At 46.8% G+C, this 267,657-nt stretch overlaps 4 protein-coding genes and 1 pseudogene across 7 annotated transcripts; 4 read left to right on the top strand and 1 right to left on the bottom strand.

Moving 5' to 3' along the window:
* The first annotated feature begins 43,147 nt into the window (after positions 1-43,147).
* On the top strand, positions 43,148-63,639 carry ARHGEF17 (Rho guanine nucleotide exchange factor 17). The gene is made up of 21 exons (XM_080643018.1): positions 43,148-43,639; positions 47,291-47,368; positions 50,061-50,243; positions 53,110-53,226; positions 53,445-53,537; positions 53,721-53,897; positions 54,145-54,195; positions 54,449-54,558; positions 54,670-54,755; positions 56,237-56,355; positions 56,706-56,919; positions 57,412-57,485; positions 57,706-57,905; positions 58,170-58,468; positions 58,975-59,224; positions 59,514-59,600; positions 59,975-60,042; positions 60,231-60,379; positions 60,741-60,915; positions 61,036-61,305; positions 62,134-63,639. The coding sequence occupies exons 1-21, from the start codon at positions 43,505-43,507 to the stop codon at positions 62,328-62,330; spliced, it is 3,132 nt and encodes a 1,043-aa protein (XP_080499144.1). The 5' UTR covers positions 43,148-43,504; the 3' UTR covers positions 62,331-63,639.
* Positions 63,640-68,088: 4,449 nt separating this feature from the next.
* Positions 68,089-86,508, top strand: RELT (RELT TNF receptor). Of its 2 annotated transcripts, none has more exons than XM_080687139.1 (11): positions 68,089-68,245; positions 79,799-79,878; positions 80,842-80,916; positions 81,012-81,178; positions 81,384-81,463; positions 82,158-82,415; positions 83,688-83,768; positions 84,100-84,181; positions 84,352-84,612; positions 85,041-85,239; positions 85,366-86,508. In XM_080687139.1, exons 2-11 carry the CDS (start codon positions 79,831-79,833, stop codon positions 85,411-85,413), a joined length of 1,299 nt encoding a protein of 432 aa, XP_080543265.1. In that variant the 5' UTR covers positions 68,089-68,245; positions 79,799-79,830; the 3' UTR covers positions 85,414-86,508. The 2 variants fall into 2 exon arrangements, with proteins under 2 accessions (XP_080543265.1, XP_080543264.1); XM_080687138.1 differs by having other exon boundaries at positions 68,145-68,558.
* A 3,972-nt stretch (positions 86,509-90,480) lies between these two features.
* FAM168A (family with sequence similarity 168 member A) lies at positions 90,481-262,321 on the bottom strand. Of its 2 annotated transcripts, XM_080687140.1 has the most exons (9): positions 262,123-262,321; positions 140,631-140,718; positions 116,110-116,190; positions 112,808-112,834; positions 107,348-107,473; positions 100,701-100,843; positions 97,619-97,793; positions 96,164-96,294; positions 90,481-95,540 (listed from the first exon to the last, which is right to left on the bottom strand). In XM_080687140.1, exons 2-8 carry the CDS (start codon positions 140,698-140,700, stop codon positions 96,182-96,184), a joined length of 735 nt encoding a protein of 244 aa, XP_080543266.1. In that variant the 5' UTR covers positions 140,701-140,718; positions 262,123-262,321; the 3' UTR covers positions 90,481-95,540; positions 96,164-96,181. The 2 variants fall into 2 exon arrangements, with proteins under 2 accessions (XP_080543266.1, XP_080543267.1); XM_080687141.1 differs by lacking the exon at positions 107,348-107,473 and having other exon boundaries at positions 262,123-262,297.
* LOC308233268 (cyclin-dependent kinase 2-associated protein 1-like) lies at positions 187,360-187,693 on the top strand (annotated as a pseudogene). Its single transcript has one exon. The product of its transcript is annotated as a cyclin-dependent kinase 2-associated protein 1-like (transcript).
* LOC308233313 (large ribosomal subunit protein eL36-like) lies at positions 202,695-203,009 on the top strand (the record flags this gene model as incomplete). The annotated part of the gene is given in 3 exon segments (XM_080640231.1): positions 202,695-202,823; positions 202,827-202,847; positions 202,851-203,009. Coding segments are annotated over 3 exon segments (309 nt in total).
* Positions 262,322-267,657: the final 5,336 nt, after the last annotated feature.

Genomic DNA, 267,657 nt, shown 5'->3' with positions numbered 1-267,657 from the left:
CAATAAAAACATATTAAAAAAAAAAAGAAGAAGCTTGGTGAGACCAGAGAATTAAAGGCCATCTAAAGGCAGAACAGAGGAAAGAGCCACCCCAGGGCCATCAAGAGGCTGTTACATGGAGGTCCCATGGTCAGGGGCCTGCTGACCAGTCTCAAGACAGACTGCTGTGCCGGCTTCTTCTGTTCTGCCCTCTCAGCTCCATCATTCTGGCCTGCGGGTGCCTAGAAGGCTGCCAGAAGGCCATCTCATATGGACGCATCTCACAGACCTGAGCCTTAAAAAGGCTTGTAAAGGCATCTTCACTGAGGGTCCTGAGGAGGCAGCAAAGGGAAATACCAGGCGAGGCCCTTCCAAGTCCTCCCGTTCTACCCCTGCGCACCTCTCCCCTCAGCCACACCTCTGCAGAGCCTCATCCTCTCTGCTCGTTTTCTCTCCTCCCCCACCCCACCCCACCCCTCATATCCCTCACTCCTCCTCTAGGCCTTATTCCCTCCTGTGGAACAGTCCGGCCTGCCCTTGGCTGCTGGTATGCCACACAGACCCTGTACGTGACAGAATGACAGAACCAGCATGGCGAAGTCTTCCTTTTCAGAAGGTAGAGTGGGGAGAGGGACAGGCAGAGCGATAGGGCAAGGAAGGACTGAATAACTCATTGGTCGGCAAACTCATTAGTCAACAGAGTGGCAAACCGCGGCTCATGAGCCGCATGTGGCTCGCGAGCCGCAGTTTGCCGACCACTGAGATTCAATATCTTCCTTTTAGCTCCACCTAATCTCCAAAGCTGTTGGGCAATGGGGCCTTCAGAGAAGGGCCCTGGAGGAGTTAAACTCCATAGTAAAGTCAGAGGTGTCTTGCAGCTGGTGGAGGAAGTGGGAGAACCAGGCCCGGCCCACCTTGGGAATCCACTACAAGTGCTGTTGCTGGTGAGGCTTACAATTTGGACAAAAGGAACTTTGATTTTTGGGGGCTACAGTGAGATAGACACATGGTGATGTCAGAAGAAAGAGGCTAGTTCTTTTTTTTAAATATATTTTTATTGATTTCAGAGAGGAAGGGGGAAGGAGAGAGAGAAACATCAATGATGCGAGAGAATCATTGATCTGCTGCCTCCTGCACGCCCCACACTGGGGATCGAGCCTGCAATCTGGGCATGTGCCCTGACCAGGAATTGAACTGTGATCTCCTGGTTCATAGGTCGACGCTCAACCACTGAGCCACGCCAGCTGGGCAGCAGCTTGGGTCTTTGACCATTCCAGTTTGGGGCCACTAAATGCAGATTTTTGCATGAGATAACTATCTACTTTTTCCCTAGTGGTTGGTTTTTTAGTTTGTTTTTTTTTAATCTTTGTTACCCACAGCCCAAACAAACCCCTTTACTCAGATTCCATCCTGAGATAATAGACTTGGGTGGAGGCCAGGCAGTGTCCTGAACTGGGGTGGAGACCTCCACCTGCGGGGGAGCTAGGATCAACAGGGTCTGGAGACATCCAGGAAGGGTTTCTGGAAAAGGTACAAAGCCTGGGGCGTGGTTACCTCACCTTTGGCTGGAATCTGAGGGGGTGGATGGGCTTCTTGAAGAAGAAAGTAAGAAAGGGGGCTGAATAGAGTCCTAGAACACCAACATTAGGGGACTGGAGAGGAGAAGGAGCCAGGAAGAAGGTCAGCAATTGAGGACGGAGAAGAGGGGTGGGGAGTGGAGAAAGGGGGTGCCAACATGGGGGAGCCAGAGAGTCAGGAACCAGGGCTTGATTTGGGGAAATTTCCATTCAAAGTAGGAAAAGCCTGGGGGCACTGGATCTGTCCTAGCAATGGATGCAGCTGCCTCCTCTCTCCCTCATTCATTTAACAAACATTCTCTGTGCTCCTTGGAGGTGGAGGTGGTGCTGGGAACCCTGAGGCAGCTCAGACCCAGACCCAACCCTCAGAAAGGATCCAGGGGGCTGGGGATGCAGACAAGGAAACAGACAGTTCATCCAGTAAACATTTATTGAGCACCTACTGTATTCCAGGCATCATGCTGGCAGTGGGTCCCTGCCCTCGGGCAGTTCCTAGTCTGATGGAGAATGACAATAATGAAATAACCACAATCACATCTGGATCATTACAGTTGGAGAGAAGAGTTCAGAAAAGCATACAGCGGGCCAGGGGCACAGAAGGTCTCCCTAGGGAGACAATAAGCTCATGGAATGGTCAGCAGATGCTGGGGACCACAGGGACCCTGCACAGCGTGAAGGGCCGAGAAGGTTTCTTAGCTGAGGCCCAATGGCCTCAGAAGGCATTAGCTCAGTAAAGAAGGGCTGTCACTAAGCCTGTGACTTTGAACAAACCCCCTCACTTCTCTGAGCCTCTGTTTCCTTACCTGTAAAAAACTATCAGCTCTCCCTAGGCCACCAGGGGTGTTAGGCATTGGAAAGGTTAGAGCAGAATTTTCATGAAGTACAACAAAGTATTATAACTCAACAGAAGAATGGATAAGAGGCACAAAGAGGCACTTCAGAAAAGGAAATGCAGATAATCAAAACACCAGAAAAGCCCTAGCCGGTTTGGCTCAGTGGACAGAGTGTCAGCCTGCGGACCAAAGGGTCCTGGTTGTTTCTAGTCAAGGGCACTACCTTGGTGGCAGTCTCCTCCCCAGGCCGGGCCCTGTTCAGGAGGTGTACAGGAGGCAACCAATCAATGTGTTTCTTTCACATCAGTATTTCAAAATATTGCACAAAAACGTGTCGTGTCTAAAAATCAACGAAAAATATACTCGGGTGAAGATTAAAAGAAAAACAGAAAAGATATTCTATTCTAGCTTGACAATGCCTATTCATGTTGAGTAGCCACATGGCCCACTGCCCCGAGCACTTCTGCAAATGTGCACTGGAGTGTGCACAACACTCAGAGCAGCACTATCACAAGTGCAAACACCTGGAAACATTCAAATGCCCACCCACTAGAGAGTAGATGAATGCTATATTCACACATTGGAATATTTCACGCAGCCAGAATGCACTACACTAACATACAACGATATAGATAAATATTAGCAGCATAATATTAAGTTAAAAGAAGTCCCCAAAATTATATACAGCAAGATGCCCTTTTTGTAAATTTAAAAACAACTAAAATTAAAATGTATACTTTAAAGAAACCTACAGATGCAATAAAACTATATAAAAAGGGAATGATGGGCACAGGAGGTGATGGTTATCTTGGGTGGTGGGGCAGGAGGAGAATGGATGGGGGAACTATATAATGAGATGTAGGACATTGTAAAGTCCTAGTTGTTTGGTTTTTTGTGGGAGTCAATTAAATAACTGGAGAGAATGGGTCATGCATAAAAGGTTATGAATAATCCAATTCTGTGTGCTTGAGGTCTAATTATAGAGGAAAGAAACAGGACAATCTCAGAACATTTCTATTTGATTTTGGAATGGAATGGTCAAGAGATGCTGGGGATCACAGGGGTCCTGGTCCAATATGAGGGCAGAGAAGGTTTCTTAGGAGTCAGGAGCCAGAGTTCTTTCCTGGAACTCACTGCTTCTCCTTTTTTTATTTAAAGTATTACATATGTCTCCTTTTGGAACTCATTACTTCCTACTCCTCATCTTTCTCCCCCTTAACTACCTGAGGCCCAACATTATCCATGACTTTGACCATCATAACCATTCCATCTTGATTTCTCCAATGGATTCTATAGTTGTGATCTTGCTGAGTAGACTCACAGAGTAGATGGATTATTGTTTTCATTCCCCTTTCACAGGTGAGGAGAGCCTGAGTCCCGGAGGAAGAGTGACCTGTTAGGTTCACTGGACACATCTGTAAGGGTGACTGCATTGGACCCGGCTCTAGACTCCCAGCACAGTGCTCTTCTCTCCACCCTGATGCCCAGTGCTCCCAGGCCCCTCCTAGATGAGTCTTTTGAGGACTAAAAACACCCAGGTCCCTCTGAGCCAGGAAGATAACTTTGTCTCATCCTGAATCAGAAGGGGCTGGAGGTTGGAGGGCTCATGAGGAGCTGTAAGTGGCCAAGCCACTCTCTGATTGGGTGAGCTCCCCATTGTTGGAGGCCCAGCTTAGATCCTTAAACGTCCTCCCTCCTCGCCCAGGGGACTCCTGGTCCAAAGCCCCAAGCCAGTTCATCTTACAGCCAAGTTGCACGATGCTGGGATCCTGTGACCTGAGTCTCCATTCTTCATCAGTTTGCCCATCTGTGAAATGGATATAAGAACCTCTATCCCAGAAGTGACGTGAAAACAGAATATGACAGGGTGTGAGTTTGGAAAAGTACAAATTTCAGGTGGTAGGGGACATCATTATTGGAAGAGAGCAGTGACTCCTGGGATGAAGGTCCCCCTGCCATACTACAACTGCCTCAAAAGAGTAGAAAGAAAACTCTAGAAGAGACAAGAGTCTGACTGCAAATAGAGTCAGAGAGAGGCAACCTTGGGGGAGCCTAGACCCACTCCTCACTTTTCAGATGTGGCAACTGAGGCCAGGGATTTACCCAAGGTCACACAGCAAGGCAAGGGCAGAGAGGCACTGGGCCAGGCAGGGCTTGCTTCCTTGTCATCAATTTCCCAGTAAAGAGAGGAAAATGTGCTTGCCCCTTCAAGGCAGAAGTGAGACAAAGCTGCAGTGAGGGACTTACCGGAAAGAGGCTGGTCGCAAGTCACAGAGAAAGAGTTTCTCCCTACAGAAACTTCCCACAACCCCAGGGAATCAGCAAGCAGGGCCCAAGGTCCTGGGTGAGTCCTACTTCTCTCATGCAGTAGTCAGGCAATCCCTCAAGTGTCTACCATCCTGCCCTTTGCCCATCCCCGCCCCTCTCATCTGGACCAGGGCCTCCTGCTCCCAGATCCATCCTCCCATCTTAGGCCCAGCCACAGTCCTCTTGGGTTGGGGGACCAGAAGGATCCTCTGTTCCTGGGGAGGGTGAGCACAGGCCCAAGGAGGAGGAGGCTGCTGGGACCAGGAAAGGCTGTCTGGAGGAACATGGTGTTTGAAACTCCTGAAATCTGAATTTGAGTCATAGCAGTCGCTGCCATTTCCTGACTTTAATACCGGTCAAAGTTACTTCTTCATGACCCATAGAAGGGGTAATAATATCTACCTTCAAGGGTGGTTCAAGGACTAAATAAAACAAATGAAATAATATTACCAATACATCCAAGACGCTGCATAAATTCCCAATCGTCCACTCAGGTGCAGAGCTGTCATGCATTTAAACTGGGCCAGGGAAAATGAATGGGACCTGGTAGAGGCAGGTGGGGAAGGGAAAGCCCCAGTATTCCCTACGATGCGAGACTTGCCAAACCAGACTGGGGGCAGAGGCTTGGGGGCAGAGGTAGGAGGGAGAAGCGATCCACACCTCTCCTGTTAGGAGGGTGGAGCAGCCGCAGGTAGGAGTGTAGGTTTGGCTGTGGCAAGTCGAGGGCGGTCCTGTCCAAGCTCCTTTGTACGTGAGGCCCAAGGAGGGAGTGCACTTTGTGAAGGGTTTAATTTTTTAAAGGCTCCTGAAGGAACTAGGAAGCAACTGAAAGGAAGTAAAGGAGGTGGTCTTTCCTACCCTCCGAGGGTTTTTGGGTGGTGGGTGCTGATTTACCTGTCCAGGATTTCCAGCGGGGGGTGTGTGTGTGGGGAAACCCTGCCGGTAGAGGGCGCAAGAGCCACGTACCCTGGAGCTCAAGGGGAGGAGGCGGCCCGGCGCAGGGCGGGCAGCTGGAAACCTGAGAGCGGGCGGGGGCGTGGTCACAAGGCGTGGGACTGGTTGGGGGAACATCGGAGCTGGACAGGCCGCAGAGGTGGGAGGGGCGGGGTGTTTGGGGGCCAGAGGGGCTGGACGGGGTCGCAGTTACAGCGAGATTCTCCTCCGACGGCCCAAAAAAGGGCGTGGCGAAAGGGTGGGGCAGGGAGCGGCAAAAGCCCGAGTCCGCCCGCGGCGCCCACTACTCCCCCTGGCGGCAAGCCCGGCCCCTTTCCCGACTGGGAGAGTCGTGTACCTGAGTATCGGTGTGTACGAGCGTGTGGGTCCGAGGTTGCCATGTTGGTCCCTGGGCTGGAGGTGTTTCCGCGCGAAAGCGGTTGAACCGCAGTGGGTGCACCGTCCTGGCTCTATGTCCGCGGAGCTGACCACACTCAGAGCTTGCGTGTGTCGGAGTGAGTCCTTTGGGGGCAGCTCGGGCCCTGAGGGTCGCTCTAGCGGTCTAGTTCTCTCCTTTGGCTCCTCCCCATTCCCTCCCCCCCTACTCCCGATTCCCAGCCTTTCGCGCGCGGGGAGCCCACCCCCTCTTTGGGGCTGGAGGCCCCGCCCCCCGCCCCCTTTCCTCTGCCACAAAGTTTATTTGCAACAAAAGGGAGCGAGGATCGAGCAGCCAAGAGGGAGGGAACAGGAGCTGGAGCGGGAGCTCGAGGGGAGGGAGGCAGGCAGGCCGGCTGGCGGGCGCAGAGCTGCGGAAGGGATCCGGACCGGGCTGGGCCTCGCGCGATGCTCCGGGTCGCACCGGCCGAGGTGGGGGCCAGGCCGGGGGGTCGGCGCTGAGGCGGGAGGGGCCGCGCGGGATGGAGCCGAAGCCGCCCGCGGCCGCAGAAACTTGAGCCGCAGCAGATAAAGCTCTGCTTTGGTCTCTGCGCCTTCTTCCCGCAAACTCCCTCGACTGCGGCTGCGGAACCCAGGCCTTCGGATCTCGGCCGCTGCGCTCCTTCGGGGCGGGGGCGAAGGGGGGGTTGGCCGTGGCTCCCCGAGGCCAGCCCCCCCGGAGTGAGTGCCGCCACCATGGCGGACGGGGCGCCCCGGCCCCCACTGTATCGCAGCGTCTCGTTCAAGCTGCTGGAGCGTTGGAGCGGCGGGCCAGGGCCGAAGGAGGGGGCCACGGACACAGCCGGGCTGCGGGGCCGCGCTTCGTGCCGGCCGGTCGCGGCCGTCCCGGGCCAGCCCTCCCGGCGCGTGTCCAAGCTGGCGTCGGGGCCCCCGGCCGCCCCCGCGCAGCCGCGCCCGCTCCGCAGTCTCTCGCCATCGGTGCGCCAGCTCTCCCGGCGCTTCGACGCGCCGCGGCCGGACAACTCCGCTGGGGCCCGGGACGGGGGCGTCTCCCCCGGGGCCGTGGAAGAAGCGACCGAAGGTGCAGTGCGCGGGGCCTGGCCCAGCGTCACCGAGATGCGCAAGCTCTTTGGTGGTCCTGGCTCCAGGCGGCCCAGTGCCGACTCTGAGGCCTCGGGGACGCCCAGCCCCGACGGTGCCGCGTGGGAACTCCCGGCCCGGGAGCCCCGACAACCACCGACGCCACCTCCTCGGACGTGCTTCCACCTGGTGGGCCTGCGTTCTGCGCGGCCGCTGCCCGGCCCAGGGACCGAGGGGAGGAGGCGGCGGCAGCAGCAACAACAGGAGCGGGCGCAGCGTCCGGCGGATGGTTTACATTCTTGGCATAGCTTCTCCCAACCGCAGGCCGGGACCCGGGCCTCCCGCTCCTCCTCCTCCTCCATGGCCTCCTATCCTGTCAGCAGCAGCGGGGCTGCCAGCTCTAGCGAGGAGGAAGAGGAGGGCCCGCCGCCGCTGCCGCCTGGGGCGCAGAGTCCGGCCTACCACGGAGGCCTCTCCTCAGGCAGTGAAGAGGACCAAGATGGTGAGGATAGCCACCGCTGGAGAGGGAGGCCGGGGCCCAGGCCTGGGAGCTCCCTCTTGGATGAGGACTGTAAGCCAGACAGTTGTGGTTTAAATCTGAGCAGCATGGACTCGGTTAGGGGAGCCAGAAGCCTGGAGCCCCCAACATCTCCCAGAGCCCCTAGCGAGGAAGGACCCCGGGAGTGGGGTACTGACTCACCTCCTTGTGTGCCGGGTCCCCCCCAGGAGGGACTTCGGTCTTTGTCAGACACTGTGGGGGGAGCTTTCCGAGTGGCTAAGGTGAGCTTTCCCGCCTACCTGGCCAGCCCATCAGGCTCCTGTGGTAGCAGCCGTTATTCCAGCACGGAGACCCTCAAGGATGAGGACCTGTGGGCCAGCCGGGGCTCTGGGAGCTGGGGTGTGTATCGTTCCCCTAGCTTTGGAGCTGGAGAAGGGCTCTTCCTAAGGTCCCAGGCTCGAACCCGCACCAAGGGACCCGTCGGCACCATAAGGGCATTGAGGGATGGAGGATTGGAGTTGGACAAGAGGCGGCAGCGCAAGTCCCTGTCAAATCCAGACATTGCCTCAGAGACCCTAACGCTGCTCAGTTTCCTGCGCTCAGACCTTTCAGAGCTGAGGGTCCGGAAGTCTGCTGGGCGCCCCGGGGACCTTGGGAGTAGCCCCTTAGATGGCAGAGACTCACCATCAGCAGGTGGCATGGGAGGGCAACTTGGGCCCATGGCCCCAGCAGCCCCAGCAGCACCTGGCACCCGCCCCACACTCAAGGATTTGACAGCCACCCTTCGAAGGACAAAGTCATTTACCTGCTCTGAGAAGCCCATGGCCCGCCGCCAACCCCGCACCAGTTCCCTAAAGCCCAGCTCCTCTGAGCTCCTGCTGGCCAACCCAGGTGCCGAGGAGGACCCATTGCCCCTCGTTGTTCAGGATCAGTATGTCCAAGAGGCCCGTCAGGTTTTTGAGAAGATCCAGCGCATGGGTGCCCAGCAGGATGATGGAAGTGATATCCCCCCTGGAAGTCCTGAGTGGGCAAGGGACATGACCCAAGGGCAGCGGTCCCAGGAGGAGCTTTCCGGCCCTGAATCCAGCCTGACAGATGAGGGCATTGGGGCAGACCCTGAGCCTCCTGTTTCAGCCTTTTGCAGCCTGGGCACCACAGGGGTATGGCGACCCCTTAACTCGCCTTCAGCCCAGACCAACCAACTCCCTGGGACTGAAGACAGTGTGGGAGGGTGGTCCCTGGTGGCTCCTGATACTCCTCCCACACCAGGTGCCCTCCGCAGGAGACGAAAAGTCCCACCTTCAGGCCCTGGTGGGACTGAACTGAGCAATGGGGAGGCAGGTGAGGCCTACCGGTCTCTAAGTGACCCAATTCCACAGCGCCACCGGGCTACCACCTCTGAGGAGCCCTCTGGGTTTTCTGTGGATAGCAATCTCCTGGGCTCACTGAGCCCCAAAACAGGGCTTCCAGTAGCCCCAGCTGTGGATGAGGGCTTGACCAGCGGCCACAGTGACTGGTCTGTGGGCAGTGAAGAGAGCAAGGGATACCAGGAGGTCATGCAGAGCATTGTTCAAGAGCCTGGTGCCTTGGGGCGTGTGGTGGACGACAGGGTGACTGGCAAAGCCCCCAAGAAGAAATCTTTGAGTGACCCCAGCCGCCGTGGGGAGCTGGCAGGGCCTGGATTTGAGGGCCCTGGAGGGGAGCCCATCCGAGAGGTTGAGCCCATGCTGCCTCCGTCCAGCAGTGAGCCCATTCTTGCAGATGGACAGGCAGAACCAGAAGAGCCTAGTTCTGCCGGGGGCCGGGCACAGTCTGAGATGGCTCTGCCTGAACCCCTGTCTACCTGCCCCAGTGCCCAACATGACTTCCACCTTGACCCTAAACTGGCTGATGTTCTGTCTCCACGGCTCATCCGCCGTGGCTCCAAGAAGCGCCCAGCCCGGAGCAGTCATCAGGAGCTACCGAGAGAGGAGGGCAGTCAGGCCCGACCCTCCTCCAAACATGTTCGCCATGCCAGTGTGCCTGCCACCTTCACACCTATTGTGGTGCCTGAGCCACCAACTTCTGTTGGCCCCCCTGTGGCTGTGCCAGAGCCCATGGGCTTTCCTGCCCGAGCCCACCCCACATTGCAGGCACCATCCCTCGAGGATGTCACTAAGCAGTACATGCTGACCCTCCGCTCTGGCGAGGTGCCTGCCCCAGTGCCAGTGCCAGTGGATATGCCATGCTTGACTCCAGTGGTTGCACCGCCCTCTGCTGAGGCCAAGCCCCCAGAGGCAACCCGGACTCCAGAAGAGCCTGCCCCGGCCAGCAAGTGCTCCAGCAAGCCGCAGGTGGTGAGTCCTTCGTGGGGGGCCTTCAGGGTGGGCTGAGAGAAGGCCATGGGCACTGACTTCTGCAGGAGCCTTTTAAGAGTGCTCATTGGGCAGGTACCCAGGTCTGAGGGTGCTTCTCTGGTTCTGGAAGTGCTCAGGCAGTTTTAAGAGTGTTAATGACAGAGGGCTTCTACCTGTTCAGGCCCCAGGGGCTTCAGGCCTCTGCTATTGCTAACTCAAAGGTTCTTACCTGCTCCAAGGTGCTCTGGGTGATAATTACACAGGGTTTTAATCTTGTCCTTTAGCTGTTTTTCAGGGATTGACTTTAGAGATTCCTATCTGGTTCTTTGTTTTAAATACACAAGGAGATGGGAGAGTGATGGAACTTTCTAGAGAGCCTTGCTGCCCTGTTAGCCAGACCCTTTGTAGGATGTTTGGGGCTGGGGGCCCACAGTTGGCATGGGTTTGCCCTCCCCCAGTGGCTTTCCTTTGGTAGATTAAAGTGTAGGTCTGCCCCTGGGCCTGGGAAAATTGGAGAGATATAGGCATTACTTTATGGAGTAGTAGAGAGGGCTCTGTAAAGTACACTGATGGTCCTGGCCTTTCTCTGACTTAACCTCCCCATTATAAAATCAGGGGGATTGTGGACAAGGTGGTTTTATGTCTCCAGCTGGTGATGCCAAATTTGGGGGGAGTCATGGGTTGGAGTTGAAGCACTCTTGGGCCTGAGGTTTGCTGGAGCCTCTTCTGATTAGAATGGGGGCCTCCAGAGGAGGGCCGGGTCAGGGAGGTGGTGGGTGGAGCTCAGCAGACAGCAACCTTGAGAGTTTGAGAGTGGTTCTGACCCCCACAGGCAGGATTGCCTCTGTGGGTCAGGGTGGAGGTTCTGGTCCATTATCCTTCTGCTTACAACCTCTCCCCACCCCATCTCCTTCCTGGTGACTCTGAGATGCTTTCCCCTTCCTCTGGCTTCAGGTGCCCCTGGAGTTTTGGCTGTGGGTTCAGATAGGTTCCAGGTGCTTGATGCTAGATTCAAGGCTCTGGGTTCTGGTCCTGTCACTGGGATGGCCCCAGGGTTATTTCAACCGTGACCTGTACTCCCACTGTGCTCCCTGCCTGAGTAAGAGCCTGGAACCGCTAAATGCTGGACTAATTTGGTCACTCCCGGCGCTCTCACGCCCCTTCTGAATTTTCGTTCTCTTTGTTTTTCTCTCCTTGTCTCTAGTTCCCCCTGGTCCTGGCTCTGGTTGGTATCTCACGGAGACCAAAGGCTGCAGAGTCAGCAGGCAGGGAATGGGAAAAGGGGAAATTTGGGGCCTGACCTTCCTTCTGAGCCTGGTAAGGCAGCTCAGGTGCCCCTAACTTCAGTGCCTGTTGTCTTTGGAACATGGGGTTGGGGGAGGGTGAGAGCAGGGCAGCTTCTGCCAGGGGCCCCTCCCCAGATCTCTTTCCTATATAATTATCTCCTCTGGGAGCCTTGAAGACTAAATTAGGGGAGAGAGCAGGGGTGAACCAAGGGACTCAAGGAGACTGGGATGGGGTGGGGGCGGGGGGAGGGGGGGAGGCTGTTAATCCTATGAAGAGGCATTGAGATCCAGGGAGGAGGTGGGAGTTTTTGCAGAATTGGCTCCTGGTATACCTTCCAGCACATTCCCTGCCTGCCAGACCTCAGGGGGGAGCTTAGGGTCCCCCTGCCCTCCAGGGCCTATGCAGTGGGACATATCTACCCATAACATAGGCTTCTCCCTGCCCTCAGTGGAAGCTCTCTCCAAGCTCTAAGCCTTTGCCTTTCCAGGCCCAGCTTGGTGTCCCCTCTTAGGGGAGAGAATTGGTGAGCCTATCATAGCAGACAGGGTTTGAGCTTCGGCTCCGAGTCCCTGTGTGGCCTTGGATTAGTCACATCTCTGTTCTGTGCCTCACCTTTCCCTTTCTGTAAAATGGAGGTAATGGTCTCTGTCTGACAGGCTCTTACACAGTGAGTGGCTAGTACAATCACTTCTTTCCTGGGGGCAGGAGAGAGGGGAAAAACAGGCTCCACTCCTCCAGCTGCTTCTAGTGACCAGCCTGGGCCCCTCCTCCCTGCTACCTACTAGTTTCTGAACACAGGGCTAGGCAGTCCTGGCCTCAGTATAACCCAGTGGACTTGAATTGGCTCAGAAGATACTCACCATCTCCTAATTCCCTATCTCCTCATAAAGTCTGGAAGTTCTCCCACCTGCTAGCCTAAATTCCTCCTGCTGTCCCCTTCCTTTTGGCTCCAAGAAGATGGGGAACAGCTGTCTAACCCCTCCTGCTGGCCTCCATGGAGTAGACAATGTTCCCTTGTTTTAGGCCCAGGGCTCCAGTCACGCTCCCTGGACTGTGGGTGGAGATGGTGTGGTGTGGGCTCCAGAATAAGCGAAGAGAAGAGGCTTTCACACTTTGCTGATGGGGCAGAAACCAGTGTGAACCCAGCCAGGAGCTGTCCTGGTGTAGAGGAGGCCCCAGACCTGACCCCAGGCTGTGTAGAACTCTCTCCTAGCTGAGTTTATATTTGCCCTTCACATGGTGTTCTCTCCCCTCCGCACCCCCCCTGCCATTTGTTTGGAGCAGGGAACCTGGGTACCAGGCCTGGCTCTGCCTCTGATCCACTATAAGACCTGGAAAGTCATCTTGGGCCTTGGTTTTGCCATCTGTTCAATGGGAGGTTAGACTGTCTACTCTTTGAGGCTCTAGAGGAACAACAGTCTACAGGGTGGTCAAGGGAAAAGGAGGAGTTAGCATGTGGCTGGAAGGGAGAGGAAGGCAGGTCTATGCAAGAGCTATAAGAACCAGGAGCCCAGGGAATGAGGGATAACGCAGGGTGGCTTTATTCTGTGGATACTTGCTTGCTTATGTGCTGGCGGGAGGAGGTAGAGCTGTGGGAGCCTTCCACGCCCCTTGGCATTTCCACTTAGGTCCACAAAGCATAGCCTGGATGATCAGCAACTCTTTAGGGCTTCCCCCACCTTGGCCTCAGAGCAGTCTTGGGGTCCAGCCTGCTGCCCTCAGATACTTGATACCCATTTGACAATTATCGCCACATCCAGACAAGAAACAGGAAGTGACTTGTCTGTCAGAATCAGATGGGTGGACTCACAGAACTTTAGCATATTGGAATAGCAGTAACAGTGGCTAACATTTTTTAAGTGCTTTCTATATGCCAGACACTCTGAATGTTTCATTCTTCAAATGTGAAAGCTGTGGGAATCTTACAGTGCTGAATTCTTAGAATGTCAGACTTGGATTCACACTGAATCCTCAAATGTCAGTGTCTTAGAGTTGAAGGGGCCCAAGAGGTCCCTATTTCTTGGTAGGGTTGGCCTGCCATCTGGGTAGAGGAACAGGATCAGGGACAGGATGGAGGATTCACCTGCACACCCTAACAGCCTGAACACCTTTATGGTGGTTATTTAATTCACTGGAGCCTGGGGGTTGGAGTGGAAAGAACTTCAAGACTCAGAAAGGAGAATGTTGAGTCTAAGTTCACACAGTAAGGCAGGGCAGAGCCAGGCCCAAGCACCAGAACCCTGGCCTTGCCATTCACTGCCCTCCCCAGCAGACACAGCCCCCACACCCAGCCTGCCCAGTCAGCTCTGGCTCCACAGAGGAAGGCCTGGGCTGCAGCTCTTCATCACCTTCCATCTCTGCCTCTCCTTGGCAGGGAACCCTCAGGAGTGGGGGTTCTCCTTTCCCTCCTTGGCTTTTTGCTGTGATTTTTCCATGGAAACTGGTTCTGGGAGGGGAGGCGATTAGGACATTTGGAATTCTGAGCGGTACCAAATATCTATAATTAAATGTCTTGTCACCCAGCATGAGGAGGGTGGGAAGGGGGAGTACAGGCCTAGGGCTGTTTCTTTCCTCTCTTTATTCCCTGCTGCCCCCACTCCCTGCCAAAGGGCCCTGGGCTAATGGGGGGAGTGTGACCCAGGAATGGTCCCCCCGCCCCCACCCCAAGCAGAGAAGAGTTGGAGGATGGACCAGAGTTGAGCCTGACATTTTCCAGCCCCACATTTCAGGGACCAACTGGGTTTGGCAGCCTCTGCTAATCCTGTCCCCAGTCCCCAACCCAGGGTAAGAACTTGCCCTTCTTGCTTTCTTCCCTCCCATCTGTGATCTCTCAGGCTACACATGCCCCCCTCACAGTTGAGGGGAGGCACCCCCAGGCTGCCCGGGGAGCTGAAACACTCAGGGCTTTCAGAATCTAGAAGCAGACTGAAGGGGCTGTAGGATGTTGAGGGACTGGCCTCATGCTGGCAGGGGAGGCTTCCTGGAGGAGGCTTTGCTTGAATTTGGCCTTTAAAACTGAAGAGAGGGCCCTGGATGATGTGGCTTAGTTGGTTGAGCACCGTCCTGTGCACCAAAAGGTCACTGGTTTGATTCCCGGTAAGGGCACATGCCCAGGTTGCCGGTTTGATCCTGAGTTGGGGTGTGTACAGGAGGCAGCCGATAGATGTTTCTCTCTCCCTCTCCCTTCCTGGTGGTCTAAAAAAATCAATGAAAAGGTATTTATAAAAAACTGAAGAGAAAGAGGGATTCTCGGAGGAGGGCATAGCATGAGCAGAGGCTAGGAGGTTGGAAAGAATATGGCAGGTTGCATGCAGAATTTGTTCCAACCCTTGATAGGGCAATGCATTCATCCATTTAGCAAACACTTCCTTCTCTAGACATAGGTTTTCTTCTAGGCCCTGGGTATATACATCAGCACACAAAGGCCTGGCCTCATGAAGCTTTCAGACTAGAGGAGACCTGTCTGTAAATGGGTACATTGTGAGTCAGAGAGATGCAGGGGCTGCACAGCAAAATGAAGCAGGATAAGGGAGTAGAGAGTGACAGGGAGGGGGTACTATTTTATTTTTTTAAATCCTCACCGGAGGATATGTTTTTCCATTGATTCGAGAGGGGGGTGGGGTGGAGAGAAAGAAACATTGATGTGAGAAACATCGATTGGTTGCCTCCCATACGCTCCGACCAGGGATTGAAACTGCAACCTGGGTATGTGCCCTGACCAAGAATCGAACCCTCAACCCTTCAGTGCATGAGACGGCACTCTAACCAGTGATCAATGCCGTCCAGGTGGGGAGGGTATACTATTTTAGATTGAGAGGTGTGAGAAGGCCTCTTGGAGGAGATGCGGTTGGAGCAGAGGCCTGGAGGAAGTGAAAGCAAGCCAGGTTATGGTCTGGGGGGAAGGATATTCTGGGCAGAGAACAAGTGCAAAGGCCCCGAGGTAGAAGTGTGTGTGAGAAATTGTCAAGAGGACTATGTGGATGGAGCAGAGTAGGAAATGAGGTCAGGGAAGTAAGGAAGGGTGGAAATGGTTGGAGCCAGACAAGGTGGATCTCATAGGCCAATGGAAGATCTTTGACATTTATTTGAGGTGAGATGGGGCAGGCTCTGTTAGAAGGTTCTGAATAGAGTACCTGATCTGAATTAGGCCTTCCTAGACCTGCTCTGGCTGCTTTGTGGGGGTAGATTATAGAAGTCCACGGTGGAAGAAGGAAGGCCAGTCAGGAGGCCATTGGAATAATCCGAGCAAGAGCTGATGGTGGCTTGGAGTGGGGCAGAGGTGGTCAGTCAGGTGGTGGGTTTCTGCTGCAGCACAGAGGGCTTTGGGAGGGCCTGGACTCCAGCATTCAAGGTGAACAAGTAGCTACTTAGGCTGCTGAGGCTGGGCAGTGTGTGAGGGGTTGCTTAGGGTGGGAAAGCAGAGATTGACAAAGCCCCCAGGGTAGACTGGGACTGTAGGTTGCACTGGCTGTCCCCTGCAGACCTATGTTAGCTTGGCTCAAAGATTAGGAGCGTAGGGCTGTCACAGGACCCCAGTGAGGACCGTGACAGTGCCATATCCCATTGGTGTCTCCTCTGCAGGCACCATGACATCCATTAGCTTCAGCTTGCTTGTCTCCTAGGACAGAGAGCGCATGCCACCACAAGGCAATACTGTCCCTCTCATCTGGTCCTCCAACTAGGTGGTCATTGCCATGGCCCCAATATAGGGATGAAGAAGCAGGGCCCCCAGTGGGCAGAGGTTCCCCAAGGCCCTTGGCTCAAGTATGGGATTTGGCCGATGCCCGGGTCATATATTGGCCCCACAGAGTTCCTACTGAGCAGAGTTGGCGGGGATGGTGGTGGTAGGGTGGGGGAAGAGGGAGCCTGTTTCCCAGAAAGGCTCGAAGCCCTGGTGTACTTTTTGGGAAGTGTGCCCAGGCAGCCTGGCGCCTTGCTGGCAGGCCCTGAAACAGGGGCCCTGGGTCCCCTGGGAAGCAGGAGTCTGTTGGAGCTGGTGTCACCCCCAATGGGCGGGCATTGATCCCGACTTCCACCCCCAGTCTCTGGGGCATCCCAGGGGTGAACAGAGGCAGAGGAAGACTGCCAGGCTGCCGGCCCCTGAATAGTGGGGAGCTCCAGCCCAAGGCCTCAGCAAGGGTATCAGAGCCCCCAGAGGGGTGTCCATGGTCCCCTCTAGTAACTGTGGGATAACCAAGGATGACTTGGTGTAATACATAGGAGGTCTGCACTAGGGTCAGGAGGCCTAAGTTTTAGCCTTAGCCACTCCATTTTCCTGCTGTGTGTCCTTAAATAAGTCCATTTCCCTCTCAGAGCCACAAATCCCTCCATGCTCTTGAGCAGCAGAATAAAATCTCCCAGAGCTGCTGGGAGAGGCAGCAGCTGCACTGAGTTGTAGACTAAAGTGCTGGCAGCTGGTGACTCGCAGCCCATTAGGCCAGTGGTCGGCAAACTCATTAGTCAACAGAGCCAAATATCAACAGTACAACGATTGAAATTTCTTTTGAGAGCCAAATTTTTTAAACTTAAACTTCTTCTAATGCCACTTCTTCAAAATAGACTCGCCCAGGCCGTGGTATTTTGTGGAAGAGCCACACTCAAGGGGCCAAAGAGCTGCATGTGGCTCGCGAGCCGCAGTCTGCCAACCATGGCATTAGGCCACTGAGGAGAGTGAGGCTGGACTAACCCTGGTATGGCCTCCAGGGCCCTTTCCCCTACCACTAGCTGCTGCTCTAGGCCCCCTCCCCAACATACACTCATAGACCGGGACTCTCCCCATACTTGTGGCATGCTGTGGGGCTCACTCTTGAGGCCTGTCCCCAGAGGTAGTGCTGCTGCTGTTGCCAGTTAAAACTTCCTCTGAGGCTTGGGGAAGTCACAGGGCTCGGAGACTCTCCCTGGGTAGAGAGAGAGAGAGAGAGGGGTCTTACAGAGCTACCTGAGGTGGGAGGGACATGAGCTGATTCCAAGGTTTTGGTTGGCAGAGATGGGTGGTTGTTTAGTTTCCTATTGTTTCTGAAGCAAATCACTCTCCAGTGGCTTAAAACAATACAAATGGTATCTTACAGTTCTGGAGATCAGAAGAAATGGGTTTCATGGAGTTAAAATTAAGGTATTAACAGGATTTCATTTTTTCTAGAGGCTTTAGGGGAAAACCGGTTTCCTTGGCTTTTCCAGCTTCTGGTGGCTGCTGTCACTTCTTGGTTAGTCTCCTTCCTCTATCTTCAAAGCCATCAGCATAGCACCTTCAAATCTCTCTCATTCTGATCCATACCTCCTGCCTTCCTCTTATAAGGACCCTTGTGATTACTTAGGGCCCACTGGATCATCTAGGATAATCTTCCCATCTCAAAATCTTTAATCACATCTGCTAAGTCCCTTTTGCCACGTAAGGTAACATATTCACAGGTTCCGAGGATTAGGATGTGGACATCTTTGGGGACCTTTCTTCTGCCTTCCACAGGTGGGCAGAGGGGCCAGGCTGTCAGCTGCTGAGATCGAGAGCCTCTGGTAGATGCTGGTTATCTGGCTGAACCTGTGAATTCAAGCCCACTGCATTTATCCTGCAGTCATTTCTTTCCATGTTCATTGGCCATTCATCACTCAGCAGTCAATTGTTGAGGCCCTTGATGGGCAGTGAGTACACACAGGGAAAGCTTGGACATCATCCCTACTTGCATGGAGCTTTCAACAAGGGTCCCAGCTCCTGAGGTGGGTAGGGTCCAGATGATGGCTGAGCCCTGGCTGGTGGGAGAGGGACAGAAGAGCCAGTGGGTCCCTTGTGGACAGGCTTGGCTTCTAGGTTGGCTGGCCCTGAGTTTGCTGACTAAAACATGGGATGAAGCAGCTCCCAAGTAAGGTAGTTGGCAGAAGAGCTTAGAGCCAAGCCAAAGACAGAAGGTAGGGGTCTAGGGAGGGTGTGGGAGTCACATCTCTGCCAGGTATCCCAGGTGGATCTAAGGGACATCTGGAGAGGAGCCCCCTAACCTCCTGTGCCAGGAGCCAAGGTATCTGGGTCCCTAGAGAGCTGTCCACGACCCCCTTTTAGTAGCCCTGGGGTTATCTGATGCTGTTGGACCTATTAGGTTCCTTCATGCCTTGAGAGGCCAGGGTGTTTCCTAGAAGGTGTCACATGGAGGGTGCCGTGGGTAAGGAGCACGGCCCAGATCCCTTCTCCCCTGGCTGGCTTCGGGACCCAGGGCAAGCATTTACAGACTCCTCTGAGTCCAAAAAAATGGGTGAATTATCCCCTCACTCCACCAAGGATTATTGTTCAAAGTACAGGAACTAATGCTAAGAGGGCTTTAGAAATGTTAGTTCCTTCCCTCCTGACAGCAATGCTAAGATGTTAGGATTCTAAGATTCTCAGAGATATTCACTCCAAGATGCTCAGATTCTTGGCATCTTTTTCCGACTCTGAAGCACAAGATAAAACTCTGAATAGGAGGGCAAGTGGGGTCCTGGCTACATCTGGGTAGGCTAGGTGGCCCAGCAGCGGGGGCCTTTGGAGTGGGCGGGGATGAGGGGTTGGGCAGTTGGGTAGAAGCACCCATTGTCCTTGCTTCTTTCTCCAGCTCCTTTCTCCTTTTGTTACCACCAGCCTCAACCTGGGAGGCACAGCAGAAGCCCTCTCTGGGTCAGAGCCCAAGACCTATTGGAACCAGCCTATGAAATGGGGCTTGGTCCCCTGCAAGGTAGGGAGTCTGAGGGTCTGTGTGCCTGGTGGACTTTGGGGTCAGACTGATATGGTTAACATCTCAGACCTGACCTGATTCTAACTCACTAGGTGATACCTAATAAGGCACCTCATCTCAGCTCTGAGCCTCAGTTTCCTGCTCTGTAACATGGGGACACTAAGGATATTGTGAAGGCCAAAGAGATAATGCTTGTGGAGCCCTCAGCCCATGACCCCAGGTCTGGAAGCTCTCAGAAATGTGGCCACTTTAAAGTGTGTGCTTTTGAGATGGCCAGTACAGAGTGCGGAATTTTGTGGTTTCGCAATGGATTCTGAGTTTTTTCCAGGAGTCATACCTCTCAGTTTGATTTTGTTCACGACCACTTGAGATAATTACTTCTTGGTTCTGAGATTCTGAAGCTGGGAAGTGGCCCAGGTCCTAGGCCAGTGGGAGGGCAATGGGGGGACTGGTGGCAAGGACTGTGATTGAGGGGGTCAGGCTGAGGGAGCAAGCGCCAGGTTGGTATCTGTTTCCTGTTTATTGGTTCCCAGGGGGTGAGCAGGCCCTGCCCCTGAGCTAGAGGGAGGGAGGCCCAGGCTTCTGGCTGCCAGCCAGCCCCATAGCCTGGCCTCCTGGGACTGTTGAGCCCCCTTCCCCCAACCCCTTGGACAAACATCCAGTCCTTTCCCAGGACAGGGCACTGAAGGTCAAGGAGCAGATGTGGAAGGGAAGGGGCGGAAGCACAGGAAGGGACCCCCCCACACACCCCAAGTCCTACTTACTCCATCTTGGCTGCCTGTGTCACTGAGGTCTCACTCCTGGTTTCTCACTGTCCCCCTCTCTCTCTTCTTATGTCCCTGGGGTAGGGCCTGATGGTGAGACATACAACTTCGGGCAGGCCAGGAGGCAGGAGGAGAAAGAGGGGCAGGGCCTTGAATACCAGGATGGCGCCCTGCACCACCACCACCCGCTCCCCATCACCCCCCCCTCCCCCGCCACCATGTCTTCTAACCACCTTTCACCCTGCATTATCCGGAAAGGCCGCTGGGGCCCAGCAAAAGATGAGGTCTTGCCCAAGGCCATGCCGTAGTAGACCAGGCCCAGTCGTCTGCCCTGGGCACCTCACCACTGCTGTAGCCCCACACTTGGACTGTGGGTCTAAGGGGCTACTGCTGAGCCAGGCAGGAAAGAAGCCTCAATGTATGTCTGAGGCCAGGAGTGCAGGGAGGTTTCTGAACAGAGCTTACAGAGAGAGGCTGTGTGTGTGGAGGAGCCAGGTTGCAGGCCCCGAGTGCCAAGTTAAATGGCCTTGGCTTTGTCTTGTAGGCAATGGGGAGCCATGGGAGGTTAGGAGCTTCGAGGAGCAATGTGGATTGGCACATTGGAAAGCATCCTCTGGCTCTGGGTGGTGATTGGACTGCAGGGAACGGAGATGAGAGGCCTGAGCTGAGGGGAGCAGGTGATGTGGGGCTCGAGAGAAAAGGACTTACTAGGGAGATCGTTTAGACATAAAATCTGATGGTTTAAACTTAGGCTCAAAGGCCCTATCGGAAACTGGGGTTAGACAATGAGGCTTTGGGACAGGATGCAGGGTCATCTGAGTCATCCCCCTGCCTCATGGAAGAACTTTTCCTCTGCTCTGAGCCAGCTCAGTCAGGTCCCTGCCTCTGTGCCCACATGCTTGTCTAACCCCAGTCCCTCCTGCTCCAGAGGAAGTGCCCTGCTTCCCAATGAGATCCCCAGGGAACAGCAGAGCTCCAGGCTGCATCCCCGACCGACGCTTCTGGGAGCAGCCTAGGCAGGGAGCATGTGGGGAGAAAAGGAGCAGGCCTGTGCTGCCTTGCTGGTGTCCAGACCTGTAGAGAATTTTTATAAGAGTTTATTTGAGCCAAACTGATGACATGACAGGAAATAAGATCTCAGATGCTCTGGAGAAGGACAGTTTTGCAGTTTCTTTTATGCATTTGAAATTAAGGAGGAAGTAAGGAAGATTACAAGAAGGTGGGAGAAAGCAAGGCCTGGATTAGATTACAGGTTAAAATCCTATGTCCTCTTGAGAGTGGTTATGCCTTTGGGGAGTGGGGGAGGTGAGGGGGTGGTATTACTTCTGGCATTTCAAAGGTGTGTTAACCTAGATGCACAAGAACAATGGACAGGGCTTGCTTAAAACCTTTCACTAAATAAGTTACAGGCCTAGGGAGTGACTACCCACCATGACCTGCCCAGTTGGGAATTTATAATCAGATTTCCCTGTGAGGTTACTTTCCGTAGAACCCCTTTTTCATCACACTGGCTGTGACCCAAGACAATTGTTTAGGCCTCAGTCCCCCCATCTGTGAAGTGGGAGTTCCAGATGTGGCAGAGCCCAGGAGAGCTCTAGACTATGCAGGTTCTTGGAAGCTGGAGGTACAGTGACTGGTAAGTGGACAGGCAGGCAGTCTTGCTAGTAGTGGATCATATAGATGGAAACAAAATATCTTCATATTTGTACCTATTCTGTGGCCCTGCAGCCCAGGAGGCCTTCCTGGAGGAGAATAAGGCAGGGGCTGTGGGAAGAGGAGTAACTCATATATGAGGCCTGATTGGAGCCTCGGTTTTCTCATCAGATGCCCAAGTTCCCTTCTAGCTCCTTGCTGCTCCTGGGCTCTCCTCTCCCCTCCCGCCTGGACCAGAGCTTCCAGGCTTCTCCCCAAGGCCAGCAGGGGCGGAGCCTGGGAGGGTGAGGAATTTCCGAGGCAACAGCTAAATTCAGTTTCCACTAAAAATAGCCCTGGGCCTGGCCCCAAGGCTGGAGGAGGAGGAGGGCGGGGCTAGCCGCTTATCCGCCTGCCCCACCTCTTCACCTGGACCGGGGCCTCCTCCTCCTCCACTGTTTCTTCTACTGAATCACACCAGACTTTCTTTCCCCTTACTGGGTTCTTCTTTGTTTTCTATCTTCCCTCCTCGATCCTTCTTCCTGCCCTCTTCCCTCAGTCTTGCTCCTTCTGTCCTCTGACCCTCTGTCTCTCCCTGCCTCCAACAGAGCCAGACAGGTCCCTGGCTACCACCAGGCCTTTGAAAGAGGGCCCTGTATTGGGCAGTGTCCCCTTGGCATCCCAGGCAACAGGTGTCTGGAGCCCTCCCCCACCCCAGGACTCACAGCTATTGCAACCTCTCTCTGCTTGGGGGTGGACAGACCTCAAAGGCTCTGGGGGTGTGGCATTGTGGGTGTGGTCCCCAGTTCACCCTGTGACCTAATACTTGGTTCTGGTCAGGTGCCTCCCCCCCATGCCAAACCCTCCTGTTCCTGGCACATGGTGGGACATCAAAACACATTTATTAAATACAGTAATGTGGAGGGGGTGAGGAAGGCAGGAGGAGATGGGCTGGGCCCTACCCCTGGGGAATTCTCAGGCTCATCTTCCCACCACCATACCCAGCCCTGTGTGGATTCACAGGCCTGAGCACCCAGGCAGGTGGGAGCTGGCAGATGGGCGAAGTGTATTGTCTCAAGCCAGTACTGATTGGTGGTGGGGATGGGAACTAGACACAGGCCCAAAGAGGGTGAGGTGCCTAGCTTGGCTGGCCTCACTCCAAGGCTACAAGGCTCACTCTTGTCTATAGCAGAGAGATCTAGGAGAAAGCTGATAGAAAGTCTTAGGAGGTCTAATTCGCAGTACCTGACTGAATATGGTACGGTCAGGGAGTGGAGAGTCACAGTACTGGCAGTGTAACTGGACAGACAATGGGTCCGTGCTGCCCATCACTACTCAAGCCAATGAAGCAGAACCAGGGTTGAATCATATGAGCGTTTATTCCAGTATTGTCGGCAGTATGGGCGAGCAGCAGGTCAGCCACAGAAATCTGCTCTGCACCCCACCATAAGCCAGCTGCTTATATAGTAAAAGTACAAAGGAAATGTAGGCAAAAGGGCAGTTTACAATATGCAAAAGGACTAGGGGTCTTCAAAGGGCTTAGTGATATGCAAGGGCTGGGGTTACATGGGGAAATAGGCAAAGGGGAGTGCCTGATGGGCAGTTAACAGGTAAGCAGGCTAGAGGTTTGCAAAGGCCTGCAGGTGTGCAAAAAGGGCTGGGGATCTTCAAAGGGCTGGCGATTCTGGTTTCTGCAGCATAATGGTTGATCTTGGTTTCTGCAGCATAGTGGTTGATCTTTCCATGATAATAGGCAGCTCCAAATGGGGAGGAAGGGCTGCATCTCTAGGTCAACTCCAGCCAGGGTAGAATGTGCCTTCTTTAATCAGAATAAAACAATCATGGTTAACAGAGCATGATTAATATTTCTTACAGTACTAGCTGGCTCCCCAAATTCTGTTGCTGTCCCCCCCTTTTTTTATATATATACATTTTATTGATTTTTTTACAGAGAGGAAGGGAGAGGGATAGAGAGTTAGAAACATCGATGAGAGAGAAACATCGATCAGCTGCCTCCTGCACACCTCCTACTGGGGATGTGCCCGCAACCAAGGTACATGCCCTTGACCGGAATCGAACCTGGGACCTTTCAGTCCGCAGGCCGACGCTCTATCCACTGAGCCAAACCGGTTAGGGCTGCTGCCCCCTTTCAGTAGCAGAGCTCTTCCTGTGTGCCCAGCACTGGTCTGATCACTTTCCGTGTATTCATTTAATTCTCACACCACCATGTGGGGAGGTGCCCACATCCCTGTGACACAGAAGAGGAACCAAAGGGAAGTAGTTTGCCCAGGTTAGGAAAGCTAACCAAGTGGCATAGTTCACGTTCAAACCCAGACAGTCTGGTTCCAGAATCCTTGCATGTTACCAGGCTCCTGGCTTTCAGGACTGCCTGGTGGGGTGGTGTCATCCCCAGGGTGGGCGCATGTGAGGAGAGAGTGAATTTCAGTTTGGATATGGGAGCCTAACTGGATTTACAATCCACAGTCCTAGCCCCAGGAACTAGCACATAGTACTTGCTTAATAAATATGGACGAGCTCAGTTTAATAGGAGGGACCCTCAGGAAGTGAGAAGAGGTGATAGAGGAAATGAGTGTTTCCTCCCCGATGTGGCCCTTTCTCTTGGTGCTGGAGAGCAACTGAGGTGGATGCTGGGCTCCCTGCTGGTGGAGAAAGCTGTGCCCTAGGATTTTGGAGGGGTGCCGAGATGGGCCACAGGCAGAGGCAGGAGAGGTGGGTGGGGGCAGACCAGGCATTGCTGGCACAGTCCCGCCTGCCTGCAGTATCTGGAAAGCAGATCTCTTGGGCCATGGCCGGCATGACTCAAATGGAGGCAAAAGAACCTTCCATATTTGGACAAAGAGCCCGGAGAGGCCCAGACCCGCAGCCAACCCAGGCCGCCTCCCCCACCCCCAGCCTCCTGCCCTGTCTCCCACTGGGCCCCTGGCCCTGAGCCCTGTCCTAGGGGTTTAGCTCTTAGGCCGCAGGCAGCATTGTGGCACCCTCCCCTCAGTTATCAGGCCACCTTCCCTGTGGCCAGGCCTGGGCCATGGGTGCTGGGGAACACCCAGTGTTGGGCCCTGAGCTCAGGGTGGGGATGCAGAGAGGCGTGCTGGCAGAGCCAGGATGGAGGGGGTGTGCCCTGAAACCAGCAATTCCCACACTGAGGGGTGAGTTGACTCTAGACCCCCCCATGCATCCCAACATGGGCAAAGCCCAAGGTACACGACACATAGACATGTGTACACATACACTCCTTTTCAATCCAGACAGACTTATACCCATGAAGACATCTGTGCAGATATTGGAAGTGAGGACCCAGCCTGAGAATTGCTCATACCTTCTGGAGAGAAAGCTTTGATGACAGCGAAGGTGGAATTGTTAGGGACAGCCAGATGTCAACAAGTAATGCAAATAGGCGTTATCCATCTGGACAGATGTGAACAGAGCATTCGTCCCTGCATTGAAACCCCTGAGTTCCCATCATGGGGCTATGCTGGGCAGTGGATGCCAGATCAGGTGAATGGGGAGATCCTCAGCCCACTTTCTGCCTGAAACAGGGCCTCACTCCCAGGGGAAAAGCCCAGTGATTTGACGGAGAACTGAGGCTCAGAAATAAGGAGGACGAGGGAGGCTTATGAGGGACAGGGAAGTGGTTGGAGCCTTGAAGGACCAGCAGGGCCTTGACAGGCAGAAATGGGGCCTGGCCCTTCAGGCAGAGAGAACCAGGAAGGCAAGGCCTGTGGTGGAAAAGCCAGGGTGCAGCTGGGGCACCATGAAAGCTCCCTGGTTCCTGAGAAGTCAGTGGGTCCTGGGGAGACTGGAAGACCAGCCCTGAAAGTCTGGATTTGATCCCAAGCAGCAATTTCCAAGCTTTTAAGAACAGTGGAACCCTTTCGTTTAGAAGAATCTTGACACAGAACCATAAAACAGATCAACCTGGGATTTTGTTGATTTAAGTGAAGGTGGGAGTGTGTCTGCCCCTTGGACCACATCTCCCCCCCATGTACTTCCATGGAGCCCCCTAGGACTCAGGCAAAGAATCCCTGTTTGGGGTGGAGGGGTCCTGCTGGAGAGGTTTAGAGCTGGGCAGGCCTCTTCCTTCAGCTTCTCTACAGGCTCAGAAGTTCAGCCTAGCCAGGCTCCACACCTCAGGGTTCCTATGAACAGGGAGCCAGGCTGATGGAGCACCCACCTCAGGGTTCCTATGAACAGGTGATGCCCCCCACCAGGGGCCTATAGAGCTGGGTTATACCCACACTTGATCAGGAGGACAGCCTGATCATGGTGCCATGAGAAGACCCCAATTGCCGACTCTGCCACCCTGGGAGGCCCTTTGAGAGAGATCGGAGCTGGCCCAGCTTAGTCATTGATCGGGGAGAGGTGGAGGCACATTCTTTAGAGGCCCAGGAATCCCCCTGGCTCATCTAGGTTGAGGTAATTTAGGTTAGAGTAAGGGAGACTTCCCCAGAGATGAAAGTGAGTAAAAGGAGATGTGAACAGGTGGAGAAGAAAGCCAGAGCTCTGAGCCTGGCAGTTTCGAGGCCTTCAGGACCCAGGATCAGGCACCCGCTTACCTGGCCCACCCCACAGCCTAGGCTCCCACTTCTTTGGCCACCAAAAACATTGGATGAGTAGGAAACGCCAAGCATAAAGACGGGGAGGGAGCACCTAGCAGAGAGACCAGCATGTGTGGAGGCCCAGTGTGTAGTGTGAGGGGTTGAGGAGCTACTATAGCCAGAGTGTGATATGGGTGGGGAAATTTGATGCTGGTGGGTCAACAAGGGCCAGGTCATCCAGGGTGTCAGGGGTCAACCTGAGTGCTCTTACTTGATCCTGCATCCAGATGTGTTGGTGTAGTGCAGGCGTCCTCAAACTACGGCCCGCGGGCCACATGCGTCCCGCCGAGGACATTTATCCGGCCCACCGGGTGCCGCTGCCTGTCCTGCTTAGCAGCCAACTCGTCCCGGGCCCGCAGTGCGCATAGGAATTTGTTCATAGTTTTTTTTTTAAACTATAGTCTGGCCCTCCAACGGTCTGAGGGACAGTGAACTGGCCCCCTGTTTAAAAAGTTTGAGGACCCCTGGTGTAGTGGTTAGAACAGACTGGAGTCAGATGGCTTAGGTTCAGATTCAGTTCTTTCTCTTTGCTGTGTGAACACGAGTAAATACTTAATCGCTCTGTGGCTCAGTTTATGCACTTGTAAAATGGGCATGATGATGATAGCTCCTATTTATAGGGGTTTTGTGAAAATTAAATCTGATAATGCCTATGGTGGCTGGACTGGACCACTGACCACTGGGGGATCCGTGGGAAATCATAAAGCAACTGGAGGGAGAGGGAGGGTGATGGCCTGGCCTGGCTGAGGAGGGGTCCCAGGGAGAGAGAAAAGTGGATGGGATCACCAAGAATAGCCTAGGACCGTTGTCGGCAAACTGCGGCTCGCGAGCCACATGCGGCTCTTTGGCCCCTGGAGTGTGGCTCTTCCACAAAATACCACGGCCTGGGCGAGTCTGTTTTGAAGAAGTGGCATTAGAAGAAGTTTAAGTTTAAAAAATTTGACTCTCAAAAGAAATTTCCATTGTTGTACTGTTGATATTTGGCTCTATTGACTAATGAGTTTGCCGACCACTGGCCTAGGGTCATCTTTGTGGGGAGGCAATATGCTGAGTTCCTGAGGGGTGCTCAAGATTTTCACCCAGGCAGTTGCCTGTAGGAAAGGAGCTAGGGGGCTGTGCAGAAGTGGGGTGGTATTCTGTGGGCTTGGGCTCTGCTGAATTCTCAGTAGCAGAAATCCCACCTGCTGTAAAGTTGCCTGTTTCCAGCCTCACTTTATAGACGGTATCTATGGCCAAGAAAGGGGCAGGACTGCCAGGACCTGAGGAGGGCTCGGGTAGCCTGTGAAGGAGGAATTTGACTCTTCTCTGCAGGAAGGGCTGGAGGCCAAGCTCCTTTCTGACGGCAATGTGGAGAGAGAGAATGTCCTGTAGGGGCATCACAGCTGAGATTGGAATTGTCCAGGAGGAGGCCAGTTAGGAAACAAGCCTCCAAACTCAGAGTCCCAGAGCAGCCTCACCCCCTTCATCCAGTCTCCATTCACTGGGAGCCTCCTGGGACCTGGTCCTGTTCTGTAGGCTAGGCAGTACCCCAACACACACACAGATGAGGACACTGGCTGTGATCAGGACTGGGACAGAGATGCCCAGACTCTGGAGGAGCCCGGGGTGCCCCCGCAGGAGGGAGTCTTCAGAAGGGCAGGTCCTGAGGAAGGCTGAAGGGAAGCCTTTGAAGACTGAGGAGGAGGAGGGCTGCAAAGGCTGTTCAAAGCTGAGCCATGAGCAGGCAGCAGGGGCCAGATTATGAGGTGATGTTTTATTTATTTATTTTAAAATATATATTTTTATTGATTTCAGAGAGGAAGGGAGAGGGAGAGAGAGGTAGAAATACCAATGATGAGAGAGAATCATTGATTGGCTGGGGATTGAGCCCACAACCCGGGCATGTGCCCTGACTGGGAATCTAACAGTGACCTCCTGGTTCATAGGTCGATGCTCAACCACTGAGCCACGTTGGTCGGGTGTGAGGTGACGTTTTAAACAATTCAATCTGTATATTTTAAGATGTGAATAGATAAATGTTCATATGGTTTAAAAATATCAAAAAGTCTCTTTCTGTCAGCCGCTTAGTAGTACCTACCCAGTCCTACCCCAGAACACCTGAGTATTAGTTCTCATGACTCCTATATGCAGATACCAGCAAATGCGGTATCTTTTCCCCACTTTGCTCACAAACAGCAGCACACTGTCCACACTGCTCTCCACGTAGCATCGCTTGCAGATCTTGCTTTATCAGCACTTTCAGAGCTTCTGTATTCTTGTACTGTGTGATATAAAGGCTATTTCAGTTATTTTCCATCCAAACAGTGCTGCGGTGAACAAACTCGTTCATAGGTCATTTGTGTGGAGGCTGGCGTATTTTGAGGGCACCTTAGGAGTGGAATTGCTGGGACAGAAGGTATATGTGATTCTAATTTGATGCTATCCATAGGAGTCCACCAAGACAGGTGGTTCCCACAGCCTCACTGAGTCAGACCTGGGGGTACTTTCCCAATCTTATAAATGGAAAATGGCACCTTGGTGTGTTTTAGTTGGTATTTATCTCATAACTAGAGGCCCGGTGCATGAAAATTCATGCACTGGAGGGGGGGGGGCGGGGGGGGCGGTCCCTCAGCCCGGCCTGCTCCCTCTCACAGTCTGGGAGCCCTCGGGCGGGAGGCGACCCTGTGATCAGGGGAAGGCGATGCCCCCGTCACACCTCTGCTGCTGCCACTGCCGGCAGCACAAGCCTCGGCCGGCCCTGGTTACCTGAGCCTCGGGCAGCCGCCATCTGAGTCTGGCCTGCCCTGGGCGGCTGGGGGGCTGGGGGACTGAGGGCGGGTCCAGCCGTACCACTGCGCCTGCCACCCCCTGCCTCCCACCCCACCCCGCGGGGCTGAGGGGACTGGGTGCCGCCATCCTGTGGCTATGGGCACCACCATATTTTTGACAGCATGGTGGTCAATTTGCATATTCCCTCTTTATTAGATAAGATGAGTCAGACTGGTCATCTGCCCACATACCCAAGAGGCATTTGGTTTCCCTCTTCTGTGCACAGTTCACGTCCTTCGCCTGCTTCCTATTGGGCTGTTGGTCTTTTCATTTTATCAGTTTCTAGGAACCTTTAAATACATGTCAGGGAGGTTAGTCCTTTGCTTGGGTTATGAATTGCAGATATTTTTTTCCTGACTTGTCACTTGACTTTTGACTTTGCTTACAGTGTATTTTTGCCATGCAGAGGGTTTCATTTTTATGTGGTCTAATTTATCAAGTCTTTTATTTTATGGCTTCTGGATTTGGAGTCATGGTGAGAAAGGCCTCTCCCACTCCAAGGTTATAAAGCAACTTCCTCATGTTTTCCTCTGGTGTTTTATGCTTTCTTGTTTTGTTTTCCATGTAAATCTTTGATCCATTTGGAATTTATCCTGGTGCGTAGTGTGAGTTATGGTTCCAACTCCATTTTTTTCCCCAGTCGGCTGGCATTTTAAACTGAGGAGTGACCTGGTCAGAATGGGAGTATCTTCCTGGGGTGGGTGTGAGGGCCAGCTGGAAGAACCAGGCTGTGGTGGCTGAGGGGCAATGGCAGTGGGGTGAGGGGAAGGGCTTGGGGCCACACCAGTATAACACCGATGGACCATTGGAGGTGGGGCACAGACTGGTGTCATAGCATTCCCAAATCCTCATCAGTACAAGTCCCATCCCCTCTCTGGACCTTGAAGGGGCCCTGGAGATCGTCCTGACCTTGGGGCTGACTGTGGGGGAGGAGGCAGCCAGCAAGACGATGCTGACCTTAAGGTGGGGGCACAGAGGGTGGCACTCAGGCTTGGTCAAAGTGGAATGGGGAGGGAGGCTGGCAGCAGAGTCCACTGTGTTCCTGAAGTGGGCAGGCAGGAAGGCAGAGAGAGGTAGGCAGGGCAGCCATTTGAAAATACCCACCGAAGCCTGGCACTGCAGTCAAGGGTGGGGGCAGGGCCTCTGCCAGCCCTCCAGATCCAGGAATGCTGGGGATTGCTGGGGGAGCAGGCACATTGTCCATTGTCTCAGAAGTGTGGGCCCGGCCCAGCCACAGCCATTCTTGAAGGTCCTCTCCCCCTGCCATGAAGCAGGCATCCTTGTCTTCTCCAGTGAAGAAATAGGGAAGCCCGAGTGGACAGACCCCGCCCCCACAGTCTGGTCCTGTTGCTCCCATGGACTTGCTGTGCCACCTGGGGCAAGTCCTGTCCTCTGGGGTCCCCATCCATCAAAGGGGCAACTGGCCTTGCTTTGGTTACTTCCCCCACCGCCCCGCCCTCACCCAGGTTCCAATTTGGATTAGAGCTGGAAAGAGATCTTGAGGTCCATGCCTCTTTCCTCTTTACAGATGGGGAAACTGAGGCCATGAAGGGGACCCTGCCCCCTGCCCTTTGCTCTTCTTAACTTTCCTGAGCCTCTGGACCTTCCTCCCTGCCCCCAGCATGGCTTGTATCTACTCCCCGCCCCCACTCCTGGGCCCCAGTGGTCAAATTCCAGGGCTGCCATCGCCATGGCAACAGCCAGCTCACAGGGCCCCTCCTCTCAGGGCTTTCAACCAGGCTGTTGTCCAGGGAGGAGGCAGAGAGGGCCTCCTGCCCCTGGGGGACTGGAGGGGTTGGAGGTGGAATAGGGAGGAGGTCAGACCCAACTGCTTTCTCGTGTGTTTTCCAAAGGAGAAAATGGAAAAGGCACAAAGTGCTGCCAGCAAATGTGCTCTGTTATCCCACAGACCGTGGAGGGTCAGAGGTGGCCACCTGGGCTGGGCACAAGCGACCCCCCCAGGAAGCCTCTCACCTGGAGAACCACCCCATAGAAGAGTCTAAAACCAGAGGATTTAGAATGGGAGATGGGAGAGCCTAAGGTCTCCACCATCCATTTCTAAGGCCATCCAGGGACTAAGGGACCCAGCCCAGCTTGGGCTTTCTCCCAAGCAGACCTGCCCCTTGGCAGAAGGAGCTGCCATGGTACCATTGGAGAGGGTGAGCTCCTTGGTCTGGGGGTATGCAAGCAAGGGCTGCCGGGAGATGCCTGCCCTGGTCCGGGGCTGGCCCAGCCAACCTCTGATATGACTTGCCTTCTAAGGCTCTGTGGTTTTTCATAACAGCCAATATTCATTGAGAACTCTTTGTCCAGGCACTGTGCTAAGTAAACGCTATTTTCTGTTACATAGATGAAGAAACTGAGGCACAGATGTGGGCTTCCTGGAGGGCGGAACAGCCGTCAGTACAGGGTGACCTCTGGCTTTGCCCTCCCTTTGCCAAGGGACCCAGCCCACTGTTAAATTCTGGTGTGTGGCGTGTTGCCTCCAGCCTTTTCTCCTTGCAAGTACATGTGCATGTATATTTCATAATGTTGAGGTGATACAGCATGTATGTTTCATGCTTCTTTCATTTATTATTAGACTGAACATTTCTCCTTGGCATTTTAGCTCCTTAAGTGTTGTGACGAAGGCAGGTGGTGTGAGCGTCCTGCTTGGGCCTCCTTGGACTGGAAGGCTCCCCTTCTCCTTCACTGTGGAATAGATGTGGGTATTCTGCCTCTTCGGCCCACTGGAGGAGTCTGCTGGGAGACTTGGAGCAGGCTCTTCCCTGCACCCATTATCCTCTTGTGGAAAGCAGGGTAATAATAGGGCCTGCCCAGGAGGCTTCACTCAAGGTTCAAATAAATACCTATAAGCAGCACATGGGAGCCCCTCAAGAGAGATTCACTCCTATTTGTAAGTCATTGCTCTCTTCCTTTACTCAGGTACAGGTTATGTGCTTCACCCAAGTCCCACAGCAGGTCAGTGGTAGAGGGGGTTTTGAGCCCCAGCCTCACCACCTCTTTAGTCCTGAGAACCTGAGCAAGTTACGGCTTTCCACTGAGCCTTGGTTTCCCCCCTGAGTTGCTATGAGGATCTGATTCAATGAGGCCATTCAAGCCTTTAGTAGATTGTGAAGTGCTGGGTGGTGCCATTTACTGGCAACATTGCAACTGTAAGCCTAGAGAGACTGAGGCTTCAAGACTGCAACTCCAGAAGCCCAGGATTCTCACAGAAGGAGGGGAGTCAGCAGATCTGAGTTATCGGGACAGCTTCCTGGAAGTGGTGGCTCCAGTTCTGGGGCCTCGGGAGAGTCGAGTCTAGACCTGCTCAGGCTGACCTTCAGCTGTGAATCTTGTGCAACACATACACACACATATGAAGTTGCTGCCCTGGCACTAAGGCTGGACATTAGTTGCTGATAGAAAGCAGAAAGGCTTAGGAGCTGAGGCTGCCTCTGATCAGCCCAAGGCAGAGACCACTTCTGCCAGCATGGCCCAGGCCCAGTGACAGCGCCCTGGAGGCTGGGTGGATGGATCTGGGCAAGACATGGTCACTGTCACTGGTCATCTCCACCATCCTAAACTTGCCTCATATGATAGGAGGGGGGCTTCCCTGGGCTCTGGGTTGGGCCAGGGTCGCCAAGGCTCACTGCAGGGCCAGAGTGACTGACTGATGGATGGAACTTGCTCCCCTCTGGGAATGTCCCCTGGGTCCTGGAATAGGGGAGGGGCAGAGAAGATGGGGGCCACAATGCCTCTCAGCTGGCTGGTCCCCTTTGGGCAAACTATAGTGGAAGAGACCCAAAGGCCTGGATCTACCCTCAGCTGACTGCCTGCTGCCCTGGGGGGTCACGAGACTCTTTCCTCTCTGGACCTCGGTGCCCATACGTAAAATGGGAAGGAATCTTCAAGAGAGGATTGAACATGGACATTCCAAATTTGCTATGTGCATTCATTACACTGATACTTGCTGTCATCCATCCACTACTTCACAAATATGTACCAAGCTCCTACTGTGAGCCAGACTCTGTTCTAGGCATGGATGCTGAAATCTTGGAGCTGGAAAGGGAGGGAGCACCTCTGCCTTGTTATTCTATCAGTATCCAAGCCTAGAACAGAGGTCAGATTACTAGGTTAGTAGGAGCTGATAACACTTCAATCTCCCCGGGGCCTTTGGTGGTGTCTGAGTAGAATTTCTCACACCCTGGTAAGTGGGGAAGATGGCCTCTTTTGGCTGGGGGGGGGGGGGGGGGGGGCGGGAGGGGAGCGCCCTTTGAGAGACCCCAGGATTATAGCTACAGCTCAGACAGGCCCTGCCTCCCTCCTCCCTGTCTCTTAGCTCCCTGGGGCTCTGGCCTGAGGCTGGCCTGGCTTTTCCCAGGGTGCCTGGCCCATAGCCCAGTGAATCATCTTCCGCTCTAGAGGCGGGACACCCCATCCCACCCCAACAACACACACACAAATGTAGCTCTCACCCCCTCCCCCCAACTTGTGCCTGTGTCGGAGGGAGGGAAGGAGAGGACAGAAGGGGCTGGACACAGACACTGGATAACTTCCGTTCTCACGATCCCTCACCCCAGCCTCCCTGCAGGCTGGAGAACTGGGTGGAGGCAAGGGAGGGGAGCCCTCCTTTGCAGATCACCTACTGTGCAATAGTTGTTCACCCTCACTTTCAAGTAAGGAAATAGGCTGAAGGGAAGTGATGTTTGTAGCAGCAAGAAGGTAGTGGTACTGGTCCCAAACCACATGAGCCCGATTCCCTGTGCAGTGTTCTGTGATGAGCAAAGTTAATTAATGTGCTCGCTTCAGCAGCACGTATGTGATGCTCCAAGGTTAAACGTTTTGAATGAAGTAACTTTTAGTACTGGGAGGGGAAGGCTCTGGAAGCTGGCCTCGTCCACAAATTCTGATCCAGGGCTGGGACCACAGGCCAGACCACTATGTGGGCAGAAGTGGTGGGTGCATTTCCTGGGAGCTAAGGTTGCCAGATTTAGCAAATCCTACCTTGAGACTTCATCAGATTCCCAATGGCATCTCTTCCTTCCCTCAAGGATGGGGGGCAACTTGCCCCCTGACTCAGATGTGGGGCCTAGAAGAGCTGGGTTTCATTTTTTCAACCTGTAAAGTGGAGGTGATAGTCCCAGCCTCTGGCCCAAGAAGCTATGCAGAGCTTACTAGCTCATCAGGAAATGTTTTCACATCTATTGGGATCTGTCTATCCATCTACCCTCCCCGCCCCCCCATACCACCTCCTGCTTCCCGCCAATTTTCATGACGTTAAGAAACTTCTCCTTCCCAGGCTGGAAGATCCAGCTGTATCTTCTTGAACATAAGGGGAAGGGGCAGGGGAGAGGAAAGAAAAAAGAAAAGGGGGGGAAACCCACATGTAAAAAAATACATGTTAAAATCAAACCACATGCACCATAGCCCCTGCAATGCGGGCTTCTGCTGCCACCTGTGGGACATCTGGTAGAATTTCAGTTTCCAGAGCCCCAACTTCCTCACTAAAGCCTGGATCCTGGCAGGGAAATCAGGCGAGGGAGAGGGGGGCGGGTCAGGTTGTCCAGCTCCCATCTCTGAGCATGACCTCATTGACCCACCTCCCTCAGGGAGCCTGGTGGGGAATTTAGCATCCGCCTAAGCCCCTCCCCCCCTTATTTATTCACTGAGGGGGAAACTGAATCCCAGAGTGGGGAGCAACTTGGTGAAAGTCACAGAGCAATTCAGTCAATCAACAGATATGTATTGTGCACCTACTGTGTGTCTGGGACACAGCTGTGAACACGGAGAGAGCAGGTCTTTGCCTTTATTGACCTTGTAGTGGTGGTGGGGAGGCAGACACAGAGCCCTCCCTCCTATTTCATCTCGCTATTTCCAGTCATCCGGGAAGAGAATACACCCACCACCACGATGCCAGGTGCTCTGGGTTGGCTTGACTCCTCATGTACGTGCTTTGTTACCTTGGTGAATTCGCTCAGGCCGCTTGGTGTGCTGAGTACCTGGAATCAAATTCCACATCAGACTTCATTACCTCAGGCAAGTAGCTTCACTTCCGGGCGTCTTTGTTTACTCATCTGTAAAGGCCATGATAGTAATACATAGCTCAGAGGATTGGTATTAGGATTAAATGAGCATTAAAGTGGCTGGGCTGAAATCACCTTAAAGGCATCCTCACTCACAAATCTGACATTCCTGCTGGCATTTGGGTGGAACCTCATCCTGATGAGAAACTCAAGAGAGCAATGTGGAAGTACAGTAAAGCCTCAATATGACGACTAACTTGGGGGCGAGGGGCTATCTGTTAAAGCTGAAAGTCCATTATATAATAAAGTAGGTTTTCCAAATGCATATGTTAAAAATTTGACAAATTCATTAGTTTACCTGTTTTTACTTATGTAGACATAGAGGCCCAGTGCACGAAATTCGTGCGCGCGGGGGGGGGCGGGGGGTGTCCCTCAGCCCAGCCTGCACCCTCTCCAATCTGGGACCCCTCGAGGGATGTCTGACTGCCCATTTAGGCCTGATCCCGGTGGGAGGTCGGACATCCCTCTCACAATCCAGGACTGCTGGCTCCCACCTGCTCGCCTGCCTGCCTTCCTGATTGCCCCTAACCGCTTCTGCCTGCCAGCCTGATCACTCTGTAACCACTCCCCTGCCAGCCTGATTGATGCCTAACTGCTCCCCTGCCAGCCTGTTTTCCCCTAACTGCCCTCCCCTGTAGGCCTGGTTCCCCCCAACTGCTCTCCCTGCAGGCCTGGGTCCCTCCCAACTGCCTTTCCCTGCAGGCCTGGTCGCCCCCAACTTCCCTCCTCTGCCGGCTTGGTCACCCCTAACTGCCCTCCCCTGCAGGCCTGGTCGCCCCCAACTGCCCTCCCTTGCAGGCCTGGTCCCTCCCAACTGCCCTCCCCTGCTGGCCTGATCGCCCACAACTGCCCTCCCTTGCAGGCCTGGTCCCTCCCAACTGCCCTCCCTTGCTGGCCATCTTGTGTCCACATGGGGGCAGGATCTTTGACCACATGGGGGCATCCATCTTGTGTGTTGGAGTGATGGTCAATCTGCATATTACTCTTTTATTAGATAGGATAGAGGCCTGGTGCACAGCTGTGGGCCAGCTGGTTTGCCCTGAAGGGTGTCCCAGATCAGGGTGGGGGTTCCCTTGGGGAGTAGGGCAGCCTGGGCGAGGGGCCTGTGGTGGTTTGCAGGCCGGCCACGCCCCCCGGCAACCCAAGTGGAGGCCCTGGTATCTGGGGTTTATTTATCTTCTATAATTGAAACTTTGTAGCCTGGAGCGGAGCCAAGCCTTCTGCTTGCTCCGTGGCAGCAGCCATTTCTGTTGGGATTTATGTATCTTCTATAATTGAAACTTTGTAGCCTTAAGCAGAGGCCTGGGCCGGCCAGGGTGTGCGGAAAGCTTGGCTTCCTCCATCGCCAGGGGCAACCCTAGCCTCCTGCTCTTTGCAGCTCCGTGGCTGCTGCCATTTCTGTTTGGATTTATGTATCTTCTATCATTGAAACTTTGCAGCCTTGAGTGGAGGCCTAGGCCAACAAGGGCAGGTGGAAAGCTTGGCTTCCTCCATTGCCAGGGAAACCCAAGCCTCCCTCCTGCTCTCTGTGGCTGTAGCCATCTTGGTTGGGTTTATTTGCATATTTGCTCCTGATTGGCTGGTGGGTGTAGTGGAGTGATGGTTAATTTGAATATTACTCTTTTATTAGATATTAGTCTTTCATTAGGTAGGATATTTGTGTAATTAAAATTAATATTTATGCCCAGCCAGTGTGGCTCAGTGGTTGAGCATCAATCTTTGAATCAGGAGGTTATGGTGTGATTCCCAGTCAGGGTACATGCCTGGATTGTGGACTCGATCCCCAGTGTGGGGTGTGCAGGAGGCTGATCAATGATTCTCTCTCATCATTGATGTTTCTACTCTTCTCTCTTTCTCCCTTCTTCTCTGAAATGAATAAAAATATGGGTTTTTTTTTAAAATTAAGTATTTGTGAAAAGTTTAATTTCACAGACAAGTTTTCTATATGTATTACAGTAATTTAAAATTTATGCTGATTAGGTCTAGTAATCCACTGCACACATCTGGGCGTGGCTTAGCACATGTCAAACATCAGCCACCACTGTTAAAATTGCTGTCGAAAGTCACACCATACAACAAGGGAACCAATTACCACAAGGGACTTGGTGTGATCACCTGCTAATAATTAGCTCAACACTGTTTATGAGCAGTGACTCTTGGATTTAAATATGTAGACTATAGTTATAGATACATATTATTTAATATCAGCAAAATTACTACAGTGTTTTTTCCAACATTTGGCCTATTCGCTAAAATTTGTTAAAAATAACAGTGAATTAATAACAAAAAATAACCTGTTACATTAATGATAAGCAAATCCTGGTTAATAGCATTTTTAAATTAACAGGGTGTTAATTCTCACATATGACATATGGATGAGAAATTTTGTCTGTTAAATCTGAAATCCGTTAAACCGAGGTCCACAAAATCAAGAGTTCACTGTACATGGCATTTGTATGGCCTGGCTTTGGATATCACATAGTATCCCTCTCTGTCCTCTGTTGGCCGTGGAAGTCACAAAGGTCCATCCAGTTACAAGGAGAGGGGACTTAACCCTCATCACTCTATGGGGAGAGTGTCAGTGCCTCGTTGTCAGAAGAGCATGTGGGGTGGGAAATGTGATAGCTAGCCGGAGAAATGCAGTCTGCCACACCTCCCTGGGATGGTTAGGGAGATGAAATGAGAGTGATGTAAAGTACTTAGTTCCTGCCTGGCACGTGGTAAGTTTTTAGTAAACAAGAGTTATAGCTGTTTTGGGTTATTATTGGAGTGGTCCCTTCATTTTCCAACTCTGCCACAGAACTGCACGGACCATCACCCACAGGCAGGCTGTGCACTAGGCCAGCGGTCGCCAACCGCTGCACTAGACCACTGACGGGCATACACAGACACATGAATGTGTCCACACATGTGGGACCCATGTCGTGTCAATCATAGCTGCACCTCCAAGTGCACCCAGAGGCCCACCTAAGCAGGGCAGTGGCCCTTTGACAGGAAGGACCTGAGGCACTTGATCTCTCCTTTCTATTCCCAAAGCGCATTCCACAGAATTCTGGGGCCTACCCGGAACAGCCAGTCCCAAGGGAGCCCTGTGGCTTGGACACTGCCCTTGCAGCTGCCTGTGAAGCCTGGGAACTCTGTGGAGCTCGAGAGACTCTTCCTTCCAGAAGGGAGGGTTTGTAGGGGACGGGCTATGACGTGGTGCTGCATGGGGAAGAGACTGATGATGGGAAGAAGAAGGAAGGGGTCTCAGGAACAAATGGAGACACTAAGGCCCCAAGAGGGGTAGGATCTGGTTCAAGGTCACATCATGAGTACATGGTAGAGCCAGAATTTGAGCCCAAGCTATCTTGTTCAAGTTTGCCCTCAACCTTTATACCAAGAAGTCCGTCCTTTGGAACCTTTGTGTCATTGATGAACCTAAGGACATGAGGAGGGCAGTGGCCATCAGTGAAATGGATAGCCCATTAGGTTGCGAACATCTGGTACTGACTCCGTGTCCACGGACATCCGTGGGGTCAGGAGCGTCTGATGGTCCGTGTGGACTACTAGCCAGGGCTCGGTTCCCAGGAAAGAGGATCTCAGCATTGCTCGTGGCAGCATTTTGTTTTCCACCAAAACCACCTGCATCAGGAGCACCTGCTTGTGTCACTGTCTCAACACAAATGAGGCTGAGCTGAGTGCGTGAGGCCGAGGGGAGGTGGAGAGGGGTTCTCCCCGGACGTGGTGGGTTTAACAATATGGGGCCTATAAAAAATAAGCCCACCTAGAGTGGCTCAGTTGCTTGCTTGTCTGCCTCTGAACACACCCCCAGGTTGAGTGTCAGCCTGTGATGTACCCAAGTGTTGCCAGGGCTGCCGATTCGATTCTGGGGTCAGGGCACATGCCTAGGTTGTGAGTTTGATCCCCAGTCTCCAGAGTGGCAAAGGCAGTGGATTGATGTTTCTCTCTCTTCTTCTTCTCCTCCCCCTTATCTCCTTCTCTCCCCTTTCCTCTCTCTAAGCATGACCTCTGGTGAAGATGAAAAAAAAAAAAAGGACATGGGGCCTGGAGGCAGCCACCGGTCTCCCCTTCCCAGTAAGGTGACGCCCCTGCACCTTAAGTGGGGGGTAACAATAACCAACCATCCTTTGATATTGGGGTGCTTTGGGGATTAAAGGAGCCAGCCAGGGTTTGGAAAGCCCTGGGATGCCTGGCACCTGACAGATGTTCAAACAGCATTAGTGGTGGTGAGAATTCTTAGATTATGGAGTTCCCAGTGTTCCAGTTTGGGTGGCCCCGGGACACAGACTCTCCTGGCAGATATTTATATAGAGCCACGCAGATGTGAAGGCTAGATGGATGGAACCCTTGCTTCAGAACCTGCATTTCTCCTTCATAACCTGCATTGCACTTGTCATTTCTTTTTCAATTCCTTCCAGGCTGTTGTGCCCAGCAGGCACAGTCCTCTTTTCTTACCTTTAATCCCTAGCACAGTGCTTGGTACCTAGTAGGTACTCGATAAATATTTATTGAACTAGTCAACAAATGAATAAAATAAAACTCAGTGAACTACTATTGAAATATGTATCTGTGCACCCATTCATTTGTCATTTCATTCATCAGTCTGTTCACCAATCCATTTATTATTTACTCCTCTATCATCATTCCATCCTTTCATTTATTCAGCTATTTATTATCCATTCATTTGTCCTTCCATATGTCCTTTCTCATCATTGGGTCCCCAATCGGTCTAGCATCACCTGTAGGACCAAGTGGCCCCAAGTGGGCAGTGTCCCAGTGCAGAGTGGGGGTGTGTTCAGAGGCAGGCAAGCAAGGTTTGGGGCTTCTGTCAGAGATGAGGAAGCTATCAGCAGACTTGGTGCAGGTAGGGAAGATTAGGTATTTCTCAGGGCTGGCACATGGTAGGGGGAAGGGGTGTACGTGTTGTGGTGGGATGTGAGGTGTGTGGGGAGGGCTGGGTAGACCTTTACCAAGCACTTCATACACTTGTAAAAACTATTCTGAGCCAGACTCACCCAAACAACTGCAGGGACTCAAAAGGAAAAATCAATGCCTGAAGCAGGAGCTCAGAGACCTACACGAGGTGTTCTCTAGCCCCACCACAGATAACCCTCACCTTGACAGGCTCCAGGCTCCGGTGCCTGTGATATGGACACCCTGGACACCCTAATTAAGCAGCTGTGTATTCCTGGTCCTTCTATCAGCTTCCTTTCATATTCTCACCCACCCCTTTGTTGCCATGGCAACAGGCTGGAATCTAATTAGCCATCCTTAATGAAACAGCAGCAAGCAGTGCCTTTGGCACGAACCCCCACCCCCTTCTCCAGGCTGGGCGCCCACATATCTTTAGATTTCTTGACCTCAGGACCTTGTTCAAACCCTGCCTCCTACAGGAAGCCCTCCCTGTACCCACAAGGCAGAAGTGACTCCCTCTGCTGAGCCTTATGAGTGTTGTCTGAGAGCTCCTAGATTCCAGCCAGAGTGGATTTATTTCTGCAGGGCCAGTCCTGCTGGAGCTGTTGAGGGAATGGATACACCTCACTAAAAAGCCCAAGCTATGCACACACACACCCCCCCCCCCCCCGCCCACCCCAACTACTCAGAAAATGAGGCCCTAGTCTTATAGCTGGAGAGGGTCAAGTGGGGAAAAAGGTGTTCTGAGAGAAAGCTAACGGTGGATTAAATAGCTATAATGATCAAGCAATGGACCAGGGGTGGGGCCTGCTGACCTTGAGCCCGCATGCTGGTATAGGATTATTTTTGGTGCCTGGCTGCTTGGATTAGATCAAGAGGTGTGTCCATCCTCTTTGCTCAAACCATAACTCAGTCAATTGGCCTGGCTGTCCCAGTTTCTGCCCCTTGTCCAGCCCTGAGAGGAGTGGGAGGAGGAGCAGGCCTCACCCCCGGGAAGCCCACAGTCCATCCCATTGGGAGGATAAGAGGCAGAGGACTCACTGGTTTTCTTGGTCCAAACTGGAGGCAGAGGAGGACCCTTGTTCCTGCCTCCCAGGAGCAGAGGGGGCTTGGCAAGAACCCACTCCCAGAGCAGGATGTGATGACCAGACAGGCTCTAGGTGTTGAAGTTCCATGCTGCCAGTGCACAGATTGCTGGGCCCCACTCCAGAGTTTTAGATCAGTAAGTAAGGTGTTGGGGGGAGCTGAGAATTCTTAATATTTCCAGGAGGCACTGAAGCTCTTGGTCTAGGGACCACACTTTGAGAATAACTGCAGAGTGGGACCAGAAGGGCAGTTTGTACAGAGCACACGCTCATGCCTTCATTCATTCTTTTTTAAAAATATATGTTTTTATTGATTTCAGAGAGGAAGGGAGAGGGAAAGAAAGATAGAAAGTTCAAGGAGGAGAGAAAATCATTGCTCGCCTCCCTCCTGCACACACAGACACACCCCACCGGGGATTGAGCCTGCAACCAGGGCATGTGCCCTGGCTGGGAATTGAACCATGACCTCCTGGTTCATAGGTCTATGCTCAAGCACTGAGTTACGCTTGGCCAGGCCCTTCATTCATTCTCTCATTCAGCAAATTGACTCAACAGTCACTGTGGGCCAGGCCCTCGTGGAGCCTAGGGGAGACAGAGGTTCACCCATCATTACGTGTCACAAACTTAGCACTTGGCGGGCACCTGTCAGGTGTCAGGCTCTGCTTAGTGCAGCCTCTGGGAGCATCCCCACCGCTGCATGGTGCTCACTACTTTGGGGCCTGCTGCCAGGTGTGGGTCACACTGGTTCTCTCTGGGAATTCTCTGTTCCTGTTTTTACTATTGGCTACTTGGGAGCTGTCTGTTGGGGAGTTAAAATTTTAGTGTTAGATATTTTGGACTCTGAACTGGCCAGTGCTGCCAGAGCCCGAGTCCTGCCTTCTCAGGAGAGGATGAGGAATAATTCCCTTGGATGGGGTTGGGGGTGGACTCCCCTGGTTGAGGGAGAGGGGAGACAATGGGGCAGAGGGGGATAGGAGGCTGTAAGGGCCAGCAGGAGAGGTTGAGCCTATACCATGGGGATGTCAGGGAAGGTTTGTGAGCAGGAACTTTGGGCTGGCTTGCTGTGTGAGGAGAAGGGAAAGGAAGAGTTAATGGGGTTTGTTTATTAGCCAGCTCTATGTGCAGAGTGGTATGGCCCAGAGGTAAGCTACAGTTCCCAGGGATGGGCATCAATCTGGCAGTTGCTCAAATGTATAATTACAAACTATGATACCTGGTTAAGAAAAATGGAGAATCTGAGAGCACAAAGCAAGTGCACCTTACCTAATCTGTGGATCAGGGAGGGCTTCCGTGAGGAGGTAACATTTGCAGTAAGACAGTCTTAAAAGAAAAGAAAAAGTGCTCCCGAGGAGAGGGAAAAGGCATGGGCCAAGACCCTGAGGCAGGAGAGAGTCTGGTCTGCTTCTAGAAGTTAAAACAGAAGTGATGAAGTTATTAAGCAGGGGGGCGGGAGGCGGTGGGTGAAGGGACTAGTTTGGATGATGGAGTCAGAAGATCTCCACTGTGCAGGAAATCCAGGTACAAGCAGGTTTGGAGGAGGGAGTCAGTTGAGGGTTTGGTGAGTGTGGGAGCTCTCAGTACATAGGGAAGCATTAAGTCTGAAGTCAGCCACAGCTGAGGCACAGCAAAGGGTTTCCCCCACCCCCAGTCCGCTGAAGGGTGTACCAGTGCCCCCCTGGTTGGGGGTGGGAGCTGGTGCAAAACAAAGTTCACCCCGCCCCCCCCCCCCCCCATCCTGGTTAAGGGGTCTGGGATAGGATCTGACAGTACCTGGATTTGAGGGACAGGTGGTGGTGAGGGGTGTAAATGCCTGAGCCCCTCCCCATGGGGGTGGGTTGTGGGGGGTGGAGAGGGATAGGACTGAACTCTCTAGGACTGTATCAAATACAGGACACTGGTCAGCTGGGTGGGGTGGGAGGAGGGATTACTAGGGGTGGGCCCCTTCCCTGCTAGCCCCGCTATCAGGCCCAAGTGCTCGCCAGGGGAGGACAGTGTCAGTGTTCAGGCAGGTGTCTTTGTGTGCATCTCTAAATATGTTTGTGTCTGGTTATAGTAGTGTGAACATGGAAACACGTGTGCAGCTGTGTGCTGCACGGGGTCTGTTCATGCTTGACAAGGTTTAGGTCTGTACAGGACTATGTTGATGTATGTGCTCTGGGCTCTCGCCCACGCGTGGATACGCATCTAGGCTGGAGAGCAGGTTTCCATGTATGTGGGCTGTTCTGTGTAGGTATGTGCATGCCGCTGTGTGTGCCTCCGTGGGTACAGGTGTGGACAAAAAGTGCGTCACCAAGTGTACTCGCCTTTGTCCGTGGGCGTGCACCGACTTGTGTGTGCTCAGAGGTGATGAGTCCGCTGGACAGGACACGGTCGTGTGAGAGACCCGGTTGGGCCGCCCTGTGCGTTTGGGGGGAGATGGGACCGCGCCCAGAGGGCGGGACTTCTCCCGCCACGCCCCACCCCCACCCCCGGCCCCCTTCAGCCCCCGGCGCTGCTGGCGCCAGGCTTGCGGGGCGCGTTGGCTGAGCTGTGGAGGTAACAGCGCCGCGGCAGGCCAGGCCGTAGCGATCAGATCGACGCTCGAACTGACGCTGTGACCGCGGCGGCAGGGCTGAGCCTCGGAGGGAGGGAGCAACGGTGGGAGGGACGGGCCCCGCCGACCCCCGGCGTCCCCGCCCGGGTGGCAGGTCGGCCGTATGCTGCAGATGGTGAAGACCCTGGCCCAGTTCACCATCGCGCTGGAAGACATGCGCGATCTGGGCCCGGCCGCCGCCTCCGGGGAGCCCGCCGAGAACAGCGGTGCAGACGCTGAGGAACCTGGGGAGGCCCAGGTAACGGGAGAGGGCGGGGCAGCCAGGAACTTGGGCCAAGGCCTAAAATTCATCTGACCCAGGACTGAGGGAGACACGGACAGATGCTGGGGCGCAGGACCGGGCGACATAGGATCAGACACACCAGCTGCCTGACCCCGGGTTTGGGGGCTCAGTGGTAAGGGATGGGGGCAGGGAGGATTGAAGGTATGTGAGAGCCCCCGCAGTGGTGGTGTGGCTGCAGAGCACTGAGGTTTGGTGCCACCGGGATGCAAGCTTAGGATTGCAGAAGGGCTGGCAAACTCAGCTGGGATGGGAGGCCTGAGACCCAGCCTTAGTGAGACCTAGTAGTACTTCACACAGTGATGGGGGTCAGCATGCAGTGAGAGACCCTTGCCTGGGGTGTTCTGGGTCCACAGGCTCAAGAAGGGGTGGCTTTTCCAGCCTCCCTGCCAGGCCTGAGGGAGTCTCCAGGTGTGTGTGTGTGTGTCTGTGCTGAAAGGAGTGAGGGGGCAGTTTTGCCCACACCTCTTGAAGTCCGCTCCCTGCCACTGCACCCCCTGGGCCCAGGAGGCGTCCTGCTGTTCCCTTCCTGGGTCGGCATGGGTTCCCTCAGGAGGATGAGGAGGCTTCAGGGGCTGTGTCCACGGCTTTGTGTGTCTGGGCCTGGGTCGACCTGCTCTCCCAACTCCAGTGGGGGCTGTGGTTCTGCCTTCCTTCCTGTGCTGTGTTGTACGTTTCTCTCTCCACCACCTCATCTTTGGGCTGAAGGCCCTGGTTCTCAGCTGGGTGACTTGGCTCTATTTATTGTCTTTTTGTGGAGTGTCTGGCCTTTATGGCTTCTCTCTGCGTACATGTGTTTCTATCTTCATGCCATGTTTACTGGGGTCTCGGGTTTGGGTCATGATATCCCAATCACACAGGTAGGAGGAGCCCCCTCCCCCCTCTTCCTGCTGTACCCCTTCAGCCCCCACCTCCTTCCCACTTCAGTGCCCCAGGCAGTGAAGGGCTAGGGCTGGGGCTGTTGAGGGATGAGGGACTCAGAGGGCCTACAGGACTGTCCCGCCCAGAACAGGTGGGCCCGCTGATCTGCTTGACAGCTGCATTGCCCATCGCTCCTTCCCCTCAGCCCCCACCCCCACATACACTCACCCGTGTCTGGGCACGTGCTGAAGGGTGTTTGTGCAGTGGTAGGGAGCTGGCCTTGTTTTCTGTGCCTCTACCTGACAGCTGAGTGACAGCCTGCTGTGCTTTTAAGCAGAGAGGAGGCTGGGAAAGGCAGGCACCGCAAAGTCAGCCTCCCTGCATGAATTGCCCCAGCGTCTGGGCCTAATGGCCCAGCATCAGCCCTGCCTCCCTAAGGAGGCCTCCCTGCATGACCCTCACTGCTGAGCCTGGCAGGGCTGGGCCAGGGGAGTAAGTGCTTCTAAGGCCTGGTCCTGCTCTCAGGGAGCCCTCTGCCTAGCAGGGAGACGGACATAGATAAATAGCCTCGCTGAGGTGGAAGAGGAAGGGATCTTGCAGACCCAGTGTGTTTGGAGAGCGCTGTTCTCTCCCTGTATCTTTGTTTTCACAGTTCTGAGAGGGAGGTATTATTCCATTTTGTAGAGGAGAATGTGGAAACTCAAGTGCTTAGGTAACCACCCAAGTCTCATAGCTGGTAAGGTCTGAGCTGGAGACCCCATGGCCTGCAGCTGGCTGGTCAATCTGGGCAAGAACTCCGGGTGCTGGGGCCCTAAGAGTCAGACTGAGGCAGCTGAAGGGATGCTGGTCCTGGCTTTGCAGGACAGGGCTCTGGCTATGTGACCTTGGGCAAGTCATGTCACCTCTCTGACTTGACTTCCTCACCTATAGGAAGTGAAGATGACAGTACCTATGTCGTAGAACTATGAGTGTGAGGCTGAAATGAGGCCTTATCTGTGAAGTGCTGAGATGTCCCTAGGGGACAGGAGGGGGCGTGATCTGGGCTTTTCCTTGGGCCTTGATGCTCTCCCAAACTCTCCATCCTAGGGTGGGCCCAGCTCATGCTACCTCCTACTGCAAGCTGCTCTGATTTTTTTTAACAGTCTCAGAAGCACTGTGAATAGGTGGTCTGTCTGAAGCTGGGGGCTCTGAGGCAGGGCCTGGTGCCTTCTCACCTATCAGAGCACTGGGCCCAAGGGGGTGTCATGCACCCACCCCACTCCAGATCTTCTAGAACAGGAGCCCACTTTTCTGAGTGTGCTTCATTATAGGACAGGTTTGAGGACATGCCTAACCCCTGAGTCCCTGGGTCAGAGGTTGGGGGCCGGGGCAGGGGGGCGCGTAATCTGAGGTAGGCATACCACAAGCCAAAGGGGTGAGCAGTGGCTGGAACAGGCAGGCAGGACAGACCTGGGGCTTGATCTGCTCAGCAGGCATAGACCTTGGGCACAGCAGTGACCAGGGCAGCCCCACTGGTGAATCCCTACCCTAAGGGCCTCCTTGGGGTGGGGACTGGAGGGATGCTGCAGACAAGGACACTCAGCTTGCATTGCCCCATGCACTCAGATCCACAGGCCTTGGTAGCTGGATCCTGAGGTAGGATCCAGGTAAATAGATGCTCTGGGCAAGCTGAGGCCTTGGAGGGAGAGTGGAGACAGAAGAATAAGCCCCAGCGACCTGGGACCCAGAGGAATTAGGGGCCTTGCTCAGGACCACTCCAAAGACTTACAGGAGACCTGGAGTGGAGTCTGCCTGGGAAGAGCTTTGGGGCTGCTGCCATGTGGGAAGGCTTCCTGGAGGAGTGGGCCAGAGGCACAGGGATTGCTGGTGAGGGCAGTAGGAAGTGAGTCCCAGGAAGTAGGACATAGGGAGGCATCCCAGGCTGGTTTCCAGAAAAGTCTTCCCACAGAATAGGGGCTGCCCTGACAGGGATGCACACCCTGTCCCTGTGGGTGTGGGTGCAGAGTTTGGGAAATCCCGAAGGGACTCTAATACAATTCTTCAGATTTTCAGAATGGAGGCATTGATGCTTGGGTCTCCTTTCCCTCATTTTTAAAATGAGAAGAAGAATAACATCTACCTCACAGGGTGGTCAGAGAGATGAAATAATATATAATGCTTAGAACATGCCTAACAGAGTAGGGCTCAGTTAACCTCTTACTGAGAGAACTGGGATCCAGCCTTGTCTGAGAGTATCTGATCCTGCCCCCTCCCAGCTCTGACGTTTGGGGCCAGCCTCATCTCTCTGGGCCATCTTGTCTTCATCTGTAGCAGGGGGTAACAGTTGTTACTCTCAGGGGGAAGCCCAACCAGGTGGGGTCTGACCCCACAGCACTGAGCCTGAGGTGGGGTTTTCAGAATTGGCAGCTGGAGTGGGGGATGGCCTGCAGGCATCCTCCTTTGCAAATGCGAGAAGTTATTGATTTTTTTTTTAGTCCTTCTCAGAAGCCCAGTAGGCGAGCCCAAAAGTAAACAACCATGGGAGGGGGTTGGAAGAGCAAGGAGCACTCTGGGGAGGCAGGGAGATGCAGGGCAGGGGCCTCCCTGCCATAGGAGCATGTGAGCAGAGAGCTGGCATAATGGGTCCAGGGCACCTGGGAGGACAGCCAGCAGCCTTGGGTGGTGGCAAACCTTAAAGGCCAGGGAGAGGGTGTGGGTGGGCTCCCTGGGCCCAGGTGCAGTGCTCACCCTTTACCTTCTGTTCCCCAGGACATGCGGAAGCACGTGACCATGACCCTGCTGGACACGGAGCAGTCATATGTGGAGTCGCTGCGCACCCTGATGCAGGTGAGGCTCACAGCCCTCTCAGGCTGCCATTTCGTGGACAGGGAGCCAAAGTCAGAGGTAGAGAGGAATGACCCTGGGACACACCACCCTCCATAGAGAACCTCCAGGCGACTACCCCAGGGGCCTCCCTCTAGGGCAGGAGAGAATACAAAGGGCCTTCATGAGGCAGACAGGCTCCCCCGGGAGAGGCTCCATACTCATGCTACCCCCCAGAGCTCCCTTCACGGCACTGTCCCAGACTCCGATCCTAGGCTGCTTAGATTGTAAAGCCCTCCGCTGTACCCCTTCTCCATTTTATTCATGGACTGAGAAGGTATTTGTTGAGTGGAATGAAATATTAAGCTCCTGCATGTGAGACCCTCCAGGGCAGGAAACACAGGGATAAATAAGAGAGACAAGCCCCTGCACAGGAGCTCTCAGTCCTGCTGGGGGCATAGTTGACTCTGTGGGCACTCCTGAAGCATCGAAGGGGCAACTGTGAGTCATGGGATCAGCGTATTTTCCTGGAGGATGTGCTGGCTTCCTCCTGAACTGTCTTCTCCGCAGCAGGAACAGCATGTGCAAAGTCCAATAAGGAGAAGCCTGGCACATCCAGTGGTCCATGTGGCCAGTACAGAGCCCAGGGGTTGGTCCTGTGGTGATGCTGAGGGAGCCAGGAGGGGCCACATGGTAGGGGTCTTGAATACCAGCAAGAGGGTTTGGACTCTGTCGAGCGTCTTGGGGAGTCAGTGGAGGGCTTTGAGCGGGGGCAGAGTGTAGTATGACTGGTGCTTTACAAAGTCTGTGACTCTTGGGAAGGTGGGTAGCAGAAGAGGAGGCCAGATCAAGGTCACTGAGGTCAGGCGAGGGAGGAGAAGCCAGGACCAGGGCAGAGTCTTCAGGGAGAGAGAGCTGGGGACAGACATTTAAGAGGTGGGTTGGTCAGGCCAGGCATGGTAACTGATTGGCTGTAGGGGGTGAGGTGGGGAAGCTCATGATGCCTGGGCCCCTAGTCTTGGTGACTGAGGCACTAATGGAGCCCCACCTGGGAAAGGTGGGGCAAGATGTGAGCTTGGGTTCAGAAACGGAGTGTGGGAATAGGATAGCCCAGGAACCGGGATGCACAAGCGGGTCTGGGGCCCAGGATGGAGAGCATGGTCTTAGCTGAAGTGGGGCCTGGCATTCACAGTTAAAGATGAGTTTGTTCAAGTCACCTGGGCAGAGTGAGAGTAAAGGGCAGAAGGTAGAGCCCTGGAGACATCCAAAGTATTCATTAATTCACTCCACAACTCCCTCCAGAGCACCTTCTTCACGCCATTCTCTGGGTGGTTCAGCAGTGAGCGTGAGAGAGAAGCTCCTGTCTCCCGGAGCTCAGTCTGTGGCAGAGACCAACAGTAACCAGACAGACAGACCACATAGGAGGACAAATGATGATGCAAAAGTGCACAGAGAGTATGTACTTAACAACAGGATATTGTTCAGCCTTAAAAAGGAAGGAAATTCTGACACATGCTACAATATACATCAGCCTTGAGGACATTATGCTCAATGAAATAAGTTAGTCACAAAAGGACAAACACTGTGTGATTCCACTTACATGAGGTAGAGGAGTCAGATTCACTGGCTCAGACTGGCCCATGTGGAGAGAGGAAGGCTGCCAGCCTGTCTCCTCACCATCACCCCGGGACTTTTCAGAATCCCAGCCAGGTGAGAGGATTCTGTTGAGCTTTACTTTCTGGAATTTGTCTTACAAAACAAGCCAGATTTTTATAACGTTTAATATACATTTTATTACAATGTTACATATACTTTTTCAGGGGTTTTTTGGCCTGCAGTTACAGCTTGGCCAGTAGAGGGCAGCCTCTCCACAAGCACACCAGCCACCCAGCAAGGGCTGTTTATGCTCAGGAAACACCACTGAATGCAGATTTGAAGTGAAAAATAGGAGGTTTAGTCACAGACTGATCAGCAGGTCTGAAAACTGTTAAAATAATGTTCAGATAGTGTCACTAACAGCCTCCAGTAACTTCCCATTTGGCCTCCCATGCCCTCCCTGCTTTATTCCCCCACAGCAGTTATCATCTTTTGACTTATCATGTGATATCCACAGGTAATCAGTTCCAAGACACGTTCTTCACATTTTTGCATCTCTGAAATCAAGGTTCATTTTATAATTGAATGCATATCATTTAATTGACAGTAAAATTTTTTCTTAAAGATACATCTTAGATTTGATGAAATGTGCTTTGCTTTTATTTATTATTTTATTTTATTTGTGTATTTTATCTGACTAGATTATAAACCCTTTCAGGGCAGGGATTTTTCTCTTTTTTGTTCACTGGTGTCGCCCAGTCTTTGCACGATGCCCAGCACATAGTAAATGCTCAGTAAAACATTTGCTGACTTAGTGTGTATCTATGGGTCTTCCAGGGAGCCCAGTCTTCTTGCTTTCCTCACTCCAAGCTCTCTTGGTTCATGCATCCAACAAACCTTTCTTGAGCCCCTCACGCCCATCTTATGCCAGGCACTGGGCTGTGCAGTGAGGGGCATGGGGATAGGTCTTCCTATTTCCCTCCTAGAGATCTGAGTCTAATGAGGGAGATCCAAGAGGCAGGGCCACTGAGCTGCAGGCCTGGGTGACTGTGTGCACCTATGCCACAGGGTTGGGGTGCCATCTCTGAGGGGACCTACACTGACCTCATGGGTCCCCCAGGGCTACATGCAGCCACTGAAGCAGCCAGAGAACTCTTTGCTGTGTGACCCATCGCTGGTGGACGAGATTTTTGACCAGATCCCGGAGCTCCTGGAGCACCACGAGCAGTTCCTGGAGCAGGTGCGGCACTGCGTGCAGACCTGGCACGCCCAGCAGAAGGTGGGAGACCTGCTCATCCAGTCGGTGAGTGGCCCTGCTGCCTACAGTGCAGCCCCACAGCCTCACAACCTCAGGCCCCTCCTGGACAGGGCCGGCTGCTACTGTGAGCCCCTCACCCCACCTCACTCCACTTCACCTGGGCAATGGTTCTGATCCCAGATATAACCCCAGAACGTGACCAGACACTGGCACTGACTGCAGACCCTGGGTTGACCTGATCCTGGACATTGCCCAATCCCAGGGTTTGAATGGACTTCGGTGTGGACGCCCATCCCAACCAGACACTGACCTGATCCCCGGTTGCTGACCCTGAATTGGTGCCGATGCTGCCCCAGACCTCAAAGGGATGCTAGTCCTAACCTCAACTCCTACCTTGACTAGCTCTTTTCTCCATCAGATATTTCAATAATAGCTAACTATTTAGCATTTAATAGGTGCCAGGCATTAGTCTAAATACAGTATACAGGGTGGGGCAAAAGTAGATCTACAGTTGTGAGTACATGAACAGAGTTTATTCTTGTTTTATTAATTATTGTATTATTTTCCATATGAACAACTGTAAACCTACTTTTGCCCCCCTTTGTATCTATCAAAAACTCTAGGAAGAAGGTGGTATTATTACCCTGAATTTAAAGTTGATGGCTCTGTGGTAGAGAAATAAGATAACCTGATCAAAGTCATAGTGAGCAGGTGGTGCAGGATTCAGCCCCCAGAAACGTGGTTCCAGAGCTCATGCTCTGTCCCACCCTGTATTCCCTTTCACCCTCCGCCTTCACGCTTCCCAAGATTCTGCAGTAGCATTTGAGATCCTGCTCCCTGCCATATGTCATCAGTTTGGCTCAAATAAATGCTCATTAAAAAAAAAAAAAAAAAAAAAGATGCTGCATTAGAGACTGGGACCTTTGAAAAGAGATTGCTTCAAAACTCAAAAAGATGCCAGCTGGGCATCAATCCTTGAACCAGGAGGTTCTGGTTCGATTCCAGATCAGGGCACATGCCCGGGTTACAGGCCTGATCCCCAGTAGGGGGAGTGCAGGAGGCAGCCAATCGATGTTTCTCGATGTTTCTCTCTTTCCTTCTCCCTTTCCTTCTCTCTAAAATCAATTTTTAAAAAACACATTAAAAAAGCAAAACTAATAAGTATTTAACCAAATGTTTGTAAAACATAACATGCCATTTTCTTTATTAAATTTAGAATTCATTTGTTATTTTGCCAGAATATCCAAGAATGCATGATGATGATGAACAGATTATAGTCAAATGCAAATGAGTTACTCAGAGCCAAATAATTTGAAGAAGCAAAATTGTAAAACTCCTTCTAAAAATTGTACCAGCAAACAAAAGAACATCTATTTTTATGGGATGTGGATGTGTTTGTGATGATGTGAGAAGGTCTTAGAGGGTCTCTGCTGACCTGAAACGGATGTGATGAGAACCTTGGTCTGGCGGTGATGGGACCCCAGCTTGAGTGCTGACATCTCCAGCCCATCACCACCCTCAGTGCCACTCAGATCTTCTTTTTTCTATATTTTTATTGATTTCAGAGAGTAAAGGAGAGGGAGAGATAGAAGCATCAAGGATGAGAGAGAATCACTGATTGGCTACCTCCTGCACGCCCCACATTGGGGGTGGAGCCCACACGCTGAGCATGTGCTCTGACTGGGAATTGAACCCTGACCTCCAGGTTCACAGGTCGATGCTCAATCACTGAGCCACACCAGCCGGTCTTGATGCTGACCATGGGGTGCAAAAGGAGCCCTTGCCTCCAGGGAGGGGTCAGCATAGGGTGCTCTGTCCCAGGATGTGGGGCAGTTTGTGGGGACAGTCTTCCTTCCTGAGCTGCTTCAGCCTCCACCCTGAGGCACACCTGGGGAGTTGGGAATGGGCAGGGCACATGGGCTTGGAGGCTCAGAGGAGAACCAGAAACACCACCACAGGTCGCCCCGTCATCCATAGTGCAGCTGACACAGGAACCGGGTGTCCCAACTCCCAGCCAGGGCTTCTGACCAAGAACCCCAACATTTAGCCCAGCTGTCAGCCAAGCAACAGGTATTAGCCACCAGCTGTGTGCCTTTCCCTGAGCGGGGCTTGATTGGGTGGGATGGGGGCAGCTACCTTCTTGGAGAGGGAAAACTTGTCCTGAGGATCAGGGGAGGCCAGAGACCAGGTGTAGTTCCAGGCAGAGCTGCTTCCTGGAGGAGGAGAGCTGGAGCCCAGCCCTGAGGACGGGTGGGGTTGGGAGGGGCAGGGCATCCTGGTGGAGGGAATTACATGAGCAAAGGCCAAGCAGCTAGAACAAGCCTGTGTTGCTCAGAGGAGAGGGAGGAGGGAGACCTGCCTGCCTGGACTTGGTGGAATTGGAGACCCAGGGATAGAAGTGCCCCGTTGAAAGTGAGAGAACCTGGTCTGAGCTCACAGCACACATCCAGGCACATGGACAGACATGCATGCAGACAAGATACACGTGTGTATGTCTGTGCACACACCTAATCACACAGTCACACATACAGCATGTACACCAGGGGTCCTCAAACTACGGCCCGCGGGCCACATGCGGCCCACCGAGGACATTTATCCGGCCCGCCGGGTGCCGCTGCCTGTCCTGCTTAGCAGCCGACTCGTCCAGGGCCCGCAGTGAGCATAGGAATTTGTTCATAGTCTTTTTTTTAAACTATAGTCCGGCCCTCCAACGGTCTGAGGGACAGTGAACTGGCCCCCTGTTTAAAAAGTTGGAGGACCCCTGATGTACACACGACACAAGAGCACATCCTTATCTCTCAGGGACTGTATCAATGAAGGAATGTTGACTCTTGAATCAGTGGAAACCAGGACAGGGTGAGGTGGAGTAAGGGACACCTTGAGGGTCCCCAACCTGTGTCTTCACCCACAGTTCTCCAAGGATGTCCTGGTCAACATCTATTCTGCCTACATTGATAACTTTCTCAACGCGAAGGATGCTGTGCGTGTGGCTAAGGAGGCGAGGCCTGCCTTTCTCAAGTTCCTAGAGGTACCGTGGGCCAGGGCTGGGGGATGGAAGCCACCCTCACCTTGGACCAGCTTTGGGGACCCCAGGAGTTCCCAGCCTGGGCACCACAACCCTAGCCAGGGTCAACTTCTGCCCTCAGGCTGAGCTGGAGGGGCTTCCTGGGGAATGGTCCCTGGATAGTCTCTTCTTTGCGTGTCATACCTCACGCAGCTGCCCATCCGCCCTGTTTGGGGTTTCAGCAAAGCATGCGTGAGAACAAGGAGAAGCAGGCGCTGTCCGACCTCATGATCAAGCCCGTGCAACGGATCCCACGTTATGAGCTTCTGGTGAAGGTGGGTAAGGCCTGGAGGTGTGTGGGGATGCCTGGGGCTCTGAGGCTGGGTCCCCAGGGCTTGGGTAAGAAAGGAAGTTTTCTGTGACATCTGCCCATAGTCCCTCCTGCTGCAGAGTCAGTGTGGGGCCCGGGCCCAGCAGGGCAGCTAAGCAGACAGATCTGGTCCCTGTTGCCACCCCAGGACCTCCTGAAGCACACCCCTGAGGACCACCCGGACCACCCGCTCCTGCTGGATGCACAGCGGAACATCAAGCAGGTGGCTGAACGCATCAACAAGGGCGTGCGGAGTGCGGAGGAGGCAGAGCGGCACGCCCGCGTACTGCAGGAGATTGAGGCTCACATCGAGGGCATGGAGGATGTGCGTGCAGCCCCGCCCCACCCTGCCCATGCCTCTGTCCATCTGTTATCACCTGGAACATGGCTGTGTTCACGTCCACAGCGGTGTCCGCCCTTCCTCTTCCACTTCTGCCTCTAGCCACGTGTCTAAGGCCTGACGGCGCCGGGAGAGGGAATGGGTGTTGCTTCCACTGGCCTGGCCCACAGGGTCTGGGAATGGGGTGAGGATTAATAATTAGCTGCAAGACACCGGTCCTCCTGTCCCACAGCTCCAGGCCCCACACCGGCGGTTCCTGAGGCAGGAGATGGTCATTGAAGTGGTAAGAAGTGTCCTGTTGTCTGCGTGCTTGTCCCCAGTCCCACCCCACTTCGTTCACACGTCTGCTCATACCCGCTGCCCATGGCTGTCCCTGCTCTTCACCCCAACAGGAGCCCCGGGTCGAGTCCCAACTCTGCCTCTGCCTGGGGCAGCTGGGGGAGAGTCCTCACCCCTCCCTGGGCCTGACTGTCCCCTGGGGCACTGTGGGCAGGAGGGTGGGCCTCTGGGCCTGAATCCTGCCTCGGGCCCCACAGAAGGCAGTCGGTGGCAAGAAGGACCGGTCCCTCTTTCTGTTCACTGACCTCATCGTCTGCACCACCCTGAAGCGGAAGTCAGGCTCCCTGCGGCGCAGCTCCATGAGTCTGTGAGTGGCTGGGTGGGGCAGGGTGGGGGTGGGGGTGGGGAAGTGGGAGCCGTTGTCCCTCCCCAGGCCCACTCCCCTGCCCTGGCCTGAGCACCCCGTGGCTCCCCACAGGTACACGGCAGCCAGCGTCATTGACACGGCCAGCAAATACAAGCTGCTGTGGAAGCTGCCGCTGGAAGACACAGACATCATCAAAGGTGGGGCTGCCTCCGGAATTTTGGGGGTTAGGGTCCTCTTCTGAGAAGCCCCCCTGGTGGGTGTGAGCTGTGGCCAGGCTGGCTGCCTGTCCATCTGCTTTTCTGCTTTGGGCCCTTACTTTCCCATCCAGTATAAGGGGTCTGGCACACACAGGCTCTGGTTGGCATCCACCGAGCCAGACCAGGACCTGTCCACGAAGACACCTTCTGACGTAGGCGGGGCTGGGCCGGGTGGTGCAGGGATCACAGACATCCTGTTATTAGCCATCGATGGACTCCTTGAAGTACCCCGTGTAGGTGATGGGGCACAGTTCTGGCCCAGCAGTTCTGTGCACAGGGAACATAGACTCACTCAAGGATCCTCAGGTCAGTGCAAGCAAAAGGCTGGTTGGAAAGATCGTGTTGTTTGGGGCTGAGACTATTGGAGCTGAGGTGGCTTTATGGACCTGCTCCAGCGGTCTCTCTGTCTCCCTCTCCCTGTTCTCCTCACTGCTCTCAGCTTTCTCTGCTTCCTTATAACTCCCATGATCCACCATGCCCTTTTCTGATCGGCCTTTCTCCCTCAGCTCAGAGCTTGGCCTTGCTGCTCCAGGATCCCCAGCTCACCTTATTCAGTGAGGTGGTTGGTGTAGAATGGTGGTGTGGGCACCTCTGGCCTGGAGGCAGTTCAGACCACCTGGGGTGGTCCCCGAGGTGAGGAAGGGACTTGATCAGCCCCTAGGTGAACCCAGGCCTGCCCCACATAGGCCCCTGTGTAGGAATCCAAGCTGGTTATTGGCCCACTTCGTCTCTTCTCATGAGGGAACAGGCCAACTGATAAAATGACTGTCTTTAGGTCAAGCGTCCAGTCCTGGTCCAATCAGCTATGGCTAGGCGTGGGGCAGGGTCATACGGAAGAAAACATACGGTGAGAGCTGTGGGACGTTTCTCTCTGAAGGAGCAGGGGGTCTCCCAGCCCCGACTGGTCTAGTACACTCCACTGCTATCACGTGCACCCCCAGCCAGGCAGCGCGGGGCGTGGGTGCTGAGCTGCCTCTGGGCCGGCGGCGTGGCAGTGGTGAGGTGCAGTCGAGGCCCAGGGAAACCCAGGGCGTCAGCTCGTTGCCCCTCCTTTGTGGAGGCTGAGTCCCGTAGTCAGCACGTCGGACTCCCCGTGGGCAGCTGCACCGCTGCACCCGCCAGTTTGTCAGCTGGTGCCACATGATCTGCAGGGCCGTCTGCTCTTTATTTGTGCTCTTCCAGGGGGCTCTCCAGGGCCCAGCACCCTGTGCTGTGTAGCTCTTAGGCCCAGTCCCCTGCCCCCAGGCCTGGGGCTTCTCTGCGAACTGCCAGCTAGCTTTATTCCTGGGCACTTAGGGTTTACTGTTTGCTGGGCCACTCCCCGCACCCAGCTGCAAGTCGTGCGATGAGGGGAGGGGTGCCTTTCCAAGCTTGACCTTGTCTGTTTCTGGATCTGTCCGTGGCCTTCTCTGTCCCACTAGGAGCAACCCAAGCCACCAATCGGGAGAACATCCAGAAGGCCATCAGCCGCCTAGATGAGGACCTGACCACCCTGAGCCAGATGAGCAAGCTCTCTGAGAGCCTCGGTTTCCCCCACCAGGTCTGTGTCCTCTGCCTGAGGCTGCCTGCAGTTGAGGGCGGGGATTCCCTGATCCTGTCTGAGGGAGAGGACATCCCTGTCACTCATCTAAGAGGGAAAACACAGCCTCACCTCATCAGCGGGAAGTAGCGTGTCCCAAGCCTGAGGTGGAGACACAGTTCCATCCCAGCTGAGGGAGGAGAGAGGGACATCCTGTCTGTGGGGGGAATGCAGACTTCCTCTTGGGCTAAGAGGGGCAATAGAGTCCCATTTTCTGTGGGAGGGAGAGGCAGGTCCCCATCATCATCCCCAGGACAGGAGCAGGCTGTGGCGAGATGTTAGGGCCTGAGGCCTGGGCTCTCCCCGTACAGAGCCTGGACGACGTGCTTCGGGACCTCTCGGCCGCCATGCACCGGGACCTGTCCGAGAAGCAGGCGCTGTGCTATGCGCTTTCCTTCCCCCCGACCAAGCTGGAGCTGTGCACCACGCGGCCCGAGGGCACGGACTCCTTCATCTTCGAGTTCCCCCACCCTGACGCCCGCCTTGGCTTTGAGCAGGCCTTCGATGAGGCCAAGAGGAAACTGGGTAAGCCGGGGCCCATGCTGGCGCCCTCCTCCCAGAACCTCCAGACAGTGGGCAGTGGGCAGCACCTCATGGCTGTCTGAGACGTTGTCAACCTGTGCTCCAGTCCCTGCGGTGGGAAGGTGGACTAGCTGCCTGCAGTGAAACGGCTCCCCCAGGGCCTCCCTGCAGGGAGGGGATTCCACGGATAGGGTCAGCTTAAGTCAGGGGCCCCGTTGTGGGAGTGCATGGCAAGAACTCCTTGTCTCTACACACACTTGGAAGAAGCCTGGGTCACGGAAAGCTGTTGTTCAAGGTCCATGGCTTAGAAGATTCTTAGAGACATCTAGGTCTATCTCCTGCATAAGGCTAGGGACAAGCAGGGCATAATTCACATCCGCCTCATTCTCCCTCGAGAGACCCTGAGGGGCAGAGGAGGAGGGAAATGGGCAAGGTAGGAACCAGGATGAGGTGTATGCTAAGCAGTGTCTGTCTGTCTGTCCATCTCCACTGTAGCATCCAGCAAAAGCTGCCTAGACCCAGAGTTCCTGAAGGCCATCCCCATCATGAAAACACGCAGTGGCATGCAGGTATGTGTAGGTACCTGGGTCCCATGGGTGCACATGTTCAAAGCCAGGCCGTGTTCATGTGTTTCTGTTTTGTATTACATACATGTCCTGAATATTGCAACTGCTCCCATTATCTGTGTTGGGAATCCATACACACCCATGTGGGCCTGCCTCCCTGTCCTGCTGTTGGGGGCTAGCAGCGATTCCGCCATTTGCCTCCCCCATTGGTGGGTGTTTGCAGTTCTCCTGTGCGGCCCCAACCCTGAGCAGCTGCCCAGAGCCTGCGCCGGAGGTGTGGGTGTGCAACAGTGATGGCTACGTGGGCCAGGTGTGCCTGCTGAGCCTGCGTGCCGAGCCTGACGTGGAGGCCTGCATCGCCGTCTGCTCCGCTCGCATCCTCTGCATTGGGGCAGTGCCAGGCCTACAGCCCCACTGCCAACGGTGAGGCCCACAGTGGGCAGGGCTGCTGGACTGAGTTCCTACCTTCAGCACACCGAGGTCCCTCCGTGTGGGTGTGGGTGTGTTCCTAGGATGTAGGACTGAGTTCCTACCTTCAACACACCGAGGTCCCTCCGTGTGGGTGTGGGTGTGTTCCTAGGATGTAGGTGGGGCCTTGAGAGTGTGTCCATGGTGTGGGGGCTTGCCAGGGAGTGGGGCTGAGCTTGGGCTCCTGGGGGCTCTCATCCCCACCCCTTGGTCTCCCAGGGAGCGGCCTGCATCACTGAGGACCCCCCAGGAGTCAGCACCTGAGCCTGCTGGGCCAGAACTGGAAGTCGAGGCTGCAGACGAGGAAGCAGGGATGCTGGCAGAATCAGGGCCCCAGCCCTGCCTACACATCTCCATTGCCGGATCGGGCCTCGAGATGGCACCAGGCCCTGCTGAGGGTGATCCCCGCCCGGAATTGGTGCCCTTTGACAGTGACTCGGACGATGAGTCTTCGCCCAGCCCCTCCGGGACCCTGCAGAGCCAGGCCAGCCGGTCCACCATCTCCTCTAGCTTTGGCAGTGAGTGCCCAGCGTGGGGCTGTCAGGCAGGGTGGACGCCAGAGGAGGGGCAGCCTAAGAGTACGGATGGGTGAGGAGGGACCCGAGTTAGCCAAGGCCTGGAATCAAGTCTCAGGACGTCGGCACACAGAGCAAGGGGGCTGCAAGGTGGGCAGGGGCTGTGACACGGGACCCAGAGGACAGTGGGACAGTCAGGCCAGATGCTGGAATGACTGACAATTAGAGAAGATGGAGTGGGGTGTGGAGTGGCTGGTCCCTTGGTCCATGGGATGGTGGCTGATTGGAGCGGGCCAGGCTGGGACTAGGAGCCTGTAGTGCTGGGCTGTCAGCAGGGTAATGAGCCTGAGCTGATGCAGAGGCCTCGGGGTGGGGAGAGCAGCTGCGGAAGGACCCTCGGGACGGACATCGCCAAGAGGGATACATTGAGGGGAGACTGAGGCCCAGAAAGATATCAGGGCTCAGGCCTGGCTGAGGGCAGTGGAGATAGAGACCCTTGTCTCCCTCAGATGAGGAGACCCCCAGCTCCAAGGAGGCCATGGCAGAGACGACCAGTTCAGAGGAGGAGCAGGAGCCTGGCTTTCTGCCACTGTCTGGCTCCTTCGGGCCTGGCGGCCCCTGCGGCACCAGCCCAATGGATGGGCGAGCCCTTCGCCGCTCCAGCCGTGGCTCCTTCACCAGGGGCAGCCTCGAGGACCTGCTGAGCGTGGACCCTGAGGCCTATCAGAGCTCCGTGTGGCTGGGCACTGAGGATGGCTGGTAGGGACCCGGAAGGGGCTGGGGTCCCAGTGCCAGATCCCTGAGCTGCTCACTTTGGGAAGCATACTGTTTCCTGAGCAAGAGGGCTTTGATTCAGACCCCAGGGGTACTGCCAGCCAGGGCTGCCGCTGGGTCTGAAACCCACAGGGAGGCTGTGGGACCTCAGTACCTTGAGCAGGCACCGGCAAGGATGAGGTGGTGGTGGAGATACGGAGATAAAGTGGTGGAGGGATGACTCCAGGGACTGGTGTGCCCAGCACTTGTCACAGGTGCACACCCTGATCCACAGTGTCCACGTGTACCAGTCTTCCGACAGCATCCGTGACCGCAGGAACAGCATGAAGCTCCAGCACGCGGCCTCGGTGACCTGCATCCTGTAAGCCCCGCGGGGCCCTCCCGTCCAGACCTTCTCGGCTGCACTTGCAGACTTCCTCCTGCCCACTGGGTCCTCCTGCCCACTAGGTCCTCCTGCCCACTGGGTCCTCCTGCCCACTAGGTCCTCCTGCCCACTGGGTCCTCCTGCTCTTTGGGTCCCTCTGTGGAGGCTGAGGCCAGAGGTCTGGCCTTAGGCTAGCTGTGCCTCTCACATGTGTGACCGTGGACAAGTCACTACTCCTTGTAGACTCGGGCTTTCTCACCTGGAGAGGTGGACTCTCGGGAACCATAGTTATTTTGTCTGTGATTCCCTTGGCCCCACGCGACTGCTCGGGTCTCCTTAAGCCCCTGACTCCCCTTCCTATCCCTGCCTAGGTACCTGAACAACCAGGTGTTTGTGTCTCTGGCTAATGGGGAACTTGTGGTCTACCAAAGAGAAGCAGGTGAGTGTCCACCCTCCCCCGCCCCCAGGAGGCCCTTGTGGTGTTGGGCCTCTCCCCTGAGGGAGGCTGGGGCCTTGGGGACATGAGTCTGGAGATGTGAGTTTGAGCACCTCATTTCAGGAGAGGGTGAAGCTGAAATGCAATACTGAACTGAATTTGCTGTTTTCTTTACCCCGTTCTCACTCCAGGTCGTTTCTGGGACCCCCAAAACTTCAAATCTGTGACCTTGGGTGCTCAGGGGAGCCCCATCACCAAGATGGTGTCTGTGGGCGGGCGGCTATGGTGTGGCTGCCAGAACCGAGTCCTGGTCCTCAACCCTGACACCCTGCAGCTGGAGGTAGCAATAGGGATGGATGTGGGGGAACAGACTTAGGGTGAGCCAGGCCTACGAGAGAGGGAGATGGGACAAAGGCGGGGGGGGGGGGGGGGCAGCATAAAAAGTATCCAGGAAGAGGCCAAATCACTTAAATGTCATGGGGGAAGGGCACCTCCATTTTAATGTCTGAGGATTAAGTGGGAGGCTCCCCTGAAGCTTAGATAGATTAATCACCCAGACCAAGGAGCCAAGCTGCCTTTGCTGTCAATCGGGTGGGCTTTCTGGGGAGGTTTGGTGTGAGTATAAAGAGGGAAGCACAGACAGGGAGGGGACAGGGAAGGCAGGCCTGCCAGTCACCCATCTGCTCTCTACCCCCCACCAGCACACGTTCTACGTGGGGCAGGATTCCAGCCGCAGCGTGGCGTGCATGGTGGACTCCAGCCTGGGCGTGTGGGTGACTTTGAAAGGTAGTGCCCATGTGTGTCTCTACCATCCAGACACTTTTGAGCAGCTGGCAGAGGTTGATGTCACTCCTCCCGTGCACAGGATGCTGGCAGGTAGTGGCCTCAGTCTACCACTTCCTTTCCCGCGGAGCCTTTCCCGCCCCATCCCCGAGGCTGAGCCAGGGCCAGGGCCAGGGCCAGGATTTGGCCTCAGCTCTCTGTCTCCCACCCCAGGCTCGGACGCCATCATCCGGCAGCACAAGGCTGCCTGCCTGCGGATCACAGCGCTGCTGGTGTGTGAAGAGCTGCTGTGGGTGGGCACCAGTGCCGGCGTCGTGCTCACCATGCCCACCTCTCCCAGTACCGTCAGCTGCCCACGTGCACCCCTCAGCCCTGCTGGCCTGGGCCAGGGACACACTGGCCACGTCCGTTTCCTGGCTGCTGTCCAGCTGCCAGACAGCTTTAACCTGCTCTGCCCCAGCCCGCCACCTCCCCCAGACACAGGTGCGTCTTGTATCCTACCCACCCCGGGGTATTGGACTTTTGGGTTAGGACTTCCCCCTGTCCTGCCAGAAGAGGGTTAAGAAGGAGGAAAAAATGTAAGAAATGGAAGTAGGCTATGGAAACCCCCAAGTACAATCTACTAGGAAAGTGTGTATGTGTGTGTGTGTGTGTAAAATTCTGTCCAGACAGGTGTCATGGACAGGAGTGACTATAAGCTAAGAATTAGAATATGGCACAGGCAGGGGCATACACAACAGGAAATAACACAGGATTAGAAATGATGTCTGTTTGGGGCAGGAAGTGATGTGCAGAGCAGGAAATAGAAATGACACCAGAGAGCGGAACATAGAGTGGCAGGTAGGACAGGAAATGGACGATGAAAATTAGAAAGTGAAACATATTAGGAAATGCTGTACATCAAGGAAGCAACCATTAGCCAAGCCTTGCTTTGGCAGGGCAGGAAACCATAGTCCCAAGGAAGTGGCAGAGGGGTCAGGAGCAGGGCAGCCCGGGCAGGAGGTGTCTGTGTGCAGACTGCCCTACTAGGAAAGGGCATTGGAAGCAGGAAGCCGTCCGAGGAAGACAGTATCTGCAGCGATCAAGAGCTAGCCAGTGGCGTGGCCCTGGGACGTTAAGTCACTTCTGCCTGAAAAGTACAGCCAGGAGGTAGGAAGTTGTCTACGGCCAGGAAGTGGACACTTCTTTCCAAACAGGAAGTTCTTGGCTAACAGGTAGTGGGATCTCCCACGGGAAGTGTGCATGTCTTTCTTCCTATCTTCTGGGGTGCAGGAGCGTAGGCCCTAAGGGACCCTTCCCTTTTGCCCCCAGGCCCCGAGAAGCTGCCGTCGCTGGAGCACCGGGACTCCCCTCGGCACCGAGGACCCCCCTCGGCCAGGCCAAAAATGCTGGTTATCAGTGGAGGCGACGGCTATGAGGACTTCCGACTCAGCAGTGGGGGCGGCGGCAGCAGCGAGACCGTGGGCCGCGATGACAGCACGAACCACCTCCTCCTATGGAGGGTGTGATCCTGTCCAGAATGGCTCAGGACTTGGCCACCCACCTGCCCTCAGCCTGCTTGCCTCTTCCTAACCCACACGCAGACTGCCCAGAGTGTCCAACCAGGGCACACCTGTGCCTGCATGGGCTCCTCCCATTTCCACGGAAGGGTCCTGATGGAACACCTGCTGGCCAGTGGGCCAAGGCCTTTCCTGACCCTCTGGCTGCTCCCGGGCTCCTGGTCATGATGGGGGCTGGGGGGGGGGGGGGGGCATGAGGGCTACCCAGACCTCTGTCCCTGGAGCTTCTACCAAAGACACGGCGAGGCCTGGACCCCAGGGTGCTGGGAAGGGCCATGTGCAATATTTGGAGGGTTTTCTGGGGCTGGGGGATGGAATCCTTTCCCATGTACAGTATTTATGTTTCTTTTTAGATGTGTACCTTCCCAAGCACTTATTTATGCAATGACCTAGGGCAGGGAGTGATTGGAGGAAATGACAGAAGGAAAAGAAACCTATTCCTGCCCTGGGGGGCCACCCAGGACCCTAACCAAGCCTTCCTGGAGGGACCAACTCCCCCTCATTAAACACATGTGCGCGTGCGTGCACACACACACACATACACACACACACTGCATGATGTTCAGGGCACTAAAACACTGCCTCTTCACACACTTTCCAAGCCTCATCCATTGGGCCGCCCTCCAGTATCCAGAGCCAAGGACCAAGGACCGAGTCCCCTCAGTCACCCAGAGCAAGATGACGGGGACAGCGACGTGGCGTTGGCATTTCCTCATTTGTTGGCAGTGCCTCCAGTAGTCTCTGAACTTGGGAACACGGATGGGGCCTTGGACAGGGCTCTCTGCTGGCCTGAGCAGGGAAGAGAAAAGGCCCTTGCTCTCCTCATAGTTGCCCCCAGCCCCTGTGTCTCATGCACTGGCACACGTGGTCACCTTAGGAGGGTGGACCTAGGAGCCCCCTCACTCTGACCACAAATCCCTCTCTTCACACCCCTCCTGCCAGGGGCAGCCCCTCCAGGAAAGATGCCCAAAGCTGAGGGGCTGGACATGGCCTCTGCACCTGGGAATCACTTGAGGGCAGCCTCTCCCCTGCCCCTGGACCACAGGAGCCAGTCTGAACCCCAACTCCCTCGCTGCTTCAGCTACCGCTCCAAAGGTCTGGTTTCAGATGGGGTTTGTTTGGTTCTGTTTTTGTTTGGGGTGGGTGGGTCATTGAGGTCTTAATTATGTTTCTCTTGCTACCAAACAGTCATGTATTAACTGTCTTTGGATGTTGAATTTTAAAGTCAATAAATGGAAACACCAAATGACTGCTCCCCATCAGTAGCCCAGGTGGCCTGCCAGCAACCTAAGAGCTTCCCAGCTGCATGGGTTTCCTGACACCCCCTCTCATGTGCAGAAGGGAGGCCCCGGAGACCCAGAAGAGTGGGGTGGCAAGGCTGCCACTGATTTGCCATGGTATCCCGAGCAGGTCACCGCCTGTTGGGGCTGCTGTTTCCTCATCAGGAAAACAAGGGGTGTGCTAGTCCAGTGCTTTGTAACCAGAGCTACATGTTAGAATCCTGTACAGATTCCTGCGTAAATATAGAGCATGACACAGATTATATGTCCATGTGAACACGGCTCCCAGGCTCCCCTTGACTCCTGCGCCAGTGGGTCTGAAATGGGGCTGGGGAATCTAAGCCGTCTTAGGCTGTAAGTAAAAGACTAGGCAACTGCTGAGCCTGTCCACAGCTCCAGGGAACCATTCCCAGCAGCCTCGCATGAGGCCAGGGAACCTGACAGGCCAAGGAGAGGTCAGACTTTGGAGCTGGGGTAGAATCCAAGTTTGTCTCATTTCTGGTCCAAAGAAGTGTATCATTAAAAAAAAAAGTGTGTCATTAAATCAGACACAAGAATGCAAAGGCCGCCCTCTCTGGTTTAGCTCAGTGGGTAGAGCGCTGGCCTATGGACTGAAGGATCCCTGGTTCAATTCTGGTCAAGGGCACATGCCTGGATTGTGGGCTCCATCCCCAGTGTGGGGCGTGCAAGAGGCAGCCGATCAGTGATTCCCTGTCATCATTGATGTTTCTCCTCTCCCCCTCCCTTCCTCTCTGAAATAATAAAAATAAATAAATAAAAAAGAATGTGAAGGCCGACAGCACAAGGTCAGTCCGTGTCGGGTCAGCCATGACCACCAGGGTCTACCTGTTGGACTCAAGATGGCAACCACTAGAAAAGGACAGGTCATGCCTCTGCTCTGCTAAACACACGCATGAACATTTCCAACCTAAATAATGAAGGCTTTACAAACTTCTGGTAGAGGGGAGTGCGGGCTCATGCTTTGCAAATTGGTGTACACATCAGTCACTCGGGTATCTGGTTCATGTTCCTCAGACAAGCCCTGGGCAGGGTGTTCCTACCTCAGAGGACAGGAGAGAGGACCAAAAGCCATCTCTTCTCCAAGGGGTTCTCCAGTTGTCCCTTGAGATGGGGACAGAGGGCGCAGTTTAGATAGACATCTACCTCATGGGGAAGATGAGGCACAGAGAAATCTAGGGATTTACCTGAGTCACACAGCAAGACAGCATTAAGGCTGGGGTGGGTAGAAGAGAGTCTGCGAAGGGAACAGCAAATATGGCTAAGGCCCTGGCTTAGACCTGGGTGGGACCTGGGGCGGCGGGGAGGGGATTGGGACCAAGGGATCTTAACTGAAGCCTCAGCCTTGTGGCCTCCTATCACTGTGTGACCCTAGGCAGGTGTCTGCCTTCTCTGGGCACAGGTGACCTCTGAGAGCCCTTCACATCTTTTGCATTCCTGCCAAACACCAAGTCTTAATTTTGTCCTCGTGGATCTTAAGCCACAGGCCAGGTTGCAGGAAGTGCAAGGGGAAGTGTTATTTTGGGTCCATTATGACCAATGAGGAGCCCAGCCTGGCAAAGGCAAGCTGGGTCAGAGGTAGATGGCAGGGCTGAACTGAGGAGGGAGACAGCAAACTGGAATAAATGGGACAGAGCCCAGATGCCGGGTTGTGGGGCGGACACGGGCAAACATTGAATGTGGGGGAGGAGAGGGAACAGACCTGGTGTTTGAGCCCAGTGGTCTGAAAGAAGCAGGTGCCCCCCACATAGGGTCTCAGATCCCCACAACATCCTGGGTGGGTGAGCTTGCACTCAGGTGAAGCCACTTCCTGAAGGCCACACAGCCTGGCAGTGGCAGCACTGGGACTTGGTCCCTATCTGTCACACCAAAGCCCAACCCCAGGGGGATTCCAGACCCAGGCCAGAATCTGGACCTAAATGGTACTGAACCTAACCCTCAGGGCCAGTCAGCTCAGCTCCGTTTCTGCCCTGCCCCGGGCTGAGGCCCACCCGGGCCCCCTAGGCCCAGTTCCTCCTAAAACCAAATCCACTCTTCCCCCAGGGACCAAGGCACAAACAGAGGAGGGCAGCCCACCTTCCAAGGGGTAGGACTTGGCCCGCTGGGGGTTAGCCAGGCAACGAGGACTGAAATTTGAGTATGAACTCCCCCTCCCATGCCTCCTGCTTTCGACTCCCACCTTGGAATTCCAGTGCAGCCAGCAGAGGGTGCCACTGTTCCTGGCCCACCACCCCAGAGGCTGACGCGTGCTCAGCTCCCATGCAGACAACACTCATACCTGTGATCCTGTGATCCTGTGACCCTGTGACCCTGTGACCCTGTGATCCTGTGACCCAGGGGGCAGAGCTCATCCCAGCTTACTGGGGCCTTGTGCTGTGCCCCTAGGATGAAGGGCAGGTTTTATCTGGGCTCACTACGCTATGAAAGGTTCAAGGAGATGGCTTCTGAGGTCCCTGTGCTCAGAGATGATTCTGTGGGTCCATCTGAGATGCCAAGGGTTTTAAAAGCCAGTGATTCTGAGAATGCTTTGTTCTCCAGTCTGTGGTTCTCCATAAAAAGCCAATCTAAATGTCTTGTGGCCTCCACAGCTCCTTCCGTGTCTCCTCACTGTAGTGGCTAAAGCTCCCAGAATCTTGGGCAGGGTCCCATCTGCAGCCTGCTGTGGTTCGGGAGTCAGAGCTGGCAGTGAATAATAATTAGGCTCCCTCATAACCTGAATGTCTGTGGGGTGAGGTGTGTAGGCTGTGGCTCCCAAAGACCTGACCCTATGTTGCTGCAGCCTGAGAGCCCAAAGTTGCCAACCAGCGTCCTCAGAACTACAGGAGGGACTACCGCAGCTTCTTCATCCCTGATCTTTTCTCCTGGCTCAGGTAACTGCTGCCCAGATGTATCGCTCAGCCAGGTCAGGCGATCACCATTTGCCACCCTAATTTTCAGATGGGGAAACAGAAAGGGGAGGGATTTGACTAAAGCCTCCCAGAGAACCGGTAGTGTAGACAGGCCTGGCTCCTCTGTAGGGTGTCGGATTAATAGCCAGTGCTGCTTGACCAAAAAGCATATCCCATTTGGTCTGTTGAGTGACACATGAACTTGGAACCAGGGTATAGGAGTTCCTCTGACAAAGAAAACATTTGCAGGAATGGAGGGCGTCCTGAGGTGCTCTGGCCCCCTCACCAGGTCCCCAGCATGAATCCTTTCTGGTTTTCCTCTGAGGGCTTGAATGTGGGATATGTGACCTGGGATCACTCCCACCCTGGGAGTCTCCATTGACATAGGAGGGGGCTGGGGCTCTGACCCTGTCAGTGACCTGGAGCTCTTTCTGCCCTTCCCCCACAACCTGGGCATGGCCCAGCGAAATGGAAACTCTTCGCCACCCCCTCCTCCCTCTGCAGGTGTCCAGTTCTCCTCCTGGAGTCTCCTGGGCTCCGGGAACTTGAACTTCCCTGCCTCCTCACCTCACAGGCTCAGGTTCTATGACTCAGTTTGTTCTGAATTCTTTATCTCCCCAACAACCTATCCCCAACAGACATGTTCCTCCTTCTCTGTCTTGGGCTGTGATTATCCTGGTTCCAGCCAGGCCTCTGTCCGCAGCAGGAGGCCCTCCCTGCTGTCTGCACCCCCTCCCAGCCTTGCTGTCCTTGGAAAGCCCCCTGGGATCTTCTGAATGGCACCGTGGGGAGGAGGGGGCGGGCGGGAATCTGGATGCTGAGCTGCTGCCTCAGGTCCTGGCCCACCATATCACACAACTGCCAGCGCGATTCACAGAGCTGGGAATACGGCGGCGGGAATAGTGCCCTGGCAATGGCACATTGGGGGGGGGGGGGGGGGGGGGAGGGGGAAGGGGGAGGGGGAAGGGGAAGGGGGAGGGGTCAAGCTTGGGTAAGGAAGTGAGAGCAGTGTCACCTGTTTTGCTGGAAGGAAGGACTAACTATCCAGGCAGAGACGGGAGGGGTGGGGTGGAGAGTGGAGACAGGAAAGGTCTCTGGAGGAAGGAGATTTGGGCTGGGCCCTGAGGAATGTGCAGGAGCCCACCAGGTGGGCCTCCATTATAGATTCACTTTCACCAGGCCTGCACAAAGTGGGGGTTCCTAGGGGCAGGCCTGGACAAGGTGGGGTTCCTAGGGGCAGGCCTGGGCAAGGCCAAGTCAGGCCGATCTTCCTAGCTGCCCGTTTCCAGGAGGGCAGCGGTGGCCCCGTTGGCGGCATCGTGGTGGAATCCGGAGTAGCACCCAGGTGTCCAGTCTGTCTTGCATCGCGCAAGCCCATTTTTGGTTGGCGCCCAGAAGGGGCCGACCCAGAGGCCTCTCCCCGGCTGTGCCCTGCAGTTCCGGGGGATGCGAGAGATGGCGACACAGAGCAGGGCCGAGACCAGGAGTTCCCCCGCCGCCCCAGGGGGCGGGCGCGTGAACTGCTGCCTGACGTCGGGGCGGGTCGGCAGCCGTGACGCGTGGGGGTGGGCTGTGCTTAGTCCCAGCCCGGCAGGCGATTCATTCAAAAGGCGCGCAGCTGCGCGGCCGCCCGTGGGCTCGTGGAGCCGGGCTTTGGAGCTGCCGCGCGGGCGGCCAGGTAAGGAGGGTGCACGCAGCTCACCCGGGCCCGCTGCCCCGCGGCCGGCCAGAGAGATGCGGACCCGAGCGGCGCCCGCTGCCTCCCCGGGTCCCTGAGGAAGTTCGGCGGCGCGGCGGATACCGCAGCCCCTGTCTGCGCCCCTCGCTTCCCGCCCCCGCATCCTGTCCCGGAGTCTCCCGCGCCCAGACCCCCGCGTGACTGCGGGCTCGGCCCGCGCGGCGTGGAAGCAGCGGCGCGACTCGCTGTTTACGGAGCCGGCGGGCCCGGAGACGCCACCGGCCCGGCAAACTTGGACCGAGACCAGGACCAGGTGCAGGACCGGGCGGCAGCGCCTCTGGGCTGCCAAATGGGGGGTCCGAACGGTGTCAGCCCGTGACTGGGGGTGACATGGCGCGGGAGGCGGCCCAGCCGGGCGAGCGTGCGGTCGGGCCACCGGCGGTGACGCGGGCCTGGCAGACACAGGCGCTCTGTGCGCCGGTGCCAGGCAGAGTGTGCGAGTGACCCCGCCGCCGGGGACCCCGGTCACTGGGGTCACTGGCGTGAGCGGCGGAGGGTGTGACCGGGCAGGGCAGGGCCGCTCGCTAACGTGAGTGTGAAATAGGGGGAGAGGAGCCCCAAGTGCCTGAGAGACGCAGCCCTGGAGTCACTGGAGCCAGCGTGCTTGTGGGTCAAGTAGGGTCGGTGTGGGTCTCCGCCTCGGGGCAAGGAGAGGCGGAAAGAGGCGGGACCTCAAAACCTCCGGCAATGGGGGGAGGGAGGAGGGGTACCCAGGCCACAAGGGTCTCTCCTGGACTGTCCTCAAGGGGGCGCCCCTAGGGAGCGCAGTTCAGGGAGGTGGGTGGACCCTTAGTGATTCGCCCTGGCGAGGGAGAGGGGGGCGCCCTGGCGCGGGAGAGGGGGCCTAGGCTGGGCCGCGTCTGGTGGGGGGACACCTCTGACAGCATTTGAGGGGCCCTGCGCGTCCCAAAGGCCTGCCACAGCGCTGCTCCCCTGGTCACCTGAATTCTCCCTGGGCCAGGCCCAGTCTTGCTCTCAGACCCTGCTCCCCCTGGGCCTCAGTCTCAGTGTGAATCATCACTTTGGGATCCTCTGTTGTTTTGGGGTCACTCGCCTCGGTTCTCCCTTTCCTCCCTTCAGACAGAAAGACTGCAGTGGCGGCTGGGGGCAGGCTGTCTGCTGGGGACACGGTGGCCCCGGGGCTGTACCCGGGAAGATGCTGGTGACAGAGTTGGAAGCACAGCCTGAAATCCTGACCCACAGACATTGCCTTCCCCGGCCCAGGCCTCCTTTCTCCATCTCCCTGCATGGGAGGAGAGGGGCGTGGACTTGTTGCCCACGAGCCGTCGCTGATTGGAGAGCTGGAGCAGGGCCCCGCACCCCCATCCCTCTTGAGGCCCCCACCCTCACAGAGGGTCTGTCAGGTCCATGCAGGGTGGAATGGGAATCTGGCTTCCCAGCCCAGGTGGGTGAGGGGGCGCCTGCTGAAGGGTCTGGAGCAGGGGTCCTCAAACTATGGCCCGCGGGCCACATGCGGCCCGCCGAGGACATTTATCCGGCCCGCCGGGTGCCGCTGCCTGTCCTGCTTAGCAGCCGACTCGTCCAGGGCCGGCAGTGAGCATAGGAATTTGTTCATAGTCTTTTTTTTAAACTATAGTCCGGCCCTCCAACGGTCTGAGGGACAGTGAACTGGCCCCCTGTTTAAAAAGTTTGAGGACCCCTGGGAGGCTCTGTCCTGGACTGATAGTCTCTGGAAATGTTGGTTGCACTCTGGTGGGGGCGAGGACGGAGGAAGGTGGTGTGCGCCGCCCTTTATGGAGTGCTCTTGTTGAATCCTCGTGGTGGTTCTGAGATGCAGTGACTGTTTTTCAGAGAAGTGACTTGCCCAAGACCACACAGTGCCAGGACTGGAATTCAGGTCTCTGCCCCGGAAGCCTGTGGGATGCCTGGGGAGGCCACCCACTTCCTAATACAGGCACACCTCAGAGATTGGGGGTTCGCTTCCAGGCCACCGTAATAAAGCCAGCATCTCAGTTAAACCAGTCCTAATGCTTTTGCTGTTGGAGAGTCTTGCCTTTAATTGGTAAAACACACACACACACACACACACACACACACACAAAACACTTGTGAAGCACAATAAAGGGAAGCTCAATAAAATGAGGTATGCCTGTATCTCCTCACGGCTTAGCTGGGTTTTCTTCTCTAGGGTGTGCCACTGTGTGTTCTGAGTGTGGTGTGTGTTTACACACGTCTGAAACTTTGGGGGTGGGTGGGTTATGTGGTCTTCCTGTTCTTCCTCCTCCTCCTCCCTGCCCCCAACTCCCATTCACCAGAAAGGCCTGTCTCCTGCCTTCTGCAGCCTGCAACTGGTTTGGGGACCAACTCACATAGCCCTGAAGAGTGTCAGGCTTCAGGGTGGCAAAGATAATTGAGAGTCCCCATTGACCTCCACACACTTAAGAGGCCCTATCCCCTTCTTCAGAGTTGCTCTAGGGTCACCTTCCCAAGTCCATTCACATGCCGTGGTGGGGAGCAGGCTGGGGGTGACATTGAGCTTGTGCCCCACCCTCTCAGGGCCTCAGTCTCCTCGTTTTTCCCAGAGGTCCCTGCTAGCTCTGACCATTGCTGCTGCCTGGCCGAGAGCTGGAGCTGGGGGTCAGGGTGTCCCTCTGTCCTCTCTGGCATGGCCGGAGCTGTGCTTCTAGGGGCTGATCAGAATAGCTATCTTAGTCTCTTGGGGCCGAGCCTGAGTTATTTCCATCCCCAGCAATGAGGTGGAAATAGCTCAGGGCTCAGGAGCGGGAAGATGGGAAGGGTTAACCTCCTTTTCTGGTCTCAGCCCTGATGGAGGCCCCCGTCCCACCCCACCATGTGCCCTGCCCAAGCCAAACCTTTCTCGGAATTTGGGCTTCTGGGATGATAGGAATGACAGTGAGGCCTGGCTAGGTTTCAACATGTGGCCCCCGCTGGCACTGCTGTGATAGTCTGTGTCTGGCCAAGGAGGGGAGACGTAGAGGGGCAGGCAGCACCCTGCCCCTGCTCATAGGCCCAGCCCCATTTCACAGAGACTGAGGTTCAGAGAAGTGCAGAGACTTAACCAAGAGCCCTAGAACCTGACATTCTGGCTCTCGCCCTCCAGACAGGGCACCTACCTGGATGTGGCCGGGACAGGAAGCAGGTCGAGACACACCTGCACAGAATCAGGGCTCCCTTCCTAGTCCAGTCTTGGCCTGCTGTCCTTGCACCTGCCTCTCCAGCTCCACTTCCAGGTCCTCCACTCCCACAGAGCGGCCTCCCCACGTCAGCTCGTACCTTTTGCCTATAAAATACAGTCACATCCTACCATCGAGTCTTATCCTTCCAAGACCCTTTTGAATTTTACATCTTCCCCCTCAACTCTACCTACCAGATCCTGGTTCTACTCTGCCTTTGCTTTTTTTTTTTTTTTTTTTTTTTAAATATATTTTATTGATATTTTACAGAGAGGAAGGGAGAGGGATAGAGAGCCAGAAACATCGATGAGAGAGAAACATCGATCAGCTGCCTCCTGCACACCCCCCACTGGGGATGTGCCCGCAACCCAGGGACATGCCCTTGACCGGAATCAAACCCAGGACCCCTCAGTCCGCAGGCCGACGCTCCATCCACTGAGCCAAACCGGCTTCGGCTACTCTGCCTTTGCTTTTGTCTCCTCTTTCTAGAACCCTCCTGGCCATTCAGGTACAACCACAGCCCTCCTCACCCAGGAAGCCCTCCCAGCCCCATGTGAGCCTCTCTTTATTGGTGTGGTCCACTTGCCAGGTGTCCCCCCTCACGTCTGGGAACAGGCACAGGTGTGGGGCACTTATTAAAAAAATTTTTTTTATTGATCTTAGGAACGGAGAGAGAGAAAAGCATCAATGATGAGAGAGAATCATCAATCAGCTGCCTTCTTCACGTCCCCCCCCCCACCCCCCAGGGATTGAGCCCCAACCCAGGCATGTGCCCTTGACTGGAATTGAACCTGGGACCCTTCAGTCGGCAGGCCGACACTCTATCCACTGAACCAAACCGGCTAGGGCCAGGTGTGGGGGCACTCACGGGAACTGCATGTCTAACAACCCACCCTCTCCTGCTGCCCTGTCTGTGCTGGCCAGGCCTCTGAGGGCGTGCTGTGTGCTGGGATGCACAGGGAGGTTTGCAGCCAGGGCCTCTGAGGCTCTGAGTGTGTGCTGGGGGTTGGGATGAAGACTCAAGGCCACCCCTGAGGGTAGGAGCAGAGGAAACGCTCTGCTGAGGCCCTGCTGTGTGCCAGGCCCTGGGTGCAGGTATCCTCGAAGCAGCACTGACGGGATCCCCCTCCTTCCCAAGCTCCTTAATGGGAGCTGAGACTCAGAATTGGGGACCAGTTCTAGTTTGAGTCACAGCCACTGGTGCTGGAGTCGGGTGCTCAAGCTCTCGCTCAGACCTCAGGTTGTCTGACCATTCAGTCATCCGTTTCCAAGAAGGAGCTGGTGGCTCCCTGGGGGGTTTGGGGGGAGGGAGTGTTGGTGGAGCTGGCTGTTCAGCACTTGGCCTGGCTGGGTGAGGCCAGACTCCCTGGGCTATGGGGCCAGCCCTTCTTCCGGTTTTTCCTGAGATCAGCCAGTGGGACCCATCTAGCCCCACCCCCACTCAGGATTTGGGAACGAGGATGTGGTCTCTGGCAGAGGTCAACACCCACTCTGTGCTGAGCCCTCGGGTGCCTAGGCCAGGACTTACTGCCACCAGTTGGGACTAGGGTAGCAGGGAAGACAGGAAGGAAGTGATGCTGTGTCCCTACTGTGTGCCCAGCCCTGGGATGAGGACCCCGAGGGTCTCACATCCTTAGCTCATGCCCAAAGGGTCAGCAATCCCCTCCAGGGGCAGGCAGGGAAAAGAAGGCCCAGAGCGGGGAAGGGACTTGCAAGACCTGGTGACCCTGGGATCCTAACCTAGGCCTGTCTGCTGGAAGGCCGGCTCTCTTTCCTGGGCCCCCCTGGGAAAGATGAGAACTCTATAAATAAACTGCCCATGTGGCCCTGAGTGTGCCCTGACGACTTGGCACAGACGGAAGGGGACGGAGGGGCCTTGCAGCCAACTGGAGGCAGGGTCTGAGTGTGTGGGTGGAGAGAGGGGAAGGAGGGCCCCCAGGAGGAGGGATGTGCGCCTGGAGCTGCACAGCCTCACTGTGAGCAGGAGCGGTGAGCTCAGGGAGGGACCTGGCCCTCCTGGGGACCCAGCGGCCTGCATGGACTCGCTGCCTCCCTCCCTTGGGGGTGACCACAAACAGTGATGGCCAAAGAGGCCAGGAGAGGGGAGGGCCCACCCTGACAGGGAAGGCTTCCTGCAGGAGGTGGTTCCTGGGCTGAGGTCTATTGTAAAAAGAACCACTGTTCCCCAGTGAACTCTGGGTCCTCCAGCCACACCCAGAAGTCAGCTGAGCAGGCACAGTTGCCCAAAATTATAGAGGAGGAAACTGAGGCTCGGAGACATGGGGCCGGGCCCTGACTGCTCAGCACCTTCACTCCTGCCGGGCTCAGCTAGCACGGAGCAGGTGGATACGGGACTGCAGAGGGGTGGGAAGTGGGCACCCAGGGTCTTCCTGGGGAGGCCACGGCGCCTCCACCCATGCTGCTGGGCTTGGTGTGGGGTCCCTAAAGCACCCTTGCCCACTCCTGAGCCACTGGGTGATCATGGACGGTCTCTGTCCCCAGCAACCTAAGTCGGGAGGAGATGGAGAAGGGGGCAGGCCGGGGCTACGGTCTCCCCTCAGTCTCACTCGCCCTCGGCCAGGTCAGGGTGAGGGAACAAGGCCTGTGCTGAGCAGACAGGGGGCTGCCCTGGCACATGAGTGGTTCGGTACCTGCTGTGTGGCCAGGGCGGGAGGCAAAGGTGGCTTCTCAGAGGAGGAGGTGGCAACAGCAGGATGGGAGTGCAGTGAGGTGTCCTCCAGCCCTCCCAGGCCCCTTGCCATCCTGTCTCGAGGGCCAAGCGAGACAGCCTAGGGTGGCCCAGCCTCCCTGCCTGGCCTGAGCAGGAAGCCCACGGTGCTGAGTGATGGCTGGTGGCAGAGCAGGACGTGCAGGAGCAGTGGGAATGCCAGGCCTGGGTGGTGTGGCTGCTGCCCGCTCCCACTCTGGGGGAGGGGCTAAACCTTGTCTCCAAGGCAGCAAGTTGTTACAGGGTCCTACGTGGCCGCTCCGGGCCTCTGTTTCCTCATTGGTGAAGCCTGGAACCCTGCCTTTGAGGGGTTCAGTGAAATTCGGCCTGGAAAGGGAATGAGGTGTGCAGTAAATGCTGTTGGGGAGTCCCAGCTCTGCCCCAGAGACAACTGTCTGGTTGTAAACCGCCCTACCCGCCCCGACTCCGCCCAGGCGATGGGCAGGGACAGCATCTGCGCCACACCCAGACCAGAGCAGCTGGGCAGGCCTGGGCTGGCTGCCTCAGCCCTTTCCTTAGCCCCTCAGCCCCACCCGCCCACGACACCCCCCACCCCAGCCTCCCAGGCCTGCTGGCAGTTCTGAGGGGAGAAGCAGGCCGGCCCCTGGGGCTGGGCCAGGGAGCAAGGTTAGAGGCTAGCTAGCATTGCATGGAGTCCTCACCCCAGGCTTGTGAGTTGGGACATCACAGCTGCCCAAGGCTGGGAAGGGGTGGGAATTGGGTGCCCTTCTCGCTGAGTGGCCCTGAGGCAGCCCCAGCCTGTCAGCAGCCCTAGGAGCTTCACCCTGGCACCTCTCCTCCCCCTCCCCTCCAGGAACTCACAGCTTCCCTGCGCTTCCTCCTCACAGCACCTTTCCCTGGAGCTGGGACAGAGGAGAGCAGTGCAGCTGAGCACAGAAGCAGAGAAACCTCAGATGCCCAGAGACTCCCGGGGTGAGGGCAGTCCCTTTTCCCTGAGGCCCATCTGGGTGCTGTGTAGCCCTCCTGCCTGGCCTCGGCCCCCTGGTTGGTGGACGCCCTGAGAACACGTGCAGTATGCCAGGCCCTGCGCTGGGCTCCAGGGAAGGGGCCAGAAGTGAGGTGGGAAGCAGAGTCAGGCAGACCTGGCTCCACCCGCTTCACCACTTGATGCCTGTGTGATCGTACAAGCAACCCCCGTGGCCGCAGTTTACCCAGGTGTGCAAAAGGGGTGCTCCTCTCTCCTGTGAGGCATGGGGGCAACACAGGCTGAGGGCCTGGCTCAAGGCAACGAGGGCCATTTACCTTCCTCGTGAGGATGGAGGATGGGAAGGAGGAGATGCCTAGCTGCCCTCGCCGCCGCCCACTGCGGGCACTGCCCTACTTCAGCCCCAGTTGCCAGGGAACCACTGGGCTCCTCGCTAACCTGGATTTCTCTATTGATGGGCGGCCTTTGTCTTCCCGCCTCTAGTGCAGCTGCAGCTGAGGGGGCGAGGGGACTGTATCCAGCTGTGTTTCCAGGCAACCCTAGCCTCTGGAGGCTGCAGGGTGGTCCTCAGGCCCTAGAGCTGGGAAACAATTACCCGCCTCCCTCCCTGCCCCAGGTGGGCACCGTCCTCCACCTCCAGCTCCCCAGTCTGGCTGCACTTGGCAGGGAGCCCTCTGCGGCACAGTTCCATTCCTGTTCCTCCGCAGCTAACCCTTTTGGCTCCTGTAGGCCCTGGGGGGGAGCACAAGCTTCTCAACTTGCAGCAGGGCTTGGTGTGACCTGGGCATTGCCTTCCAGACCCCTCCCCCTTCCTTCACCGTCCCACCTCCCAGAGTCTCCCCAGGGCCAGCCCGGCACCTCCTGTGTGCCAGAGTCTGTGCCAAGCATTATACATAAGTAAGGGAATCTCCTTTATACCTTACACCTGCCTATCAGTGCGTGCTATCCCCGCTCCACAATTTGCACGTGGGGAAACGGAGGCACCGCACATGCTTGTTGAGAGCTTACTTCGTTCCGGGTCTCGTGCTGAGTCGTTCATGTGAATTCCCTCATCAGCCCTCTGTGTGGTGGGGGAAGGTCCACAGCCATAGATCCAGGGAAGAGCAAGCAGGTCAGGCTGGTTCTCCCCAGGTGAGCCCAGGGGTTCAGATCCAGGTTCAACCCCGCACCTCACCCCAGCCTATGGGCTCCTTAATCATAGGCTGCTCTCTGGCCCTCCTGATCGTGGCAGAAGCTGGAGCCTCTCCTGAGAGCGCCTTTTCTAAGTTCAGTGCATTCGCCCCACACACCGGCCAGGCCCTGTGCTGTGGCAGGGGCTGGGTAAACAGGATGGTCGCACACAGGATGATTACTGCAGGAGGGGCGGCGGGGGCTTCCAGGAGGAAGTGCCTTTGAGCTGAGCTCTGAAGGAAGAGTAGGTGTTGGCCTGGTGACGGGAGGATGTTTCTGGGCAGAAGAAACAGCAGATACCAGCGCTGGGGTAAGAGGCAAGTGTGGGGCACTGACAGCTGGAGCCGCTCAGAGCAGCTGGAGTGGGTGGGGCTGGGGCCAGATCTCAGACAAGACACCTCGGCTGCAGGTGGGGCTGAGCTGGAGGCCAGGGAGGTAGGTGGTCTTGGGCGTGGGCATGAGGCCAGGAGACCTTCAGGATTTGGTGATGATGACAAGGTGGCTGGGGCGAGGCTGGCGAGTGGCTGGGTGCCCGTGACCCCATGGCTTCAGTTCTGGGAAAGGGGAAGCTGCCGAGGCCTGGGTGGGGGCACGGCTTCCTCTTTCTCTCTGACCTCCAGGGCTGCACCTCCCTGCTGCTCCCTGGCCTCAAGGGCCCTCGTCTGCATGGCTTTGTGAGTTGACCTTCTTCCAGGGAATTTCTGGTTCTGAGTGTTTGGGTATTTTTGGAGGGCAGGGCTGGGCTGGGCTGAGTGTGAGGAAGCCCAAGCCCCTGCCCCTGTGAGCCTGTTTGGTAGAGGCCTCCTGCCCCAGACTGGGCTGGGGAGGGTTTTGTGGTGAATGAGGCAGCGTCCCTGCCCCTGCTGCTGTCTGGTGGGGGAGGGGGGCAAACAATAAATACGCAAGCAAACAAATGCTTAATTACCTGCCTGGGCAGGAGGTGCCCCGGAAAGAAGGGCCTCTGGGGAGGAACTCCCGGGACCTACTTTAGGCTCGTCGTTACCTCATTTAAACCTCACGACACCGTGCCCTGGGAGGCGATGCCCACCTTGCAGACGTTGCAGACGAGGACGCTGAGGCCCCGGCAGGTGAAGTAGGGACTGCGTTCTGAAGGGCGGGCATTGGTGGGGCCCCAGCTCAGAGGCTCTGTTCTGGGAGGAGTGGCCTCCAAGCTCACTTCCTTCTCTGCCCCTGGGGCCCCAAGGGCTTCTCTGCCAGGAGCAGGGGGCAGGCGAGGAGGCTCCTGGCTGTGGGCACTGCGCTTCTCAGGGCCTTGGTCTGCCCACCTGCCCTTCTAGGAAGCCCTGGGAGGTGCAGGCTTTGGGAAGTCACTGACTGCTTGGCCTCCAGGACCAGGCAGGGGTGGGGATGGAGCCTTCCCAGACCCCACCCAGCCCAGGGGCTTTGGTCTGAACTTGCTTTGTGATGGAGGTCCCAGGGCTCAGGACTTCGATGCTGGAGTCCTGGTGGGGAAGGGGGTGCTGAGGGGGAGGCAGCTGGCTGGCGGCTGCCTGACTGGGCAGGCCCATTGGGGGCTCAGTCTGGGCTGAGTGTGGGGCTGGGGAGGCAGCTGTAAGCAGAGGCTTGGGGGCTAGACGGGGGTAAGTGCCGGTTTGGGGTAATTAGAAGGTACATAATTGGAAGGCGGCAGGGCTCGAGGCGGTGAGTGTCTGCGAATGCGCCTAAGTGGGTCCTCACTGGTTTTACATCTGGGCCTTGGGACCCCCATTTTGCTCCCAGAAGCCTCAAGATCACAGCTCCCTGTCTGTCTGGAGATGAGCAGCTGCACAGCCCTCCCCGTGGGCTCAGGTCACCCCACAGGTGCCAGTCAGGGCCAGGGGTGGGACAGGGGATGTGGCTGTTGTGCCTCTCCCATCTCATTCCTGCCCCAGCCCTCTGAGCCCAGCCCAGGCCATGGAGGGGCGCTGGGTCTGGTGACCGGGCAGGGCTTTGGGACCAGCCTGTGGAACTGGGGTGCATGGGCAGCCTATGGGTGACAGCCTGAGAAGCACAGGGAGGGGCTGTGGTGAGGGTACTTGAGCGGGAGCTGCCCCGCAGGGTGAAGGTTCACTGTGGAGCAGACGCTAGAAAGGAAGACTTGTGACCGAGTGAGAGGGGCGGGGCAGGCGGGGGAAGAGGTCAGGGGATGTCACCTGTTGGGTGCTGACTGCCAGGGTGCAGCCTTCACTCTCCTCTGGCCCGACATTCTGTCCCAGGTTTTCCCCTGAGCTGGCCTTGGGCCCGGAGCCATTGCCAGCGACCTGGAGCGTCCCGTGGTGTGGCCGCTGCCCCTCCCCCTCCTGTGGTGTGACCCGCCCCTGCCTGCCAGGTCTGTGCTGGGCCAGGCCACTCAGTGAGCCAGATCCTTTTCCTCTGTTCCTTTTTCAGGTGGGAAGCCCGGGCCCCCATAGGCTGAGGGGCTCTCCCCAGGAGCCTGGCATCAGACGGCTTGGGGCACCAGGCAGGTCCCCTCAACCTGCTGGGGCCCTAGGGTAGTGACTTGGCTCTCCAGTGCCACCCCTCAGGGTTCAGAGGCCCCACCTGACCAGCGCGTTGGCCAGGCAAATATTGATTCCCTCGCCCTCCTGAGCCTGGAAGCGCTCCTGGGGAACTCCCTCATTTTGCCACGATCCCTCTTGTTGTCTAAGCTCATCCTTTCTGCTGTTCCCACCCTGCCCACTGGCCGGAGACTTTCCTCAGTGGGGGCTACACTCAGCTCTCAGGCCAGTGCCCATTGCATGGGGACACTAGCTAGCTGGCCATTGGTCAACCCTGTGGTGTGAGTTCCCTGAGGACAGGACACGGTCCGTCTCATTCATATTCATATTATTTCCTATGCCTGGCACACAGGGCACCTACTGGGAGGAGGGAGGCTGAGTCTGGGTACCATGACCACCCCCAGGACCTCCCCCAGGTCCTTGTGGAGAAGTCAGTTGGGGGTGGACAGTGGACACAGGAGAGGGCCAGGACTGTGATGGAGTTGGGGGTACATGCAGGAGCTTTGGGGATAGGTGGTCTAGAGAAGCTTCTGGAGAGAGTTGCCTGGTATTGGGCTTTGAAGGATGAAAGGAAGGGCCTTCTTTGAGCAGGAACAGCAAGAGTGAAGGCAGAGAGCAGGAGGAGGGGCGTGCTCCAGGCCTGCATGAAGTCCTGAGGGGCAGGAGCCTAAGAGGAGGGGGCGGGCAGGTGCAAGCTCTCTTACCCCCATCCCCAGGGATGCAGTCACAGGCTTCCTTCCTGCCAGGCCCCCTGCCCCTGCCCAGGGCACCTGGACCCTCTGGGAAGCCTCCTCCAATCTGTGCTGCCCAGGGAGGCTGGCCCCGGACAGGACACCCCTGCTCTGCTCAGGCTCGAGGGCTGAAGGGGGTGGTCGTGAGTGTGGGCCAAGCCTCGCCAGAGCTCTGCCTGCCCAGCAGCACCTCACACGCTCCCCACCCAGTTGTCCTGGAAGCCGGCTGTTCTCGCTTCCTGAGCCTCCCCTCCGTCTGCCCTAGGCGGGGGACCACAGGGCCTGAGGAAGCTGAGGATGAAGCTGAGCCCTCCACCACACTGGCCCCTGTCCTGCTTCCTTGTGGTGAGTTGGGGATGGGACTGTGGTGGGGACACCAGGAGAGCCAAGCCCTGAGCCCCGAATCCGGCCCTCCGAGGAGGCGGAGCGTAAAGGCTGCTCAGGAACCGTGCTGGGGCGCGCTTGGTTCTCGGCTCTTCCCGGGAGGCCGGCCGTCTGACCCTCTTGGCCCACACTGACCCTGCTGCCGGGAGCCAGGTCTGGGCCCGAGGAGGTCCCCAGAGCCTCCTACGTAACATTCCCTCTGCCCTTCGGGACAGATGGCTCTACTCTGCACCTGCCACCCCCAAAGCAAAATCAGAGGACCAGCGGGGTCTCCCCACAGCACAGGGGCTAGGGCAGACAATTCATACCTGGGAAGGGAAGCAGAGAGAGCTCCCGATGGAATGGGCTGGGACACGAGGGAGAGACCCTTCTTCTCTTGGGACGTTTCCCGCCCTGTGTGGTGCAGGGCTGGCCTGGCGTGATGGGGAGGTCACGGAGGAGGATGTGGTGCTGGAGACTCGGCCAAGGGCCCAGAATAGGAAGTGCCAGCTGTGAGTGTGGCCCCAGGGATGATGAGCAGGGCTGGTCGATGACAGGCCCAGCTGTGGTGTGGGGGGGGAGGCAAGGCAGCAGGAAGCAGGGCGGAACTTGAGAGGAATTCGGAAGCATCCCCCCCTCATCCTGGAGGATGGAAGAGGTGTGACTCAGAGACCCGAGGGCTGGAGGTCCTGAGCGGGCCTGTCCGGGGCTTTCCAGCATTTCCAGCACAGATGTGTTCTCTCCCTCCCTGGGCACTGGCTGTGCGCAGGTCCGGGACGAGCAGGCTCTACCTGCCGCGTGAGGGTGAGGTTAGAGAGGATCCCTGAGGCCTGGGGTCTTCAGTCCCCACTCCTGGGCATCAGGAAGCGGGTGGTGGAGAGACAGCCCAGAGATGCCATAGCCCAGTGCTTTCTGCTCAGTGTGCCCTGCCCATTGTTCTTCCAGCTGCTGCCCTGGCCTCTGGCTATGCCAACATCAACGACCCCTTGGCAGTGCCCACCCGGGGAGGAGCCCAACCTGGTGAGCTTGCCCTGCCCATCCGCCCTGTCCTAGGAAGACTCCTGAGGGCCAGGGACGGGCTTCCTGGCTTCGTTCTCACCCTTTCCCTCCCACAGGACCTGGGGCAGGGCACATTATGCAGGTCCTGCCCCCTGGGCACCTTCTCAGCCTCGTGGGGCTCTAGCCCATGCCAGTCCCACTCCCGCTGCAGCCTTCGAGGGAGGCTGGAGGCCCGGGCGGGCACAGTGACTCAAGACACACTATGTGGAGACTGCCGGCCTGGGTGAGCCATGGGGTGGGGCGTGGGAGTTCAAGCCAGGTGACCAGGACTCTGGATCCTGGCCCCAGCCTCACCCAGCCCCTGAGCGAGCCTCAGTCCTCCCATCTGCGAAATGGGATGGGTAAGGACCAGTGTGGGTGTCCAGTAGGAAGGAGTCCAGTCTCTTTTGAGGAAGGTGCTGGGTCTCAGTGATGTCTTCCCCCCGTAGGTGGTTTGCCCCTTCAGAGGTCCCCCGGGCTCCCTGTCAGCCATGCTCCTGGACACCGCTGGGTCCTCGCCGTTGTTACGGTGAGTGGCAGACGGGGCCTAGGGTATGTGTGGGAGGGGTCTGGTGAGCTTGAGCCCAGGGACCCCCACAGTGTCCATCTAGGGCAGCAGGGTCCTCATTCCCTCAGCTCACGGGAAGGTGAACAGCCAGGGGGTGTCCAGCAGGGCATGGTCAGTTGTTCCACTGGCTATCCGTTGGCCCAAGTCATTCTGAGTGGCAGAGACCACCCAGCGGGAGGGCTCACATCCTGACCTGTGTCCCCATCCTCATCCCCTTAAAGACTCGTGCAGATGAGTGTGAGTGCACATGCTTGTACACATGCACACATGCACCTCCTCTTACCCGTTGGGTCAGCTAACTCACGGACCAGGTCATGGGGAGACCGGATCCAGTGTCCCTGTGCCCAGGCACGCACACAGGTGCCATCTGTTCATTCCTCTGACCCAGCAGGAGGGGTGGCGGGGATGTGGTTCTGACCACCCTGCGGCCTGAAGAGGCTGACTGATCAGATGGCCAAACAGGAGGGGCTGGGGCTGAGTTGGACCTTGTTTCCCCAAGGAGTGGACAGCTCTGAACACATCAGCACCCACACACGTACACGCACACCCACACCCACATACTCACATGCACACCCTAACTCGGGCCCTGGGTCTCACTGTGTGATTCTCTCTGCCTCTGTCTTGCCTCCATGCCTCTGTCCTCCATGGTGCTCAGGGTGGAGAAGGCGGAGCCGACGTGGTGTGGAGGTAGCAGCAGGGGCCAGAGGCACGGGGGAGACTCGGCAGCCTGGGAACAGCACGCGGGCAGGCGGCCCCGAGGAGACAGCTGCCCCGTACGCAGTAATTGCCATCGTGCCCGTCTTCTGCCTCATGGGGCTGCTGGGCATCCTGGTGTGTAACCTGCTCAAGCGGAAGGGCTACCACTGCACTGCCAACAAGGAAGTCGGGCCCGGCCCTGGAGGTGGAGGCAGCGGTGAGGCTGGCCTGGAGTCCTGGTGGGGAGGCCAGAGGGCACGGGCCGGCCCAGCTCAGCTTGGGAGCTGCCCGAGGGATCCTGCTCGGCCCGGAGGGTCTGACAGGGAGAGGCCTGCAGAGGGCAAATCAGGAGGGCTTCCTGGAGGTGCTGCATGTGGGCCACAGGGAGACCCTGCAAACTGACAAGGTAGCGGAAGGGTGAGGTGGCTCAAGGCGGTGACGGAGAGAGCAGGTTAAGTGGCTTTAGTGGGATTCCCACTTTGGATGAGGCCATGCCTGGCTGAAGGGGTCTGAACTCTTCAGGGCTACAGTTGTGTGTGTGGTTCGAGGGTCTGACTCCCTACTTGATCCTCAAAGTGACCTCTGACCTCTGGCCTGAGGGCTAGAAGGGCAGCTGTCCTGGGCAGGCGCCAGGCGAGGCTTGGGTTTCCAGGCTGTGGTTTGAGCTATGAGTCCTGGACCAAAGGGAGACGTGTGTTTCTCCCACACCCACCCCCTGGGCCCTGGGCCCCCTTGTCTCCTCCCCACACCCCACTCTACCCGACGGCCAGGAGGGCATGTGCACATATATTGCCCATTGGAGCCTTGTGGCCAAGTTGAGTTTGAAATGGCACCTCCTGTGCCAGTGCCTCAGGCTGCTTGGGCCTGGCCAGAGCCCTTCCCAACTCCTGATGATAAAGTCGGGGCAGGTGGGGGGAGGGTGGAGACCGGAGCTTTAGGCCTGGGACTCCCTTGTTTTCCTGGCCTAGGACTAACTTTAACTGCTGGCTGCTTCTGGGCACAAGAGCGAGGAGCTGTTTGCTGCTGGCCCAGGATTGAGCATGTGGCCCATTTTCATGCCTTGAGGTTTGGGCCCTAAGCTGGCCAAGAGCCCTCCGTTAGCTTTATGGACAGGAGGGTGTTCGGAGAGGTAATAGGCCTGGAATTGGCAGTGTTTGCAGGAGTTGTTGGCTGAGGGGGGAGAGGGCAGGCCCCAGAAGTGCTGCCCTGACCCACACACACTCCGCAGGAACTGTAGGGTTCAGATGGCCTGATACTGCTAAGCACCAGGGCTTCGGGGGTGCCAGGGGCAGTGATGCTGAGTCGTTAGGGTGATAAAGTGCTTCTCAGAACTTGGGCCTGGAACGGGTTTGTAAACACCCAGGCTTGAAGCCCGGTGCCTAGGAAGGCTTGGTGCGCCCTCTGCTGCCACATCTTGGTACAGCTCCAGAGTCTGGGGTTCCACCCTCCTCACTTCCCCAGAATCACAGTCCTCCTCTTCTGATCCCAGGGAACAACCCCGCCTACGGGGCTGAAGATGCCAACGAGGACACCATCGGGGTTCTGGTGCGCCTGATCACAGAGAAGAAAGGTGAGGAAAAGGTCTGACTATTCCTGCGCCCCGGAAAGGGGGGTCTTCTCTCAGAGCCTGCGAGGCAGCCTCAGGGGTCAGATCTCCCCTGCTCTGCCCTCCTGCCAGGTCACCGGGCCAGCCTCCCATCTCTGACCTGTGTGATTGATGGTGCTGCCCCTTTTCCTCCTATTCTTGCCTAATTGGGGAGGTGGGGGTAGGCGGAGGAAAAGGCATGTGCCCAGGCCAGGAGGGGATGGCAGGTAGGTGGGGGGATTGGTACTGAGACAGGGGTTCCTGGGGGAGTGCCCCTCATGGCCCAGAGCCGGATTCTGACTTCAGCTACCCACAGAGAACGCAGCGGCCCTGGAGGAGCTGCTGAAGGAGTATCACAGCAAACAGCTGGTACAAACCAGCCACGGACCTGTGCCCAGGTGAGTGGGCAGGTGGTAAGGAGAGCCCATACCCAGCTAATAGCACACTTCCTGGGGACTCACCACCTGGGGATGCTCCCTCTCCTGTCACCCCAATACCCTTCACCACCTTCTGTGGTCTCCTAGTCCCGGTCTGCCCTAGTGACCACTGCCACCTGTGCCCTCCACAGGCTGCCGCCCGGACCCCCCAGCATGCCGTACATCTGTCCACATCACCACCACCTCCACACCGTGCAGGGCCTGGCCTCGCTCTCTGGCCTCTGCTGCTCCCGTTGTAACCAGAAGTGGCCTGAGGTGCTGCTGTCCCCTGAGGCTGCGGCTGCTACCACTCCCACTTCCACTTCCAGACTCCTGCCCAACCCGGCCAGGGCTCCCAAGGCCGGGGCCAAGGCCGGACGCCAGGGCGAGATCACCATCTTGTCTGTGGGCAGGTGAGGTGGGCACAGACGCAGCAGGGTCAGGGAGAGACAACAGCCAGGACGGGAGTGGGGGGAAGCAGGGCCCCGGGTTGAGCCCTGAATACCCTACCTGGTGAGTGCCCCACCTCCCTCCCTGGCCTCAGTGTGCCTCTGGGCAGTGGGGTGACCAGGGAGAAGTCGGGTCTGCTCAGTGATGCTCTCACATGGAGCCCTGGATCCCTGAGGCAGGATCCCTGGATACTTGTCACACCTGGGGCCCCTCAGGCCAAGGGCCTGTCTACCTGCAAAGTAGAGTTGGGGGCTCATCTGTGGATAAAAGGGTGTGGGAAGGGCTCAGGCTCTGACCAATGAACCTGCTGTGTGACCCTAGCAGGAGCTGCCTTCTCTACTTTGGGGTTCTTCCTCTAATGGGGGGATGATTGCACCACCTCTCTTCACAGGTTCCGCGTGGCCCGAATTCCTGAGCAGCGGACAAATTCATGGGCCTCTGAGGTGAAGACCATCACGGAGGTTGGGCCCTCAGTGGGTGACTTCACTGACTCCCCACAATCTGGCCTCCCCACTGAGCAGCGGGCACTACTGGGAAGTAGTGGAAGCCATACTAAGTGGCCAAAGCCCCCAGCAGAGAAGAAGGCCGAGGTGAGGGCCACAGAGGGAAAGTGTTTACCCTGCCTGCAGATGGGGCAGAAGTGGAGGTGCAGGGACCCCTGGGCAGGGGCCACTTTCCTGGAGCCTCAGCTCTGACCGCTCGTTCCTGTCCCCCAGGAGAACCGCTACGTGGTCCGGCTAAGTGAGAGCAACCTGGTCATCTGAGGGTGGTCTTGGCTGAGGACACTGCAGCCCTGTCCTGGGAGGTTCCGAAGGCTTCCTGGAGGAGGTGGAGCTGCAGCTGGGCCTGCAAGGATCAAGAAGCAATGGCCCAGCAGACAAAATGGCAAAGGCTGGAGGTGGGAGTGTCTGCCCCAGTGAGGAGGCCGCGGCAGGCGCAGTACACAGGAGCAAGTTGAAAGCCACCCGTCCCTGCCACCCAGTTCCTTCCCTGCAGGATGCCCCTGACCGTGCCCTGGTCAGATCCTAGGACCCATAAGATCCTCTGTACCACCGGGAGGCCAGGCCTTGATGGTGGGAGGGGCCCTCTGCTTGGCACCCCTGGCCCCGCACCTTGGTAATTGGCCACCTCCTGCCTTTGTCCAGGGCCCCAGAGCAGATGTGCCTCCCCCTCCTCTTCCGGCAGGACCTGTGAAGGGGAGGGGCAATAAAATGCCATGGGCAGGGAGTCTGAATCCTGGGATTCTAATCCCTGGCAAGTCCCTGGCCATCTCTGGGTCCCCCTTTTTCTGACTGTGAAGTCTCAGTGCCCAGGGCCTCTCCAGCTCCCTGCGGGCTCTGGGCTGTGTCGTGGGTGAGAGCTTACCTCCTTGCTACCCCTCCCACTAGTAGCTTTATCTGGCCCCATTTTTGCTGCTTCCAGGGCCTCTGCCTTCAAGGCCCCCACGGGGCTGCCCATCCATGGCTCTGCCTACAGAAGGGGCTTCATGCATGTGCCTGCCTCCTACCCTGCTGTTTGTATTTATTTAAATCGGTAAGACAGACTTGACCTGGGTGGGGCCCAGCCACCCCCAAGGTATCAGGAGCTTTGGGGGAGGGTGTGTGACGGGCTGGAGAGGCACCTGACGTAGGTGGTCTGTGTCCCTGTGGTGTTGGTGTGTCTGTCCCTTGGTGTGGGCAGTGCGGGCAACTGCCCAGCCCGTTTCCACCTGGCTCAGCAACCTGGTTATTTATGTGAGGCTGTGCAGGCACGGCCCCACTGTTGTCCCCATTTCTTATTTATTGAAACTGTGCTGTTGTCCTGTCCTTGCGTCTCCATCCCCGTCCATTTGTTGAATAAAAGGTGGGATAGTTGTGTCATGAGGAGCTTCTTTTCCCTGTGCCTCTTCCCAGGTCGTCAGTCCATCCCCTGAATCTGTCAGGCAGTGTGTGTGGCACAGGCCATGCCCCCTCTCGAGGGGCCTTCTCATTGGCAGCAGGTGAAGTGGGGCCGGAGGAGGCCCCTCACCCCATCTGGTTCTCACTGAAGCCCCTCGGGGCAGAATCATCCAGCGGAATATAGTGTGTGTCATGTAATTTAAATTTTTCTAATAGCCAGGTTTTAAAAAGTTAAAAAAAAAAAAAGCGGGTGAAGTTAATTTTAATGATATAAATAATGCATTCTATTTAACCCAGAATATGTCTAAAATATTTTCATTACAATATACAGTCATAAAAATTGTGAATGAGCCACTAATACTTTGCTTTGAAATCTGGTGTTTTACGCATAAACCACATCTTATGAACCAGTGTATTTCAAAGGCTCCGATAGCCACCTGTGGCTAGTGGCTCTGTATTGGACACACAGCTCTAGAGGAAGTGGAGCCTGGAAGACGATGTGGTAAGACGTATTGGGGGCTGGGTAATGTGGAAGGGGAAGCATGCTCCAGAGAGGTAACAGCGTATGCACAGGCCAGCCATCAACAGAAATGAGGAGTTTGGAGAGGCTGGAAGTAGACCCGTCTTGACAGGTGTGGAGACCAGGTGGGGGTGGGCATTAGAAGGCAGCCAGGTGGGCTCTCGGATCCCAGGGACCCCAAGGAGCTTCTAAAGCATGTAGGATGGGGAAGGGCATGGTCAGCTTGTTCTTGGTGGGTGGGGGACCTGCAGGAGCGCGGGTTTCCACAAGGAAGCTGTTGCCGACATCCAGGCAAGAGATGGTGGAGGCGGGACTGTGTGGGTGATAGAAACAGATGGTCCAATAGATTCCTAGGACAGACCGCCAGGGCTTGGTGATGGGACAGCTGGGTGGGTGAAGAGGCACAGTCGTCCTGAGGCATCTGGAGAGAACATCTGGAAGCACTCAGGCATTTCTACCAGTACTAGCCTGGGGGCGGGGAGGGTACGGGGAGACATGTTCCAGGGAGAGGGCTCAGGCCACTGCTGGGCTGCTCCAGGGCCTGGCAAGGAGGTGGGAAGGAAAGCGGGAGAGTGCAGTATCCCGGAAGGGGAATGGGAGGAAGGTGGGGCATAAGGCCAGGTGCTGCTGCTGCTGCTGCTGCTGTGGAGTCAGGGGGAATGCAGGGTCCATGTTAGAACAGGGATGTGGCTGGGATCATCTCCAGGGAGCGGGGAGAGCAGGGCCAGGCTGAGTGGGCTGAGCTCCCTGCAGAAGCCTGACTGTGCCAGGCCATGGATGGTGAGACCTTAAGACTCCAGGGAGAGAGGGTTTCCAGTTTAAGTCTGGGTTGGTGTTTGGTATGTTTGTTGTTGTTTTTTTAAGATGGAAGAAGGGGACACACTTAAAAGCTAACAGGAAAGAGGCCTCAGGAGTGTGGAGGGGACTCCTGTGGGCCTTTCTACTGGGCAGCAGCCTTGCAGGGCCTGGCCTGGCTGCTTCAGAGAAAGCTCTGCCCTAAGGGGAGGCTGGTGGACATGCCTGGAGATTCCAGCTTTCCCACCTCCTCTCTCAGGGGCTTCCCAGGTGGGCAAGAAAGGAAGGGCACCTCTGAGGAGCCAGGGGACAAAGCTTCATCCGCTCTAGGAGAGGGAAGGAGACGGAGGCTGGACATCAGGAGGAACTGTCTGGAGCACCAAAGGCTGTCAGTCTGGGACAGGGCATCACTGTGCACCCAAGGACATGTTCCCTCCTCATTTGCCAGCTGTTAGCTGTATCTCAGGGTCTAGCTTTTCAGTGTCTCCTCAGCCAACCAACTCCGTTTCACCTAGGACTTAGACCAGCCATGGGCAAACTACGGCCCGCGGGCCAGATCCGGCTGTTCTATCTGGTTCTCTTGCTCTCCCCTCCGCTCCTTTACTTATATTAGTTCACACAAACACTCCAACCATGCTTTTGTTCCGGCCCACCGGTCCAGTTTAAGAACCCATTGTGGCCCTCGAGTCAAAAAGTTTGCCCACCCCTGACTTAGACCCACTGGGGTGAGGGTGAGGCCGTGCCTTCTAGATGCCCTCTCGCCTGGGGTGAGGCACATCCAGGTATCAGCCAGGGTGGAAGGGCTTCCTGGGCCAGGTAAGGGACACTCGCACTTTGGTGCTAGGACCTGGGGCAACCAACACTGCTCCCCTCCAGACCCCCAATTTTCTGCATGCTAGAAGGTAAAGTTGTGGCTGGGCCAGTTTCTTTACTGTCCTTTGGGGATGTTGAGGCCAGCTCCCAGGGGGAAAGAGGACCTGAGGTCAAGGTGGGGGTGTGTCTGATGCCCCTGGCCCTTCAGGAGCTCCTTTCCCCAAATGCAGATGTTATCAGACCCAGAATTTAGGGTCTTTTCTGGGCTGATCAGTTTCTTTGCTTGCAAATATAACTCCCCTATGAGGAAGTCCTTGCTCTTCCTTTCCCAAATAGAGGCAGCACCCCATCCTCACCCTCATCTGGAAGCTCTCCTGGCTTGTCCCCTCTAAATCCTGATGGCCTTGCCAGCTGTTAAGCTCAAGGCTGGCTCAGGCCACTGGCAGGGATGGGAAGTGGAGGACAGGGTGGGGCGCTGGGCTGACCATTCCTTACTCTACCCTCACCCTTTCCTGAAGGGGTCAGAACGGTGGGTGCTGGGCCCTGTTCTCCGCTTCCCTGCCTGCTCTGGGCCCTCAGCCCTGCCACTATGACCTGGCGCCAAGTTCCCGGGGAAAATCCCCTTCCTGTCCTGGAGAGCCGCTATGACACAGCCTGGCACTGCCTGTGGGCAGAGGTACCCTCCCCTCCCACACCCGACTGAGCTGCTCGCCAGGTGAGCACAGGAGGGGAAGCTGGGGATGGTGCTGTGGCGGCACAGAGTGAGGGCTGGTGGAAAGGCTGAAGAGGAGTCTGGGTTGTAATTGCAGCCCCAGTGGGAGCTAGGTCAGTTAGCCAACCTGGGCCTGTTTTCTCTCCAGTGAAGGAGGTCGAGTACTTGGAGGCTAGGAGAGCATAGACTGTGGGGGGCCAGGCCCTGGAAGGAAATGGTGGTCACAATAACCAGGGAGAGAAGCCCCGACCTGGACTAGGGTAGTGGCTTTGTCCAGAGGGGAGACAAGTGTGAGATGTTTAGGATGCAAGACTGCCAACACTTGATGAACATTTGGATGGAGACCACGTAACTTCCCTGGTTTCCCACCTGACAGACTGACCCTTTAAGCAAGCTCAGGCATTGTCTCCTCTGGGGTGGTGCCTGGGGTTTGGAGCCGGCTAAGTGTGAGTTCCAACTCTGCCCCGCCCCGGCTCTGTCACCTTGGTCAGGGTACTTACCCGCTTAGCCGTCCCTCCCGAGGGCAGGCCTAACAGGACTCACTTCCCATCATGTGGTGAGGATTCTGAGTTATCAGGCATCGCGTGCAGCAGCAGCTACGTGAGTGAGCACGCAAGAGATGTAGCCTTCATCATCCTTGGCTTCCCTGTGACACACCTTTGTCCAGGTGCTGATGGCCACTACCCAGCCCCTCAACAGTGAGTCACAGGGCAGCCCCCCTATGCCTGCAGGGTAGGTGTGACCTGCCTGGTGAGAACAAGTTTAGAACCAACTTGGGAAGAAGCCTGGGGACTCACTGGCCAGGAGATGGTCTGTGTCCCCTGCCCCAATAACCACCAGTCTGGTCACCCCAGACTTTTTGGGAAACTTTTTTTTAATAGTTACTGAATGTTCTACAGCTTACAGTAAATATCATAGTTACAAATTCTTGGCTTCAATCTTTCAGAATGATCACTATCTGATCAAAACAAAACAAAATCCCAAAAGAATCCAAAACAAAACCAAACCAGATTTACACTTCATATACACAAGCGAGGCCATGGGGCTTTCCAATCTTTGCACTCCAGGCTGTGTTTTGAAAACACCTATAAGTTCCTTGATCAACTACTTGGAAGACACTGGTCAAAGGTTTATTATTATTTTAAATGTTTTTTCCTTTTAAAATGTGAATTCCAATAAAATTTAAAAATCATATTCCAACCTGTAGATTAAAATGAATTAAAAAATACAAAATCATATACAACACTCTCACAGGGATGTTACATGCCATGAGAACAGGTGATATGAAACAGGAGATGGGGACAGGCCCTGGGCCTTTAAAGGTCATTACAGACAACTCCAAGTAGAGGCCTGGTCTGGCCTCCCCTTGGTGAGGAGAAGCTCAAGTCCCACCCTAGATCCAGACAATCTGCTGACCCGAGAAGGTGGTCTCTGGGCAGTCCCACTCTTCCTGATTCCCAGGCTGGAGGAGGAAGGCTGGAGCCTGCAGATGCTGGTCTTGCTGGGGTCCGGCTCAAAGATGATTTCACCCATTTGACTCCCAGGGGCTGGTATTTATCTGCCAATCTGTTGTGTCTGTTCTCTCCGGGAAGGAAACCACCCCTGTACCAGGAGCTGGAATGGGTACGGGGTCTCACCGCCACGCATGGAGCCTAGGGACTTTGGATGCAGCCACAGGAAAGTGAGCGCTCTAGTTTCCCTTTCAGGCTTTGTGACAGCCAGTCCGAACTCCTGTGTGTCTCACTGGGCCACTGGGCTGGATGCAAGAGCATGCAAGACAGAAAATACCTACTGAAGAAACTGAGTGGGACCCAAGTCTGCTTCAGGCAAGGTTGGCTATGGAATGTTGAAGCTGGCCTGCCAGAAATTTTGACGGCTGGGCCCTGGAACCACGTAATGCCTAATTTCAGAAATGAGTTCTCTAGGAGAGGGGCACATGAACAGGTAAAGGACAGATGCCGCAGCTAGCCTGGCCTGCCCATAGGAGCCTGAGCTCTCAGAGGCTCAGGTATGGGATCTGATGTTAGTCTGGCGGAGTTTCTACTGTGATCCTGCTTTCCACGGTGGGTCGGGCCTGGGTTCCTCCTGGAGCATGCTTCCCGCCTGCCCGCTCCATTGTCTGACCTAACCCCTCTGGATTTCTAAGCTTGGCTTAGAAATACCCTGTAGTGATGTGGTAGAATGCAGGATGGAAAAGCAGAGCTGCCACACACTTTCAACTGCAACGAGGAGAAATGCCACAGTGAGATCTAAACTATTCTAGTCAGAGTGCTGTGCCCAAGACCCAGGCCTTCTCGGCCCTCCCTCTCAGGCCATGCAGCAGAGCTGAGGAATCTGACATGCAGGGCTCCAGGCCTGGCTAAGCCAGGGCCTTGCTAAGACTGGCCTAGTCTGCACACCACCACCAGAACTTGGTGACCAAGAGGCCTGCCCTACTTTATGGCCGACTCACTCCAGAGGCCACGCAGAACAAAGCAAGCTCCTCCAAAGAAGCACCCCAGACCTCTACAAGTAGATACCTCAAACCTGGAACAAGCAGCCAGAGGTAAGAGTTGGGATAAGGAGTCAGGACTATGCACTGTCTTTAGGTCCTGGTCCTCACCCGTGGGATAAGACAGGAAGCCATCCCTTCCTCACCCCTGCCACTCAGACCCAGCAGGTGCCAGCAGGAAGAGCGGAGCATATGAAGAGTTCAAGTGTTGGCTCTTTCTCTTGAGCTCTGTGACCTTTGGCAAGTCTTAAGACTTCTGAGACTTAGTTGTAAAATGGGTATTTTGGCAATCAATGTCAAAGTACTTTGTACATGAAAACACTCTGGACAGTTGTATGTCCTTGTTCAATATTTAGGGAAGGGGGTATCACTTTAGGATCATTATCAGGAGAGAGAGAGAGGAGCAGCAATTGTCCTGTCTCATGGGGAAGACATTTTTAAAACATATTCAAAATGTGGCAGATTGGGGGCACTCCAGCTTCCTAGGCCCCAGGCTACTGAGAGGGAGTCAAATAGAAGGAAGGGAGGAGTGAAAGGGTTGGCTGGTGACTAGAACCACCTATATACCCCTAATGCTGGCCACCAAGCTGTGGTACTGGGGAGAGGCAGTGGAGGGGATGGAGAGGGATTTGCACGCAGGGCCAGCACTGCAGCTCACTGTCATGTTGGCACACCCCGTCCTCTCTGGCTTGCTGGCCTTTCTACAGTGACAGGGCCCTCCTGGCTCTGACCTTCTGTCCAGCTTGACTACTGGACCACCAGTACCTTTGGATGATGCCCATGGTACCTCCTGACAGACACCTGTGAGCCTACCAGGTGTGCTGCTCCTACTAAAGCACTGCTGCCCCTGCCCTCCTGGCTCAGTCTCTCTGCAATGACTCTCCAAGCCTGGCCAGGCTTGTGGATCTCCATCAGAGCAAGAGAATGAGGCTCCACCACTCATACTACAAAAGGGTGCTGGGCCTGGGCTCTTCAGACTACAGCCTTTCTGCCTTGGCTATGCCTTAGGGCCTGTCTTTGATCTTGAGTTACATACTAGGGCTAAGAGAGGGTGCAGAGCATAGATGCATCAGTCTGCAAGCCTGTGTATAAGTCAGATTGGAGGGAGAGAGAAAGCAGATAGACAAGTCACTTTGCTTTTCTGAGTTTGTTTCCTAAGTCAAATGGGAGGAATAATCTATTTCACAGGATTAAATCAGAGGATGGATGTGAAATTGTTCTGTGAACTGCAAGGTACTAGACATTAGTTTTTACTTACTGGTGTAAAAAGAACAAAAGTAACAAGGTCATTCCTAAGTCTCCTCTTTCCCTTCCTCTCTGGTTCTCCTGCAGCCCATCTGGATGCAGCAGGTTCAGGAAGCCTGTCAGGACCCAATGTTCTGCTCACCCTGGGCAAGTTCCCTTTCCTCCTAGAACCAGCTCCTCATTTGTCCAGTGGGTATAATAACTCTGACCATGTCTCTCTGTCTCAGGGCCAGTAAATTAAAGGCTGTGAAGTGCTCTGAAATCTATGAAGCACCTGATAAATGCAAAGGTTTCCTGTTACTATTATTTTGGCATTTTCCAAATATGTATGACATAATCTAAACCAGAGAGGAGGAGGAGGTATTTGCAAAAAATGGATTAACACTGGGAAACTTTGTTGTTTTAAAATGAAACTTCAGCACCCGGAACAGACCATTCAGAACAGCTGGGTTTCTCCTTACTGGTCCTCCAGGTCCCTGCAGGCCAAGAAGGTTGGCCCCAACTTCTGACTCTGGGCTGAGGATGCTGATGGGCTTTGCCCTCCTGGCCTAAGGGTTTCTGATTTTTTTTCCTCCTTTAGGGAGTGATGGGAGGTAGAGATAGGGATATGTCCACATTTGCATGAATTTAAAAAGTTATTTAAAAGTTTCAAATATTATCAATGATCCCACTCTGTACAGTAAAATGTCCTTGCCCCCACTAGGGGGTGCTGCTGGCCCAGCCATGTGCTAGGTGCAGGGGGGCAAACCAGGCTCCTAGCTGAGACTAGCAGGGCCTCCTGACCCAGGGACCCCTCTTCTCTCAGGCCTCATCCTGGTCCTCCTCTCCTCTCAGGATGAGGTGCTACTGTCCTAAATGCATGGACCCTCCTTTTCAGACAGCCCACCTGCTCATTCTCCTAGGGCTGGAGTCAGGTATAGGACATAAGTTCCAGCTGTCTTCACAGAATTCCCAAATGCTATTTCTTCATTTGCAATTTCTGTTCCTGCCATCTGCTCCCATGTAACCTCTGCCCAGTCTTCCCCCTGCCTTTGGAGTCTAGGGAGGAAAAGAACAGAAACAAAAACCCCGACAGATACTGTTCCAGAGCTCACCAGATGTGGGCACTGCTGACTTAATTTTTACAAAACCAAGCCAATTTATCCCTAAGTCAATTTTTGTGGGCAACATGCCCCTAGGTAGAAAGGCTGCATTTAATGCTAATTTACTGCAAGCTCTAGGGAAGTCCTTTCCTCTTCTCCAGGCCTCAGCTTCCTCATCTGTCAAATAGGGGAATGGATGAGATGATTGCTAAGGTCCCTTCAGGTCCATGAGTCTATGAAATGTTTATTGCTATTGCTTTTCCTTCACTGTTCTGACCTTCAGAGCTGCCAGCACCCATCTGGAATGTGGTTCCTTCACTTTGGCCATGAGTGGCTAAAGGTAACCAAGAGCCTGGCCTGCCTGCCAGCCCCAAGGACAGATGGGTGAGCTCTGGCACTGGGAAGGGCAGAAGGGAGAGAAATGCCACAGGTCCCCACGCTAATCAGGAGCTGGCTCCTCATCAGAGTGGGTCCCTGGGGGCTCAGGGGCCAAGGTCTGGATTACACAGGGCACCTGGCCTTCCACCCTGGGAGCCCACCACCCTGCAGCTGCTTGGCAGGTCTGAGGTCAAAATCACCTTCTGAGGAAGTGCCAGGTCAGTTTACATTACTGTGCAAATCAGAGGGTCTAGGCCCAGGCAATCCAGCCAGAGGCCTTACAAACCAAAGCCAGCAGGCAGGTACCTCTCTCCCTCTTCCCTCACAACAGTGCTCCCCCCACCCCCAAGTTCTCCCCCAAAAATCTGTTTTTCCCAGGTTCTCACTGGGGTATTAAGCTGCTATGAACACTCCTACCTAATCAGGTGTTTTGTTCTTGGTCTGTTGTGATGGTTCTCAGAAGACAATTCATTTGTGTCAGGACATGGTAATGTCCTAAACTAATCTTGAGAAAAATTAAAAAAAGGAAACAATCCCCCAAAGATGGAGCCTGTTCAACAGCTCTGAGTTCCCACCCTGAACCCAAGGGCTACATCTGTTAGGCTTTTCAAAGGAAATCGGAAATCGTGCCTTCAGCTGAACCACTGCAATAATCCCCACTCTGCCGCTAGACAGGGATCCCCGGGGAATGGACGTTTGGGGAAGGGAAGAAGAAGAGCAGAGAGGAAGTGCCTGGTCAGGTAGGAGGAGGGGTGAAGCTGGAAGGGCAGTGGCTAAGAGGAGGGTAGTGGGGAGAGGCAGGAGATTAGAAAAAGCAGCTTTTACATAAACCAAAAATAAAAATCAAAACCGCTAAAGATGCATAAAGTGACCCTTGCACTTCCGTTGTCTCTTCTTGCAAATAGAGGTGGTGCTGCTAGGGAACTGCTCCAGCACCTGTAAGACTTGAGTAGTTGCATACAATGTGTGACTCCAGATCTGGGGAGGAAGGGGAGAGCCGTTAGTGACAGTGGTGTTCCCAAGGCCACTTAGGAAGCCAGGGGACCCCCTCCCCTCCCCTTGGGAGCCCTCTGTGCTTTCCCAGCGGAGCTGCCTGCTTCCCGTCCAGTGCAAGAGCCCCTGAAGGATGTGGGGGGCAGGGCTGCTGACACCCCTGGCCCCCTGTGATTCACCAGCATTGTCTCAGAAGCTGCGAGGGCAAGAGGAACCGGGTGGCAGGGGCTGGCACCAGTCAGAGCCAACATCTGACTGAAGTAAGATTTCCGTTGAAGAATGGTGCCCACAGTTAAAAGAAGTGTGAAGACCGTATGGTAAAGAGTCTAGAATTTAGTACTAGAGGACTGGAGTTCAAGTCCCTGCTTCATTTTTACTGGTGAGAGAATGCTGAACTAAGTAGTTACCTGTACGCCACAGCTGATGGGATATGAGATAACATGTTAAGTACCTAGAATATGTGTAAAGTGACACTATTATGAAGAGTGATATTACTGAACTGAAGCATGAAAGCACCTGGTAACTCCCTGCCCCACGACACCTGGGATTCTGAAGCAGTCCTAGCGTTCACTCACCCTCCTACCTCTCCCACCCCGTACCCCACTCACTTGGATGGGCTGCAGGCTTTACCAGTGTGGTGGCACATAGCTGTACGCAGGGGTCCCTTGGGCCCTGTATGTTGGCATGGAGACAGGGTGTGCCCCAATCGCGGTGTGCTGGGGTGCAGTCAGCAGGGTACCTGAGCACCCAGAAAGAGAAGAGCAAAGCTGATGAGGCCATCCCAGAGCCCTGGGATGGAGAGGAGGCAGCCATGGTCTTTCACATAGCTGCTCCCGCCTGGGCCCCCACCTTCCGGCCAGCTCATGAACGGACCCGCCCTTCCCCACCTTGCCAGGTTTCATCTCCTTAGGAAAAGCTTTTCTGATGCTCCAGGGCAAAGCCCATCCCTTCTCCAGTGGCCTCCTCTCTGCATGCTCCTGTCTCTGCAGAAATACCTGAGGGGTATCTTGCTTATGTGGTTGTGCTTCCCACTAACCTAGTTGTTCCTAAGACCAGGGCTCTGGTCTGAGCTATTGGTACCTGGTACCCAGGACCTGAACAAGGCTGGCACCGAGCAGCATTCAAAAGCTCTCTGATGTGAACTGGGGAATGAGAGGCCTCAACAACCGTTTCCACTAGGGGCAGAATAAAGTCCCAAACGCCTACCTCCCACCCACTCGACCCCTTGTACTCTCTTCCCTCAGAAGGTGACAGCTGATTCTTTAGAAGTTGGGACTCTAAAATCACTCATAGCCCTCTTGTCTTCTCATCTCTTCTCTGGAGTATCAACTCCTCCAGACTTCCCTAAACCTGCTCTTCCTCTCGCTTCTCTTCTGCCCCATCCTCCAGGTCCCTGGCGGGGAGGTCTACGTTCTGGAGTAAGCTAGAAGTGGAGAATAGTCCTTCTGGAAGCCTGCTTCTCCCATGCATTTCAACTAATTATGAGACAGGTCCTTACGCTCCTGCCTGCTAAGTAACATTCCCCGTGCTCTCCTTCCTGGAGCCATTGCTGCCTTCCGAGTCCTCATGTCATCATCTCTCCTCTGAACTACGTGCTTCCAGCTCCCACATCTAATCCTGCCCCCACCTTGCAGCCAGAGGGGATGTTTCAAGCCCATCTCTCCTCTGCCTAAACCCCCTTCTCCGACCTACAGGTATTCTCTTCCCCACTTTCCAGCCACCCCTCCAACTTCACACAACTCCACACACTATTTTCTAAGTGCCTTAGGCCATTTCCATTCTGTGAACACGCCATACTCACGGTCTTTCCGCTTGGACTGCCCTTTCCTCTTTCATTTCTCTGGCTAGCATCTGTTCACCCTTAAAGGCCTAGCTCAATATGCTCTCCTGGTGAGACCTTCCTGATCCCTGTAGACGGATTTAGAGGGCCCCGCCTCTATTTCCCAGAAGCCCCGGCACAGGATTTCTCCTATGATGCTACATCAATTCCATGACTGTGTTCCACTCGGTCACAAGTTCCCGGAGGAGGGGGATGAATGGACGCTGACAGAGATGGCCCTCACCTGCTGACATCGCCATGGTAGTGCCAGCCACCATGCCCATGGCCACGCCATTGGTCCTGGGGGCAGCTACAGGTGCCGGGTAGATGGCAGAGGGAATGCTGTTGGGCTGGACGACCGTGGTGTGGTGGATGACGTGGGGCTGGGCAGCGTACACCGGCTGTGTGTAGTAGGCTCCCTGGGGGAGAAGAAGCTGAGGTCACATAGGCTTTTAAAGGAGGCGGGGGGTTGCCAAAACCGGTTTGGCTCAGTGGATAGAGCGTCAGCCTGCGGACTGAAAGGTCCCAGGTTCGATTCCGGTCAAGGGCATGTAACTTGGTTGCGGGCACATCCCCAGTGGGAGGTGTGCAAGAGGCAACTGATCGATGTTTCTCTCTCATCGATGTTTCTGACTATCTATCCCTCTCCCTTCCTCTCTGTAACAAATCAATAAAAATATATTAAAAAAATAAATAAAAAAAAAAATAAAGGAGGCGGGGGGGAGCCTATTCTTCCCAGGCCCTAAGGGAAGCATGGACCAGGGACACAGGGTATGGGCCCCAGCTGGGGCTCCCCTTCTGTCTTACTATGTGACTAAAGACAATTCAGTGCTGGGCTCAGCTTCTGGTCTGAAAAGTAAAGCTCCACCCTAGGGCTGCGAGGATGATCTAGTGGGGTAATAGCTCTACTCCTGTAACACTGATTTGGCATTTTGAAATGTTTGTATTTTATTGCAATGTGCTCTATACGCTGCCTAAAATGTAAAGGCAGGGGCCGCAATCAGTGAGTGAAGAGGACGTGGGCATGCTGGTGAATGCCAGGGCCCTGTGCGCACACATGTGAAGGACTAGTGCAGTGGTTCCCAACGTGGAGCAGACGCCCCACAGGGGGGCAATTTGATTTTTAAAGGAGGCAATTTGAGAATGAGTTATTAACAGTGAATTTTTGGCATTTATTAAGGTTCTAGAGGCCTCATATACAGTATATAAACATATATTGTGACATATTTATGCATTTTAATTCTCTATTATGTTTTGAAACTGTATTTGCTATTTTTATAGCACTTCATATTATTTTTAAATTTATTTTTAATATTTTTTTATTGATTTCAGAGAGGAAGGGGGAGAGAGAGAAACATCAATGATGAGAGAGAATCATTGATCGGCTGCCTCCTGCACGCCCCACACTGGGGATCGAGCCCACAACCCAGGCATGTGCCCTTGACTGGAATTAAACCTGGGACCCTTCAGTCCACAGGCCGACGCTCTATCCATTGAGCCAAACCAGCCAGGGCCATATTATTATTTTTTAAACAATTTCCAGTGATTTCTTCCTCAGTACTTCAACTGTCCTTTCGTTCTTTTATTTTTCTCTTTCATGGATGCCATGTTCTTTGGAAGCTTGTTTAGACCAAGTTAATGGTCTTTCAGGCTTCCTCCATGTGAATAGGTGTTCACTTTTTGGATAATAAGAATTGTATGTCCAGGCCGGGGGAGGGGGTGGTGGGGGGAAATCAGGATTTTAGAGATGCTTAGGTGGGGCGTGGCCAAAAAAAGTTTGGGAACCACTGGACCAGTGGGAGTGTCACACCGGTGCAAGTGCTGCCATTTTACTGGAAGAATGTCACAGGTGCAGAGCATTTCCCTAGATATCTCTTACCACCTATTCCCTTTAGGAAAAAGGTTGAGGACGGAGACCGTGGTCTGAGTTGACTTTCAAATGCCTGGACCACATGGCTGCTTCCTACTGCCACAGCCCACAGGCCTGCTGACCTTTGTGGGGAGTAGGCAGGGCTCCTGGATCATCTTAATCCAGAGCTTCTCAAATCTTTCTACTAAATAATGACAAGAGCTTCAGAATGTGGTCTGTAACCCCAGAGGTCAGAGAAGAGTGCAAAGCAGCCTACCATAAACAAGAAACACATATTTCAAGCCTAATGTTTTCTTTTTAAAGTTTTGCTCTTTACAATATAGCTGTTTTTTATATTTAAAAAGCATTCTCTATATTACTTAAACCTCATGTAAGCCCATCCAGGTGGCTCAGTGGTTGAGCATCGACCCATGAACCAAGAAGTCACCAGTTCACTTCCCAGTCAGGGCACATGCCTGGGTTGTGGGCTTGATCCCCACTAGGAAGCATGCAGGAGGCAGCCAATAAATAGATGTTTCTCTCTCGTCAATGTTTCCATCTCTCCATCCCTCTCCCTTCCCCTCTAAAATCAATAAAAACTTTTTTTTTTTTAAAAAAGAGCCTCATGTAAAATTGTCACTCCAGAAAAATGTGCCCTGAGTGTGTTAAAGCCTCATAGTCACTGTAGCAGTGCCATCCCCTCAGAACACAACATTCTCTCGCTGAAGGAGCCCAGATGGGGCACTGAGGCACACAGAGTGATTTGTCCAAGGTCATACAGCGAACTGGTGGCAGAGCCTGGGCATTAATATGTCCTCCCCACTCAAGCTCACAGACTTTATCAAGGAAGAGTGGATGTGGGGGGTAGGGAGATGCCCAAGACATAAGGGTTCTCATCCTGACTCACCCAATAGGTGACCTCTCTGGGTCTCGGATTCCCCATCTAACCGACCAAATGACGGAACAACCAGAACGACTGGTCAACCAGTCACTATGATGTGCACTGACCACCAGGGGGCAGATGCTCAATGCAGGAGCTGCCCCTGGTGGTCAGTGCGCTCCCACAGTGGGAGCAGCCACTCAGAGGGCAGGTCCACAGCTGCTGGGCTGACGAGCACTCCCACAGTGCACCAATCCCCGCAGGCCACACCCACACCAGTGCATGAATCCGTGCACCGGGCCTCTAGTTTGTATGTAAAAAAGCAGTTGAGCTATGATCTCCAAGAGCCCTTGCCCATCTTGCATTCTGGGCTCCATTAATCTAAGTGACTTTGTGTGTCACTCCCAGGGGCTGAGGTGGAGTGAGAGAATGTACAGACTGCAGGGATATTGTTTCCATGACACAACAATGACAGCTGGCCAGAACCAGGAGCTCGCCTTCCTTTTCTTTCTTACCTGCACCCGCCCACCCACCCACTCAGGCTGGTGGCTCCTTTACCTGAAGAAGAGGTGGGCCCAGGCTTCCACATGCACCTACCTGGGCATACAGATTCTGCTGAGGATAGGCACTTCTGATGGGATACATGGCCGTCTGATAGGGGTTGGGTGATGGGGAGTAGGGGGGTGGAGCAGTATTGCTCTGGGTCGGTGGGACCTTGTATGGTGTCCCCGCAGTATATCCTGTACCAAGGCAATAAGAAAGACTTCCAATTAGTTGGCAGAACAGCATCGCTGGAAGGCAGCAGGTTCCAGTCACGACTCCCTAGACAAGAATGGGCTGAATCCAGGCTGGAAACACAGATGAGAACAGACAGAGAGCAGGGCTCCACTCAGAGAGCCCTGTTCCCAGAGGCAGCTCCCTCAGTCCTGGTGCACAGGGATGCATGTGTAATTCTGGCATCTTGCACTTCTCTGGATCTTAGGGCTCTCATCTATAAAATAACAAATGGAAGCAGATGATCTCTCAAGGGACCGTGGTAGCTCATATGATCTGGGATTCTGAGCTACATGCCGTGAGAGGCAGGTGCACACAAATGGGGGACCCTCAATGCGCTCACTTTATTTTTTATACATAAATGCATAATAGTATAACTTTTTGTTGTTGTTAATTTACATTCTTGATTGCTTAGTGTAGTACATAACCTGCCCGCTCTTTATTGTATTCTCTGTCTTGCTGTTTTTCTGTCTCCTCACTAAGCACCCAGGGTACCTTCTGCTGTTTCTGTCTTTCTTGATTTCCCCCTTTCTCATTTCTTTTTCCCATTGTATCTCTCCTTCCACCATATTCCCCTTCCTCCGTGCCACCTTTTAAGATGAAAACTCCATACAGCCCAGCTGGCATGGCTCAGTGGTTGATTCCCAGTCAGGGCACAAGCCCAGTGTGGGGCATGCAGGAGGCAGCCAATCAATGATTCTCATCATTGATGTTTCTCTCTCTCTCCCTCTTCCCTTCCTCCCTGAAATCAATTAAAAAAACAAACAAAAACTCCATACAAAACACCATTCAAAGATCATCACCTTCAGAGATGCTGAAAAACTTTGCTCTATAGAGCTGGTGTTTCCTCTCCCCCTGGGGTATGGGGCAGGGCCACCTCTGCCTGAAGGCCTGAAGTCAGGGGTCACAAAGGTTCACAGTAATTTGGAACCCAGGCCACGAGTAACTCAGCAGAGTAGACAAAATCTGGGGGGAGGCTGAGAAGTCAGACCCTAATAAACTCACCGTCGGCCAACCAACCAAACTGCTGCCCCTGACTCTTCAGAGAAGAGACTCAGATTCTATGTTCACAGGAAACACTTGAAATACGCATTGCTCAGGAACGAGAATCACAAATGAATGACTGGACAGAACTCAAAGATCTACATGAGGAGATCCTGGGGCTTAGAGAAGGCAGGTCTTAAGGGAAGCTCTCCTCCTTTCTGAGCTGAAGGGACAGTGCCACATTGTCACAAATCTCTCTCAGTCCACATCACAGCTCTGGCTTGGTGCCCCAGTCCCAGATGAGTTGGTAAGATCTGGGAGGTGCTGTTTAGTTGCCACAAAGGCACCATAAAATATGTCCTGTCCTCTCCCCGGAGTCATGTCATTTATCTTTCCTCCTGGAGATCCACAGTTTGTTCCATGAGAAACCAAATTTGTGGTCAAACACACTTGGGAAATAAGTAGCAAAGAAGATGGAGGGGAAAGAATACATGAAAGAGAAGGGAGCATCGATTAGAAATGGAAACTAACTAGAAGGGGTGGTGTGAGCCAGCTGAGGGAGAAGTCTACAGCAGATTCCTCCAAGTTTCTAGATTGTGGAGCTAATCATGAGAAGTGTTCAGAGGAGAAGCAGATATGTGGGGAAAACAGGGAGTTTAGCTTTGCAGACTTCTAGAAGCCCTCTGAGGGGTACTTTGGCTTGGAGACATAGATTACCTTCTGTAAAACAAGGTGGCTGGGCACATCCCAAGAGTACACAAGGGACTGTGATTCTGAGGGATCTTAAACATTATTTTGCAAGAAAAAAAAGAAAGCAGCAATATAAAATAGAGATAAATAGATTAGGGGTTTTTATTCCATGGCCCTGAGAAGTTTTAAAATGACAAGATGAACTGTGAATCTCTAAAATAGGGATATGCAGGAGATTATTCCCAAATTTATTTTACCACATAATATTTTATTCATACTATTTACATTTAAACCAGGCAAACTGCAATTTTTGGTAATCAGAGCCTGTTTTGGTGAAGTTTATAGTAACACAGCCATGCCGTTCATTTACATAGACTATGGCTGCTTTCCTGCTACAGTACTAGTTATAAAAGAGACCATGTGGCCTGAAAAGTCTAAAATATTATCTTGCTGACTCATGATTTAAAAGGGTAAAACAAGGTATGGGGAGTCCTGCCAGAGTGGAGAGCATCTCTCTTCCACAGGAGGGCAAGACACCCCCAAACCCTAAGATGCCTGTCTCTGAAAGCTATCCAGCAGAGTAGTGGTTCTTAGTCTAGAGCCAGACAGACTGCCTGGGTCCAAATCCCAGCCCTGCTACTTAACAATTGTAGAATATATTAGAGTCCTCATCTGTAAAATGGGGGGGGGGGGGATGTAATAATAGAACCTACTCGTAGGGTTATTGTGATAAATACATTAATAAGTGCAAAGCCCTTAGAATAGTGTCCAATAGCACTTCATAAAGGTTAGCTATTCTTTTTCTCTCACTGTTCAGAGAGATAGTGAGCTTCCTATCCTGGAGGTATACAAGCAGAGACTGGTCTAAAAGACTACAGTAGACAGAAGGTTAAACTATGGCTTCCTTGGCATGATCCAACTTGAAAAAGACTCCAGGATTCTAAGATTCTAAAATTTTACAGTCTAAAATGCCATCATTTTATAAGTCTTTAAAGTTAACAAGCCAACAATACTAGTGACTCTCCTTTATGCTCCTGGAGAATCAGCTCTGGGATTTTGATCCCTGGGAAAGCCCGCACTTCCCCCTCTTCACCACAAGGACAACTACCTTACATAGTGTTGAGATCATCCCTCTGAGGAAAATCAAATGGCTCTGAGAGATTGCAGTAGAATTTGGTTTCCACATCTAAGAATAACCTTGTCTGAGAATGTTTCTCTTTTCCATGTTATGAAATGAAGACAGACACATACTCAGAATACAAATCAGTAGCCAAAACACCTTGGCAGCCAAAATGCTGCTGCTGCAGAAGGCCTTGCCTGTTTGTCCAGACAGTCTGAGCAAGAAGCAGCAGCGCGGAGCTGGAGGAGGCCTCAGAGATCATCGGACCAACACCAATGTCTCAGATGAGAGACTGAACATATGCTGAGCGAGCTTGATTGCTCGCAAGGATTCAGGACTCAGGGCTCCTTCCTCTGACCACAGTGGCTCTCAAGGGGGCTGTCTTTGTCAGAAGGCTGCAGAAACTGCCCTGGGCCCTGTCAGGGAGTCAGGTTAATTCTTTTCTCAAGACATAGCCTCATTCAGATTAGATAATATTAGAGGGGCCTTCCCAGTGCTGACATTCTAAGTCTGAGTATTTCAGTGAAACTTTCATGAGGAAATCATTGCAGAGGACTTTCCACAACTGACTGGTGGTCCTGTTCATGCCTTGAGGATCACTGGAAAATCCCCTGGGCTGTGGCCTTGGCTACCTTGAGCATCACCAAATTCAAGGTCATTGCTTTGTGCATCTAAGTAAAAGCTGCTGCTGGGCTTGATGAAACAAACAAACAAACAAAACACACAAAAACTAATGCATTTTGCTAAAATGAATGTAGACTCAACTCACTCAAGGGTGACCTGACACTCCTTAAAGGAGTTCTACCTAAATCTGAAGGTCAGAGAGTTAGGTCTTTGGAATGTAATGCCTTAAGGACATTATAGACTTGAATTCAATGCTCTCTGTTTCAGATGAAGAACCTGGAGCCCAGAGGGGCAGAGACATCCCAAAAACTGCACAGCAAATCAGTGCAGACCTGGGCCCAGAGTTGAGGGTTTGCCATGCTGAGTTGTAGGTCTCTGGAAGCCAATCTTGGGCATTTGGTATATTAACATTTGTGTCATCATTCCACTGAAGGCAATATCGTGAGAGTAAAAAGGAATTTGACACTAGAAGTCCCAGCTTTGCCTTAAAAGAGGCTTATGACACCCTGTTCTTTCTCTCAGGTCCCTATCCACAATTTTAGGCTCCATCAAACAGGATAATAAGGAGAGTGAGTACACTAGCAAGTCCTCTTGTCAATCCTTTTGCACTGTCACAAATCTTTTTCAGCTGTAGAGCCCCTACACCTTCAAAGGCATTGATCCTCACATCAAGGATGCCTCTTAGACTAATCGGTTTATTGACCATTAGATTTACATGTCTGGACAAAGCCCTATATCTGATTCTTGCCTTGACCCTCACGTCTCCTTGGTAGATGAACAAGAGAGTGCTGAATAAGTAGGAGGGAGACCTAGTTACAAACAGGCTTAGCAAGTAACTAAATTTGTCCAAGTGCCCTGAATTTTCTTGGCCTTAGAAGCCACAAAATCTGTGTGCTGGGAGGAACCCTGATGGGTGTGGGTAAGGGCCAGTTAATCCCACCTCTATTTAAAAATTACACAGGTTCATACATTACTTGCTTAAAAGAGAGGGGACTATGATAAACTGTGAGAAGGTAGTAGGATATAGCTACTGGACATTTCAATGGGACTGCAGGAAGATTTCAAGATAGAAGGCAAGGCCTTCTAATATTCAGACTTTCTCATTGTGGAAAGGGCTGTCTCTGAAGGGAATGTGTACCCCATGCCTGGAGAGGTGTGAGCAATGGCTAGTGGGCCAACTATTGGTCAGGGCAACTAGGGAGGAGGTCCCTGCTGGAGTAGAGGATACTGAGTATGAGAATCAGGAGTCTAATCAGCTAGAGAGAACCTTAAAGATATCCTAGTCAAGCCCCCTTATTTTGCTGTTGTAAAAACCAAGGTCCAGAATGTGGAAAGAATTATCCAAAGTTACACACAACCAAATCTAGAATCCAACTCTTTTGGTCTTCCACTCCAGGTTCTTTCTGTTGCACTACAGTAGACATGTCTATAAGCATCTACATCCATACATATAGATATGAGAGAGAATATGTATGTATATGCCACATATACATGTACATATATAATGCCACGGGTATCTGGAAAAATTTCCTACTGCTGCCACCATTCTCTTAAAGAGTACAATTCATCTCATGAAAATAAAGTAATAGTGCTCTGGCTGGGTGGTTCAGTTGGTTGGAGCGTCGTCCCGTACACCAAAAGATTGAGGGTTCGATTCCTGGTCAGAGCACATACCTAGGTTGCAGGTTCGATTCCCTGTCAGGCATGTACGGGAGTCAACCGATTGATGTTTCCCTCCCCCCTCCCCCACTTTCCTCTCTCTCTCTCAAATCAATAAACATATCCCTGGGTGAAGATTAAAAAAAAAAAAAAAGTAATAGCAATTTAACCATGGTGATACCTTCTTGTAGTTGTGCTGCTTACTAGTTGGATAGCAACAGGTATATTACCTTTTTGAGCCTCAGCTTTCAAACTCAGATAAAAATCTACCCAAATAATAGGATTACAGTATAGATTAAATGAGAGGGTGATATGAAAGCAGTTTCCAAAAGGTGAGAGCTATGTTACATATGAACATCAGCTGATGTTGACATCTAGGAGCATTGATAACTAAGAAGACATGACACTGGATATTTTAAAGAAAAAGAACATAACCATGTATTCTTCTGACCTACATATGTAATAGATTAATAAGCCACTGAATCACACACTATGGTGCCTAGTCTGCAACATCCCACCCAGTTCTTGTCCAGCCCCCTGCTGGAACAGCTTCAGACAGGCACTCACCACAGCCAAGGCCAGCCATTCCTCTTTTGGACAGCTCCAACATTTCTGCTTACAAAGAGTCAAAATGCCACTAACTTCTCAACTTTGATCCTCATTTTACACAGCGGAGCCATTTTGTGTTAAAAATCAGATGTGAAGGTAAAACCATCAGTCACCTCACTGAGCCTCAAAATGAATGCGACAATCTGACTGGCCAGAGTGTTTCTGTCCTCCCTGAGGACTCCACGTACATACTTTACTCCCACAGGGCAGCCTCCACGAGCATAGAATTTCTCAGGCAGAGGCAATCTGGTCTCCCGAGGGATATTTAGCAACGTTTAGAGACATTTTTGATGGCCATCAAGAGGGTTTGCTACTGGAACCCAGGGGAAGAGGTCAGGGATGCAGCTAAGCACCCTACAATGCACAGGACAGCCCCCCAACAAGGGTGATCTGACCCAGATGCCCGCAGTACCCGGAGTGAGAACCCCTGTGCTAGCTTAGCTGAGGAGCCCGCTCTGCCTAAAGGTCCACATGCAGGTGTTCAAATGTCCCCTCTGTCCTTTCCCTTGAAACATAGTAACAGTCCTTCCCTCATCAAACTTGTTGGCCAGATGAGCACTTCTTTCTCCCTCCCTCACTGCTTTGTGTCTCCCCAAAGCTGGTTGCATGATCAAAGAGGATGACCTTGCCTATGTGAGGAAGGCCAATTTTTGTGTGGGTGAGAGAACCTCTTAAAATAGTGTCTTATAAATGTCACTTTTTAAAGTTCCCTTTCCTCTCTTCCTAAGAGACAAATCAGTCCCAACCAAGGGGAACAGGAAAGGAGGAGACAGGCTGTATTTACTGAAAGCCGCAGAGGATGCTTGGTAAGTTCGGTTCTCGGTCCCGGTGTCCACTGGGAGGTGGAAGGTGCCTTCAGTGCCACAGGAAGTCGAGTTCTGTGGCCAGGCCTGTTTCATCAGCAGAGTTGCTTAAGGGAAGACACAAGAATGGCATTAGGCAGAAATAAGAAGTGGGCACCACCAATCACAGACACAAAGTAAGGGTCTTGGGCTGGACAGAAACATATAACTCAAGGGGCCTGTTCAGACACACAGGACGGTCCAGCCTTTCTGAGCTAGGTGGTGGTTGAGAGGAGTGCTAAAGTGAGCTTCCAAATGAAGTGACCCCGGGAAATCTGAGCTTATATTAAATTAGGAGAGTCTGAATTTTCTACCCACTACCAAAACCACGAAGACGCCTGTGAATATTGCCTCCTGTGTGGCACTCTGGCCTAAGGCCCTGGACTATTCCTTAGCCACTTTCTCATGAATGTGTAGCAACTCGGAGCCTTTGATGACTGTCTATTGTGCCAGATCAACTGAGTACTCTTTCTTTAAGCCTGAAATCTCATCTGGAGTTGTATTTAATAAGTTGCTTTCAAAGAGAGAACCCCAAAATAATTACCATATGACATGAACCTTGCTAGACTGACATCTCTTCTGGATTGAGCTTTGGCAGCTTAGAGGGCCCATGCTGGCTAGTGGGGCACTCCCTGCTAATTCCTCATATATACCCAGCCAGGGCCAGGCAGACAAATGGCTTGCACACCCTTTATACCTCCTGTTGAGGTGCTACTGGTGCCTCCCTCACTTTGAGATATCTCCTCGTGAATTAGAGATGATCTTTTGGGCCACTAAAAAAGTAAATGTTGCCCGCTGGTGTGGCTCAGTGGTTGAGTGTCGACCTATGAACCAGGAGGTTGAAATTCTATTCCCGGTCAGGGCACATGCCTGGGTTGTGGGCTCCATCCCCAGTAGGAGGCATGCAGGAGGCAGCTGATCGATGATTCTCTCTCATCCTTGATGTTTCTATCTCTCTCTCCCCTTCTCCCTTCCTCTCTGAAATCAATGTTTAAAAAAAAGAAAAGAAAAGAAAGTAAATGTCAAACCTGAGTAGGTGTGAAATAGAGATGAGGCCCAGTTTGAAAGAAATTTACAGAGACTTCCCAGGCTGACTCAAAGCTCAGCTTGAAAAATGTGAAGGATGATGCTTCATATGTTCTAGAAGTGGGAATAACTTAAAAAAAAAAAAAAAAAAAAACACAAAAAACTTACCTTCATGGTATCCTGTGGGGAAGGAGAGAGGAAATAGGGTTTCAAAGGGGGGAAATGCCTAACATTTTAGATATTTCCCTTGATATACTTTCAAATACTAGAGGTGAAACATTCTTGACACAAATTGCTACTTAGAGTAAAAATAATTATTTTAACAGTATCTCTTCTATTCAAATAAGGTCTTGGGAGTTATGTGTATGGGTGTTTTAAAAATATTAGAAGGAGGTGGGGCTGCGTTGGCAACAGTCCGATATACTTGAAACATTTTAACAAGGGGCTAAGGTAAGACAGGATGTTATGAAAAGACAGTGTGCCTGTACACTCTAATTCCACCAGGATAAGGAGAGCCCACCTCCAGAGAGGTCCCATAACCCCCGCCTGTCTGAGTAACTGGCAACGTCTCAGTTCCTCCGGTCATGAGATACCAGGCCCAGAGAAGGAAGTCAAGGACTGCTCTTTTTGCTGATCCAAGGCTATAAACGTAGCTGTTGTGGGCTGACCTTGAGCTTGCATTAATGGCCCGCAATATATACAGTGGATGCTGAGAAATGAGAAGGAAATCATGGGCAGGGAGGTGACACTAAAAGGAGAATTCTGGCCGAAGAAATGGAGATTCAGCAGAATCCCATGCAGAGTCCAGGGCCTTTGCTGGACATCAAGACATGGCTTTGCAGACAAGGAAGGATGAGGGCAGTCAGTTTTAAATAATTCTTTTGGGTTTCTTTTTCTGGTATAGGGGTGAGTGGGGGTTGGGGATTAATAAAGGATCCAATTAGTGCTGAAAAATCTTACCAAGATGTCTCTAAATTTAGAACCTGCCACTCGATGTGGCTGGATAGCTCTGCCCACCCAAAACACCTCCCTAGAAAGACAGATCCATGCCCTCAAGACCTCACAGGGACTATCAGGAGGCCTGCATTTGGCTGCAGAGAATTTGGAGAATTTGGAGGTCCAGCTGTTTCCCCGAGTGGTGAATACTGTACCATAATTTTCATCATAAGCCAAAAGCCTGACATTAGCCTGAAGGACTGTGTGACAAAGTAAATAAATCAAAATTAACCAAAGAGTGACTGAGGCCTACTGCACTCAGCACTGAGGGGAGCGCCACGGTGGACAGGAACACACGTGGGTCATGGTCACCGCACACAAGGTACTTATGGTCTAGCGGGGGATGCAACACAGCCACACGCCAACCAGAGAGTGAACAAGACAGCATCACACACAGTAAAATAATGTTTCAGATTAACCAGGAAAGAAGCAAGTGCGACTGTGCCTTTGATTATGTCTTTCCCAAGTGATCAAGTGAACCAAACTGTACATGTCCCTGAAGAAGTGAATATCTTCTTCTGGTTTCATTATAAAGAAAACAAATATATGTCTTTATATTTTTAAATACTTAATAATTTAAATAACTGGATAAACAGGAAGACTAAAACCAAAAAAGAATGTTAGCTGTCAACTTGGCTTCCTCATTCGTTGTGCCATATGATCTTCCTCCTCCATGTACAAAGTGACTGTTCTGTTGGTGGTAGTGATTCCTAGCTCAGTTGTGGGATGAAGACAACCCAACTGAGCCTTTCAGAGGCATGGTAACAGAGGAGGTTGCTTTGACAGGCACGTTTGCTCCTGGGTGCCATGAAAGGTACCAACTCCTAGAAAGGTTTCTGTATTTTGAACCGGATGGTAGTTAAACAGAGTGTATACATATGTCAGATATTACTGAGCTATACATTTGAGACTAGTGGACTATATATGCTATAGTATATGTATTATTCCTCAATTTAAAAAGGAGAGAGCAAGAGTGAGAGAATGAGAGAAAGAGAGAGAGAACCCTTGGCAGTGAAGGGCCATGGCCCAGTCACAGCATGCTGCCCACATCCACGTGCTGGGTTGTTCACTTCCCTGGATACGGGGCCCTCGTGCCCTCTGACACTTGAACAGTCTGCTAAGCACACTCACAAGGAGGAGAGGCAGCAAGGGACCATCATCCTGAACAATATAGTAAGTCAGGAAATTTGAATTCTAGCCTGGGCTGTGCCACTTATAACTGTGAGACCTTGGGCAAGTCACAACCTTTCTAAACTTCCATTTTGCTGTCTTCTAAAATGGCAATAATAATCATTCCCTATCACTTCATAGTATTGATGTGAGGATCAAAACTAAAGTGTCATAGCCCTGGCCGGCGTGGCTCAGTGGTTGGGGGGTCGTCCTGAGCACTGAAAGATTGTCAGTTCCATTCCTGTTAGGGTACATGCCTGGGAGGCAGCCAATTTATGTTTCTCTCTCCCTCTCCCTTCCCCTTTCTCTATAAATCAATTTTTTAAATATTAAAAAAATATAAAGTATCACCCAGTCTTACAGTTTCTAATCCTGATATCCGTTTACTCTTCTATCCCACAGAGCTCTAATTTAAGCTCTCATCATCTTTCACCTGAACTTCTGCAATTTCTTCCTCACTGTTCTGTTTTTAAACCTGCCAACTGTAATCTCCAAGCTGTACCCAGAGTGCTATTTCTAAGACCTAAACCTAATCACAAACCCTTTCTAAAAAACATTCCACAGTTGTCCAATGCCTACAGGCTGAACTCCTTGTGTGGCATTCAATGCCTCATATGATTTAGTCCTATGATCTCTCTAGACTCTCTCTTGTTCTCATTCTCTAACCCTGTACCGCCACACAAAATTGCTTATCATTCCCAGAATGTGCCAAGGAACGTCACAACTCTGTATTTTTGCTGACAATGGTCGCCCTTCCTGGCCCAGTCTTTCCCCAAGTGCTAACTGGTAAACATTTATTAATTCATCAATCATGAGCTAAAGACTCATCCATCTGTACTATTAGTCTTTTCTTTCCCCCACTCCTTGACCATAGCCCCCTCACAGATCCCATATGGTCCACTATTTTCCGGTCACTGTAATTCTTAGAAGCTGGCTTCTCTGTCTCTCCTACTAAACTGGGAGCTCTTTGATAACAGGGCCCCTGTCTTGCTGGTCTTTGTAGGTTCAAAGGACAGCTTAGGGCCTGGAATAGAACTGTGGATGCTATAACTAAAGGGATGGGGGAGCATGAGAGCTTCTCCTACTTTTTATTGAGTCCTCTGTCCAAGTTCATACGTACGAAGGCATCAAGTGACTCCCAATAAAGAATAGGAGAAACAAGTCTGTAACTAGCAAAACTGAAATAATAAAACTTTAAGAGGACCGGCTGTTAGCATTTAAATGGACCTTAGAGATCATCTGGAATAAAACACATTATCTGTAGCCTGAAGACCTAGCAAATTGCCCAAGATCACGCAGCACACAACAGTGGCAAAGAGAAATTTTCACAGCTCATCTTCTGAAAGATGCGCCACACACAAATTCAATATTTAGCACCCAAATAATTTAAGGGTAAAAGTTGAGAAGGTGTGCAGAGATTTTACAAAAACACTGCCCTGAGCAGCCCAGGTGAGGGTGGTGAAAGTGGCAAGTCCCTCCCATGGTCCCTTCCTGTCTATGACGAAAAGGACCTAGTCAAGTTACATTGCTGGGACCCTCACAGGTGCCCATAAGTTCCTGTGGTGCCTTGGGCCTGGAGTCCACACTGCCCAGAGAGCCCAGCTCTGGTCCCTTACTCATTTTGGCACACTTGACCCTCACCTCTTTCCATTGAGGAAAATGCCCTGAAAAGGATCCAGAGCTCAAGCTCTGGGCGAAGGAAACAGATTTTATTTCAAGTCAACCAGTTCTTCAAACATGTCAGACTGCTGACGGAGATGAAGAATCTGATCTGGGGGCTGACTGTTTTGTTTTGCTTTTGGTTCTCATAGGCATAATCCAGGTACTCCTCCAAGAGGCTGCCTCAAAGCCAACAGAGGAGCCATAGCAGCCCCAAATTTTTGTTTCACTTGTTTGAGCTTAGCAGCCAGTTATGGTGAAGGTTTCTGACCTGGGTCAGATGGGACTCCGGAGGTGAGGAAGGGGAGAGACGCCTTTTAGTGCCATGATCCTTCACTGCTGCCCTAGGGGACGGTTCATGTGTGTCTCCAACCCATGATTTTGCACCATCATACATGTTCCTGCATGCTTTAGGAACTGCTGCTGAGCCACCTGGGGGAGCCCAAGCCTAGGGGATGGGATTTGGGGAGGGCAGGAGAAGGGGTCTACCGTTGTTACAAGGTAACACATTCATAGGCCATAATACATATGAGGAAAAATAGCTCTCCTACCATAAGCTGAATGCAGGAACTGAAACTCTGTTGGATAGAAATGTTAGTTGAAATTACCACTAAGAATCTGTGCAAAGTAGTACACATTGCAGTTACAAAAACAGACTTTGTCTCAAGTTAGCAGTTTACCCCAAGTTACACAAGAAACAGAGAGTGCAGAGGGTGCGAAGTGCCTCCACCCTGGAGGGGGGTGACAGACTTGCCATCCAGAAAAGCCCACTCACTGAGGGGCACCTCCTTGGATGCGATGACATCTTCCAGCAGCTGACTCAGAAGCGGCCTGGATGTGAATAAGACCAGGGTCCCACTCTTTGCCTGTCCATGCTAAGAATAAATTTCAGTTCCCCCAAGTACTGCAGAGGGACTTCACCCATGACAGAGATTATGTGCTAGAGGACATGAAGGTTCAGGGACAAAATCATCATTTTGGCCTCTGAAGAGCTCTCTGTAAAGCCCGAGAGAGCTACAGCCAATGCAAAGGCATTTCCCACCCTGAGGCCTCTGGGAAATGTGGTGCAGTAGGAGGAACACGGGCTGTGGGCTCAAACAGGTTGGGTTTGAATCCCAGCTCCACTGCTTTTTAGCTGAGCAGCTTTGGACAAGTAAATATTTAACTTCCTGAGCAAAATTGGAGACAAGAAGCTCTATGTTACAAGACTAAGGCAAAAATGAAAGTGTGACATGCCTTGCACAGTGTCTGGAAGATGACAGGTGTTCAGTAAACACAAATCCTTTCCCCAGGATCATCACATGTCAAATGGGAAAAATACACTTGCACTTTACAAGGCTGCTATGAAATCAAGTGAAACAATCGATGAAAATGATTTATAAACAGATTTCTTGTTAGATAGTATTTCATCCTTAGCTATATCCATTATCCTACTTATCCTTTCCTTTCAAGTCAGATTACCATTAATATGACAGTATGACACATCCTTTGGCCTCCAGATTCCAAAAACAAGTGTCAGTTGGCTCCTGCCTCTTGGGGGGGGGGGGGCATATAGTTCTTCAGTAAGATCCCCAAAGTCATTAAGAGCTTGGGGAGGAAAGCTCCAAGTACCTACACTGCCTTCAGACCACTGAAATGTTGCCCTGTATCCTGGACAGATGACATATGAGGGTACTCAGAGCTGCTAAAAATAGCTCTCTCTAAAGCAACTTTTTGGTCTCCTTGAAGAAGCGGAGAGAAATTTAAACCTGAGAGCCTGGCTCCTTTGCAGGTTTCTATCCCACAGGCAACTCTCAGCATCACAAGTGGCTGGCTCTGGCAGGAAGCTGAAAGTAACCTACGCTGTCCTCTCTGTCCTTGAGCCAGTCAGTTCCCCTGCAGCAGGAGCTCCCCCACTGCAGTCAGCAGGCCTGGTGAGTGCAGACGCCAGCCTCCCGAATATGAAACAGACCAGGCGACCAGGATGTGTATAACCCTGGTCTCCCCAGTTTGGGGCTTTCTGACACAATGAGCTAATCCCACCCTCTCTAAAGGATTTTGTAGGTTTCTGAGAAAATGGTTTGGGTTGGTTTAGTCACAGCTTAGAAATATGTTGACTTTTCAAAATTGGGGAAAATCAAGTTTGATGAGGGCTGATACTTTGTTTTAAAACTAAAATTTAATTGGTACTTTATATGTGCCAAGAGCTTTCCAATGTCTATTCCCCCCACCCCACCTCCAGTCTCAGCTCCTTCCATCTGCTCTCCCTTCGTTCTCTGGTCTGGCTGCTCTAGTCTAACCCTCAATTTTTTCTGGTCAGGTCCAAGTGAAATGTGTGGTTAAGAGCACATGCAGGTGTGGTGGCAGGACGCGTGGGCTTGGATCTTGGGCTGGTTCCCTGACTTCTAAAGTTTTAGTTTTCCCAGTTGGAAAAACGGGAATAACAACAGTACTAACCTCAAAGGTTTGTTGTGATATAAACCAAGTTAATATCCATAAGGAGCTCAAAATAGTCCCTGGAGCATAGGAACCATTCAATAAATAGTAGCTATTTATTCCCCATCCTCTACTTTCGGGCCAAACTAATCCTAAAACAATTCCACAATCTCTCACCACAAGTTCTGAACATCCTGGGAAAATATCCCAGGCCTGGGGAACAGTCTGGACAAATTCACGGCCTCCACCCTCAGTTGGGCCTCCAATGTTACACCCCTACTTCTTCAAGTTGCCATTGCTAGGCCCTCTGTGAAGCCTCTCCCACACTTTTCATCTCGGGCAGACTGTTGTTCCCTTCTCTGCTTTTTCTCCTCTTATTTGTATCCCTTCTACAATACTCATCATGCTGCATAGCCAGGAATTTGTTCATATGCCAGCTCCCAAATGGATGGTAAGCCACTGAGCCAAAGACGGCATCCTTTCTTTTTTTCTATACCAGTGTGGAGACATTCAACAAATGAATTCTTGCTGAGTAAATGAAGAGGAACTTACATAAGACCATCTACAACCCTGAGGTAGGTAGCACATTTCTCAGAGATGTCAGGTAACTTGTCCAAGGCCTCACAACTAGTGAGTTGAGTAATCAGGATTCAAACCCAGGACTTACTGCAGAGCCCACTCTCTTTCTCCTGCCCCTCGAGTGTTAAAGCACCAGCCAAGTATGGAAGTGAGATCAGTAAGGACACCTCTGATCTCCTAGCCCAAACTAGAACAAACGTTTTCAACATTTCCAAACCTATTTCAACATCTATCCAAGGAGTGTTGGCTCTTTATGATTTTTGAAAAGTTATTTGCTGCAGCTTGAAAACCAGCTCTTTATCCCCTGGTGGCAAGTCTCTCACTCTCTTCCAAATCCACACACACCCAGAAAGTGTGTGTGTGTGTGTGTGTGTGTGTGTGTGTGTGTGTGTGTGAGAGAGAGAGAGAGAGAGAGAGAGAGAGAGAGAGAGAGAGAGAGAGAGTATATAAGAGAGAGTGTGTGAGTGTGTGTGTAAGAGAGAGAGAGTGTGTGTGAGTGTGTGTGTGTGTGTGTGTGTGTGTTTCTAATGACACCTTCAGAGGCAACTGAGCAAAGAATGTATTTGGATGTTGTGTGGGAGAGTAGACAAGGTTTTGTGAGAAGGATGCATATCTCAGATATTCCAACAGAGGAGAAATGGGTCAATCTTAAGCCCCAAGCAGAATGGAGGAGATTCTACTCCTGCCCCCACCCTAAGGCTGAACTGCCCAGTTCTCAGAGGGTACTCCCAGGAGAATTATACTTGTACAGGCTGAGCCCAGAGTAATTAAGAACAGGGAAAAGCCAGGAGGTGGGTCTGTTTTTCTCAATAGATCCCACTTCCTACCCCACTCACCACTACTATCTCTTTCTCCTTACCTGGAGCGTAACTGGGGCTATTGGTGGGGTACAGGCTGGGGTTGTAGGCAGGGGCTGCTGCTGGGTAGGCTGTGGGGTAACCTACAAAGAGACAAGAAAAGCTCCATTTAGTTGGGCAAGAAGCAAAGCATATTTCTGAGGAAACAGAATCCAGGTCCCAGGCTTGGCCTTCAGCCTCTTCATGGGCCATTTTAGACAGTATATGTGATTAGCTTTAACCCTCTCTAAAGAAAAGCCACCACACCACAATCCCATCATACGCAGATTTTCCTATCCATTAAAAAAATAAAAACACACAGTATAAGAAATATATGTCTATATGCTCACTGTAAAAATGTTGAAACAATATAGAAATGTATATGATAAAAAGTGTAAGTTTTCTGTTGTATTCTGGCTACAATATTTTTCTCCCTAGAGATAATAACAGTTTGGCATCTATCCTTCCAGACAATTTTCTATTTTTTATATGCATATATTTAGTGGTATGCAGGTAAATACTTAACTGGCTTGAGGAGACTGAGGTGAAGCTCTGTTTTGTAGCATTTGTGAAGTTTCATCATATAAATACTCCTACCTTGACCATTTTCAAGCTACCAACATCACTGAATGAGTAGTTGGGAAGTGTTGCTCACAATTGGCTCTAGAGAACCTGCATACGCTAGATGCAGCCCAACACTGTATATTTTATATAGGTGTTTTATGGGGTTTTTTTGAAAATGTTTATTGTGTTAAATATATGTAACAAAATTTGTGATTTTAGCCATTTTGAGTATATAATTCAGTGGTATTAATTATATTCACAATGTTGTGCAACTATCCCCGTTATGTGTTTCTAAAACTTTTTAATCACCCCCAAACAGAAACTCTGTACCCATGAAGCAATAACTTTCCATTCCCTCTTCCTATAGCCCCTTGCTAACCTCTAATTTACTTTCTGTCTCTATAAACAAAATCAAACACTACTTGTCCTTTTGTGTCTGGCTTCTTTCACTTAGCATAATGTTTTTTCAAGGTTTATTCATGTTGTAGCATGGATCAGAACTTCATTCCTTGTTATGGCTGAATAATATTCCACTCTATGTATGGGCCACATTTTATTTATCCATTCATTTGTTGATGAACATGTGAGTTTTTTCCTGCCTTTTGGCTATTGTGGATAATGCTGCTATGAACATTGGGATACAAGTCCTTGTCTGAGTCCTGTTTTCAGTTCTTTGGGGTATATACCTAGGAGCAGAATTGCTGGGCCATACAATGATTATATGCTTAGCTTTTTGAAGGAACCATCAAATTGTTTTTCACAGTGGCTGCACGATTTTACATTCCCGCAAGCAATGCATAAAGTTTCCAATTTCTCCACATCCTCATCAACACTAGTTACTTTTGATTACAGGCATCCTAAAAGGTGTAAAGTGGTATTCCATTGTGGTTTTTACATGTATTTCTCTAATGTTTAATGATGTTGAGCAACTTTCCACATGCTTATTGGCATTTGTATATCTCCTTTGGAGAAGTATCTATTCAAAACATTTGCCAATTTTTAAATTGGGGTTATTTTGTTACTGAATTTATATATTCTGGATAGTAAGCCCTTACCAGATATATAATTTGCAAATATTTTCTCCCATTCAGTGGGGTATCTTTTCACTTTCTTGATAATGCCTTTGATGCAAAATTTTTAAATTTTTGATGAAGTCCAATGTACCATTTTTTTCTTTTGTGCTCATGCTTTTGGTGTTATATCTAAGAATCCATCGCCAAATCCAAGGTCATGGAGATTTAGCCTTATGTTTTCTTCAAAGAGTTTTATGGTTTGGGCTTTTATATTTAAATCATTGATCCATTTTTTATATAAAGTGTGAGGTGGGGATACATATAATTTTATATTCTGCCTTCCAACACTTTAACATTATAAAGATTTCCCCATGTAATTATACATTCTTCAAAAACATTTTAATATCTTTATAATATTCCATTTTTAGCCAAATCAATGGAATTACTCTATTTTTAGATGTTTAGGTTGTTTGCTACATTGCTTTATTACACATAAGCTATGAGAACCTAAATAAATCTTTAGCTGCACCTCTAATTATTTCTTTAGGAACCAGTTCTGGAAATGAGATTTCTAGGTCAAAAGACAGCTATTTTTAAAGCTCATCCATTCAACAAATATCTGAGTTTCTATTCTATGCCCGACACTATGATCCCTGCCCTCATGGAGCTTAGATTCTAAGAGGGTGTGAGAGGCAGTGGATAAAATATAAACAAACACAGTCTTAAGTGCTATGAAAAAGAAAAGGGCATCAGAAGTGCAACAGTGCTGAGGGTGGGCATTACAATATTAAATAGGGTAACCAGCTAAGACACATTAAGAAGATAAGATTTTCATGAAGACTTGAAGGAAATAGAGTTAACCAAGCAGATGGCTGAAAAGAAAGCACTGCAAAGGAAATAGTCAGTGCAAAGGCCCTAAGTTCTGAGCATACAGGGTAAGTCTGAGGAACAGCAAGGAGGCCAGTGTGGCTAAGTGGAATAAGCGAGGGGGACAATGGTAGTAGTAGAAGTCAGAGTAGATAAAGTAGAAGAAGTTAGTTCATGTAGGGCCCTATAAGCTGTAAGAACTTCAATTTTTACTCTGAGTGAAATGAGAAGTCATCATGAGACACTGAGCAGAATTACAACATGATCTGACTTATGTTTGAAAAGGGTCATTCTGATTGCTGTGTTGAAAAGAGACTATAAGAGGGGAAGCATAGAAGCCACAGTAAACATCTGTTATCAACAGAAGATGGGGCTCAGATCAGGGCTAGAGTGGAGAAGGTGATAAGTGACATGCTAACAGTCTTCATATACTTTGTCACACTGCTTTCTAGAAAGACTATCAATCTACACTTGCACTAGCAATGTGTACGTGCCCGTCTCACTGCTCTCTGTAGTTTTTAAATGTCATTGGTATTTTGACTGACCATGAAAAGTTGATTTTAAAAGTCAAAGATAAATCTCTAAATCCTTAAATGCTTCTTTGGGATTTGTAAATATTGAGCTTTAATAGTGTATCTTTGTTAATATGCCTTTCCCTAAATCCTTCCCAATCCCAAAGAAAATTAATCTCTCTTCCCCAGACGCCATTCATTTTCTGATTTCAGAACTGAGGTAGCCAACTTGTTGTCACTTAATTAACAATGTGGAGGTCTGGCACTTCTCTAAAAGAAAGTCAGGGATTTAGGTCCTAGCTCAGTGGATAGAGCGTCGGCCTGCAGACCGAAGGGTTCCAGGTTCGATTCAGTCAAGGGCATGTACCTCAGTTGCAGGCTTGATCCCTGGCCCTGGTTGGGGCCATGTGGGAGGCAACCAATTGATGTGTCTCTCTCACATTGAGGTTTCTCTCTGTCTCTCCTCCTCCCTTCCACTCTCTCTAAAAATCAATGTGAAAATATCCTCTGATGAGGATTAGCAAAAAAAAAAAAAAAAAAAAAAAAAGTCAGGGATTTAATCTGGGAAGCAAAGTGATCCAGTCTCATGCCTGGACTCTATTCAAGTTCATGTGAGAGATAGTGCCCTTCCCTTTATGAGCAATTATAGGATCTTCCATCAAGTCTTCCAAGTGGAATTTTATTTCACTCACTTAAATTTGGCAGATAGCATAGAATAGAAATATTAGGAGCTTTAGCCCAACCCTCTTCATTTTATAGGTGACATCCTCAGGCCAAGGTAAAGGAATGGACTTAGGGTCACAGACTGATGAGGTTAGAAGTACCTAAAGGCCATCTGGTTTACCTTCACATATGGACTAGGGCCTCCTCTACACAACACACTCATGTGATCATTCATTCCAGCCTTTACATCTCTATTGAGAGTGAACGCCTTCCTTTCCTAAGACGCTCCCTCCATTAGACTGCTTTGAATGAAAGCGACTTCTCATACCGCACAAACTCTACCTATAGCTTCTATTCTTCAGAAGAGAACAAATTTGAAGACACTTGTATCCCCAATTACAGAACTTATTACACTGTACTTCAGTGGTTTGTTTATATTTCCTATCTTGCCCCCCTCCTTAAATTGTAAGCTCCTTGAAGGCACAGCTAAGTCTCATTTGTCTGTACACAATGGCTCTTGGTCAGTTCCTCCTTCCCACTCCCTGACCTGTCAACACACTACTCCCATCCTGGATAAGCAAGCATCTCAACTCAAATGCAGGCTGGGTGATAGTCTTGTGTGGCCAATAGAGAATATCCCTTCCCTACCACCAACTCCCTCTGTCCAGCAAGGGCATCACAGGTAAGTTGGGCTTCCTCCCCACAACTTTGTTTTGTTTTGAATTTTTTGTTTCCTTGTCCCCAACTGATTTTTCTCATCTTGCTGCTTCTGTTGATGATGATGTTGGCATCTCTAGTGCCTAGCACAGATAAAGTAGAGAATAGGTACTCAATAAAGAGATTACCAGGGAGGCTGTATTCTGGAGCTATGAGAGGTTCAAAACAAAAGAAATAAATCCGACAGGGTCTCTGGCCTTGAGAGGTCACTAACTAATGAGGGAGAAAGATAAGCAGTCAGAATGCACTGTGCCAGGCACTTCTTTATCTGACTTAATCTTTACCCTAACTCTGTAAAATACTTAGTTCCACTTTAGAGATGAGGGTATTGAAGCTTAGGCTTATCTTACACAACTAGCAGAGTGGACACAGAACCCAGGCCCGATGAGTGAGAGATCAAGACCATTCCTACCAACTTGCCCACCTCTCCTCAAAACATGTTTCCTCAGCATAAGTCTCTGGATTTGGCTGCCGTTTTCTTTGCTAAGATTCTTTTATTTCAGCTTCGAAACCTAGGAAAATAGGAAATTACTCTAGAGAATCAATCTGGTCAAAGATGGTTCAGTTAAAAAAAAAAAAAAGCTATTGTATTCCCACTATCTTAATATAGGTTATGCTCGTGTTACTGAAAAGCATCACACAAGCACTGAATTACAAAGTTAGATGAAGTATTAGAGGTGACTGAGTCCAATTTGCCACTCAGTACAGAAATACCCTTTGTAATGGCCCACACAGCTGGCCACATGGCCTCTGCCAGCACACCCTTCCAATGGCAGTATGCCCAAGCCTCTTCAGGCAGTCAAAGCTCTTGCTGGAGAGCTCTGGAGTTTAAGAAATTCTTCAGTATAAGCTAAAAACCCACCTTATAAGGAATCTAACCCTGAACACCTTTGCAACCACTGGTCCTAGATCTACCCTCACAGAACACATCTATCTCCCTCTGCTCCAGGACAACCCTCCAGAAATATGGAGATATCAGTTATTCCTCCTGAATTTTCTCTTACACAAATTTAACAGACCCAATTCCTTCAACTGATCCCCGTTCTGACTGCCCACCTTTGGCCAGACTTCCCTTAAAACAATGCCATTTTCTCGTGCCCTGTTCATTCTTCTACTGATGTGTTTTCCCCGATTTTTTAAAAATTGAACTGACATAAAACTCTGGTGATAGGTGATCAGTGAAGGCCTAATGTGACTTAATCCAGATTTCATCATTACCCATCAGCATAGTCTGCATCTTCTGTGCCAAGCATGGTGCTAGGTTCTTTACATAGAATCTTATGGTCTAATGGAGGGAATAATACAAGTTATTTATATTATTGTATAAGCAACATATATAATACATCATCAAATAATGTTTGGGTGTTAGTGGGATGCTGAGGAAGGAGTGAAGAACAGGTCTGGGAGAGTTTGAAATGAAGGGCTTCTCAGAAGAACAAACATTTTAGTTGGCCTTAAAATGAGTGGCAGGAGTTTGTCAGAGGTTTATGAGGGTGGGGACAAAGAACTATATATTTGTTTCATGCATGAAGACATGAAAATGTATGCCATATTAGGGAAATGGCAAATAGTTCAGTATGTTGGAGTTTACAACATGATGGGGGGGGGTAGGAAATGAAGATAAATGGATACACTGGGGACATATTGTGAAGAGGTCTGAATTCCAGGCTAAGGGATAGAAATTGTCAATAAATAACAGGAATCTATTGGAGGATTTTAAACTGGGGAGTTTACAAACACTACTCCAGCGGCCATATAAAAAGGGATCCAGAGTGGGTGAGACCAGAGAAAGAGGGACCAGATAGGAAGTTACTTCAGTAGACCAAAGGCAAATCTAAAACAGTAACAAATGAAAAGGAGAGAGGGAACTACAAAGATGTTTAGGAGACAGAGCCTATAACAATACATCCTGACAGCAAAATCTCATTTTTATTGCCGTGAGCTGAAAGGCTATGGAAATGTTCTAACTGCAGGGCTTGTAGGCTTTTTTCTTCTTTTCTTTAATAGGCAGAAGGAAAGGAACTAAATTAAATGGACTCTTGAATCTGTTCGTTCCAGAAAAAAAGCCTGAATCTGAATTCCTCCTACTAGCTGGGGGGCATGGCTGCTAAGAGTGCCCTGTGGAGAATACAGGTCAGCCAGGGTGGCAATGGTTCTGTAGCACTGGTCTTACCTGCCCACCAGGCCAGAACCTAAGGTAGCCCAGCCACCCAGCCTCCCACTAGTGAATCCCAGGGGACTGTAAGGGTGTAAATGAAGCCTTGTTCTTAGGGCAAGGCAACTCCCCAAGGTAACAAAAAAGGGGGAAATATCCAGTAATCAATTATGCTCCAGGATGTGTTGCATCTTCAGGGAGAATTTACCCATCCAGATAAAAGACCAGCAAATCTGTGGGTCATTCATCCTGGCTGAGCCCTAAAAGAGGAAGGCTGCTAAAACCAGAGTAATCTTAAACTTGATATGTCTTTAGTGTAAAAGCAATATATATCATTACCAAAAACGAAAAGAATTTATTATTAGTAAAAGCTAATAATAAAATTGCTCCTAGGTAAGTACATACGGCCAAGTGTGTGCTATTCCTCAGGGGGCAAATTCTTTTACAAATCTAAAAATATCCCCAAAGTTCCCTATCTGCCAGTATGGGAGAAATTTTAATGGAAAGCAGATGGCCTATTCTGTTTCAATCACCACTCCAGGAGTATGCTGCTGCTGCTTTTCCTCCCCCATCACCCCACCCACCCCATCTATAAGGCAGATAGATACTCAGTACTTTACAGATTGTTTGGTCAATGACTTCTGCCCTCCTGCATTTTTCTTCTAAAAAGAGATAAAAGAGTAAGATGAAATTCTCCAAATTGATGATTTGGTCCGTGAAGCCCTTTCCCTTCCAGGTCAATCCACTCTTTTATTCTGTTTAAAGCAGTGGTTCTCAACCTTTCTAATGCCGCAACCCTTTAATAGAGTTCCTCATGTTGTGGTGACCCCCAACCATAAAATTATTTTCGTTGCTACTTCGTAACTGTAATTTTGCTACTGTTAATGAATCGCAATGTAAATATCTGTGTTTTCCGATGGTCTTAGGCTCTACAGCAGCGACCCACAGGTTGAGAACCGCTAGCGGGGTCGCCTAAGACCATCGGAAAACACAGATATTTACATTGCGATTCATTAACAGTAGCAAAATTACAGTTACGAAGTAGCAACGAAAATAATTTTATGGTTGGGGGTCACCACAACATGAGGAACTGTATTAAAGGGTCGGGGCATTAGAAAGGTTGAGAACCACTGGTTTAAAGAGATCTGGTAAAGGGAAGAATCCTGCTCAGATTCAACAAAACATATTGGGATACTTGGTTTTCTGTGTAACAAAACAAAACAAAAAAGAAAACGTAGATCCTCACCTCACATTTCTCCAATTCTAGAAAGACCAAAGACCTAAATATTTTTTAAAACACACAAAACTTTAAAACTATTAGAAAAAAATAGAAGAATATCTGTTTGATTTTTGGGATTAGAAAGTATTTCTTAGATGAGACCAAAAGGAAAAACCACAGGATGTTAATTAATTTAACTCATGAAAATTTAAATCTGTATGACAAGATGCTATAACCAAAGTTAAAAAAAAAGTTCAGAGAAAAGAGATTTGTAACACGTTTAGCAAAGGACGAATATCCAGAATACAGAATTCATATTCATCAATAATAAGGAAATGAAAATAAGCCAATAGCATGTAATCATGCAATTCACAGAATTAATTCAAATGACTAGGGAGAAGGAGAAAAGGAAAAGATGTTCGACCACATTAGTAATCAGCAAAATGAAAGTAAAAGAAATGAAATATAATTTCATACCAATCAGACTGAGCAATTTTTTAAAATATATTTTATTGAGGAAGGGAGAGGGAGAGAGAGAGCCAGAAACATCGATGAGAGAGAAACATCCATCAGCCGCCTCCTGCACACCCCTCACCGGGGACGCGCCCGCAACCAAGACACATGCCCCCGACCAGAATTGAACCCAGGACCCTTCAGTCCGCAGGCCGACACTCCATCCACCGAGCCAAACTGCCAGGGCTGACTGAGCAATTTTAAAATTTGACAATATCAAGTGTTGGGAAGGATCTGAAACAATGGGAATTAGTTAAAGCATTTTGAAGGGCAATTTTGCAATACCAAATAAAGACATACAACCTTGCAGTACTGTTTCTAAGTATATATGCTTGGAAAATTGGAATTTGAGTTGGGCCTTATAGATGGGCAGGATTCTGTCAAAAATTACTTTCTGTCATGCAAAGATAAAAGGATTGGCATTCCCAAATAAAAATCTATAATAATAAAAGGGTAATATGCTAATTAGACTGGACATTTTCCGGATATCATTCCAGACGAAGTCAGGGTGGAGGGAAGCCAGCCCAGGTCCCGGGTGCCTGTGGGCGGCCTGAGGGAAGCCAGCCAGGGTCCCCTGGTGCCTACGGGCGGCCAGAGGAGGGAAGCCCAGATCCCAGGTGCCTACCGGCAGCCGGAGGAGGGAAGCCTGGGTTCTGGGTGCCGGAGGCAAGCTGGTGCCGGCAGCCTGGGGAAGGAAGGCCTACTCTTGCACAAATTTTCGTGCATCAGGCCTCTAGTAACAGTATAAGCAAGTCACAGACAGAAAAACCATTTGAGGAATGACCAGGCTGTTTTCCAAAGTGGCTATACCAGCAGTATTTGAGAGTTTCAATTTCTCCATATCCTTGCCAACACTTGTATCTGATCTTTTTTAAAAAAGATTTTTTTATTGGTTTTTATAGAGAGAGGAAGGGAAAGGGAGAGAAACACCAATGTGAGAACGATACAACCATCAGCTTCCTCCTGCATGGCCCCAACGGGATTGAACTGGAAACCTCTCAGTACATGCAACCAATTGAGCCACACAGGCCAGGGCAGTAACTGACCTTTTGATGATAGCTATCCTAAGGGTGTAAAGTGGTATCTCACTGTGGTTTTGATTACATTTCCCTGATGACTATGATTTGTTATGCTGAACACCTTTTTATGTGTTTATTAGCCTTTTACATATCTTCTTTGGAAAACTGTCTATTCAGATTCCTCTTAGTAGGGTTATTTGTCTTTTTATTATTGGGTTATAAAGTTCTTGATATATTCTAGATACAAGTTCTTTATCAGACAGGTGATGTGCAAATATTTTATCCCATCCTGTGGGTTGTCTTTTTGCTTTCTTGATAGTGTCTCTTGATGCACAAAAGTTTTAAATTTTGATGAAGTCCAGTTTTATCTATTGTTTTCTTTGGTTGCTTGCACTATTAGTGTCATGACCTTGCCAAATCTAAGGTCACTGAAGACTTACTTCCAAGCTTTCTTTGAAGAGTTTTTATAGCTTTAACTCTTATATGTAGTCTCTGATCCATTTTGAATTAAATTTTGCATATGATGTGAAGTAAGGGCCCTATTTTATTCCTTCATTTGTGGATATCCAATTGTCCCAGCACCATTTGTTGAAAAGACTATTCTTTCCCCCATTGAATTATTTTTAGTATCCTTATTAAAAATCATCTACTGTAAATGCAAGGGTTTATTTCTGGATACTCAATTCTATTCCATTAGTCCACATGTCTATCCCTATGCCAGAACCACACTGCCTTGATTACTGTAGCTTTCTAATACATTTTGAAATTGGGAAGTTCTCCAAGTTTGTTCTTTATCAAAATTGTTTGGGCTAGTATGGGTTCTTTAAGTTTCCATGTGAATTTCAGAAAAAGCTTGTCAAAATCTGCAAACAATTCTGCTGAGATATTGATAGGGATTGTGTTGAATCTGTGGATCAAATCTTTCAATCCATGAAGATGGGATGGTTTTCCAATTATTTAGATCTTTAATTTCTTTCAACAATGTTTTAGCTTTCAGAGTATATGTTTTATACTTGTTTTGTTAAATGTATTCCTTTGATACTTTGATAAGTATTATATTCATTTGATACTGTAAATGAAATTTTCTTAATTTCATTTTTAATATTACAACTATATGGAAATACAACTGATTTCTGTTTTGTATATTGATACAAATTAATTTGTGTATAAACACAATTGCTTTTTGTTTTGTATTCTGAACTTATTTATTAGTTCTAATATTTTTGTGTGTGGCTTCCTCAGAATTTTCTATATGAAAGATCATGTCATCTGCAAATACAGATAGTTTTACTTCTTCCTTTCCAATTTGGATGACTTTATCTCATTTTCTTGCCCAAATGCCCAGGTTAGAACCTCCAGTCCAGTGTTCAATAGAAGTGGTCAGACTTGCCTTGCCTTGTTCCCAATGTTTAGGGGAAAAGTATTCATACTTTTTCTATTAAGTGTGATAATAGCCATGGGTTTCTCATTAATGTCCTTTTTCAGGCTAAGGAAGCTCCCTTCTATCTGTAGTTTGTTTGGTTTTGTTGGTTTCTTTGTTTAAATCATGAAAGGGTACTGGAGTTTGTCAAATGATTTTTCTGTACTGAAACGATTATGCGGGTTTTCTCCTTTCCTCTTTTACTATTGCATTAACTGATTTTCCTATTCTAAATGGATCTTGCACTCCTGGGATAAATCCCACTTGGTCATAGTGTATAATATAACCCTTTCTATAAGTTTCTAGTATTTGTATTCATTTGTTGAGGATTTTTGCATTTACGTTCAAATGGGATACTGGTCTGCAGTTTTCTTTTCTTGTGATGTTTTCATATCAGGGCAACATTAGCCTTACAGAGTGATTTAGAAAGTGTTCCCCCCTCTTCTATTTCTTAGAAGAATTTGTGGGAGACTAGTATTAATTCTTTTTTTTTTTTTTAAATAAATCTTTATTCAGATTATTACAATTATTTCTCCTTTTTCCCCCCATAGTTCCCCTCCAGCCATTTCCCACCCCACCTTCTGCCCTTACCTACCCCCCACTGTCCTCATCCATAGGTGTATGATTTTTGTCCAGTCTCTTTATGAACCCCCCCATACCCCTTTCCCCCTGAGAATTATCAGTCCACTCCCTTTCTATGCCCCTGATTCTATTGTATTCACCAGATTATTCTGTTCCTCAGGTTTTTAATTCACTTGATTTTTAGGTTCACTTGTTGATAGATATGTATTTGTTGTTCATAATTTTTATCTTTCCTTTTTTCTTCTTCCTCTTCTTTAAGAATACCTTTCAGCATTTCATATAATACTGGTTTGGTGGTGATGAACTCCTTTAGCTTTTTCTTGTCTGTGAAACTCTTTATCTGCCCTTCAATTCTGAATGATAGCTTTGCTGGGTAGAGTAATCTTGGTTGTAGGTTCTTGCTATTCATCACATTGAAAATTTCTTGCCACTCCCGTCTGGCCTGCATAGTTTCCGTTGAAAAGTCAGCTGACAGTCGTATGGGTGCTCCCCTGTAGGTAACTAACTGTTTTTCTCTTGCTGCTTTTAATATTCTCTCTTTGTCTTTTGCTCTTGGCATTTTAATTATGATGTGTCTTGGTGTAGTCCTCTTTGGATTCCTTTTGTTTGGGGTTCTGTGGGCTTCCTGGACTTGTAAGTCTATTTCTTTCACCAGGTGGGGGAAGTTTTCGGTCATTATTTCTTCAAATAGGTTTTCAGTATTTTGCTCTCTCTCTTCTTCTGGCACCCCCATAATTCTGATGTTGGTACGCTTGAAGTTGTCCCAGAGTCTTCTTACATTATCTTCAACTTTTTGGATTTTTTTTTTTGCTTTTTGCTTTTTCGGTTGAGTGTTTTTTGCTTCTTTGTATTTCAATTCTTTGACTTGATTTTTGTGTTCCTCTTGTCTGTTTTTGGGTCTCTGTATAATATTTTTTATTTCAGTCAGTGTATGTTTAATTTCTAGTTGGTCCTTTTTCATCTCTTCGAGGGTCTCGTTATATTTATCGGCCTTTTCTAGGATATTCTTAAAAAGCCTTATAACCGTGGTTTTGAATTCTATATCCAGTCGTTTGTTTTCCTCCATTTCTTTCGTTTGTGATCTGATTCTTAGACGCCGCATTTTCACTGCTTCCCTGAGTTGGTAGATTTGTGTGCTAGGTTTCCAATTTGGCCCAGTGGGTCTGCCTCCCCAGTTAACCTGAGGTGGACACTCTTGGTGCACCCCTTTGTGGACTGTGTGTACAGCCTTGTTGTAATTAAGTCTTTATTGTTGTTGGTATCACTGGGAAGAATTGACCTCCAGGCCAGTTGGCTGTAAGGATCAGCTGTGTCTATGCTGGGAGAAGTCCGGTGCTGGAGACAGCCTTATAGGATTAGACTTGCCAAATTGCAATAGCCTCTGTGCTCAGCTTGGATGGGGTGGAGTCTCAGTCTTGGCTTCCCATCAGCCTTGCCCTTGCTAGCACGTGTGTGCCTTCAGTCCTCTGCCTTCCCGGCTCCCGATTCTCCGCCCGAGAGTCCAGACTCCCCCCACAAGAGCGTGGGTCTCCGGGGGCTCGCCTGGAACTGGGGTTCACTGCAGTCAGAACTGGGGCTCACTTCAGTCAGAACTGGTGTTCAGTGCCGTCAGGAGCCTCTGACTCCCTTCTGCTAGGGAAAGCCTGTGGCAGCCTCCGCAGCCTTTGTGCACACTGGCGCGAGCGGACTTTCAGTCTTCCGCCTTCCCCGGCTCCCGAGTCTCCGCCCGAGAGTCCAGACTCCCCCCACAAGAGCGTGGGTCTCCAGGGGCTCGCCTGGAACTGGGGTTCACTGCAGTCAGAACTGGGGCTCACTTCAGTCAGAACTGGGGTTTTGTGCCGTCAGGAGCCTCTCACTCCCTTCCGCTAGGGAAAGCCTGTGGCAGCCTCCCGCAGCCTTTGTGCGCACTGGCGCGAGCGGACTTTCAGTCTTCCGCCTTCCCCGGCTCCCGAGTCTCCGCCCGAGAGTCCAGACTCCCCCCACAAGAGCGTGGGTCCCCAGGGGCTCGCCCGGAATAGGTGTTCAGTGCAGTCAGAACTGGGGTTCAATGCGGTCGGGGGCTCCCTTCCCCCTTCCGCCAGAGAAAGCCAGCCAGGCACTCCGCCGCCCTTCCTCTCTGCGCGCACAAAGACCCTTTGCCGTACCTCCAATTATCTGTGAGCTTTTCTCCTTCCTTCTAGTTGTAGAATTTTCACTCAGTCAGCTTTCCTGCGGTTCTGGATGGTGTCCGTTCTGTCTTTTAGTTGTAGTTTTGAAATTGTTGTGCGAGGCAGCAGTTTAGGTGTTTACCTATGCCGCCATCTTGGTTTCTCTCCCTAGTATTAATTCTTAATTAAATGTTTCTTATAACTTACCAATAAAGCTGGGCTTTTCTTTGTGGGAAGTTTTTGTTTTTTTATTTTTTATTACTAATTCTATTTGTTTTATGTCTATTCATAGGTCAGTGTTGGTAGGTTGTATCTTTCTAATAATTTGTCCATTTCACTTAGGAATCTAATTTGTTGTCATACAATTGGTAATCCCTTATAATCCTTTATTATTTCTGTAAAGTCAGTAGTAATGTCTCTGGTATCATTCCTGAGTTCAGTAATTTCAGTCTTCTTTCTTTTGTTCTTGATCAGTCTGGATAAAAGTTTGTCAACTTTGTTGATCTTTTCAAAGAACCAACCTTTGGTTTATTGATTCTCTATTGTTTTTCTGTTTTTTAATTTGATTTCTGCTTTAATCTTTATTGCATTCCATTTACTTGCTTTAGGTTTAGTTTGCTCTGTTTTTCTCACTGCGTTATGGTAAAAGGTTAAGTTAAATCATTCTTTTTTAAAATGTAGGTATTTATAGCTATAAATTTTCTTCTAAGTACTACTTTAGCTACATCCCATAAGTTTTGGTATGTTAGGTTTCATTCATCTCCAAACATTTTGTAATTTCCCTTGTAATGTCTTCTTTGACCCATTGGTTATTTAGTAATGTGTAATTTATTTTTCACATAACTGAGTTTCTCAAATGTCTTTCTGTTATTGATTTCTAACTTCATTTTATGTTTTTATTGATATTAGAGAGAGAGGAAGGGAAAAGGAGAAGGAGGAGGAGGAGGAGAGAGAGAGAGAGAGAGAGAGAGAGAGAGAGAGAGAGAGAGGAGGGAGAGAGAAGAGAGACAGAGATGGATGTGAGAAACATTGATAAGTTGCCTTCCATACACACCCTGACCAGGAATCGAACTTGCAACCTGTATGTGCGCTCTGACCAGGAATCAAACCCATGACCTTTCAGTGTACAGGGCAACATTCCAACCAACTGAGCCACAATGGCCAAGGCTAAATGCGTCTTTTTTTATGCTCAAGTTGTTAGCACTCACTTTTACACGTATTTTATCGTGAAGCCTGCATCCTTACAGCCTTTCTTTCCTAGTTGTGGGCTGAAAGGCAAGAAATCAAACCTTTTTAGAATGTATGTTAAATGTTAATACCTGAGTAAACTAAGTATACAAGTGGTGCTCAATTCAATTAAAAATTCACTTAGTGAGACCTAATTGGTTTGGCTCAGTGGATAGAGCGTTGACCTGCGGACTGAAAGGTCCCAGGTTCGATTCCGGTCAAGGGCATGTACCTTGGTTGCGGGCACATCCCCAGTGGGGAGTGTGCAGGAAGCAGCTGAATAGATGTTTCTCTCTCATCGATGTTTCTGACTCTCTATCCCTCTCCCTCTCCCTTCCTCTCTGTAAAAAATCAATAAAATATATTTTTTAAAAAATTCACTTAATGAATACTCAATGTGTTCTAGGTGCTACAATAAATGCAAAATGAAAGGACATAATCCCTATCCTCTACGAATTCACTATCTAATGGGAGAGACCAGCAAGTACAAAAGTAATTCTGGTATTAGGCCTCCTGGGTAAAGGCTATCACAGAAGGAGATACAAAGTGTTGTAGGACAGTGGTCGGCAAACTCATTAGTCAACAGAGCGGCAAACCGCGGCTCACAAGCCGCATGTGGCTCACGAGCTGCGGTTTGCCGACCACTGTTGTGGGAGAACAGGAAAATGAATTTTAGCATTTACTGTACTCTAGTTTCCTGTCCCTCCAACCTGGTCTGGCTTCTGAAATGCAAGTTAACTATAAGAGAGACCTTAAGTAGAGAGTTATTTATGCTCAGGCATGTACCTTTCCCTATTTTTATAATTCAAACAAGTAACACTGTTGTGGACATTGAGAGCAAGTGTCAAACTAAGACAAACTGTAACATGTTACAGAAACACCACAAGTTTTATTTATGGGCAGATCTACATTCAAATCTGAGGTCTTCTACTTATTAACTCTGTAATTTTGGGCAAATCACTTCAAATGTCTCAGTTCTGATGTTTTTAAAAATAGACACGGTCTGCCCTGGTCAGTGTGACTCAATCAGTTGGCCCATCATCCCATTCACCAAAAGGTTGCGGGTTTGATTCCCAGGTAGGGAACCTACCTAGGTTGTGGGTTCGATCCCTAGTTGGGGCCCTTACAGGAGGCAACCAATCGATGATTCTCTCAATCTCCCTAAATTCAATAAAAAAACACATCCTAAGGTGAGGAAAAAAAAAAAAAAAGAGTCATTAATCTATTGCTCGGTAAAGATTTTCTGAGTCCCTACTCTATGTCAGAATCAGTGCCTCTTTTTATTTTTCTTATCTGTACATGGCTGGCTAGGAGGGTAAGAAGGGCAGTACTGAACTTGCTTTGTAGGTACCCATCTAAACATTCCTATCAAGAGTCATGAGGAGTTTCCTGTTCTGGCCCTTCTGTAGTAGTGATCCTAGACCGGTAAGAACAGGGGCTCTGAAGGCAGGCAAATGTGGATTCAGAAGTCAGCTGTACCACTTACCAGACATGAAATCTTAAGCAAGTCTCTTTATCTGAGCCTCAAGAATACAGGAATATCCTATACTGTAGGCTAAAAATTTAAAGAAATAGCATGCAAAATACATAGCATAAGTATTTGACACAGAGTGCTATTTCAATAAATGTTAGTCCCCGACGACTTCTACCCCTTTCATTAAAAGTTCCCTTTTGAAAATGGCCGTGTTTGCCCATGGATTTTAAGGCATTTAATGAAAAGTTTCTAGAGCTTCAATCATGTCCCTTACCTTCTTCCCTTTCCTCTCCCTAACAGGGCATGGTTCCAGGTGATTAGGCCTATTGCCATTTGGCCAATCACAAGCTGGTGAGCATGGCTTTTTGTGGAAATACTAAATCAGTCACTGTACTTTGAATACAGGTAATTTGTGTACTGTTGTGTGTATATTTATGTACTGCTGATGTGTATTTATAATCCTTTGTGCATTTTAAAACATTCTGGTCCCTTTTAAAAATTTGTAAATAAAAGTGTCCCCAAGCTTTTGCATTTTTATTTCTCATTCACCTTCGGTGTATTATTTTTGCTTTGTGCTACTGGTTAACAGTGGAAGTTAAAGTAACCCAAATATCTACCAATAGGGCATTATCTGAAACAAATCCAATTTTAAGTAAGAAAACTGAGGCTCTGAGAGATTAATTTACTTACAATTATATAAGTGACAGTTAAGATGGAAGTCAGATTTATCTGATAAAGAAGAATAAATGTAGGGGAATGGTAGACTCTATTTCTATAAGTTATTTTATTTTTTACTCTTAACACTAAGGAGGCATCAGTAGATCTTTCTTTGTACAGTACAAATTATGCTGTACATTCTGTTGGATTGAATTACAAGGTGCACTGAATTATGGTTAACTCATTGCCTCATCATAACAGCTGAGTAATTAGATCAATCTAATTTTCTGAATTTTATTGCTTGTTTTATTATGGCCTATAATCAGTTGAAATTACAATGGGAAGTTCAAGAATCTTACACAAAGGCAACATGAAGAGGAAAGAATATCTCCTAACTCTGAGTAGCTGGATGATCCCAGACAAATTACTTAACTACTCAGCACCCCAGTTTCCAAATCTGTAAAATGGGAATAGCATTACCTTGCCCTGTAATTACCAAGGTGTATTTAGTTCAGAAATCCCAGCACTAGGAAAAAGGGGGATTCCCCAAGGGTTATAAGAAAACAAACATGCTGGCTTCAGTGCTCACAAGAGCTCAGTGAAAGGTAAGACCATGCAGCTTGCCTCTTAAGCCAGAGGAAGCCCGGGATAAATCCAGATTCCTCCTCCTCCCTCACTCCTCAAACCCAATGTCAAGTCCGAACTCACTCCTATTCCACAAATATTCAATATCCGTTGTATGCCAGACACTGTTCTCTCTAAAAATGTCTCAAGCATGTCCTCTCCATCCCAAATACCACCCCTAGTTCAGGTCTCTTGACTGAACTATTTTAAGAGCCTCCTAACTTACCCTCTAACCGCCATTTTCTCTCTCACCAATATATCTTCCTCACATAACCAGAGAAATCTTTCAAAAATGCCAATCTATCCATCACGCCTAAAATTCTCTGGTGGTCAAGGATAAAGTTCCAAACTAAGATAACAGTTGTTGCCAAGAATAAAAGTTCCAAATTTTTCAGTATGCCTTCCAAGTCTGGCCACTATCCATGTAGATGTCCTATTTCCTTTCTTGCCAATCCTGGCCTGGCACATTACACTTAACCAACACCAAATGCACAGCTGTTCTAGCATACCCCATTTCAATGCTCTGTTTCCATGTCACTGTTCAGGCTGTCCTCAATTATCCAATTGTCATTTCTTTGCCTTTCACTTCATTTCCTTATCCTCCCTTGACCTTTCTCTCTCCAGGCTAGATCAGGGGTCCCTCTTAGCTGGCTTTTCTTATAATTCTTATCAAAGTATATTTCCATTTTTTTCAAATATTCATGCCCCAATTTGATGTATCTAATATCAGTCCAGTGATGACCCTCGAGTTGTGGTGTTCTTTGTTCTTACATGCCTCATATAGGGGCTAATCACCAAGTCTGTGGCTGATGCCATGTGTCTGACCAAGACAGACTCACCAGTTAACTACCATTTCTCTGCTGACTCCAACTCCCAGTGCAGAAAAAGGAGCATAGAGTTTAGATTCAGATCTAAGCTCTAATCCCAGTTTTGCCATTTCAAAATCTGTGAATTCAGGCAAGTTATTACTTCCATGGACTGAACTTCAGCTTCCTCTTACGTAAAATGGAATAATAGTTACTTTGCAGAGTTGAGATGATAATAATCATATATAATAAAAAGGTAATATGCAAATAGACCACACAGCAGAACGACTGGTTGCTATGATGCACATTGACCGCCAGGGGGCAGACGCTCAATGCAGGAGCTGGTGGTCATGTGCTCCCACAGGGGGAGGGCCTCTCAGCCAGAAGCCGGGCGAGCACAGCTGCGGTGGCGGGAGCCTCTCCTGCCTCCGCGGCAGCACTAAGGATGTCCGACTGATGGCTTAGATGGGGAACAGGCCTAAGCCATCAGTCAGACATCCCCCAAGGGCTCCCGGGCTGCAAGAGGGCACAGGCTGGGCTGAGGGACCCCTCCCCCGCCAGTGCACGAATTTCATGCACCAGGTCTCTAGTACAGTAATAAAAACAATATTGTTACTTATGTAATGAGTATTATGCTGAGCACTTTACATGAATCTTATTTAATCCTCTCACCTCCTTCATGAGGTAGGCTCTACTATTATCTTTATTTTATAGATGAGGAAAACAACTAGAGAAGCTAATTAACTTACCCAAGCCATTGTGATAGACCATGGGCTGGCTAACCCCACACTCATTCCCAACCCACTCTACCCTTTGACTACTATGTTGGAAAAACAAAATACTTTTTCAGCCTTCCTAGCACTTAGGAGTAGCCAGGTGGCCGAGTTCTGACCAATGACATGTACACAGAAGTCTCCTGAGGGAATTTTAGGAAAGACTTACCTTCCTAGTAAAAGAACAAGCATTACTGATGTTCCCCTCCAACGCTTTTTCCTACCCTGATCAGACATGATGCCTACAGCTATAGCAGCATCTCACATCAAGAGAGAAAAGTCAGGAGTCAGGGGACACTGGTCTTGAAATCACTGACCCAATAAATAAATGCCACCTGACATTGAGCTCTAGACTTCTTTTTATGTGAGAAAAATATACCCCTTATTTGCTTAAATTACCATTAGTCAAGTCTTCAAATAGTATCTTTAGGCACTTTATAAGTGATATAGAGTAATCAAATGGAGCTAAAATTCAAAACTAGGCAGTCTCACCCATTAAGTTATATGAGAAACACTTACTACTAGATCTGGTAGTGAACAGGTACTCAAATGATGAAAATAATTACAATAATATAAATTACTCAACCTTCCTCTTTGAGGCTCCAAGCTCATAGGCAAACTCAGGACTATCAGCATCCTAAATCACAACAGAGCTGCATCTTTTAAATACTGCACCCAGCTCTCTTCTCTGCATTTCTGAAGTCAGTTCTCCCAGTTTAGAGTTAACACTAAGGAGAGATGAGGGAAGGAAGGTCTGGAGTCAGGTCTTGGCTGTTCACCCCTACCTATCTCATGGGACCACGAAGATTCCAGGCCCCCCCCGGCCATGGAGACATAATATGACAGTTCAAGGAACTCAGCAAAAACTTACACTCATGACAGCCTTGTGGTGCAGTGAAGGCCCAACATTCTCTCTGACAGCCAGAGACTCTTGGAGGTAACAAGAAGTGTGGTTTTGTAGCTTAAACAAGACCAAGGATTATTGATTTGTCTGCCTCTTTTCTGCTGAGAGCAGTAATAGCAAAATTTTGATTTAGACACTTAAATTCAAGTACCTCCCCTACCAGCTGAGCAATTTTCAAGTAATCATACTTTTGAACTCACCCAACATGATTCCTTTAAAGCCAATTTTAGGGGCCTATTATTTAGTTTTCCTAAGATGTGCAAGGAAGAAAATAGGATTGTTGGCCATCTTCTTGAAATTGTAGCTTCTCTTCTTGTGTCCAGGGTTTAGAGCTGTCTACTTACAGATCTCTGAATCTATCTGAGAAAGGGTCTGTCACTCCTATCATAGCTGACACATGTGTCATACCAAATACATGGCTTCTGTTTCTAAAGCTGTTTGGAACTCAAAAGGTATTTTCCATAGGAATTATGACATTCAGGAAGGCAAGATTCCCAGACAAGCACAGAATTGGGAGAGAAGAGAAAGCCTATTATTGAACACTAAGTGATAGATAGGAACATCAGAATCATCTGGGGAGCTTGTGAAAACACAGATTGCTGAGAACAACCTCCAGAGTTTCTGATTCAGTAGGTCTCAGGCAGGGACCAAGGACAGCATTTCTAACAAATTCCTAGGCCTGGGACTACACTTAGAAGCCACTGACTGCTATAAGGTATAAATCAGTCACTGAGACTTTGGAAACTCACAACTAGCCACCTTCAGATGTTGGAAAAGACTCTCCAACTCTAAGAAGAGAGTCACAATACCATGATATTCATCTTGCTTACAGCCCTTTAACAACAAACAAATAAAACCAAACAACCCTCTCTGACACTCCCTGCCCCTCCTCCCCTAAAAGCCAGTAGTGACGGGTTTCTTCGTGCTTCTCTTTAAGGACCCGATTTCAAATATTTCAGGACACGGGGCAATGCCTTGGGTCTTCAGAAGAGAAATTCTCCTAGGAGCTCCAGGCAACACACCCTGGAAGAAAGGACAAGCCTAAAGTGGAGGTTCACCAATCTCCCTAAGTGTGCACAGACCACTTTAGCTGCTACTAAGAAAAAAATATTTAAAAGAATGATTCTCAAGCTTTGTCCAAAAGACAACTGTGCTCATGACAGTAATGATCAGGGGTAAATGGGTATAAGGATGGAGAATAGAGAGGGGATGAGAATGTATACGGGGGGATGAGTAGAGAAACAAACAAACAAACAAAAAAAACAACCAGATAATTCTGAGATACCCATAATGGCAGCTTAGGAGCTGTCAATGGGATCCAGGTGAACTGAGACACTAATTCCTTAAGCTCTCAGGGTATCTGGGAAGGAAGTGAGGCACAGGAGCTCCTGGGGGAAGCCTTGTCTGTTTACCCAGAGTTCTCTACAAATATCATTATTTTCTGTGTGGAAGCACTGGCTTTCAGCTAACCATGGATCACGGCTTTAGAGAACAAAAGCGTTTATTCTAAACTCTGAGGTTACTTTGCCAGAGATTTATGGACTTCAGTATTAGGGGCCTAATCATTTATTCATTCAGCCACTGAGACTTTCACTGAGAGCTTACTTTGTGTTAGGCACTGAGGATACAGTGAGTGCCTGCAAGAGCAATGAGTGTTACAGAAATATAAACAATTATAAGGCAGCAAATAATATAAACCAAATGTAACTTAGTGGTAAGAGCATGAAACATCCAAATTTAGACTTGATTCTGGCTCCTCTGCTTTCTGGCTCTGTGACAGGAACAAGTCTTTCCATTTTTCTTGATTTGTGTCCACATATATTAACACTTGGTAATAAGGATTAAGTAAAATAATGATGACATAGTTCTCAAACTGGCACAGGAACCCATAAGAATACTAAACAATACAGGTACATGAAAGCACTGAAATAAATATGCTGCACTTTTTTGGGATGTTAATAATAGAATTTTGAAGATAAGACATAAGTTTCAAATAAATTTTAACCTTGTGAGGAGAAACCAAGATGGTGGCATAGGTAAACACCTAAACTGCTGCCTCGTACAACAATTTCAAAACTACAACTGAAAGACAAAATGGACATCATCCAGAACCACAGGAAGGCTGGCTGAGTGGAAATTCTATAACTAGACGGAAAGAGAAAAGCACACTGAGACTCAGAGGAGCTGCAGGAGGCAGGGGTACTGAGGCACGCACGCGGAGAGGACTGGCAACTGAGTGCGCGGCTGGCTTTCTCAAGCGAGAGGGAGACAAAAGCTCCCGACTACGCTGAACTCCAGTTTCAGGCGAGACTCTGGGGACCCAGACTCATACGGGGTAAAACTGGACTGTCAGGAAAGAGAAAAGCACACTGACACTTACAGGAGCTGTGGAAGGCAGAGGTACTGAGGAGCGCACACGAAGAGAGCGGGCAACTGAGTACGCGGCTGGCTTTCTCAAGTGGGAGGGAAACAAAAGCTCCCGACTGCGCTGAACTCCAGTTCCGGGAGAGACTCTGGAGACCCAGACTCATTCAGGGAGAAACTGGACTATGTGGCAGTGGGCAGAACTCGAGGGCGGCTTTCTCTCCGAGGTGCTTGCAGTGATTACCACGGACACTGAGACACAGGGGCCTATTAGGACAGGGCTGACAGGAAACCAATGCTGTCTGCTCCGCCCTGAGACTCCGCCCCATTCAAGCTGAGCACAGAGGATTTTGCACGTCTTCTCCCATAAGGGTGTCTCCAGCACAGAAGTTCTCCCATCGTAGACACAGCTGATCCTCACAGCCAATTGGCCTGGAGGTCAATTCCTCCCAGTGATACCAACAACAATCAAGGCTTAATTACAATAAGAATGTGCACACAGCTCACAAAGGGGTGCACCAAGAGTGTCCACCTCAGGTAACTGGGGAGGCTGAGCCACTGGGCCCTATAGGACACCTACCACACAAAGCCACTCTATCAACTCAGAGAAGCAGGCAAAATGCGGAGACAAAGAAACAGATCACAAGTGAAAGAAATGAAGGAAAGCAAACGACTGGATATAGAGTTCAAAACCACGGTTATAAGGTTTTTCAAGAATTTCCTAGAAAAGGCCGATAAATTTAGCGAGACCCTCGAGGATATGAAAAAGGACCAACTAGAAATTAAGCATACACTGACTGAAATAAAAAATATTATACAGAGACCTAACAGCAGACTAGAGGATCGCAAGAATCAAGTTAAAGATTTGGAATACAAAGAAGCAAAAAACACTCAGCCAGAAAAGCAAAAAGAAAAAAGAATCCAAAAATATGAAGATAGTGTAAGGAGCCTCTGGGACAACTTCAAGTGTACCAACATCCGAATTATGGGGGTGCCAGAAGAAGCGAGAGAGCAAGATACTGAAAACATATTTGAAGAAATAATGACTGAAAACTTCCCCCACCTGGTGAAAGAAATAGACTTACAAGTCCAGGAAGCGCACAGAACCCCAAACAAAAGGAATCCAAAGAGGACCACACCAAGACACATCATAATTAAAATGCCAAGAGCAAAAGACAAAGAGAGAATATTAAAAGCAGCAAGAGAAAAACAGTTAGTTACCTACAAGGGAGCACCCATACGATTGTCAGCTGATTTCTCAACAGAAACTATGCAGGCCAGATGGGAGTGGCAAGGAATATTCAAAGTGATGAATAGCAAGAACCTACAACCAAGATTACTCTACCCAGCAAAGCTATCATTCAGAATTGAAGGGCAGATAAAGAGCTTCACAGATAAGAAAAAGCTAAAGGAGTTCATCACCACCAAACCAGTATTATGTAAAATGCTGAAAGGTATTCTTTAAGAAGAGGAAGAAGAAGAAAAGGTAAAGATAAAAATTATGAACAACAAATACATATCTATCAACAAGTGAATCTAAAAATCAAGTGAATAAAAAAATCTGATGAACAGAATAAACTGGTGAATATAATAGAATCAGGGGCATAGAAAGGGAGTGGACTGACAATTCTCAGGGGGAAAGGGGTGTGGGGGTGCGGGGAGAGACTGGTCAAAAATCGTACACCTACAGATGAGGACAGTGGAGGGGAGGTAAGGGCAGAGGGTGGGGTGGGAACCGGGTGGAGGGGAGCTATGGGGGGAGAAAGGAGAAACAGTTGTAATAATCTGAATAATAAAGATTTATTAAATTAAAAAAAATTAAAGTGCCCAGTCTTAACCAGGTGACTCAACTGGTTAGAGCATTGTCCCATAAACCAAAAGGTTGCAAGTTCGATTCCTGATCAGGGCACACATACCTAGGTTGCAGGTTCGATCCCCAGTTGGGACACATAATTGAGGCAACTGACTTAGTTTCTCTCTCACATAGATGTTTCTCTTTCTTTCTCTAAAAATCCATAAAAACATATCCTCAGGAGAAGAGTAAAAAAAAAAAAAGAAAGATTAAAGTGCCTAGCACAGGCCCAGGCCCACAGTAGGTACTCAATAAATGAATGTTACCTCCCTTCCTTTCCCTTAGCTGACAATTCAGTGAGCCTTAGTCTCAATAATATGATTTCCATGTCCACTGGACCCCAGTCATGTTTCCCTTCTACAAGTTTGCAAGCTTTACCAAACCTTCTAGAGGCAAAAGTCATTCAGCAATTTATTTGGCAATGCCCTTAACCATCATTTCTCAAAATGAGAGCCATTTTCACACCACTCACCTGTGTAAGCCATGTTCTTAGGATTGCCATAAGGAGCCCCAGGCTGCACGGGGCTATACACAGGGTTCATTGTGGAAGACTGAGGATCCTACAGAAAAACAAAGAAAATAGCATTGATTATTAATTGTTCATTCTCCCTGACATCAGTTTCCTCCCTATAATCTTCAGTTTATAGTAGAAACAGGATGAAAACAAAAAGCCATTTGTTAGTATTTGGCCCTATGCTAGACACTTTTCCCAATATACAGATGAAGATATTGGGAAACAGATAAAACCTGTCTAATGTCAACCCAGGCCATTGTCTCTCAGTTAGTACTAGTCCCACTATCCCAGATGATTCTGTCACTAGCATGCTACCCCTCTCTTGCTGTCAACATCCCGATGTAAAATCAATTAATTTAGCCTCTCCGAGGTCCATTTTGATTCTAAACACGCTAGTCCAGGAGCTGGGAAAGGATACACTTCTATTCCCTAGGCGCAGTGGTCGGCAAACTCATTAGTCAACAGAACCAAATATCAACAGTACAACGATTGAAATTTCTTTTGAGAGCCAAACTTTTTAAACTTAAACTTCTTCTAACGCCACTTCTTCAAAACAGACTTGCCCAGGCCGTGGTATTTTGTGGAAGAGCCACACTCAAGGGGCCAAAGAGCCGCATGTGGCTCGCGAGCCGCAGTTTGCCGACCATGGCCCTAGGGGAGCCCGAGTGTCTGATGAAGAGCACACAGACTTCTAGAAGGAAGAGTAGCAAGTGTCTCATCCACCCTTAGCATCTGCAGAGGACAAGATACTAGTTACTAACAGCTTTGGGAAAAAAAAAAAAGGAAATGTATCACCACTGATCATTTTAATGCAAACAAGGAAACACAGCCAAGACCTCTTTCAACATTTATTCAAGGGAAAGAAATAAACTTGGAAATTTGTGTGTAATAAGTACCACCTGCACAAGTGCCCTGTTAATTATCTTAATGAAGCACATTCTCCATTCTGATTAACGGAAAATCTGCTATTAAGCTCTATTAGCCAGCCAATTTGTCCCACCTTGTTTAGGGAACCATCTCTGAAACACAGGCCAACACATGCTTGAAAACGTACATATTATTTACACTTCATAAAAATGATACAATTCCCTCCTAACTAGGCTCACATGATGGGCAGTTTTTTTTAGGTCATTAACTTTTCCAGTACCACCTCAAGATAGGAAACAGTCAAATGTTGAAAACAAGCAGTCAACAGCTGGCTTGATAACAATTGCTCTACGATTAATTAGTTTGTCTGGGTTCTGTAATGAGAAGTGGAGAAAAGATGGGTTCTCAAGGAGAGGAAGCCGAGGAGGTCAAACAGGCAAAGAGGAAAATGCCACTGGCTAATTTCTGAGGATGGAACTTCCTGAAATGTACCCAATGTGCAGACCTGGCAACCCCTTCTCCCCCTCAGGGCATCAGACATTATACTACCACAAGTTGACAAACTGAAACTAAAACAATTTGAGGATGAACGTTAGGAGATACATATTTCAGCACAACTTAAGGAAAAAAAATATTTTTAAATCCAGAGTTATCCTAGAATACAGCCAAGTAACTCTCTCTAAATAAAAGCACTTTCTTGACAGGGTACTGAGAGAATTAAGAGAGGTCACAGATGTTAAAATAACATTGCAAAACTGTAAAGTTACATGCAGATGTAACTGATGATGGCAATGATGTAGCAACACAGAAGAACACCAGTACACTTCCAATGCCTTGGATCTCTCCTCTATCCAACCAGTTCTCTGCTAAATAAGCCAGGACAAGAAAGACTGTTAATATGCTAAGCAGCACAACTGGCCCTGTAAACTTCTGAGCACTCTCCTACTGAGAAGGCTCTATTTTGCTGATTGAACAAAGTATGAAATTGCTTTTTATATCTGAAGAAACTCATCAGCTTTGAAACTGGTCTCCTGCTGCTCCAAAATAAGGGCCACAGTCTCAGAAGGAGATCATGCCTAGGCAGCACTCCACAACAGCATCGATTCCAATCCCAGCTAATGACTGACAGAAGTGAAGTCTGCCAGGGGCTCAAAATTTGGAATAATGTGACAGCCACTTTGGAGGAGCTGCATGCAAACAGACAAGGTTCCTGGCTTTCAAGGGAAGGTCAGCCTTTTACAACAGAATCCACACACTGTTAATGGTTTATGGGCCAGTTAAAAATGAATAGGAAGATCACAAGCTCTGTGATCAGGCAGATTTAGGTTCAAATCCTGAACTGCCACATATCAAATGTGGGACCACAGGCAACCCTTTCTAAGCCTTAGTTTCCTCTAGCCTCAAAATGGAAAAACAAATAACATATACTTTGTAGAGTTGTTGGAAGTTATTTTTTAAGATAGGTTCCTTTACATATAGTAAAACTTACCCATTTTAGGTATACAGTTCTATAAGCCTTGAAAAATGTATACAGTTGTAAAAACGCCACTACAATCCTATATAATAAAGGCTAATATGCAAATAGACCGAATGGCGGAACAACCGAACAACCAACCAACCAATTACCATGACGTGCACCAACCACCATGGGGCGTGCATGGAACATGGCAGGCATCGGCAGCAGAGAGCAGAATATGGCAGGCGTCAGCTGAAGCGGGATGGTGGAGCAGGTGAGCGGGGGCACCAAACCAAGGCAGGGCACTGGTTGCTGTCATCGGAGTGAGCTTCTGGTGGTTACTGAAAATTCTTTGCTCCCATGCTCCACCATCCCACCCGGTGCTCACACCTGCTGCCAGCACCAGAGCTGCCGCTCGCACCCACTGTCAGAGCCTGGAGCCGGCCCCGATTGCTCAGCGCCATCAGCAGGTGCGAGTGGTGGCTGCTGGTCCCAATCGTCCCTGAGGGCTTTTCCACCTCCCCCTACTCCTGAGGGGTGGAAGATCACAAGCTCTGTGATCAGGGCTGGTAGCTGCCTCTCGCACCCGCTGCTGGTGATGGCCCCGCTCACACCCACTGCCGGCACCGGAGCCGCCTCTCGCACCCACTGCCAGCGCTGGCCCCACTCACACCTGCAGCCGGCACTGGAGCTGCCACTCGCGCCCGCTGCCGGCATCTGGCACCGGTCCTGATCACTCAGTAGTGCCATCAGCGGGTATGAGTGGCAGCTGCTGGCCCCGATTGCCCCTGAGGGCTTTTCCACCTCCCTCTACTCCTGAGGGGTGATCGGGGCAGCAGTCGCCGCTTGCACCTGCTAATCGCTCCACACTATCAGCGGTGTGAGTGGGGCTGGCGCTGTCAGTTCATGGGTGTGGCAGTGGTGGGAGCGGGAGCTGCCGGCAGACAGGGGCCCGGGGGCCACTAGCAGGAGGAGCTGGAGGGGGCGCAGAAGATGGGCCAAGACCTGCCCCTGTGCCCACCACAGCCTCGTGGCCCATAGTCCCTTTCAAGGTGTACGAATTCGTGCACTGGGCCCCTAGTCTATAATAATAAAAGCATAATATGCTAATTAGATGGGACTTCAGGACAACCTTCCGGATGAAGCCGGGGCTCCGAGGGCCAAGGCAGCCACTGCGGTTGTGAGGGCTGAGCCATTTGCATGAATTTCGTGTATCAGGCCTCTAGTTAAGATATAAAGTACTGAGGATCCAAGATGGCGGCGTAGGTAAACACCTAAACTGCTGCCTCGCACAACAATTTCAAAACTACAACTAAAAGACAAAACGTCTATCCCCCAGAACCACGGGAAAGCTGGCTGAGTGGAAGTTCTACAACTAGAAGGAAAGAGCAAACAGCATTGAGAGGTGCACAAGCGCTGAAAAGCTGAGGTACGGAGGCGCGCGAATCGGGCTGGCAGCGGGCAATTGGGAGCACTGCTTTTTTCAACCCGAAGGGAGACAAGCTCCCAATTACTCCAAACTCCAGTTTCTGGGGAGACGCGGGGGACCCAAACTCCTACGGGGAGAAGCTGGACTGTGCCGTGGGGTCGGAAAGTGAGGGTGGCTTGCTTGCAGGGCTGCGCGCAGGAATAATTGTTTACTGTGCTGGGGCACGGGACGCGGGGACGCGGTCGGAGACGCAGAGCCAGCTAACTGGCAGCCATCGCTGTTTGCCACGCCTTAGCCTAGTCATGCCCTGAGACCCTGCCCCGCACAATCTACAAACCCACCCAAGCTCCAAGCAGCGGCTTTAGCATATGAATGACCTGCCCTATTGCAGCTTAACCTAGCAAACTTGCAGCCCAGGACAGACAGCTCCAAAACCTCCAAACCCCAAGCAAAGAGGAGAAAACTGTAGTTCTCGCTGTAGCGCCTGCTGGGTGGCCTCAGACAAGTAGCTGACCTGCACCCCATTGGAGATCCAGAAGCCAGTGTACCTAGTGGTCAGTGTGAGACACCAGATTTCAACTCCTCACATCCATAAGTGATACATTCAAGAGGCAGACTCAGTGAGCACCAAAGCCCCACCGAAACAAGTCCTGCACCATAAGCGTGTCTCCTGCGCAGCAGTTCTTCCATTATAGACACAGCAGGTCCTCACAGCCAATTGGCCTGGAGGTCACTTCCTCCCAGTGTACCAACAGCAATCAAGACTTAACTACACCAAGACTTTGCACTCAGCCGACAAAGGGGTGTACCCAAGGCGTCCACCTCAGGTGATTGGGGAGGCTGAGCTACTGGCCCCTATAGGTCACCTACCACACAAAGGCACTCCATCAACACAGGGAAGCAGCAAAATGCGGAGACAAAGAAACATGTCACGAATAAAAGAAATGGAGGAAAGCAAACTACTGGATGACATAGAGTTCAGAACCACATTTATAAGGTTACTCAAGAATCTTCTAAAAACCGCTGAGGAACTTAGTGAGACCTTTAAGGATCTTAATGAGAATGCCAAAAAAATGGAAAAGAACCAGTCAGAAATTAAGCATACACTGTCTGAAATAAAGAATATACAGAAACTCAACTGTAGATCAATGTACCCCAAGAATCAAACCAAAGATCTGAAATATGAGGAAACAAAAAACACCCAACCAGAAAAACGAAAAGGAAAAAGAATCCAAAAATATGAAGATAGTGTAAGGAGCCTCTGGGACAACTTTAAGCGTACCAACATCCGAGTTTTTGGGGTGCCAGAAGAGAGAGAGCAAAATATTGAAAACCTATTAGAAGAAATAATGACAGAAAACTTTCCCTACCTGGTGAAAGAAATAGACTTACAAGTTCAGGAAGCTCACAGAACCCCATACAAGAGGAATCCAAAGAGGACCACACCAAGACACATCATAATTAAAATGCCAAGGGCAAAAGACAAAGAGAGAATCTTGAAAGCAGCAAGAGAAAAACGGTTAGTTACCTACAAGGGAGCACCCATACGACCGTCAGCTGATTTCTCAGCAGAAACTATGCAGGCCAGACGGAGTGGCAAGAAATATTCAAAGTGATGAACAGCAAGAACCTACAATCAAGATTACTCTACCCAGCAAAGCTATCATTCAGAGTTGAAGGTCAGATAAAGAGCTTCACAGACAAGAAAAAGCTAAAGGAGTTCATCACCACCAAACCAGGATTACATGAAATGCTGAAGGGTGTTCTTTAAGAAGAGGAAGAAGAAGAAAAAAGTAAAGATAAAAATTATGAACAACAAAATGACATCAAATACATACCTACCAACAAGTGAATCTAAAAATCAAGTGAATAAAAAATCTGAAGAACAGAATGGACTGGTGAATATAATAGAATCAGGGACATAGAAAGGGAGTGGACTGACAATTCTCAGGGGGAAGGGGGTGTGAGGGGTGCAGGAAGAGATTGGACAAAAATCTTACACCGATGGATAAAGACAGTGGCGGGGGGTAAGGGCATGGTGTGGGGTGGGGGATCAGGTGGAAGGGAGCTATGGGGGAAAAAAAAGAGGAACACCTGTAATAATCTGAATAAAGATTTTAAAAAAAAAGATATAAAGTACTAGTGGCCTGGTGCATGAAATTCGTGCACAGGGTGGGGGTGTCCCTCAGCCCGGCCTGCACCCTCTCCAATCTGGAATCCCTCGGGGGATGTCCGACTGCCAGGGATCGGGCCTAAACTGGCAGTTGGACAACAGGGATCGGGCCTAAACCAGCAATCAGACATCCCTCTCGCAATCTGGGACCGCTGGCTCCTAACTGCTCACCTGCCTGCCTGCCTGATTGCCCCTAACCACTCTACCTGCCAGCCTGCTTGCCCCCAACTGGCCCCCCCTGCTTGCCTACTCACCCCCAACTTCTCCGCCCCCGCCAGCCTGATCACCCCCAACTGCCCTCCCCTCCTGGCCTGATTGCCCCTAACCACCTCTGCCTTGGCCCCGCCAACATGGCTTTGTCCGGAAGGACGTCCGGAAGGTCTCCCAGTCTAATTAGCATATTATCCTTTTATTAGTATAGATTATCATCACCCCCAAAAGTTCTCTCATCTTTGTAGTCAATGCCCCCACCCCTGACTCCCAGTCCATGGCAATCACTGAGTGAAGCTGAGAAAAGGCAAGTGAACAACAATCCAAGTTCACAAAGCAAGTAAGAGACAAGTTCAAGACTAGCACCCCAAGTGGATCAAATACCTAAATGAGAGAGCTAACAAAATAAAACTCTTGGAAGAAAGAACCTATAGGCAAAAACGTTCATGACCTTGGATTTGGAAATGGTTTCTTAGATATGATACCAATAGCACAAATAACCAAAGAGTGAGCCCTAGCTGGTTTAGCTCAATGGATAGAGCGTCAGCCTGCAGACTGAAGGGTCTCGGGTTCAATTCTGGTCAAGGGTACATGCCCAGGATGCGGGCTCAATCCCCAGTGGGGGGCATGCAGGAGGCAGCCAATCAATGATTCTCTCTCATCACTGTTTCTCTCTCTCTCACTCTCCCTCTCTGAAATCAATAAAATATTTTTAAAAAATAACCAAAGAGTGGGGGAGGGGACAGGTAAACTGGATTCATCAAAACTAAAAACTTTTGTGCTTTAAAGAATAACATCAAGAAAGTGAAAAGACAACCCACAGAATGAATTTTTTTGTAGATCATATATATATAATAAGAGATTTGCAACTAAAATATATAAAGAACTCTTACCTCAATAATAAAAGGGCCAATAATCTGAGAGGATCCACAATCAAATCAAAATTACATCTAAGCCCTAGCCAGTTTGGCTCAGTGGAGAGCAACACACCAAAACCCCACTGAAGCAAGTCCTGCTCCAGAGGGGCGTCTCCTACACAGCAGCTCTTCCACTGTAGTCACAGCTGGTCCTCACAGTCAAGTGGCCTGGAGATCAACTCCTCCTAGTTGACCTAGCAGGCAGTAGCAGAAAGAAAGGTAGGGTTGTCACATGATAAACTCACCACATCCAAAAGTGATCAACTCCTCCTAGAGGCCAATAGCAATCTAGGCTCACTTACAACAAGACTGCACACAGCCCACACCTAGAGTGTCCAGCTCAGGTGACTGGGGAGGCTTAGCCAATGAGCCCTACAGGACACCTTCTACACAAGGCCACTCTAAGAATTCCAGGAGACATTGCAGCTCTACCTAATACACAGACACAAACACAGGGAAGCAGTCAAAAATGTGGAGACCAAGAAACATGTCACATATGAAAGAAATGGAAGCAAGCAAACACTTTTTAAAACACTTTATTTTTACTTTATTTTGTTGATTTGAGAGAGAATGAGGAAAGGAGAGAGTAACATCAGTTTGTTTTTCCACCTCTTTATACATTCACTGGTTGTTTCCTCTATGTGCTCCAGTGCTTGTTGCCCTAGCATTAATCGAAGGTGGAATGAAATATGAAGATGCAGTACAATTCATAAGACAAAAGCGGCGTGGAGCTTTTAACAGCAAGCAACTTCTGTATTTGGAGAAGTATCGTCCTAAAATGCAGCTGCGCTTCAAAGACTCCAGTGGTCATAGAAACAACTGTTGCATTCAATAAAAAGGGTGCCTGATGCCATTGCCTTGAAAGTGGAACTTGAGATAGGACCTAATTTGTCATATATATTAGCCAACATGTTGGCTTGGTGAATAAGTCTAATGAAGCTTCAAAAAGAAGGTTGAAAAGCAGTTTTATCAGGCCACAAGCTTGACAGAATTGCAACCTCTATGTTTGGGTTATGATCAACCTATTTTGACACTTGGCAAGATTCTTACTGTTCAGCATTTAAAATCTGCTTATCATTTGTACCAATTTACTTTTCCTGAAATCATGCAATATTGAGTTATGTCTTTAAGTCTATTCCCATGTCAGAATCTTACCGATATATAAAAGATTTAGGAAGATTAGGTGCCAAAATACCCAGCACAATACTTGTATATTTTAGTTTCACACAGAACTAAAATCCCAGGAACTACGAACACTCTGGACCTTATGTGGTTTATCCCTTCAGTCATTTCAAACATAGAAAGTAGGGCCTATATGATTATTTGCCTGCTCACTTTATGTTTACATCTCCCACATTCATACAAGTATACATCAGGTTTGCTCAACTTTTTGATTTTTATACTAAGTCTTGGTTATTATTTAAAGTCTTTCTATAAATCTCATTTTGTGCTGTTATGGAAAGCCTCTATTTTGAAAATCTGCATTGTATAGAAGCACATGTCTTTAACGTCTCCAGACAAAAAGCCTTACAGTTAATTTTATTATTTTTTTTATTTATTTTTTTAAATATATTTTATTGATTTTTTACAGAGAGGAAGGAAGAGGGATAGAGAGTTAGAAACATCGATGAGAGAGAAACATCGATCAGCTGCCTCCTGCACACCTCCTACTGGGGATGTGCCCGCAACCAAGGTACGTGCCCTTGACCGGAATCGAACCTGGGACCTTTCAGTCCGCAGGCCGACGCTCTATCCACTGAGCCAAACCGGTTTTGGCACCTTACAGTTAATTTTAATGTTTGCACTTAATGTGCAACTTATAGGGAGGGCCTGAGAAAAGAATGAGAGGGGCCTATTAAGTATTTTTATTAAGATGTTGCCTTTGTCTTGTGTGGAACATGTAGAATATGCTCTTTGGTAAATATTTTTTTAAAGGTAGACATGCTTTGTTGTAGCTAAAACGATTCTTAATCATAAAAATTCTGAATTCTTGTATTTTTTTCATACATTCTGAAGTTTACCAACTTATTTTTGTTTGAAGTGTGATTTTTTTTTTCCTTCCCACCCTCTTGCAAAAAAAAGAAGTGGGTTTCTGCTAATGAATTGAGCAGACAACTAATATTTTATATGCCTTTTGAGCTGTGTAACTTAATATTTGGATACTTGATAATTTGTTTTATTATGTAATTGATAAAATGGTGATGTGTATTGATGTTAGTTCAAGCATATATTTATACTGTTTGGGAATGTGTGGTTATAGTTCTGTGGGAGAAATAATTTGTCAGCAGCGTTCACCAGCTGGTAAAAATTTAGTGCGAGAGCTTAAACATCTAAATAAATGAGATGCATTTATCATCAAAAAAAAAAATGACCAGAATAAACTACTTGCATGTTAAATCTATACTAATAAAAGGGTAATAAGCTAATTAGACTGGGAGACCTTCTGGATGTCCTTCCGGACAAAGCCATGGTGGCGGGGCTGAGGCAGAGGTGGTTAGGGGCGATCAGGCCAGGAGGGGAGGGCAGTTGGGGGTGATCAGGCCAGCAGGAGGGCCAGTTGGGGGCAAGCAGGCCAGCAGGGGGGCAGTTGGGGTGAGCAGGCTGGCAGGGGGGTGGTTGGGGGTGAGAAGGCTGGCGGGGGAGGCAGTTGGGGGCGAGCAGGCCGGCAGGCAGAGTGGTTAGGGGCTATCAGGCAGGCAGGCAGGCAGGTGAGCGGTTAGGAGCCAGCAGTCCTGGATTGGAAGAGGGATGTCCCAGATTGGAGAGGGTGCAGGCCGGGCTGAGGTACACACCCTCCGTGCATGAATTTCGTGCGCCAGGCCACTAGTAATTTTATAAAAGTGCATGATTTAAAAAAAAAGATCAGAGACGAGCAGTCATATACTGCCAAGGAGAGAGACATTATAGAATAGCCCAAGCAAGTCACTAAATAAGCAAAAAAAGCAGCAACACCCACCCCTGCCAGTGGGAGAAGAATCTGAATCAACTACATTATATTACTTAAAATATGTAGTTTTCATGTCACATGCAAAATTACAGTAAAATGTGATCCATTTAGCAGGGAGGAGGAGAGAAGACTATAGATAGATATTGTCTCTAAGGAGGCCCAGATGTCAGAATCAGCAGATAAATATTTCAAAGCAGCTATTATAAATAATGTTAAAAAGAACTAAAGGAAACCAGATTTAAAGAATTATATGCAAGTATGATGACAATGATTTATCAAATAAAGAATATCAATAAATAGAAATTATAAAAATAAAAAAATGGAAAAATTGTATTCTGAAATAAAACATTCAAGAGGGACTCAACAACATTTTTGAGCTGGAAGAAGAAAGAATCATCAAACATGAAGCCAGATCTATATAAATTATGCAATCTGAAAAAGAAAAAAGAAAAAAAGTCACAGAGACCTATAGCAAACCAATATATATTAATGGGAGTTCCAGAGAGAGGAAAAAAAAGAAATGGGCAGAAAAAAATATTTGAAAACATAATGGCTAAAAGCTTCCCCAGTTTGATTAAAACAAACAAACATTAAACTACACACTCAAGATAGACAATGAACTCCAAGTTGGCTAAATACAAAAAGATCACATCTATATACATCATAGAAAAAACTGTTCAAAGCCAAAGAGAATTTTTCAAAAATAAAAAAAACAACTTATCAGATAAAAGGAATAACAATAAGATTAAAATTAACAGCTCACCTCTCATCAGAAATAATGGAGGCTAGAGGCAGTGGAATGATACAGAAAACATGTTGAAGGAAAAAAATTTGCCAACCAAAATTTCTAACCCCAGTAAAACTATTGTTTACAATTAAAGATAAAAACAAAGACATTCCCATATAAATAACTGAGATAATTTATTGCTGCCTTTCAAAAATATTAAAGCTTGCTGAAAGGAAAAGGTACTGGAAAGTAATTCAAATCCACATAAAAGAAAAAAAAAAGAGCATCAGTAAAGATTATTACGGAGGTAAATATAAAAGATAGTGTAAATATTTTTCTCTTTTTTTCTCTTAACAGACTTAAAAGACAACTATAAAACAGTAACTTTAAAACTATATGGTTACTCTCAACAGTGTGGCTCACTTGGTTGGAGTGTCATCCCAGGTTCAATCCCTGGTCAGAGTGTGGATGGAAAGGCAACTAATTGATGTTTCTAGCTCACATTAATGCCTCTCTGTCTCTGTCTCTGTCTCTTTCTCACTCCCTCCCTCTCTCCCTTCCCCTCTCTCTAAAATCAATAAGCATGTCCTCAAGGTGAGGATTAAAACTTTTTTTGAAAAGCTGTAGTTGGTCATATAATAGATAAAAATTTAATTTATATAAAAACAAAAGCCCAGTCAGGAGAAGGAGAATGGAGTTACACTAAAACAAAGTCTCTATAGCTTACTGAAAGAAAATCATCTAAAGTAGATTGTATGTGAAGTAGATTGTAATAAATACATAATTTGTAATAAATCAAGACATATTTAATCTCCAAAACAACCACTAAGAAAATAACTTTTAAGACTTTACAAATATATCAACAATGCCAGCAAAAAACCACTGATACATGTTACAATATAAATTAATTTGAAAAATATTATGGTAAGTGAAAGAAATCAAAGCAAAAGACCACATTTTGTATGGTGCTATCCTATATAATAAAAGCCTAATATGCTAAATGTCCGGTCATCTGTTCAACCAATCAAAGCTTAATATGCTAATGATATGCTAAGGCCGCTCAACCGCTTGCTATGATGTGCACTGACCACTAGGGAGCAGATGCTCTGACCAGTATATTAGCTTGTTGCTGGGGTCTGACCAATCAGGACTGAGCAAGATGAGTCGGACACGCCCTGGAGCCCTCCTGCAGTCCCTCCCAAGCTGGCCAACCTCCCGCATCCCTCCCCAGCTCTGATTATGCACCAGTGGGGTCCCTCAGCCTGGCTTGCACCCTCTCGCATTCCGGGACCCCTCAGGGGATGTCAGAGAGCCGGTTTTGGCCCAATCCCACAGGCCAGGCCAAATTTGTGCACCAGGCCTCTAGTCCTATATAATAAAAGGCTAATATGCAAATTGTCCCCTCAGGAGTTAAACTGACTGAAAGTTCAACCACTTGCTATGACATGCGCTGACCACCAGGGGGGTGGCGCGGAATGAAGGAAGGCCCCAGCTGGCGAAGGAAGGTCCCAGCCGGCAGCCAGGGGAAGGAAGGCCCTGGTCGGCAGCCGGAAGGCCCCAATTGGCCCTGATTGCCGGCCAGGCCTAGGGATCCTACCTGTGCACTAATTTTGTGCTCCGGGCCTCTAGTTTTATATGAAATGTTCAGAAAATGCAAATCTATAGAGGCAAACAGTAGGTATTTGGTCATCTAGGATTTGGAGTAGGGATGGGGATTGACAGCAGATTTCTTTAGGGTAATAAAAAGTGAATTTTAGTGACAGTTGCACAACACTGTAAATTCATTAAAAAATCAATGATGTGTAGGCCTAGCTGGTTTGGCTCAGTGGATACACCATTGGCCCATGGACTGAAGGGTCCCAGGTTCGACTCCAATCAAGGACACGTACTCAGTTGCAGGCTCAATCCTCGACCTTGCTCTGGGTGCATGCGGGAGGCAACCAATCAATGTATCTCTCACATCAATGTTTCTCTGTCTCTCCCCTCCCTTCTACTCTCGCTAAATATCAATGGGAAAATATCCTTGGGTGAAAATTAACAACAACAAAAAATCATTAAATTGTATACTTAAATTGAGTGAATTTTATCATATATACATTATGTCAAAAAAGCTGTTAAAAATACAAATTTGTGATTCAGTAAGTAGTTACACATTTTTTATAAGCTAAAAGGAATTAAGTCATTTTGTTAATACCCTCACTTATACACATGAACTGATAACTTCTGGGCTAGGCTCTCTCTAAAGTGTTACAGATTCAGAGATAGCAGGACACAATGTCTGTTCCTGGGGTGTTTATACTGAGGGAAACATATGGAAACTGACAATCAGGAGCAATATAGTACTGTTATTATGCTGACTGCTAGAATTTAAAGACAACTAACGAAAGGTCAGGTGAGGGGTATTATGACTGTCACTAGGTGGCAACATGTTTAGTTAAAGCAGTGGTCACCAACCGGTGGTCCGTGAGGTCCGAAAGGTTGGCGACCGCTGAGTTAAAGGATTCCATTTCTCAACCTCTCAAGGTTAGATGTGGCTATGTGGTTATTTTTGTTTAATGATATATAACTGAAATATGGTATAGGACTTCTGCTTGAGAGCAGCTTAAAAAGAACAGTGTTAGCTGGGTTGGTGCCCTTCCTTCTCCTCTTACTCTTTTCTGGTATCTAGTACTGGGACATAATGATTGACCATTAGCCTTCTTTTCTATGAAATGACCTTGAGAATGGAAGTCTCAAACCAAGAATGGTGGAAGGGGCCCTTGATTTTGTGGAGCAATCATTTCAGCTCTGGTCTACCTACCTCTGTATTTTTAACCACTGTTATTTTAGATTTCTGTTATATACAGCTGAACCTAATCCTATGTATTTGGGAGGGGGAGCGAAATAGAGGATTTCAAAGAATGTCATTCAATCTGTTTTGAGGGAGAAGGGGAAGGAAAGGCCATTCATGAAATTGTACCATGAGAGAATATGGTGTATAGAAAGGCTGGAATATAGACTCTGAAGGGAAAACATGGCAGTAATATTATCATCCTGTCCCCACTTCTGAATTATGTCCACTCAGCTCTTGTGAAGGACCTCAGAAGCAAGATTGGGCATGGCTATAGGCCATTTTATGATCAAGGAGCTCTCTGAACTTTTCTGTAGTAAATACTCATTGCAGCTATAATTTGCTTGCCCAATTCTTTTCTTTCTGCTACATTTTAAGCACTATGAAGTGAAGGGACCATGTCTTTTATTCATCACTGCATTTCTAGAATTTAAAAGGCATGGTATAAAGCTGGGTGTTCAGTAAACATTTGTTGAGTAGTTGAATGAATTAATTGATGGGTAAATAAAAGGAAACATTTTATTGGGATTCGACAGCTTAATATCACATTAAATTTTTCTTACCAAACAAAATAAAGAGAAATCCATTTCAGTAGGGTTTCCCCCTCAATTCTACCAGTACAGTATGCAATGAAGTCCAGTTTTTATAGATGTCTGCTTCTTTATACTGTCTGCCAAATGTAATCAGAGACTGCACATTAGATTTCTGCATAACCCTATGATAAGTCGAGGAGCATCTGTATTCACTAAACCTCACAAGTACTTGGGACTTCCTGTGTCATTTCTCTGCCCTTAGAGAATTTATTTTTTAGTGAGGAAACAGCTATGTGTAAGTATGACTATAATGAAGGTGCTATATTAAAACGAAGTGCTTGAAACAGAGAGAGGATGTCATTCTGCTTGGCAGAAGCTTTCATAATGTAACACTTTTATAGTTTAGAAAGATGGTGCAAAAGGTAACAATTACTATTTTGCAGATAAAGAAACATAATCAGAGAAGTTATATAAAATCTAAAACTTCAGATCTGAAATCTAGTGTCCTTTCCATGACAACATGCTGTTTCACAATCCAAATGCGATTACCTAAAATGGCTATAATTTCAAAATACCATTTTCCTGCCTTCACACTTTATAATTCAGCTATTTGATCTTCTTTAAATTCCCCTGAACATGCCATACTCTCTTGCCTCTGAGTCTTTACACACGCTGTTCTCTCTGTCTAAAATACCAATATTCCCATCATTTGGGGATTATCCCTCATCTCCCCTATCTCTAGGTTGGATAATTCCTACTCATCTTTTCACACTCCCAACTGTAAAGCCCACAAGAACAGAGATTTGTCTTGATCACAGTTTTATTCCTAACACTAGCACAAAGTCAGGAACACAGTATGTGCTTGGAAAATATTTGCTAAATAAACTGATTGCATATCAATTTCACAATCACACAATACAATGACCTGAAATTAGCACACACCTCTGAAGCAAAGTTATACTTTGCTAGAAATGGATTGCCACAGGCAGACTTGCTATAACATCCCAAGCTACAAAAAAACAGTGATCCAGCATTTCTAGAAAGACTATAACTCACCAATCCTCACAGTCCCTCTTTAATGGTTGCTTATAATAGGCTAGATTTGCAATGCAAATATATAAGCTTACTTTATAAGATTTTAAATTCTTACATAAGGCCTGTGATACAGCATAAAAATACTGGTGCTCCTTTTCCAAAGAACAACTGTGATATTACTTATCACATCTAGTTGCAAAGAGCTAATTGGAAGGGGTCTATGGTCATGGCATCCAATAGCTTTATTTATTTTTGTTTAGAAGAGAAAACTGAGGCACAGAGAAGGGAAAGGACTACCGTAGAAATACATGACAAGTCAGGATCACAAACAAGGCTCTGAACAAAAAACAAGGCCTAACTTTAGACAGCAAACTTTCCACTGTATCATCTTGATACTATTCTCTGGATGGACAGATGAACAATTATATGGAAAGACAGATAAATGAACAAATTAGCTGTATGACAATGCAGTCCCAGTAAAACTCCTCTCCCTTCTGGTCATTAGTCTTGATTGGCATTTTAAATCTATGTCATGTGACATAGGATAGTAAGGGAATATAAAGTAATGTAGCTATTTATTGAAGGACCCATTGAGCAAAGTGGTCTACTAGAATGTTAGTTCTCTAAAGCAAACCCAGAAGCCCACCAGATCAGAAATTCTCAACATCAAGTTTATAGCACACAAAATCGTCATCCTGCCCTAGCTGGTGTTGCTCAGTGGATAGAGTGTTGGCCTGCGGACTGAAGGGTCCCGGGTTCAATTCCAGTTGGGGGCTCATGTCCAGGTTGTGGGCTCGATCCCCAGTGGGGGGCGTGCAGGAGGCAGCCGATCGATGATTCTCTCTTATCATTGATGTTTCTCTTTCTCCCTCTCCCTTCCTCTCTGAAATCAATAAAAATATATTTTTTTAAAAATCATCATCCCCTTTCTTGTAGAAGCAACATATGCGAAGTACTACTGCCTAGCAACTTCGTATAATGACTAAGAACATAGGTTTTTTGGGTCACAGTAGCTGTGAGGCCTTGCATAGCATACTTAATTTCAGTTCCCTTTTCTGTAATGTGGAAATACCAGTGGTAACCATATCCTAGATTGTTGGAAGTACTAAATGAGACAATGTATGTTTTGCCAGAGCAGATTACACACTTAACAAATGATGACCTTATCATTATTTCATCTGGGGAAACATCCTCATCACATGTGATTTTCAATGGCCCAGGCTTACAATGTCCATAGGGACATCCAGGACTTTGGAATATCCCCTCCCCACGTCTAGGGTTCTAGAAGGGTAATTAGAGAGCCTCAAAAAGAGTAAGACTCTTGAGACTGTCTGCTATAGAAAAGCAATGATCTCCTCATCTATAAAATGGAAATACTACCATATAATCTAAAGAACTGCTGTGAAGATGAATAGAAAGCCATGAAGGAATGAAGCAGCGAAGTGACAGTCATGTCTGTGTTTTAGAATATTTCATGGGAAGATGTAGAATGGACTGTAGAAGAGAAACAGAAGGTCTGAAATAGAAAGGAAGAGCTGAAATAGAAAAGAAGGAAAAAATATAGGAATATTTTGGAGTCAGAACTGATAGGATTTAGAATCTCTATATGCAGGGCTTGATTTAGGGAAAAGTAAAAAAGAAAAGAAAAGGTTTCAGAAAGAAAAAAAAAGTAAAGGGTTTCAAGGGTAAGCATTGAACGATGGCCTTCATTTTTTAACTACCAGAGGCAAAGATGTCCAATGAACATCTGGAAAGATTGATCTGAGAGATGATGACTGCTGTGAACGAACTACCTACCAACCATTATGTTTATTTGCTTAGAGGTTAGCAGAAGCAGTCCAGAAGTGGTATAAAGGCAGTACAGAATAATGAAACATGGAGGAAAAATAACATAATAGTAGAATATACTGTCAGATGTAATTCAGAACCAAGGAGGGCTCCCAGAAAACATGTCTTTAGAACCTTATTAGTCACTAAAGATCCTTCCTTCTCCTTCCTTCCTTCCTTCCTTCCTTCCTTCCTTCCTTCCTTCCTTCCCTCCACCCTCACTGAATTTTCTTTTATACCAGGCCCAGGACTAGCATCACGATATAAAGATGTATACACGGGGGGGAAGAGGGACGTATGTAATACTTTCAACAAGAAAGACTTTCTTTAAAAAAGGATGGAAAAAAGATATATACATGCCCTTAACACGTTAAGCGCCATGTCAGTCACCGGTGACTGAAACAGAAAGGAAGACAAAACAGGCTTGGCGCTTAACGTGTTAAGGACCTTGGAGTTAGCAGAGAAGGGAAACGCATGGAGTCAAATAAAAGACACCCATGTGCTACAGCAGAGCCCCAGGTCTAGAGAACGTAACTCCATTCACCCCTTCTCAGGATGTCTTCCTTGAATATTATTATTACCTAACATTTATGGAATGCTTACTATGGGCCAGTCATTTTTCTTAGAACTTTATATATGTTACTTCCTTTACTTTTCACAACGACCCTATGAAGTAGGTACTATTTATTATTCCCATTTTGCCAATGGGGGGACTGAACAGTCTTGCCTTTGATGAACTCTTTCCTCTGAGCTCTTTTAATCCTCACAAAGCATTCAATATCATTACACAGTACTTTGTAGCTCTGGTTTTTAAAAAATACTTCTTGAGGAGTATCTGTACCTTCAACCTCTTCTGTGAATGCCCCTTTTCTCTCACCACCTTCTTGCTCTAAGTGAAATGTTTCCTTGGCAACCTTCTCAAATTGGGGCTGGTTTTCTTTCATTTTCTGCTACTACTTATACCCCATTGTTGCTTCCAAACCTTCCTGCATACAAACATCCAGCTTTAAATCTGATATCATCAGATTTTAGATCACCCCATCATCCTTCCTTGTAACCATTTACGTCCCTCAAATCACTCCCTCTTATGCTTTAATGATTGTGGTTCCTAGCAAACTCCAACACCATTCTTGTCATAAGTCTTGGTAATTTCAACTATACAAATAATAGGTAAACATATTGCCCTAATAGTTAACTGACCTCCTCTCCTCTGTTGATCTTGATTTCCAGCCTACCTCAATTTCTCATTCCCATGGTTATATGCTTGACCTTGCCATTACCAATAACTGCCCATTACCAATATCTTCTGTGACCTCAATTCCAAATATCTCATTCTCTAACCACTATCTCTTATCTTTCCAGTACACAATACTGTAGTACCCCAACTCTGACAATCTTTCAGCCTATTAGGACATTCAATCTACTGATCCTATCTACATTTCATTCCATCATCCTCATCTTATCTTCCCTTCCTAATCCTAGCTAGTTTAAATTCCTTGGTCAATTTTTATAATCACTCTCTTGGCCCTCTATATTTGTACTGGATTGATTAAACCACAGCCTTGGTAAAATCCAATTCACCATCTAATCTCTGCCTACATTGGCACAGGTCTTGGGAGGAAGAAAACATACATAACTATATTTACTAAAATTAAACTTCAAACTCATGATCACTATTTTCAAGTGGGTTCTAAATGCAACCTGACAATCATTCTGTATTTGCCAAGGTGATTTACTTTCCTAAACTTTCTCTGCTCGTAATCCTACTCTCACCTAGTGACTTTGCCTATTTGTCTAAATAAAATTAATCATCCAGAAGAGAATTTTCACAAAATCCCACCATATTCATCTACCAAACTGCATCCATGCACATATACTCTAATTTCTCTCCTATTACCATGGACAACAGTCCACATCCAATCCTCTACTGATACACAATATTCCACCTCCCCACCAAATGAAGGGCATTGCTCTGGTCATTTCCCCTCTCTTTCTCCCACATTATCAGAATTTTCCTTTTCTTCAGGATTATTCCTGTTAACATACTACTACTTGTTTAGTCAAATAAGTAAATAAACAAAATATTTCTTTTTTCCTTACTGGTATATCTACACACAAGTTATTTATTTTTATTTTTTAGAGAGAAAGGAAAAGAGAGGGAGAAACATTTATGTGAGAGAGAAATATCAATTGGTTGCCTCCCACAGGTGCCCCAACCAGGTATTGTGCTCTGACTGGGAACCAAACCCGCAACCTTCTGGTGTACACCAACTGAACCACCCAGCCAAGGGCCAAACTCTTTTTTTCATTCCACCTAACATGCCAGCTACCAATCCACTTCTCTCCTTTCCTTCCGTCCCTTCACAACAAAGCTACTAGAAAGAGCTTTTATAAAATGGGTAAAGGACCTCAATAGACACTTTTCCAAAGAGGACATACAGATGGCCAATAGACATGAAAGATTCTCAACATCACTTATCATCAGAGAAATGCAAATTAAAACTACAATGAGATAGCATCTCACACCTGTCAGAATAGCAATCATCAATAAATCAACAAACAAGTGCTGGTGAGGATGTGGAAAAAAGGGAACCCTCATGCACTGTTGAGATTATAAATTGGTGCAGCCACTATGGAAAACAGTATGAAGGTTCCTCAAAAAATTAAAAATAGAACTATCATATGACCCAGTAATTCCACCTCTGGGTATTTATCCAAAGAAACCCAAAATACCAATTCAAAAAGATATATGCACCCCTATGTTCACTGCAATATTATTTATAACTAGAGGCCCATTGCACAAAGATTTGTGCAATAGGCCTTCCTTCCCCTGGCTGCCGGCACCAGTTTTCCTCTGGCACCGGGGACCCAGGCCTTCATTCTGGCCGCCGCCTTCCGTCTTCATTCCGGCCGGAGCCTTCAGTCTTCACTCCAGCTGGAGCGCTGCTCCTGTAGCTTCCTCTGCCCCCTACCCTCCCCCTCATAGCAGGTGTCCCACCTGGCTGCTCAGCGCCTGCATGTGTGCTGCCCAGAGGCCCGGAGCAGCTGGGGGGCGGGGCTGCCAACATCTTTGTCGGGTTAATTTGCATACTCACTCCTGATTTGCTGGTGGGTGTCATGAAGTGATTGTCAATTTGCATATTTCTCTTTTATTAGTGTAGATAGCCAAGATATGGAAGCAACCTAAGAGTCCATCAATAGACCAATGGGTAAAGAAGATGTGGTACATATATACAATGGAATATTACTCATCCATAACAAATAATAAAATCTTGCCATTTGGGACAAGTAAATGGACCAAGAGGGTATTATGCTAAGTGTAATAAGTCAGAAAAAGACAAATACCAAGTGATTTCACTTACATGGGGAATCTAAACAACAAAATATACAAACAAAACAGAAATAAACTCATAGATACAGAGAAGTTAATGGCTACTAGATGGGGTTGGGGGGGGGGGCGTGAAAAAGGTGATGGGATTAAGAAGTATCAATTGGCAGTTATAAAAATAGTCACGGGACCAGCCGATGTGGCTCAGCTGGTTGGGCATCATCTAGTGCACTGAAAGGTTGCTGGTTCGATTCCCGATCAGGGCACATGACCTGGTTGCAGGCTCAATCCCAGGTAGGGGCATGTAGGAGGCAGCCGAATTGATGTTCTACTCTCACATCAATGCTTCTCTCTCTCCCTCCTCCCTCTCTCTCTCTCTCAAAAGTAATTATACACACACACACACACATACATACAGTCACAGGGATGTAAGGTACAACACAGGGAATATGTCAATAATATTGTAATAACTATGTATGGTGTCAGATGGGTACTAGACCAATCACTTTGTCAGTTATATAAATGTCTAATCATTGTGTTGTACAACTGAAACTAATACAATAATATATGTTAAATGTAATTGAAAAAATTTTAAAAGTATATACAAAAAATGTTCTACATCTGTGCTAATATAGTAGCTATTAGCCACATGTGGCTACTGAGCACCTGAAATGTGGCTACTGGCTACTGTATTGAATAGCACAGGACTATAGCAATAGTTAGGAACCTAGATAATAAAGAGAGGCCAAGGTAAAAACTTAAAGCAACTCCATTTAACTTTTTCCTCACATGTATCAATTCATTCTCATGTTATACATTCATTCATTTAACAAATACTTACTGCTTACTATGTGTCAGGTACAATTGTAGGTACTGATGAAACAATAGTGAACAAAAAAAGACAACCCTTTCCTCAAAAAGCTTATGTTCTAATGAGGCAATATAGTGATTAAAAGCAAGGACTCTGGAGCCAGAGAGCTTAGGTTTAGATTCTGGCTCCAATGCTAACCTCTTAGTGTTCTTTGAAAATCACTTAACCTCTCTATGCCTCAATTAAAAATCTATAAAATGGGGATCATAATAATAGTACCACCTAATAGCATTTCTATAAGGATTAAATTAGCTAACATATGCAAAGTGCTTAGAACAGTGCCCAACATAAAAGAACTACCTGTTATTATTTTGTATTTTGTTATTATTGTGAGTGGGAGTAAGACAATTAACAGACAGCAAAAAATATGGCCAATTAGTGGTATGGCAGAAAAATAAATCAGGGTAAGGGAATACGGAATGCCATATAAGAATTACAATTTTGAGAAGATAGTCAGGGAAAGCCTCAATAAAAAGATGACACCTGAGAAAATACCTCAAAGAGGATGAAAAGGAACAAGCCACACATATATCTGGGGGGAAATTTAATCCCCCTGTGATGTACTTGGTATTATTAACACATTTTATAGATGGGAGAGCTGAGGTTTAGACTAAGGAACCTGTCCAAGGTCACATGACTTATAAATGACGGAGTCTAGAGTCAACTCCAGGACTGTTGATCCAATTCCTTCTCCACTACTGGGCTGTGTTTGATTTCCATTCCTTTCTTCTTTTTTTCTTTAAATATGTATATTTTTTATTAATTTTAAAGAGAGAAAGAAAGAAAGAGAGAGAGAAACATCAAGAGGAGAGAGAATCATTGATCGGCTGCCTCCTGCAGGCTCCCCACAGGGTATCAAGCCTGCAACGCAGGCATGTGCCCTGACCGGGAATCAAACCATGACCTCCTGGTTCATAGGTCGATGCCCAACCACTGAGTCACACTGGCCAGGCAACCTCCATTTCTTTCTGTAGTGAAACAAGACCAACAGATTCTTTTTACATCGGTTTCCTTTTCTGGCATTGAGATTTATAGATTCATTATGACTAGACAAGATCTCTGGGTTAATGGGTTAAGCAAAGGAGTTAAAGGCACTGGCAATAACCCACCCTGCCCACTCTCACAGGCATTTTCATCCGCTGCTTCCCAAGTAGCTGCACACCAGGACCCCCATGTTAACTGCAGGCTGTGCAAAGAAAACAGGCATTTATCAAGACCAACAAGACTCAAACACCAGGAAGGAGAGGTAAATTATACATCAGAAATAAAGGACACTGTTTCCAACCAGGTCTTTGAGGGAAAAAAGCTCTGCTAGATGTGCACTGTGGGAAAGCTATGATCAAAAGTTAGGTTCAACCTATTGAACCTTTCTAATGTAAACCTGGTGCATGAAATCTATAGAAATAAGGAGAGAAAAAACAAAGTTCCACAGGCTCACTTTACCAGTAAAAAACTCAGTGATTCAAAATACTTTAACAATGTTTTCTCTGTATGGTTTACTTGTGCTCATAAAATCTCTGTGAAAACATTAGCAATTCATTCCAGAATAACAGCTAGTGCTGCCAGAAGTAGTCCTCCCCTACAACTTATTAGAAATGTTGCTTCTACTTGCTGGGCCTTACTTCACTCATCAGTTAGAAACAGCGGCTAGACTAGATATTAATTAAAGTTTCTATCGTTAGCCCTTTATAGAACACTAGAGGCCCGGTGCATGAAATTCGTGCATGGGGTGGGGGTGTGTCCCTCAGCCCAGCTTGCACCCTCTGCAATCTGGAACCCCTTGAATCCAGGACTGCTGGCTCCCAACTGCTCACCTGCCTGCCTTCCTGATTGCCCCTAACCGCTTCTGCCTGCCAGCCTGATCACCGCATAACCAATCCCCTGCCAGCCTGACTGATGCCTAACTGCTCCCCTGCCAGCCTGTTTGCCCCTAACTGCCCTTCCCTGCAGGCCTGGTCACCCCTAACTGCCCTCCCTGCAGGCCTGGTCCCCACCAACTGCCCTCCCCTGCAGGCCTGGGTCCCCCCCAACTGCCCTTCCCTGCAGGCCCGGTCGCCCCCAACTTCCCTCCTCTGCCGGCCTGGTCACCCCTAACTGCCTCCCCTGCAGGCTTGATCGCCCCCAACTGTCCTCCCTTGCATGCCTGGTCCCTCCCAACTGCCCTCCCCTGATGGCCTGATCACCCACAACTGCCCTTCCTTGCAGGCCTGGTCCCTCCCAACTGCCTTCCCCTGCTGGCCATCTTGTGGCGGCCATCTTGTGTCCACAGGGGGCAGTCATCTTTGACCACATGGGGGCAGCCATCTTGAGTGTTGGGAGTAATGGTCAATTTGCATATTACTCCTTTATTAGATAGGATAGAGGCCCCAACTGGTATTAGATAGGATAGAGTTCACTACTGGTGCACGGGTGGAGACCGGCTGGTTTGCCCTGAAGGGTGTCCTGGATCAGGGTGGGGGTTCCCTTGGGGCGTGGGGCAGCCTGGGCAAGGGGCCTGTGGTGGTTTGCAGGCCATCCACGCCCCCTGGCAACCCAAGCAGAGGCCCTAGTATCTGGGATTTATTTATCTTCTATAATTGAAACTTTGTAGCCTTGAGCAGAGCCAGGCCTCCTGCTTGCTCCGTGGCCGCAGCCATTTTTGTTGAGATTTATTTATCTTCCATAATTGAAACTTTGTAGCGGAGGCCAAGGCAGGCCAGGGCTGCGGGAACTTGGCTTCCTCCATTGCCGGGGCAACCCAAGCCTCCTGCTCTCTCCAGCTCTGTGGTTGCCGCCATTTTTGTTGAGATTTATTTATCTTCTATAATTGAAACTTTGTAGCCTTAAGTGGAGGCCTGGGCCCGCCAGGGTATGCAGAAAGCTTGGCTTCCTCCATTGCCGAGGAAACCCAAGCCTCCTGCTCGCTCCGTGGCCACAGCCATCTTGGTTGGGTTAATTTGCATACTCACTCCTGATTGGCTGGTGGGTGTGGCTTGAGGGTATAGTGGAGTGATGGTTAATTTGCATGTTACTCTTTTATTAGATAGGATTATATTATAACCAGAGGCCTGGTGCACGAAATTTGTGTACTCAGGGGCAGGGAGGTCCCTCAGCCTGGCCTGCGCCCCCTCACAGTCTGGCAGTTGGACATCCTTAGCGCTGCCGCAGAGGTGGGAGAGACTCCCACCACCGCCGCTGCGCTCACCAGCCGTGAGCCCAACTCAGGGCTTCTGGCTGAGCAGCGCTCCTCCTGTGGGAGTGCACTGACCACCAGGGGGCAGCTCCTGCATTGAGCATCTGACCCTGGTGGTCAGTGTGCGTCATAGCGACCGGTCGTTCTGCCATTCAGTCGATTTGCATATTAGCCTTTTATTATATAGGATTATATAGAATAATGACACAGTACCTCTACAACTTCAGACTCTGACCAAAAAATTCATTCATTCAATAAACATTTATATAAGTTAGGCAATGAAAACACAAATATACTAAATGACAAATCCATGAAGGTGTCACAAATATTGCTTTTCCTAGTCATATATAAACATTTCAGAATTGTGTTTCTATTTAAAAAAAAAAAAACTTGGTTCCAAAATTCTGTAGTTTTATTTATTTTTTCTAATCACACTTAAGAGGGTTGCAGATCTTTTATTATATACTATGTTTAACAACCCCTCCCACAAAGAAACCTCTCCCTATTAAATCATAGCTCACACTTATTTCCCCTTCTTTAAATAACTCATAGCCTAATCTACTCATTTAGGACTTTCCCCCATTAGTATATGATAGCACCTCTAATTCTATGCATGTCTTTTTGTTACACCCAATCAACCATTAGTTCCTTGAGAATACACCCAACATCTTATTTTTCTTTGCATCTCCAGTAAGACTTTTTATAATTTATTTATAATCCATACCAAGACTAATTCAAAAGAATGTGAAGTAATGTAAAATTGGGATATAAAAAGAAGATAGTTAAAATAAAAATGAATAAAAACCAGCTGGGACACAGATTCTAAATCAAATGATCAAAATTCACCTTCTACATCTGCCATTTATGTGCCATGTTATAACTGGCAAGTTATGGCCTCTCTAATCAGCTTACTCATCTGTAAGTAAACATACACTGCCGTATCTCACAGACAGCCAGTCAAGCACAGACATTAACAAAACCAGCCATGGAGCCAGAAACCATTGGTTGGATTCAAATCACAGCTCCATCACATATTAACTGTGTGATCTTGGGCACCTTACTTAATTACTTCAAGTCTTAGTGTCTTCATCTGTTCCAAATGATGATAATACAACTTTTACAACTGATATAAAAGTTAAATAAAATATATATGTAAAGCACTTAGTGTTGGACATATAATAAGTACTCAATAAAAAATAACCATTCATGCCCTAATCGGTTTGGCTCAGTGGATAGAGCGTCGGCCTGCGGACTGAAGGGTCTCGGGTTCGATTCCGGTCAAGGGCATATACCTTGGTTGCGGGCACATCCCCAGTGGGAGGTGTGCAGGAGGCAGCTGATCGATGTTTCTAACTCTCTATCCTTCTCCCTTCCTCTCTGTAAAAAATCAATAAAATATATTAAAAAAAAATAACCATTCATAGCAAGAATCATCTCCAGGCTGTTTATGAAGATGTGTTATATAAGTGGGGGAGGAGGATCTAAAATTTAAAGTGTTATGAAATGTTTGGAATGCTTATTACTATTACTCATATCGGCCTTTTCTTTGACATTCTATGAAGCAAATTAATAAAAATGAGGAAAAAACGTGTCCAAAGACAGTTGTCTTAAACAATATTTTTCTAAATATAATTCCTTATAGCTCTGTCTTTTGCATTTCTGGCCTCCTTCCAAATATCTTTAATACTGCGTAAAGCAGGAGTGAAAACGCAATCTGTGCCCTTACAACTGATAGAAATAAGGCCTGAAGGTTTTCTACCAAATTGGGGCAAAACAGCCATGTCCGTTGAGCCCTGCAGAATGCCTAGGCAGGAATGAATAATTGCCAAGAAGGCCAGTTTAAATGGAGGCAGCTGGTTGGGTTTGGGGGTTATTTTTTCTGGTACTCTAGAACACAGTGGTGTCTCTGGGTCTATGGCTTGCTCTGCAGGATGACAGAAGGTACAGCCAAAACATAAAGGCAGCAGAGGACATAAAAAGGACACAAGAAAAAAGCCAGTGTAGCATGATCACCAATAAGAACTATTTCATGAGCGTGTGTTGAGTAAGCCAGTATGTGCACAGTCACTGTGATATAATTACCCTTTAATGCATTATAATCTGTGTACCTGAAGAATGTCAAAGAAAAGGCTGATCTGTGTCCCATATACAGTCCTAAAATATCAGAACCAGAAGAGCCTTCAAGGTTAATCAGTCCAGCATTAGTATTATTATGGATGCAGGAATTAAAGGAGAGAAGCTTATCCTTTGTCACAAGGCATGTCAAGGAATAGAGCTAAGATCAGAACCCAAGACTAGGCTGACTGTGGACCTTAGTATCAAGTATGTAGAAAGAGAACATATTACAAACCTTGTCATTTGTGAATCAATTTCCAAAGATGGCAAATCTCCTTAGCTAAGAAAATCTCTCTCATCAACCACTGCCTCATCAAATCTTTCTCAAATGCTCACCTCAGGGAAGTTGGAAATTACAAAATATCATAGACCTTTGAAACTGCTCAAGAATAGCCAGAGCTGCCCAGCCGGTGTGGCTCAGTGGTTGAGGTTGACCTATGAACCAGGAGGTCACTGTTTGATTCCCGGTCACGGTGCATGCCCAGGTTGTGGCTTGATCCCCAATAGGAGGCATGCAGGAGGCAGTTGATCTATGATTCTCTCTCATCATTAATGTTTCTATCTCCCTCTCCTTTACTCTCTGAAATCAATAAAGATATATTTTTTAAAAATAGCCAGAGCTGAATATTGTAAGTTCATCAGAGTGAAATGTCTGAAACAAAGGCCCAATTTGTAAAGGGTAAAAAGGCAGAGTTCACTACTAGCTACTGTGCATGGTTCCCACAACTCATCTTTGAAAAGGGAGTCTATTTTCAGTGACATTAACAGAAATAAAAATTAAATCCTCAAATCTAGAATTTTAGGCTTTTTAAACTTATCCCCAACCTCTACTCTCCAACACTCCACTTCTGCTCAACAATGCTCTAGGCCAGTGGTTGGCAAACTCATTAGCCAACAGAGCCAAATATCAACAGTACAACGATTGAAATTTCTTTTGAGAGCCAAATTTTTTAAACTTAAACTTCTTCTAACACCACTTCTTCAAAATAGACTCGCCCAGGCAGTGGTATTTTGTGGAAGAGCCACACTCAAGGGGCCAAAGAGCCGCATGTGGCTTGAGAGCCGTAGTTTGCCGACCACGGCTCTAGGCAAATTGAACAGGTGCTTGGCTTTTCCACCTTTTTTAAAGAGAAAGAGAAGTGAGTGCTTACATTTTTCCACAAACCTTGTGTCATCCCTATAAATTCAAATCCTAACCATCTTTCAGGCCCAGCTCAAGACTCTCAACTCCAGGAAGCTTTCTTTAAAAAGCCCACATTAAGCCCAGTTGGGTGGCTCAGCTGGTTGGAGCATCATCCTGTACACCAAAAAGGTTGCAAGTTTAATTCCCTGTCAGGGGACATACCTAGGTTTTGGGTTTGATCCCTGGTTGGGGTGCATACAGAAAGCAACCGATTGATTTCTCTCTCTCACATCAATGCTCCTCTCTCCCTCACTCTCTCCCACTTTCCCTCCCTATCTAAAATCAATTTAAAAATTCAGATTGCTCTGGGTACTTAGAAGAGGCAAGAGCATGTGATCACAGAAAATTTAGAGTGTAAGGCAAGCATGTCAAACTTGGGACTGGCAGGCCGCATGCCTCGTTTATACGCTTGGTGTAAGGCACCTTCAAGGTCAGTCAGTGAGTCAGCATTTTATTTGTTAATGAATCGTAATGTAAATATCTGTGTTTTCCGATGGTCTTAGGTTCTTCAGTCGCGACCCACAGGTTGAGAACCGCTAGCGGGGTCGCCTAAGACCATCGGAAAACACAGATATTTACATTACGATTCATTAACAGTAGCAAAATTAGTTATGAAGTAGCAATGAAAATAATTTTATGGTTGGGTGTCACCACAACATGAGAAACTGTATTAAAGGGTCGTGGCATTAGAAAGGTTGAGAACCACTGCTCTAGACATTTGTGTTAGGCACTGAGAATGCCATAATGAACCACTCAGCCACTGCCCCTGTCCTCAGAGTTTATACTCCAGAGCAGCGGTCACCAACCTTTCAGACATCACGGACCCAGTGGTTGGCAGACCACCAGTTGGCGACCACTGATCTAGAGGCGGAAAGAGATGAAGGGCAGGTAGGACAGACTAACACATCCTATAATTACAAAGTGTTAACAGATGCTCATCAGTGTTAAGAGATGCTCATCAGTGTTTCTCTCACTGTGTATCTCCCCCTCCCTTACACCCTCTAAAAATCAATGGAAAAATATCTAAAAATCAATGGAAAAAGCAAATGTAGAGATTTGCTCAAGAATGTCAAGATAAGAAAGAACAGTTCGAAGGTGGTAACATTTAAACAAGCCATAAGGGAGGAGCAGGGAAATATTTTAGCAAAAGGAATAGCATGGGCAAGGCACTGAAGCAGAAAAGAACTTGGATTTGCTCTCAGAGGAACTGAGAGATAATGAATATGGCTGGAACAGAGTGAATAAAGTGGAGAATGGCACAAAAACCAGAGCATAGACTTTGATCTATGAGTGGTTTAATCATAGATCAGTGAGTGTAGTGTATCAGTAGATTCACCTCTTAAACTTATACTTTAAATATTATTTTAGAACCAGATTTATATAGCTTCAGATATAAAACAAAAGAGCTCAAGCAATAATGCTGATACTGAATACTGTGTAACTAACTGAAGTTACATAGCAAGCGCATCATTAAAAAATGGAAATATTTCCAAGATAAAGGAACATATGAAGGCCTTCCTGTAATTAACCTCTTTAAAATTCCAGGACAGAAAGACAGAATTGACTTTCTCATTGCCTAATTAATGGTGCATTTCATAAATCATACCTGATTTGAACTACTGTCTTTAGCATTCATCTCAAAATGTTTCACTGAAACCATACCCTTAAATAGGGAGAATGATCAAGCCTGTCACACCAAGGGATGCTCAATCTAAAAAGAAGCAGCCCCTTTATAGACTCCAGAGCAGCAAAGGGGCTCCTTACATACCCTGCCCAAAGGCTTTGTCCTCTTATCAGATGTCAAGCTCATGATAAAAAAAAGAGATTTTATTCAGTATTTCACACTACTGTCAAATATCTGTCCCTGCACCCGAAGACAAATGAAATAATCAGCTGAAAAAAAACATTATAACTACTTATAACAAGCTTCTTTGGTCTAGAAGAATGTCTCTTACATTGGTTGAAACTAGTAAGTTCCAAGTTATAGATGAGCTGATAAAATTTTATTATGGTACAGTAGTTTCAAGAAACATACATGCTATTACTTTAACAGTAAGACTGACTTTAGTCTTATAATTTGAATGGACTGGTGGCTTTTCTGCTTGTGTAACCTATTCTATGAATGTTGATTGCACTTTCAGAACCATAAAAGAAGGAGCCCTTTGGCCCCCTCTCCAGGACAATCTGAATAACAGGCACCCTATTTTCTTTGTACTGCTGTTGCAACACCTGTGGAGCCCTCTAAAGGAACTGTTCCTCAGGAATAAGAGAGCACCTTCTGGTCATGAGCACTTGACCAGGCTAAGGGCCCCTCCCACCTTTTCCTTCCAACTGAGCCCAGGGTTGGCAGGAGAAAAAATAAAGCTCTGTTCTTTTTTTTTGCTCATATTTAGTCATGACATTTTCTCTACTGAATAACAAAACTCTTGTTTTCATCTTCAAAACTAGGAAATAGTCTTTAACTGGATAAAATAACCCCACAGCAGGCTCACCAGGAAGAAAAGAAAACCAAGGCAGCTTGCAGCTAATGCCTGTGGACAAGAGTGCTACAATGTTAATAACAGTGGGGAAGAGGATAACCTAGTATTTGAAGTAAACCACTAGACCAGTGGTCGGCAAACCGCGGCTCACGAGCCACATGCGGCTCTTTGGCCCCTGGAGTGTGGCTCTTCCACAAAATACCATGTGCGGGCGCGCACGTACAGTGCGATTGAAACTTCGTGGCCCATGCGCAGAAGTCGGTTTTCGGCCTGGGTGAGTCTATTTTGAAGAAGTGGCGTTAGAACACTCAAGGGGCCAAAGAGCTGCATGTGGTCGCGAGCCGCAGTTTGCTGACCATTGACTCATCCTGAGGCCTTCACTCTGGGTTTGAATCTTGTAGTTGGCACTTTAGGCCAAAGAAAGATTATCCAGCACTAGACAATGGCATTCCTTACTGAAAATAAAATTCTCATGCATGAGGATGAAAGATAAATCATTTGCAGAAGTGACCCAAAGTACTATCTGTAGCACAGGAAATTTGATAGCACTAGAGTTCAACAAAGATGTCAAAAGGGAATTCTCAAGGAAGCTGAAATTGTAGCTGAGAAAGGAAGCAATCCTACTTTTGCTAAAGGAGAGAGAAAAAAGGTAATAAAGCAATAGCTTGCATTCAACTTCTTTGACTCTCAAACCTAGGTTGTGACTTCCCTCTCTTATGACCCAGGATATTTTGTCAGGGGCTAACAATTGATTTTTATTTATTTATTTTTTTAAATATATTTTTATTGATTTCAGAGAGTAAGGGAGAGGGAGAGATAGAAACATCAATGATGACAGAGAACCATCGATTGGCTGCCTCCTGCACACCCCATTCTGGGGATCAAGCCCACAACCCAGGCATGCACCCTTGACTGGACTTGAACCCAGGACCCTTCAGTCCACAGGCCGACACTCTATCCACTGAGCCAAACCAGGTAGGGCTTACAATTGATTTTTAAACTGAAAAATACATGGGTCCATGCAATTCCTATAAAAGATCTATCCATAATCCATTAAAAGAAAAGAAAAATGGACATGGCTGCCAAACTGGCATTTCAGAAAACAGTTTTATGGTAATTTAGTACCCCAGCATCAGCCTGGGTCATTAGGACTCTTGTTTGCTATGCTAGGCACTTTGCAGTGTCCCAGATGCAGAGGCTGTAACAACCAATATAAAAAATACTGAGAGGGCTCTGTTGGGAGCACTGGCTTTCACTCACAGGAACATCACCAGCAAACACTCCGAGGCAGGGTGGGACAGAAAGGGCATTGGTGAGAATCAGAGAGCCAGAGCTGAAGTGTCAGTTCCTTTAGCTATTCATTCTAAAACTTTAGGCCCCTAACTCCCTGGGCATTATTTCCATATATGGTAACTAGAGGCCCGGTGCACAAAATTCTTGCACTGGTACAGTCCCTAGGCCTGGCTGGCGATCGAAGCGCGAGCGTCTGGCATGGAAGGGCAGGTCCCAGCTGACCTCTGGGCCCTGGGCAGCACCTGGGCCCCCAGGGCCCTGTGCGCCCCCTTCCTCCTGAGTCATCATGCCCCCACCTGGCTCCCTCAGTGCCTGGAGCCAGGCAGCGGCCCCGCCCCCCGCCGCCACCACTAGTCGCCATCTGCGGGGTGAATGGCGGGGCAATCGGGCCCCCGCCCAGCTCCCTGAGCACCTGGGAGCCGGGTGGCAGCGGGCCACTGGTCGCCGTCTGCAGGGCAATTGGCAGGGCAACTGGCAGGGCAAATGGGCCCCCACCCAGCTCCCTTAGCACCTGGGAGCTGGGTGGTGGCCCCACCCCCTGCCCCCACCACTTGTCATCTGCTGGGTGATTGGGCCCCACTCACATCCGCCTTGGCCTGGCACTGCCTGCTCACCTGCTCCACCATCCTGCTCTCATCAGGGCCCATCAGGGCTGGCAGCGCCTCCACTGCCGCCTTCTGCCAGCACCCCGTCACCCACCATGTTCCGCGCTCCCCCTGGTGGTCAGTGCACGTCATAGCGAACAGTCGAACTCCCAGTCAAGGGGACAATTTGCATATTAGGCTTTTATTATATAGGACTAGAGGCCCGGTGCATGAAATTTGTGCAAGGGGGGAGTCCCTCAGCCTGGCCTGCACCCTCTCCAATCTGGGACCCCTCGGGGGATGTCCCACTGCCGGTTTAGGCCTGACCTGCAGGGATCGGGCCTAAACCAGCAGTCAGACATCCTTCTCGCAATCTGGGACTGCTGGCTCCTAACTGCTCACCTGCCTGCCTGCCTGATTGCCCCTAACCACTATTCCTGCCTGCCTGATGCCGCTAACTGCCCTCCCCTGCCGACCTGGTTACGCCTAACTGCTCCCCTGCCAGCCTGGTCACCCCTAACTGCTCCCCCGCCAGTCTGGCCGCCCCTAACTGCTCTCCCTTGCCAGCCTGGTTGCCCCTAACTGTTCCCCCCTGCCGGCATGGTATCCTCTAACTGCCGGCCTCTTCTCCCCTAACTGCTCTCCCCTGCCGGCCTGGTCGCCCCTAGCTGCTCTCCCCTGCTGGCCTGATTGCCCCTGATCGCCTCTGCCTCGGCCCCCGCCACCGTGGCTTTGTCCGGAAAGACGTTTGGAAGGATGTCTAGAAGACGTCTGGTCTAATTAGCATATTACCCTTTTATTAGTATAGATAAACCTTTCCTTCACATGTATACAGTAAGTACTATAGGGCTTAACAAAAAAACAGCAGTCCCTTACCTGATGCCTGATTTCTGCTTCCCAAAAGAAATCCTTTGAACTTTTAGATCTTTCTCTTCATATTTATCTCTCTCTTTTTTTTAAAGGCTTATACTGGCTTTTTGTCCATTTTAGTTACTATTTATCATCTTTTTGTTAAGAGAATTTGTTCTTTTATACCATGATCATCACCCCCCACACCACCCATACACATGTACACACACTTTCCTTTTACTAAATAATGCACACTACCATTTGGATGGAGCTCAAGGGCATTATGCTGAATGAAAAAAAGGTCACATGCTGCATGATTCTACTTATATAGTTATCTTGAAATGACAAAATTATACAAATGGAAAACAAATTAGTTGTCGCCAGGAGTTAGGGATGGGGAAAGTGCTATGACTATAAAGGGATAGCATGTGGGAAATTGAATATTCTGTATTTTGACTACAGTGGTGGTTATACAAACCTATACATATGATAAAATAACACATTGTACCAATGTCATTTTCCTGGTTTGGATACTGTACTATAGTACAAGATCTAACCATAGTTACAAGATCTAACCATTGGGGAATATTAGATAAAGGGTATACAGGACCTCCCTGTACTATCTTTGCAACATCCTAAAAACTATAATTATTTCAAAATAAAACGTTTTTAAAAATTAATATTGTTTACATTACTATAATTTTCACACCTAAGCCACATAGTATGACTGCATTGCCTTTCTTGAACTAGAATTCTAGTTTTCCCTAGAATAGTTGACTCATTTTTAATTTTCCTGGTTTTAATGTCCTTTCCCCCAATTCATCTCCAAATTCTCCAAAATAACATTAAGGCTACTTTTTTGTTTGTTTTGTTTTGCTAATCCTCACCTGAGGATATTTTCCCATTGACTTTTAGGGAGAGTGGAAGAGAGGGGGAGGGAAATAGAAAGATCGATGTGAGAGAAACACATCGATTGGTTGACTCCTGCACAAGCCGGACCAGGGCCCGGGTCGGGGAGGAGCCTGCAACCAAGGTACGTGCCCTTGACTGGAATTGAACCCGGGACCCTTTGATCTGAAGGGCGATGCTCTATCCACTGACCCAAACTGGCTAGGGCAAGGCTCCTTTTAACATGGTCATATATGTCAGATAATTTATTGGTTTCATTTTATCTTTTCTTTAAAATGTCTCTCTTAGAGACCTCCAACCTCTTGTTCTAATCTGGTAACCCTTTCTAGTCTCTAAACCTCCTGCATAGCCCTGGTTCTGGAATACACTTTAACCATCATTCTGGGATTTCACTTGTCTCTTCTATATTGCATACCCCCATTTCCTGGATTCCTGCCTTCCTCTTTCTTTTCCATCTCATTATGATACATCAAACTACCAAGTTTCTTAAAACGGCATACATGGGAAATATTTTGAGAGGTCTAAAGATGTCTCCCCCACCCCCACCACCACATTCATATTTGATTGTTAGTTTTGACAGGGTCTAGAACAGCCTTGGGCAAACTACAGCCCGCGGGCTGGATCCGGCTGTTCTATCCGGTTTTCTTGCTCTCCCCTCCGCTCCTTTACTTTGAATTTATATTAGTTCACACAAACACTCCATCCATGCTTTTGTTCCGGCACTCCGGTCCAGTTTAAGAACCCATTGTGGCCCTCGAGTCAAAAAGTTTGCCCACCCCTGGTCTAGAATCCTAAACTGGAAATCATTTCTTTCCAGAATATCAGGCAATTCCTCCACTTTCTTCTAGCTTCCAATATTGCTTTTGAGAAGTCTTTGTATGTGATGTGTTAATTCTCTCTGGAAGTTTTTATGATATTCTCATTCTATCCAGTATTCTGAAATTTCATGATATTCTTTTTTTTTTTTTCATTGTATTGAGCACTTGGTGAGGTTTTCAATCTAAACATATGTGTACTTAAATTCTAGGAAATTATATTATTTCTTTGATGATTTCATTCACTCTATAATCCAATATCTAACTACAGGGAGATCCAGAGATCTAACGGGGGAAAACTAGAGGAATTGAAGAAAAGAAAAATCATGAAAAATTATTAAATCAGCCCGGCTAGCATGGCTCAGTGGTTGAGCATCGACCTATGAACCAGGAGGTCATAGTTTGATTCCCGGTCAGGGCACATGCCCAGGTTGCGGGCTCGATCCCCAGTGTGGGGTGTGCAGGAGGCAGCCAATCAATGATTCTCATTATTGATGTTTCTATCTCTCTCTCCCTCTCTGAAATAAACTTTAAAAAATATTTAAAAATAATTAAGTCTCCAAAACCGGTTTGGCTCGGTGGATAGAGCGTCAGCCTGCGGACTGAAGGGTCCCAGGTTCGATTCCGGTCAAGGGCATGTAACTTGGTTGCGGGCACATCCCCAGTAGGAGGTGTGCAAGAGGCAGCTGATCGATGTTTCTCATCGATGTTTCTGACTATCTATCCCTCTTCCTTCCTCTCTGTAAAAAAATCAATAAAATATATTAAAAAAAAAAATTAAGTCAACTGTCTTAAATTTAAATGAATCTGAAGCTGATAAATAAATCCTTTAACTTATTTCTTTCTTCTCCTGTTTTCTACTTCTTTGTTTTTTATGCGTCCTTTATTTCTGATATATTTTTAAGTATCTAAAAGTTCTTTCTGGTTCTCTGATTCCTTTTTTTTAAGGGCCCTATTATTTTTTTTAATATATATATTTTTATTGATTTCAGAGAGAAAGGGAGAGGGAGAGACAGAAACATCAATGATGAGAGAGAACCATTGATCAGCTGCCTCCTGCACGCCCCCTAATGGGGATCGAGCCCGCAACCCAGGCATGTGCCCTTGACCAGAATCAAACTCAGGACCCTTCAGTCCGCAAGCCGACACTCTATCCACTGAGCCAAACTGGCGAGGGCTAAAAGGTCCTATTATTGTTTCATTTAGGCAAGATATTCTCTGATCTGAGTTTTTTCTAATTTTCTTTTGTTTTCTACATGTGCTCTCCCTTCCCCTTGCTCTCTTTTTTGGGAATGGAGTTCATTTTATCTGTTTGTTTTTATTTCTGTTATTCATATTAGAGGTTTTCCTTCCATATCAAGTGATCTTCGCTTAGTATTTCACATTTAAAAATAAGGTACACACAGATACATTGTATAAGCAGCAGGGCATGTTAACTTCTAGGCTTCACTATAACAGGAGAGAATGCCAACCCAGTTTTTTTATTGGGGAGGCCCTCAAATGTCTGAGTCCGTTTTTCAGAGAGGAATCCTCCAATCTCCCACCTGAGGAGAATAAGCCTACCTATGTCTGGAAGCTAAGAACTGGATGGAGACTTCACTTATCCCCTGTTTAGAATGTCACCTCTTTTACTCAAAGCTAAATTTGGTGTTCCCAAGTTTAGGGCCTCTCTGGTTTTATTTCTTTAGAGAATAGACCTCCAAAGTTCTGCTGAAATAAAGAACTTATATAACTTCTGAATTCCTGTTTTCAGCTCTACCTCTCTTTCTAACATTCAAGACACCAAAAATCTCCAATATCTAGGGCTTTCTAGGGTTCTGTACCACAAAATGGCTTTGTTCATGGTCACATTCCCTCAGTAGCCTTAGCTTTCCGGTTTCCCTAATCCACTAATTCATTCATCATTTGTGCCTCTTTTCCATCTTCTCCTACTCTCTTAGCCTTTGTGAGTTAATACTAGTTTTATTCCATTTCAATGGAGTTTTTAAAAGTAGGTAAGATGTATATGTTAAATCCATCTTATTTTTAATCATAAGCCCTCTCATGAAGCTCTTCAAAGGACAAAAGACAGAAAGAATATGAAAGTTCTTGGAAAACTCAAAAAGTAAATATCCAACAGTAGCATTAGTGGTAGCAATAGTATGCTATTTTTTAAACTGTTACCCCAATATAAAAAAAATTTTTCTCTTTGGTGCTCTAGAGAAGTACCAAGTTTTAAAAATAAAACATCAAAAATATTTTGCAGCATATATATCAAAAGATTAATAACCTTAATATACTTAATAAGAGGATGACTCCCCCCCTCCCGCCCCCGGCAAAAATGACAGAAGTCAAAGAACCTAGCAGAAAATGTGCAATAAATGATGCCAAAAAATTCACAAAACTATAAATGACCAATAAACATTAAAAAATATTTTAACTTCACTAGTAAGTAGGGAAATAAAAACTAAAACAATGAGGCATTTATCTCTCACTGGATTGGCAAACATTGTAGAGAATGATAACATCCAGTGTTGGCAAGGTGTGACAATGTTCCCAGCGATAATCAAGAACCTAAAAATAAAAGGGCTTTCTTGCTCTTTAGTTCTAATTCTAACCCTCACCTTGACTCACTATATGATTCTCAACAAGTCACCTCCCCTATCTGTGCCTCACTTTTCTCAGTTTTTCTAAAACAAAACAAAAAATCATTAAGATTACCTGGCTTGCTTATCTTACAGAAGTGTTGTAAAGAAAAAGCAACACTGGCCATGAAAGAACTTTGTAAACTTTACAGCTCAATACAATCCTGCAGCATTTATGAGAAGGAAAACCAGATTATTCTCAAAATGAACTGCTTAGGCCTGGCTGGAGTTGCTCAGTGGTTGGAGCATCGGCATGCTCAGGGAAGGGTCGCAGGTTTGATTCTCTGCACCAGCCTGAGGTAACACACCAATGTCTCTCTCTCTCCTCTTCTTCCCCTGCCCCCTCCTCCTTTCCACTCTCTCTGAAAATCAATGAAAAAATATCCGTGAGAGAGGATTTTAAAAAAATTAACTGCTTATTGTTGGATAAACATCCTATAAAATAAAGAGTTACTTTTTCAGAAAAAAAACTGCAGGAAGAGAATTAACAGGAAAAAATCTAGGTCTGGTTTTACAATATAACTTTAAACAAGTCCTCTAGTCTCTGTATTTCAGCTTTTGAAGACCTCTAAGGATTCTGTAACTCTGTGACAAAAAGAGATATGAAACCCTTGAAATGGAACAGCTGGAACTCAAACTTGCCAGTCTCTTGCCTGAAGAGGCTAAGTAGAGATCACAGGCCAGCTTTGCAGAGACATCTAGTTTACTGGTCCATAAAACATTTTTTTTACTGGCCAACCCTCCTTTTTGGCTTAGACTAAAGAAATAGCAAAAAAGAGATCTTTACTCATTTTTAGTGGGGTGGTTTGTTTTAGAGTCCTTTGTGTCTTTTGAACAGAAATCTTTTATCAGATATGTGTTTTGGAAAAATTTTCTCCCAGTTTGTGGCTTGTCTTTTTATTTTCCAAACAAGTTCTTTCACAGAGTAGTTGTTTAAGTCTATAAAGTCTAAATTATTAATTTATTTCTTCATTAAACGCCACAACCACAACTATTTAAAAAAAAGAAGTAGCAAAGAATAGCTCGATCACACCTCCTTAAAGGCCTTTGACAAACCTTCCTCGGTCTCATATACAAAACAATGGACTCAGAAATACAAGCTACTGGAATTTTTGAACCACAACTCAGCCTTTGTACTCCCTTTCTCTATAGAGAGCAACTTGGAATAACACAATCAGCACTGCAGCTTGGGAAGGAAACTCTCAGGGGAAACGACTGCATAGTTTTCTCTGCAGACATGATAGCAGGAGAAAGAACACTACTAGATCAAGTAAAACTGTCTATAAAGGAAATGACAAGAGTTCCACTGAAAGAAGTAATGAGTATCCTATATAATAAAGAGGTAATATGCAAATTGACCATCACTCCAACGCACAAGATGGCCACCCCCATGTGGTCAAAGAAGGCCACCACAAGATGGCCAGCAGGGGAAGGCAGTTGGGAGGGACCAGGCCTGAAAGGGAGGGCAGTTGGGGGTGACCGGGCCATCAGGGGAGAGCAGTTGGGGGCAACCAGGCCTGCAGGGGAGAGCAGTTGGGGGCAACCAGGCCTGCAGGGGAGAGCAGTTGGGGGCAACCAGGCCTGCAGGGGAGGGCAGTTAGGGGCGACCAGGCTGGCAGGGGAGGGCAGTTAGGGGCAATCGGGCCAGCAGGGGAGCAGGTAGGCATCAATCAGGCTGACAGGGGAGTGGTTAGGGCAGGGGTGGGCAAACTTTTTGACTCCAGGGCCACAATGGGTTCTTAAACTGGACCGGAGGGCCAGAACAAAAGCATGGATGGAGTGTTTGTGTGACCTAATATAAATTCAAAGTAAAGGAGCGGAGGGGAGAGCAAGAGAACCCTCCGCTCTTTCGGCTCCGCGGGCCGGATAGAACAGCCGAACGGGCCGGATCCGGCCCGCGGGCCGTAGTGTGCCCACGGCTGGGTTAGGGGGTGATCAGGCTGGCAGGCAGAAGCAGTTAGGGGCAATCAGGAAGGCAGGCAGGCGAGCAGTTGGGAGCCAGCAGTCCTGGATTATGAGAGAGATGTCCGACTGCCCGTTTAGGCCGGATCCCACCAGGATTGGGCCTAAACGGGCAGTCAGACATCCTTCGAGGGGTCCCAGATTGGAGAGGATGCAGGCTGGGCTGAGGGACACACTCTCCCCCGTGCACGAATTTCGTGAACCGGGCCTCTAGTTTATTTATAAGCTGGGCCTCTAGTTTATTAATAACCCATCCCACAGAAACTATCCTACCCTCAGGAGTCTTTCCCTTCAGGTCTCCTAAGAACAGTAATAGCCACTCACTTATCACTCAGCATACACAAACACCCCGTGCCAGGCACTCCAATAGACACTTCCATTTACATTAGCCAGTTTCTTTACAAACCAAACCAAACCTATTACTGAGGAATTACTGTCTCCATTTTACAGATAAATAAATCAAGATTCAGAGAAATTCAAAGACTTACCCAAAATTATGGATCACTATTATTGTCATTCTTATTTATCACTATTCTCATAAAATGATGAGAAAATTGAGGCTCAGATAATAACTATTAAGTTATTAAGTAGCAGATGGGATTGTATCCAGTGGTTTTGCTCTTAAAGCTCATACTAATTCCACTACATTGCCATTCCTGTTCAATGCTAAATCAGAAAATGAAAATAAAATTTCAACTCTGAGTATGCAGTTAAAAATAAATAATATGTACAGACTCGTTCTTCAGTTCCTTACAAAGAATAAATGTCATCATTTCTCAAAAGCAGGATAGCAGCAGCGTTTATTGCCAGGAAAATCAAAGGAAAAGGTAACTACCCCAAGAGTGAATGACAGTACCAAAAGCAACTAAGGAGAGGTGACACTGATCCAAGGGCTTCTCACTGTCACGATGGAATCACACTCCCACGTCCGCCAATCTCAGCGGCCACCCAGAGGATAATCACAAAATAACCCACTGATAATTTGATTAGGAAATCCTGATTTACTGGCCTCTTCAATGCTTTTAATGCAAAGCTTTTCTTTTAACAGTATATTTTCCAGGCCATATGCAATACTCTGACACTTCAAGCAATGAAATAGGGCATCAGGGTCCCCAACTCTGCCTGACTGATGGCCTGAGAAAGGAATAACTGACTCTTAAGCCTAAATAATTTACTTAAAAGCTTTGTGGGCATTGACCCAAAAGGAACAAACACACCAGCCTCATAAATTTGCTTCCTAATAATATTTAAGTGGTCTATCTAGTTTCAGGCCCTAGAAATGGAAAGTAACCTATAGGAGCAAGAGAGAAGCCTAATGTTGCAGGCAATGCATCAGAACTTGGCTATAAGCTGTTTGTGTGGGGTTAAAAAAAAAAAAAAAGGAGAGAGGGAGAGAGAGAGTAATACCCTGCTGCCAGATAGCAACTGTTTCCAAAATGGGGTTTCTGAGACTCAGACTCCAACTGGCTTATTTTAAATAGCAATTATTAGCAAAAACTGTCCTTGCAAGTGCTGCTATTTTGCTCTGTTGTTACTTGCCCAGACGTGAATGGCCAGAAACAGAAATCAATTCTACAGATTTCTACTGCCATCAGCTAACAAAAAACTCTGTGCTTGCCCTCATAAGCTGGGAGAAAGGAAGAGGGTGTTGCCCTGTTCAAATTTTAGAACAGCCACCCTGGCGAATGGCTCAGTTGGTTGGATCGCTGTCCTGTATATCAAAAGGTTGCAGGTTTGATTCCCAGTCAGGGCACATACCTAGGTTGTGGGTTTGATCCTGGTCTGGCACATATAGGAGGCAAGTGCTGTTTCTCTCTCACATCATTGTCTCTGTCTGTCTCTGTCTCTCCTCTCCCTTTCCTCTCCCTCTAAAAATCAATAAAAACAGCCCTCGACAGTGTGGTTCAATGGATGAAGCATCCGCTTATGGATTGAAGGGCCTCGGGTTCAATTCAGGTCAGGGCGCATGTAGGAGGCAAACAATCAATGTGTCTCTCTCACACTGATGTTTCTCTCTCGGTCTCTCCTCCTCCCTTCTACTCTCTCTAAAAGATCAATGGGGGAAAATATCCTCAGGTGAGGATTAACAAAATAAATATATAAATAGAAATCAATAAAAACATATCCTCGGAGGAGGGTTAAAATATATATATTTCAGAACTAGCCAAACTTAAGCTAGCTTTGCCATTTACTAGCTGTATAACTTTGGTCAAGTCCTTCAACCTTTCTGGGCCTCAATTTTTCCGTGTGTAAAATGGGGATAATACAATGGGCTGTTGGGAGGAAATGAACTAAATTGTACAGGAGATACTATTACAAGAAAATGAACTAAATTTCTGAGGAATATATTTATGTGCGAAGTACCTACCCTAGATTTCATATTATCACACTTTAGGGGAAGAGATATAATTAATTTCACATGAATATTAACAAGAGAATGTTCTCACTGTCCTCACTCTAGCATCTAATGCAAACTATATACAATGAAGGCACAAGACAAATGGCATTCAATGAGGTTTTAACTGCTAGGGAGAATGCCTGGTCCCAACACATAAATTTCCTAATCTTGGAGAGACTTTTCTTCATTCAAACAGTGTTTACTGAGCAACTCTTTAGTGCTAGGCCCCTTTGGGAACAATGCAGATACAAATATGACACTATGTCAGCCACTACTGAGCTCATGGTGCAATGAGGAAGACAAATAGCAAAACAGATTACTACAATACATAAATTTTTAAAATTTGCCTTAAAGCTCCAAACCAATTCTTCATTGCCCTTCTCTGCAATACTGGACTGGACTCTGCAGACTACATTTCTCCTTTCTCAGCTGGTTCATGTCAGGTTCTGCCAATAGAGGGTGCTCGAAGGAGACTACAAGGCTAAGGGAGAAAGAAGGGACTTTTTCCCGTGTTTGGTTTCTCTCTGAGGCAGCAAATATCAGTGCACAGGAAGGCTTGGTAAATTTCAACACAGTGGCTCTGCAGGTTCTAAGGTGAGTGCCTTCCCGACAGTTTCTTCTTCACCAATACACAAGCAGCACATTCCTAGGACAGAAGTCTGAAGAGACTCTTTTCTTAAGCTTCTAAGTTCTTCCTTTGTGCACTATTCCCTCAGCCCTAGGGATAGAAGGTAGGTTTTTTGCAGTTACCACCCTAATACATCTTATTCTCTTTTTAGTAGTTAACCACTTTTTACCTAGTTAACAATTCTTTATATTAAATTTTACCTGTTCAAATTACTAGTGTGGCTTCTACTGCTTCAATTGCCCCTGACTACTATAAATAGGGCAAGTGCTATATTCCGTCATAGAGTCCAGCCTCCATATTTTATAGATAAGAAAGTCGGTGTTTCAAATATTGGAAGTGATCTGCTGAAGGTCACAGAGTGGTAGAACTGAAACTAGAATAACAAACACTTATTCTGTGTTCAGGCTCTGGTTGGCAGTTGAAAAAACACAAGCGTTAAAACTATACCAAATCCCTCCCCTCGAGGGGTCCAATATCTAGTAGGTGATACAGACACTGAAAAATAAAAAAAAAGTGAGAGAGAGAGGGAGGGAGGGTTAGTTAGTTGTAGGGCAGGGTGACAAGCACTAAGACAAAAAGAAAAGGAATTACTAGCTCTAGGAAGTAAGAGAAGGCTCCCTAGAGGGCTTCATCTCACCACACTTTACTCCCTAAACTGAAGGATTCCTGAACTGAATAGAAGGTTAAACAACTTCAAAATAAACCTATAACCAAGGCTTAAGAAGTATAAGTAACCAAAAAAATAAACCTCTACTCTGAGCATAATTAGAAAATGTCACTAATAGTGAATCCTTCTAGAATAGGAAGCAATACAGAAATAAATTATGGATGAGCACTTGTCAGTATTAACTTAGGAGAGAACTGCATTGGCTTACAAAGGGCAACAGGAGTTTGAAGAAGAGAGGTATCAGGAATCAGACTAGAAAGCTTTTTAGAGGAGAGTGTAATTATACTAAGCTGAAAGGCTTGCAAGACTAGGAAGAAGATGCAGCCTGTTTCAGAGAACACTTTCATATAAGGAAAAATACACCTATGGTGAGCAGACGCTGACACAGGAAGAAGAGGCTTTGAGAGCCCTAGACTAGAGAGGAGGCCTAGTTTACCTGACTCTCCGGTTCTAACGGAATCAAGCTTCCCACTGCTTCCCTTAAACAACTTCTTTCATATTTCTGAAAATTTTCACATACTGTTCCCTGTGCCTACAATGCCCTTCAATCCCTTTCTGTCTCAAGAGCTGACCCATCCTGCAAGGGCACAAATCAGTCATCATCTTCACTGTAAAGTTTTCTCCAATCACTCCCAACCCTTGCTCTAGGAAGAATTAATCATTCGCTGTTAAGTGCTCTTTGTATCTCTCTCAATTATAGCACTTTCTTACACTAAAATGTTCTCTCAATTATAGCACTTTCTTACACTATAATGTAATTGTTTATATGTTCCTTCCCAAACAGACCATGAGATTCCTAACATTCCCCAGTGTCTATTATTGTTCCTAGTATACTACGTGAGCTCAGTAAAGATACCCAGAATTACTCTACTAAATTGCCTAGAAAAATTCAGCTTTTAAGACTAAGAATGAATGGATTTTAAAGACCTAACATTCCCTGATTCATAATGAATCCCTCCTGGGGTCCAGAGTTATTAGACTGCACTAGAAACTACGTATTTCTACTTAAGAGCTTAAGTACTTCCTTGTGCCAAACTGGCAATGCAACTGTGTAACTTCAGTGCTTCCACTAAAGGAATTAAAGCTTGTTGCAAGTCCAAACACAACAGTTCTTTATCTTCCTCCTTTACATAAATTGGAAAAATAGCCTGAGAATTTCAACCAGCAGAACCCTTCCCAGGAAGAGAAGACTTGGCTGTTTACTAACAGTTCAAACTAATACCCACGTGGCTGGAATATCTTCTCTTTTGGCAGCTCAATCAGATTAGGGAGGAAGTATCATGCACTGCAATCAGAGAGCAGGATTTGGAGTTAAAAGAAGCAAATGAGTCCCAGCTCCACCACTCTATTTTACCAGGTGACCTTGAACAAGTCACTTAATCTCTCTGAGCTTCAATTTCCCCAGGTGGGAAATAGGAAAAATATAACCTGTCCCACTGTTGCTTCTACCATAAGGATCAAATGAGGACTATTCCTTATTGCACTGAACTCTAATCTTATGAATCTGACCCTCTCTGAAGGTGGCTATGTATAAAGGGACTGGACAGAGAAGGGACAGAGCACTAAGGTTTGAGTCAGACAACTGAGATTAGGCCCAGTTCTACCACTCAATTATGTGATGGGGGAAAGTCATTTAATCATTCTGAACCTCAAATTGCCCTATCTAAAATACATGGAATACTCTTACTTGCCCTACTACCTTGTAGAATTACTGTGAAGCTTGAAATAAAAAGATGATATGGATGAAAGCAATTTACTTGACAAGCTGGAAGTTTTATTACAATACCCCATTTGTATAGAATTCAGCAATCCAATAACCTTGTCTTTCTGGAACACACAGAACTAGAAAGTAAGCAAAAAGGGCCTCTTCCAAGCCAAAATAACTGTCTTTAATTCTTCCCACTTTACTACTAGTAGAGTCCCCAGGGCCTCACTCTTCCCTTAAATACACACCTAATAAACTCAGTAATTTGGGAGCACCCATATATAGGAGGTGAGAAGTGACAAAGGAGAACAATACTGTCTGTTGTGTTTCACAAACAGGAGAAAATGCAAAACAATAATTCCAAACAACCACAAGGATGTAAAAAGCATAGTACTCATCAAAAAGGTGGCCCTTTGCTTTTGTTTATGTTTTAAAATATAGATTCAAAGTAGTAAATGTAGGTTACAATAGCTCCTGTGGTATCAGTATAACACAAAAGGGCAGAATAACTGATGTTCAAAGTAATGAACTTGAATTCTAAGAAAGATTAAATAATATGTCTATTCTATAAAGGGAGATATATAATGAATTTTATATACATTTTGAATTTTTTTAAGACATAAAAATGAAGAAATGGAGAAGAGGGATAACCACAAAATATTGAAAGCTAGAAAGCAAATGAATGAGCAGTAACTGATTTAGCAGATCCAAGAAAGATGACTACTAAGCCAGCAGTGAAAAAAATTAAAAAGCAACAATTTAACCTGTAAAACCCCCACAAAATTCAGAAACTGGTAGCTCCATATTCGGGGTTTCTTTTCCCTCTGGAAATGATAAAAGAGAAGATCTCTAGACAAAGAGAATAGCAGGCACAGTTGAAGGCAGGGTTACTGTACTGAAAATAAGAGTCTAAGTAAACTGAATATTGAGGACCTCCCGGCAGCTTCTAGACCAGTAGCAGCCAGTCCTATAACCTCTACAAAGGTGACTAGAGGATCCTTCATGAGAATCTCACCCACCGTAGTGGAAAGATAAAAATACTAATATTGTAGTTGCCCCACAAATAGACCAGGCAGATGATACAGTGAGGGCCACAATCAGTAAGCCCTGACCAAGTACTTAAAATTTCCAATCAGCTTTTTAGTATCTCCCATTTAAAAATATGGACACCACAGATCATCAGACATCTAGGGAAAGCTCCAACATGAAACACAGAATTCAAGTCCCATTTATATCAGAAGAAATTTGAGGATCCAAATGAAAAGTTATATAAAAGAAAGCATAACAGTAAAGAAAATGATTTAAAAATCTATCAGCCCAGCTAGAGTGGCTCAGTAGCTCAGTTGGTTGGTAATCTAGTGCACCAAAAGGTTGCCGGTTCAATTCCAGGTCAGGACACATACCTGGGTTGTGAGTTTGATCACTGGTCAGGGAGCATAGAGAAGGCAACTGATCAATGTTTTTCTCTCTCACATGGATGTTTCTGTTTCTCTCTTTCTCTCTCCTCCCCCCACTCCCCAATCTCTTCCCTCCCTCCCTCCCTCCTTTGCTCTGAGTTTGTCCTCAGGTGAGGATTAAAAATATATATGTATAAATAAGTATGTATGTATGTATGTATGTATGTATGTGTGTGTGTGTGTGTGTGTGTGTGTGTATATCTATATCTGCCCTGGCTGGTGTGGCTCAGGTTGAGTGTCATCCCATGTACAAAGAGGTCAAAGAGGTGGCTGGTTCGATCGCAGTCAGGGCACATGCTGGGGTTGCGGGCTTGATCCCTGGTAGGAGGCATGCAAGAAGCAGCCAAATGATGTTTCTCTCCCTATCCCTCTGTCAAAAAACAATTTTTTTTAAAAATCAGATCAGATGGACCTACCCCATCAACCTGAAAATTAGCCCTTTCCAAATCTCTGATTGTTCATTTTACTGGTGGGTAGTCACTTATTCAGAGATAAAGGTATAGTAAAATATAATTTGCTAAGTCTGGCAAGGTGCTGTATTGTTTCTGCATTTATTTTTCAAATTTTAAAGATATGTTGTGGGGTGCGGCAGGGAGCTGCCATCAACAAAAAGTGCAGCAGAAGCAGAGTAGGCGTGGACTGGTGCTCAGACACCAGCTGCCCCGCACACCTCGCACACCCCGCCACTCTCTCCAGATGTCTTACAAACCAAACTGGACCAAAAACATGCCTGCTGCCTGCCTCAACGCAGCTGGGAGCCTGGGAGCACCCACCTGCCCTCCACAATACCGCCAGCAGCTGACTGACCATGAGCCACCGTCCCTAGGCTACACCAAGGAAAGTGGAAATAGTCAGGTGCCCCAGAGCAAATACAGAGTTACTGGCCATCATCAAGGAGTTAGGGAAAGAAATCAGACCCACCCACACGGGAAGCAAGAGTGTGATGGAGAGACTAAAATGAGGCACCATCCATGCCAGAGGGCTGGTTCAGGAGTGTTTGGCTGAAATTGAACGGAATGTCAGATCCTAGATGCCTTATTAGCTTGGAAGGTTTTCCACTTCTTCCAATAAATTTATAGTTCATCTGAAATTCTTTCTCCTCCCTGTGCCCATCCCATGGTTCTTTAGATTCTAAACCTACAGTCTAAGATGGGGAAGAGATTTTGCAGTTGATTAGTATTTACATTTTTTTAAATAAATCTTTATTGTTCAGATTATTACAACTGTTCCTCTTTTTTCCCCCCACAGCTCCCCTACATCCAGCTCCCAAACCACCCCATGCCCTTACCCCACCCCACTGTCCTCATCCATAGGTGTACAATTTTTGTCCAGTCTCTTCCCGCACCCACCACACCCCTTTCCCCGAGTATTGTCAGTCCACTCCTTTCTATGCCCCTGATTCTATTATATTCACCAGTTTATTCTGTTCATCAGATTTTTTATTCACTAGATTTTTAGATTCACTTGTTGATAGATATGTATTTGTTGTTCATAATTTTTATCTTTACTTTTTTCTTCTTCCTCTTCTTAAAGAATACCTTTCAGCATTTTACATAATACTGGTTTGGTGGTGATGAACTCCTTTAGCTTTTTCTTATCTGTGAAGCTCTTTATCTGCCCTTCAATTCTGAATGATAGCTTTGCTGGGTAGAGTAATCTTGGTTGTAGGTTCTTGCTATTCATCACTTTGAATATTCCTTGCCACTCCCGTCTGGCCTGCATAGTTTCTGTTGAGAAATCAGCTGACAGTCGTATGGGTGCTCCCTTGTAACTAACTGTTTTTCTCTTGCTGCTTTTAATATTCTCTCTTTGTCTTTTGCTCTTGGCATTTTAATTATGATGTGTCTTGGTGTGGTCCTCTTTGGATTCCTTTTGTTTGGGGTTCTGTGCGCTTCCTGGACTTGTAAGTCTATTTCTTTCACCAGGTGGGGGAAGTTTTCAGTCATTATTTCTTCAAATAGATTTTCAGTATCTTGCTCTCTCTCTTCTTCTGGCACCCCCATAATTCGGATGTTGGTACACTTGAAGTTGTCCCAGAGGCTCCTTACACTATCTTCATATTTTTGGATTCTTTTTTCTTTTTGCTTTTCTGGTTGGGTGTTTTTTGCTTCTTTGTATTTCAAATCTTTGACTTGATTCTTGCGATCCTCTAGTCCAGGGGTCCTCAAACTTTTTAAACAGGGGGCCAGTTCACTGTCCCTCAGACCGTTGGAGAGTCAGACTATAGTTTAAAAAAAAAAAAACTGAACAAATTCCTATGCGCACTGTGGGCCCAGGACGAGTCGGCTGCTAAGCAGGACAGGCAGCGGCACCCAGCGGGCCGGATAAATGTCCTTGGCGGGCCGTAGTTTGAGGACACCTGCTCTAGTCTGCTGTTGGATCTCTGTATATTATTTTTTATTTCAGTCAGTGTATGCTTAATTTCTAGTTGGTCCTTTTTCATATCCTCGAGGGTCTCGCTAAATTTATTGGCCTTTTCTAGAAAATTCTTGAAAAACCTTATAACCATGGTTTTGAACTCTATATCCAGTCGTTCGCTTTCCTCCATTTCTTTCATTTGTGACCTGTTTCTTTGTCTCCGCATTTTGGCTGCTTCCCTGAGTTGATAAAGTGGCTTTGTGTGCTAGGTGTCCTATAGGGCCCAGTGGCTCAGCCTCCCCAGTTACCTGAGGTGGACACACTTGGTCACCCCTTTGTGGGCTGTGTGCACAGTCTTGTTGTAGTTAAGCCTTGATTGTTGTTGGTATCACTGGGGGGAACTGACCTCCAGGCTAATTGGCTGTGAGGATCAGCTGTGTCTACTATGGGAGAACTTCTGTTCTGGAGACACCCTTATGAGACAAGACTTGCTTCCGTGGGGCTTTGGTGCTCACTGAGTCTGTCCCCTGAGTGTGTCCCTTATGGATCTGAGGAGCTGTAATCTGGATGGTCCCACTCTGATCCCTGGGTAAACTGGCTCTTGGATCTCCAAGGAGGTGCTAATTTAGCCTCTGCCTGAGGCCACCCAGCAGGAGCTACAGAGAGATCTGCAGATTTCTCTTCTTTGTTTGGGTTTTGGAGGTGCCCAGATGAGGCCCAGCTGTGAAGCAATGCAAGCTGCTGCGGAGCCTTGGGCCTTCTTTTGGATGTTCTGGGTCTCTCTGACTCAGCTGTAGGTAAGTTTAAAATTCAAAGGACCAGGCCATTCATATGCAAAAGCCTCTGCACTCAGCTTGGATGAGGCGGAGTCTCATGGCGGAGCAAACAGCTATGGTTTCGTGGGGCGGGATCACAGGGCGGGGCAAACAGCCATGGCTTCCTGTCAGCCCTGCCCTAAGAGGCCCCTGGTTCTCAGTGTCCCGCCGCAATCGCTGCAAGCACCTCTGAGGGAAAGCCGCCTTCGAATTTTGCCTGCTGCCAGACAGTCCAGTTTCTCCCCATATGAGTCTGGGTCCCCAGAGTCTCGCCCGGAACTGGAGTTCAGAGCAGTCAGGAACTTTTGTCTACCTCCGGATTGAGAAAGCCCGCCGCGTACTCAGTTGCCAGCCCTCTCCACGCGTGCGCCTCCATACCTCTGCCTTCCACAGCTCCTGTAACTCTCAGTGTGCTTTTCTCTTTCCTTCTAGTTGTAGAATTTCCACTCAGCCAGACTTCCTGTGGTTCTAGATCAGGGGTGGGCAAACTTTTTGACTCGAGGGCCACAATGGGTTCTGAAACTGGACCAGAGGGCCGGAACAAAAGCATGGATGGAATGTTTGTGTGAACTAATATAAATTCAAAGTAAAGGAGCGGCAGGGAGAGCAAGAGAACCGGATAGAACAGCCAGATCCGGCCCGCGGGCCGTAGTTTGCCCAAGGCTGTTCTAGATGATGTCCGTTTTGTCTTTTAGTTGTATTTTTGAAATTGTTGTGCAAGGCAGCAGTTTAGGTGTTTACCTATGCCACCATCTTGGTTTCTCTAGTATTAACATTTTTAAATAGTTAGGAACTACCCAGGGTGTTTTTTTTATTTGTTTGTTTGTTTGTTTTTGTTTAAATATGTCTTTATTAATTTCAGAGAGAGGAAGGGAGAGGAAAGAGAGATGGAAACATCAATGATGAGAAAGAATCACAGATCAGCTGCCTCCTGATGCCCTCTCCTGGAGATTGAGCCTGCAACCCGGGTATATGCCCTGACCAGGAATTGAACAGTGACCTCCTGGTTCATAAGTCGACGCTCAACCACTGAGCCACACCAGCCGGGCCTCAGGGTGTTCTTTTTAAGCACTGATTCAAAAGATGCACATAAAAGTTTCCTATCTCACAGCAAACAGCAATTTGCCTCCAAGATACAATGTTTCCCTTTTGCATAAATTTATGTTACTCAAATTGGTTTTTTTTCCCTCTTCTTAAGCTAATACAACTCTTAAGAGTTATGTTTTTAGTGCATACTAACAACACGTTTTACTTAGTAGCCTATTCATGGTCCTTGTTGGCCAGTGTAGATTCTGCTTAATGTAACTTCTTTTTTTGCTTAAGCATTTGCATGATTGTCAGTGCTTTGAAGTCAAGTTTTGAAATGCACAAGTTGTAAATACAGAAGAAATAGCAACTTACCAAACCTCACTTAACAAGGACCCCTGAAATTTTTCCTAAGATTGTATGTAGATTTCAGTTCTGTGTTTCCTGTAAGGTAATCCAAACATTACTAACACTGTTTGCATTTTTGTATGTATTTATTACTTTATGTAATGAAACTTATTTTCATTAACAACAAAATAAAAATATCTGCTGTGAATGGATCTACCTATGTACGGCCTGAGTATCCTAATGAAGGCATTAAAATAAAATAGCCAATGTGTCATAAACAAAAGCATTAAGAGACCTCATTCTGTCTACTAAGCACTTAGGCTACAACATGTAGTTAGAGTTTTGAATATACAAAATTCTAGATGAACCTAGAGGAGGGAAGTGTCTCACCCCATGACACCTCACCTATAGAAGCCAGGGAGGGCTTTACAGAAAACATGGTACTTAAGAGTTTTAAAGAAAAGAGAAGTTTGTCAAGTAAAACAGAGGAATAGGAAAGAGGTAAGTACAGCATAGCAGAAAGGCTACCATGGGCCAGAACATACATTAGGGTGGAGGGGGTGAGAAGCTACAAATAATGCCGTGTCAGTGAAGCTCAGGCAAGAACAGTGGGAGATGAGGCTGAAAGGGTAGGCAGAAATCAGATCAAGGAAGACCTTATATGTCACAGAAGAAATATGGATTCTAACCTGAAGGCAACTGGGAGCCAATGAAGAGATTTAACAAATTAAGATGATCAGATTTGAATCTTGGAAAAGATCATTCTGCTGATGACCTAACAGATTTGAGAGGAAGAAGGCTGGTGGCTATAACCTTCAAGCAATGTACTAACTGTTCCTTAAAGGCAGTTCTCATGCTTACAAACCCCAGGTTCTGCTTTCAGTTAACTGTGAAACAGACTATTCTATCTCTAAGAGACCAGTAGCCAGAAACACTGTAATGGTCCCCCTGAGGAAACCAGTATTCCAAGGCCGCCACCACCAGGTTCTTTTTTTTTTCCCCCCTCCTCAGGTCTTCTTTAAAAGAACAAAGATTGTGTTATGTTACCTAGTCAGAGTATATCTCTCAGCCTGGTTTCAAGGAAGACATGCATCCATCCCAAGCCCTCTCACCCTCCTAATTCCCAATGACAGTGGCAAATTCCAACCACTCTCAGAGTTAATCTCACACACACAAACACACACACATACTCACTTGTATACATATCTGATTTCCACATGTATACTGTACTCCTTAAGGAAATAGAAGATGGAAAGGAATATTTAATGAGCACCACCTGATGCTGGATTCTTCCCCACATAGTTTTTCATTTAATCTTCACCGCATGGTAGACATTTATATTCATATTTTTAAAGATAAAGAAACTATGGCTCAAAGAGATTAAATGATTTACTCAAGATCACAAAGCCAGTATAAGGCAAAGTTGAGACTTCAAGCCACATGTCTATGGGTTTACCAATGCTTTTCCACTACTCCATACTATGTTTCCCTTATTTTATTCATTTCTGAATGTTCACTTAACTCAGTCTGTTGAACTGCACTATATGAAATCACTCACTGAACAGAACAACAACCTGGGAAAACAAAGTGAAAATGGAAAACTTGGACAATAGATGCAGGCACACACACAAAAAAGCAGTAGCAGCAGCAGCATTCCCAACAAGCTCTTTGGAGCCCTAGCTGATATTGGCAAGGACAGAAATAGCCAAAACCCATGTTGACAGAACTCCATTCCAAAATCATATCTCCTCCTCAGCCAGTCCCAGCAGAGTTCCTGGTAAATAAAATACTGCATAGTCAGGCACACATCACAAATGAATTCCATTAAGCAGATGCAATCTCTCTCCCTGAGGCCTTCCCACTCTTATAAAACCACCAGGAACTGAAGAAAGCTTTTATTCTCCATCTGAACAACTGCCTGCAAGCCCTTGGTGGTCAAGGAAAATTGGATTTGAGAAGCAGATGGCTTATCCAAGAGCCTAAAACCTAAGGTGAAAAGGAAGCAATTTACTAAAACCAAATATTCCAAAAGAGAAACCACGCTTCTCTGAAGTAACAGAGTGCCGTCATAGTTATGATCTCCCCTCCAAACAGAATCCTCAACTCACCTTGTAGGCTGGGGCAGAAGCCAAGAGTCATAGACTAACTCTAGCTACATTGGTCCATAGACTCATACTAGGTATCACCACAGGTTCATACTAGACTCTAACACTCTAGGTTTTTCTAAAAGTAAGCATCACTTGTTTGCACCAACTGTGTTTGGTTATGGAGATTTGACTATGGAAAGATTTTGTCATGGAAGAAAAGTACTATTATACCAAATAGACCCTCAATATAATAAGAAGAGAAAGAAACATAAATGGTAAATAAGATAATTTAAGCAAATTGAGCTGGCACAAGATAGATGCTTAATCAGTGTTTGCTCAACTGAACTGAAGAAGAGATGAACATTTATTTAGTTCTTTCTTATTATCAAAAATGACCTAAGCAGCTTTCATATAATTTATCTCATTTAATCCTCAAAACAATTCAGAACAAGTGTTAATTATCTTCATTTTACATATAAGAAAAATTAAAAAATAAAAAACACTTGTGTTTCACTGCACAACAAAATATGTGGAGGTAAGCACTGAACCAGGAATTGGAATACTACCCGAGTTCTAGTCTTAGCTGTGCCAAACTATGCAGCTTAAAGTCCCTTCCCTTCTCTGGATAGTAATTTTCTCACCTAACTCAGCAGTGGTACATTTAACTTAAAAGATGAGTTACATTATCTCGCAATTCCAGAAATACAGGGTATACAATCAAGACTCTACTGGACAAGAAATTCTCCCTTATTGCCCAGTGTTCACTCTGCTCTCCCTCTGGCTATATTTTTAGGACTAACAACTTACCTCCACCTGTCCATAAGCCATTTCTAGGCCAGAAGCATCCCTTCTGGTGCAGCTCGCCACCTGTGCTGGATGTCTCATTAAGTGTAAAGCTGATACTGTACTTAGCTGGAAGCCTGGTGCACAAATGTTACCTGGAGATGAATAAATCATTCCAGTTGTGTTGGGTTGCAATTGTAAGGGCAGCAGCTGTGGGCCTGAAAACAGATGGTCTTATAAGGATGGAGGACTTGGCGCCTATCTGATTTTCCTAAGGCAAGCAGGTTTGGGTCAGCAGGAAGCCTGGCTGGTTAAGTGCCTGAGTACAGCTAGTATCTAGTGATGAGAAAACATGACAGAAATGCACATGCCGTTTCTTTTTATAATAAATGAATATATCGAAGACTGCAATTACCAGAATCTCAAGCCTTTATTTTTGTACCTACTCATCAACTTCTAAATTATTTTCTTTTCAGTCCAACATTGCTTTCCTTGATTTCAATACAAAGGTGAGCTCAGGGAGAGTGTTTAAACACAGCCTGGGCACAAAAACAAAGTTAACATCTGCTGACTAAAACAAATTGGAAAACATGAACTTCCTGGATGACAGTGTAATAAGTGCCTAGGACACAGTCGATGATAACAGCAGGTGTGCAGTAAACATATAAGGTGTCCCAAAAAATGTATACACACTTTAACAGCTGATAATTTTCACTCCTTTTCAGGTTAAATTGATTTGAAATAATGGGTGAAATCAGACTAAGCTTTGAACAAAAAAAATTTATCCTACAGTGCCAACAGACCCTCTTTTTTATGGGAATACACAAAAGATAAAGTTTACGGCACAAAACCAGCAACAGCCGACAAACTGAGGGCACACAAATACCGAATGGAATGATTCTTCTGTTTGCAATTCCATTGCTTCACGTTATCAGCAGTGCCTGGACCAGAACTGTCATCAGTTTGAAAGCAGGCATTGACCAAAAAAATGTATTCATTTCTGTAGATTCTTTTACATTTTGAAAATGAACTACCCTATATAATAAAAGAGCCAATATGCTAATTAGACCGGACAGCCGAACGTCCTTCCGGACGACATTTCGACATTTAGGATGAAGCCCGGGCTGCGAGGGCAGAGGCAAGATCGACCTTCCTGAATGACCAGTGGGCAGGGGGGCGGGGCCAGCGAGTCTGTGCCACCAGGCCAGCCATGGCGGTCCCAGTGCCCCTACTTCCACAGAGGCAGCGGGAAAGGCTGCAGCGCAGGCCTGGTTCTGGTGCCCCGCCCCCCCCACCTTCGCAGAGGTGAAACAGGGCACAACCATGGTGCCTCAACCTCCCACAGCTGGCCCAGCCCCCAATTGGCCGCGCCCCCCCCCCCCCCCACAGCCCCAAACAGTGGGCGGGGGCTGGGCCAGTGCTAAGGAGCAGCAAGAGCCAGCTTCTGGTTGAGCAGTGCTCCAACCTCCTGGCGAGCGCAGCAGCAGTGGTGGGAGCCTCTCCCACCTCCATGGCAAGCTGGTAAGGAGCGAGGGATCCTGGACTGCGAGAAGGATGTCTGAGTGCCAGCTTAGGCCTGGGGGGATCAGGCCTAAGCCAGCAGGCAGACATCCCCCGAAGGGTCCTGGACTACGAGAGGGCACAGGCCAGGCTGAGGGACCCCTCCACCCACCCAGTGCATGAATTTCGTGCACCGGGCCTCTAGTATGTTGATAAATACTGACTTTATAATCTTTCAAAGTGCATATACATTTTTTGGGATATCCTGTATGTTTAAAGTAATGTGTCAGGCAACATTCTAGGTGTTTTATAAACATTCTCATTTAATTGTCAAGATAGCCTTTATTATCTCTACCTTATAGATAAGGAAATTAAAACTCAGAAAAACCAGATACTCTGCTCAGAGTCACACAGCAAATTAAGTCAAGGAGTCAGAACTGACCTCCTCCCCCCGCACCCCCGACTAAATGACTCCAAAACTCTATATATTTTGCTTGACAGCCTCCTATCCTTCTTGATGCTCCTCAAACACATCTAACTCGTTCCTCCTTCTGAAATTTTCTGTTTGTTTCCTCTATCACATATCACATGCTTTTTTATTTTAGATCATTCAAGTCTCTGCTCAAATGCCATCTCTTCAGCAAGGCTTTTCTTTTTCTTTTCTTTTTTGTATAATTTGTTTAAAATCCTTCTTCTTTAAAATATATTTTTATTGATTTCAGAGAGGAAGGGAGAGGGAGAGAGATAGAAACATCAATGATGAGAGAGAATAACTGACTGACTGCCTCCTGCACACCCTACACTAGGGACAGAGCCCACAACCTGGACATGTGCCCTGACCAGAAATCAAACTATGACCTCCTGGTTCACAGGTTGATACTCAACCCCCGAGCCACGCATGCCAGGCCACAGAGACTTTTCTTGATCATTCCCCAACATATCCTATCCCTTTACCTTGCTTTATTTTTTATTATTACACTAACATTATATTATTTATTAATTTTTTTGTTTACTGTCCGTCAATGAATGATCTATGAGGACAGGAACTTTGTCTTGGTCACAACTGTATTCCCAGCAATTAGAACAGTGAATAGTACACTGCAGGTACTCAACACATGTTCAATGAATGAAGAAATAAATGAATTATATGTGATCACAATCTCAGAGTTCTAGAATATTAATGTAACAAGTAAGTGCTACATAGCATAAAGAGCACGGGCTTTGAGATCAGGCAGATCTAGATTCAAGTCTCTGTACAACTTGGACAAGTCTCTAAACTGTATGACTGTACAACTTGGACAAGTCTCTAAACTGCTTTAATCTTCCATCTGTAACACGGGTATAAAAATATAAATCAGATAGATTTGGAAAGATTAAATGTCATAAACACATGGAAATGCTTTGTGCAAACTATAAAGTGTTATATAGATAAATATGTTTATTATGATGACGGGGAAATGTTTAGAACAATCTTAACACTTTACCTGGATGGGACATAAGCACATTACAGATCACACGAAGGTCCAAAAAGATGGGACATAAGCACATTACAGATCACACGAAGGTCCAAAAGTGAAAAGTGAGCTGTCCAATGTCCCAGTCTGGCTACTCCTTTGAATTTCTCATTTCCCAATGTCAGCATGTCCAGGGCTCCATTGTTAATCTCTCTGCTCTATCTACACACATTTCTTAGGTGATCACATCTACTCCATGGCTTTACATCTATTAATGACTCCCAGATATATATCTCCAACCTGGACTTCTCTAAATTCCAGATTTGTATATCCACCTGCCTACCGGGCATCTCCTTGGTTGGTTATCTATCAGCCATCTTAAATGGCTAACCCCTCACTACAAACTTGTTCCTTCCAATCTTTCCCATCTCAATATATGACAACTCCACTCTTATAGTTGCTCAGGCAAAAACCTTCCATTTACCACTTTCTTATTCTCATAATCCTCATCTGATCTATCAGCTAATTCTGTCAGCTCTACTTTCAAAACATATCCTGATTCCAACAACTTCTTACTACCTCTATTCTATCACACTGGCTCAAGCTTTATCTCATTCCCTAACTCACTTTTGTTGTTGATGTTAATGCTCACTGGAGTATATATTTTTTTCCATTGATTTTTAGAGAATGTGTGTGTGGGGGGGGGGGCGGGGGAGGGCAGAGAGAGAAACATCGATGTGAGAAAGACACATGGATTGGTTGCCTCCTGTACATGCCCTGACCAGGGATCCAGCCTGCAACCAAGGTATGTGCCCTTGACCAGAATCAAACCTTTTCGTTCAAGGGCCAATGCTCCAACCACTGAGCCAAACTAGCTAGGGCTCATTCCCTAACTCTTTTAACAGCTTCCTATTTTATTCCCTGCTTCTGCCCTTGTCATCTATTTATCCTATGCTCCTCTCTTCTCAGAAGCCAAAACAATCCTTTTAAATTCAGTTCAGATCATGTCCTTCCACGCTGTTCAAAATCTTGCAATGGCTTCTCATCTCACTCAAAATAAAAATACAAGGAGAAACCAAGATGGCAGCATAGGTAAGCACCTAAACTGCTGCCTCGCACAACAATTTCAAAACTTCAACTAAAAGCCAGAATGGACACTATCCAGAACCACAGGAAAGCTGGATGAGTGAAAATTCTACAACTAGAAGGAAAGAGAAAAGCTCACAGAGAATTGGAGGTACGGCAAAGGGTCTTTGTGCGCGCAGAGAGGAAGGGCGGCTAAGAGCCTGGCTTTCTCTGGCGGAAGGGGGAAGGAAGCCCCCGACAGCACTGAACCTCAGTTCTGACTGCACTGAACCCCAGTTCCGGGCGAGCCTCTGGGGACCCACGCTCTTACGGAGGGAGTCTGGACTCTCGGGCGGAGACTCGGGAGCCGGGGAAGGCAGAGGTCTGAAGGAGCACGCGTGCCAGTGCGCACAAAGGCTGCGGAGGTTGCCACATGCTTTCCCTAGTGGAAGGGAGTCGGAGGCTCCTGACTGCACTGGGCCCCAGTTCTGACTGCACTGAACCCCGGTTCCAGGTGAGCCCCCGGGGACCCACGCTCTTGTGGGGGGAGTCTGGACTCTCGGGCGGAGACTCAGGAGCCGGGGAAGGCAGAGGTCTGAAGACGCGCGCGTGCCAGTGCGCACAAAGGCAGCGGAGGTTGCCACAGGCTTTCCCTAGTGGAAGGGAGTCAGAGGCTCCTGACTGCACTGAGCTCCAGTTCTGACTGCACTGAACCCCAGTTCCAGGCGAGCCCCTGGGGACCCACGCTCTTGTGGGGGGAGTCTGGACTCTCGGGCGGAGACTCGGGAGCTGGGGAAGGCAGAAGTCTACGAGTGCGCGCAAGGGCAAGGCTAACGGGAAGCCAAGACTGTCTGCTCCGCCCTGAGACTCCACCCCATCCAAGCTGAGCACAGAGGCTATTGCAATTTGGCAAGTCTAATACTATAAGGCTGTCTCCAGCACCGAACTTCTCCCAGCATAGACACAGCTGATCCTTACAGCCAACTGGCCTGGAGGTCAATTCCTCCTAGTGATACCAACAACAATCAAGACTTCATTACAACAAGGCTGTACACACAGTCCGAAAGGGGTGCACCAAGAGTGTCCACCTCAGGTTAACTGGGGAGGCCGACCCACTGGGCCATATAGGAAACCTAGCACACAAATCTACCCTACCAACTCAGGGAAGCAGTGAAAATGCAGCGTCAAAGAAACAGATCACAAACAAAAGAAATGGAGGAAAACGAACGACTGGATATAGAATTCAAAACCATGGTTATAAGGCTTTTCAAGAATATCCTAGAAAAGGCCGATAAATATAACGAGACCCTCGAAGATATGAAAAAGGACCAACTAGAAATTAAACATACACTGACTGAAATAAAAAATATTATACAGAGACCCAAAAACAGACTAGAGGAACACAAGAATCAAGTCAAAGAATTGAAATACAAAGAAGCAAAAAACACTCACCGAAAAAGCAAAAAGCAAAAAAAAAAAAAATCCAAAAAGTTGAAGATAGTGTAAGAAGACTCTGGGACAACTTCAAGCGTACCAACATCAGAATTATGGGGGTGCCAGAAGAAGAGAGAGAGCAAGATACTGAAAACCTATTTGAAGAAATAATGACCGAAAACTTCCCCCACCTGGTGAAAGAAATAGACTTACAAGTCCAGGAAGCGCACAGAACCCCAAACAAAAGGAATCCAAAGAGGACCACACCAAGACACATCATAATTAAAATGCCAAGACCAAAAGACAAAGAGAGAATATTAAAAGCAGCAAGAGAAAAACAGTTAATTACCTACAAGGGAGCACCCATACGACTGTCAGCTGATTTCTCAACAGAAACTATGCAGGCCAGATGGGAGTGGCAAGGAATATTCAAAGTGATGAATAGCAAGAACCTACAACCAAGATTACTCTACCCAGCAAAGCTAACATTCAGAATTGAAGGGCAGATAAAGAGCTTCACAGATAAGAAAAAGCTAAAGGAGTTCATCACCACCAAACCAGTATTATATGAAATGCTGAAAGGTATTCTTTAAGAAGAGGAAGAAGAAAAAAGTAAAGATAAAAATTATGAACAACAAATACATATCTATCAACAAGTGAACCTAAAAATCAAGTGAATTAAAAACCTGAGGAACAGAATAATCTGGTGAATATAATAGAATCAGGGGCATAGAAAGGGGGTGGACTGATAATTCTCAGGGGAAAGGGGTATGGGGGGTTCAGGAAGAGACTGGACAAAAATCATACACCTATGGATGAGGACAGTGGGGGGGAGGTAAGGGCAGAAGGTGGGGTGGGAACCGGGTGGAGGGGAGCTATGGGGGGAAAAAGGAGAAACAATTGTAATAATCTGAACAATAAAGATTTATTTAAAAAAAATAAAAATAAAAAAAAGAATAAAAATACAAGATCATTACCATAGCCTACCCTGTATTACCATGTATCCTGGCTTCCTTCTACATGTCTGATCTTACCACCTAACATTGTCCTCTTTGCTCATTATACTTCATCCACACTGCAGTAAAATTAAATTTTAACACCAACACTCATGTTGTTTGGAAACCACTCTGAAGTGGCCATAAGCAAAGTCTAAGAAGAACATGCAAGCTTCAGATTCCTTAATGTGAACAACAGGAACATTCTTTCCCTTATTGCTGTTCACTGATAAACTGAGCACACCCCCACCTCAGGTTTTTAGCACTTCAAGTTCTCTCTGCCTAAAGCATTCTTCTCTCAAATTATCAATATGAGTTGTTCCTTTATTTCATTAAGATCTGTACTCAAATTTCACCTCACCAGATAGTTATAGATTAATCGATCATATCTAAAATAGCCCCTTCCCTTTCTATAACTCCCTTTTCCCATACATTGCCTAATTTTTCATGTCTCTGCCCACTAGAGTACAACTCAAAGCAGGGACTTTAATTTATTCACTGATGTATCCCCAGTGCTAAGACCACATTGTAAGTGCTCTATAATCAATACCAGTAATCGATTCGGCCATTAATTATTCTTTAATTAATATCTTATGTCCTCAATCTGGTCATCCCCTAAACAGATTGAATATTATTTGAAAATCTCCCTTTTCTGGATATCCTCTCTGAGGACTTTCAATTCAATTAGTGGTAGAAGTAACAAAAGGGAGAGAATGATAAGATGAGGTGATATTTTCCTTCCTCTGCCATCCTCTTAAAATCAATTAACAAATCGTTAAGTATTAATAAGCATCTATGGGTGTAAGCACCATCTTATTAAAGGGTATTACATAGCTTAGTAGTAAAAGAAAGATACTTAAGCCGAAACCGGTTTGGCTCAGTGGATAGAGCATCGGCCTGCGGACTGAAGGGTCCTGGGTTCGATTCCGGTCAAGGGCATGTACATTGGTTGCGGGCACATCCCCAGTGGGAGGTGTGCAGGAGGCAGCTGATCGATGTTTGTCTCTCATCGATGTTTCTAGCTCTCTATCCCTCTCCCTTCCTCTCTGTAAAATATCAATAAAATATATTAAAAAAAAAATAAAATATCAGTAAAATATATTTTTTTTTAAAAAGAAAGATACTTAAAAATAGTAAGAAGATGGGACATAAGCACATTAAAAGATGCTCTGCATCATTAGCCACTGGGGAAATGCAAATCAAATCACAATGAGATACCACTCCACATTCACTAGGATGACTAAAATAAAAAAGACAAGTCATACCGGGCTGGTGTGGCTCAGTGGCTGAGTGTCGACCTATGAACCAAGAGGTCACGGTTTGATTCCTGGTCAGGACACATGCCCAGGTTGTGGACTCAGAGGCAACAAATCAATGATTCTCTCTCATCATTGATGTTTCTCTCTCTCTCTCCCTGTCCCTTCCTCTCTGAAATCAATAAAAATATAAATATATATAAAAAGGCAAGTCATGGAGAGGATGTGGAGAAACTGGATTCCTTCATACACCACTTGTGGTAATGCAAAATGATACAGCCATTTTGGAAAACAGTCTGGAGTTCCTCAAAAAGTTAAAGTTACCAATTATCCAGCAATTCCACTCCTCAGAATTCATTTCCTCTACCCAAAAAAGAAAAAAACATATCCACACAAAGACATATAAGAATGTTTACAGCAGCATTACTCATAAGAGCTAAAAACTAGAAGTCACCCAAATGTCTATTAACTGATAAATTAGAAATATGGTCTATCCATACAATGGAATATTTGGCAATTAAAAATTAAGTATTGATACATGCTACAACATTAATGAACCTTGAAAACATTATGCTAAATGAAAGAGACTACATATTATATAACATTTATATGAAATGTCCAGAATAGGCAAAATCTACTGTAGAAAATAGATTAGCAGGGCTGGCAAAGATGGATGAAGTATGGTATGACTGCTAAAGTACTGGTTTCTCTTTGTAATAATAAAAATGTTCACAATTCTGTAAATATACTAAAAGTCTTGACTTGTACACTTTAAATGGATGATGAATTGTATGGTATGTGAATTGGAGCTCAATAAGGCTATTTAAAAAAAAAAAAAACTTTAAAAAGATACTCTGGGGTTCCGCCATGGCAGCCATTGAGAAGCAGCAGCCACTGAGGAGGAGCAGCCATGGCTCTGTGCTGCCCCATGGCCGTCGGCCTCAACAAGGGCCACAAGGTAACCAAGAACCTGAGCAAGCTGAGGTACAGATGCCGCAGGCGCCTCACCAAGCACACCAAGTTTGTGAGAGACATAACCTGAGAGGTGTGTGGCTTTGCCCCCTAAGAGCATTGCGCCATGGAGCTGCTCAAGGTCTCTAAGGACAAGAGGGCCCTGAATTTCATCAAGAAAAGGGTGGGGACACACATCTGCGCCAAGAGGAAGAAAGAGGAGCTGAGCAATGTCCTTGCAGCCATGAGGAAGGCAGCAGCCAAGAAGGACTGAGCCCCACCCCATCCTATCTAATAAAAGAGTAATATGCAGATTGACCATCACTCCAACACACAAGATGGCTACCCCCATGTGGTCAAAGATGACTGCCCCCATGTGGACACAAGATGGCCACCACAAGGTGGCCAGCAGGGGAGGGCAGTTGGGAGGGACCAGGCCTGCAGGGGAGGGCAGTTGTGGGCGATCAGGCCAGCAGGGGAGGGCAGTTAGGGGTGACCAGGCCAGCAGAGGAGGGAAGTTGGGGGCAATCGGGCCTGCAGGGAAGGTCAGTTGGGGAGACCAGGCCTGCAGGGGAAGACAGTTGGTAGGGACCAGGCCTGCAGGGAGGGCAGTTAGGGGTGACCAGGCCTGCAGTGGAGGGCAGTTAGGCATCAATCAGGCTGGCAGGGGAGTGGTTAGGGGGTGATCAGGCTGGCAGGCAGAAGCGGTTAGGGGCAATCAGGAAGGCAGGCAGGTGAGCAGTTGGGAGCAGGCAGTCCTGGATTGTGAGAGGGATGTCTGACTGCCCGTTTAGGCCCGATCCTGGTAGGATCAGGCCTAAACAGGCAGTCGGACATCCCTTGAGGGGTCCCAGATTGGAGAGGGTGCAGGCTGGGCTGAGCGACAACCGCCCCCCCGTGCACGAATTTCGTGCACCGGGCCTCTACTCTGTGTAATAAAACCTGTTCAGAAAAAAAAAGAAAAATGTGTGTGTGTGTGTGTGTGTGTGTGTGTATGTGTGTGTGTGTAATCTGGTATTTATTGAGGTTCCATTTATCAACATTGTTACTATTCACATTCAATTTAATATTTACTCAATGCTAGATAATGCTCACTTTATTTTACTTCATACTCACAATCAAATAGCCTATTTCAGGTAAGAAACATACAGCTCATAGAAATTAAATTATTTAAGATCTATAGTAAATTCCTAGAGCCAGGAGCTGTTTCTGCATTCACTCTCCAAATCCAGGGCTCTTTCTCACCTCTCTCCCCCTTCTTATTAGCAAGCATAATTAAGACCTAACTATAATACTTACTCATAAGAATTATGAATAGCCCTAACCGGTTTGGCTCCGTGGATAGAGCGTCAGCCTGCAGACTCAAAGGTCCCAGGTTCGATTCCGGTCAAGGGCATGTACCTTGGTTGCGGGCACATACCCATTGGGGAGTGTGCAGGAGGCAGCTGATTGATGTTTCTAACTCTCTATCCCTCTCCCTTCCTCTCTGTAAAAAATCAATAAAACATATTTTTTTAAAAAAGAATTATGAATAAACCAATGACTAAGATCATAAAAACACAGATTTATAATCACAGATTAAGAGAATAATTACCAAAACTGTATATCATAAAATCCTATATCCCTGCATTTATTACTTGTCCGCAGTGCTCTGCTACATGAAAAGATGGAGCTAGATCTAATTCCCAAAGTCACCTATGAGGAGGGAGGGAGGAAGAGAAAAAGAAAAAAAAGAAAGGACATAGCATTCCCCAGCAAACCAATTAGAGTCATAAGCACTTCGGACTGGTCTGCAACTGACCTTGGCTATTCTTGAAACAAGACATCTCAACAACACTACTGAAAAGCACTTACTAAAATGCTAGTTGTAACAATGAAGCTTTGGGGGGTGATGGAATTGTTCTATCTCATGACTGTGGTTGCAGTTACACAAATCTATGCATGTGTTAAAATTCGTAGAATTTTATAACACAAAAAGGACAATTCTAGTGTTGTTAACTTATAAGTAAAATTTAAGAAAACCTGTACGTTAAAAAGTTTTTGTGAATTAAAAGACATTATCATCAAGGCAGTAAAATCTCAGACATCTCACGCAGCAGTATTTTTGCCAATACATCTCTTAGAGCAAGAGAAACAAAGGAAAAAATAAACAAATGGGACCACATCAAACTAAAAGCTTCTGACAACAAAAGAAACCACCAACAAAATGAAAAGGGAACCCAATGTATGGGAGAATGTATTTGCCAATGACACATTTGATAAAGGTTTATTTTCCAAAATATACAAAGAACTTATACAACTAAACAGCAGGAAGATAATCTAATTTAAAAATGGGCAAAGGACCTGAATAGACACTTCTCCATAAAGGACATGCAGATGACCAATAGACATATGAAAAAATGCTCAATGCAAATTAAAACAACAATGAGGTACCACCTCACACCTGTCAATAAATCAACAAACAGTAAGTGTTGACAAGGATGTGGAGAAAAGGGAACCTTAGTACACTGCTGGTGGGAATACAGACTGGTACAGCCACTGTGGAAAACAGTATGAAGTTTCCTCAAAAAATTAAAAATGGAACTGCCATTTGACCCAACGAAACACCAATCAGAAAGAATATATGCACCCCTATGTTCACAGCAGCATTATTTACAATGGTTAAGATTTGGAAACAACCCAAGTGCCCATCAGTAGAGGATTGGATAAAAAAAGCTGTGGTACATTTACACAGAGAAATGCTATGCAGCTGTAAAAAAGAAGGAGTTCTTACTCTTTGCCATGGAGATTATTATGCTAAGTGAAATAAGGCAGTTAGAGAAAGACAAATATCATATGATCTCATTTAGATGTGAAATCTAATGAACAAATTAAACTGACAGAACGAAATATGTCCAGTGGCATGGTTACATGGAATAGACTAACAGATCTCAGAGGGGTAAAAGATGGGGGGAAAAGGGAGGAAAAAAGGGGACATCTGTAATACCATCAGCAATAAAAAAAATTTACTTTTTTTTTTTTAAGGCATTATCAACAGATTTAAAAGGCAACCCACACAGCCCTGGCTGGGTGGCTTAGTTGGTTGGAGTGTTGTCCTGTACACCAAAAGGTGGTGGGTTTGCTTCCCAGTCAGGGCACATACCTAGATTGCAGGTTCAATCCCCAGTCAGGACATGTACAGGAGGCAACCAATCGATGTTTCTCTCTCACAACAATGTTTCTCTTTCTCTCTCTCTCTCTCAAAATCAATAAAATAAAACAAAAAATGTATCTTCAGGTGAGGATAAATAAATAAACGGCAACCCACAAGAATGAGAGAAAATATTTGCAAATCATATATTTTTAATATATTTTTATTGATTTCAGGGAGGAAGAGAGAGGGATATCCTATCTAATAAAAGATATCCGAAACCGGTTTGGCTCAGTGGATAGAGCGTCGGCCTGCAGACTGAAAGGTCCCGGGTTCGATTCCGGTCAAGGGCACGTACATTGGTTGCGGGCACATCCCCAGTAGGAGGTGTGCAGGAGGCAGCTGATCGATGTTTCTCTCTCATCGATGTTTCTAGCTCTCTATTCCTCTCCTCTCTCTTCCTCTCTGTAAAAAATTAATAAAATATATTTTAAAAAAAAAAAAGAGTAAATCAAAATTGACCATACTTCTGCTACACCCACAAGCCACGCCCACCAGCCAATCAGGAGCGAGTATGCAAATTAACCCACCCAAGATGGCTGCAGCCACGGAGAGAGCAGGAGGCTTGGGTTTCCCCGGCAATGGAGGAAGCCAAGCTTTCCACCTGCCCTGGCCAGCCCAGACCTCTGCTCAAAGTTTCAATTATAGAAGATAAATAAATCCCAACAAAAATGGCTGTGGCCACGGAGCAAGCAGGAGGCCTGGCTCTGCTCAAGGCTACAAAGTTTCAATTATAGAAGATAAATAAATCCCAGATACCAGGGCCTCCGCTTGGGTCACCAGGGGGCGTGGCCAGCCTGCAAACCACCACAGGCCCCTCGCCCAGGCCGCCCCACACCCCAAGTGAACCCCCACCCTGATCCGGGACACCCTTCAGGGCAAACCAGCTGGCCCCCTGTGCACCAGGCCTCTATCCTATCTAATCCTATCTAATAAAAGAATAATATGCAAATTGACTGTCACTCCAACACACAAGATGGCTGCCCCCATGTGGTCAAAGATGACTGCCCCCATGTGGACACAAGATGGCCGCCACAAAATGGCCAGCAGGGGAGGACAGTTGGGAGGGACCAGGTCTGCAAGGGAGGGCAGTTGTGGGTGATCAGGCCAGCAGGGGAGGGCAGTTGGGAGGGACCAGGCATGCAAGGGAGGACAGTTGGGGGCGATCAAGTCTGCAGGGGAGGGCAGTTAGGGGTGACCAGGCCGGCAGAGGAGGGAAGTTGGGGACGACAGGGCCTGCAGGGAAGGGCAGTTGGGGGGTACCCAGGCCTGCATGGGAGAGCAGCTGTGGGGGACCAGGCCTGCAGGGGAGGGCAGTTAGGGGTGACCAGGCCTGCAGGGGAGGATAGTTAGGGGCAAACAGGCTGGCAGGGGAGCAGTTAGGCATCAATCAGGCTGGCAGGGGAGTGGTTATGCGGTGATCAGGCTGGCAGGCAGAAGCGGTTAGGGGCAATCAGGAAGGCAGGCAGGTGAGCAGTTGGGAGCCAGCAGTCCTTGATTGTGAGAGGGATGTCTGACTGCCCATTTAGGCCCAATCCTACCGGGGTCGGGCCTATACAGACAGTCGGACATCCCTTGAGTGGTCCCAGATTGGAGAGGGTGTAGGCTGGGCTGAGGGACACAACCCCTGTGCATGAATTTCGTGCACTGGGCCTCTAGTATAATAAATATATTGTTAACTGTATTAAGCCTTGGTCAAATTTATTTTATCTTTTTTTATTTATTGATTAATTAAGACAGAGAAATATCAATTTGTTGTTCCACTTGTTCATTGGTTGCTTCTTGTATGTACCCTGATCAGGGATCAAACCCACAACCTTGGTATATCAGATGACGCTCTAAACAACTAAGCTAGCCCAGCCAGGGCTCACATTTCTTAATTCTCCATATTTCTTTGTAAAAATTTCTTAGCCTTTCCAGGAATTCTAATTCTTTCCTTAAAAGGAATCAGTGATTAAACAAAACAGGCTCACATTAAACCAAACTTAACTAATCACTTATTATGCTTCTGAATTATTTCTTCATAGGAGGTGTTTCATTTCATCCTCAAAAAAGAATCCTTGAGCCCAGCCATGGTGGCTCAGTGGATAAGTGTCCACCTATGAACCAGGAGGACACATGCCTGGATTGTGGGCTCGATCCCAGTGGGGGGCGTGCAGGAAGCAGCTGATCAATGACTCTCTCTCATCATTAATGTTTCTATCTCTCTCCCTCTCCCTTCGTCTCTGAAATCAATAAATATATATTTTTTTAAAAAGAATCCTTGACTTAAGTATTATTGGCTATCACCTTTCCTCATTTATTTTAACCAGTGGAAATCATAGTTAAAATAACTTGCAAAGACTTCACAACTGAAAAAGCAAAGGAGAAAAAAAAGTAGAGGAGCCAGGATTCAAACTCAGACCTTCTATCTCACCTTCTCTGAGTCTCAGTTTCCTCCTCTGAAAAATGGAAATAATATTGTCCATCTTCAAGGGTCAATGTAGAAAGTACTATATGCAAAGCATCAGATCAGTGTCTGCTCCTCAACAAACATTAGTCTTTCCCTTTCTTCCTTCACACTTGAATTGCCTGGTTTGTTGGCTTATTCATTTAAAGTTGACACTGCATTTTTTTCTCAGCTATCTTATAACTATTAGCTCTCATAATGTGTGATGATCCTGGGGTATCTAAGGAGCACTTTTGGCTCATCTAGCAGTTGGGATGTTTGCAGCAGAACTGTTTTTGCTCAGAAACTTGCTGAGTCTACTTCCTCTCCTCTATTCTCTCTCAGACAAGCACACATATACAGGTGGAATTTTTTAAGCCATAATTATCCTAATTAACAGACTAATAGAAATAGAAATAGAAATAGCCACAGTGTTCTAGCCAGGCTGCAGGGCAAACAAGAATTCTCTGGCTGGAAAAGTGAGGGGAGAAAATAGCATCTACTAGGGAGAAAAAGAAATCACAACCACATGGCAGAAACTAAAGAATGTCTAAAATGGATGGTCAGCACCACCTGCCTGAGCCCTCATCCATATTCCCCAAGACGGATTGGATGCCCCTGATTTATCAAACAAGAACTCACTGCAGACAAAAGTCAAATAATGAGCTTCTTGAGGGCTGAAAACTATGACTTTCATCTAGATCCCCAAGGCGCAGAACATGGCACAGACAGGCACTCATATTTGTTGGATATATAAGTAATGGGTAAATTAGTAAAATCAGATTGAAAGAGTTCCTCCATCTCTTCCACAGTGTACCAGCACTACACAAGAGTGCTCTTATCATCACCCATCATGCAATCCATAACTTTTCATAAATACCACATACACAAAAGCATACTGTATCTGCAGGCCATCTCCCCAATGGATTACCTACAACTGCTTCTGAAAAAAAAGTGATAGCAAATCCCAAATAAAACTGTTATACAGCTCCCACTACCTTCAAAATAAAGTCTATACACCTTAATTCGTATCTAAGGCTCTTTTGCAAATTGGCTCTTGCCTTTCTTTTCAAGAACTCTAAGTACCTGCCAAGCATGAACCCGCTGCCCCTTAAATATATTCTGCAATCCTGCTTCAGCATCTCTAGTTGCCACAGTTCCCACAAGATTCATTACTACAAAAATTTGGTTTACTTAAGTTCTATCCACCTCTCCTGGGACAGATAAGGTCATCCATTTTACAAACTCTATGATAACTGTCCCAGAGTAGTGTTCATTTCCCTTCCTGACTTACAGTAATCATGTCCATAGCACTCATTCTACATTCAATGATAGCATGTTATTGTTTTTGTAGGGACTTATGTCCACATACAGCTTAATACAAGGTATGGTATGCTCTTCCAATCAGTAGATCTCATAACACCCTTATGTTACTCTATTGCCAGTGGCTAGAAAATTAGCCTATATCTAGTAAGTGCTGCTTGTTCATTCAAAAATTGAACATTTTTCCATTTTAAAATTCAAGTGCCAACTAATATATATCATTATTATATTTTTAAAAGAAATTATCAACTTACCAGCCTTCTCATCAATTTTATATAGTAATGTTGCCCAGCCGGTATATCTCAGTGGTTGAGAGTCAACCCATGAACCAAGAGTTCACAGATTCAATTCCTGGTCAGGGCACATGCCTGTTATGGGCTCGATCCCCAGTAGGGGGTATGCAGGAGGCAACCAATCAATGTCTCTCTCTCATTGTTGTTTCTATCTCTCTCTCCCTTCCCCTCTAAAATCAATTTTAAAAAACCAAGAACATATATAGTAATGTTGGTGGGGAAAAAACAGCAGCAGGTGTTAGACCAGTGTAGTCAGACCAGTCCTGGGTTCAGCAACCTCGGTACTTGATTTCTAACTAAGAGAATTCAGAGCCTAGACTCAAACTATAAGAGAAAGTTTATTTAGAAAGTCACAGAGGTAAAAATAGTGAGCCATAAAAGAAATGGGCTCAGGAAACAATTTACAAAAGCAAAAGAGGAGCCCTTGGAGCTTAGCAGAAAGAGAGAGGCAAAGGAAAGACGCCTGAGGGAACAGGGTGGAGAAAGGTGCAGGATGGGTGCTGGTCTTGAGGGTTATTTATCTTAAGGTCTCAGGAGAGGATCCCAATTGAATATTCATCAGCTTTCCAGGTGTGTCCTTTCAGGGTCATGGTCTCTACTGATTGGTGGGCATGAGGGCAGGAAGTCATTAGTTAATGCAATTCCTGATGTCAGTCATGGTCTGGCTTGCCTGGTTTTACTGCTTACCTGGGCCTGGAACTGAAACGCAACTGAGGCCTAAAGGCATTTGATGCAGACCAGAACCTCATGGTCTTGGGGGTTTAATGCTTAAGGGCTGTTCTCCGGGCCCCGTTGCTCTTTCCCCCTTCAAGGGGGTCTAACTTGCATGACTAGCAACGTGCCAGGAAGAAAAGGTCAGGGAAGGGTCTGAACCGCATGACCAGCAATATGAAACGTAAGGGGGTAGGGAAGGAAAGGTTACCCTGGGGCAAGGTCCTTGTTTTCCCAGGTGTGCCCATTGCTAGGCACCCAGAGCTATCTGCCCTGCTGACCTGCTGTACCTGGCCAGCCCATCATCCTTGCTCTGCTCATGTTTAACTGCTTACCTCAGTAAGTGCTCTAATAACAAGAAACATTTATTAATTCCTAGGTTTCTTTCTGAATCAAAGATAAGCCTATATTGTGTAGCCCAACCTGCGTGGTTAGTGGTTAAGCGTCGACCTATGAACCAGGAGGTCACGGTTCAATTCCTGGTCAGGGCACATGTCCAGGTTGCAGGCTCGATTCCCAGTGTGGGGCATGTGGGAGGCAGCTGATCAATGATTGTCTATCATCATTGATGTTTCTCTTTCTCTCCCTCTCCCTTCCTCTCTAAAATCAATGAAAAATTAAAACACACACAAAAGACTATATTGTATACAGTGAGGTATTAGGAATAATTACGTTTTATTATATCTTGATTCTTAGAAAACTGTAACCTAGAAATGCTTTAAGGCAGTGATAACTCTTTAAGCTAACATTATGTGACAACCAGGTATATCTACTCATCTTTTTTTTATTTAATGTTTTTACTGATTTCAGAGAGGAAGAGAGGGAGAGAGAAAAACATCAATGATGACAGAGAATTGTTGATCGGCTGCCTCCTGCACGCCCCCTACTGGGGATTGAGCCAGAAACCCTAGCATGTGCCCTGACCGAGAATCGAACTGTGACCTCCTGGTTCATGGGTCAACACTCAACCACTGAACCACATCGGCTGAGCTTCCACTCATCTTTTAAGACTCATAAAGCTATGACACTTTTTAAAAAAATGTATTTTATTGATTTTTTTAACAGAGAGGAAGGGAGAGGGATAGAGAGTTAGAAACATCGATGAGAGAGAAACATCAATCAGCTGCCACCTACACACCCCCTACTTGGGGATGTGCCCACAACCGAGGTACATGCCCTTGACCGGAATCGAACCCAGGACCCTTCAGTCCACAGGCTGACGCTCTATCCACTGAGCCAAACCAGTTAGGGCTATGACACTTTTTTAAATTATTTTCCTCCACTTCCAGGACTAACTAATCTACTTATTCTGGGTTCCTCTTTGCCCCAGATATATCTGACCCAATTCTAGATAGAACCCTAGATATACTTCTATCATAGCACCTGCTACACTTAATTATACTTACTTATTAACATGTCTGTCTCCCTATTGATTTGCCCCTCTAGATCTGTGCTTTCCTGTACAGTAGCCACTAGATATATGTAGCTACTCAAATTCAAATTTATGTTAATTAAATCTAAATAAAATTTAAATTTTAGTTTCTCAGTCTCACTAGCCACATTCCAAGCACTCAAAAGCCACATGTGGCTGGTGACTACCATATTGGACAGCTCAGATACAGAACATTTCTATACTGGATAGTGCTGTGTAATTTGTGTATGTTCCCTTAGGCCAGTGGTTCTCAACCTTTCTAATGCCGCGACCCTTTAATACAGTTCCTCATGTTGTGGTGACCCCCAACCATAAAATTATTTTCGTTGCTACTTCATAACTGTAATTTTGCTACTGTTTATGAATCATAATGTAAGTATCTGTGTTTTCCGATGGTCTTAGGCTCTACAGCAGCGGTTTTCAAAAAACACAGATATTTACATTACGATTCATAACAGTAGCAAAATTACAGTTATGAAGTAGCAACGAAAATAATTTTATGGTTGGGGGTCACCACAACATGAGGAACTGTATTAAAGGGTCGCGGCATTAGAAAGGTTGAGAACCACTGCTAGGCACAAACAGTCTGTCTAGCAGGCATTCTGCAGGAGCTATGCCTAATTTATTTCTTTACCTCAACACTTAGTAATCACCAGTAAATGTCTCTTAGGAATGACACTGGGTAACAGAGAGCTCGTTCTATTTTTCTTGTTACCACACACCACCAGGGCTCTACTCCATCCATATATTCAATGTCCCTTATAAGCTAGAATCAGCATACTAATCTACCTTCATCCCAACTTGTGGAAAGAGGTAGGAACTAAAATAGTTAGAGATACTCAGAAAGCCTTTGCTTGGCCCCTCTCCACAAAACAAATCTCCACTATTATGGAGACATTTCTTTTTCAGGTTTAGCATGTAAATAAACTTTAGGTGATTCTAAAAGGAACTTTTTTTCAAATATTGGAGCAAACAACTCGGCAAAAATAAAAACTGTTAGAAATTTATCACACTTTTTGGGACTCCATAAATTAATATATCCTCAGTATGCTCTTTACATTACAAAAAAGATAGTAATTTGGGACACATTTTCTGAGGACCTATTAAGGGTTAGGAACTAAAGAGAAATAAATAAATTCTAGTGGCAGATAGAAATATAAATTGGAATAATACAAAGCTATAAGTGTTCTATGATAAGAGGAACTATGAAGAGCACAAAGAGAGGCTCAGAACCCATTGGTAAAATGTGGTGGGGGCTATAAGGGGTGGAACCACAGGGAGGTTGATCAGAAATAAGCCCAAGCTGTATCTTAAAGCAGGAGTGGGGAATCCTTTTTCTGCCAAGGGCCACTTGGATATTAATAACATCATTCGCAGACCATACAAAATTATCAACTTAAAAATTAACCTGCTACATTTGGTCAAACATTTTTCACCCTTAATGCCTTGGCAGGGCCAGTCCAAAATGATTCTGTAGGCTTTATACAGCCCAGCGGACCGGACGTTCTTCACCGGTCTTAAAGGGTAATTAAGAGGTTGGGAGATGACGAAAGGGTGGGAGGCTGTCACAAATAGAAACAATGGCATTTATGAAGGTACGGAAATGTCACCTGGACAGTAAATGTCAAATAGTTCAGTCTGACTGGAACAACAGGAGAAAGAAGTAAGATTTGAGACTAATGAGGCAGGCAGAGGCCAAATCATAAAAAAAAACTTTGTAACCTAAACTAAGGCGTTTGCATTTTATCCTCAACACTATAGGAACCTCTGAAGGTTTTAAAGCAGGAACAAGGAGTGCAATATATATTTAACAATGCTCACAGAGAAGCAGTAGGAAGGATAATATGGGGGAGGTGAGACAGGAACAGGGAAATCAGTCAGGAAGTTGCTACACAAAGTAAAAAGACAGTATATTTTACCACAATTAAAAAAAACTGATGAGACAGCGCCCATCTGATGCAAATAGTTTTACACTTGATCTTAGCCAAAAGGCCGAGAAGCGATTGATGCAAATAGTTTTAAACACAACCTATTTTAAATGGGTCTCTCTCCATTAGTCTATGCCTCTACTAGTAAAAGCTATAACACCATGATTTAATTATATAGCACAACTACAAAAGCAACTGTTAAAGTCTATTACATAAGCCCTAAAAAATTACACTGCACTCTAATTCAATAGCCATTCTGGGCTTCAAACTAAAACTGCACATTTTTCTCTTTTCCACTGCACATAATTTTGAAAACATTTCAGCCAGCTGAGCACATCTGTGCAGTGTGCAACAAGTGTAAACAATTGAGCAGGAGTTTAATGAAACACTTCCTATTCCTTATTAGAGGGAAAAAATTAGAATATTCTAACATGGCAACATCAGATTGCAAATTGACATTTTTAAATTAGCTTTTTTTAAAATATGAACATGCCAGTTTTAAAACCCATCTGGTTGCATGGTGCAGCTGTCCTGAATGAATACAGCATTTTCAGTTATTAGGCACTTGGCTAAAGCATTCAGAACTGCCATGTGTCATCAATAGCAAGAGTCTCAAGTGTAATACTTAGGAAGTACCTACATACTCAAGCTTGTATGAGAGAATTTCTAGCAGTGGCCAACCTTTCAGACCTCATGGACCACCAGTGATCTGTGGACCACCAGTTGGCAACCGCTGTAGTCTGTCCTAGAGAGGAGGGACATGGAATGAGCAATCTCACAATTTTAAGAAAGTATCTTTCAGTTTTATTCTCTTAAAGGCAATGGATTCTGATGTCACTGATCCCACAGTTCCTTAGCCTAGAGAGTTTTACCTACCCTCCTGCCTTGTACCAACAAAATCTGAAAAGCCAAGGCTTTGGAATTGGACTAAAACTGGATTCAATTCCAACTCTACCTCTTACAAACTGTATGAATTTAACATATGCTTAACCTTCCTGAGACCATTTCTTCATGTGCAAAATTATAATACCTAACCTAGAACTTAACACGTTGCTTAAAACTCCCTGAGACTATTTCTTCTTGTGTAAAATAATACCTAACCTTGCAGAGTTGTGGTGAGGATGAAAGAAAATGTATATAAAATATATATAAAACATCTGGCATATGTGGGCATTCAATAAACGGTAGCTAGTTTTATACTCTCCTGTGTACCTCACTTGTTTATATAACAGTAATTATGCACCATGTAGCAAAAGCCTTAAAAGTTTATTGTGAGGATTAAATGAAGCAATATAGGTTAAGGATTTAGAACAGTGCCTGGCATGGCAGGCAATCAACTTTAGTTGCTATTGCTGTTACTATTTCATGCCAATATCATAGCATGTTTCACAATGAATTACAATTTATTTGCCATATTCCTCCCATCTAATACTTAGCATAAAACCTCCATAAATATCTGTTAACCAGTTGAATAATGGATGAATGGTTGAGTGAATGAACTGAAGACATCATAGGTCTGTGAAAAGAGGAATACCTCTCTGAATTTATCACACAATCTTCCCATAGTAGCCATGCAATAGGAATGTATTGTTTTGTGCATTGATGTATTCTATCAAGCCTGTGTTGTAAGTTGAAGTATTCTTGAAGGCCTGTTTTACAGATAAGAAGCAGAGTCCCAGAGAGATTAAAGATTAAGATCACTTAGGTAGGACAGGAACTAGAATCCTCTTTGGTCTTTCAGAAACTAGTGCTAGATTTTTTTTCTGCTGGGGCTTGCTCTATCTCCATATTCTAAACATTAACTGTGAGATTGGTCAAGTTTTTCCAAATCTCTGTGATTGCAAGAAAAGACCTCTGAGTCAGAAAGTACTACTAATGAATAATGGAAAGGTGAAAAAAGAAAGTGACTAAATAAGGAGAAAGTCAGTGTCTATTTGAGAAAGAACCAAAGCTCTGATTTTATTTAGCCTGAACATAGAGGAAGCAATTAAATCTGAAACTAACAAGAGGATAAAGCTATGAACAAATAAGGACAGAGGACAGTAAGAGGGTCAAATATGAAAGGTAAAGTGGGGGTTACAGAATATAAAAGGCATATTATCTTTATACAAAAGGATTATGTTAATCTTAGTGAGAACTGACACAACTACAAGGGTGAAACACAAAGAAAAAGCAATAAGGAGGAAATCCAATCAGATTCCCAGGAGGTCACTTTCATTACAGAATGTCTGTCAGCAGCAAAGCCAAGTTCAATGAGTGAAGAAGATGACAGAAACCTAGTGCTGAAGTCTGTGAGTTCCTTGAGAGTATGGAACCTGTCAATTACCATACAGTGTTATAAAGATCATGAAGGAAGGCAGCACAAGAATGTGACAAAATAGTCTAGAGACGTCAGGGACGGTTTCATGGAAGATGACTGATTTCAAAGAGAAAGGCATGAACCTGGAAAAAGGGGAGAAGGGCATTCTAAGAAAAAGGGACAGCCCTGAAAATACAAACAATTTGAGATGTCTGAGGAAATGACATTCATTTCATTGTTGCTAAAGTACAAAGTGCAAGCAGTGGAGAAAGCTGTGGTTGCAGAAGTAAGTCATCAGGGCCTGTCCCCGAGGACCTGAATGCCTCATGTATTGTTAGCCAAGCAGCTGCAGATGAATCAATCAATAAGGGCACCAGAGGAGAAGCAGCTCACTCTAGCAGCATTATGGAAAAGATAAGTGTAGGTGGTTAGCACAGAGAAGGAGCAGCCAATCCAGCCTGGGGCTCATAAAAGACCTCTGAGAGAAGGTGTCAAAGTTGAGACACAAAGGCAAATGGATCTAAGGACAGCGGCATCCAAAACGGTAGCACACTATTGACACCTGGCCTGACACAAACTCTGCAAATCAGGGAAGCTAGTCCCTGACAAGGCTTCCATTCTCATCACCAGAATGTGATCTCCAAAAAATCTCATTTGTTTGGTCACTATGATGTCTCCAATACTAAAAATAGTGACACAAAGAAGCTGCTCTACAGATATTTATGAAGAAAGAGGAAAAGAGAGGGGTCTTGCTGTTATATTAAAAAGCAACTGAGCGTTAGCTGGTTTGGCTCAGTGGATAGAGTATCGAACCTGAAGGGTCCCAAGATTCGATTCCGATCAAGGGCACATGCCCGGGTTGCAAGCTCGATCCCCAGTAGGGGGCGTGCAGGTAGCAGTTGATCAATGATTCTCTCTTTTCTTTGATGTTTCTATCTCTCTCTCCCTCTCTGAAATCAATAAAAATAAAAACATGCAATGGATTTCTCCATTAAAAAAAAAAAAAAGCAATGGGGAATTCACAATCGCCAGAAGGTAGAAAGCAATCCAACCATTCACCAACAGATGAATGAATAAACACAAAAAATGTGGTATATATGTACAGTGGAATATTATTCAGCCTTAAAAAAGGAAACTCTGACACATGGCACAATATGAATAAACTGTGAAGATATTGTGCTAAGTAAAATACGTCAGTCATAAAAGGACAAATACTGTATGATTCTACTCATATGACATACTTATAGTAGTCAAATTCATAATGACAAATAGAATAGTGGTTACTGGGGGCTTGACAGAGAAGGAAATTGGGAGTTGCTGTTTAATGAATACATAGTTTCAGGTGCAAACATGAAAGAAGTTCTGGTGGTGGTTGGTGGTATGGTGGCACAACAATGTGAATGTACTTAATGCCATTGTACTGTTCACTGTAAAATAGCTAAAATGGTAATTTTTATATTTATGTTTACTTAACACTATTTTTTTTTAAGCACACAAAAAAAGTTACTTAGAAAGCAATGGATAAAACAAAAGAAATGGAAAAAGGGACAAAGAAGTAAGAGTGTCACTCTGAAGACTAAGGCCAATCCTTAGGACCTTAGAGCCAAAGGCAGATAGCAATGTCTCCCCTCTCCCTCCTTTCAACTGCCATCTCTATTCACATCCAATTTAGTAATTGTGCATGTAGTTGAGTCCCAATTAAAAAAAATACTGCCCAGCAGGTGTGTCTCAGTTGGTTGAGTGTCAACCCCTACACCAGGAGGTCACCAGTTTGATTCTCAGTATATGCCCAGGTTACAGGCTCAATCCTCAGTAGGGGATGTGCAGAAGGCAGCCAATCCATGTTTCTTTCTCATTGATGTTTCTATATCTCTCTCCCTCTCCCTTCCGTTCTCTGAAATCAATAAAAACATATTTTAAAAAATACTAAGTGTAGAATCCCCAAAGGGTAACAAACAAGCAAATCCATGGGTAATCTGAAAGATGTGTTATGAAAGCACAGTCTGATTTTGTCTCATTATTGCTAGTAACAGCAAAACAACTATAATTTACTTGAATACCTAATATGTGTAGAGCACTATGGTTGGAGCTTTATAATATTATCCTATATAATAAAAGGCTAATATGCAAATTGTCCCCTGGACCGGGAGTTTAACCAGGGGACGGGGCGGGGCCACTGGCCAACGGCCACGGCCCCTCCCCCTGGCCGGCTGCAGCCCCTCCCCCATTCACAGATCTCACCCATGCACAAATTTGTGGACCAGGCCTCTAGTCTTTAATAATAACAGTAATCTTGAAAGGTAAATGTTATATATAATTCTATTTTCATACTAACTTATCTAGGTTGATACAGATATAAATAGTACAGTTGAAATTTGAACCTAGGTACATCTGATTCCAAAAACCTCATGGAGTGATCAATTATCTCAAAACAACTGGCTTGGCTTCTTCTTCCCCAACCAGCTACCTCTCTCTATGCTAATATTGGGGCCTTGATTTGCCCTCCCCTCCAGCTGTGCGACAGAGGTTATCAGCTTGGAGTACCTAAATTGAGTCATTACCAAATACCTTTCTAAGCAATACCTAATGGCCAGAAATGGAGATGCTCTGGACATTAAGCCCCTGCAGAAAGAAAGAGAAGTGGCTCACCACAGGCCTTTCAGACCCAAATTGACCAAGTAGGACATACCAGGATTGGGGAACCTTTTTTATGCCAAGGGCCATTTGGATATTTATAACATCATTTGCAGGCCATACAAAATTATCAACTTAAAAATTAGCCTGCCATATTAGGTCAAATATTTAATTAACTCACCCTTAATGCCTTGGTAGGGCCAGACCAAATGATTTCACAGGCCTTATGTGCCAGAAGTTCTTCACCTCTGACAAAGACACTTAAAACATTTGTAACAATGTTTCTTCCAGGAGGACACTCCACTTGCACTAAGCCTGTGGCTGGCGAGCCACATGCGGCTCTTTGGCCTCTTGAGTGTGGCTCTTCCACAAAATACCATGGCCTGGAAGAGTCTATTTTGAAGAAGTGGCGTTAGAAGAAGTTTAAGTCTAAACAATTTGGCTCTCAAAAGAAATTTCAATCGTTGTACTATTGATATTTGGCTCTGTTGACTAATGAGTTTGCCGACCACTGCACTAAGGTATTACTGCTGCTTAACAATGCTTCATTGATTAACAGTCTTCACAGCCTTGCTCCCTTTCCTCCGGCAGACAATCCCTAGAAATCATTACCAGCCCTGTCCTTCTAGCCCCGTGGTTGGCAAACTGCGGCTCGCAAGCCACATGCGGCTCTTTGGCCCCTTGAGAGTGGCTCTTCCACAAAATACCACGGCTTGGACGAGTCTATTTTGAAGAAGTGGCGTTAGAAGAAGTTTAAAAAATTTGGCTCTCAAAAGAAATTTCAATCGTTGTACTGTTGATATTTGGCTCTGTTGACTAATGAGTTTGCCGACCACTGTTCTAGCCAATTTTCTCTCAACCTCTCCCACTCCCATCTGTACCACTCCCAGAATCACCAACTCCACTGCTCCTTTGCCTAACTTTGCTGACATCAACTATTCAATGAATGAATAACATCTGCACAGTTCTCAGACATTTCCAAATATCCTATATAATAAAAGCCTAATATGCTAAGTGTCCAGTCGTTTGGTCAGCCGTTCAACCAATCAAAGCGCAATATGCTAATAATATGCTAAGTCCACTCAACCGCTCGCTATGACGTGCACTAACCACTAGGGGGCAGTCAACCGGTCGACCAGTCGCTATGACGTGCACTGATCACCAGGGGGCAGATGCTCCGACCGATAGGTTAGCTTGCTGCTGGGGTCCGGTTGTTTGGGACTGAGTGAGACGGGCTAGATGCCCTGGAGTGCTCCCACGGTCCCTTTCCAGCTGGCCAACCTCCCACATCCTTCCCCAGCCCCAATCATGCACTGGTGGGGTTCCTCAGCCTTGCCTGTGCCCTCTCACAATACAGGACCCCTCAGGGGATGTCGGAGAGCTAGGGGACCCCACTGGTGCACGAATTCATGCACCAGGCCTCTAGTTAAATCATATAATCCTTACAACTCTAAAAGACAGGTGTTAGTATCTCCATTTGACCAAACAGGCTCAGTTTAGTCTAAGTAAATGAATAAGTAGCAAAAACTATCCATTAGAAAAAGAGGCTACCTTTCTTGTTTTTTGTTTTGGAGCCAAGAACCTTTGTCAAAAGCCTCCAGTAGCATTCCTGTCATGTCTCTCTGGCTAGACTTTGGGCACATATCCATTCCTAATTCATTAACTGGCATGGGGCATGGAATTACCACGATAATTTACTTAAACTAATTCCTTAAGGTGGGATGAAAATTGGAAAACACACAACCACCACAGTGCCCATCACTTCTAGGATACTAACATGAAACAATGAAGGAAGCAGAGTGCCTCCAGGCCCCTCCTTAGTATGTTTCTTTCATGCCAAAGGGACCCTGAAGATTCAAGGGATCAGAACTGCTGGTCTGGGGAAGAGAGGGCATTACATAGAGTCAAGCTGTGGAGAGCACTCAGGAAGATGATCTAGAGATATCAGTGTTAGTCACAGTACTATACTAGTACTAGTTCTTAACTTAAAGCCTGCTATGCATGCTTTGCTAAGGGACCACCTCTCCTCAACCCTCAGATTCCCCTTCAGTAATAAGAATCTGCATAGATCAGTGTTTTCAAAATGGTGTTCAGAGAACTAAGGGATATCTAAAGGACCAGAAGTAAACAGAAGGGAGATAAGAAGGAGTAGTGTTATAAGCCCCACTTCAACCAGAGCAGCTCCAATTTGATCTCTTTGTATGAAACTTCATATAACATTTGGTAGGAAAAAGTTCTAGTGCTTTAAAAAAAATTCTAATCCACTAAAACAGATGATAATATCCCTTCCAGATTAACATTCTATTTTTCAATGAAACAGATATCAGCTGAACAATCCCCACTAATCACTTTATCATATTTCACTAAAGTTATGAATGACCTTCATGTTGATAAATTCAGTGGACATGTTATGAAATGCTAATAAACAGCATTATTTGTAAGCAAAAACTGGAAGCAACCCAAATGTCCTTCAACAGGTGACTGGTTACATAAACACTGATACATCCTTATAATGAAATTCTATTCAGCAAAAAAGAGAAAAAAATATTGATATATGCAACAATCTGGATGAATCTCAAGGGAATTATGCTTTTTTATTTATTTTTATTTCAGAGAGGAAGGGAGAGGGAGAGATAGAAACATCAATGATGAGAGAGAATCATTCATTCATTGGCTGCCTCTTGCATGCCCCACACCGGGGAATCGAACCGTAACCTCCTGGTTCATAGATCGACGCTCAACCACTGAGCCATGCTGGCTGGGTGGAATTATGCTTAGTGAAGTCAATCTCAAAAAGGTTATACACTAGCCCTAACTGGTTTGGCTCAGTGGATAGAGCATCGGCCTGCGGACTGAAGAGTCCCAGGTTCGATTCCGGTCAAGGACATATGCCCAGGTTGCGAGCTTGATCCCCAGTGGGGGGCATGCGGGAGGCAGCCGATCAATGATTCTCTCTCATCATTGATGTTTTTCTCTCTCTCCCTCTCCCTTCTCTGAAATCAATAAAAATATATATTTTTTTAAAAAGGTTATACGCTATATGATTCCATTTATATATCACTAGAGGCCCGGTGCACGAAATTCGTGCACAGGGGTGTGTGTGTCCCTCAGCCCAGCCTGCACCCTCTCCAATCTGGGACCCCTCGAGGGATGTCTGACTGCCCGTTTAGGCCCGATCCCACTGGGCCTCACAATCCAGGACTGCTGGCTCCCAACTGCTCGCCTGCATACCTTCCTGATTGCTCCTAACCACTTCTGCCTGCCAGCCTGATCACCCCCTAACCACTCCCCTGCCAGCCTTATTGATGCCTAACTGCTCCCCTGCCAACCTGGTCACCCCTAACTGCCCTCCCCTGCCAGCCTGGTCACCCCTAACTGCCCTCCCCTGCAGGCCTGGTCACCCCTAACTGCTCTCCCCTGCAGGCCTGGGTCCCTCCTAACTGCCTTTCCCTGCAGGCCTGCTCGCCCCCAACTGCTCTCGCCTGCCGTCTTGGTCACCCCTAACTGCCCTCCCTTGCAGGCCTGGTCCCTCCCAACTGCCCTCCCTTGCTGGCCATCTTGTGGTGGCCATCTTGTGTCCACATGGGGGCAGGATATTTGACCACATGGGGGCAGCCATCTTGTGTGTTGGAGTGATGGTCAATCTGCATATTACTCTTTTATTAGATAGGATAGAGGCCTGGTGCATGGGTGGGGGCCAGCTGGTTTGCCCTGAAGAGTGTCCTGGATCAGGATGGGGGTTCCCTTGGGGCGTGGGGCGGCCTGGGCGAAGGGCCTGTGGTGGTTTGCAGGCCAGCCACGCCCCCTGGTGACCCAAGCAGAGGCCCTGGTATCTGGGATATATTTATCTTCTACAATTGAAACTTTGTAGCCTGGAGCAGAGCCAAGCCTTCTGCTTGCTCTGTGGAGGCAGCCTTTTTTGGGGGGATTTATGTATCTTCTATAATTGAAACTTCGTAGCCTTAAGCGGAGGCCTGGGCCAGCCAGGGTGTGCGGAAAGCTTGGCTTCCTCCATCACCGGGGACAACCCTAGCCTCCTGCTCTTTCCAGCTCCGTGGCTGCCGCCATTTCTGTTTGGGTTTATGTATCTTCTATCATTGAAACTTTGTAGCCTTGAGTGGAGGCCTAGGCTGGTAAGGGCAGGCGGAAAGCTTGGCTTCCTCCATTGCCAGGGAAACCCAAGCCTCCCTCCTGCTCTCTGTGGCTGTAGCCATCTTGGTTGGGTTTATTTGCATATTCGCTCTGATTGGCTGCTGGGCATGGCTGCTGGGCGTGGCTGGTGGGTGTAGCGCAGTGAGGGTTAATTTGCATATTACTCTTTTATTAGATAGGATTCTCACAGTGGCAAAACTATACAGATGAAGAACAGGTTAGTGATTGCCAGGGGACAGTGAGAAGAGCCGACTGAGAGAGAGAGAGGAAGGTGGGTGTATAAATATATAGGGGGTGGGTAGTACAAAGGATTATCTTTGTGGTGATGGAACAGGTCTGCATCTTGCTTGTGGAGCTATGACACAAATCTATACATGGGATAAAATGGCATAGAACTATACACTCACACAAAGGAATGTATGCATGTAAAACAATAGTGAAAATGAATAAATAAAGTCTATAGTATAGTGAATATATTATACCAATGTCAATTACCTGGTTTTGCTATTTTTCCACATTATATAAAATGTTACCACTGGGGCAAGTTTAAAGGATATACAGCCAGTCTATTTTTTGCAACTTTCTGTTACAATTATTCCAAAATAAAGTTTTTAAAAAAGCAATGCAATTCAACAAACGCTTATTACATATCTACAATGTCAGATACCATTTTGTAATGGAATGTTATTCTTTTAAAAATTATATGTTGTAGTCCTAACCGGTTTGGCTCAGTGGATAGAGCGTCGGCCTGCGGACTGAAGGGCCCCAGGTTCGATTCCAGTCAAGGGCATGTACCTGGGTTGCGGGCACATCCCCAGTAGGGGGCGTGCAGGAGGCAGCTGATCGATGTCTCTCTCTCATCGATGTTTCTAACTCTCTATCCCTCTCTCTTCCTCTCTGTAAAAAATCAATAAAATATATTTTAAAAAAATAAAATAAAATAAAAATCATATGTTGTATAAAACCTTTTTTTTTTTCACTTTTGATATCCCTGGCTTATCCACTTTAAAAATCAAGATACCTTTGCCCTGGCCAGCTGGAGCATACACCGAAAAGGTTGCCGGTTTGACTCCCGGTCAGGGCACATACCTAGGTTGCTAGTTTGGTGCCCAGTCATGGCGCATACAGGAAGGCAACCAATCGATGTTTCTCTCTTACATCAATATTTCTGCCTCTGCCTCTCTCTCTCCCCGGTCCCTCTCTCTCTAAAATCAATAAGCATGACTTCAAGCAAGGTTTAAAAATTATTTTAACTTATTAATTTATTATTAACATACTTATAAAGTCCATTATTGCTTCTACATGCCAAAGCACATTTTTCACCATTAACAAATATATCAAAAGCTCAGAAATGTATCACCAGCTCTCCTTTTCACAGCAAAAAAAAAAAGAGCCGAAACCGGTTTGGCTCAGTGGATAGAGCGTCGGCCTGCAGACTGAAGGGTCCCGGGTTCGATTCCGGTCAAGGGCATGTACCTTGGTTGCGGGCACATCCCCAGTGGGAGGTGTGCAGGAGGCAGCTGATCGATGTTTCTCTCTCATCGATGTTTCTAGCTCTCTATCCCTCTCCCTTCCTCTCTGTAAAATATCAATAAAATATATTTAAAAAAAAAAAAAAAAAAAAAAAAAAGAGCCTGAATGATGCAGAAATGTGTGTGTTGGAAAAAAGTCATTTATGCGAGGAAAAAACACACTGAAAGAAGAGCAAGTATGTTTGAACATATAATAGAATATAAGGAAAAGTAGCTTCCTTAGAATATATCCATCCTGTAAAAAGGGATTAAACCAGACCACAAAGAATAGTCTTGGCAGAAGTGTAACTGGTATAGAGAAATGAGGGGTCTCTGAGTCCCCAGGAAGGAGAAAGAGGCTGAAATCTATCCTGCAACAGGAGTCTCTGGATGCCTATAATGTGTTTGGATGGTCTGGCCTCCTAACAAAGTCCCGATTCCAGCCAAATAGTCCTACGAGTTTCCCCCGCTACCCAAAAGTAGAGCATTCCTCTAAAATCTTTCATAAGACAAAATGGCGTAAAGTGAAGAAACCATTACCATTAATTTACATGAACAATTTTTTGAGCATTTCCAGACCCTGAATTTCGTTCACCACTTCAAAATGCTTAGTTATGTCCAGTTTTATGCTAAGCATTAACAACACCCTTATGAGCTCTCTTAGGTTTTTCTGATACCTTAGCACACATCTTGCTAACAGATGCCAAAAATAAAGTACAGATGCTCATAGACAGAGTTCAAAAACCATGGCAGCTCGGTGCTGGCATACTGAGTGTCGTTCCAGGCAAAGGAGCTTGGCAGTGCCACTCTTGCTGCTCGGGTTTGAGCTGCCTCTGTAACAGCTTGCTGCAAAACAAACACTGAACACTATTTTTGCTTTTCGCTTTTCATCAAAGTAAAAATCCAAAAGAAATCTGGATTTATTTCCTTTAGCAAAAGAGTACTATTACCGGTCCTTCATAAAGTGGGGAGTTATGCAAACTTTTGAAAAGTGGGGATATCTATACATGCTGGACTCCCAATGTACCTATACCTTCCCTGGGAAGTCTCTCCTGGTGACCCAGGCCAAAAAATGGTCTCCCCCTCTTCTGAGCTCCTACAATCACAGAAGTGTAGATTAAGTCCCACCTCTGGGAAGTTACTCAAGACTACTTTAAACTGCAGCTTGTCCATTTTAATCCTTCTCCCCTATAAGTAGGACCTTACAAAAAGGCACTGTTCAAACCAGTATAAAACATGTAAACAAAGAGCATTTGGTTCAGGTTTTATGACAATATAGCTATGTCCATGCTGTTTCCTATGCATGAATGACAAACTCAGTTAAATGTTAAATTGTTTTACTAGCGGAACTGTCTTGTTTTATCCTTTTAAAATCATCCTTGCCCTGGCTGGTGTGGCTCAGTTGGCTGGACGCAGTTCCATACACCAAAAGGTTGCCAGTTTGATTACCAGTTATGACACATGCTGAGGCTGGGGTTGGTCCCCAGAAGGGAGCATACGGGAGGCAGCTGATCGATGTTTCACTCTCACATTGATGTTTCTCTCTCTCTCCCTTTCCCTTTCTCTCTACAAATTAATAAAAATATTTTTAAGTCATCCTTACATCCTAGGTTTCTAGGACATTAAGAGGTCAATTTGTAGCTTGCCTACAGGAAGTGGGGTGACACATATATTATTCTATCCTCATTAAATACTGAACAATTTTCTTTTTCTATTATTTTATTGTTACTGTTGTAAGCTACCCTAAATCCTTTGTGGAACAAATACACCAAAGACCACTATATCCCTAATAAGTGTATTAAAATTATGACATATAATGGGATAGCCATTCACTTTCTTAAAAATCCATAAACCTACATCTTTATCAAGACTCCTACCATTGCTGAATTTATTTTATTGTTATATCCATATCATTTAAGTAAAGGCTAAAAAATGACACTTCACTCACTTTGAACAATAATTTTTTGAATAATTTAAGTATCTTCTATATGATTCTTTTTTTTAAGGGAAGTAAAATGAGCTTTATATTTTTAATTGTTGACACTATTACAGATGTCCCCTATTTTCCCGTTTGCCCACCTCCACCCAGCCCCCGCCCCTCTCCCCTGGCTTTCACCACACTGTTGTGTCCATGGACTATGCATTTATGTTCTCCTATATGATTCTTGATCTTGAGGTTCAATACTGTAATTTTAGGAAGGATTGTGATTTAAAACATTACAGGGGAATATTTACCACTGTATGACTTCTCTTCATCTCTCTGACCCTCATTATAAATGGGGAGAATAATACTTACCCTGAAGGACTCTTTTGGAGGTTATATAAAACAACGTTGTGCAAATCATGTAGCAGATCCTCAGTATCATCTGATTCAGACCTTAGTCTACAATCCAGATATCTTTTTTTTAAAACTACTCTCAACATTTATATATACACACACACACACACACACAGAGGCAGTCCTCAGGTTACGTCGGACTCAGCGTACATCGTTCGTGGTTACCCGCCATCTCCCATTTATTTACTAAAGAAAAAAGTTCCGTCATTTTGACATACGTACATATGTGCTTTATGTTTTTTATTATTTATTTACCACAAGGTCAGGAATTGTTATCTTTCTTTTACATTGTTTTTACTATTTCACTTCATTACTGCTGTGTATGTGCTCCATGTGAGTGATGTAGGTGCTTATGTAGGTGGGTTCTGACTTACAGCAAAAATCGCGTTACATTCGCCATAGGAACGTATCTCCAATGTAACCTGAGGACCTACTGTGTGTGTGTGTGTGTGTGTGTGTGTGTGTGTGTGTGTGTGTGTGTGTGTGTTGTTGTTGTTGTTGTTGTTGTTGTGTTGTTGTTGATTTCAGCGAGAAAAGGAGAGGGAGAGAGATAGAAACATCAATGATGAGAATCATTGATCGGCTGCCTCCTGCACACCCCCTACTGGGGACTGAGCCTGGGGGTTGAGCCTGCCTGCAACCCAGGCATGTGCCCTTGACCGGTATCAAACTCAGGACCCTTCAGTCCACAGGCCGACACTCTATCCACTGAGCCAAACCAGCTGGGGCTACAATCCAGATATCTTACTTCAAAGTGAAAGTGGTTTCTATACTAAAATAAAGTCTATAATGCTAGACTTTTTCCATTTGATTTCTTGCTTAATCTGATTTCTGACTTTAAGGCCCAATAAAGAACTAAAGGTTTCCTACTAAAAGGATGGTTCTGCCAGACTTGGTCAAAACATTCCCTTGGCTACTAGCCAAGCATTAATATATATTAATATTTAATTAAGCAAGATATTAATTCACAAGAGATCCAGAAAAGGAACATTTACTGAGCTATTCAATGGGGCATCACCATACTACACATTACCCTTGTGACCAGAATTTCTAAAGCCACTACTCTCTATATCTTTCATTATTTAATACTGATTCAATGGATTGGTGCAATTAATGAAACTATGGCAAGAAAAGATTCACAGGTGGCTTTTCACGTAATTCCAGACCAAGATTTCATTCCTATCAGATATTTACTTTTATGTTCATTTCTATCATTCACCTAAGCCAGAACCCTCAAATATTCCTAGTACAGGAGGTCCTTGAATAACGTTGTTTCATTGAAGTTGTTTTGTTACAGTGCTGAGATGCTGTGTGAATTTCACTCTTGTTTATATCAATTATCCTATAGTAAACTGGTTTCATTACACATTGTTTCACTTAAAGTTGCAGAACCTATCAACAATGTTAAGTGAGGACTAACTGTATATGCTCTGGAAGGCTCAGTCACATTTATTTTCCATCATAATTCAACCAACAAGGTCAGCTCTCTCACTTGTTAACTGTATAACCTAAAATCTGAAGACAATACTACTTATCCAATAGCTATCTAACAGGTAGTGCTATTAGCTAAGTAAGGTTAAGAGATAGTTTATGGCCGAAACCGGTTTGGCTCAGTGGATAGAGCGTCGGCCTGCGGACTGAGGGGTCCCGGGTTCGATTCCGGTCAAGGGCATGTACCTTGGTTGCGGGCACATCCCCAGTAGGAGGTGTGCAGGAGGCAGCTGATCGATGTTTCTCTCTCATCGATGTTTCTAACTCTCTATCCCTCTCCCTTCCTCTCTGTAAAATATCAATAAAATATATTTAAAAAAAAAAAAAGAGATAGTTTATGTAGAATATCTACACAATGTCTGGCCTGAAGAAAGTATTCAATAAATTGTAGCTGCTAGCCCTGACTGGTGTGGCTCAGTTGGCTGGGCGCCATCCTGCTCCAAAAGGTTGCCAGTCCAATGCCCAGTCAGAGCACATGTCCAGGTTTTAGGGCTAGATCCCGAGTATGGGACATGCAGGAGGCAGCTAGCTGATCGATGTTTCTCTCTCCTTGATGTTTCTATCTCTCAGACAGTAAGGAAGAAGGAAAGAGAGATAGAAACATCAATGATGAGACAGAATGATTACCCACAAGTACAGATGTCTGGTAGAAAAAGGGTTTAGAGGGTACAGTTCCAATGAGAAAGAAACATAATTGCAGTAAAAAATAGTAAGTGCTACAACAGTGGATATGTTAAAGTGTTACAGCACCCATAAATAAAAAGGCACTAAGGCCAACCAGAGAGACTCAGGGAAGTCTTCACAGAGGTGGTAATGACCAAACCCAGTCCTGAAGAGAACAAGTCAAGTAGAAAATCATAACAATCACCCAGCTACAACAGTAGAATCAAGGTTTCTAGATTCCCTGTCAAGAGCTTTTTCCAGCACAGCTGGTGTAGCTCAATGGTTGAGCATCAACCTATGAACCAGGAGGTCACGGTTGGATTCCCAGTCAGGGCACATGCCAGGGTTGCTGACTCGATCCCCAGTAGGAGGTGTGCAGGAGGCGGCCAGTCAGTGATTCTCTTTCATATCTGATGTTTCTATCTCTCTCTCCCTCTCCCTTCCTCACTAAAATCAACAAATATATTCTTTCCTTTTTCTTTTTTTTTTTTAACAGCTTTTTCCACTACTAAGTCCTAATGTAGTAGAGGAAAATGGGTACTGGGCATTAAATGGAGGTGACTGCCACAGAAGCTCATTTAGACCAGCTGTCAAAACTACTCAGCACTTAAATACACTGGAAGGGCCTTGTTCACGCAAGCAGCAGGACCACAATACCCTGCTAACCCTACAGAAAGATGTTTCAGCTAGATACAGTAATAATCCAAACATGAAGCTGGACAATCCGTCATTCCCCAGTACTTTAGCTTCTTCACCTGCTACAGTACTACCTCTTTCCACTATATGTAAAGCTTGAAAGCTCAAAAAGAAAAGCTCAAACATATTTAACTGAGACTACATGTCATAGGACAAGTAAAAGAACAAACACACCCGTAAATGACATTTCTACACATGCAGTTTATCCTCACTGAAACAGCATGATGTACCCAAAAAGGAGGCAGGGTTTGGGGTCTGCAGAGTTTCCACCACTTACTAATTGTGGAACTTCGGGCAAGTCACTCTCCTGACCCTGTTTTCTCACCAGTAAAATAGAAAACATGAGTATAACAACTTTCTACATGAAGTTATTAATATAAAGTAAGGGAAAGCACTTGATCAAATCATAAAGCATCATGTAAACATTAGCTATTATGTTCTTTAACTCTTTGCAGAAAGATGTTTCAAAGTAAATTATATGACTTCCACTTTTATAAAGAGAATACTCAATGCTCCAAAACGCACATTTCCTTTTGGATTTGAAGAAGATCAAAACTGTTTCCAGGGAAGGCTTACAAAAACAATACCACATTAAACATTGGTGATTTGTTTTAAGAGCTGGTATGCAATTAAGAGGATTCCACTGTTTCATCAGGCTCTGTGGCATCCAATTAAGTAATAATGTGAGAAAGGAGCTCTTAATTATGGAAGAAAACTTCCACAAGCCAGTGACAGGTGTGCAGGACTCAAGCTGAGATCAAAATAGTTGGCTACAGCCTTAATACCCCCTTTTCCTTTTTACCAAAGACACTTAAATTTGCATGTAATTAGTTGAAAAGTAAACCAAACCAAATGACTGCCATATTTCAAGCTTTATTACCCTTTATCACATTAACATCCACCAAATGAGTTTTAAAGAATTAACACCAAAACAGATGGGTTTAAACCAGCGGTCGCCAACCGGTGGTCCGCGAACCACTGGTGGTCCGTGAGGTCCGAAAGGCTGGCGACTGCTGGGCCCAAAATAAATAAGCTTCAATGATCAGAAATAATGACCTAGTTGAATTTACACTCAAAAACTAAGATGTTACCATGTCTCCCTAAATTGTGCCTATTGTAAACTGAAGTTATTCCTTTTTTTTAATCTACTTCGTAAATAATTTTAACAAAACCATCTTTATGGAGATGCATTTTTTCTAATTTGCCTACCTTTCCTCCAAAATGTATACATATAGCAAACCTCTTTTGTCCCTTGATTTAATCAATAAAAATTAAAATCAGTCCCACCAGTCTAAGTCAGTGGTTGAGCGTCAACCTATGAACCAGGAGGTCAAGGTTCGATTCTGGTCAGGGCACATGCCGAGGTTGTGGTTGGGGGCCTGATCTCCAGTGGGGGGTGTGCAGGAGGCAGCCGATCAATGACTCTCTCATCACTGATGTTTCTATCTCTCTCTCCCTCTCTCTTCCTATCTCTCCCTCTCTGAAATTAATAAAAAATATATTTTTTAAAAATTAAAGTCAGGCCCTGCTCGATCTGGCTCAATGGCTAGAAACTCGGCCCATGGACCAAAGGGTTGTGGGTTCAATTCCCAGTCAAGGGCACGTACCTCAGTTGCAGGTTCCCCAGCCCCTGTAGGGGCAAGTGCAGGAGGCAACCAATCGATGTGTCTCTCTCAGGTTGATGTTTGTCTTTCTCTCTCCCCCTCCTCTCTCCCTTCTGCTCTCTCTAAAAATCAATGGAAAAAAATATCCTCTGGTGAGGATTTTAAAAAAAATTAAAGACAGGCATCCAACTTTTATTTTGCAAGTTAGAGACAATGGTTTTAGCAATACCTGCATAAAAGCCAAATAAAGCACACACACCCAAAATCCAAATGGAAAAAAAATTTCCCCACAAGTTTGACTATTCTAAGGTAAAAGTATGACATTTCATAGAAATAGACTCTTACAAACTAAACAGTTTATGTGGACTCTAAACACATGACAGGGCAATGATGATGCCATAAAAGCACCCATTTCTTGAAATAGCCTTTTTCAAGCAAAGTTACCCTTTTTTTTTTTAAGATTTTTTAAATTGATTATGAGAGAGAGGAAGGGAGAGGAAGGTGGGGGGAGAGAGAGAGAGCAAGAAACTTTATCAGCTGCCTCCTGCATGCCCCCTACCAGGGATCGAGCCTGCAACCCGGGCATGTGCCCTTACCAGGAATCCAACTGGTATCCAATCAAACCAGCAAACTTATGACACCCAATCAACTGAGCCACACCAGCCAGGGCTCAAGAAGTGTTACTCTTTTTTTTTTTTTAATACATTTTATTGATTTTTTACAGAGAGGAAGGGAGAGGGATAGAGAGTTAGAAACATCGATGAGAGAGAAACATCGATCAGCTGCCTTCTGCACACCCCCTACTGGGGATGTGCCCGCAACCAAGGTACATGCCCTTGACCAGAATCGAACCTGGGACCTTTCAGTCCGCAGTCCGACGCTCTATCCACTGAGCCAAACCGGTTAGGGCAAGAAGTGTTACTCTTGAATGCCAAATAAAAGAGCTCCAGGAAGGTCAGATCTCCAAATGCAGTATTGGGAAGCAATTTCTGAGAAATATGTATACACTCACATAGAATGAGTCGATATGATAAGAAAAACATGGGATTTAGATTCAAGTACCAGTCTGTCACATACTCCAGTTATTCAAGCAATTATAGAGTAGCTGTTCTCTTCCAGGCACCATAAGTGCTGACAGTATAAGGAAGATATAACAAATTAGTACAATAAAGTGACAGGCATCAACACAGGAGAAGCATGAAGAGAAAACAGTCAATTCTACCTAGAAAAGAGAGCAACAGCTTTATAGAGGAAGTGATGTTGGTGCTAGATTTTTTTTTTTTAACAAGGCTGTGTTTGCCAAGTAGAGAAGAGGAACTATTTAAATAGAAGAAACAACATGAGTAAAGGTTTGGCAGTATAAGAGCATATGGTGAATCCCAGAAACTGCAAGTGGTTTGGCAGGTCAGGATGAGAAGCGGAGGTCATTGGAGGTGACCCTGGCAGCAGAAGAAAGAATGGAGGCTACTATCTGGGCAAGAGATGCTGAGAGTCTGAGCTGAGGCAAACAGTTGTGGGGATGGAGAAAAAGGCATAGATTTGAGAAATGTAAGGTGATGGTATCTACACAGCTTAGTGACTGCAGAATTATGGGAACATAAGGAAATCCCAAATACCTAGCTTGGGTTACTGAAAGAATGGTGGTCATTCACTGAGATAAGAAACACAAGGGACGAAGGTAATGAGTTCAGTTGTGAGTAAAACATGTGACTTTAAATCAATCACTTAATATCTCAAAATCAAAATGGTTATAATGTCATCTACCTCAAAGGTTGTGGTGAGTATTAAGTAGAATAATGGATAGGGAAAGGGCTATATTATTAATCACTCTCTACCTATTGACTCTCTGAAGGGACTACTAATAGTATCTGTTTTCCCTTTCTTCCTTTTGGTACAGACACTCTCCTACCTTTGCTTTCTGCCAAAATTTAACTGAGGCACATACAACCCAGCTGGAAACTACATTTCTCAGTGTTACTTACAACTAGGTATACCATGTTTCTAAGTATATATAATGAATGAGATGCCAGGAAAAATGATGTAACCAACTTTCAACTCCCTTTTTTAAGGCAACTATGTGCCCTCTATATTCTCTTTTCTTCCTTCCCATGGACTAGAACGTGGATGTGTTAATAAGCTGTCTTTGAACATGCAGCTGAGGATACCTTCCTGGGAGAGCAACAAGATAAAAGATATCTGGATCCCTGAATGATTTCATGGAGCAGAATCTCCGCCCACCCTGGTTAAAACAGACCTACCTCTTATGTAAGAGATAAACATCTATCTTGTTTGAACCACTTAAGTTTTGAGTCTCTCTGTTTCGGCAGCTACCCTGTACTCTTTTTACCCTCCAAGCTTGTAAAACCAGCAAGAAACTGTGCAAGACAATTTCAGGGCCCTAAAAATCTACTAGATATTGGTAGTACCTTCAAGATCGGAGAGGGGAACATTCATGTGTATATATGCACGTGTGTACTCACAAATGTAAAGTGAGAAAAGAGTTGGATTGATGTGTGCCAAGTGACAGACCAGGACCAGGTCTATAGCTAACTAATCAAGATTAAAATTCTAATTTTTCATTTCATGCAATTTTCACATTAAAACAACTCTTAAAAGATCCAGTAATATGTAGATTACTACCTGACACTCAAATCTGCAATCTGGAACGATGGAATCAATTATGACATTCCTAGGTGAGGGGTAATTTACATAAACATAACAACCATGTCAGACTAATATAAGAAGAGAAGCTTAGAAATTCTCAAACATTTTAAACTAGAATTATATACAAAAATAATGCATGGCAATGTACCTGGAAAACCAAAAAGGCTATATGATATGACTGTAACCAAATAGGCTATGATGTGACTACATTTGAATATATTGTCTAGAAACTAAATGAAGCAAAACTGGCTTCTTCTCAAGGTCTTGGAAGAAGGCTTGATAGGAGGAGCTAGAAGGCTGAAACAAGCTCCTTGATCTGTTTACTATTTGGATGCTCCTATAAAAAAAACCATACTTCTCCCTCCCCACCCCCACCCCCCCCTCTCTCTCGTTCCTTTATTTGCAGGGCAGATGAGCCACAGCACTTTACCTTGTGGCTTTGGCCATGTGACACTCCCTTTAGGTCACTATCGGCTTCAAAATTGCCACAGTTAAGAAAATAGTTTGCAAAAGCAAAAGACTGTGCTGTGGCAAAACAGAGAAACCTAGGTCTAGTCCCAAGTCCTCCATTTTCAAACCATATTGACCTTGAACAAATAAATTGATTTCCTTACCTGAAATACTGGAGAGGGTGAGAGTAAAGCAGATAATGATCTCTTCCAGATCTACTAAATTCCAAAGTTTATAAATCTTCTAATGATAGACTACTGAGTTAGCCTCCTATTACTTTAATGTTAGTATTTCAATGTAAAAAAAAGAAGTCACAATATAGCATCATTTCAATGTATTTAAAATACATACTTTAAGAAAAAAAATCCTGGAAAACTAATTTGTCACTGTTATAGCTTCTTCACAGAAATACAAAAAAGTTGACAAGGCAATCAAAGAGTCCAATACAATTAAGTTCACCCAGACATCCAAAAATTTACTTCAAGTATTACAAATGTGTAACTGCAATCCCTCTCTCATATGAAGGCTCTATTATAAACAGTTACCATATATTGGTTCAGCTATATTAAATGCCACTACAGTATTACTGTAACTGTCAAACATAATCCAATAGTGACCAAGTATGAAACAAACAAGAGAAGCATAGGATATAAAACTAGCAATTTTAGCATCATCACTCTTTAATAACACTAGACTCAGCAAGACAGAGCCCGAGTTTAGTTGTCCGATCTACTGTCAAGGAGTCCTCACAGTCTATCAGGGAATTTTGCTTCTGGTATTGGAAAAAGAAAGACACACAGGTGTTGTTGCTTTTTAAGACTGCCTCTTATCTTCAGTTAGTCTACATAAAGGAATCTATTTTCCATATCTAAAAAGATTATTGTGCATTCCTAAGAAAGTAAACATATAGCTGTTCCAATAGCTATAATCATGATAGAGGGGGAAAACATGGGAGTTGGATCAAGAAACCTGGGATTTGACAGGCAGACCAGTCCAGATTCTTCCACTCAACAAATATATGACCCTATATAACTAGTTCACTTTACTTCCCCTCACCTATAAAATGGATACAACATAAGATCCGCTTCACAGAGTTTTAAGACTCAAAAAAGATAGCTAATACATTTCACATATATCTATATATTCTTACAAGCTGTTTCTAAGAAAATGTTAGTGTAAGAGTTAAGTATGGAGGCTCTGAAGTCAGACTCCATGGGTACTAATCACAGCTGTATCCCTTCATTAGTTGTGAGACTGAACAGGTTACTTCCTTTTGCCGAGTCTCAGTTTTCTCTTCTATAAAATGGGGATGAGAATTAAAACAAATATTGCACTTGGCACAATCCCTGACATACAGCACAGTGTTTACTAGTATCATCACCATTAGCTCTGTGCTGATACAATGAATACAAAGATGAAAAAATACATGGTCCTGCCCCAAAAGAGCTACCATTTTTGTGCAAGAAACAGATCAGTTAAAAAAAAAGTAATAATATAAAATACTTTACAAAAAAAGAATTATGCAGCTATCGATTAACATTATTATAAATAAAGTTAATATGATAAAGGAACTCAAGACTGATTCTGAATGGAGTCTATGGCAATCCATCTCCTACCTAATCACTGCAACACCTTTGTACTAGAAGACAAAAGGGTTGAAGAAACCTAAGAGTGTTCTTATAATCAAATAAAATGGAGACTTTTAAATTGACCTGTACAACAACTATTCTACCCCAATACTCGAGAAGGCAATGATCCAATTACCTAACACAATCACTTGAAGCAAAGAAAAACCGACATCCCCCTGAAAGAAAAATGAATAAAACTGGTGCAGCGCCAAAATTTACAACCAGAAGGCTTTCTTCACATGAAAAAAATCTTTAGCCAATACACTGCAGCATGCAGATACATCAATAATTAAACACATTAAAAATTGTGGTTGATGATCCACTTAGGAAAAATACCATCTGCATTACTGAAATGCTGTAAACAGAACCAATTTTCAGGGAAAGAGATAACCTGGATATGACTGCATAAAATTAAGGTTTCTATCTGTGAAAGCAGACCCCTGCTTGCCAGCCACCTGCACCTCTTTGAATGAAAATGTTTCAATTTAAAAGGCATTTTTACATCCAATATCTCATTTGATCCTCACCACAGATGAGAACATCAGCTCTTACTATCCCAATCCCAGGTCTCAGCCAGAGAAAGTCAGTTGTCCCAAGAAACCCAGCTACTAAACAGGAAAGCTGGAACTTCAAGTTTGTATGATCACAAATCCAATGTCCTTTCCACATACGCACTTACCTTTGACCATGAGGATGTAAACAATGAACAAGCTGTCTAATGTCCCTTAAATAAAATACCTAGTTTAGGCAGTAAGTTCCTAGAGAAAAATGAACTTTGTCAATTTAACAACCTCAACATGAAATGCAGCATAATGGCACTGGAACTTGGCCATCTTTTAATAAATCCTATGACCAATAATGAAATAAGCATCAAATTATCCTAGTAGAGTTAGTCAAGAAGGAAGAAAATCAACATTTATTGATCCCCTACTATGCAACAAATCATATACCAGGCTCTATCACATACATTAATCCTAACATGCTTGTAAAGTGGGCATCAGATCCCTATTTTGCAGATGACCAAAATGAAGCTTATCCAAAAAAGGGTTAGCCAACGAAAGTTAAGAGCTTTATACAAGATCACCCAATAAGTGGCAGGATTTTAAAACTCAGTCCCCAAACTCCAAGTCTGAGGCTATTTCCTGTGACTATACCATGTTTTGGTGCCTTTAAAAGGATTCTCAAACTATGTATATCTGGAACACCTTTAACTTTAGTAAAATAATCAAAATATATTCCATGTACCTTACTTCTGTAATATAAAACTGGATGATATAAAGAACAATCAGATATATACATCTGGTAAGTACTAAGTCATTTATAATTTATTACTGAGCCAATCGCTGTAATATCTAAGAGCATAATAGAAACTTGAATGCATCTTCAGAATGTCTTACACTATAATTGAAAATGTAGTATGAGCTTTAAGTCTGGTAAACTGCCCATCACTTATTAGTTGGGATACCTTAATATAGTTACCTCACTTCTCTGAATTTAAGTTTCTGCATATGAAAATGGAAACAATGCCCATCTCTCAGCGTCCCAATTAAGATTTAGAGACAATGTATGTAAAACAGGTAGGGCAATGTCTAGCATGAGGTAGCTATTATCATTCTTTGCACTCTGTGGATATTGCCAACAAAACCATGAGGATGAAAATTTAAAACTCAAACAAATGATCTTTCAAATGGAATGGAATGTTTGGTACCATGAAAAATAAATATTCGGATGACTTCAATTTTTTTTCATTCAGATATTTTGACATTGGATAGACAAAACCTTTTTAAAAATCCCAGATGACAATCAAAACCAAATTCAGCTATTTTGCTTTGAATCCCTAAGCAGAATTTCTTCCCAGTTCAGAAGATCCTCTAGTTACCTAGTAACCACCTGCCAGCCCCAAACTAAAGAAAATTGGCTGTGCACTGGGCTAATTACCCAACCAGCCAGAACAATCTAAAACGAGTCTGGAATAAAGGGAATTGTCAGCCAGAATGTTAGTGAAATTATCCACAACAGGAGACCTGAGAATCCAAATACCACCGGGCAGTTATTTCCATGAGAATAAAATCACAATTTATGAGCCCTGCAAATTATACCATTATTAAAACAAACATCCCATTGAGGCTACAGCTATCACATAAATGGCTTTATTGTCCCCATTGTTTCATCCACAGCAGCAAAGAGGTGCAAACTGAAAGAGCCTACCAGAAGCAGCAATTTCTAGGAAATTACAATGCAGACCTCCATCTTAAGGCTGCCTTTGTGCTGGGCTGGAAAAGCTCTGGAGGGGAAGAGGGGAACAGAGAATCAACTCTTCTTCACTGCCCCCAACTCACAGACTGTGACAACTTCACAAGCAGAACTCACCAGTTATGCCCACATTTTCTTATTTTGTTCTCTCCCCCTCCCCCCAGCAGCTCATTCCTGGGCTCACCCAGGAGGAAGAATCTGAACTAAACAAATTCACTTTATTCACTAAGAAAGCAATGGTTAGAGCATGAGCCCAAGCACTGAAGGGTCGAGGGTTAGATTCCTGGCCAAGGGCACATTCCGGGGTTGCAGGTTCCCCACTTGACCAGGGCATGTGGGAGGCAACCAATTGATGTGGCTCTCTCACATCAATGTTTCTCTCTCTCTCTCCTCTCTCTCTTCTCCCTTCTACTCTCTCTAGAATCAATGGAAAAAATATTCTCAGATGAGAATTAACAACAACAAAAAGAAAGCATTAGACAATTTTCCAACCCAAACAACCACAAACAGAAGAGACTCCCTGGCTCCCACAATCCAAAGTACCTCCAACTATACCAATGAGAACTAATGAAAAAGTACAAAACCATAGCATTAGCTCCTCCCAGTAGAAAAAAATCCCTTTATAATAACCGTTAGCGTCATAAACCTTGAACTGCATTTTCAGACTAAATGGGAAATCTGAGACACTAACAGCTATCCTGGACCAAACTGCATCATGGAATGGGGAAGGCAAGAGTAATCCTTTCAGTGACAGCTCACTGAACTCCACAAATATGCCAAGTTTGGAAATGGAAGGAAGGAAGGTAGCATCACTGGGTATCTGCTATATAACAACTATGTACACACATTCTTCCTTTTTTTAATATGTTTATTGATTTCAAAGAGGAAGGGAGAGATAGAAACATGAATGCTGAGAGAGAATCACTGGTCAGCTGCCTCCTGCACACTCCCTACCGGGATTGAGCCTGAAACACAGGCATGCCCTGACCAGGAATCAAACTGTGACCTGATTCACAGGTCGATTGATGCTCAACCACTGAGCCACACCAGCTGGGCTGTACACACATTATTTCCTTTTTTTTTTTTTTTTTAATCCTTACCCGAGGATATTTTTCCATTGAGTTTTAGAAAAAAGGAAGGGAGGGGGAGACAAAAAGAGAGAAACATGGATGTGAGAGAGACATATCAATTGGCTGCCTTCCACACACAACCTGACCAGAATCAAATCTGGGACCCTTCAGTCTGCGGGTCTCAGAGCCAAACCGGTTAGTGCCACACACATTATTTCTAATCCTCACAACAACCCTCTGAGGCAGACTAGATATCCCTTTCTGACAAGTGGGAATTTAAGGCTCAAAGAAATTAAATAATTTGTCCAAGGTCACACAACTACTAAATTAAGATTTGAATTAAAGTTTCTCTGAGTTTAAGTTTCTCTGAGTTTAAATTCTAATTACTTCTAACCTTTGATTTTTGCTTTTTTGTGCTACCTATTAGTAGAATCTAATAAAATGTACTTTAAAAAAAACAAAACCCTAAGATATCAAATGTAAATGCTACCTGAACCTTTTGCCAAGTTTTAATGCTACAAGGCAATCATAGGATGATGCAGATGAACTATGACTTCATCATATAATTAATCTTTAAAATTCTCCTTTAATCCTCTCAACAAATTATGAGGTCTGAGCTCCCTGACTTTATATGTGAGAAAACTGAGGCTCAGATTTTATTATCTGCCCAAAGTAGCATGGAAACTAAAACCCAGAATGTTGACTTACAACCTCATTGCTCATGCAGCTTAATCACAATGCCGGACTTAAACATAGCCATAAAGAATTTAAAAATCTGCTATGGCATTCTTTGCTTATTTATGAAGAAACATCTGTTCATAATTAATAGCATGTGGAACACTGGGTTTGGAGTAGGAAAGGAAGGAGTACCAGAAGCCTTTGAGTGCCTCAAGCTACCTAAACCTAACCTTGGTTCTGTTTCAGGAACACTAAAAGCTCATTCACTGAGAGGGGACATGGGGTCTAAGTGATAAAAAGCATTTTGGAGCTCTGACTTCTGGAACACCAACTGAAATCTGGACTGGCAATACTGATTTATAGGGATTGGAGGTCTGTTTTGTGTCAGGCACCCTTATAAGCTTTTTCTATACATTGTTTCTATCTTCCTCATGGTCCTTTGGGAAGGTAAAAGAATCCCTATTTTACAGAGTAGTAAAATAGGCTGAGAGCTGAAATTACTTCTCCAAAATCTCTGAACTAACACAGCGGCAGAGTGGGGATCTGAATCCTGATTGTCTGACTTCAAAAGCACTGTTTAAACTATAATTATAGAAAGCAGACCAATGGTTTCTTGGATGGGGAATCAGGGAGAGCAGGAGCAAAATATTACAGAGGGGTACCAGAAAACTTTTGGGAGCTGATGTATATATTCACTGTCTGAATTCTGGTGATGGTTTCACAGGTGTATAATGTGCAAAAAAATTAGCAAACTAATATTAAATTTGAATCATTTATTGTTTATCAATTTTACCTCAAAAAAGCTGTTTAGAGGGAAAAAACATTGTTCTTTTTACAAACCACTAACAAGGACCCCAGAATACCTGCCCTTCAATTGTGTCTGATCATAGAGAAACCAGGCCAAAGAGTTCTTTTTCAAACCAATTTAGTTCTGAGTTTATATAACTTACTAGAGGCCTGATGCACAAAATTTGTGCAGGGGAGAGAGGGTCACCTCAGCCCAGCCTACACCCTCTTCAATCTGGGACCCCTTGGGGGATGTCCAACTGCAGGGATCGGGCCTAAACCGGAGGTTGGACATCCCTCTCACAATCCGGGACCGCTGGCTCCTATAACTGCTCACCTGCCTGCCTGCCTGCCTGATTGCCCCTAACTGCCCCCCCCTGCCAGCCTGATCACCCCTAACCACCTCTGCCTGCCAGCCTGATTGCCCCTAACTGCCCCCCTCTGCCAGCCTGGTTGCCCCCAACTTCCCCCTCTGCTGGCCTGGTTTGCTCCCCCACTACCCCTCTGCCAGCCTGGTCACCAACTGCCCCCCCACCAGCCTGGTCAGCCCCAAATCCCCCCCCCGCCGGCCTGGTTGCCCCTCACTGCCCCCCTCTGCCAGCCTGGTCATCCCTCACTGCCCCCCTGCTGGCCTGGTCACCCCATGCAGTTTGCTGGTCAGTCATTTGCTTGTCTCTCGCTAACCCCCCTGCCGGCCTGGTCACCCCACGCAGCCTGCTGGTCACTCGTTTGGTCGTCCCTTGCTGACCCCCCTGCCAGCCTGGTCGCCCCAGGCAGCCTGCTGTTCGGTTGTTACTGTGAGGGCGTCATGACCAATTTGCATATTACCCTTTTATTAGTATAGATTAGTAAACATCACTGAAAGTTTTAAATACCTAAGAGTAAGTAACAAATTATTTCCAAACACTCTACAGCACTTCAGAATACATTTCCATACAGATGAAATGCTATTTATAAAAATGTAGTTTATAAAAGGACAGAGCAGCGATTTTTAACCAGTGTGCCACAAGAATTTTTTAAAACATGAAATACCCGACAATTTAGTCAGGGGCACTGACCTCTTTTCCCTTAGATTGTCAAATAAAAAATGACAGCAGCCAACACAATAGCCATCCAGTGTGAATGAATCAAAATTATACTTTTTTCTGTCAGATCAGCAAAAAATATTTTTTTTTGATGTGCCACAAAATATTAGTAAGTAGTTTATGTGAGTCATGAGATGAATAAGATTGAAAATCGTTAGGATAGAATAAAGGCTTTAGCATCACACAAACCTAGATTGAATCCTATCCTTGGGTTCTTTTAAGTGAATCTAGTCAGAGTGCTAAATTTGCATCTAGTTCCTCATTTATAAAACAAAAGTGATAACAATGCTACCATTTACTGAAATCATACTATGTGCCAAACAATCCTCCCAACAACAATGTATTGTAAATACCACTATATCTCCATCTCATAAATGAAAATAAGTTATAGAAAAATTAAGTAACGTTAAGGATCACACAGCCAGTAAGTGCAAGAGCTGGGATTTAAACTCACCTTGCAAAATTATTTGGAGGAATAAATTTGAAGGAGTAAGTAAAATACTCAGTGTTAGTAGAGTAAAAATGAGAATGCCCTCTCTATTTTTGAAAGCAAGCATCTCTAAAGTAGTCTATAATATTTTTAAAAAATATTTTTAAATACTCTAAAAATTAAACTTTTAACTGATTAAAGCTAATTGTGTGCACTTTACCCAATTTACCCCTTATTCTTAATCTACAAAGTAACTATTATTTTTCTCTGTTTTACTGATGGGGAAAACACAATTCTGAAATGTTAAATAAACATCAATGGTGGCACAGACATAAGTCCTCTGACAAGAAGCTCCTTCTAGTTCAGGTGTTGCCATCCAAGCCACTCAGCACCACATTCAATGTTTTTTCAAAGGCCACTCCTTAAACATCTTAAGCATTGTATCTTCCATTATAGCACAGAACTAAAGTATTGTGGTCTCCAGACTTAACTCTTCGCCCTAATTCATGATGTTAGCCCGCCACAAATGACACTATAACCTAATAGACCCAAGCCTTTTCTCTTATTTCTAGTTTGGGTAAAAAAAGAAAGAAAGAAGAAAAAAACACCTGATGCTCTAATCTGTCAAAATATTATTATTAATGAATAATTGAAAACAAAAACCCAGAATATAAAACTTACATAGCATTTTTATGAAGTTCTTTCACATGTGTAAAATCCTTGCAACTTTTAAAAGGCAGATATCAACTTAAAAATTAGCCCACTATTATTTGGTCAAACATTTAATTAACTCACCCCTAATGCTTTGGCAGGGCCAGACCATATGATTCCGCGGGCCTTATATGCCTACGGGCCAGACGTTACCATCTCTGATGTACAAAGACATTGAAACAAGAGGAATGGCACAGCTGGAGAACTATGAATACAGTACAAAGTATGTACACTTCTTTAGGACTAGGCAAAATGTGAAATCTGGGAGGACAGACAAACAATGAATGACACTGGAGAGGGAGTTAAGGAGAGGATACTGAATTGCCTTACATACCATACTAGGGAATCTAGACCTCATCTCAAAGATTTAAGTATTCAAGAGTTACATGCTAACTTCTATCTAGGAGAGAGTGTACCTACAATGACCCTTGGATGAAGGGCAAGCAGGCTTTCAGATATGCTCTTTTAGAATGGATAGGTGGTTTTCCCCTCCATAACTCCACAGCCTAATCAAAATGTACTATCAGCCCTAACAGGTTTGGCTCAGTGGATAGAGAGTCGGCCTGTGGACTGAAGGGTCCCAGGTTCGATTCCAGTCAAGGACATGTACCTTGGTTGCGGGCACATCCCCAGTAGGGGGTGTGCAGGAGGCAGCTGATCGATGTTTCTCTCTCATCAATGTTTCTAACTCTCTATCCCTCTCCCTTCCTCTCTGTATAAAATCAATAAAATATATTTTTTAAATGTACTATCAAAGCCATAAATCTAAAAAATATAGATAATATTACCACCAAAAAAAATAAATGTAGAGAAATTTTAAAGCACACTTCTCCTTTGATTCTGGGGCAGGGTACTATGGAGAAATATTGGATCTTCTCAGCAATGACTAGCATAGTTAGAAAAGATTTAGGAAGAGGTGTTTCTCACATTCACTGACATTTTTAATTTAGAAAAAAGTATCAACCTCCATGAACTGGCCAGAGGACTCCAAACTGTTTCATCTAGACAACCAAGTTTAAAAAGTTGGAGAGTCAAAGGCCATTCCATACCTGCATTGGTTCACCAAGAAATCTGGGCAAACAGCCAAAATTAGAGCTTCATTGCCAGGAAGACCAAGTAAACTACAATCAAAATACAAATCCCAAAATACAAAAACCAATACATTCAGTGCTTTATTTCTCTAAGAAAAATGAGTTAAAAGCCAAAACATTTGTTTTTTCTTCACATGCTCAAAGTCACATTAAATCCCATACTTCATTCAAGAAGGGTAATATGAATAACAGTTACCATTTATTAATTATATATGCCAAACACTATGGAAAATTCTTTATATGCTTATTCATTCCTCACAACTACCTAGGAATTACCTAGTATGTACTGTTATTACTGCCCTTCCCTTTTTAAAGATTTTTTTAAAAACAGAGAGACACAGAAAAGTGAAGTAACTTGCCCAAGGTCTCATTGCTACTGAGGGGAAAACATGGCCAAACAGATATATTAACTATTTCTGATAAGATCATTAATACTCTAAGGAAAACGCATCCCATTAGGTATTTTCAATCCCTAAATATCCAAAATATTTAAATAGTTTCATAGAGTTTATCATTAAGAAGATTGATCCTTTCCCCATAGCAATAGATGGTGACTAGACCCTAGTATGTAACTTTGTAGCACCACTCTACACAGTAGTCCAGAGGAGTTACATTACATCCTACTCTGTAAAAACTGGTTCACTTATTTAGCACTGACTCAATTACTCAACAAAAATGTACTGAGCCCTACTATGTTCCAGGTACACAAATAATCAGTGAGACCATGTCCTTGGAAAACAGCACAGCACGTAGGAAAGAACACTCACAGGCTTCTGAGGCAGAAAACTTTGGAGATAAGCCCAAGCAGGCTCCAGATCTCTGAGCCTAAATGTTCTCACAAATAAATTTAATAATTATGACCACCTTACAGAATAATTTAAATAAGACAGCACATACCTGGCTGCTGTGGCTCAATGGTTGAGCACCAACATATAAACCAGGAGGTTACAGCTCGATTTCCAGTCAGGGCACATGCCCGGGTTGCAAACTCAATCTCCATTGGGGGGCATGCAGAGACAGCCAATCAATGATTCTTTCTCATCACTGATGTTTCTTAACACTCTCTCTCCCTCCCTTACTCTATGAAATCAATAAAAATATATTTTAAATAAGACAGCACACATAAAGGGCCTAGCACAATGTAGGCACACAATGAATGTTAATTCTCCTCCCTCCACAACTAAGGTTTCAGGCTGTCTAAGGGTGCTGGCTGAAAGGTAAAATAATGCTCAGTACTGACTTGTCTAGCCTACCTCCTCCATTCTCCTCTATCCAATCACAGTGAAAAATCAGTCATCACACAAGATTACTTGGCTGTGATTTCACTTGAATTTTTTGCCTACGGTAAATAAATACTCCAGGTTAAGGGTAGGAAGACCCAACAATATACCGAGAGAACCACTTTTATATACAGCTATACACAGTTCCTTAAAGGCCACTTCATGCCTTTCCTTCACCACAAGGTAGTGAAGAATAAGCACCAAGCCCAATGATTTCCTAAAATCATGACAAAGTTGTAAAACTGCTCAACTCTAAAATGTTTTGATTCTACTAAGCCAAGGAAAAATCAACTGAATTCATGCTGGCTTTCAAAACAGTATAACAAAAATCACCTTTTCCTCCATAAGAAATAAGCTAAGTCTTAAAACATAATCATACTAATAAATAAAAATATACCATCTTGTATTGAATCAAAGCAGTGATACCAAACCAAACTGTATTCTTCATAGACACATAAAAAACAAACAAACCTAGTTTCAGTTTCACTAAAGAATGTTCTTCACCGAGACCAAAAAAAAAAACCTAACGGAGTTTATCAGCACCAAACCAGTATCACAAGAAATGTTGTAATTATACTAATAAATAAAAATATATCAGCTTGGCCCTGGCTGGGTAGTTCAATTGGTTAGAGCGTCATACCAGTATGCCAAGGATGAGGTTCAATCCCCAGTCAGAGAACATACAAGAATCAACCAATGAATGCATAAATAAGTGAAATAGCAAATCAAAGTTTCTCTCTCTCTTTCTCTCTAAAATATATATATACCATCTTGTATTGAATCAAAGCAGTGACACCAAACTGCATTCTTCATAAACCCACCAAGAAAAAGAGCTAGTTTCAATTTCACTAAAGAATGTTCTTCATCAAGACAAAAAAAAAAAAAGTGAAAGGAGTTCACCATCACCAAACCAGAATCACAAGAAATGTTAAGAGACTTCTTTAAGAAGCAGCAGCTCTGGCCAGTGTGGCTCAATTGGTTAAGTATTGTCTCATGCACCAAAAGGTCACTGATTCAATTCCCGGCCAGGGCACATGCCCAATTGTGAGTCCAGTCCCTGATTGGGGTGCATCGGGGAGGCAACCAATTGATGTTCTTTCTCTCTCTCTCTCTGCCTTCCTCTCTCTCAAAAAAAAAATCAACAAAAACATATTTTAAAAAAGAAGAAAATAAAGCCCAGCCGGGTGCAGCTCAGCAGCTGAGCATCAACTCAGGAACCAAGAGGTCACTGGCTGGATCCCCAGTCAGGACATATGCCCAGGTTTGGGGTTCGATCCACAGTGTGGGGTGTGCAGGAGGCAGCCGATCAATGATTCTCTCATCATTGATGTTTCTCTTTCTCTCTCTCCCCCTCTTCCTCTCTAAAATCAATAAAATTATATTTTAAAAAAGAAAATAAAGATCAAAAATATAAATGATAAAATGGCAATAACTACATATCTATCAATAATCACTTTAAATGTAGGTAGATTAAATGCTCCAATCAAAAGATATGGGTTGACTAAATGGACAAGAAAACATATGCTGCCCTGAAGAGATCCACTTCAGACTGAAAAACACATAGACTGAAAGTAATGGGATGGAAAAAATTATTTTATGAAAATGAAGAAGAAAAAAAGCTGGGGTAGTGATAGTACTTATTATCAGACGAAATTGACTTTAAAACAAAAGCTGTAACAAGAGACAAAGAAGGACCCAGCAATTCCACTTTTTTTTTAAGTTATATAAATGTCTAATCACTATGCTATATAGCTGAAACTAATATAATATTGAAGGTCAACTGTAATTGAAAATTATTATTTTTAAATAATATAGTTTAAAATGTTTAATTTTATTAAATTTCAATCCTCAACTATACATTTTTTGAATATTCTGTGATACAGGAAGTACACATAAAGTACTTCTGCATACCAAACTACCAAGAGTTGTCTCTAGGAAAAGCACTTGTGCAATTGAGTTGCAAGCTGAACTAGCTGCTCTTTTCATGAAACACCATTTTTACTTGAAAGAATGACTATGATTATTCAGACATAGATATTTGGCAGACATTTTTTCAAAAATGAACAATGTGAGACTGTCACTTCAAGGAAAACAACTGTCAGTATTTGTTCCAATGATAAAATTTGAGCTTTCAAGCAAAAATTTTAAAAGACTTATCTGATGAGATTGGTGGTGAAATTAACAAAAGTGATTTTTTGACATTGTATAATAGAATATGTCAACATACAGTAGATCTGCATAATTCAGTGAATCAATATTTACCAAATGACCAATGCATGATGTTACAATATCATGCAGGGGTAGAAGATCCATTCCAAGTAAAAAAAAAAACACTAAAGGATTTTAATGTAACATAATATGAAACACTCATTGATATGGTTTCAGATTCCATAAGGTAATGGGCCTTTAAGAAACTTCCAGTTGTCAAGTTTTGGTATAGTACCAAAAAGAAAATCCACAATTATTTTAAAAAGCAATAAAACATTCTTTTCTAGCCACATATACATGTAGGACTGCATTTTCTTTATATACTACAAGCAAAACCACAAACTGCAACATATGGAATGTAAAAACAAATATGTATCCAGTCAGACAGTAAAGGTATTTGGAAAAACGTAAAAACATTGCCTGGCCAGTGTCTCAGTGGTTAAGCCTCGACCTATGCACCAAGAGAGGTCACCGGTTTGATTCCTGCCCAGGTTGCGGCCTCAATCCACAGGAGGCAGCTGGTCAATGTTTCTCTGTCATGGATGTTTGTCTCCCTCTCCCTTCCTCTCTAAAATAAATGAAACATTTTTTTAATTTTTTTTTTGATTGATTTCAGAGAGGAAGAGAAAGGGAGAGAGAGATAGAAACATCAATGATGAGAGAGAATCATTGATCGGCTGCCTCCTACACACCCACTGGGGATCAAGCCCGCAACCCAGGCAAGTGCCCTTGACCAGAATCGAACCTGGACCCTTCAGTCCACAGGCTGATGCTTTATCCACTGAGCCAAACCAGCCAGGGCTGAAACATATTTTAAAAAAGAAAAGAAAAATGTAAAATATTATTCTAATTTTTTTTTTTTTTTGCCTGGGATACATATAGTTATTTTCATAAACATGTGCTAACATTTTTATTGATTTTTAGAGAGAGAGGAAGGGAGAAGGATAGATAGAAACATCAATGAGAAAGACACATGATCAGCTGCCTCCTACACAAGGGATCATGCCCACACAACCCAGGCATATGCCCTGACCAGGAATAATCAATCATACCAGCGACCTCTCAGTATATGGGATGATGTTTAATCAACTGAGGCACATTGGGCAGGTCTACATTTCTATATAAACATAAACCCACCCTGGCTGGTTTGGCTCAGTGGATAGAGCGCTGGCCAGGAGCTGAAGGGTCCCGGATTCTATTCCAGTCAGGGGCACATGTCCCGGTTGCAGGCTCAAACCCCAGTGGGGGGCGTGCAGGAGGCAGCCAATCAGTGATCCTCTCTCATCATTGATGTTTCTATCTCTCCCTCTCCTTTCCTCTCTGAAATCAATAAAAATATATATTTTTTAACATATTTTTATTGATTTTTTACAGAGAGGAAGGGAGAGGGATAGAGAGCTAGAAACATCGATGCGAGAAGAAACATCGACCAGCTGCCTCCTGCACACCTCCCACTGGGGATGTGCCCGCAACCAAGGTACATGCCCTTGACCGGAATCGAACCCGGGACCCTTCAGTCCGCAGGCCGACACTCTATCCATTGAGCCAAACCGGTTTCGGCAATAAAAATATATTTTAAAAAACAAAAAAATAGCCGAAACCGGTTTGGCTCAATGGATAGAGCGTCAGCCTGCGGACTGAAGGGTCCCGGGTTCGATTCCGGTCAAGGGCATGTACCTTGGTTGCGGGCACATCCCCAGTGGGAGGTGTGCAGGAGGCAGCTGATCGATGTCTCTCTCTCATCGATGTTTCTAGCTCTCTATCCCTCTCCCTTCCTCTCTGTAAAAAATATCAATAAAATATATATTTTAAAAAAAAATAGCCAAAACCGGTTTGGCTCAGTGGATAGAGCATCAGCCTGCGGACTGAGGGGTCCCGGGTTCGATTCCAGTCAAGGGCACGTAACTTGGTTGCGGGCACATCCCCAGTAGGAGGTGTGCAAGAGGCAGCTGATCGATGTTTCTCTCTCATCGATGTTTCTAACTCTCTATCCCTCTTCCTTCCTCTCTGTAAAAAATCAATAAAATATATTTAAAAAAAAAAAAAAAACATAAACCCATACATATACTTGTCTTACGCTCACCTTCAAAAGTTCTGCTAGCACAGTTCTGTTAGAACTAGAACATGTCATTTTTTTAAAACAAATCTGCAGGTGATTCTGATATATAGCCAAGATATTACTCATAGACAAGAGTTTAAAACCAGGGAGCTTTATATATAGTATAGTAAAAAGAACCAGAGCTTTGAAACAAAGCAGATCAGGTTTCTAATACAAGATTCTCTTTTATTACTAGCTATGTAGCCAAATGCAAACTACTCAATCCCTACAGGCCTCAGTTGCTTCAGTTTCCTCTTCTGTAAAATGGGCACAATGCCCTATATTGTAAATGTGAACATCAAACTACAAAAGAGAGTAAAAGCACCCCGCATATACCCCATCATTCGAATATTATACCCCTTTGTCTTTCCATCCTCATCCTCTACTAATCCTAGGGCCTTAGACAAATTATCCTCTTGAGTCTTGATTACTTCATCCTTAAAATGAAAATAATGCAACATGATAAACTTGTACTCTGTAAATCAAATAAAATGGTATAATTTTATTTGCAGAAGTATAAATAGTGTAACTATATATACAGATAAGGATTTCTGCTATCAACTCAAAATAAAAGAACACATTAGAAAACTAGGATATGTAAGAAAATCATAAAAGAGGCTAGAAAATATGAGCATCAGCAGAAACTGTCAAGATTGAAGGACATGATCAGAAGGCAAATCAAGATCATAACATCAATTCAGCCAGGGATTAATGTTTACTGTGAAAAATATATCATCCCAGTATTCCTTCAAAATGTCTGTATTTAATAAAAGGCACAGTCTATATCATCAGAAAAGCAGGCATATTCTGAAAGGACCCAGATACCTGCCTAAATGGAGGGAGGAGAGAAAGTTGTGTTGGAGCTTAATAAACTAAGCACCTTCATACAGAGATCAAAGACCCTTTAAAAAAAATTTTTTTTTAATTTCAGAGAGGAAGGGCGAGAAAAGAATAGGAAGGGAGAGATAGAAACATCAATGATGAGAGAGAATCATCTATCAGCTGCCTCCTGCATGCCCCCCACTAGGGATGGAGCTTGAAACCCAACCCAGGCATGTGCCCTCACTGGGAATCAAAACATGACCTCCTGGTTCATAGGTGGGGTGTTCAACCACTGAGCAACACTGGCCAGGCCCAATAGCCCTTTTTTAAAAAACGTTAAACTTTTACATAAAGAGAGCAGTTTGACAAAAAAGATTCTGTGCAATTGTTCTCAATACTAAAGTTATGCCTAACTGCCCGAGCAACTAAATTTTATAATAAATAAAACAAGAAATATAAACTTGCTTTAATCTCTTTGCTTATCAATATTCTACAATTTCAAGTTTGATTTCTAATAACATACCAGAGACTGTCAAGCTATGGCATACCCATGGCCTTGTTTTGAATGGCCTGTGAGCTAAAAATAAAACATAAGGAGGAGGGAAAGAGGGGGAAGATGAAGAGAGAAAAAAATGAGAAAATAAATAAATAACAGACTGTATGTGGCCTGCAAAGCCTAAAATATTTTTTCAAAGAAAGCATTTGCCAAACCCTGAGCATACCGTCTTGCTGTCTTGTACTTTTGAACCTTGTGTTATACAACATCATCATTATCAAAGCCTTTATCAATCCAATTAAATTCTAAATTCCATTCTAAATTAAATAAAAATCTATATCTAGAAAAACACATATCACCTTACTCCTTATTAGAATATCATACTACTGGTTTGTCATTTATCCTTACGAAGTTCAGTTCAAAAACTAATCATTCACAATGCACCCTCCAGGAGAAGTTAGGACTATAAAGGTGACTAGGACACTGTCCCTGCCCCCAAGAAACTTACGGTTAAAGTGAAGGAGTGAACAGTTAATTTTCTAATACAGGGTAAGTACTATATAACACAGGCATGCACTGGATGCTCACTGTGAACAAAATGGGGACACTCAGGACAACCTTAAGAGTTCTGAAAGGTTTCTTAGGAGAGATGCACTCAACCCAGAAGGATGAAAAAAAGGAAAAACAGCATGAGCAAAGGTGTGGAACTGCAAGATATCTGTAGAAACTACATGCTGCGTAGTATTGCCAGTAATGGGAGATCAGGCAGAAGGAGTACACAGAGACAGGCCACAGAAGACCTAATATGTCATGGCAAGGAACGTAAGATTTCAAAGCCAATGAAGGAATTTAAGGAGGGGAATGACATAGACATTTATACATGGTTGGGTAGAGATGTTCTGGCTGCTATGCAGACTATGGGTTTACTATATGGGTGATACAGAAACCAGTTAGGAGGCTAGTACACGTGTCCAGGTGAGGTTAGAGTCTGAACTAAGTTGGTAATGATAGGAAAGAGGAGATGAATTGCAGAAATATTTAGATGGATTTATTTTCGACTATGAGAGAGAAGGGAGAAGAGAAGACTAATGACACAGATTCACTTCTTGAATGACTGGATGAATGGTAGTACCTTTAAGTTAGGACAAATCTACAGAAAGAGATGATTCTTACTTTCTGTGTGGGAAAGGGTACAAAATGGGAGACGTCAGAATAAGTAGACGGGGAAAATGAGTTCTGTTTTGCACCTACTGAATTTGAGAATCACTGAAATAGATGCATATGGAGGCCAGTAGCTAGTGAAATATGCAAGTCTGGACTTCAGGAGATAGCTCTGAGCTGGAAACAGAAATGAGAATCATAGTATATAGGTAGCAGAAAAAGCAAATAGAGTGGGCAAGACTACTGAAGGAAAGAATCTTAAAAAGTCCAATGAGCGAAGAAATATCAACATTAACTGAGAAAGCAGAATTAATAAAGATCTCTTCTTAAATTTCTGCTTCAAAAATCTCTTCCTGCTAAACAACAAACTGAAAAGGGCAAAAAGCATGAAATACATTCATTGATACATTTCATCTAATAGACAAAGTAAAGATTAAGGAATTCAACAGGGATCAGGCTTTCCAGGTGCAAGACACGACATATGGAAAAAATAAAAGCATGACAGCACAGCATATTAGGTATTTGCTTATTTGGTTTCTACGGTAGGTGTACATGCTAGAAGGCCTTTAAAAACAGGTACAAACCAAGGCCAACAAAAACACTGGAAGGGAACAATCAAGGAAGACTGTTGTTGACAACCTGAACCATTTAACTTCTCTTTCCCTTAGCACATCCACATACCCTTCAGATCTCAACTCAAGCATTAACTCCTTCAAGCATCTCTCTTTCCTGCTCCCCAAGCAGATCAGGCCATGCCAATCTCCATTCTCCCCATGCACCTTGTCCACTCCCACTGCAGCATATATCACACTATCCTACAATTATCTGTGACATGTCTGTCTCCCCATTAGATTGACTATAAACTATAAGCTCCTTAAGAGCAGGGAATTTTAATTTTTGTATCCCATACTCCCAGCACTCCCATACTATCATCTAATAATCACTCAATAGATATTTGTTGAATAGATGTCTTAGACATATCTGTAACATCTAAGACCACTAGCTCCTTAGCCTTGGACTGCACTGCAGTTATGGATTTATATTCTTTGTTTTGCTTTACTTATGATAATATTAAAATAAAATTATAATACAAATGTAAAATGAGTGAGGGGAGATGTATCGCAGGAAAAGGCTAACAAAAGAATATCCTGAAGGAAAAAATTAGCTCTAAACAATTCATAAGTGAAATAAAAATAATAATTGTAACTACCATATTAAGTACAAACAATGTATGTGCCAGTGAATGTTCCAGGTTCTTTGTTCTTATCTCTTTAATCCACACAACAACCCAAATATGGAATATTATCTCCCTTCTACAATATGCACAAAATATTTTATCTCACTTTACTCTGTCTCTGTATTAAGGTACAGGTAAAAAAAACTAACAAGGAAATGACCATATTTGTTTAAATACTGCATTCTCCACTTCACTAGCTTCAGTTTGAGCTAGTCAATACAATTAATGTGGAAACAGGTCCCATAAATTCCTTAGGAGAAAGTCCTTTAGCACCTTCTCCATCCCACTATATCCAACAATCTTCAAGTTTCAAGGGAGAAACTGTGAACTGACCATGTACTCCCTCCTCTACTGGCAAAACCCTTCAGAAAGGCAATAAACCAAACATGGCAGGCTTTTTACCTGTGTGGGGTGCCCTCCTGATTTGTTTTGTAAAGTAAGAGGGGGGAAAAAACAACTAACATTTATATAGTCCTTTACAGTTTAAGACGTATTTTCACATTTATCTCATCTGAGCCTGATTTTACAGATAAGTAAACTGAAGTTCCAACAGATAATGAATTTGGATTTCAAACCTCTTAGACAAAAAAAAAATTCTTGGTGTTTAGGTTGCCAAGCTTCTAATATATGTAACTGATATGTATACTATGTATCCTATTCATGGTACTCTGTACAGCAGATAACAGACCCTCCTGCACAGACAATAATCAATGTACCAGACTATTTTTCTGCAAAAAGAAAGATACACAAAAATTCTGACCAAAAGACTTATGAAAAGCCCTAAATGGTTTGGCTCAGTGGATAGAGCGTCGGCCTGCGGACTGAAGAGTGCCAGGTTCGATTCTGGTTGCGGGCACATCCCCAATATAGGGGGTGTGCAGGAGGCAGCTGATCGGTATTTCTCTCTCATCGATGTTTCTAACTATCCCTCTTCCTTCCTCTATGTAAAAAATCAATAAAAATACTTTTTTTTTTTTTTTAAAGACCTATGAAGAGGGGAAACCAAGATGGCGGCATAGGTAAACACCTAAACTGCTGCCTCGCACAACAATTTCAAAACTACAACTAAAAGACAAAACGGACACCATCCAGAACCACAGGAAAGCTGGCTGAGTGGAAATTCTACAACTAGAAGGAAAGAGAAAAGCTCACAGAGAATTGGAGGTACGGCAAAGGGTCTTTGTGCGCGCAGAGAGGAAGGGCAGCTGAGAGCCTGGCTGACTTTCTGTGGCGGAAGGGGGAAGGAAGCCCCCGACCGCACTGAACCCCAGTTCTGACTGCACTGAACCCCAGTTCCGGGCGAGCCCCTGGGGACCCACGCTCTTACGGTGGGGAGTCTGGACTCTCGGGCGGAGACTCGGGAGCCGGGAAGGTGGAGGACTGAAGGCGCGCGCATGCCAGTGCGCACAAAGGTTGCGGAGGTTGCCACAGGCTTTCCCTAGTGGAAGGGAGTCGGAGGCTCCTGACTGCACTGGGCCCCAGTTCTGACTGCACTGAACCCCGGTTCCAGGCGAGCCCCTGGGGACCCACGCTCTTGTGGGGGGAGTCTGGACTCTCGGGCGGAGACTTGGGAGCCGGGGAAGGCAGAGGTCTGCACATGCGCACAAGGGCAAGGCTGCCGGGAAGCCAAGACTGTCTGCTCCGCCCTGAGACTCCACCCCATCCAAGCCGAGCACAGAGGCTATTGCAATTTGGCAAGTCTAATCCTATAAGGCTGTCTCCAGCACCGAACTCCTCCCAGGATAGACGCAGCTGATCCTTACAGCCAACTGGCCTGAAGGTCAATTCCTCCCAGTGATACCAACAACAATCAAGATTTAACTACAACAAGGCTGTACACACAGTCCACAAAGGAGTGCACCAAGAGTGTCCACCTCAGGTTAACTGGGGAGGCCGACCCACTGGGCCATATAGGAAACCTAGCACACAAATTTACCCTACCAACTCAGGGAAGCAGTGAAAATGCGGCGTCAAAGAAACAGATCACAAACGAAAGAAATGAAGGAAAACAAAAGACTGGATATAGAATTCAAAACCACGATTATAAGGCTTTTCAAGAATATCCTAGAAAAGGCCGATAAATATAACGAGACCCTCGAAGATATGAAAAAGGACCAACTAGAAATTAAACATACACTGACTGAAATAAAAAATATTATACAGAGACCCAAAAACAGACTAGAGGAACACAAGAATCAAGTCAAAGAATTGAAATACAAAGAAGCAAAAAACACTCAACCGAAAAAGCAAAAAGAAAAAAAAAAAATCCAAAAAGTTGAAGATAGTGTAAGAAGACTCTGGGACAACTTCAAGCGTACCAACATTAGAATTATGGGGGTGCCAGAAGAAGAGAGAGAGCAAGATACTGAAAACCTATTTGAAGAAATAATGACCGAAAACTTCCCCCACCTGGTGAAAGAAATAGACTTACAAGTCCAGGAAGCGCACAGAACCCCAAACAAAAGGAATCCAAAGAGGACCACACCAAGACACATCATAATTAAAATGCCAAGACCAAAAGACAAAGAGAGAATATTAAAAGCAGCAAGAGAAAAACAGTTAGTTACCTACAAGGGAGCACCCATACGATTGTCAGCTGATTTCTCAACAGAAACTATGCAGGCCAGACGGGAGTGGCAAGAAATTTTCAATGTGATGAATAGCAAGAACCTACAACCAAGATTACTCTACCCAGCAAAGCTATCATTCAGAATTGAAGGGCAGATAAAGAGCTTCACAGATAAGAAAAAGCTAAAGGAGTTCATCACCGCCAAACCAGTATTATATGAAATGCTGAAAGGTATTCTTAAAGAAGAGGAAGAAGAAAAAAGTAAAGATAAAAATTATGAACAACAAATACATATCTACCAATAAGTGAACCTAAAAATCAAGTGAATTAAAAACCTGAGGAACAGAATAATCTGGTGAATATAATAGAATCAGGGGCATAGAAAGGGAGTGGACTGATAATTCTCAGGGGGAAAGGGGTATGGGGGGTTCATGAAGAGACTGGACAAAAATCATACACCTATGGATGAGGACAGTGTGGGGGAGGTAAGGGCAGAAGGTGGGGTGGGAACTGGGTGGAGGGGAGCTATGGGGGGAAAAAGGAGAAACAATTGTAATAATCTGAATAAAGATTTATTTAAAAAAATAAAAAAATAAAAAAAAATAAAAGACCTATGAAAACATGATGTGAAACTCTAAACTGGTATAACAAAGAATTAGTCTCTAGCAAATAAAGAACTCCTGCCAATGAGAACTCCTGCTATTTCACAGCTCACAAAGGCTGCTACTACTCCCTCCGATTCCTATTTCCAAGTATGATTGATCCATACCTGGATAACCCAATCATCCATAAATTCAAACTGGCTTCCTCTTGCCATCTGGATTAAGAATTATTGCTGGGTAATGGGATTACAGACAATAATTTTGCTCCCTTTTACTTTTTTGTAATTTCCAATTTCAACCATGAGCATATGTTATTTTAATAATGGAAGAAATAAAACTCTTTTAAAGTTAAAACAAATAATAAAGCAAGTCATAAAAGAATACTTACACTATAATTCTATTTACATATAAATGCTAAGGTAAAAAATATATTTTTTATGACATGTATTTGTTTGGTAAAACTATAGAAAAGCAGAGATTGATCTAGAGACAAATGGTAGCAGAGGGGAGGGGGTTTGAGAGCAACCAAAGGACTTATATGCATGCATATTAAGCATAACCAATGGACATAGACACTGGGGTGGTGGGGGCTTGCCCAGGCTGGGAAGAGATGGGGAGGGGGTCAATTGGGGGAAAAGGAGACATATGTAAAACTTTAGACAATAAAAAAAATAATAATTTTTTAAAAAGAAAAGCAGAGAATAGTTTACACAAAATTCAGGAAACTAGCTACTTCTGAGGGAGAAAGAGAGAGGGAGACTCCATCAGGCAGGGAATTGCAAAAGGCTTTAAAAGTACTAGAAATCTTCCTTTTGTTAAGCTAGTAACAAAAAGAGGCCTTCAATTTATCATTTGTTAAGTTGAAGATGTATGTTATATGCACTTTTTTTAAAAAATATATTTTATTGATATTTTTACAGAGAGGAAGGGAGAGGGATAGAGAGTTAGAAACATCGATGAGAGAGAAACATCGATCAGCTGCCTCCTGCACACCTCCCACTGGGGATGTGCCCGCAACCAAGGTACGTGCCCTTGACCGGAATCGAACCCGGGACCCCTCAGTCCGCAGGCTGACGCTCTATCCACTGAGCCAAACCGGTTTCGGCTGTTATATGCACTTTTATACAGATGGCTTGTTTCACGATTTAAACAAGAAGACTAAACAGGGCTGAAGAATCAGAATTTGGGGAATGTAACCCAGACTCTTCCACTTGCTGACTATAACCTTAAGCAAGTCATTTACTAGAAACCTCTCAGAGGAGTTTTTTCTCCTTATTTTAAACATGAAGAAGCTAACAGCTATCGTATGTTTAGCACTTTACTGTTTCAAGTTCCTAGACTACAGTACAAACTACAGTGCAAATATGTAGGTGAACTATGAATGAAATGATAATTCCAAGTAATGCCTCCTTATTAAATAGAACATAACACTAAGAACTCAATGTGAGGACATACAAGGCTATTCACATTCTAGTCTTCCTATCTAATAATTGGCAACTACTAATATTTATAAAACACTGTGTTAAATGCTTTCTATAGATTATTCTGTTTAATCCTCCAAAAAAACTTTATGAGATTAGGTCTCTTATGCCTGTTTTACAGATGAGACCATTGTGCCCAAGGTCATACAACTAATAAATGGTGGACAGACCTCAGAATCCACACTCTTCACGACCACATTAGTTTTGCCTCACTTCTCGCACTATATTTAAATCGTCTGTCTCTCCCACTACACTGAAAGCTGTTTTTTGTTCATTTTCATTTCCCCTGGCACTTAGCAGGCAATAAGTAAATAAATACTGAGCAAATATTTCATATATGCACAGTGTTTTCAGGACACAAAGTTATTTCAGGACATGAACTGATTTGTTCCCCTTGACAGCTTTGTGAAGCACGAAAGTTTTTTTAAAAACCATTTTAACCATATTTAAGTGTACAATTCAGTAGAAGTATATTCACACTGTTGTATAACCATTACTACTAAGTATGAAAGGTTTTTAATAACTACTGAAATCACTCAACTATCAAATTGTAGAATGGGGATTTGAACCCAGGACTCTTGACCCCTAAATTTACAAGCTACTCATTCTACCAAGGTACCTGTCTATTAATACCTCCTTCTGCTCTCCCCTTCACACCAGAATTCTGTAAGAACCAAATGAGGTAAAGTGCCCTGGCCGGTGTTGCTCAGTAGTAAAAGCATTGGCCTGTGCACCCAAGGGTCTTGTGTGGGAGGCAACCAGTCCATGAGTCTCTCTCTTTCTCTCCCCTCCCTACTTCCCATCCGTTCTCTCTGAAAAGCAATGGGGAGAAAATATCCTCAGGTGAAGATTAACAAAATGAGGTAAAGAGACTAAAACACTTTACATGCATTTCTATAGCACAGGTGATCACAGTTGGAGGAAGGGGATGGTAATCCACCAAGATATTTCTTCCAGGTGATTACTTTTCATTTAGAGCTTTCAAAAGCTAGCTAGGGCTTTAAAAATATAAATATCCCATTCTACATCAAGCTCACAGATCCACAAAAGCAATGTCAGCATCCCAAAGTGAACTTATGAGGAGAAAAGATTGCATTAATTCAACTACACTGTCATCAAATGAACAGGTAATTGCTCAAACCTGATTTTTATTGTAATAAAGCTTCCTCATTAAAAAAAAAATACACTTTCATTCTAAGGATTAAATCTAACCTTCCATCATTCTACCCATTTTGGAACTACAGAAAAAAAAGAAAAGCATTCTAAATATTGGGTATTTTAATATGCTCAACTGTGAAAGCCAAGGAAAATGATTTGCTTGTGAGATGAACTCTGAGACTTAACTAAAAAAGAATGATTTTGATTCATTGGTGCCAATTTTAGTCTTTTTACATCCCTCCCTATTTTTTTCCTCAGTTTGAGCTCTAAAATCAACAGCCACTTGTTTAACATATCATAGTTGATGCAATTAAGCCCAGAAAACTGTTTCCCTAAAGATGTTTCTTCCATGCACACCCCTCTACTTCCCAGCATCATCATTCTGCCATGAGAATAATTATGAAGCTTTAAATAAAATTGGAGATATTGTTTCTGTAGCTATTGTAATGTGTCTACATCAATGCCATCCCCTAAAAAATAAAAAATTCTACATGATTTATCCATATCTGATAGAATTCTTACCACCTGAGTTCCTTCAGAAGAAAATTCAATCTATAGAAATATAGTCCAATTATTATAAATCTTATCAAGTAATGTCAGAAGAGAATCAAATGAAAAACTCCATTAATACCAAACCATCTTACCAATGAATATTTATGACATTTCCATATTTTCTGTCCTCTCTGTTTACATAAAGCAGTGGTGCCAAGATTCATCTCAGGATTATTAGCCTGCAATACAATGATGGGCCTAATTGCCTTGCAAACCAGGACACCAATAAATGGAGTCTTCAAGCAATCAATTTTAAGAAGAAAAAAAGGCCTAAGCTCTTTCTGCATACATGCACGCTCCCTGACTGGGAAATAAATTCAGCCTCATATTTTTCAATCTCATTCACCAGTTCTCAAGCAAAGAATGCTACCTCACGCCCATCAAATCTATTTAATTCCAAATTCCAGGACTAATTTTTAATGCACCATGGGGGAGGGTGGAGAAGAGAAGGCAGAGACATCTTATAGAAAGATACCTGCCACATTCCATCTTTATCTTCTCCACCTTTTATTTGGGATTGGATTTTTTTCTCCTAACCTTCTTGTTATATGAACACAGATATACCTCATTTTATTGCACTTTGCTTTATTGCCATTCACAGGTGTTGCAATTTTTACAAATTTAAGGCAAGACTTTCCACCAGCAATAAGACCACAACTCGGTTGATTGCAATACTCATTTATTACAGAGGTCTGGATCCAAACTGCACTGTCTCCAAGGTGTATGCCTGTATTAGAAGACACTTTCACCTTCTTAATTCTACCTTAACTGAAGCCCCTCTCAACTTCACCCTTTGGGCTGATCCAAATATGATACTAACAGAAATGAAAAAAATAAAAAGATTAAACTAACAGCTTAAGACGTCTTCTAGGAAAGAGAATCTTTCCTGTGCCTTCTCTCTCCCCTACAAAGTCCCCTCTGATTACTGTCTCTCTCCAAACCACAGCCTCCAAAGATGTCCATTTAAGTCCACCCCTTAACCCTCTTCTGTCGCTTGGAGGACATCCGAATCCTTCCTTTTCATCCAATCCACCTCTTCCCAGCACGGTTCACTGCCCCTCTCCATCCGCTCTGCCCCATCCACACCAACTCCATGTCTCCTCTCCTTAAGTAACCCCTCTGCCACCGCACCATCACAACCACCCCTCCTGTCCTACCAGTTCATCTCAGACACTCTCCCTCTGCCACCTTGACCAAGGGACATTTTCTTCAAGATACCATCCCCCAACCTTGCTCACCACCTGCCACTATTCTTTCATGAGTCCAGCTCAGCAGCGTCTGCGGTGCCCTCTGCCTCGACCCTGCACCCAAGGACCCACCACCAATGCCCCTTCCGGTGGTTCTAAGATCACCCTAAATCCCATCCCACTGTGCCCCCTCCCAATTTCAATCCTGGTCCACCCATTTGGGGCCTAATTTCTAATTTACCCCCCTCCTGCCAGCTCACTATCACACTCCCCTCATTGAAAGTCCTATCCCCACCAGCTCCTATTCCAACCTCCGTAAACATTCCCCAGGAAAACCCCAAATTCTACCTCCTCTGCTCTCCTAACCCACGCTATTCATTAAGTCTCCACAAATTCCATCACCCCTAGATGGCAAACGCCTACTTCAAGCCCAGGTCTCAACCCATGCCAAGCCCCTCACCCCCAGTTCCTACCACCCCTATCAGCCTGCCCTAGGTCCACCCCAAATTCCACCCGCCTGCATTAACACTCCACAAGGGTCCTATCCAACCCTGCAATCCCACTCTCTGGAAATTACCCCCCAACCCCGCGCTCCAGCTCGGATCCCAAACTGTCAATTGCTCGGATCCCAAATCCACCACCCTCCTTCAGTCCCCTCCCCCACTAAAAGCCACCCCACTCTAGTCTCATCACCCAGCTCGCCCAAATTCCACCCCAACCCCACGCTCCGGTGTCGGGTCCAGTTATTCCCCACTGAAAGTCCTCTTCCCCTGTCGCCCCCTCCCCCCCAAAAAAAAAACCTGCGTGGGTCCCACCCTCACCCCACCCCCAGCCTAGCCCCAGCCCGCGCCTGGACAAGTCTCCCTGCCAGCCCGCCGTTCCATCGCGACCTCAGCCCCTTCCCCCAGCCCGCGTTCCGCAGCCCCCGCTCCCATTCTCCCCAGCACCACCGGCCCAGGCTCCGGGCGAGCGGACCGGGGAGGGGGGGTCTCCTTACCGGCGAGCCGCTGCAGGCGAAAACGGCGGCGGCGGGGGCTGAGGCGACGATGCCCTTGTCTTCTCTGGAGGCTACGGAGGCGACGCTCTCGCTCCCTCGCCTGTGTCCAGTAAGGTGGCGGATGGCGCGCAGGGACCGGGAGCCTCCTCCTCCTCAGCGACTCGGCTCTGAATCCTCTGCAGTAGCTGCCGAGAAGCCCGACGGGTGGGGGAGGGGACGCTCCGCTGCGGGCGAGGGAGGAGGAGGCGAGGGGGGGGAGCGGGGGACCTATAAGAAGGGCGGGGAAGGAGGAGCCGGCGCCGCGCCGCGACACGTCCCACAGCCTCTGCGAGAGCAGGGACCACAACTCCCGGCATGCCTCGCGCCGGCCCGCGCGCGGCCTGCGCTGGCCGCCCCGCGCCCGGGGCTGAGGGGCTGCGCCCTCCGGGGTCCTGGACAATGGGATGAAGCCAACCCTCGGCGGCGGCTTTTGTAGACTCCAAAGACCACATGTGCGAGTCGTTAGGACGCCCTGCGGCCCCATCCCCAGGTGGCGATGTTCTCAGTATCTCCAACTTCTTCAGGCGCGCGCGCGAACACACAAACACACACGCACACACACACACACACACGCCGCCGCCTTGCTGCTGGACTACATTTTCCAGCATGCGCCACCGTCTCCAGCCTTCCTTCTCCGGTCCCTGCGAAATGCTGGCAAACGCAGTTCACAGTCCTGCCTCCATGTTAAGAAAAAGAAGTGAAGGAGAGAAAAAAGGAAAGGAATGTGCCGGCCGACCGAGGACAGGCCGAAGTGGATTAGATCACCGGGGAGACTGCGCTCTCTTCGCCATCCCCGTGGCCACGATCTCACAAAACTAATGCAGCAGCTTCCTCCCGGCCTCCCTGTAAACCGAGGATGAAACTTGAGTCCAAATGTAAAAAGGACATAATTCTTGACCCAGCTCTATTACTTTTTGCAGTTTACCTTAAAAAGGCCATCGGACAATTTGGAAAAAAAGGAATGCGAGAGGTTGTTACAGAAGATTGTCGATAATGGGGGTTGGGGGGAGGAACGCACATGTTCATCAACAGGGGCTGATTATACAAACAATGCAGTACTAAGCAGCCATTTAAAATAATGATATAGATCTATGTATTGGCATAAGAAGCTATTCACATTTTGTTCTCGAGGGGGAAAAATTGATTACACAACAGCATGTTTAGAATGGTCCAACTTATAGGAAGTTTGAGACAATATTCTATAAACATAGAAAGATTTCAAGAAAGAGGTTCCCCAAAATATCAGTGATTATCTTGGAGGAAAGGGTGTCAGATTTTAAGTAATTTTAATTTTCATATTGCCTGAATGTGTAAAAGGAATACAATTTTTTAAGCTATAAGACTATTTTCAAAAATACAATTTCCTTACACAACAACCATATCTTTGCTGCCTAAAAGCTTTTTGTGGTTTCCTATTGCTCCAGGGCTAGGCCTGTCTGGTTTTTCTGGGAGCTCAACACTACTATTAAAACAAGTAGCGTTGTCCACTTAAAATCATAAAACAACATTACATTAGTAGGAGGATTTTCTCTATTTTCATTGTCTCTTCTCAAAGTTTTTCTTCTTCTGGTCTTTCTAAACCCTTATCTCCTACTGAATCTTAAAGCTCTGGACAAAACCCTGCCTCCCCTAGAACATATTTTAGGCACACTGATTTTCCTTACATCTGAGTTCTTATAGCAGTGGTTTCTAATCTGTGGACCAGAGATCACTGTGGGGAGAGGGAGTGAGGCTGGAGGAACAGTTATTGTAAAGGCTCTACAAAGCTCTACTTAAACAAAGCATTCTCTATAGACTGAATAAATGTCTTACTCTTAAAACGATTTTTTTCTTTCTGTGTCCGGTTCTCCTAGAATATAAAATGGGGTGTCAGATAATCTCTGATTTAGCATAATCTTGTATTCAATTACAGTATTTTAGATTTCATGTCATTATTCTGCACTGTTGTACAAGAAATACCAGAACATTTGAGCCCCACTAGCCAGCCCACAGGAGGACGGCAGGCCTACCAGAGAAAGCCCATGTTGCCTAGGTCAGAGTTTAACAGTCCTGCTGCAGCCGATCCATCAGCTTCACCCCACCTCAATCTAGTTACACCCCTATCCTTAGGAATCCCTTTCCCAAAACACATCAGGCACTTTCTTTTTTCAAACTTCGTATCTCATTTTTCATCCTATTCTCCCAGCCTTAAAATTCCACCCCCGCCTCCAAAAAACATCCTATTCTACTGTTCTCTTAGAATAGTAAGAAAAGTGCCTAGGACGTGTTGACTATGTCCTTTCCCCTCTCTGAATTGCTTAGACCATCCTCTCTTCTAAACCCTTTTCACTCCTCCTTTTCCCTACTTCTCCAAATGGCAGAAAGTGGGGGCTGGGTGATGAAAATTAGAAGGAATCTGCTGTGTCCTGTGAGTAAAGGTTCATGTGAGTTAGGGGAATCAGTATGCGGAAGCTTACTGGACTAGGACTCTGGGAATCAGATCCTGAATTAGACTTTGCCATGAACATGCTGGGAGACCTTTAGTAAATCCTTTTCTGAACCTCAGTGTTTATATCTGTAAATGGAAAGAAAGTTCCTATCCTCTCACCTCATAAGATTATTAGAAGAATCCAATGAAACAATATGTATGAAAGTATATTGAATATTGTAAAGTGCCATTTATAGTCCAAACCCTTCATCTAATTTGAGAATTATCTCTCCAAATCCCTGCCAAGTCTTGGCATATATACTCTTTACTCAGAATTATTATTAATGAATGTATTAAAGTATTTAAAGAATTAACTCTATTAAGCCAATTTAATTCCTTGGTAAATTTTCTATATAGCACATGTTAGGGTCGCCAAAGGAGGAATGCATGAGGCCAGAGTGCTGAGGGATTATGAATTTATTAGGGCATCTGGATACCAGATGGGCTGAGCCCCAAAATGGCACCAGCACCCAAAGACAGGAGTCAGAGGTTTTTAAAGGACTCTAGGCGGGCTTTTTCTGGGCGGAGAATTGTTCGTGCAGGTCCGGATCCTGGGAGGTCTCAGGGGAGAGAGAATGGTCTTAGCACGTGGGATATGGTCTTAGCAAGTGGAATGTGGTCTAAGCAAAAGGGGATGTTCGTTGTGAAGTGGCCTAAAGGTCATTTCCTAGAGGAGGGGTATCAATTCAATTATACCTTAACAGCATAATTGATCAAACTTAACAGCACAGTTAAACAATTTCTAACTTTTCTAGATTTTTATTTTATTTATTTTTATACTTTTATTGATTTCAGAGAGGAAGGGAGAGGGAGAGAGAGAAACATCTATAATAATAAAAGCATAATACGCTAATTAGACCAGATGTCCTTCGGACAAAGCTGGGGCTGGCGGGGGTGGAGGCAGAGGCAGCCGCAGGAGGCAGTGGCAGGAGGCAGTGGCAGGGCTGAGCCCCTTGCACGAATTTTGTGCATTGTGCCTCTGGTCAGTGATAAGAAAGAATCATTGATTGGCTGCCTCCTGCACATCCCACACTGGGGTCAAGCCTGCAACTGAGTATATGCCCTGACTGGGAATCAAACCATGACCTCCTGGTTCATAGGTTGATGCTCAACCACTAAACCATGCCAGCCGGGCTAGGTTTTTCTATATTGAATTTTCATCAAAATATATGCTTTTCTCTGTCACTTTTACAAGAAAGATTTGATTAATCAAATAGCTACCTTTATCAATTTTTACTGATTATCACTTCAGCCATTATGAAATTTCTAGTCATTATTTCCACCATCTCCACCTTTTCCTGGGAGCAATTTGAGCCATTGTCAGTTTTATTTTGTGTTGATTATTTCTACCAAGTGGAATTTTCCCAGGGGTCAACTTTGCAATGTTCAATGCCATCAACAAAGATGGGATCATTCAGTTTGCTTTTCCATCCATAATAAATTTTTGCCACATGTAGTTTTAGCCATTGTCAGTTTTATTTTGTGTTGATTATTTCTACCACATCCAATTTTTTTCTGCAACCGAACTGTAACAAACTCCGGGGCAAAATGACAGCGTCAAAACACTAACCTCTGCCTGTTATTATCTGATTAACGATGACTGTGAGATAGTTTTATCGCAGCTATGTTAATGAGCTGGCTTTCAACTCTCTCTCTCAAAGCATCTCTTTAGGAACCTTGGCACAAGTGTGGACTGGAGTATTACTTTAAGAATTGCAGGAAAATGGACGACAGAGACCATGTTAGGAGAACCAAACAGGTGCTGTGCTGGTGTCTAAGATCCATTATCTCATTTAACCCTTCAGCCTAAATGTCCTTCACGTGACCCTTTTATAGTAGAGGAAATTGAGACCCAGAGAGAGGAAGGGATTGGCCAAGTTAGGAACAGAAACCAGACCCCAGTTTAATTCTCAGTTAGTGCAATTTGAATAATCCTAAATTCCAAAGTTACCTAATTTAATTTTTGAACTTTTGCTATAATCTTGTTGGAAAATTTAATTATAATATTTAAGTTTAGCTAACCTATGAAATAAGAAAAATATTTGCATGTAAACAAAGCATTCTCAAAGAGCTTTTTGTAACAGCAAATGATACAAAGAGTGTGAACATGTTTTGTAAATGACCCAACACTGGTCAAATGGACATTACTGCCATTTGTGATGAGGGCTGTTAAATAAACCTGCTATGCTAGCTTGACAAGAGTGCTAGAAAACTAGTAACACACCACTAGCATTTATAGGTGGGTATCAAAAGCCCAGCCTAATATTCAATTCTAATAACCAACATTAAAGGGATAAGATTGCATTGTGCCTATCCTTTAAGACCTACTAGTAAATCGGTCGTCAGGAAGCCTCTCCTGACCCCTGCTTAGGTTAGGAGCCCACTTAGCTCCCACTGCCTGCTCACACTATCACGTTAATTGTCTATTTACTGCCCTCAAGGACGAGGACAAAGGTGATTTGGTTCATCTCTGTGGCCAGCGCTCAGTTCAGCCCAGAGATTCTCACTGTGTAAGGTTTTAGTAAATGGAGGTTGAATTAATGAATCAATCAATTAACATGACAAGTACACAGACTACATATACTTATCAATTACATTCCTTGTCAATTAAAATGACAAGGAAAATGTCCCAATAAATCTGAAAAAAAAAATGTAAGTCACATGGGCAAAATGAACATTAAGTAAAGAGCAAAAGTAAATCACAAACAAATCTGCATGAACTGATTGCAGCTATCTAGGCTCCCACACAGCCGCAGAAGGAAAGAGCCTTGCATCCTTAGGTTCAAATCCTATCTCAGAAGCGATTGGGTGTCCTCGGTCAAGTCAGTTCTTCTCCTGTACCTGTTTCCTTATCCATAAAATGACTGACCTTGCAGAACTCCCAAGGCAGATGAGAGAGGTCATTAGAGTATCAGATGCTTTTCGTGCTATAAGAGCTGACAGACGTGAAGGTTGTTTCTAACAAAGGTCAGAAGATAATTGAGAGAGAAGTTTCCTGTTAGGAGGATCCTTTATATAAATTATGCTGC

Source organism: Plecotus auritus (assembly GCF_963455305.1).
Source record: "Plecotus auritus genome assembly, chromosome: 9".
In the NCBI taxonomy this organism is placed as follows: domain Eukaryota; kingdom Metazoa; phylum Chordata; class Mammalia; order Chiroptera; family Vespertilionidae; genus Plecotus; species Plecotus auritus.
Note: the sequence above shows the minus strand (reverse complement) of the source record. Positions and strands in the feature narration are given on the sequence as shown.

Coding starts and splice junctions, on each gene's coding strand:
- ARHGEF17 (XM_080643018.1), top strand. CDS start 43,505: ATGCTGCAGATGGTGAAGACCCTGGCCCAGTTCACCATCGCGCTGGAA. Junction 53,538..53,720: donor GTTATGAGCTTCTGGTGAAG/GTGGGTAAGGCC, acceptor TTGCCACCCCAG/GACCTCCTGAAGCACACCCC. Junction 57,906..58,169: donor CTACAGCCCCACTGCCAACG/GTGAGGCCCACA, acceptor TTGGTCTCCCAG/GGAGCGGCCTGCATCACTGA.
- RELT (XM_080687139.1), top strand. CDS start 79,831: ATGAAGCTGAGCCCTCCACCACACTGGCCCCTGTCCTGCTTCCTTGTG. Junction 79,879..80,841: donor CCCTGTCCTGCTTCCTTGTG/GTGAGTTGGGGA, acceptor TTGTTCTTCCAG/CTGCTGCCCTGGCCTCTGGC. Junction 81,464..82,157: donor GGGTCCTCGCCGTTGTTACG/GTGAGTGGCAGA, acceptor CATGGTGCTCAG/GGTGGAGAAGGCGGAGCCGA.
- FAM168A (XM_080687140.1), bottom strand. CDS start 140,700: ATGAACCCTGTGTATAGCCCCGTGCAGCCTGGGGCTCCTTATGGCAAT. Junction 112,835..116,109: donor TAGCCCCAGTTACGCTCCAG/GTAAGGAGAAAG, acceptor TCTATCCAACAG/AGTTTCAGTTCCTGCATTCA. Junction 100,844..107,347: donor AGCATCCTCTGCGGCTTTCA/GTAAATACAGCC, acceptor GCCTTGGTACAG/GATATACTGCGGGGACACCA.